At 38.2% G+C, this 278,046-nt stretch overlaps 2 protein-coding genes and 2 long non-coding RNA genes across 18 annotated transcripts in view; 1 reads left to right on the top strand and 3 right to left on the bottom strand.

Annotated features, from left to right (window-relative positions):
* The first annotated feature begins 5,589 nt into the window (after positions 1 to 5,589).
* LOC112661206 (uncharacterized) lies at positions 5,590 to 27,278 on the top strand. 3 transcript variants are annotated; one of them, XR_003137505.3, is made up of 3 exons: positions 5,590 to 6,855; positions 20,411 to 20,613; positions 26,996 to 27,278. It is a non-coding gene; the product is annotated as an uncharacterized LOC112661206 (long non-coding RNA). The 3 variants fall into 3 exon arrangements; XR_003137504.3 differs by lacking the exon at positions 26,996 to 27,278 and adding an exon at positions 24,570 to 25,061; XR_003137506.3 differs by lacking the exon at positions 20,411 to 20,613.
* On the bottom strand, positions 20,492 to 187,612 carry TFDP2 (transcription factor Dp-2). Of its 12 annotated transcripts, none has more exons than XM_049099897.1 (14): positions 187,322 to 187,608; positions 140,195 to 140,312; positions 132,746 to 132,812; positions 75,595 to 75,698; positions 70,275 to 70,396; positions 68,786 to 68,833; positions 52,329 to 52,491; positions 47,920 to 48,063; positions 45,571 to 45,639; positions 41,188 to 41,339; positions 37,629 to 37,795; positions 33,218 to 33,323; positions 25,318 to 25,525; positions 20,492 to 20,602 (listed from the first exon to the last, which is right to left on the bottom strand). In XM_049099897.1, exons 2-14 carry the CDS (start codon positions 140,207 to 140,209, stop codon positions 20,573 to 20,575), a joined length of 1,395 nt encoding a protein of 464 aa, XP_048955854.1. In that variant the 5' UTR covers positions 140,210 to 140,312; positions 187,322 to 187,608; the 3' UTR covers positions 20,492 to 20,572. The 12 variants fall into 12 exon arrangements, with proteins under 12 accessions (XP_048955854.1, XP_048955853.1, XP_048955856.1 ...); XM_049099896.1 differs by having other exon boundaries at positions 47,920 to 48,066; XM_049099899.1 differs by lacking the exon at positions 68,786 to 68,833 and having other exon boundaries at positions 187,322 to 187,612.
* A 6,707-nt stretch (positions 187,613 to 194,319) lies between these two features.
* GK5 (glycerol kinase 5) lies at positions 194,320 to 264,368 on the bottom strand. 2 transcript variants are annotated; one of them, XM_025448737.3, is made up of 17 exons: positions 264,144 to 264,283; positions 262,683 to 262,774; positions 255,215 to 255,308; positions 253,352 to 253,427; positions 241,713 to 241,806; positions 236,961 to 237,092; positions 230,819 to 230,894; positions 230,078 to 230,139; positions 229,920 to 229,993; positions 229,647 to 229,707; positions 222,512 to 222,638; positions 221,423 to 221,527; positions 210,808 to 210,902; positions 204,971 to 205,074; positions 203,736 to 203,795; positions 202,974 to 203,107; positions 194,320 to 200,285 (listed from the first exon to the last, which is right to left on the bottom strand). In XM_025448737.3, exons 4-17 carry the CDS (start codon positions 253,411 to 253,413, stop codon positions 200,137 to 200,139), a joined length of 1,335 nt encoding a protein of 444 aa, XP_025304522.1. In that variant the 5' UTR covers positions 253,414 to 253,427; positions 255,215 to 255,308; positions 262,683 to 262,774; positions 264,144 to 264,283; the 3' UTR covers positions 194,320 to 200,136. The 2 variants fall into 2 exon arrangements, with proteins under 2 accessions (XP_025304522.1, XP_025304521.1); XM_025448736.3 differs by lacking the exon at positions 262,683 to 262,774 and having other exon boundaries at positions 264,144 to 264,368.
* A 12,755-nt stretch (positions 264,369 to 277,123) lies between these two features.
* The window catches only part of LOC125753431 (uncharacterized), a 15,745-nt gene continuing 14,822 nt past the window's right edge, over positions 277,124 to 278,046 (bottom strand). The window contains exon 4 of the long non-coding RNA XR_007405268.1: positions 277,124 to 277,550. This is a non-coding gene — a long non-coding RNA (uncharacterized LOC125753431). The remainder of the gene's footprint in view (positions 277,551 to 278,046) is intronic.

A 278,046-nucleotide genomic window follows, 5' to 3' on the forward strand; every position in this document is an offset into this window, starting at 1 on the left:
TGCCAAGCTGGAGGAACTCATCCCAAAAGAACAAGAGGAGGTCACAGCCAGGGAGCTAATGAAAACAGACATAATATGCCTGAAATATTTAAAACAACTAATCAGGGATCCCTGGGTGGCGCAGTGGTTTAGCGCCTGCCTTTGGCCCAGGGCGCGATCCTGGAGACCCGGGATCAAATCCCACGTCAGGCTCCCGGTGCATGGAGCCTGCTTCTCCCTCTGCCTGTGTCTCTGCCTCTCTCTCTCTCTCTCTGTGACTATCATAAATAAATAAAAATTTAAAAAAAAAAAAAAAAAAAAAAAAAAAAAAAAAAAAAATAAAACAACTAATCAGGGATCCCTGGGTGGCGCAGCACTTTGGCGCCTGCCTTTGGCCCAGGGCGCGATCCTGGAGACCCGGGATCGAATCCCACATCGGGCTCCCGGTGCATGGAGCCTGCTTCTCCCTCTGCCTATATCTCTGCCTCTCTCTCTCTCTCTCTCTCTCTGTGACTATCATAAATAAATAAAAATTTAAAAAAATTTTAAAAAAAAATAAATAAATAAAACAACTAATCATGAGGATACTAGCTGGGCTTGAGAAAAGCATAGGAATCACCAAGGAGTCCCTTACCACAGAGATAAAAGACCTAAAAACTAGTCAGGCCAAAATAAAAAATGCTATAACCAAGATGTAAAACCGACTGGACATAATAACCACAAGGGTGGAAAAAGCACAGGAATGAATGTGACAAAGATTATGACAAATAATGAAGCTGAAAAGAAAGAAAAATATTGGATCATGAATGTAAACTTAGGGAACTCAGCAACTCCATAAAGCATAATAACATTTGTATCAATGGAGTCCCAGAAGAAGAGAGGTGAAAAGGAACAGACAGTTTGAGAAAATGATAGCTGAAAACTTCCTTAATCTGGGGAAAGGGGACGCATGGGGGGCTCAGCGGTTAAGTGTCTGCCTTTAGCCCAGGGCGTGATCCTGAAGACCCGGGATCGAGTCCCGCATCGGGCTCCCTGCGTGGAGCCTGCTTCTCCCTCTGCCTGTGTCTCTGCTTCTCTCTCTGTGTCTCTCATGAATAAATAAAATCTTAAAAAAAAAAAAAATCCAGGAAAGGAAACAGACATCCAAATCCGGGAGGCACAGAGAACTCTCATCAAAATCAACAAAAGCAGGCAAACACTGAGACAGTGTAGTAAAATTTGCAAAATACAGAGAGTAAAAAAAAATAAAATAAAAAATCAATAAATAAAAAATCAATAAATAAATACAGAGAGTAAGGAGAGAATCCTGAAAGCAGCAAGGGAAAAGAAATTCCTAATCTACAAGGGAAGACAAAAATGTTAGCAGTAGATCTTTCCACAGAAACTTGGCAGGCCAGAAGAAAGTAGTGTGATATATTCAACATGCCGAATGGGAAAAATATATAGCTAGAAATACTTTTTCCAACAAGGCTGTCATTCAGAATAGAAGGAGAGATAAAGAATCTCCAAAACAAAAACTAAAGGAGCTTGTGACCATTAATCCAACCCTGCATGACATATCTTTCAGTAGGAAAGAGAGCCCAAAAGTAACAAAGACCAGAAAGGAACAGAGAAAATCTCCAGAAAAACCAACTTTACAGGTAATACAATGGCATATCAATACTCACTCTGAATTTAGATGGACTAAATGCTCCAGTCAAAAGACATGGGGTAAAAAAGCAAACCACAAGATTAAAACAAAACAAAACAAAATAAAACCAAGACCCATGTATATGCTGCCTATAAGAGATTAATTGTAGACCAAAAGACACTTCCAAGGGCACCTGCGTGGCTCAGCTGTTTGAGCATCATCCAATTCTTGGTTTCATCCCAAGCCATGATTTCATGAGTTGTGGGATTGAGCCCTGTTTGGCCTCCACACTCACCAGGGAATCTGCTGGGAGATTCTCTCCCTCTGCCCCTCCCCTCACTCACATGTGTGTATATTCGTGTTCTCTCTCTCTCTCTCTCTCTCTCTCTCAAATAAATAAATAAATCTTAAAAAAAAAAAAAAAGACACCTCCAGATTGAAAGAGAGGATAGGAGTGCAAGGGTGGCTCAATTAAGTGTCCGACTCCTGATCTCAGCTCAGGTCTTAACCTGAGGGTCATGCGCCTGAGCCCAGTGTTGTTCCACACCCAGAGTGGAGTCTACATGGGAAAAAAAAAAAAAAGCGAGGGGATGGAGAACCATGTGTCATGCTAATGGACACCAAAAGAAAGCTGGAGCAGGGTGTCTGGGTGGCCCAATTAGGCATCTGTCTCTTGATTTTTGCTTGAGTCATGATCTCAGGGTTATTGTGGGATGGAGCCCTCAGCACAGAGTCTGCTTGAGATTCTCTCCCATCTCCCTCTGCATCTCCCCACGCTCATACTCTAAAATAAATAAATCTTGGGGCACCTGAGTGGTTCAGTAGTTGAGCCTCTGCCTTTGGCTTAGGTCATGATCCCGGGCTCCTGGGATCAAGTCCTGCATCAGGCTCCCCACAGGGAGTCTGCTTCTCCCTCTGCCTATGTCTCTTCCTCTCTCTTGTCTCTCATGAATAAATAAAATCTTTAAAAAAAAATCTTTAGAAAGAAATATAGCCAGAGTAGCCATACTTATATCAAACTAGGTCTCTTTTTTTTTTAAAGATTTATTTGAGGGGATCCCTGGGTGGCGCAGCGGTTTAGCACCTGCCTTTGGCCCAGGGCGCAATCCTGGAGACCCGGGATCAAATCCCACATCGGGCTCCCGGTGCATGGAGCCTGCTTCTCCCTCTGCCTATGTCTCTGCCTCTCTCTCTCTCTCTGTGACTATCATAAATAAATAAAAATTTTAAAAAAAAAGATTTATTTGAGAGAGAGAGAGAGAGAGAACATGCAAATGGGAGGCGGGGCAGAGAGAGAGAATCAAGCAGACTCCTTGCTGAGTGTGGACCCCAATGCAGGGCTCAATCTTATAACCCATGAGATCATGACCTGAACCAAAACAAAGTTGGACATTCAACCAACTGAGCCACCCAGGCACCCCCCAAACTAGATTTTAAATCAAAGACTGTAACAACACTATATCACAATAAAGGGGTTTAGTCAATAAGAAGATCTAACAATTGGGAACACCTTTGGCTCAGGGCATGATCCCAGTCCAAGGATTGAGTCCTGCATCAGGCTCCCTGTGAGGAGCCTGCTTCTCTCTCTGCCTGTGTCTCTGCCCCTCTCTGTCTCTCATGAATAAGTAAAATCTTTACTTATTTTAAAATTCAAAAAAAGAAGAAGAGGAAGGTCTAACAAGTGTAAACATTTATGCCCCCACTTGGGAGCACCCAAATATATAAACCAATTAATAACAAACAAACTCATTGATAACAATACCATAACAGTAAAGGACTTTAACACCCCATTTACAGCAATGGACAGATCATCTAAGAAAATTAACAAAGAAACAATAGCTTTGAATGACACACTGGATCAGATGGACTTAAATACATTCAGAACATTTCATCGTGAAGCAGAACGCAGTCTTTATAACGCCTACGGAGTGTTCTCCAAAACAGGTCACATACTGGGTCACAAACCAGACCTCAACAAGTACAAAACGACTGAGAATATACCATGTGCATTTTCAAACCACAACGCTATGAAACTTGGAATCAAACACAAAAAATTTGGAAAGACCACAAATTCATGGAGGTTAAAGAGCGTCATACTAAGGAATGAATGCGTCAACCAGGAAATGAAAGAAATTTTAAAAATACACAGAAGCAAATGAAAACATAACAGTCCAAAACACTTGGGTTGCAACAAAAGTAGTCATAAGAGAGAGGTACGTAGCAATTCAGGCCTACCTGAAGAAGCAAGAAAATTTTCAAATACAGGACTTAACCTTACACCTGAAAGAACTAGAAAAGGAACAGGAAATAAATCTAAAATCAGAAGGGAAGTAATAAAGATTAAATAAATAAACAGATCAATGAAACTAAGAGCTGGTTCTTTGAAATAATAAAATAGATAAACCCCTAGCCAGAGTTATCAAAAAGAAAAGAGAAAGGACCCAAATAAATAAAATAACAAATGAAAGAGGAGACGGGGCACCTAGGTGGTGCGGTTGGTTAAGCATCCCCGACTCTTGGTTTTGGCTTAGGTCATGATCTCAAGGTTGTCAGATCGAGCCCCTGCATCAAGGCTCTGCACTCAGTATGGGGTCTGCTTGGGTTTCTCTCGCTCTCAAATAAATATTTAAAAATAGAGAGATCATAATCAACACCACAGAAATACAATTATAAGAATATTTTGAAAAATCAGGATGCCTGGGTGGCTCAGCAGTTGAGCGTCTGCCTTTGGCCCAGGGTGTGATCCTGGTCCTGGGGCTCCCTGCATGGAGCCTGCTTATCCCTCTGCCTGTGTCTCTGCCTCTCTGTCTCTCATGAATAAATAAACAAAATCTTAAGAGGAAAAATCATATGTCAACAAATTAATCTGGAAGAAATAAATAACTTCCTAGAAACCTACTGACTACCAAAACTGAAACAGGAAGAAATAGAAAACCTGAAAAGACCAATAACCAGCAAAGAAGTTTAAATAGTAATAAAAAAAATCTCCCAAGAAACAAAAGAGGAGATGATGTTTGCTAATGATATACCTGCTAAGGGAGTAATACCCAAAATATATAAAGAACTTGTTCAACTCAACACCAAAGAAACAAGTAGTCCAATTATCAAATGAGCAGGGTACCTGAATAGACATTTTTCCAAAGAAAACATATAGAGTGTCAATGGACGCATGAACAGATGCTCAACATCACTAATCACCGGGGAAATGCAAACCAAAGCCACCATGAAATATCACCTCACGCCTGTCCAAATGGCTAGAATCAAAAAACAAAGTAAAAACAAGAAGTGATAAGTATTCACTAGGACATGGAGAAAAAGGAACCCTCGTGCACTGTTGGCGGAGAATGTAAATTGGCACAGCCACCGTAGAACAGTATGGAGGAGGTTCTTCAAAAAATTAAAGAGTAATACATGCGATCCAGTAATCCCTACTACTGGGTATTTACCCAAAGAAAACAAAATTATTGATTCCAAAAGATACATGCACCCCTATACTTAATTCAGCATTATTTACAATAGCCAAGACATGGAAGCAACCGAAGTGCCCACTGAGTGATGAAGAGACAAAGTAGATGTTTATTCTTTCTCTCCCTCCCTCCCTCTCTCTCTCTCTCTCTCTCTCTCACACACACGCACAATGGAGTACCACTGAGCTATAGAAAAGAGTGAATTCTTACCATTTGCCACTAGTAAGTGAAATAGTAAGAGAGAAAGAGATAAATACCATCGGACTTCACTCATATGAAATATAAAATATAAAATGGGGGCACCTGCGTGGCTCAGGTGGCTAAGCATCTGCCTTTGGCTCAGGTCATGATCCCAGGGTCCTGGGATCGAATCCCATGTGGGGCTTCCTACTCAGCGAGGAATCTGCTTCTCCCTCTCTACCCCTCCCCCTGCTCATGGTCTCTATCTCACATTCTCTCACTCTCAAATAAAATTTTTAAAATATGTATTTATTTATTCATGAGAGACGCACAGAGAGGCAGAGACAGGCAGAGGGAGAAGCAGGCTCCCTGCGGGGAGCTCGATGTGGGACTCGATCCCAGATCCTGGGGCCACTCCCTGAGCTGAAGGCAGATGCTCAACCACTGAGCCACCCAGGTCCCTCAAATAAGATCTTTAAAAAATAAAATGCAAAAGTGACAACCCACAAACCATAGTAGAATCAGGGCTATAAATACAGAGAATCAACTGAAGCTTTTCAGAGGGGAGGGGCATGAGGAATTGGGCCACGTGGCTATAGTGGGGGGCGGTGCAGGTGTCCGGTTATGGAGTAACTCCCGGGGATAAAGGCAGAACATCGGCGACAGCCAGGGTATCCTAACAGCGCTGTGTGCCCACCATGCGGCCACACCTGGGGCGAGCAGAGCAGAGCTTGGAGTTGGGCATCATTATGCCGTAGACCTGAATTTAATGCAACATCGTGTCTCAACTCTGCCACAATTAAAAAAAATTTATATATATATATACATACACACACACACACACACACACACATTTTAAAAATAAAATGAAAAAAATCAAATGTATTGTATTTGTAGGTCCAGGATAATTGTGCATTGGTTTCCTTAGATATCCAGCCTGGTTTATACTTGGAAGTTTTGTCTACCCTCTCTATGTATTTGTTTTTAAAGATTTTTTAAAATTTATTTGAGCAAGTAAGTGAGAGCAAGAGTACAAGCAGGGGGAGGAGCAGAGGGAGAAGCAGGCTCCCCATCGAGCAGGGAGCCTGACACAGGGCTTGATCCCGAAACCCCAGGATCATGACCTGAGCCAAAGGCAGATGCCCCCCACTGTCCATCCTCTTTAATTTTGGTCACTTCGGTGGGTGCCAAATGGACAAATTACAGTAGAGCTTATGTGGTCCCATTTTGTATATATAGGCTTTCTCACTCTTGTTCTGTGTTTTAGTGCCTCTTTTAGGGTTTTCTGTAAAACATACCATTTAGCTAGATCTTTTATCGTTTGTCCTGTACCTTAAACTGTTGTCCTTTCTCGGTGTGAATTTTCCCCAGGTGTGCAGTGCTGAGATATGAAAAGCTGGTTTGCCCTCTCTGCATAATCCAAACAGGGCCGGACGGCCTGTCCCAGAAGGTGTAGCGTGAGGAGGCGCCCCCAGGCTGTCCTGAGAGCCTGCTGGAAGACAGCACTTCAGCTTGGATCCCCCATCATTCACCTCAGATGGAGAGGAAAGCAGACGTGACTGTGAATCCACAGCGACATTAGATTGCTAGAAACCGGAGGTAGGTCCCTCGACTCCCGGGCCGCAGCTCTCTAACTAAAATTACTGCACCACTGCCCTTCTGCACTGAATGGATTAATGAGAAAATGGATAAATGAGAAAATATACACATGGTGCCAACATGCAGATGTTTCTTTTTTTTTTTTTTTAAGATTTATTTATTCATGAGAGACACACACAGAGAGAGAGGCAGAGACACAGGCAGAGGGAGAAGCAGGCTCCATGCAGGGAGCCCGATGTGGGACTCGATCCTGGATCCCAGGATCACACCCTGGGCTCATGGCAGACGCTCAACCACTGAACCACCCAGGCGTCCCCACGCAGATTTTCTAAATGTTCCTTTCTGAGGGCTCACCCTCCTTGAGGTTCCAGATGTGCCCGGAGCACTTCCTTCCTGCTAACTGGAAACAGGTGCACATCACTGCAGTCCTGCTGATGGGTTGGAGTGACGGTCACTCAGAGAAGGACATGGCCAGAGTGGAGCCGGAAGCGTCCTGGGCCTGCCTACAGCCAGTGCAGAAGCCACATGTAGCAGGAGGGGGTCATGACTTTGGGAACCTGAACTGTTCTTCCGCATTGCAATTCTTAATTTCACTTGGCTTTTCTCGTTTCGGTGAAGTGGTCAGGTTGGAACTTCGAGAAGGTGAAACAGAGTTTGCTAAGGAGATTGGTCTTCCAGATCCGTCAGTGCCCGCACCGAAGGGGAGGGGTTTGGAGCAGTGGATCTGCACGTGCTCCTCACCAGGATCACCTGTACATGGGCCAGTGCTTCCGGAGGGGAGAAGCTGTGCACCTCACATCCCAGGGACTACTGTCCCTCAAATAAGCTTTTTTAGGCCAATTATGCTACCATGTTTCAAACTTAAAAATGTTTTAGGAATGGAGCGCTGGTTGGTGGGGCATAGGACTCTTGATCTCAGGGTTGTGAGTTCAAGTCCCATGTTGGATATAGAGATTACTTAAATTTTTTTAATCTCAAAAAAAAAAAAACCCACTAAATATCATTTTAGAAATGATATTTGAATTTGCTTTCAGGAAGCTGAAACACAGTCTTTGACCAGTCAGATGTGGCAGGATTTGTCCACTGATGGGACCTGCTTCTTAGAGACAATAAAAAAAAAAAAAAAATCACTTGAGGGGCATCTGGGTGGCTCAGTCCATTAAGCATTTGCCTTCAGCTCAAGTCATGATCTTGGGGTCCTGGGATCAAGCCCCAAGTTGGGCTCCCTGCTCAGCAGAGAGTCTCCTTCTCCTTCTGTGCCTCCCCCCACTTCTGCATGCTCTCTCTCTAAGAAAGAAAATCTTTAAAAAAATCACTTGGGAGTCAAGACCAATAAGGATTGGTATTTAAGCATGAAAAACAGGCAGCCTGGGTGGCTCAGCAGTTTAACGCTGCCTTCAGCCCAGGGCGTGATCCTGGAGTCCCGGGAGCAGGTCCCATGTCGGGCTCACTGCATGGAGCCTGCTTCTCCCTCTGCCTGTGTCTCTGCCTCTCTCTCTGTGTCTCTCATGAATAAATAAATAAAAATCTTTAAACAAAATAAACAATATTTGTTTAAAAAAAAAAGTACGAAAAACAGAAACAAAGTAGTTAAGAAACATCCCCTAGATCAGTCTGTTCAAATTATTTGTGTGGCCTTGGGATAAGTCTTAAGGGCCTTCTTGAGAACAAATTGGATTTGACTGGTGACCAACCAGTTAGTGACAGGCTATTAGTTTTGGATCTGTTTGAAGATACGACCACTCTAACCACTTGAATGTGAGTCTCTCTCTGGGATTGGAAGAATTCACAATCCTGCTGATGGCAAGAGACCCCAAGACAACCAGGAAGTTAGGTTGCTTGTTTAGGGGGAACCTGGGGTGGGGCAGAGCCCCTGGGGCCCTCCTGCTGACTCTCATGCTTCCAGGGCTCCTTCTGTCCTGCAGGTCACAGTCCCAGGTCTCTCATGGAGGAGCCAAGGGTGAATGAAATGGTAGGCGTGAGTTGCCATATGTTTTGACACTAGAATTTTTCCTTGTGATCCTTCCCTCTGGGTGGCTGAGAACATTTGGGGGTAGGCTTTGCAGAATTATGTGCACCTTCATGTAAGAGCTCTTCTGAGTTGGGAGTGAATGGAGGTATGTTGAGGGACACTATATGCCAGGGCGGAAGGTAGACAGTGGTTAATTGGAGTGAAACTAAGGGCCAAGGAAGAACCAAAAGGGTATGGCAGGTAGAGAAGCTGACAGATGACCAAAGCTCTTGGGAACACCCTTTTGAGATGATTAATCCCAATTGTACCCATCCCTGATGATCTTTGGGCTAGGCAGGTTTTTGGCCCACATGACCTTCACCTTCTGATGTCATGCCTGTGGTTATGTTACATCACCTGACAAGAGGGACTCGGCAGATGAAATTAAGGTTATCATCAGTTGACCTTAGGGAGATTTTCCTGGATTATCCAGGGGGCCCAGTGTAATCATGGGAGCCTGAAGCAGAAGTCAGAACCAAAGTAGGACAACCACTGGATGAAGGGAGGGGATCCCTGGGTGGCTCAGGGGTTTAGCGCCTGCCTTCCGCCCAGGGCGTGATCCTGGAGACCAAGGATCGAGTCCCACGTCAGGCTCCCTGCATGGAGCCTGCTTCTCCCTCTGCCTCTCTGTCTCTCATAAATAAATAAATAAAATCTAAAGATGAAGGGGGCCATGTGCAAAATGGGATAAGGAAATGAATCCCAGAAGCTGAATCTTCCCCCAAGCCTACAGAGAAGAACCCAGCCCAGCCAACACTGTGTCCGCAACTTTTTTTTTTTTTTTGGCTGCCTTGAATTTTTTCAATCAGTCACTTTTTTTTAATAGGTTTTATTTATTCATGAAAGAGAGAGATAGAGAGAGAGAGAGAGAGGCAGAGACACAGGCAGAGGGAGAAGCAGGCTCCATGCAGGGAGCCTGACATGGGACTTGATCCCGGGACCCCAGGATCAGGCCCTGGGCTGAAGGCAGGCACTAAACCGCTGAGCCACCCGGGCTGCCCTATCCACAGCCTTTTGAGGCCTTAGAGCAGAGAAACTGAAAGAGCTACACTGGGCCCAGACTGCTGGCCACTGAAATGGGAGATAATAAATGAGTATTATCTGAAGCCACTAAATTGGTGGTCATTTGTTACTGCAGCAAATAGAAAGCCGGTATGGTCATTTTCTCAAAGATGATTGTATACTCCACCCCAGTACTTCTCAAACCTAGTATGCATACAATTCATCAAGAGATCCTGTTAAAAATGCATATTCTGGGGACAACTGGGTGGCTCAGCAGTTGAGCGTCTGCCTTTGGCTCAGGGCATGATCCCAGTTCAGGGATTGAGTCCCACATCAGGCTTCCTGTGAGGAGCCTGCTTCTCCCTCTGCCTATGTCTCTGCCTCTCTCTGTGTCTCTCATGAATAATTAAATGAAATCTTAAAAAAAAAAAAAGAAAGAAAAGCACATTCTGATCCTGCAGTATCTGGAGTGGGGCCCGAGATCTGCATTCTTAAAGCACTTCCGGGCTGCTGCCCCTCTGAGGAATGCATTTGAGCACAAGGCTCCCGTGTACCATGATGGCCAGTGCAGTCCCCGCAATTCAGAGCTGGGAAAAGGAGGGAGAAAATGGGAGTTGCGAGAAGAAATGCCCGGATAGTGATCATGAAGCTGTGAATTAACATCCACGAAGGTTGAGGAGAGGCACCCTGTGTCAGTGGGCCCCTTGCTCTTGCATCTTCAGGGGCTTGACCCACAGCATTGTTACACTAGACTGTTCTGCCCAGCAGGCACAGCCTGGGAACAGATGGGGCATTTTCATGTCCTTTGCTCTTTTCTGCGTCCCTCTGTGAAGACAAGGGCCTGTAGCCATAGGTCCAGCTTCCAAAGGACAGCATGGTGTAGACTTTACTGTTAACAAGGTCTCTGCCAGCGCCCCCTTTCTCCCAACTGATGGGGAAGGTGAGCTTCTAGGTTACCAACTGGAAGATGAAGGAACTCTCCTCATTGGCCAGGAAAACAGTGTGAAGTTGCTATAGTCCTCAGTGAGAAGGGACAGACACATTCATTAACAACAAAGTTTAATGAGCACTCAGTGTCTATCAGTATCATACTAGGAGCTTGGGACATACTGGGGATCGAAATAAGATTCCAGCCTTCATGGAGCTTATAGTCTAGCAATTACAGCCAGGCTATCACTACTTCAAGTAGGCTGAGTGGTGATTGTTCTCACTGCTCTTCTAGGAGAGTGATGATCTCTGGAAGCTACGGGCTGAGGCCAGAGGTTTGATGTGCTTGCCCTCATGCTGTGCTCTCCTGCAGTCCCCAGGTGGGCTGGTCTGGCCTTCAGCCATCATTCAGTAGGTCTGTAGAGTCTCTTTCTGAGGAGATGTGTCCAGATGGATTTTTAAATGATTTTAAATCCAGGGCCACTCAGAGGGATGGCAATAACCTATTGCCTAAACACACATGGTCTTTAGGATACTTGACTTTTACTTTAAAGACAAATTTCACAGAGAACCTCCCTCAAAAAATCAATAAAAATGGGTCAACACCTTGTAATATAATAGTGAAACTTGCTAATTTCAGAGATAAAGAGAAAATCCTGAAAGCAGTTCAGGATAAGAGGTGGTCCTTAACCTAAAAAGGTAGAAACATTAGACTGGCAGCAGACCTATCCACAGAGACCTGGGAGGCCAGAAAGGACTGGCATGATGTATTCAAGGTGCTAAATGAGAAAAATATGCAGTCAAGGACACTTTATCCAGCAAGGCCATCATTCAGAATAGAAGGAGAGATAAAGAGTTTCCAGGACAAACAGAAACTAAAAGAATTTGTGATCACTAAACTAGTCCTGCAAGAATTAAAAGGGGATCCTTTGAATAAAGAGAGCCCCAAAGTAACAAAGACCAGAAAGGAAAAGAGACAATATGCAGAAACAGTGACTTTACAGGTAATACAATGGCACTAAATTCATATCTTTCAATAGTTACTCTAGATGTAAATGGACTAAATGCTCCTATCTAAAGGCACAGGGTGTCAGATTGGATAAAAACAAAAACAACAAAACAAGACCTATTGATATGCTGTCTATGAGACTATTTTTATTTTTATTTTTTTCATGAGAAACACACAGAGAGAGGCAGAGATCTAGGCAGAGGGAGAAGCAGGCTCCCTACAGGGAGCCAATGGGGACTTGATCCTGGAACTCCAGGATCACACCCCTGCACCACAGGCAAATGCTCAACTGCTGAGCCACCCAGGCATCCCGAGATTCATTTTAGACCCAAAGACACTTCCAGATTTAAAGTGAGGGGGTAGAGAACCATTTATCATGCTAATGGACATCAAAGGAAACCTGGAGTAACAATAAGAGATGAAGAACCTGGACTGCAATAAGAGATGAAGAAGGACACTCTATCACAATAAAAGGTTCTATCCAGATCTAACAATTATAAATATTTAGGCTCCTAACTTGGGAGCAGCCAATTTTATAAAATAATTAACAAAATTAAGGAAACACATTGATAATAATACAATAATAGTAGGGGACTTCAACACCCCACTCACTGCAATGGACAGATCATCTAAGCAGAAGATCAACAAAGAAACAAGGGCTTTGAATGACACTGGACCAGATGGACTTCACAAATATATTCAGGACATTTCATCCTAAAGCAACAGAATAGACATTCTTCTCGAGTGCACATGGAACATTTTCCAGAACAGATCACATACTGGGTCACAAATCAGGTCTCAAACAGTACCAAAAGATGGGGATCATTCCCTGCATATTTTCAGACTAATATGCTTTAAAACTTGAACATAATCACTAGAGGAAATTTGTAAGGAACACAAATACATGGAGATTAAATAGATTCCTACTAAGAATGAATGGGTCAACCAGGAAATTAAAGAATTTTTAAAATACATGAAAACAAAACAGTTCAGAACCTTTGGGATGCAGCAAATGCAATCTAAGAGGGAAGTACATAGCAATACAGGTCTTTCTCAAGAAACAAGAAAGGTCTCAAATATACAACCTAACCTTACACCTGAAGGAGCTGGAGAAAGAACAGCAAAAAAAAAAAAAAAAAAAAAAAAAAAAGCCTAAATCCAGTAGGAGAATAGAAATAATATTAGAGCAAAAATCAACAGAAATCAAGAACAGATCAAAGAAATCAGGAGCCAGTTCTCTGAAAGAATAAGATGAATACACCTGTAGCCAGACTTATCAAAAAAAAGAAAGGACCCAAATAAATAACAAATGAGAGGAGAGCTCACAACACTGAAGAAATACAATTACAAGAGAATATTATGAGCAATATGCCAACAAATTAGGCCATCTGGAAGAAATGCATGCATTCTTAGAAACATAAACGACCAAAACTGAAACAGGAAGAAATAGAAAACCAGAGCAGACCCATTGCCAGCAAAGAAATTGAAGCAGTAATAGAAAATCTCCTAACCAAAGTCCAGGACCAGATGGCTTCCCATCAGAATTCTACCAAACATTTAAAGAATTAATACCTATTTTTCTGAAGCTCTTTCAAAAAATAGAAATGGAAGGTAAACTTCCAAACTCATTCTATGAGGCCAGCATTACCTTGATCCCAAAATTAGACAAACCTCACCAAGAAGGAGAATTATAGACCAATACCCCTGATGCACAGAGATGCAAAACTTCTCACCATGATACTAATAGGATCCAATAATACATTAAAAGGATTATTCATCATGACCAAGTGGGATTTATTCCTGGGCTGCAAGGGTGGTTCAACATTCACAGAAATCAATGTGATACACATTAGTAAAATAAAAGGACAAGAACCATATGATCCTCTCAATCGATGCAGAAAAAGTATTTGACAAAACACAGCATCCTTTCTTGATAAAAACTCTCTGCAGTGTAGGGTTAGAGTGATCATACCTCAATATCATAGAAGCCATATATGTAAAACCCACAGCAAATATAATTCTCAATGGGGAAAAACAGAGCTTTTTCCCCTAAGGTCAAGAACACAACAGGGATGTCCACTCTCACCACTGTTGTTCAACATAGTACTAGATGGCCTAGCCTCATCAATCAGACAACAAAAAGAAAAGGCATTCAAACTGGCAAAGAAGTAGTCAAACTTTCACTCTTGCAGATGGCATGATACTACTTTATGTAGAAAACCCAGAAGACTCCACCCAAAAATTGCTAGAACTCATACACTAATTCAGCGAAGTGGGCAGGACATAAAAATCAATGCACATCAATCAGCTGCATTTTTATACACTAGCAAGGAGATGGAAGAAACAGAAATCAAGGACTCAATCCCATTTATAATTGCACTGAAAACCAGAAGGTGCCTAGGAATAAATCTAACCAAAGAGGTAAAGGATTTGTACTCTGAAAACTATAGAACACTTATGAAAGAAATTGAGAAAGACACAAAGAAATGGAAAAACATTCCATGCTCATGGATTGGAAAGAATATTGTTAAGATGTCTATGCTACCCAAAGCAATCCACACATTTATTGGAATCTGTATCAAAATATCGACAGCATTTTTCATAGAACTAGAGCAACCCTAAAATTTATACAGAACCACAATAGGCGCCAAACAGCCAAAGCAATTTTCAACAATAGCACAGTTGGAGGTATCATAGTCCCAGGCTTCAAATTATACTACAAAGCTGTAGTAATCAAAACCATGGGGTACCGGCACAAAAACAGACACATAGGTCAATGGAGCAGAATAGAGAGCCCAGAAATAAACCTACAATTACATGGTCAATCTTTGACAAAGGAGGCAAGAATATCCAATGGGAAAAAGATGGTCTCTTCAACAAATGGTGTTGGGAAAACTAACACCTACATGCAAAAGAATGAAACTGGACCTTTTTTTTTTTTAACACCATACACAAAAATAAATTCAAAATGGTCTTTTATAAGACCATTTGAATGAATTCAAAATACCTAAATGTGAGACAGGAATCCATCAAAATCCTAGAGAACACAGGCGGCAACCTTTGACCTTGGCCACAGCAACTTCTTGCTAGACACGTCTTCAAAGGCAAAGAAAACAAAAGCAAAAATGAACCACTGGGATTCCATCAAGATAAAAAGCTTTTGCACAGCAAAGGAAAGAGTCAACAAAAGTAACTAAAAGACAACCTACAAAATGGGAGAGGATACTTGCAAACGTCTATTAGATCAAGGGCTCGTATCCAAAAATCTATAAAGAACTTATTAAACTTAACACCCATAAAACAAATAATCCAATCAAGAAATGGGCAGAAGATATGAATAGACATTTCTCCAAAGAAGACATACAAATGGCCAACAGACACATGAAAAAAATGTTCAACATCACTTGGCATCAGGGAAATACAAATCAAAACCCACAGATATTACCTCATGTCAGTCAGAATAGCTAAAAATCAACAAGTCAGGGAACAACAGATATTGGCAGAGAAAAGGGAACCGTCTTGCACTGTTGGTGGGAATGTAAGCTAGTACAGCCACTCTGGAAGACAGTGTGGAGGTTTCTCAGAAAGTTAAAAATAGAGCTACCTTATACCCAGCAATTATGCTAGTAGGTATTTATCCAAAGGATACATAGTGATAGGAAGGGGCACGTGGATCCCAATGTTTATAGCAACAGCATCCACAATAGCCAAACTAAGGAAAGAGCCCATATTCTATCACCAGATGAGGGGATGAAGAAGATGTGGTGGAGAGATATATGGATAGATATGTATTATACACCTACACACACGCACTGGAATATTACTCAGCCATCAAAAAAATGAAATTTTTACCATTTGCAACAATGTAGATGGATCTCGAGGGCAATATGTAAGTGAAATAAGTCAGAGAAAGGACAAATACCATAGAATTTCACCCATATGTGGAATTTAAGAAACATAACGGATGAATATAGGGGAAGGGAGAGAAAAATAAGATGAGATCAGAGAAGGAGACAAACCATAACAGACTCTTAACTTTAGGAAACAAACTAAAAAAAAAAAAAAAAAAAAAAAAAAAAAAAAAAAAAAAGGAAACAAACTGAGGGTTGCTGGGGAGGAGGTGGGTGGGGGGACGGGGTCACCAGGTGACGGGCATGAAGGAGGGCACGTGATGTGAGGAGCACCGGGTATTATATGCAACTGCTGAATCACTGAATTCTACCTTTGAAACTAATAATACACTATGTACCTATTTTTTTTAATTGGAAAAAAAAAAGATAATATTTACTCTAAGATGGTAAAAGACTATAGAGGAATCTATCAGATCCTTAACAAGTAACCCCAGTGGACAAGGGGAGCCTGGGCAGCAAGTGGGATTTTAAAATCCATATTAATTAGACAAGAATATTGTGATGTGTTGTCGGTCCGTCATCTCAGGAGCTTCCGGGGTCAAATCTGAGACTGGCCTCCAGATGCGGAGGGCAGGGGGAGGGTCAAGGGAGGGGGGCCCCTCCAGGTTGGTAGGCGGCAGGTTTGATACGCAAAGGGGACTTACGTTTAAGGTTCATCCTGGGAAGCAGCAAGAGGAGTGAATCCCACACCTGCGTGCCAGGTGAAGGCTTATGTGGGGGCCTAACTAGGTTTGGGCCCATATCCCCGGCAGGTGTTCTTGGCACCATATCATTATCTCAAGGCTGTATTCTTGCAGCTGCCTCTGGGAGCAGGAAAGGCAAACAGGACCCACATTTCAAGGACGGGGGCAGAGGTAGAGGGGGGCCCGCTCGTGGGTCAATTGGTCATGGCTTTTTTTTGTGTGTGTTTTTTTGCCTGGTTATTTAGGTCTTTTATTTTGTTTTTATTGAAGTTCGATTTGCCAACATGTAGTATAACACCTAGCGCTCATCCCATCAAGTGCCCCCCTCAGTGCCCGTCATGGTCATGGCTTTCCAATGAGCTTCCCCAACATGTTTGTTAGTGTGTTGCAAATATATGAAGCCAAGATATTATGGCTTAAAAATAGTGCAAGGACTCACTGGAAACCTCATTTGTGGTACTTTGACGATCATTTGGATCCTTCAGAGAAGCAGTTATTTTTTTTTAATGTATTTATTCATGAGAGATAGAGAGGCAGAGACCTAGGCAGAGGGAGAAGCAGGCTCCCTGCAGGGAGCTTGATGCAGGACTCAATCCCAGGACCCTGGGATCATGCCCTGAGCCAAAGGCAGACGCTCAACCACTGAGCCACCCAGGCGACCCGAACCAGCCACTTTAAAGAGAGGCTGTCCCAGAAGCTATCCAGGGGAATTTGTTAATGAGCCATCTAGGAGTACGTCTTCTTAGCTGTGACTGTCAGCCCCTTAAGGGCAGTGACTCTGCACTCTGGTGGCCTTTGGTCTCCCTTCACAGATGGTGCCAACTGTCACATTCCAGCATCCAAGGCACCTGCACTTGTCACCTGTTGTACTGACTTCCAGCCACATTACCTTGACCCTAGTTCCTTAGGGATCTTCCTCGGGACTCAACATTATCCAAGGTAGCACCAACCACTCTGACCTTCATAGGATTTTGAAATGCATGTGAGGCAGGGAGGCAGAGTGGAGGCCGCCCGTCCACAGGGCTGGAGCTGAAGGCCGCAAAATGCTCTAACAGCCCAGGGAGCTCTCTAGCTTCTTCCTGGAGCCCACACTGGAAATTCTGGTATTTGGCTCTAGACGTACTATCCCATGAATTCCAGTATTTCAGTTTGATATTAGAAGGTGTGCACAGCACCCCTATCCCCGTGTACCCTGTTTTAATTTGCTGTTTTTTTCTATCCTGTGCAACTGTCCAAACCATCCAGCTCTTAAGACTGGACTTGCCTCCATCGAGACCCGGAGGGCCGACCACCTCCCGCCCCTACCGCCAGCTCTGTGCCAAATGACCGACAACCCGTTTGACCTGGACTTTTTTTTGTATTAAAACTTTTTTTAAAAAAATATTTTATTTATTTATTCATGAGAGACACACAGAGAGAGAGGCAGAGACACAGGCAGAGGGAGAAGCAGGCTCCATGCAGGGAGCCCGATGTGGGACTCGATCCCGGGACTCCAGGACCACGGCCCGGGCCCAAGGCAGCGCTAAATCACTGAGCCACCCAGGGATGCCCTTAAGCAGTACATTTACCAGGTTTGAAGTCTGCCTCGGAGGGGTTTGGAGCACAGTGTGGAGCTACATGAATTAACCTGACATGCAAAATCGCCAGTTATTTTACCAGCAAAAAAAAAGTTTACTGGGAAAGGGCAGAGACTTGCAACCCAGAACAAACAGGTGATGGCAAAACCAAAGAGGAGTGCAGAGAGCAAAGGACAGGAAAAGCTCTTTTATATAGGAAAGGGGGACAGCTGGGAGGGGCTGTTACAAACAAAAAGTCCATTGGCATCAAATGGGAGCTCGCAGGGTACTGGCTTCTGATTGGCTGATTGGGACAGTCTCTCGTTGGTGGGGCTGTTGCTGGGGGGAGGAGGAAATCATTCCTTACCTGTAGTAAAGGATGGTCAAGTGCTACTCACAAGCTGCCTCTCCCACCTGTTGAGTCTGCAATCCCCAGGAGTGGTAGGGCACGAGGACTGCCCCACCTGGCCTCCCAACTCCATTTTTTGGTTAAGATTTTATTTATTTATTTATTCATGAGACACAGGGAGAGAGACAGAGACATAGGCAGAGGGAGAAGCAGGCTTCTTGCAGGGAACCCATGCAGGACTTGATCCCAGGATCCTGGGCTCATGCCCTGAGCTGAAGGCATTCAGCTGCTGAGCCACCCAAGTGTCCTCCAACTCCATTCTAAAGGAGTTTTCTGTTGATTAATTTTCACAACTGTTTAAGTTTAAATCCCTTCTCAGCCCCTTGCTCAAGCTGTTTCTCAGAGTTTGGGTTTGTAAAATAGGACTAAGTACTTGGAATAGTGCCTGGCAATTAGTGCTATATGTCTTAGCTATTTATTATTGTTGGTGTTAAAGATTAGTTATTTGGGAAACAAATCATTTCTCTGTCCCCTCCCGTGCCTCATACTCTGGCCACAGGAATCCTCAACTTGGTTAGGCACATTCCCTACACTCATCACCATGAGCATTTGGAGCTGGTGCCAGCTGGTCAGCTTAGGAGTCTTGTTCAGGGGTTTGTGGCAGTTCCTGGGGGTGGAGAAGCATCCCGACCAGTCAGACTAGGCACTAATTCAACTTACAAACCAATGGCTAAATAAGTTTCTTCCTAAGGGAGGTGCATTCCTGGCCTATTAATACACCCATGGGTGCAGAGGGTAGGAGGAAAACAGGCTTCGTGCTGATCCAGAAGTTTTTATTTCTTTAAATTATTTTTGAGAGAGCACAAGCAGGGGGAGCAGCAGGCAAAGGGAGAGGGACTCCCCTCTTCCAAAGGGAAGCAGATTCCCTGCTGAACAGGGAGCCAGGACTTGGGACTCCATCTCAGGCCCCTGGGATCATGACCTGAGCCGAAGGCAGATACTTAACCAACTGTGCCCCCCAGGAGGCCTTTTTAAATGGGCTTCTGATTGTATGTCCCTGGATTCAGTTCACCTTTTATTTTTAAAGATTTATTTATGAGAGAGAGAGAGTGAGCAAGCACATGCATGTGGGAGGCGAGGGAGGGGCAGGCAGAGAGGGACAGAATCTCATGCAGAATCTGCACTGAGTGGGGAGCACAACTCGGGGCTGGATCCCACAACCCCAAGATCACGACCCAGCCAAAACCAAGAGTGGGACACCCAACAACTGGGGCACTCAGGCGCCCCAATTCACCTTTTCAACCCGGGATCTCAACAGGACTGTCTTTGAACCTTAGACAGGGGTGGGGGTGAATGTTTGACAAACCTCTCAACTCAGGCTTGGAGCAGTGGCCTGATACCTTGTGTTGGTCCCTCTGGCATTTATGGCTTTTCCCTCCCTGGATGCAAAGATTGGGCACGGAAGGCCCTCTGGAACTCCAGAGTTGAGATCTTTCCTTGGCAAGTGATTTGGTCTCTTCATGACTTTGGGATGGTCACTCACCTTCTCTACTGCTAGGGCTTCTACTGGGAAGATTTTGCAGATAAATTCACATGAGAAGCAGCTGGAAGTATTACAGACTTCTTGATGTAGTTCTTAGTCATCTGTTTTTGACTATATTAAACATTCATTCCCTCCCATGCTCTCTGGCTTCTCTAGGCAAGTGTTCTCTTGTTAACAGCTGCCCACACTTAGATATGGAAAAATCCAGTGGCTGCTGGCTAGAACAAGCGTGTTAACAGCAGCAAGCAAACAACTAGCTAGTAAACGACTGGGGGAGGGGGAATGAAACAGCTGTTTCAGTTTTGAAACACAGACCTTACTGGCTTGGACTTATCAAAGGTATGTCACCCCCATATTTCTATAGTCTCTTCCTGGTCGATAGCAAACAAACTACTAATCTTTCTGGGCGAGAAAAAAGGATCTGTACTCAGGGGCCCAGATTGGTTGGAAAAGCAGTAGGGTTGGTGGGCAAGTGCTAGAAAGGATGAGGCTAGAAGTCTCTAGGATCCAGAGGTCCAGAGGTGGATGACTAAGTTCTGATGTCTCCTCACACTTCCTCCCTAGGAGTCAACAGCACTTTTTCTGCTTAGATCAGCTTATTGCTACTACTACCCAATTGCTTCCAGAGCCAGGCAAATGCCTCACCTTTGCGACTTTTCACACTTCTCTGTCCTCTCCTCTTGACTCAATCCAGCAGAAGTAATAGGGTGGGAAGAGGCCAGTTTTTCAAATGTACCCAGGCTTTAGCCAGATCATCTGTACCAAAGGTGAGAACATTATTTGTTTATTCAAAACTAACCAAAAGGTCAGCATACTTTGGAAGAGTGCGTAAGTCACTTTTTTATTCATTCATTCAAGACCAGGGGCCTATTATTATATATCAGGTGTTATACCAGGCCTTGAATTTACAAAGATGAAAGAATCCATGTATAATAACAAACGAGTTCCTGATTATAGGTTACTGTTAGAGAACTTCTAATTTCTGAGATAAAAGATTTTCATTGGTCTCCCTCACACTGACAGTGAAGCTCGAGTACTCTCCAAGTGGGATGGGCACTGGCTTACGATTCCTAAGCTTATGAGCAGCAGTGACCTTCCCCCCTCCTCTCCCAAGCAAGTGTTCCAGCCACGGAGGTCCTTCAGGACATCCCCAACCACCCACAGTGTCTGTGTGCTGCGGGAAGAGGGGCACGTGCACACGTATACACACAGGAGCTCATAGGAAGGAGGATGAGAGGTCAGGGTGTGTGAAGCACACTCCCTGTTTTCCCCTACTAAGGGTTTCTCTCTTCACTTAAAACTATGCCAAGAAAGTTAACAGATTGTCAAATGCACAGTGTGTTCTAATACTGCTTATTGAACATGACAAAATCCTACAGAAAATTTGGAATTTTGTTATAGGATTATGCCTAGGAATTATTTCATGGGATTTGGACTGTGTATTTATCTATACATATATATGCAAAAAAAAATATCAACTAAGATTTCTCAAATGGCAGCTCTTCCAAGATCATCAAATGAATGGATTGTTAATGGTTTGTCTCGTCAATTCATTAATTTATACCCAACGAGACTTTTTTTCTTAAAGATTTTATTTACTTATTCCTGAGAGACACACAGAGAGAGGCAGAGACATAGGCAGAGGGAGAAGCAGGATCCTCGCAGGGATCCTGATGTGGGACTCAATCCCAGGACTCCAGGATCATTCCCTGAGCCAAAGGCAGGGATCCTGATGTGGAACTCAATCCAGGGGCTCCAGGATCAACTGTTGAGCCACCCAAGCGTCCCCCCAACAAGACTTTAAATCAGGGACTCCTAATGCCGCAATTGGTAATGCGGAGTCTTGCAACAAAACCCTCAACACAGCAGAGCAACACAAAGGAGACTGTGCTTCTGTTTACCACCTGCTGCAGCTGGAGCTGCAGTTTCCATCCCCGCCCTTCCCACCTGGCGGGACAAACAGTGCAGATTGCTGACGGGCCATTGCCCTCCAGCGCCTCTATGGTCGATGGCTGATGACAGATGGGGGTTGCAGGCAGTCTTTCATTTCTAGGCTCATTCTGCTCGTGGTACGTCAGTTGGGGAAGGTCATCAAAAAGACGTGAGGGCCAGTTGACCCATGAGTTGGTCCCTCCCTCCCGTGTCCTCGGAATGGGGCTTCTGCTTGCCTTTCCTGTTCCCAGAGGCCGCTCCAAGTTCACAGCCTTGCTGGAGTTGAGAACACCTGCACGGTGTACGTGACTAAACCCAGTTAAGGCCTCTTTATGACCTTTCAAGATTTGGCGAGTGGTGCAGGATCCATTCATCTTGCCGCCACCCAAGACAAGTCTTTAGTGTGAGTCCCCTCTGCTTCCTAAAGCCGCCGTCTCCCAACCTGGAGTGGCCTCCCTCCTTCTTCACCCTCCCCCTGCCCTCCAGCTGTGGGTGTGTTTCAGATTCCACCTGGAAAGCCCCTGAGGTTGTCACCAACAGTATCTCCCCACACTTTCGCCCATCACTTTCTGTGTCTGTCCTTTGTCATGATGGCTGGAGGGGCCCCAGCCTGTCCTAGCAGGCACCTACCTCCCTGGCCAAACCCCAACCCTGCAACTTGCTCATATTTTTGCCCTCCAGGCTCTGAGAGATCATTCAGAAGGGATTGAGGATGGGGAAGAGATGAGGGGAGGGTGGGATGAACTCTCCTTAGCAAGCTTCTTTCTTACTTTGGCCAGGCCTGTCTCTAACCTGTACAATCAATGTACAGACAAGTTTTCTGGAACAAGCCCAACAGCGAGGTAACAGCTGCCCTTGCAGTCGTGATCCTTGACCAAGAGGTTTTAGAAATGTGTTTTTTGAGAAACTGTTTCTGGAAGCCCTGGGGCTGGTGTTGTCCATTAACAAGCACTGTGTCTCCGAAGACTCTTTCTGTCGAGGTCTACACCATTGAAAACAGGTGAGGAGGCCAGAGACGTAGGACCTTTTAACGTGCCTGCCATCCCCATCCTGCTGCCAAGGTCTGAGTCAACACCAGAGTAAAAGTAGGCAGCCTCTCCTGCTCTGCCCTGGCTTGTCTGTTTGAAGAACGTAGGGATGAGAGGAATATTAATCCCCCTTAGGAAATGTGGTTTGAAGACCTGCATCTCTTTACATGCCTTTAATCTGACTTTCAAGAGGGTGTACTGGGATCATGTTTGGTTCTTATTCTTTTTTTTTTTTAAAGATTTATTTATTTATTTATGATAGACATAAAGAGAGAGAGAGAGAGAGAGAGAGAGGCAGAGACACAGGAGGACGGAGAAGCAGGCTCCATGCCGGGAGCCCGACGCGGGACTCGATCCTGGGACTCCAGGATCGTGCCCTGGACCAAAGGCAGGCACCAAACCACTGAACCCCCAAGGGATCCCCCTGGTTCTTATTCTTAAAAGCAATTTCCAGAAGTATTTATCAAAAAAACAATCTTGTCATTCTTATTCACATCTTTAACTGTGAATAGTGATTTATAAACTGAATTTCGATAAAACTGGAGCAAACTGTCAACTCATCTTTTAGATGATCAGAGATACGCTGGAGCCCTTCATGCACAACCACCACTTTGCTCTGTGGGAAAAGGCCTGGTCTCTACTTTAGGGACACATCACAAAAGCAGATGCTACCCAGATGTTTTAAAAACACATCCTGTAAAAGCACTTTTTGTTGTGTTCAGATCGAAGATCCGATACAAATCTTCAGTCACTGGAGGTTTAAAAAGAAGTTTATCTATTAGCAGGGCCTGAAAATAATCCTCGTGGACACTGCACCTGTTAGGACTATCATTTTTTTTTAATTTTTTTATTTTTTTTTATTTTTTAGGGACTATCATTTTTGAGCTTCAGTGTACATTCTTCTCAAAATTTCTAATTGAGTTCTGGCTTTGGGGAGCCATGACCAAGTGCTAGGGTATGAAAGAAGAAAACAAATCTCCCAGCCCTAGTATGGTAGGCCTCTCGAGTAAAGCAGGAGACAAGCACGTGAGAAAGAAGTGAGTGGGTGGTGGTCACTGTGCCCCACCCAATCGGTGTCAGAAAGTGATTTGCAGGCAAGTGAGAAAGTGGTTATGACAAATTCTTTGCATTAAGTGGGATCGGTTTCACCCACTCTGATACTGGTCTTCCTTCACCAACAGTGCGTTTTATACTCTGAGATTTCCTGAAACAAGTTTTAGCAAGGAGCTGGAAAGGTCTCTCAGCAGGAAGGTCTAGCTGGCAGCGTTCAGGGAGCTCCCAGGCATTTGGTGATTGCCCACAGGAAGACCAGATGTAGGCCTCCTGCCGGGTAAGAGAGCTGGGAAGGCTGGTGGTGTCTTTGGGTGTAAGCAGCAGCAAGGCGAGCTAGTGCTCAAATAAGAGGCAAAAATGGAAGGCGTAGGGAACTACAGAAGCAGTTCATCTGTCAGAAGGAATGGAAAAAAAATAGCTTCTAGGAATATGAATCTAAAAGGACAAGTTGAGGAGCACCTGGGGGGCTCAGTTGGTTAAACATGTGCCTCCGGCTCAGGTCATGATCCAGGGTCCTGGGATGAAGCTCTGCATCTAGCTTCCCTGCTCAGTGGGGACCTTGCTTCTCCCTCTCCTTCCTGCTCCTGCTCTCTCTCAAATAAATACATAAAGTCTTCAAAAATAAATAAATAAATAAATAGATAAGTTGTCAGATAGGTTCTATCTCCCGTTGGTTGAAGCGATCTTTTCTTGCTGCTTTATTCTCTCAGGTAGGCCCACCTCATCAAAAACCAGGGTTTTGAAGTAAACAACTGGAGTCTGCAGACATCTTCCCTGGTCAGCCGTGTGCCCAGGGCTGCGTTGATGGCTACCAACGACACTCCCGACAGTCCTTCACAACATCCACATGGCTGCAAGAGCTAAAGCGCTTTCTTAGGGCCAAATGATCCAGTGGTTACGGCCATAGGTCCTTGGACACATTAACCAACTGGCTCTGCCACAAGGGGTGGAGAAGAGGAGCAGAGGGCACACTGGCTTGGTCTTACCACGCCAGTAAATCCCTGGGACAGGAATCCCTGGGTGGCGCAGCAGTTTGGCGCCTGCCTTTGGCCCAGGGCGCGATCCTGGAGACCCAGGATCGAATCCCACATCAGGCTCCCGGTGCATGGAGCCTGCTTCTCCCTCTGCCTATGTCTCTGCCTCTCTCTCTCTTTCTCTGTGTGACTATCATAAATAAAAAAAAAAAAAAAAAAAAAAAAAAATTAATTCCCTGGGACAAAGAGCTGGGCACTGGCTCCCCACTTCCACACTGGGTGTTCCAGCCCACCACCGTCACATACTCGGCCTACTGAACCTGGGTGAGGATCTTTACAGGAAGAGACCTTCCTTTCTGGGCAGTAACATTCAGGCGAGTGCTTCCTTCACCGTTTCCTGGGGTCTCCTCAAGCCCTGGCCCACGGGGGGTGGGGGGGGGGAGGGTGGGCAATGGCCTCCAAATTGCTCTCAACCCTTCTGTACCTTCTTCCCGTCCACGTGCCCATGAAGTCCTCTGCTTAGCTTGTTGGCACACAGGAGACAGCCGTTACCGAGAGCTCCTGCCTCTCCCCGAAGGAGGCAAAAATTGCTTGAACAGGTGCTGAGGGGCTTTGGTCTCCGAAGCTGAACCGTGAAGCTCTGCCCGGGGCCTGGGGGTATTTGGTACTCATCACTGCAGCTCTTCTGGCTGCTGCTGGTTTGGAGTAAAGAGAAGTTAAGAAAACATCTTCTCTAAAAATCTGTATTCAGGTCATTTCTGGGACTGTAAGGTCATTATTCTTTATGCTACAATCTTCTCCAGTGACCTTAAGATGATGTAGAATCGTAGATCTGTAACATAGAAAACCTTTTACAACTTTAAAAAAAAAAAAGATTTTATTCATTTATTCATGAGAGACAGAAAGGCAGAGACACAGGCAGAGGGAGAGGCAGGCTCCCTGTGGGTAGGCCGATGTGGGACTCGGTCCCCGGATCCCGGGATCACCCCCTGGGCTGAAGGCAGATGCTCAACCGCTGAGCCACCCAGGGATCCTCCCCAGAAAACCCTTTAAACATCTGACCCATAACCCTCATGGGGGGACAGGTGGCACACCTGTGTTGGAGGGTACTCTGGGACCACCTGGATAGTGGGGGAAGCAGGATGGGGCAAAGGGGAAGCTGAGCCATGATCGTTGTGGGAGGAGCTGCCCAGGAGGAATTCTGAAGTTGAGACGGTACTTCAGATACCCCAAATTGGAGCAAGGAGGCTGGGCTTTTGTACCTTCACTGGCTGCATGTGGACGTAGCTGTGGGAAAGGTAGTTCTCTTCCGAGGGCAATTCCTGGGGGACACGGAGAGGGGAGGGAGTGTCCCGGTCCTGAAGGAGGGAGGGCGGGTGGCATGCCACAGTACCCACTGGCCCCCCGTCAGCCCACTAATAATGACAGACCAACATTATTTAAATTATTTATTTTTTCTATAGTACATCTCATTCAAATCATAGAATAGTCTGATCCATTTTTTTTTTTTCTCAAGCACAACTTAACTCATCTCAGATGTTTTTTCTTCCCTTCCTTCTTTTAATCTTACAGGATGGATAAAGATACACTTTAATGGACAAAAACCATCACTCAAGAGTTTATTAAAAATACAATTTCCCAGGGCCCACTCCCAGAGCTTCGGAGTGTCTGGGGTCAGTCCTAGGGAGGCAAAAAGTTAAAACTCTCATTAATTCTGCTGCAGGTGGTCTTGAACCATCCTTAGAGGAACACTGCTCAGGACTTGACTGTTATCTATTGGAAGCAATTTCAGGAAATCCAGGAATAATTAAGTATACAGAAATAGCTCTTCTATAAAATTTCCATATAAAAATAACGGTATTTATTTACAAAGTTTGAGATGCTATAAAATAATACATCATATTAGGTTAGGTACTTCAATCTAATAAAGTCTACATTAGGCAAGTCAGATGTGGTGTCTGCATCTTCCCCTCGCTTCTCCTGTTTAAACTGCTTAAAGCATGTGGCACCACAACGTTTCCTTCATGCAGAAAAAAAAAAACAGACCTAGATTTTCTGGAAATAAAACCCAACAGCACATGATCAGAGTAAAGCATCTCCAAATGAAAAGGTGAATGAACTTGTGATTTGGGCTCACAGCCTTTTTTTTTTTTTTTGTCTAGAAGTCAAGTGTGGTGGTGGCAAACGAAATCTCTCAAGGAACTCACAGTACTGAACCATGGTCATCAGAGCTCAGGCCACTGAGCAGCCTGCCCCAGTTACTAGTTCTATTTTCAGGACCCCGAAAGGTTGCACCTGCCATCGTACTACAAGGAGAAACAGAACTGCAATGTGCTCAAAGAAGTCTTTTAGCAGAAAAATATCTGGATCTTCGGACTTTTTAGTATGCGAAAAACACTGACCCCAGTCAAGAATAAGCAAAATAAAACATTAGGCCATTTGTTATTAGGTGGTGCCTGACATGCTGAAGATGACGTGTAAGTGACAACATGGTGAGTTTGAAGTGACAAAGGGTTTTAAACCCCAAACATGATCTGGGGAAGTTTCCTTGTTGTGTTGAGAGGCACAGACAGGAACAAGCTAATGTGGTACAGAAGGATCCAGTGGGAACTCAACCTCTCAACCTCCTACCGGTGACCAACATAAACATGTAGGATGGTCTTTCCTCAGGGAGGAATGAATTTCTTCCCAGGTGTGATGACTAAACCTGGGGTCTTCCAAGTCGAGAGAAGCCCAAAGCTGACACCACAACCTCATGCTGGGGACTCACGGGTGGAGTCCCGCTTTTGCTCAGCTGTTAAGCACTTGGTTCGACAGAGGACTGATATTAATCCAAAGCTGTCTGAAGGACGGTGGTGAGGGTGTGGTTTGCAGGAGGCCAAGTGGCCCTCACGGGAGGAAGAATTCTGGGTTGTGGTGCAGGCTCTGCCAGACAGGCTGAGGGATGTTAGGCCAAGCTCTCAGCTTGTTTCTCAACAAATGGGGTAGAAGAGATGTTCCCTTCCATTCTGAGACCCTCGGGGGAGGATGGGGGAGGATGGGGGAGTCCTGTCCCTTCCATCTACACTGGCTTCCGATGCAGCTCTAAGCAGGGAGGCCAAGTCCAGTCGGCTGAACGCAAGGGTCAGGAGAGCATGCAGTTCTAGAGCCCTTTTTGCAAAGTAAAGGTTGTAGAAGGATGGCTCAGGGTTTTACCTGGACTGAGAGAACAGCTGCAGAGAATGCATGTAAGAAACAATGCACTTCCTGCAGTCTCGTCGCAAGTGGACATCTGCTACCACCATTTAAGCTTTCATACTTGTCACAGATGCCCAGGGCACAACTGGAGGGTCACAGTTTCGTGCCCCCCACTTTTCCTTCTTTAGCATAGTGTGAATGTAGGTGTGTGGGGGGAAACTGGATCTCAAAGGTTACGTAAGCCTACCTGTTTGGAGCGAATTCCTGAGGAATGTTGTCATTTATGTGGGCGTTTAGTTTGAATTTTTCTTAAAAAGATCTTAAGCAAACATCAGCCTTTTCCCTTTTGAGTAATAGTGTGGCTTCAGTGTAAGTTAAATCAGCTGAAGACTGTACCGACTGTGATTCAGAGGGCAAGGAGGCACATTTCTGAGGCCGACAGTGTGGTGTAGGCCTCGGGCACACGGCTGGGGGTCCCCCATCAGTACACACTTATGACCATCAGGGCCTAGGGCCCACTGCCCTGGGCCACGGAGACAGGGAGCCTATTTGTGAAAATATCCCGGGAAGTCTTTAGCTCCACTTAAAGCCTACCCACACGTAGAGTAAAAGGTTATCTTTTATGTATCTAATACAAAAAGTAGATCTTTATGTATCCAACAACTTGAAAAACTAGAAGAAAACACCTAGAAAAGTGATTACTTTTTTATGGTATAGGTTCCACTGCAGAGTGATGAAATGAATAATGAGACAACGTCATGGGTTAGAGTTAGAATTTTCTCTTGGTTCATGGATACTGTTGGCAGCTAAATTTTTCCTTTAAATCTTAAAAGTTCCTTAACAAATCCCACCCAAAATCTATGTTTAACACCGGAACGGTGTGACCTTTGGAATTTAGTAGCGAATCCAAGTGCTTATTATGGGGATAGTGTGGAAAGAAGGTATAGAGATGTCAGTCTTTTAACTGACTCAGGACAAATGTCACTTTCTTAGGGGGAGGCCTTCCCTGGCCGGCCTAGCCAAAGTCACCTTTCCCCCCCACTGTCTTACTACCCCATCATTTTTCCCTTAGCACTAATCACTCTCGATGTTTTCTGTTCTGTATTCACTCAAATACCTACTGAAGGATTAAACTGTTACATTCACTGTCCAACACCCACTGCGTACTTAACCACTAGGAAGGCACAATCTTAACGTCTACATCCCAGATTGGTTTGGGGAGAAACACTCCTTTCATATGACTGAGGACAGGGAGCGGGAAGTGGGATAGGTATTTAAAGGGCCCTTAAAGTCAATCACTGATAAAGCTAAACAGACCTCTCTCTCCCTCTCTCTCTCTCTGTGGTTACGAAACAGCTTTGGCAGCTCCCTTCCTTTGTAACCTTGCCTCCAAGAACATCCACCGCCACTATGTTCTGACTGTCCCAGGGCCTAAGTTACATCTACACTTGGAGCAACTTTGCTGTCTCTGTGACCCAAGTAGCCAAAAAAGAGCTGTGGTCTAGCAGACAGCCCAGTGACAAACGTCTGCACGGCGAAAGCGGACCACTCCTTTGTGAAACCTCTCCATCTTAATTATCTGATAGGAGCTAATTTGCATTTGAGGACGGACCCTGGCTTTATTTTTCAAGTATGGCAAGGGGACAGTTACCACTGTAAATTCCGCCAACGATGGGAGTTACCCTCTTTTGTCCTGGTAAAACGGCAGAAACTCCCCACCATTTCTATAAAGAATTAAACTGCAGGGAACAAGACACGTGGTCATTGTCAAGTTTTCCAGGGACGGTGCCCATCACTGAGGTGAGGAATCACCGCGTTGGCATCTCCTTTCCTGCCCCTTCCACAACGTCCTCCGTGATCATAAGGCACAATTCAGATCAGCACTTGCCAAAGCTGTTCCCACCCCCTTGCCAGCACACGAAAAGACTAAGCAAATGAGAAAGATTCATGGTGGGAAGGGTGAAGGGAAGCTTGGGCAGGTGCCGGGGTGCCTCACACACTGCCATGGACTCTGAAAGTGCTGGCCTCCCCACGTAACGGTCAGTGTGGCAGGTCTGGTGCCCCCTGTGCATGTGCTAATGGGAGCAGGAATTTACCGGCCCGATGACATCATGCACTTAAAAGGGTAATAGCTGAGCTGACCCTTGAGGAGGAAAAAGGCCTCTCGAACTCCCCAAAAAGCAGAGTGTGACTGGCACCTTCTGGGAGGGGTGTCTGTGCACACACACGTGTGTATGCATGTGTGCATGTGACCCCAAGGGCTACTCCTATAAGGAATCCTGGATATCGTAATCATAATTTCCCAACATTTTGTTATTTTGATTTCTATATAGAATTGTGACTGAGTATTGAACTTAAAAAAAAAAAATCTGTTTAGGGGAGATATACAAGAATAGAAGAATTTATCTTTCTAAACATCTCAACTTAGCTTTCTGCTCAGGTAAGGCTTGACACCAGCGAGATGTCCTGGTGACCACAGTGCGCCTCCAACAGATGTCCTCAGCAGTAACCCAAACCCTTTACTGAGGGGTGGAGGCCACTTTCCACCAAACACCACACACGAACGGCTGAGATGGCCAATGATGGGGCACCAATTATGTGAAGAGTCTTTGGTTGCTTTAAAAAAACAAAAAACAAAAACAAAAAACCCCAAACCGGCATTTTATCAGTTTAAAACACTACAGCAGCAGCAGCAGAGAGAGAGAGAGAGAGAGAGAGAGAGAGAACTAGAGCTCCAGCAAGGACTTTGCTATGTGGTGCAGGAATGGTTATGCTGAATTACCTGCAGAAATGTTGATGTACAGGTCTTGGAACCTGCATAAAATATTGTGAAGACTAAAGAGTCAGCTGTGACCCCTGGGCTCCCCAGGTCCCGGCTGGCCCTCGAGTACAGGGATACGGGTAGTTAAGGTTGGAGTCAGTAAAGGAGGGGGCCATTTGGAAGGGAACCAGTTTTATCCAACTGTGTAGCTGATGCTCTTCGAGTCGGAAGTGTCTCGGAAGCCCTCGGGGCCCTGCTGCAGCCTCTGCACTATTTCGGACTCCTGCCACCCACCAGCCTCAGAGGTGTGTCCAGAACTCAGGCGGAGACAGAAGTCTCTAGAACTGCCTCGATCTCTCTGCTCCCCTGACCACTCTGAGTCTGCACTATGGCTTATTGGGACAGAATGAGTGTTGTCTCCAAGGAACCTCAGTTAAAGCTGTGTGTTCTTGTGTATTAGTTTTCATGGCCTTAGTAAAAATTTTAGGTCAGCCAAATCTTTCCTCTCCAGCTCACTGTAAGCAGAGTGGAAGAACTTTAAAAAGGCATCAGAAGGCATCCGTACCCCACCCCCCACCATGGGTTTATTAGAAAAGAACCGATTTGGGACAAGCTTAGTGTTGCGCCCAAAGGTGCTGGATGCATAATCTAGAGGCAAATCCAAAGGATTCGAGTCAAAGAGTTATTTTCCATTACTATTTGCTCCTTCTCAAGGCCTTAATGTGATAGATCGGGGCCTGGCCATGCCGGCCGATGTCCTCACACTGCCCTGTTCAGAGGGCCAGGAGCTGTGAACGCCCCAGGGCAGTATGCCCAGTGGCATCTTTGGCTATGAAACAACATACTGTATACTGCACTACCACAAATCCAGTCATTTGGAGTGATCAACATTTTTCTGTGTTTCTGTGAAACAATTAATATCGGGTTAGTTTGAAATGCAATTTACCCAGGAATAAACCCAATAAGGTAATTTTGAGTAATGAAAATGTACAAAAGGTGACGTGTACAGGAAAACGTTGCTGTTCGTATTCTTGAAAGAGACTTTTCTTTTAAGACAAAAGTAATGACATTTGGTTCATTTTCACAAATTGCACAGAGTGAAATCATACAAGTACTGGAGGGAGCTATAAGCAAGCAATTCGGTCATAGGAATTGGTTTCTTTGTTTTGTTTCAAATGAAAAAGCTATATGAAATGCATAGCTTTGATTAAAACTATAGATACAATTTCCTTCTCTGTAAAACTCCAGATTTAGAATGCTGGCAAAGGCAGTGCTGGCAAAGTATTTAATGCACGTGGAAATGCTATTCTATATTTGGCTTCCAGAAGTAGCCCTAGAAAATTCTATGCACCAATGCATTGGCTAATAATGATCATCTCAGTTTTACTATAAATTATTCTAAATGTCACTTAAGTACTTAAGAATTAGCGCTTGCTCCTTTCTAGAAGCCGTCTAAGGCAGCTGATGCGTAAAGCACCTCAACTAGACTTTCAACTAGTTCAGCAGTTCAGTCTGTGCTCCTTAGACCACAAGGATTGCCGTCTACATCCCTCACTGTACAACTCGTCCCCGCTGGGATCCTTTTGCGTTCACTTCTGCTTGTAAAAAGCAGCCCAGTCGAGGAAGAGAGACACGACGAACATGAAGTCAAGGACTGTTTGTTACAGCAATCCTGATCCTAAGGACGGTTACAGGGGTGCGGGGGGGACACAAAGATCCCACCTCGTGGGAGATAAATGAGCTTCATTCATGCTGCCAATTCTTTAGGGCCTATCCCCTCCATCACCTCAGAAAACCGCTTTGTCTGCGGTGTGATCCATTGCTCCCTTGGTCAGAGTTTTCATTCACGCTAGGTTAACTTTCATCTCAATCATCTCAGCCTTCCTATCATTTGCTTATTGTGTTTCCCTAGTTTTCACTGAACACACAGTGCAAACAAAGGCAAAGACTGAAGCAATCATTTTAAAAACAAGAGCTCACACTAAAAACACACATGAGCATCAAATATTAAAACGTGGGTTTTCTCCTGTCTTTATTCTGGGGAGGAGGAATCCTCCTCGTCATCTTCCTCATCTTCGTCGTTGAACGAACAGGGGGTCTCGCCTCGTGACTCAGAGCAGTGAGAGGCTGCACTGCTGGACTGGTGACTGTTTGGGGCAAGGAACTGCCCAGTTGCTAAGGCCACTTCAGCATCCAAGCACAACCCTTGGTTTACACTAGCGAATAATTAAAAACACACAAGCTCATTAATGTGGCAAATCTTTCAAGCTTTGTAAAATGTCGGAATAAAAACATGGGAGAGGAGGTGCCACTGGGGAGCTCTGCCAAAATGTGCTCAAGACCTGGGCCAGCAGTGACACCTGGCTCTCCCCTGCAGGGGGGGTGGGGGTGGGGGTGTGGGCAGGGCTTCACGGCTTCTCTTTCTAAACCCTGAAAAAATACGTACCTTGATTGGGACAAGGTGGCACCAGTGGTCAGGTCTAAATTTGAGACTGATTGAGTAGAGTTCAAAAGTAGTCCCTGATTTAACCAAGAAGGTCCTGTGGAGATATCTACAGGGAGAAACAGAAACAGAAGATGTAGGTGCGCTGCAAGCTCTGTGGGTGCTGCTCTTGCAGTTGAAGGGAGCACAGGTGAGGTAAGGCATGAGCCTGGTCTAAATTACAGCTAGGTAAGTCTCCTGCCCTGGGGAGAACCCACGTTTCTTTGGCCTGGAAAAAGGAAATCTCTGGGACGTAAAAACCGGAAAAAAATTTGGGAAGGCGGATGACAGTGAGGAAAAATTCAAATTAAACCACTCACACACAAAAACAATAAAATATAAACCACTCACAGACTCCCAATCTTTTTTCTTAATTAGGACCTGGAGAGGGCAGCTGAGAGTACAGTGATCACTGCACCATTCCTGGACACCTGCTGTCCTCACCACCAAAGACTCTGGTGTAAAAGGCCAAACCCAGGAGCAGGTAAAAAGAAAGTTAAATGAGAAATAGGTAAGAAGCTTTTCACGTGCCCCTTCAGTAAACTCAATGTTGTTACTCATAAAAGATATATTTCTTTTTCCTGGTATCCTTTGCTTTGTAACTCACACTAGCCCTTATGTTATTTTTTAAAATATTTATTTATTTATTTAAAATATTTTATTATTAATGAGAAACACAGAGAGGCAGAGACATAGGCAGAGTGAACCACCCAGGTACCCCAACTAGCCCTTATTTTAAAAGGTCACATGTGGGGATCCCTGGGTGGTGCAGCGGTTTAGTGCCTGCCTTTGGCCCAGGGCGTGATCCTGGAGTCCTGGGATCTAGTCCTGCGTCGGGCTCCCTGTGTGGAACCTGCTTCTCCCTCTGCCTGTGTCTCTGCCTCTCTCTCTCTCTCTCACGAATAAATAAATCTTAAAAAAAAATAAATAAATAAAAGGTCACATGCAGTCAAATTTTTAATGAAGGCGAAGCAGACATTACTGTTTTAATCTGCATAAAATATTTTGGGTGTATCCTTGCAATATTCTTTTCTGTGCATATACCATATTTCTCCAATCACAACCCTGATAAATTCTTATTGTAATTTTAATTAATACTGGCCTCAGTATCTAGAATTTAGCTCAAGGCAGGCAGTGACTGGGACATGTAAGATCTAAATGCTACTGAATGAGTATAGTCTCTTTCACACCAAGTTTACAAGAGGTTAAAGAAATTCTAGAAAGTATTCCTATCGCAACTGATGAATTATTGAAAACTACATCTGAAACTAATGATGTACTGTATGTTGGCTAACTGAATTTAAATAAAATAAAGAAATGTATTCCTAAAAAGAAATTCTGACTTACATTACAAAATAAGACTGTGCAATTTAGTAATGAGCTTTTATTAAAGTTCACTAAAATAGTTTTGTTAATTCCTGTGCAAAAAAAAAAAAACAAACCAAAACAAAAAAAACCCCAAACTATATTAGAAACTCTGCTATCCTGGTACCATGTGACCAAGAGAGAAGCTTCCTATGTAGGAAAAGAGGAAAGGAAATGATTTCATTAACTTTACCATGGCCTTGTGAACCTTTTCCTTTATAGGCTAGTTAAGGCAGCTGTGAAAAAAAAAAAAAAACTTCAATTCTAAGAAGAATAGCAGACTTTAACTACATTAAATAAGAAGCTTGTGCAAGATGAAATTAAAGCCAGAATCCTGTGGTAAATATCAATTAGTATATATGGAAACTTGCTGTCAGAACACAGCTATTTACTTGTTTGTGGGCATTACACAGTAAATTTTCTTTCTTACAATGGCTTTGAAAAGCCTACATTTCTTTCACATTATCGTAAGATACACACAATAGTTCTCACCATCTTACTCAAGAGCCATTCTGCCCCTTTGCACACTACAGGCATTTCTTTTTTTAAAAGTCACCAGAAAGTCCATCTCCCAGCCTACAAATGAAGTCACAAAGAGACCAAAACCACAGAGCCTGCCTGATTGCCCTGAGGCTTTTCACTGAGAATAAGCTAAAATAAAGTTCTGATGATTTATTGAGACCCTTTATTCAGCCCCTGCTGGACTGCCACAATGGCTGGGCTGCTAATAAAACAGCAGGGCTACTCTGGGAGACAGTGGGAAGAACAAAGCGTGGGGGGTGAAAACAAGGGGCAAGCTGGCTAAGGGACAAGAAGAAGGGGTCACACTTGCAGCAGGTGGATGGCGCTGGTTGAAGAACCAAATCCAACAGAAATCAAATCTCAATCAACAAACTCGTGTGTTTTGACCAAAGGGGCAAAACCCTAAAGCAAAATAAAGTAAGAACGAGGGGAACCTGGCTGGCTCACTGGTGAGCATGAGACTCTTGATCTCTGGGTTGTTAGTTTGAGCCCCACATTGGGTGTAGAGATTATTTAAAAATAAAATCTTAAAAAAAATTATTATTAAAGATTTTATTTATTTATTCATGAGAGACAGAGAGAGAGAGAGAGAGAGGCAGAGACACAGGCAGAGGGAGAAGCAGGCTCCATGCAGGAAGCCCGATATGGGACTCGATCCCGGGTCTCTAGGATCAGGCCCTGGGCTGAAAGTGGTGCTAAATCGCCGAGCCACCCAGGGATCCTTTAGTTTTTGTTTTCAAGTGTAGTCGGTATACTCTTTAAAACTCATAATAAAGACAACCTGATGCAAAAACGGGCAAAGGATCTGAACAGACATTTCTGCAAGGAAGATCTACAAGTGGTCAATAAGCACACAAAAAGATGCTTAGCACCATTAGTGCTTAGGAAAATGTAAAATAAAACCACAGTAAAATACTACCTCACACCTACAAGGATAGCAATAATAAAAAGGATGGGCAATAACAAGTTTTGAGAAGGATGTGGACAAGCTGGTAGGATTGTAATTTTGTACACATGCTTTTGAAAAATAATTTGGCAGTTATTCAAAATGTTACACACAGTTATCATACGACCCAGAAATCGTACTACTAGGTACATGACCAAAAGAGGTGAAACTTATGATCACACAAAAATATGTACAAGAATGTTTATAGCAGCATCATTCATGATAGCCAAAAGCGGAAGCAATCCAAATGTCTACCAACTAATGAATGGATAGATAAAATGTGCTATTATTCATACAATGGCAATGAGAAGAGATGAACCTTGAAGACACAATGCTAAGTAAAAGAAGTCAATCACAAAGACTACATAGTGTGTGATTCCATCTATATGAAATGTCCAGAATAGGCAAATCCATAGTGACAAAGCAGATTAGTAGTTGCCTAGGGCTGGGAGGAATGGGGGAATAGGGAGTGACTGTTAATGTATATGGGGTTTCTTTTTCTTTTTGAAGTGATGAAAAATGTTTTAGAATTAGTGATGATTACATAACCTTGTGAATATACTAAATACCACTGAATTGTACATACCATAAAATGGTGAATTATATGGTATGTGAATTAAATCTCAATAAAAAAAAATTAGGATACCATTTCACATCTACCTGATTGGGCAAATGGAACACTTGCACCCTGCAGGTGAGAATGTAACTTGTGAAGTCAAATTTAAAAGTTCTGGCATCATCTAGTGAAGCTGAAGCTGCATGGACTTCTGACCCAGTAATCTCATGCTTTACACTGGCAGGTGGGTACTATGCTATTGTTATAGGAATGTTCAAAGTAGCACTGTTTTTTGTTTTTTGTTTTTTTTTTTTAAAGATTTTATTTATTCATGATAGACATGGCGGGGGGGTGGGGGTGGGCAGAGACATAGGCAGAGGGAGAAGCAGGCACCATGCCAGGAGCCTGACATGGGACTCGATCTGGAGACTCCAGGATCACGCCCTGGGCCAAAGGCAGGCGCCAAACCACTGAGCCACCCAGGGATCCCAGTAGCACTGTTTTTTAACATCAAGAAATTGGAAACAAAACTAAAAGGTTTATCATCAGCAAAATGAATAAACAAGTTGTGATACAGCCATATAATGGAGGTCTGTACAACAGTAAAAATGTATGAATTACAGCCACATTAAACCATATGAATGAATGAAAAGATCACGTTGAGTGGAAAAAACCTGTATCACTAAAGAATATATATATCTCACACACACACACACACACACATATAAATATATACATTTATATAAGGTCAGAAATAAGTAAAATTAAACAATAAGTTGCTTCCAGTTTACTATATTTGCATTTATATCTCTCTAAAGAAAAATAAATGATGATAAATAAGCAATTCAAGAGAATGGTTACGTTTCAAGGGCACAGAATGTAAGGTGGGCATACAGTGGACTTTAATTTTCTATGAGGAAGGTTTTAACAGGTTTAGGTTTGACATGGAGTCAGGGACAACATGTGAAAAGTGTTAGTTAACATACCTGTGATATAACCTTCTAATGCCTTTGGCACCAATGATTTAGCAAGTTTCAGATCTTCCAGAGAGCATTTGCCTGACTCCAGGCCAAAGGACATTCCCATTCGTTTCAGCACTTCTATGTCATCATGGATCTCAAAGGTGTTGTCAAAATTAAAAAGATATTCAAACCTGTATCAGAAAACAAAGTTAGTATGGGGTTTCAGTGGTATAGGGGAGGTCTGCATAGTGTTGTACTTTGTACATTACACGCAAGAATGAGGGCCTAAATTCAGTTATAGTACTAGGAACTGTCACTGTTGAGAGCAGTAACAGTCATTCTGCTGTGTTCAGGGGGAAATGACATCTCAAAGAAGACACTTTCCCAACTAAAACAGTTTTCCTATGACAAATAATAGGAGTCCATAAACTTCAGTTGTTACAAACAGGGAACAGAAACTCTGGTGTAAAGCCAACACTTTCAAAGTTGGCTACAGTTTTGTCACAGAAGACAAATTATTAAGGAAGACTTTTCAGTTTAGTATAATATATGACATCCCTACTATGAGTTGGCCTATCAGGTTTGAGAGAGAGAAAAAAAAAACCAATGAACTATTTTGGATGCTTACTTCATTTTCCTGAGTCAAGTGTCAAGCTATAGAATTTAGATAAGCAATAAGTGGAAGACTTTTCACAAACAAACCAAAACCCAAATCCTGTCTTGCGAGCCTAAGAAGTGAAATAAATGACTTAAGGAAAAAGTGCACATTTACAAATGTCCTTGAAAAGTACCAAATCAGAATGCCCAGCTGCCCTGTACAATGTTTCAAAAAAACACAGTCCTTTTGACTCCTAGGCTGGGCCCTGGGGCACCTTTACCCATAGGCCTCAGTTGCACAGGGACTGAGTGCAGATGAATGTTTTGGCACAGTGGTGGGTTTATATTGTCATAAAATTCTTATTAAAATCACATGAAGGTAAAATAATTCATGCTAGATTTTAGGTCAGGGCAAAAATTACAATTTAAAATGAAATACCATGTTTAAATAGTCTGAAGTATTATATAAATGTGAATAAAGGACATTAACAAATTTTCAGTGAAAAACACACAAAAAATTTGAAGCATGTGCCTGTCAAGGAGATGATTCCTGGTAAATGTTAAAAGCAGATGGTTTTGTAAATTTAATCCCCATTGTGAAGAGCCTCAAGGCTAATTAAGAGGAAAAGATTGTATCAACAAAGTAACTGAAAGACAAGGCTTTAGGACCTACTTTGAGTAACAAGCTTCTACAAGCTGCTCACAGCCTCCTTCCCTACACTAAGTTGGGCTGGGAAAGGGCATGAGTCAGTAACCACCTACATAGGGATGGAAACCTTACCAGGTCCCAGCCTGGGACAAACAGAATCCATAATTCCCTTAGGCCAATGGTTCCCAGATCTTCCTGCTACTCTTTTTAGGCTTGGAAGACTAAGGGATGAAGAGAATTTAATAATCCCTCACAAAACAAGAGGCTGACTGGAGAGAGGAACTAGAATTCTAAGACTGTTTCTCCTGAAAATACGTTAAACATTCTCCAGGAGTCTCAGTTTTATGAGAATATGTTAATAGTCCCTGTAAGATGTAGGTTTTTGTGAAGATTCTGCAATTGTGTGAATAATAATATAGACACGTACCATTTACTGACCACTGGGCTGGGTTCTTTAAGATTTATCTACAACTTTTGAAAATCAGCAAGTTAAATACTATAAATCCTACTTTTGAGGAGGAAGCATCCAGTTCTCAGAAAGGTTAAGAAACTATGTAGCTAGAGGAAAAACTGAAAAATGGATCTTCTGACTTCATACTATTTTTATGTCTATAGTCTTAATTATCAAATACTTTTGAGATCCTTGCTCACTGTTTTTTTTTTTTTTTTTCTTTTGGCACCTTCTTATTTAAGTGACCTAGAATCTCTGTATGCAATCAAGATAAAGAGGGGAAGCAACACTGCCTGAGAAAAGAGTGGAAAAGACAAGGGAAGGAAAGCCCAAGGGCCATGCCGTAGCTCTAAGGAGACCAGAGGCCGAAGTCTCCCTGGACAGTCTTAGACTATGCCTGTGGGACTGATGTGATTACTGAGCACTCTTTTACTTTCAAATGGATCCCAATTTGGTCAATAAATTATATGCTGACTCCTTGTGACAGCAGCTAATATTTATAAAGTGCTTGCCTTGGGTCAAAACCTTTATAGACATCATCGTATTTAATCCTCACAAGGCTAGTAGGATGTGATAGAGGCTTTGGAATCATCCTCTTTTGTTCTTCAGAACATTGCTCTGAAGCAGCTAAATGGGGGAGCCCCAATCCACACTTAGGTCTTTCTCACTCCACACCTTATTCCCTTAAATATCTCAGGATACTGGTCACAGCCTGAAGATCACTGCTATTTTCATGAAGAGTAAAATAAGTTACAAATTAACTAGTAGTATTTTAAAAACTGTGCCATTGCTCACTTGCTATGATAAGTATCATCAACTTTAGTTAAAATGTAAAAAAATGCTGGTGGGATTGTAAATTGGTGTAGCCGCGATGGAAAACAGTATGAATGTTTCTCAAAAAATTAAAAACAGAACTACCACATGATCCAGCTATTTCACTTGTGGGCATATATCTGAAGGAAATAAGATCACTATTTCACAAAGATACCTGCACCCCCATGTTCACTGCAGCATTATTTATAATAGCCAAGATACAGAACCAACCTGTCTTCTGACATATGGACAAAGAAAGTAAATGTAGAGTATGTCTGTTATCTGAGTGTGTACAAATGGAATATCTGGCCATAAAAAAGAAGGAAATTCTGACATTTGCAACAACATGGGTGGACCTTGAGGGAATTCTCCTCACTGAAATAAGATGACAGAGAAAGACAAGTACTGTATAATCTCCCTTATATATGGAATCTAAAAAAAAAAAAAAAAAAATGAAGTCACAGATGCAGAGAACAGACTATTGGTTGCCAGAGGTGGATGAAATGGGTGAAGGTGGTCAAAAGGTATAAACTTCTAGTTATAAAATAAATAAAAAAAGAAAGCAGACAATGCACCTAGCATTTTCATGCCCATTCATTCATAAGCAGAAGCATACTCCAATACCATAGAGCAAACCAGAAAAACAAAGAAACTGCCCTAATGCCACATGTTGACCTAAAATATTTCCACAATAAACTATGCAAGTGAATCACCAGGAAAACTACCTTGTCCCAGGCCCTCACTGATGGTCTACTTTGAGGCAGTTACTTGCCCAGGGTTCCCACAGAGTGTACATACATGCACATCCTGGCTGGGGTCCAGGCTCCACTATGCGTATAGTATAGGCAGCACAGAGCCAGGCACAAGACAGGGGGCTGCAGAGGGTGAGTGATGAAGAATGCACTAGTAGATGGCAGCAGTCCATCAGCGAAGGTATTTCCCATGCCCCAAGGAGGTCAGCCCAGCCTGCCCGGGGGCTCAGATAACGAAGTACACCCTTCTTTATGTTGCAAATGCTAGGAATGTGTTAACAGGAGGCTGGCCCTACAGTCCTCCCCTAGTTCTCCACTCACTTGTCACTGGAGATGCTGCAATCTATGACTGTTTTTCTGCTTGTATTGATGATTATAAATGGCAGCTGAATGGTGGAGTTCAGAGCCGGAGGGCCCTGGTTCTGTTGTTCATTTTGCCGATTTCGCTGAACCAGGTTTTTGAAAGCGATTTGCTGTAATGATCAATAAAAAGAATATGGTCATTTAAAGTGAATAAGTGATTTGGAATTAAATGAATTAAAATAAATGCATTTAAGGAATAGTTTAAAATTAAAGAGTTTAAAGAGGCTGTCTACCTATTAGTTAATTAAAATTAAATAGTAAAAAAGAAAAGATTAGAATGATCTAACTCAGACACATTTCAAGGGAAAAAACATACATGAATGAAGGGAAAAAACATAAATGAATTTTAAATGATGTCTAACATCATCCTAATATAAATAATGGGACCTATGACTCCCATCACCCATAGACACAGGATCTTACAAATCTGGGAGAGCCCAGCAGCTCTTGCAACTCTTCTTAGAGTGACACAGAGAAAGTGATACTAAGTGAACTTATATTTCCCATTTATCTTAACTTTTTTTTTTTTAATTTTTATTTATTTATGATAGTCACACAGAGAGAGAGAGAGAGAGAGAGGCAGAGACACAGGCAGAGGGAGAAGCAGGCTCCATGCACCGGGAGCCCGACGTGGGATTCGATCCTGGGTCTCCAGGATCGCGCCCTGGGCCAAAGGCAGGCGCCAAACCGCTGCGCCACCCAGGGATCCCATATTTCCCATTTATCTAACACAGACTCTTGGGAGTTTGGGGTTAAATACACCTTTTAGATTGTCTAGCTCAGGATATGCAAACTTTTCGTCAAATGAAATCTATGGGACACCATATAAAACAGATAAAAGTAGTACTGCTGTGCCTGGCTGCAGTGGGGCAGGGAGTCCGGAGCCCAGCTGGCTCTGCCCTCACTCACCCCTTAGGTTTCTAGGGTACCTCCACAGAACTCCTGCATCCTCAGGGCATAGCTGGGATCTGGCCCAACTCACCCCCCGCACCTGATATCTTCCAGACAAGAAACTGAAGGTTAGCACTTATATCAAGGCCTGCATTTTTATCCTGAATCTTGCTATTTTTAGTTATACCCATTATTTGCAAGTCATAGAAGTGACTGCCCACCCCCTTTTAATAAGGCAAACGTTTCAGAGAATTCCATAGCTAGAAAGACTATGCAATTCAACTTTTTCATCTGCTCATGAAAGAGTGGTTTTAAATATTCCTAAAGTCAGATCCACTCATTCCCTTTTATTGGTGTGTCCCATCTTCTCATCCAGTAGTGATGAATTTAAGTGACTTTCTATGTTTTAGCACTCTTACCCTAGGATTATTTATTTTAGGTTCTGAGCCTTAACAAAAGTTTAAGATTATTTTTATCTTAAAATGACTGGGTACTATCCCTAGAAAGTAAAAATTTACTCCTAAAATGCACAAAACAGAAGGGACACCAATTTATTCTAGCCCTAACAGTGTGTCCAAAAATCACCAGCAGTACCAATCACAATCAAAACATTTACCAGTTATCAATACGATCAAACATTACTTAAGTCAGACTTCATTATTTTCTGCTGGTAAAGAATGAAGGCTGTTTTATATTCTTTGCTTAATATATTTAATGTTGAAAAAAATGCTACTGATACTGTAAGACTGAGACAAGGAATGAAATGTTTGGATACTTCTGCTTAGATTCTCTTCCCTTCTACTAGAAAAAGCATCTCAGGAGATGATGTCATACTTTGCCCTAGCTTTGTGGACCTAGTGCCAATGGCAGGGTCATGCCTGGGAGGGAATATCAACAGTGATAAATCAGAGTTCTTATATATTTATGACTCACTATTCAATACTGTGTACATTTAATAGTACATCAAAGATTTTTTCAGGCCAAGAAAGCAGTAAAAACACATATAATGTTATTTTGATAGTAAAAAGAAAAATCACGTCCCGTTTGTTTTGGATTCATTTCCTTCGTTGACCTTTGATTGATTTCCTTCAGCCTTTTGTTCTTTTCCAGGTTCATTAACATCAATTTCAGAAGCTGAACACAGGGCAGGCTCAGCCATTCATTTTGCTATGTATTAATAGCCCTGGAAAAGGTTTAAGGGCTGGTAGGGCCAGTTATATAGAGAAAAGTAGGGTATCTGGATTACCTATAGATATCATCTACTCACACCATTCCTCTTCTACATTACCAAGGATAAATGAGAAATGGTGCCATGTAAGTAAAACTTACCTGTGTCATGTGATGTGAGTGGTGACACTGACTTGTTAAAAATCAAGCTAGCTTTGCCAGGGTAAATTACTAATGTTCAGGGACATGTTTAATTTACTGTCAGTGACAGCTTTTGAGAGATGCACAACACAGCAGGAAATAAGCTGTATGTATGTCTACCAGAAGACCAGAGAGTAGTTGTTTCCAGTTATACTTTGGGTTTCACTTTAATATTAAGAGAGACCTACTTTTTAAATGTTGACAGCTAGGTTGCCCCTGGGTTGAAATTTAGAAATATCTGGTTTGAGACATACAAAAGGAAAATAAATTTAGGACTTAAAAAATACAGTGTTCACTGTACAAAGATAAGCAGAGGAAAAAATATTCAAGTTCATTCTTTATGAAGGCTATCTAGGGATGTGAACGTCCCACAGACAGGACGGTGACCGTGCTTAGCACCATTCTTTTCGAGAAGCAAATTATTGTGGGTATACTAATAGACAGGTTTTTCATGAACGCTATGCCAAAAATCAAGCTCTAGAATGAAGGTAGGTCATGAAGGAAGGTCCCATGAAGGTAGGCTCTGAGGGAACCTGAGGAAGGCCTGGCATAGCAGTGAGGGAGTGTGAGCTAGCAGGGAGCCGTGTGGGCATAGGGACAGCATCGGCAGCTGGGGGAAGGAAGGGACAGCATGGATTAGAAGCTAGTGCCTGGCAGGCCAGGTCGCAGGAGGCAGACTTGCAGAGAGAGGAGCAAAGGAATAAACAATCAGCTTTCAAGTTTTTTGTTCTGTTTTATAAGCTGTGGAATACTCTTTTCAAACAAAACCTTATTTGGAAATTCAGTATGAAAAAACATATAAAGTGCTCATTCCAGCCCTAGCTCCTCAGGTAGGTCCTCCAGGGCTCAGAGTGAAAAGCAGACACGGAACACAATGAGGAAGAAAGAAATGGCCTCATCAGGGTGGAACTTCGCCTTTGGAGTATGCTGTGTTTGGGCAATCTCTGCTCTATCTGCTGCTACTCTTTTGCCCTTGCTCTTCTACTTCCTTTCCTACTTCCTTCCCAGGTCATATATAGGTCTCTGCAAGGGCTAAACGGTTTTCTCTTGCTGCTCTGATTTATACATGAACGTAAAATAAAAAGAACACATGTAACTATCTAGAAAGGGAAAAACAAAAATGTGGAGTATTTAAGAATACCTCACATACTCTGTCCATTAGATCAAGGGAGTGTTTTGGAAAAACCCTACTACGATATTTGATAATTTAACTGTTACCTTTATTTCTGAAAAAAATGGATTACATCAAAAATTAAATAGGTTCTAACGGCTGTCAAATCAAAGTGGATTTTATGAGTGTTTGGAAGCTTTTCATATAAAGACAATTTGCTGATTAAAAAAAAAAGCATAAAGACCCTCTGGTTCATTTTAAAAGGGTTTCTGATTGCTCTGAAAATGACCCCAGTGTACTGCTCAAATGAATTTTTACAGCAACTGCAATTACCGAAAATAAAATTTACAAAAGTCCATGTGATTTTATCTCATATGATTTTTATAAATCGGCTCTATTATATTTTAAAAAACCATCCAAATTCTAGGCAGTTATCCAAAACAGTATAAATACAGGGATCCTTATTACACTATAAAAGCAAATTTTCTTAAAAAGAAATGCATTTTTAACTTTTGGTATTTCTATGAAGCTTACTGAATCACCACATATTATTCCGTTGTTTATAGATAATAAGTCATTATAGGTGGATTTGATTATCTTACTCAAAGTGCCTGAAGTTCAACTAGTCTTACTTCTTTATATTCTAAATTGCTAAAATAAACACATACAAAAGGACCTGAGTTTCTATTCAGAATAAAGGTCAGAAGTAAATCGCTGTGTCATGTAAGTCACACACAGGGCAGGTGACATGCCATGGGGCCATGATGATGGTGAGAGACAGAACCAACCATCTTAAAGGCAGACCATGTGGATGGTGGTGAGCACAGATGAAGAGAAGGCCGCCCCAGATTGGTCCCATCGGACACTACTCAAAAGGGACCCAAAGTAGAAAACACTGATTCTAAATGCAAGTAAGGAGAGCAGTAGAATATAGGCAGGGAAAAGAATGAAAACCATCCCAGCATCTATACCTGCAGGAGAAGTTCTTGCAGCTGGGCCCGCTTCTGCTTTATCCGTTCTATCCTCCTCTGCTTCTCTATCTTTAAAACATAAGTTACAAAATATCATGAACATATGGAAAGTATAAAGTACAGCTCACTTTCCTGGTTCCAATTCTGAGATATCAAGAATTTTCCCCAGGGGTGCCTGGGTGGCTCAGTCGGTTAAGAGTCCAACTCTTGGTTTTGGCTCAGGTCATAATCTCAGGGTTGTGGGATCGAGCCCCACATTGGGCTCTAGGCTCAGTGCAGAGAATCTGTTTGGGTTTCTCCCCCTCTTTATTTCCCTCTGCCCCTCTCCCTGCTCATGCTTTGTGTTCTCTCTCTCTCTCTCTCAGATAAATAAATAACTCTTAAATTTTTTTTTCCTTAAAACTCAATCCATTTTAACTATCAATATCAATTAAGGCATATCACACCTTTTTGGGAAGCAGGAGTTAGGGTAAGCAAGTAGGCACGATAACAGAATTGTGGCAACTATTATCAATAATGAAATCCATCCACTTAATAAAATCTTGGTATGCAGTACTTGTTGCTATTTCTTACTCAATTCTAATCAGAATCATAGCTAACACTTAGTGAAGACTTACTCTGTGTGTCAGCAACTCAACTAAGCACTTCACACACATCTTTTTTTTTTCCTTTACACATCATCTTAATGCATCTTCACAAAACTCTATGAGGTAAAGTACTGTTGTTACCCATTTTGCATGTAAGGAAATGGAGGCATAGAGGGTGAAGTAACTGCCCAAGGTCACATAGTTCGTGAATGTTAAGAGTCAGGATTTGAACCTAAACTATTTGGTTCCAGAGGCCCTCCTATTAATTACTTTCCTATATTACCCCTAACCTGAAGAATGAGGTAAGATCTCATTTAAGATCTCAGTTTAAATGGCTTTATTTTTTTTTTAAGATTTTATTTATTTATTCATGATAGACAGAAAGAGAGAGACAGAGACACAGGCAGAGGGAGAAGCAGGCTCCATGCCGGGAGCCCGACTGGGACTCGATCCCGGGACTCCAGGATCGCGCCCCGGGCCAAAGGCAGGCGCCAAACCGCTGAGCCACCCAGGGATCCCCAGTTTAATTGACTTTTTTTTTTTTTTATTTTTTATTTTTTATTTTTTTTTTTTTAATTGACTTTTAAATGGACATTGCTCCTAATACAGATAGCCTACATATTCAATATATAATTCCTACTTGTATACGGAACATGCTTATGGGACTAACAAATTTTTGCTTATTGAGGCTTAGTTATCAGCTTAATATTACTGGTAATAAAAATGATCCTTAAATTCCACTCTATCAGAAGGAGAAAAGGAGGTCATTTCCATTGTAGAATATGGATAATATTCTACAACTTCTGACGAATGTCTAATTTCTCCCTCCACCCACAAGTTATACCAAGTAAGTTTTGATTTGATGAGGGGAAAAGGGCTGAGAAAAACAAGAAATCAACCATATTTATTGCCAGAAACTCTATTTAACCTCAATTTATTCCATTTATGGCCATTATAGTATAAGTATGTCAAATCAATTTAAAACCAGTAGGTCAGAGTACATGCTCATATAGGAAAAATTGTCTATAATGATTAAAGTTAATGGAATAAAAAATTTTTTTGTTTGTTTTGGTTTTTGGATTTTATTTGAAAGACGGGGGGGGGGAGAGAGAGAGAGAGAGAGAGAGCGCGCGCACACAAGAGAGAACATGAGCAGAGGGACAGGGGGACTGATATGGGACTCAATCCTGGGACCCTGAGATCACGACCTGAACAAAAGGTAGACGCTTAACCAACTGAGCCACTGAGGCACCCATAAAAGCTGTTTTTGCACATATCATCCTAAAAATCATAGAAGCTGAACATTCTATCCTTTCTGATAAAGATACAGATGAAATACCATTCTGTTGCCACTGATGTGAGAGTCAAAGATAAAAGTTTAAACACAAAAGGTAAACAGCCAGTTTCCTTTTGTTTTGTATCCCTATAGCAAGCATTTCATCAAATAAGATATTTCTATTCATGAATTGTCCAAAACTTCTTAGTAGAGTGCTCAGAATTAAGCTAGAATAAAATAAAAATCTTATCTAAGAAACTGTAAAAATCAAGTCAATTAATTTCTGTGTCCCTCAGTTTCATCAAAGTATATACCTTGCTAAATCTCCTTCCAGTTCTAAAATTCTACACAGAAGAGTCTGTTAAAAAAAAAAAGACATAGTATACGAGAATAATTAGAAATATTTTAATATATGCATTTCTAAATTAAAATGCATCTTAGGTAAAATAAAGCAAACTACTATCTAAAAACAGTTTCCTCACTTACCTCAAGATTTTGACATTCCTGAGCAGAATTGGTAGGCAAGCCAATCCACTTGATTTCTTTTTTTTCCTTTGAAATTATGTTCATTGCCATTAGCACATTTAAAGCATCATAAACTCTTCTCCTAATATTCTTCTGATCATAAGCCTGCTAAAAAGTATTTTTAATGAGTGATAAATTGCAAAGGTTAAGATACAGTCACAGGATATTAAGATATCCTGTTTAATATTATTATTATAATATCTTTAGAGTGCTTAAAGAATTCTATACCCAGTGAAAATATCCTTCAAGAGCAAAGATGAGATAAATATACTTTCAAACAATCTAAAACATAATACAATCTAAAAAATAAAGATTATGTTACCAACAGATCTAAATTTAAAAATACTAAAGGGCCTTCTTTTGGGAGAAGGAAGATGGATGGGATCCAAGATGGGAGTTTGGAGATGTAGGATGGAATGAAGACCAACTCAAAAGATAAATATACGGGTATATCCCAATTAACACTCAGTTTATAAAACAATAATGTCTTGTGGAATCAAGAATATAGAACTAACATACATGACAATAGTATTATATCAGAAAGGGGTAATGGAGTTGTTAGTTAAAGCGAGCTAAACCTCTCCATTGTCTGGGGGATATGAGACTTTGAAAAGTCAAGGATGCATGTTTTAAGCTCTAGGTAAACCGTGCTTTTCAAGTATGTGGTCCAAGTCCGTGCTGATCTGTAAACTGTTACTAGTCTACAATGAAAATAGCGAACTTGCACCAAAATGTCATCACAAAGATCAATAAGCATACTGTTTACTTCAGCTGATTTTTTTTTCTTTCTTTGGTAGCAAGATTTTTTAAAAAAAGATTTTATTTATTTATTCATGAGAGAGAGAGAGAGAGAGAGAGAGAGACATAGGCAGAGAGAGAAGCAGGCTCCTCACAGGGAGCCCAATGCGGGACTCAATCCTGGGACTGGGATCACGCCCTGAGCCAAAGGCCGATGCTCAACCACTGAGCCACTCAGGCATCCCCGTAGCAAGATTTTTTCAATGAAGGAGACTGTGTTAAACTTAGATTGTGGAAAAAGTCCCTTATTTTATTATGGACAAGTAGCTCCTAAGGAAAAATCCAATCAATAAAATGCCATGATAATAAAGGATGGTGGAGAACACGGAATACAGAACTAAACTTAAATAAGTGGGAGATTTAAGTTATAGAACCGAATGTAAATATTAGAAATCCTGGCACTGTGGAAATAATGATAATATAGTAAAAAAATACCAGGAGGAGACAACAAAATAGGCTTGCTCGTGTTCTCCTTGCTATTTTAAGGGGTATGGGATTCAAAGCAGATTAACTATTTAAACAGATGAAGTAAATAGTAACACAGGTTTTGGCACAATATATTTATTTAAAGTCATAAAAACAAACTGTAATAATATTACTCTTTTAACAACTACCACTAAGATATTCAATCTGTATCTGTGGTAGACAAAAGATGGGACATGCAAGTAGATAGAAGCATATTAACTTTTTCCCTTCATAATCAACAGATATTGGTTTATAGGTAACAACAAAAGAAACAAAATACTGAAGTTACTTAAAGTTATAAAGATAACCAGTTAAAGAACTAAAGACTACAAACCTTCCAATTTATATATTTATAAAAAAAAAATAACACAGCAGTGAATAGACAGAAAACCCCCAACTCTTGCTTGTATTCAGGGATGAGGATGGGGTTGGTAAGTTAAAATTTATATTAGATGATAAAATGTGTTAAGAAGAAATGCCTCGGTACAGTGACATCTGAATAAAAATTGGAGAGAAGAGAGAAACCATATGGCTCCTTAGCAGAGATTCAGACATAGGAAATAGCAAGTCTAACAGTCTGATAAGGAACGTACCTGGCATATTCACCCCGAAACAAAAAGCAAACAAAAACCCACCAATCTCATTCATGGCTGTCAGTGTAAAACTCCTAAATTTTCAGGAAACACACAGAATTTGATTGAATTCAATATCCATTTCTGAATTTTTTAATTAAGAAAAATGAAAGAAATATTCATTTAAAAGATCAAGTTATGGTTGCTATAATTTCAAGATAAAACTTTTATCATAAGGTGGCTAGAGTATAGTAACTGGGAGAGTTCCTAGTAGGAGATGAGATGAGAGAGGTAATGGTGGGCCAGATCATATAGGTCTTGTAGAACATTTTGAAAATTTCCACTTTCACTCAGAATCAGAATGCGACATACCTTCTCTACAGGTGCCAGAGAAAAGAAAAAAAATGCATTACCAAATAATGGCTCACAAGAAAAATCTCAAAGCAATTTTAAAAAATATATAAATAGTTCAATTTACAAAAAAAATCCCTATTACCTGGAAATATAAAAATTCTAATGCCATTCTTAGGTCAGAGAGGAAACTAAAACCAAAGTTGCAGAATATTTAAAGAGTAATATATCAGAATCAATGGGAAATGGCTAAAGCAGTGCACATGAGGAAAAGTCACAGCTATAAACATTTTCATTGGGACGCCTGGGTGGCTCAGTGGTTGAGCGTCTGCCTTTGGCTCAGGGTGTGATCCCTGGTCCAGGGATCAAGTCCCACATCGGGCTCCCTGTGAGGAGCCTGCCTCTCCCTTGCCTGTGTCTCTGCCCCTCTCTCTGTGTCTCTCATGAATAAAAAAAAACAAAAAAAAACAAAAAAAACATTTTCATTACTAAACAAAAATAATCAAAGTAAATAAAGTATATATCATAATCTACAGGATAGAAAAATAACAAAAGTAACTTCAGGAAAGAGAAGATACTATTAAATGAACATAGGAAAAAAAAAAGAAATTAACTACAAAACAGAAGAGTCCATACAAATTTAGGAGATGGTTCTTTGGGAAAAATAATTGCAAATAGTTTTAAGAACATGTATGAAATGGAGGATTTTCTAAGAAACCATAAAATACTAAAGGAGACAAAAATTCTAAACAGGCTAATTACCAAAGTAAAAATGGAGAATGCTATCTAAGCATTACCCCCCACCAAATCACCATGCCTAGATGGTATCAGAGGTGATTTCTATTCTATAAAATGTCAGGGAAGCAAAATACACATCTAATGCTATTAAACCTATAATGGAGTAAAGTGGAAGAAGGAAAAAAACCCTCTAAATTTTAAAAAGCCCAGCATAACACTGCAAATCAAAACTGCAAAGATGGAAAAAAAAAAAAAAAAAAAAAACAACTGCAAAGATGGTAAAAACAAAAAGATTACATCAATCTCATTTAGGACTGTCAGTGTAAAATACCCAAATTTTCAAAACTACACAAAATTGGAATAAATTAAATATCCATTTCTGATTATTTTTAGTTAAGAAAAAAGAAACATTCAGGATGCCTGGGTGGCTTGGCGTGTGGTCCCAGGATCCTGGGATCGAGTCCCACATTGGGCTTCCTGTAGGCAGCCTGCTTCTCCATCTGCCTGTGTCTCTGCATCTCTGTGTCTCTCATGAATAAAGAAAATCTTAAAAATAAATAATAAAAAATTAAAAAAGAAACATTCATTTAAAAAATCAAGTTATGGATGCTATCATTTCAAAATAAAACCCTTGTCATAATTAAGATTGGAATATTAAACATATTTCCAGTAAGGTCAAGAACTATTTTAAGAATTGTGGAGTATATATAATATGATCACATTTAAATAAAGTGCAAATTGATCTATAATGATAAAAAGCAGATCAGCAATTGCCTAGGGATAGAGGGAGAAGGAGGGAAGGAGGGATACATTACAAAAGGCAGAAAGAACCTTTTGGGAGTGACAGAACTGTTCTGTAGCTCTCCAAAATAAACAAAATCTTAAAAATAAAATAAAATAAAATAAAATAAAATAAAATAAAATAAAATAAAATAGGGAATAGGTTTTATTATGTGTATGCCTAAGGAACTTTGGGGATGATACTAAAGAATCTGGTAATAGTGAATATGCCTTTGTGGAGAAAGATTAAGGTCTGTGGTTAAAAAGAGGACTTACATGTTCCATAAATATGTCTATAATGTTCTATGAATATTCTCTGCCTGCTGCTCCTCCTGCTGTGCTCTCAAATAAACAAATAAAATCTTTTTAAAAAAGTATGTTCCTTTTGTAACTCCCCAAAGTATATTTAAAAAATACATGCTAATCTTTATGTTTAAATAGATAATAAAAGAACCCTTTCTAAAACAAAACTCAACAGAAGAATTCCCCAAAAGACAATATGAAACCCTCACGTAAAGGAGTTGGGGATTCCCTAGCTTGTCTGAGTCCTTAAAAAAATGACACAGTCAAAAAAAAAAAAAAAAAAAAAAAAAAAGACACAGTCAACCTAGAGATACACTGTTCTATCACTCATCATAGTCAATGTCAAGTGCATGATCTACCTACCGAATCAGCTGCCAAATGGTTATTTGAATTGGTGAACTCTGATACCAGCTCATCGGCCACTTCATTGTATGACGTTGTACCTTTCCGCTGAACTTTCTCACATACTTTCATGGAAAAATGTCTCAAGCCTTTTCCATTTTTATCTCCTTTTTTGCTTCGTTTACTAAAAGAGAAAAAAATGCATATTTATACACCAGACTTCCTTTACGAAACTATAAAGTAATGTGAGAATATACTAACTTGATTTTTGCTTTAGGTGGTCAATTTTAAATTGAATTAGAGATGAGGAAATGTTCTGAACTTAATTTTTGCCTTAAAGCCTAATAAGTATGAGATTAGAGTGCTTTTCTATACGCATCATTCATTTATTCAATAAACATTTACTGACCAGTTATTTACTATTATGTGCCAGGTACTGTTCTACACACATGAAAAGAACAGACAAAAATACTGTGCTGGTGGTTATATACTTACCTTTTTGTATTCTATGTGTGCTACAGTTCTTTTTCACTTAAAATTAAAAGTACTACTATCCTCAGTTTCATTTATCTACTCAAATTTCAAACAGAGGTCATTGGTATTAAGAAGGGATCTAAGTCTTCAATTTTTTTAACTTTGGTTAATGCCTAGTCATAAACTTTGATGACTTATTACCTTTTCAGGGGTTCAATTTAGTTCTACTAATTTCTGAGTGTCAACTATATGCTAAGAACTATAATAGGGACTAGAGTACAAAAACGACAACAGAGGCAAAATCCTTGCCATCAAAATGAGTCTTGGGAAGGGGAGAAAGACAAATCAGACCTATAAGGACAGATAATACCAATATAGTAAGGTAAGTGCCAAATCTGAGTTATTTACAATGTTCATGGGAATTGGGAAGAGGGACATCTCATCTAACCTAGAGGAGAAAGACTTGCTGGAGTAAGAGCCAAGTGAAAACAATCAACAAAATGAAAAGGCAACCCTATGGAATGGGAGAAAATATTTACAAACCCTTTATCTGATAGGGGGTTAATATCCAAAATATCCAAGAAACTCCAACAACTCATTAACAAAGAACCCCCAAATAACCCAATTAAAAAAACAGGCAAAAGTCAATAACAGAAATTTCTCCAAAGAAGAACACAAATGGACAACCGGCAAATGAAAGTTGCTCAACATCACTAATCATTAGAAAAAATGCAAACCAAAATCACCATGAGGTGTTACCTGATACCTGTTAGGATGGCTAGTTAAAACAAAACAAAACACAAAAGATAAGTACTGCTGAGAATGTGAAGAAATTACAATCCTTGTACATTCTTGGTAGGAATGGAAAATGGTATAGCTGCTATGACAAAAAGTATGGAGATTCCTCAAAATATTTAAAATAGAATTTCCCTATAATCCAATGATCCCCTTTCTGGGTATATATCCAAAAGAACTGAAATCAGGATCTCAGAGAGGTATCTGCACTCTCATGTTCATTGCAGCATTATTCGCAAAAACCAAGATAAGGAACCAATCTAATAGTCCATAGGTAGATGAAAGGATTAATACATACAATGGAATATCATTTGGCCTTAAAAGAGAATGAAATCCTGCCATAAGCGACAACATGCATGATGTTAGAGGACATTATACTAAGCCAATCACAAAAGAACAAATAATGCATGATGCCACTTACATAAAGTGTCCAAAACAGTCAAATACATAGAAGAGTAGAATGGTGCTTGCCAAGGGCCAGAGGGAAAAGGAAAATAGGGAATTGTTCAATAGGTTCAATAAAGTTTCAGTTATGCAAGATGAGCAAGTTCTAGAGATCCACTGTACAACATAGTGCCTATAGTTAACAATAATGTATACTTAAAAATTTGTTAGGGGTAAATCTCATGTTAAATGTTTTCACCACCACCGCTACCAAAACAAATGAGAACTGTCAAGCGAAGGAAGTTAGGAAGAGCAACCAGGCAGAAGCAGCAAGAGTAAATACATGGGAGAGTGAAACAGATGATAAATGTTCAGAGCCTTACAAACAAACAGTGCAGTATTACCAGAATATAAAGTGAAAGGCAAAAGATGAAGCAGAAAAGTAGTTAAGAGGCCAGGCCCTTAAATGCTATCCAAAGGAATCTGTACTTTATCATATTCCATTAGTATAATTATATTCATTTATAAATTATTTACGCATTCTACTGTGTTATATATACATTAAGACATAGACTAAATGTATTTTTTAAAAGAATGAAATAAGGACAGATAACTACTTTCTTTTTCCCACATTCCCAAAGAATCATCTGTGGTTATAGACTACTGCTACTACTACTACTATTACTACTAAAATACTGGGAAGCCACTAAAGGTAGTAAGTGAGGGAATAACATGGTGAAATTTTCAGTTAGGCAGAGATTCTGGCTGCAAAGCAGAAGATGCCTTTATGAGAGGCAAAAGTAGAGACAGGAAGACCAGGTGAGAGGCAAGCGTAGGCAAGGAATATCAAGTCCTGAAATTGGAGCAACTGGATAAGTAGGGGTGGATAAGAAGAGATAGATTTGCATAAATTTTAAGGATAAAAATTTATCCTTATCTTTACTAAGTGACTGATGTGAACGTTAAGAAAGAGGGAAAGAAGAGAATGACGTTAGAAAGAAGGGTCATTTATTGAGAACAAGGAGACGGGAATAAATTCATGAGTCTCATTTTAAACCTTCTCATCTGTATGGTCCAATACCTAGGTAAAATTCACATGCAGCTACTGAGCACTTGAAATCTGGGAAGTCTGTATTAAGATGAATTTCACTGAATTTCAAAGATTTGCATGTGAAATGAATGTAAAATATCTCATGAGTAATTTTTACATTAATTACATATTGAAATATAAGATTTTAGATACACTAGATTAAATAGGAGATATAAAAATTAATTTCAGGGGCAGTTGGCTGGCTCAGTAAAGCATGCAACTCTTGATCTTGCAGCTGTGAGTTTGAGCCCCATGTTGAGTGTGAGATTACTTAAAAATAAAATCTTAAAATAAAATTAATTTCACACGTTTTTATTTTTTAAATTGGCTTTAGAAAACTAAAAATTCCATGTGTCTTGCACTACATTTCTATTGGTCAGCAAGGATATTGCGTTTGATGTGTCAGTAGAGTATCCCAATTGATATATTCAATACACAGCTGAATATGTAAGTCTCACTTTGTAAGTGGGCTTATAGGACAAGTCACTTACAAGTTCATCAGCATGTGTACCCATGCCAACCTTCTTCCTATCAGTCTTAGAGGATTAGGTATCCCTCTTTGTTTTTATTTTTTAATTTTTATTTATTTTTTTAAAATAAGTTGCTCTGGAATTTTTTTTTAAAGATTTTATTTATTTATTCATAGAGACATAGAGAGAGAGAGAAAGAGAGAGGCAGAGAGAGAAGCAGGCCCCATGCAGGGAACCCGATGCAGGACTCAATCCTGGGTCTCCAGGATCACACCCCGGGCTGCAGGGGGCGCTATACCGCTATGCCACCAGGGCTGTCCCCCTCTTTGTTTTTAAATATAACTTCCTTTTTTAAGATAACAGCTGTATTGAAATATAATTCACATATTGATATTGTAAGCTCCATTTTTAAAAGTATACAATTTAGCAGCAACTACCACTACCACCACCATTCTTTTTCCCTGAAAAGAAACCCTGTACCTACTGACAGTCATGCCTCATTCCTCCACCCCCTACTATTCTACTCTTTGTTGCTATGTATTTGCCTATTTGCTAAAGTCTACCTTTCTTCCTTTCTCTCCTTATCTCTTTCCTCCCTTCCTTTCTTTTTTTATGTAGGCCCCACGCCCACCATGAAGCTCCGTTTCTGTATTGTTTGTTCTCCTTGAGCTATTCTAGCCAGTGGTTGTTTTCAATATATAATCTTATTATGAAACTGGAATCTGATCAAGACTCCAGATCCGGGCATCTGGGTGGCTCAATGGTTGAGCATCTGCCTTTGGCTCAGGTCAGGATCCTGGGGTCCTGGGACTGGGTCCTGCATCGGACCTCCCTGCAGGGAGCCTGCTTCTCCCTCTGCCTGTGTCTTTTCCTCTCTGAGTCTTTCATGAATAAATAAATAAAATCTTGGAAAAAAAAAAAAAAAAACAGATCCAACTATACCACTTTAGGGGAAATACCAAGGACAGAATATGTTAAACTATACTACAAGGATTTAATAAACAAACTCTTTAGGCTTTCTCTTTAGGATACATAATGTGGATCCTTCAACTAAAAAATTATAAGGGGACAGTGGTGGGAGGGAGAAAGGAGAGTGAAGGGAGAGAACAGGTACAGAAGGAGACTCTACAGGTTTTGTAATACATATAAATTTATTTAAATCCTGATTCAAATAGACTATAAACACACACACACACCAAGTATGGGGGAGTCTGGGAAAATAGCATTAATATGGGAAGCCTGGGTGGCTCAGTGGTTGAGCATCTGCCTTCAGCTCAGGGCATGATCCTGGAGTCCTGGGATCTAATCCCACATCAGGCTCCATGCCTGGAGCCTGCTTCTCCTTCTGCCTATGTCTCTGACTCTCTCTCTCTCTGTCTCTCATGAATAAAATCTTTAAAGAAAAAAAAAAAGAAAATAGTATTAGCATAGTTTTCAAACTCTTCAAATCCCTACATAAAAACAGAGCAACTAGATAACAAAACCAAAATTCCTTGACAGCATTTACAATAAAACTAGATGACAAGGTGTCCTGAGAATACAAACCACCAAGAAGCAAAACACCTACACAATAAAGAAATATTCAATGGGGCTGCATCTAATGAACTCAGAATAGGATAATCCCAAAATAGCCAGCAAGAATTTACAACAGGCCAATTTGAGAAGATCAGTTGAAACAAGGAGTTTTTTACACCTCTTCAATGCCAGCTGAGTGTAAGGGCCACAATAAGGCTGCAACAATCTAGTCTGTATGACTCTCACAACTGATATTCAAGAGAAAACAACAAGTACTAGAGGTAGGCAAAGTATCCACAGCCAGTAAGAGTATCTGAAGAAGAAAATCAAAGCAAGAAAACAGAATTGATACTAAATGCTAAATTCAAGAAAATGTTCAGAAATAAAAGATAATAACCTAAAATTGACAAATACCAAGACATTCTAATAAAATTCTGAATTTCAAAGAAAAAGAATTCTTTGTGCATCTAGAAGAAAAGAGTATCAGATTTTTCAACAGCAACGAATTATGCAAGAAAAAAATAAATATATTTAGGAAATTGAGAGAAAGTATGAACCAAGGATTTTTGTATCCAGTGAAACTGACTTAAACTCAAATACAAAATGCACAAACTCAGGGATTACTCTTCCCGAAGAAACCATTAGAGCACAAGCTTCAGACAATCAAAATGACTACTCACATAATACCTGGTAATCCTATCTACAGTTATCTATAGATCTAAGGCTAAATGAAGTCTAGGAGGGAAAGAGGATAGTATACTAAAGTGGGTATATGCTCCAACACTGTGGATAAACATGACTATTAAAAAAATAAGGAGGGGGCACCTGGGTGGTACAGTCAGTTAAGCATCCAACTCCCGGTTTTAGCTCAGGTCATGATCTCAGGGTCTGAGATAAGACTCCCATGTGGGACTCCTTGCTCAACTACATGCTCAGCCCATGTCAGATTCCTCTCTCCCTCTCCCTCTGCCCCTCCCCCCACCCCCACACGTGCTCTTTCTCTATAAAATAAATATTTAAAAAAGAAAAGAACGGAGAGAACACAGAGAGCATATGCAAAAAATTTTTAAATGTTTTTAGTAACCACATTAATGGAAATATTAGTTTTATTTGGGACACTGGGACATTAAGCAATATAATATGGGATGAAACCAATAAGAATATGGGATAAAACCAATCCTATATACTAATTCTATTACTTTTTCATCCTCATGTCCTTAAAAATCAGGATTCTCACAATGGAAGAAAGGGGAATGAGATGTAACAGAAAAGAGGTTTAGTAAGATTTGAACTGGAAGTATCAATATGAACCCATTAAGTATTGTATCTTTGTGGGTATGTGTCTTAACTCTGTCCATTTAAAAGGACTGGAAAAAATTGACCAATCTAGTAGCAATGAACATCTGCAGCCCCCAGGAGGAGCCTGATATAAAATCCTCCCTAAGGGAAATCAGGGCTTCTTAGAGAAATGGCTGATTCCAGGTACAGGACAGGAAATGGATAAGATGAACTTGGAACATCTTATAATATCAGGTAACAAGCATCAAAGACTACCAGAGTCATGTCAAAAGGACTTAAGATCAATTAGAAGAGGCTCCCAGTAGCCAAAGATTGTGATAAGCTTCGATTGTGATAATAGGTGCAAAGTATGAAACCCATCAAGTATGTTCAAATTCATGAATTCATAATGATACTTTTAAAAGGGAAGAATTGGTCATCTGTGGAAGAAGACCAGGAACAAATTCATCATCTTGAAAACTGGCCAATAAAGGGAGGATATCCAGCATTTATTCTGCTTTCTTATAGGAACTGTACCTCCAGGTAAAGAAATAGTGTATATATATATAGATAGATATACCTATACTATTGTGACTATATATATATATATATATATATATATATATATATATAGTGCTAGTAGTTAGAATAATACTAATTGCAACCCACAATAAATTAATAGTTACAACCATTAAGCATGACTGCATCAGCAATGTGCAAATCATAAAAAAAAAGAGACAATGTTAGAACACCCCACTATCTAGTCTTGCCAAGGATTAAACATCAGTCTGATAAAACATGCCAGACTACAGGAAATACAGAAAACAGAGGAATGTGTTTAGATGCACATGAGTACAAAAATCAGTAAAATCTAGACTGTGGAAACCGCACAAGTCAAACAGACTGGTTTCAACAACTAAAGTCTGAGGAAAATAATGGGACAGAATGGAGATCTATATATAAAATAGATATCAACTTTTTTTAACAGGCAAGACTGAAATGTGGGAAAGGAGGCACCACTTAGGTAACAAAACTATTTAAACATTCAAGGAAGTGATTACTCTAAAAATCAGGTAACATACATAGGAGAGAGAGAAGGTATAGTGATTGGGATGGGACACATGAAGGGGTCTCTGGGTTCTACTTATTGAGCTGGTGGTTGTTATAAGACTATTTGCCCTGAAGTATTTATTAGTCATATATTTGCTTTTTCATAATTTTCTGTATCTGAATCTTACAAAAAAAAAAAAAAAAAAAAAAAAGCAAACAAAATGTCATTTGAAACAACTAGAGGGATCCCTGGGTGGCGCAGCGGTTTGGTGCCTGCCTTTGGCCCGGGGCGCGATCCTGGAGACCCGGGATCGAATCCCACATCGGGCTCCCAGCATGGAGCCTGCTTCTCCCTCTGCCTGTGTCTCTGCCTCTCTGTCTCTCTCTGTGTGACTATCATGAATAAATAAATAAAATCTTAAAAAAAAAAAAAAGAAACAACTAGAAATTTGAACACTTACTACATATTTGATATTAAGGAATTATTGTTAATTTTCCTAGGTATAATGATATTGTAGATATGTCTAAAAAGGAGACTTTTTAGATATAAGTAGAGAGAGATTTATGATGAAAATGATTTGCTTTACAATAATATAGAAAGAGGTACATACAAAACGAGAAATGCCATGAATTGATTATTGTTGAAATTCAGAGATATGCACATAAGAGGTTCATGATACGAGTCATCTACTTCTGTATTTTAAATTCTCTATAAAGAGTTAAAAAAAAAAAAAGAGAAAAAGAATAGTTTGAGCCTTGATTATTTACATTGGTTTAGTCCTTAGCCTCAGTTTCCTATACTCTGCCCAGCTTTCTCAGGAAGGGGTCTTTATATATTACAATACCATATAAACACAAAGGAGAACTCAACATATACATGACACTGGATCCTATAGCAGTTTTCATCTAGATGAAGAACAGAACCATCTACCCAATCACCCAAGCCAGAAACCAGATTCGACCTATGTTCTTCTAATGCCCTTCTTATCAAATCAATCTAATTCTATCAAATCTAATCTAATCTAGTCCTAAACAGCTTTTGAATTCAACTTCTCTGTGTTCCCACAGTTCATCTAGTTCAGGTCTTCATAATCTCTCTCTCAACAGAACTAGAGCCTTGTAAGTATTCTCCTTGTGCTGTCTAGAGGCATTCCAATCCTTCCTCCAGAGGACAGTTATGGTGATCTTTCTTTCTTTTACAGGTTTTATTTATTTGAGAGAAATAGAATGAGAGAATGAGAATGAGAATGAGAATGAGAGAGAGAGTGTGTGTGTGTGTGAGCTATCATCAACAGGGGCGGAGGGGTTGTAGAGGGAGAGGGAAAAGCAGATTCCCTGCTGAGCACAGGGAGCTTGATGCGGGGCTCCATCCCAGTATCCCAGGATCATGACCTGAGCCAAAAGCAGCTGCTTAACTGACTGAGTCACCCACCCAGATGCTTCCCATGGTGATCTTTCTACATGAACTGGATCATGTCCTGTGCAGTTTAAAACCAGTGGTAGTGGCAAGTAGTAAATACTTACTGAATGCTGAGTATGTACTAGTCATTGTTCTAAGTACTTTCATTTTTTAAAAAGACTTATTTGAGAGAGATAGCATGAGTGTGTGCATCTGTGAGCAGAGGGAGGGGCAAAGGGAGAGGAGAATCTCAAGAAGACTCCCTGCTGAGCACAGAGCCCCACATGGGGCTCAATCTCAGGACCCCAAGATCATGACCTGTGCCAAAATCAAGAGTTGGATGCTTAACTGAGCCACCCAGATACCCCATAAGTAATTTTATTTTATTTTTTAATATTTTATTTCTTTATTTTAGAGAGAGAGCATGAATGGGAAGGAGAAGGAGAAAGAATCCAAAGCAGACTCTGCACTGAGCATGGAGCCCCATGCAGGGCTCAATCCCACAACCTTGAGATCATGACACTGAGCCAAAACCAACAGTCAGATGCTTAACAGACAGAGCCACCCAGGTGCCTCAAGTAATTTCATTTTTTAAAAGAATCCACCAATTTGTTTGCTACATATATTTCCACACAAAGTCCACTCTACACTGATCTGACCTTCAGTTTGGGGTTTGTATGTATGTCTTTATTTATTTTTTAAAGATTTTATTTATTTATTCATGAGAAACAGAGAGAGACAGAGAGGCAGAGACACAGGCAGAGGGAGAAGCAGGCTCCATGCAGGGAGCCTGATGTGGGACTCGATCCCAGGACTCCAGGATCACGCCCTGAGCTGAAGGCGGTGCTAAACCACTGAGCCACCCAGGCTGCCCAGAGTTTAGGATATTTAAATACAAATGGCTAGCCACACATAAATTTATATAATTAGTACAAGTTGGGTGACAAAAGTAAATAAGAATTGCTAAAAATGGGAGTGCATGAGCTATTTTGAAAGAAATATGTTGTGTATGGGATTTTATATTTATGCTAAGAATTGGATAATGGTTTAAAGTAAATAAAATTCTCAACTTCATACTTATAAACTTTTTTAAGAGCCAGAGATGAAGCAGGATTGTTGTTTTTCATGTAATACTAGGACTTTTTTTTTTTTTTCTAGGACTTTTTAAAAAAAGGGAGCAATAAGATAATCATAGGGTAGTTTAGGGTGATTGCCTAACTAAATTTTCCCTGTACAGTCAGGCACACATAATTTTTTTAAAAAAGATTTTACTTATTCATTTGAGAGAGAGAGAGAACACTAGTAGAGGGGAGAGGCAGAGGGAGAAAGAGACTCCATGCAGAGCAGGGAGCCCAATGCAGGGCTCGATCCCAGGACCAGGAGATCACGATCTAAGCTGAAGGCATATACTTAATGATCTGAGCCACCTACGTGACCCAGACATGGATAATATTTAAAGGAAGAAACTATACATAGTCCTTAAATAGGAACAGTTAGGCTTTTAACAGCTATTAAAAGTTGATGAAGGGCAGCCTGGGGGGACTCAGCGGTTTAGCGCTGCCTTCAGCCCGGGGCCCGATCCTGGAGACCCGGGATCGAGTCCCATGTCAGGCTCCCTGCATGGAGCCTGCTTCTCCCTCTGCTTGTGCTTCTGCCTCTCTCTCGCTCTCTGTGTTTCTCATGAATAAATTAATAATAATAATAAAAAGCTGATGAACATACTCTTGAAACGAATACAAGACCATATATAAGAATTTTATAAGATTATTCAGTACATGAAATGATAATAAACTTGAAGAAAACTGGTTAATATCCACCTTGGTTAACTATTAGCTACATATTTTCAACAGTTTACTTCATTTAACTCTGACCCACAGTATTCCTCCATCTAAAAAGAAGAACTACAAGTACGCATCTCACAAGGTTGCTGTGAGGATTAAATGATACATCAGGTGATTTTTCTCTTCATGAGTTACCAGAATTTTCATAAGCAATACAAAACTGAAGGATACTACTTAGCACTGGCTGAATCAAGAAATTAAGCTTGTTCTTTGGAAGGCTGGTAGAGCACCATGCCAAAACAAACCCAACCAATACCCACATTAAGATTTAAAAGAAATTAGAATAGCTAATACCTGCGGTTCACAGATAGGAGATTGCTTCTACAACCAATTCTACAAAAGTTTCTCTGAAAGTTAAGGAACAATGCCTCTAGTAAAAGAAACATTAAAAGGTAAAAGGACTTAACAACAAAACAGCCCAATTAAAAAATGGGCAAGGGACTGGAATAGACATTTCTCCAAAGAAGATAAACAAATGGCCAATAAGCACATAAAAAGATGTTCAACATCAGTAATCATTAGGAAAATGCAAATCAAAATCACAATGAGATTAGGAAGGCTGTTATCAAAAACAAAAAGTGTTTTGAGAATGTGGAGAAAATGGAACCTTTGTAACATTGTTGGTGACAATTTAAAGGTACAATCACTGTAGAAAGTATTAGGATCTTGCCTCTATAACATATATAAAGAACTCTTAAAACTCAATAACTAAAGACCAAAGGATATGGAAAGACTTCTTCAAAGAAGATATACAAAGATCCTATAAGCACATGAAAAGATGCTCAACATCATTAGCCATTTAGGGAAATGAAAATCAAAACCATAATGAAATAAGCAATTCACATCCACAGGATGGCTATAATATAAAAGACAAATAATAAGCATTGGAAAGGATGTGGAGAAATTGGAACCTGTCACTGGTGGGAATGTAAAATGGTACAGCTACTCTGGAAGACAGCCTATCAGTTATTCAAAAGGCTAAAGAATTATCGTTATGACCTTGCAATTCTATTCATATATATATACATACATACACACACACACACACACACACACACACAAGAGAAATGAAAACTTGTTCACCAATGTTCATAGTAGCATCAACTCAAATATCCAATGAACAAATACACAAAATGTGGTACATCCATACCATGGAGTAAAAATGAGTGTACTAATAATATATGCCACAACATGGGTGAACCTTGAAAATATGCTAAATGAAAGAAGCCAATCACAAATATTATCAAGGCAGAGTTCTGTTTCCTTGAGATCAGTTCTCTAAGTTTCAGCCCTGGGGAATAAATGTCTTTGGTATAATATCTGTGTGTGTGTGGAGATGAAATGGGAGGTATAAGGGGATTTGAAGGGTTGGGAAGCTTCAACTGGCCCAGGTGCTCCTTGGATAGTCTTCATTTCATTGCCCTCATTACTTCCCTAATTCATTCTTGCTTTCTAAACTTGTCACTCCAAGCCTAGAGCTTCTCTGTATCAGTCAGCACAGGGAAGAATGCTTCCATTTCTAATTTTGACTTCTATGCGCATATTTTGGGATGTGGATTTCTCTACTATCACTTGTTCTTCATTATAATAACATTGGCTTTCATCTTTTAATTGGAAAATCTTATCTCTACCACCTTTTACAGCACTTTTAGAAATGTATTTCCTTTTATTATTTTTTATGTGAAAATTTCAATAGGATTTTAGAGGTTGGGGTGTAAACATGGTGTTCAGTCTATCATCTTAAATTGAAAGCTCACTGTCTAAATCTTAGAGTCTACACATTTTCTTAGAATCAAACTTTTTGAAACATCAAAGACCCTCTTTCCAAATAACACTAAAATATGGCCATAGGGTGTATAAGTGCTATGATCTCTATTAGTCCATAAATAAATTAAAAAATCAGTAGGAAGCACTCTTCACCAAATAGAGCCAAATTGAGAAATAAATAAATAAAACTAATTGGTATAGTTTGAAATGCATGTTAACTTTTATTAATAATTTCATTTGAAGTATTCAAAAGAATTGTACTCAAAGAATACTATCTTTCCAGGCAGTTAACTAGAACCCATAACCACTGTCTTTTTATATTTTCTCAATAATAACTTCTTTTTATTTACAAAAGTAATCTGTAGTATAAAACAGTATACCCCAGGGTAGAAGTTATTTAAAAATCTATCCTACTTAAATAATGAATTGTTATTCATATATAATAAAAACTTCATTTCCCATTTAAATGAGCCAACTAGAAGAGTTAAATCACAAAACAATTAAATTTGGTAATTCGATAAAATAATTTAGGAAAAAATCCTAAACTTTCCAGGCAGTATGTATCCATGATGTGTGTGGAAGGGAAGAAGGGGTCTGAAATGGGAAATAAATGTTTATTCGTTATGGATCTTCACTCTCTCCCTCTTTGGGTTGTATCATTCAGGTTTGTGACCATTTACATGCTGATGATCCTACTTATATACTAATGATATCACTTAGGTAACTAATAAACTTATTGAACTTCATATATCCAAAACAAACCTACACTGAACTACAGTAATGTAAAGGGCATAAATATTCACCAGCTTTTCATGCAAAAAGAAAAACAAGAGCTATCCTTCATTTCTCCTCTTCCTTCCTTGAATCTATCAATAAATCTTCTTGGTTCTACCACCATCATTTACCCATTTTTTTCCATCTTGATGACCAGGCCACTGCCCCCTGTAATAGCCTTCTGATTTTCCTGCTTCTGTTCTGTTCTTGTCTCCTCAGTATCCACTTATCCCTCAGCAGCCAACGTGACTTATATCATACCATTTCCCTGCTTAAAATCCTCCTTAGAAAAGAAACCAAATTTCCTAATAGGACCTACAAGGCCTTTCAACATGACCTGATTCCTGCCTACCTTTCCACCCTCATGTCATATCACTCTTTGCCTTTCTCACTATCTCCAGGCTACTGTGCTTCTCCTTCTCCAAATACATCAACCTGTTTCCTCATTCAGGAGCTTTACATTTGCCATTCCCTCTGCCCAGGATCCCTGGCAACCCCACCTCACCTAAGCTATTTACATGCCTGACTTCTTTGCTTTCAAATATCATTTCCTTAGAGATGTCTTCTCCAAAGCAGCCACCATCATCTTTATTTTTTTGTATATCATCTATCATAATGTAAAAATAATCTTATTTATTACCCCTCCAATATAAGCTAAGGGCAGACTTTTCTATCTCATTTATTATCCCCTCCAATACTTAGAACAGTTAATAGATGTTTAAAATGTTTGCTGAAAAAAAAAAATAAATAAAATGCTGAATAAATGAACAATTTCTTAAACATCACTGAAGCAGTACAGATATTAACTATACTGATTTTGATTATTAGATTATAGTTTAAATTATATTAGTTTATTATAAATAAGTGGAGTTTTAACTTTCCACCAACAAAAAGACATTAAGATTACATGAGCATAAAAGAAGAATATAACTCCACTGTGCTACGTCTTATTCATTTAAGATAGGAATGGAGAAAAACACCCAGAGGCTGCCATCACTGCCCGTGGGGCACCCAGGACCTTCTTCCCTCAGCAGAGGTCCAAAAAGGCAAATAAGATCATTTGGAAGAGATACATGTAGAAGACACCATCAGATTCTGTCCGTAGGTGGAAAGAGAAAGTGAGCAAACATCTTTCAGGATTAAAACTCCAGAAAAGACCAGAAAGGGGGTTTTCACAGCGTCTTCCATAAGCTCTTTGAAAATAAGTCCAGTGGATCAGAACGTGGAAAAAAAATTAATGAGAATCCTTCAATGGATCCTGCATCCACAAAAAAAAATTTCTTCAGAAACTGACTTGCTCTAACAAATGACCTTAACAAAGGAATAGCTGTGTAAAACATACTTAAAGTTGTACTGCCAAGTGGTAAGATGAGGATAAAAAGCCTCATATATTGATGTATAAATGTCAATATATTGATGTATAAATCCCTGAAGAAAACAAATACAAATACTTACATATGATACTAAATCAACAGGAGACACTGCAGAGATAAAGATCAGCCTATGATTGAGAGCTAGCTTACTGAACCTCAACACTGGGAGAAGGGAAACAAGGACGTTTCACCGAGTTATAGAAAAACAAAATGCATTTGGAGGAAAGTAAACATTTGTAAGAAAAACAACACAAAAAAGAAAATCACATGTAATAATCTCTGTGACCTGATTGGGGAGCTGAGGGGCGGGATTCATTTCAGTAAAGTTATATTAAAAAATAAAAAGAATAAAAATCACTAAAAAAAAAAAAAGTCACTGTATCATATGCAGAAAGGGAAAAAGCTGAATCAGTGTTTATGCCAACAAATTTAATCTGGCACTTTATTTTATTTATTTATTCATGAGAGACGCAGAGAGAGAGAGGCACAGACACAGGCAGAGGAAGAAGCAGGCTCCCTGTGGGGAGCCTGATATGAGACTCGATCCTGGGACTCCTGGATCACGCTCTGAGCCAAAGGCAGATGCTCAACCAATGAGCCATCCTGGCGTCCCCATAAGAGAGACTTCTAAATCACATATAGAAGTGCCAGAATAGGGACACCTGGGATCCAGTCCCACATCAGACTCCCCACAGGGAGTTTGCTTCTCCCTCTGCCTATGTTTATGCCTCTCTCTCTGTGTCTCTCATGAATAAATAAATAAAATCTTAAAAAAAAAAAGTCTCCCTTATGAAGGAGTGTAAAGAGAATCTTGTTTATACTGTTTGCAATACATACGTGCCACCAATCATAACTAATGAATAGTGCCACGTTAAGGCCTTAAACATTGCTAAATACATCTGTAAGAACTTGTATTGCTGCCCTTTCTGAGGATAAATACAGAAAAAGACCAGTAGGACTTGGAAAGAGGAATTTCCATTAGAGAGAAAAGAACATTTTGCTATATATCCCAATATGATACAGCAGTTCCTTAGACATGATTTTATCTGTTCAAAACTGTTAAGAACCAAGAAGCAAGCAACAAATGCCACAAAGGAACTGAAGGACAGCTGGGGCATATGCAAGAAAACACAAATTTTTATATACATAGCCTCAAGATCCTCACTCAGAGCCTTTTTATTTTTATTTTAGGGTGAATTCTAACAGATTTGGCCATCTAGCTTCTCAGTGCACAGCAAATCAGAGGTAGCAAACTAGAAAATAGGAAAGACAGAAAACTATTATATTGAGAGCAGATGACCTAACAAAAAGAGATTAAAACACCACTGGAAAAAGAGTCACAAAATCTTAGAATCAAAAATAAATTTTAAAAAGCATAGCTGGCAAAGTTTTATTTAAAAGAATAACAATCTTAGGGCGCCTGGGTGGCTCAGCTGGTTAAGCGTCTGACTCTTGGTTTCTGCTCAGGTGATGATCTCGGGGTCGAGAGGTAGAGCCCTGCACTGGGCTTTATGCTCAGTAGAGAATCTGCTTCTTTCCCTCTCCCTTTGCTCTTCCCCCCAATGTGTGCATGCTCTCTCTTTCTCAAATAAACCTTTAAAAAAAATAGTAACGACATTACAAAATTCTTGCCTTGAAGACAATGTCTTATTTTAACATAGCGCAACATTAACATGGTACCCCACAGAGTGGCTTGCATGGCACACTGAACTTGGAAGTTCAAATCATGACCCTACAATGATTGTTTTTAACCCTGGAGTTAATGACTCGGTGGACATTCCTAGGACATTCAACACCCCACAGGTGATTCTGATGCACACTGAGCAGCACTGTCCTAACAGTCTAAGAAAAGGTTACACAGAACTTGACAAATTAGTTAAGAAAGAAGTGAGAACTTATTATCATCCTTAAATGTGTTCAATAAAACTTGTTTTTAAAAAGTTTGGGCAGGTTGAGGTAATGTGGAGTAGTATGCACTCTGGTCAAACACTTCATCTCCCAAAAGGAGGGAGAGGACTAAATGACACATTACCAACAGCCAATCTACTCATAGGGTAATTTCTTTTGAAACCATGTAAATATAATGAATATATGCAATGGTAAGTAAAGTAGAACACTCAGTAAAAGGCATGAAATAAAGGCAGAAACTCAATGAAGTTAAAGTTATGTGAAGAAAAACAGCTCTAATTAAACTAGAATAGTCTGGACACCAAACTCCTCTCTACACAGTAGCATCTCCCAAACAAAATACTTAACACTTATACTCACCTTTCTGAAAAATCAGAATCTATAAATTCTCTAGCTCGTTTTCTATCACTAAAAAGAAAAAAAAAGATAGCATAAAAAGAACAGGTATTTAAACACAACCTCATTTCATGAATAATTTATTGTAACCTGTCTAATTCCACAGTGAATATATCCAAACAAACAAAAAAAATCTAACAAATAGAAAAGGTATGTCCATAAAATAAAAACGTGACTTTTATCATAGGACCAAGAAATCACAACACAATAAATGTTACCAGAGGATCAAAAAGATCACAGTATAATAACATAGTCTGAATTGAGCTCAATGAATATGAGAGGAAAATATTGCAGACTTGGAAAGGAGAAGGCATAGAAAAGCATTAGTCACTACAGAATGACTGAGCAAATATTCTACCCCCAATATAAAGCACAGCTGGGGCTGAAAATATCCAAACCCTGGTCATCTCCAAAGCGGGCCAACAGGACTGGCATGGATTTGGCTTCATGTTATAATTTCTCAGGGTCCTGCAGAAATCTAAGGTACCTTTCAGATCCTACATGGGGTAAGGACTGAATAAAGGCCATGGAATTATATAGATGATTGTGTCATTTCATCTTATTTGATAGTGAAAAAGTATGTACACCTATGAAACTCTTCTGTCTCGTGTGTGTATATATACGTGAACATATATATTGCTTAAAACACTTTGCCAGGATTTTTTCATTAATTTATTTAACATCCTGGAAACAAGAAAGCTCTGAAGCAACCAAGATTTACTGTCTGCTTGCTAGAACTCACAATGTTAAGTCAAAGACAGAACTACCAATATAGTACACCACCATGGAAATAATTTCTAAAGTGACAAAATGAAGTTTTGAATCCTTTATCTTAATTATTTCTTTTTCTTTTATGGAAAGATGAAATGCTAAAACGAGAAGGAGCAGAGAAAGGCTGGGTGAGAGTATTTTACAGGCGGAGATGAAAGATGTAAAAGTTTGATACTAAAAGTGGTAAATGAGTAACACAAAAGATACTGATTTAATTGTCCAGTGTTTCAAAAGATCAAGAGAAAACTCAGTAAAAATTTTAATATATTTGGCCTCTTTTTCCTAGTTCCTTTTCTGGTATTTAAGGAAATAAAAATTCACAGGGGAAATTCTGAGTACAGCTAGCACTTACTATGTAACTGTTTTCTTATGTTTGTTAAAACAATATAAAGTATAGTTTTTGCATCTCCAAAGCACCTAAATGTCATAATCATAAAAAGTAGTCAGAAGATAAGGCTAAAAATTATTGTATTGTTTTTCTCTATTTAAAAATGTTGATCTAGAAATGATTTATATCTAAGATATAAAGTAAAATAAAATATATGGCTTTAAAGGCAACACATTAGTTTTTAAGGACTAGGCCAACACAAAACAAGAATGGAAGAAGACAAGATAGTGAGAGGAAAAGATCAAAGCTTTAAAAAAAAGTTTTTAAAATGGTAACTTGCAACAACACTCTTACCCTGGGACCCAGCCAGTAGCTTCTGCTATGTGTGTCTGAGTAACCATTGCTGGTGCAGGGGTATATGGACTCCCAATCAGAACACTTGCTGAACTGGTTAGTCTCTGTGGTGTGCTTATAATCTATAAAGTTAGAACACAGAAAATAATATTCTCAGTTATTAAGAAAATCACACAGGCAGAAAATAATGTTGATTGCTAACCTACATATAAAAGTGAAATCTTACTGCCTAAAATGTACTTAATATCAATCATCTAAAACATAAGTTTTCATTCACTTACTTTCTAGGATCTTAAAGCACAAGTATTTTAAATACTGACATGAGGTCACAATATAGGTTTCAGCAAGTGAACATCAATTTGGAAGGATTAAGCTGACAATAATGTTTTAAAAAATCAGAAAACCAAAAAGCTTTGAGATTACAAAACCTAACTGTAGTTGAACTTGATGTATTCAAACTAGGGCAACAGTAAATCAGAAATTCGTGTCCAAAATATATACAAAGGCATTATACAATTTGAATTATTATATATAGATACAATTTTATCTTCTTTTCTCAAGAGCATTTCCTTATGTCATTTAATATTCTTCAAAGACATTTTAAAGACAGTGAAACATTTCATCATGTGGATTTATTATCCCCTACTGTTAGATATATATTCAATTAGCCAACATTATAAGCAATGCTGTGATGAGCATCTTTGTACAATGATCTGGGCCTTAATTTCTACTTCCTAAGGACAGACTCTAGAAAGGTAATTAATGGAACTAAGGATACAGACTTTTTAAAATGTTTCCTTTTTTAAAAAAAACAAAAAAAGACTTTATTTATTTATTCATGAGAGACACAGAGAGAGAGAGGCAGAGGGAGAAGCAGGCTCCATGCAGGGAGCCCGATGTGAAACTCGATCCCGGACTCCAGGATCACACCCCGAGCCGAAGGCAGACGCCCAACGGCTGAGCCACCCAGGCGTCTCATAAAAAAAGTTTCTTGAAATGTACTACCAAATTGCTGTCCAGGACTTCACTGGTAAATAATCCATGTTTTTTCCAAAAATGTTTATAATAATCAGTACAAAAAACAATTTAGCATTCTACAAATATCTTTAGAAGTATTTCTGTCAAAAAAAAAATAATAAGGGCATGTCCAGTGAGTGGGGGTATTAATGCAACAATATTGGCCCCAGGTGGGTAACTGCTCATGAATGAGCTGCTGGACCCACAGGGATTCTCTCTTTTTTTCTTTCCAACCCCAAAGCACAGGACCATCCTCACCTGGGCAGCCCTAGATCTCTGGATCTCCTAAAGGGAAGACATTCTATTTTTGTATACTTTTGAAAATTTACATAATGGTAAGATTTTGTTTAAGTTCCAATTAAGAAAGAAAAGCATCAGTGTGGGCTACATATAGTATTCAAATGACAGATCTTAAAACAAAAGAAATAGTTCTATTTCTACTGCCTGATGTGGGCCAAAATACTAATTTTTGTATCCCTGATCAAATGAAACCTGTTCCTGCAGGCAGGTCTAAGTCCAGTTATTAAGTTAGTTGCTAATTTGCTCCATAAAGAACAAAGGGAAGGATTCATTTGCATTTCAAGCTTAGTTCAGCTTTGGTTATTAAAGTCTCATCAACATTTATTCATTTACTAAATATTTAAGAACTTTAGTTACCTCTGTGTATGTTTGGCATTTTGCCAATTTGGGGGTAGGGGAATGTCACTATGTACAAATGAATAGGAAATAACTTTAGTAAGTTAATTCTGTAGTTGAAAAAAAAATAAAAACAAAAGACAATAAACACTGATAGATGTCTGGAGAATTCTGATTCTCTACAATATTCCAAGGACTATTACATGAGGAGTTCGGAAGTTTACTTCATGAGAAAATATGAATACTAGACAATGGGTTTATATCTCCTATACCTCTACATACCCCAACCCACCTCCGCACTTCCATTTCAGTATAAAATCTTTAAGGAAAGATCAAATGTTTATAGGGCCTGGTGCTTTGCTAGGAGATATTCGCAGAAAAGGCACAATAAATATTTAATGAACTGAGACAGAAGACGCAGCTCTTAAAATGAAAAAAAAAAAAAAAAAGCAGCATCTCTGTTCACTAATATGCCAGAAAGGACCATATAAAATCCAGTAAGAAAATACAATGTAAAGGACATAGTTCCCACCAATCACTACATCACACATTCATATGTCCTATATCATGCTGACCTTGAGTGTGAAGCTTAAAAAGAAAAATCTGAGTATTTGATCAGTCTCTGGTCTACTCTATTTCTAGAACGTGAGTCTCCACAAAGCAATTCTAAGCATCTCGACTTACCCTTGAGATAGACTGCATTATTTGTGCAGTACTATTACTAAGTTCTTTTTCTGTATCTGTTATTACTAGCCTCCAGGCTCAGTTTACCTGATTTAAAGGGCTTTGTAGGAAAAAAAAAAAAAGATGAGAGGAGGAAGGGAAAGAGGACATAGAAAAAACCTGTTATCATTATTGAGAAAGGCTTTGGAAATGAATTGCTATGTTCTGGTTTAGTTTTTCTTCCTCAATGTCAGACTGTCAACTGATATTCTTTGCTGATCTGAGAGTGATTAGCAATCCTCTGTTGTTCTCTCTTAGCCTAGTGCCTGGTGTGCCCTCAATAACAGAAATCCTCAATAAACATTTGCTGAATGAACAAACTGGAGGGATGATACACTCAAACTAAAAAGATAAGTTAGAAGTTCATGTGACATGCAATGAGTTCCTGAATTAGGACGATGACAAAGAACTTTAAGAAACAAAAATCAAAGAAAAGCCAACAGAACTTGATCAACCACTGAATACAGGAAAATTATATAGGTGATGAGTCAGATATGTTTTGTAAAACTGAACCTTAATTTTGAAATCCCAAGTTGAAATTAGAGGTAATTAGAGGTAATTATTTCCTATATTCAGTTGATCTGATAAGGAAATGAACATTTCTTTTAAATTTCAGCACCTCCCCAGCCCCCACCACCAAGAAATCCTTAATTTAAATGTAATCATGCAGTTTTGGACTGAATTACAGTTGGGCTATGAAAATCATATAGCAATTGGAATATCATTCTGAAGATTTTCTACCTTCAATCAATATATGTTACAAACTACTGCCATCTACAGTAAGAACAGTCAAGGGATTGTTACAGCCTTTTATGGTGGCTACACTGCTGGTGAACAGCATAAAGTACAGCGTTGTCTAATCACTATGTTATATACCTGAACCTAATGTAACACTGCATCAATGATACTTCAACCAAAAAAAAAAAAAAGAAAAAAAAAGAAAAGGAGGGGGGGAGAAAAGCCAAGAGAGCATCTCTATTCTGAAGGGAAAAAGAGTCTATAGAATTAAAAGTATTACATTGAAGGATTTTATTATTTCACAAAATTTTAGTTTTCACTATAAAAAACATGTACTTTTTAACCATGTTAAAATAAAGATGGTTGAGATTATATGACAAGATACCTTTAAGAAAAGGGCAAGTATTCCAAACTAAAACAGATTTTGCTAAACTACTTTCTATAAACACAGAAAACAACTTTCTTCTTGGGACTTTAAAAAATTTCTATTTACCATTAAGACTTGGCTTGCAAAGAGATATGTGAAATTTAACTGGCAAGTAGAGAAAGACAACTGTAAGAAGCAGGTTTTAAAAAAGAAAAAAAGGTTTCATTCAAGTTTTCTAACTTAAAAAAAAATGCTTTTACATCACAGATGAGAGACTGAAGGTGAGGAGACAATATTCAAGAGAGATAAACAAGAGAAAAGAGAAATGGCTCTAACTGGGATTCTACAATTAGGAAGTCAAAAAGAAAGCTCTCATTTCTAAGAACTGGGAACTGTAAAAAGCACCTGGGTATTAAAGACACACATTAAGCCCTGGTTTAAAGAAGCACCCCAAATCTCCTTTCCTTCTTCTGACCTTTGTTTTGCTGATCCTGAGGTTGGTTAAGTAATGAGGTAAATAGTATACAAGAGTACTTATTGTCAGAACTAAGGTATGACAGTACTTATGTGTATACTAGTTCAACTTGACAATGGAAAGAAAAACTGTTTCCAAAAGAGGAATTCAAATTTGAGCCACCGCAGCATCACTCCAATATTGACAGCAAACAGTCTCTCAAAATAGAGGAGTACTGTGAGGGAGACACTCTAAGAGTTCGGGTATGTTTATTTAATTTTGGCATTTATAGAATCACATTTCCAAATAAAGACTTTAATTTAAAGTCGGGTGCCTTATCTCATTTACACCCAGTGGAGTGGCTGGTGAGAAGGAAAAGCTTAGTAAACATTTGAAATACACCCTGAACTACCTTGAAATGGGGATACTTACCTGAGCTTAAGTCTCCATGAGGTCTGGAGCTAGATTACATTCTTCACATAGTTACAGTAAATTGAGTAAGATCTTTAGCTTGAATTCTGTAGATAATTAACAGTCCTCAAGTGATCAAGAAAAATGTCATGGCTTGAATGTCTTAAAATCTTAAAGATTTGCTGAAGCCACTAGGTATGTTAAAATGCATCTTTTGTCTAAATAATTTTGCATTTAACAGAGTCCAGAGTACTGAGTACTATGGGCAAAATTTATCCTTCCTGCTCTATAGATGAGAACATGCAAACACTGGCAGTGAAGAATTATACTTCAGGTGTTTACATACTTTTGCTAAAGGTGGCTGAGACCATTAAATTAAGTATAGTTTTTAGAGTTATTGCATGTGACTTTGTTTATAAGTAAGGCTTTCTAAAAGTACTTCAAGCTCTAGCATAATTAATGGAAATACCTTCAGAGAAACAGTTAAATATTTTCTGTTTTTCATTCATTATTTCTACTGCTAAAGATTGATAGCTCTGGATATAGATTAACTGTTGGGTCATAATCAATTTATATGAGAGTATATAGTTTATAAGAAAGAGGAGAACAAAAAAAAAAAAAAAGAAAAAGAAAGAGGAGAACATAAAACAACAGATTTCAAATCAACTTGACCAAACTAAAAACAAGAGAAGCCTATCATAAGGAGCAAGCAAAAACCTTGATATTACACATCCAGAATCCAGATTCATGAAAATTAAGCACTCAAGAGCACAATGCATTTCTTTTTTCTTCAAAGAAAAAAAGCTTTTCTTAAGACTTAATCAGTTACATCAGATGAAAACGAAACTTCTTTAAAAAGTGACTGAGTTAAAAAGTGAACCAGAATTTTTGTCCAGCATCTTTAGTACCATCATCCTTTAAGTTAGTGTTGTCTAAGCAAAACCTCAAATTCTAAGATTTGATGGTTTTCTTACCATTTGGGGTCCAACATTCACATTTATTGGTCCTAAGGTTTTTGGTAAAATCTTTGTTGGTGAGTTGGTGCTGGAAACTGGAAACGCAACAAATGAAATGTTACCTGAAATGATATCAAAATATTAGGTTAATGTTCTGTAATACAAGGTCACCTTCCATCTATACATTCACGGTACTAACCCCAATTTTGCTTAAAGTGACTTACAACAAGAAGCATTACTAAAAAGCCATTCTAATGATTGCTTTCTTGTAGTGAATATAATTAATTCTGCTGAAGAGGAAAACTGTAAATAGTTCAGTTTTAGTGGGTTTTGAGAGGAAAAAATATTTAGAGAATACATAATGCAAATCATAGTTACTATTAGCATTGAGAAATCTAGTTAGGTCTTTATTAGACATCATAGACCAAAAACAAGTATGAAGCAAAATATGAAGTAAAATATCTATTAGGATTTATTCATAGAATAATAGAAAATGTTTTTACTAAAAGTTAACATGTTTTCAAGTGAGTTGGTAGTTTTTGAGGTTTTATCACACTAGAGAAAAAAAAATTATGCTACCTAGTGATACTGAAAACTGTGGGATGTGTTCAGTGTTTTCAAGTGATATTGACACTTTAAATTTGAAATTAAGGTAGCCAAGTGCTACTCCAGAAATGAGAAGCTAACTGATAACTTTCCGAACTCTATCAACTACTTAACTCCTCTGGATAAACTCAGTTTATCAATGTTTTTCTTAAGAATCTAATATAACAAAAGAGATCACCCAGAAAGTATGTAAGAAGTTCATACTGAAACTCTGGGGGAAAAAAACAAAATTTAAGAGGACAAGATACCTTCTTCTCAGATGGCCCCCTTGGCTCTCCCAGCACTTGCCCATGTTCCTTAGCCCCCTTCTCTCACCTTTTGATTCTCAGGAGATACTCCTATTTCCTTCAGTAAGGAAATCAAGCCATCAGGCTATATTATAGCTTCTCTTCTTTGACCTGTGAACCTATCTGCACCCTCACATATTTTTACTTCTTTCTCTTTGAGTGGAAATTCTCATATAAATTATTTCTTTCATGTCTCTGAATGTCCTGTCTTCTTGGGGGTCTCACTTACCAATTATCTTCTCTGTCTTCTAAGTTTCCAACTGTACCATCAGCTCCTCCCCTTCAGTTTCTCTCTCTGCCCATCTACCCTATATCATTTTCCCTCTATACCCACATCTTAAAATCAAATTCTTTCTTTCTTATGCCCACTCAACAAAGTCGTATAGCCAAACTCCTTCATGTTCTCAGTCTTAGTATACGACTGAGTCTTGGTATATGATCATTATCACCCCAGTGACCTGGTCCAGAAATAACCCCTCATTCAACTTACCAGTATATCCTATTTGTTATCTCCTTACTCTGGCTCCTTTATGCTGCTGGCACTTGTTTAATTTGAAACTTGATCAAATCTGATTTGAACACAGTTATTCTCTAACTCAGTGATTCACCATCGTGGCTGTGCAATGGAATCATACGGAACTCAACAAAAAATACCAACGCCTCAGTCCCACTCCCAGAGCTGCTGATAAGACTGGTCCGGAGTGAACCTAGGCAGACTGTTGAAAGTTCTCCAGATAGTTCCAATGTGCAGCCAAGCTACTTCATATAGCTCTGCTTGCCCCTCCACACATCTGTAACAAACCAGTCCTTCAACTGGAGAAACTGTTCTGGACACTCCCCTACTTTAGGCCTTCAAAGATTCCACAACACTGTCAATGCCTCTCAGATTCCTCAACATGGTACAACATCTCCTATCTGGAGATCTCACCCCTGCCTCTCTTCCCAGTGTCATCTTCAGTTACTCCCTCCATTCCTATCAGGTTAAATACTTTGCAGTTCCAGAAAGGCCACAGCTCACCCACTCTAGCTTTGGCGTATACCTTTCATTCTGTTGGAAGTCTCCCTGCTGGGACAACTTCTACCTCATAGCACTTCAAAATGGAATTCCAAACTACTTTCTAAGTAGTGTGCCAAAGTCTGTTCCAGAGGCTTCCATATACACACTATCTCATTAATGCTGAGGACAACAGTGTAAAATGTATTATTACTGACTCCATCTTACACATGAAAAAACTGAGATAGAGTGAGGTTAAATAATTTGTACAAGGTTCCAGAGCTAGTGAGGGCCATAGCTCCACGTTCTAAGCCTCTGCTCTGTGTGTCACCTTCTCCTTTATAAGCTGTCCCCTAGCCTCTGTGGTCTAGTTCTGAATACACTTCTTTTGACTGTTCATAAAACCTATGATCACTTGCTTGTTCTAGCTATCATTTACATAGTTCTAAGAGGGTTATGTCTCTCAGCTTTGTATCCTAGCATCTGGTTTAGCTCTGGCATAAAACAGGTGCATGAAATTATAACAACTGTTTGATTAGCGTAGATTTGAACTATTACCTTTTCTAATCTCGATGCCATACTTCCTGTAAGGTAGCCTAAATTCTATTTTTTGTTATTTTTTAACTGGTGCCATGACTTACACTGAGTTTAAATAAATTTAAATGCTAGGTTTTTTATTATTTTGAACAACTAATATATCAAAGTTTCCTTCCTCTGTAACCATTAAACTGATTTGTTTTTATATAATACGCATATCTTACCAATCACTAGATTAAGGTTATTATCAAATTTCCCAAATATGGTTATTCACCTATTTAAGAATCCATCCTAACTGGAGAATAATCTCTGATTCCAAGGGGAGGAACAGCTATATAATTGATAGACATGTGCCATAAACTCAGTCCCAGGCAGGACAAGCATGTGAGGAAGCACATAGCCCTGCAAAAGTCTGGCTCTCAGATTTTTTTAAAATTGAAGTACAGTTGACATAAAATATTAGTTTCAGGTGTACAACTTAATGATTTGACAATTACATATATTACAAAATGCTCACCATGGGTAAGTGCAGTTACCATCTGTCACCATACATTATAGTATTATTGACTATATTCTCCATGCTGTACGTTACGGCCCCATGATTTACTTATTTTATAACTGGAAGTCTGTACCTCTTAATCCCCTTCACCTATTTCATCTATATCCCCCAAGCCCCTCTGGCAACCACTGGTTTGTTCTCTGTATTATGAGAGTCTGTTTCTGCTTTTGTTTGTTCATTTATATTTTAAGATTTCACATGTGAATTAAACCAAGTGGTATTTGTCTTCTCAAGATGGTTTTTAAAAATGACCTTAGTGCTGCTGAACGTTTAAGATGAGATCATCTCTGATACACTGTTAGAAGTAAAAGTCAAAAACTTGCAAAGAGCATGGAACAAGAAACACAAAAAAAGACCATTAAGATTAGGGAACAGGTTGACTCCAATTTTAAATCTAACACTGAAGGAAAAATAAGAATATAAAACTTTGGTCAAAACAAAATGAAAACCATCATTAAAGCCAGATCTGTCATGCCAGTTAATACCAAAAGAACTTAGAGGGAACTTAATAAATTTGACAAATTGGTTCTAAAGTGCATCTGGAAGAGTAAAGGCAGAAAACAGCCAAGAAAATTTAAAAAAAAAAAGGAATAATGGGCAAGAGGGGAACTTTAGCCTACCAGATTTCAAAACTATTAGACAGCTGAAGTGACTGAAATAATGTGATATTGTGAAGCTGATAAACAATAAATCAGAAATTAAAGTCCTGAATTACTTCATGTATATATGAAAATTTTATATATGGTGAAGGTAGCATTTCAAATCAATGGGGAAAGGGTAGATTATTTAAAAAATGTTCTTGATTGTAAGTCTAAAAATTAATATAACACTGTATATCTACTATGCTTCAATTAAAAAAAACACACATGAAAGAAACGTTTCAGAGATAAATTGTCCACTTGGATTTCAATTTCTCATCTTGTACAAAAATCAATTCCCAAATGATCAAATATTTAAACATAAAGATTAAAGCCATAATGCCTGTGTGGCTCAGATGGTTAAGCATCTGCCTTCAACTCAGATGGTAATCCTAGGGTCCCAGGATCAAGCCCTGAGTTGAGCTCCCTGCTTGCTGAGGAGTCTGCTTTTCTTTCTCCTTCTGTCCCTCCCCCTGCTCTTTCTCTTTCAAATTTTTTTAATCTTAAAAATATTAAAGCCATAGAAGTTTTAAAAGAAATGTAATAATAGTTTTTTATAATTTGAGGATGAAGGCCCTTCAGAGCATGTTACAGAATTTAGAAATCTTACATGAAAACAGATAGCATTACCTAAAAATAAGTATTTCCTAAATAGCAAAAGACCTAATACTCTTAAAAGACAAATCTCAAACTTGGTAAACAAATTTGTAACACATAGGTCACTAGGTTACCATCCTTAAAAACTTTTATTTACTTAACTTCCCACCTATAAGTCAATATCAGTAAAATATCTCAATATAAAAATAAGCTGAGTACATGAAGAAACCTAAATGTCAATGATCACATGAAAAGAGCTTAATTTTATTTTACTTTTTGAAAGATAATCACACACCAAGAGAGGCAGAGACATAAGCAGAAGCATAAGTAGGCTCCCTGCAGGGAGCCTGATGTGGAACTTGATCCCAGGACCCCAGATCACGACTTGAGCCAAAGGCAGACACTCAAACCTCTGAGCCACCCAGGTGCCCCTACTTTATTTTATTTTTTTAAGATTTATTTATGAGAGAGAGAGTGAGAGAGAGAGGGTGCGCGTGCACACAAGCTGGGGGAGGGGCAAAGGGAAAGCAAGAAGGCTCCTCAGCAAGCAGGGAGCCCAACTGGGGGCTCGATCAGGACCCTGGGACTCTGGGATCACAACCTGAGCCAAAGGCAGATGCTTAACCATCTGAGCCACTCAGATACCAAGATGCTTGATTTTAATTAAAAATTTTACACTTTTTTAAAAGAAACCATTTCATGTACCAGATTATAAAGATTAATAAATTTGATAATGGTTTGAGTTAGCAAAAATGTGGCAAAATGGGTGCATTTACAAAATATTTACTTGGCATCTACTATGTCAAGTACTCATGCTGCGCTCTCATGCATATGCAGTGCAAGTGACACTGTCCTACTGTCCCCTGCACTCAAGCGGCTAACACACTGTCAGTGGGTGGGATATTGGACAGTCTTTCTGGAGGGCAGTCAGACAATGTAACTGGAGAGGAGTAATGGGTCTATTGGAGTACAAAATTTTAAATAAGTGCTTTAAAAACAACTGTACACATTTTAAAGGCTCTTTCCACTTCAACAAATCTCCTTTTTTTTTTTTTTTTTTAAAGATTTTATTTATTTATTCATGAGAGACAGAGAGAGGCAGAGACACAGGGAGAGGGAGGAGAAGCAGGCCTCCCTGCAGGAGCCCAATGTGGGACTCAATCCAGCAACTCCGGAGGCAAAAGCAGATGCTCAACTGCTGAGCCACCCAGGCATCCCAGCAAATGTCCTTTCAACTCCCTTCCATTGCCTAAGTGGCAAGCTGATCCCAAGCCTCTGCATCAACATCATAATTAATTCCAATAATGGGAATACTCTCTGACTAGCAATTCCTCTGCTGGAGATATATCCCAATAAACCAAGCAGATAAAAACAATTAAACATGTCCTAGAACTGCAACATTTTAGATAAAGGCAAAAACCTAGAAACAAATATGTAAACATCTTTTGGTACATGTATATGATGGGCTATTATACAGTCCTTAAAACAATTTTACAAATATGTACTTGCCAGGGAAAAATGTTCCCATTACAAGAGACTATGATTAGTATGATTCCATTTACCTAAAAGCTACATATACTCACAAGTTACATTAGCAAAAAAACTATAGCAGGATAAACAACAAACTAAGAGAGGTTAGCTCTGGTGAGTAGTATGGAGAAATGTTTTAGTTTATACTTTTTTATTTTATGAACATGCATGTGCTTGTTTTATAATTTGTTTTATAATTTAAAAAGCTATTGTCACTCTGGAGGGAAAAGAGAGAGGGGGAGGGAGGAAAGCAAAGAGCATGAGAATCAGTCACAGCTGTTGAAACAAGATAAAGATCTATAAGTGAAGTATCTGTGTTTTATAATTAGTAAAAATGAAATCTGCTTTGGAAGTAGTTAAAGGAGCTCCACTGGGATTTCAATAATTATAATATCCAGAAATAAAAACCATGTATTTAGACATTGTTTACTTTCATCAAATCAACTAGTTCAGCAGCAGAAACAGAACTTTTTTGACTCAAAAGGACATACTTAAGTAGGTTATAAACATCTAGTATCCCAAAATTTCAGCCAGGTTAAGAGAAGTAAACCAAACCAAGTATAAAGAATTTTTCCTAAGTACCTGGCCTTAATTCATAGCTCCTTGGCAACAGGGGCCTGACACTGTCCAGAAGCCAATCCCTGGCAGTTGGTATATTTATTAAAAACAAAAATTTAAAGACCTGCCTGGATTTGGGTTCTGGCAATTCCCTGCATTAACAAATGAGATCAATCACCTAGGGAAGTGGCTCGGAAAAAAAAGAGCTCAAACTTAGCCAAATCTTGGCAGAGGCACACAATTTGGCTCAAAATTTTATTTCAATTTTCTGAGTAATTAGAATCTTTCTGCTTTCCATTAGAATTGTCTAGACACCAAAGATTTCCTTCACTCATAATTCTTGTAAGGGGTTCCAGTTCTAGTTAGTCACCTTCAATATGTCCAATTAAAATGAAAAATTCAGTGAAATAACTGTGGTTTGTCTACATGATGCCAGTGTGAGTTATTTTTTTCATAGTACTGACTTTCTGGAAAAAAAAATTTTTTTTGGCTTGAATTAGTTTTTGGAAAAACCTTCACCCAAGCCTATATCACATCCTCCTAGAAGAACCAGATTAATAACTCACTTTAAGAAAAAAACATGCTTATTTTACAGGTTTATAAATATCTCCAATCAGAAGTAGTTGTATACTTTCTGCCTCCCCCCCTCCGCCCCCCCAACCAGGGTCCAACTTCATAGAAAAAGCTAACCTTCAGCCCTAAATACTTAGAAAATGACCTGGTTTGTGGTGGTGCAGGTGTTTGTCAAATTCATACAACTCTAGGCTAAATGGGTTCAGGCTCTACTACATGCAAATCATATCTTAATAAAAAAAATGGGAAACAGTAACCTAGGCAATTTCATACTTATTAGTAACAGGCTAATTACAGATTCTACAATTCTTTGCTTTCTTCCTTCAGACATTTACTTGCTTTATTCCTTAGGTACCTTCTAGTCTCTGGCTTGGTCGTCACATCAGAGATGCCCGACCACTCTATATAAGCACTTCCTAATTTACTATGACTTTTCACCAGTAGTTATTTATGATACATTGCCTATTAATATTTACCTGCTTAGGTGAGTATTACCTGTCCATAGCCCACCGACTCTTAGAATTTAAGATCCACAGGGACAAGGGATTTATTATCTAATCCACTGCTGTACCTCCAGCACCTAGCACATCCTGCCTGGGACACAGCAAAGTTCAACAAATATTGCTGCGTGAAAATGAATGCACGAGTTAATATATGAATGTCTGGATGGAAGAATATGATACAAATTCCAGAGGCATGAGTGTATAGTGAAAACTAAGTCTCCTTCTATCTCCAACCACCACCTAACCATTCCCTTCCCTAGTGATGGCTACCAGTGCCAGGTTGTATATAACCTTCCAGAAATATTCTAACATATACAGACATATATCCATAAACATTCTTTTCCCCTTCACATATAGTTGAATACTGTATCAGTTTGCATGTTGTTTTTTTCCCACTTAATAATACTGTATCTTAGATGTCTTTCCATACCTTATCATAGTTTTGCCTCAATATTTACTTTGTTAGCTACAGTGTTACTTTTTATGGTTCTACAAGTTTATTTATCAATCCCTTAGTAATGGAAAAACCACAGTATTATAAACATTATTAATAACAAAATCTTTTAATACTCCAAATAACACTGCAATGATTTTACACATCTTGACATGTGCTGGTTGTACCAACTGACTGCACCAATTAACCCTCCATACAGAAATGTATAAAAATGTCCATTTCCACATATCCTTACCATCTCAATGTGTTAATCAAACTTTGTCAACTTTTACATTAAAAACAATTTCTCATTTCATTTTGGTTTTATTATAATGATATTCCTTCCTGAAAATTATGCTCACTTTCCTATTGGCTATTGCTAACTGGTAGACACTCTTTAAATATTGAAAAAATAACTGTATTTTTTGTTATGCCTGATGCAAATATTTTTCCCAATTTGACACTTGTCTTTTGCTTTTATATATGGTTTTCTTTGCACATTTTTAAAAAGGTAGTTTGTTTTTTTTTTTTTTTTTAAGAGAGGGAGAGTGGGGGATGGGTGTAGAGGGAGAGAGAAAATTCTAAGCAGCCTCCAGGCCCAGCACAGAGCCCAACACAGGGCTCCAGCCCCTGACTCTGAGATCCTGACAGGAGTCAAATGCTTAACCGACTTAGTCACCCAGGCACCCCAAGAATGTAGTCAATTTTATTTTATTTTATTATTATGTTTTAAAGATTTTATTTATTTATTCATGAGATACAAAGAGAGAAGGCAGAGACAGATGCAGAGGGAGAAGCAGGCTCCTCATAGGGAGCCTTTTTTTTTCCCCCAGAACTCTGGGATCATGTCCTGGGCCAAAGGCAGAGACACTCAACCACTGAGCCACCCAGGCGTCCCTGTAGTCAATTTTATAATTCTTTCCTTTTGTGACTCTTGTGTCAGACACAAGAAGGCCTGTAAGTATGTTTAAATATAAAAATGAAGGTCAGAGTAACTGAAGTTTATTTATCTTGAATCCCCTCCTTGGAGGTATACATCATATACAGACCTGCTACATTTTACTTATCTTATAGGTGTGGTATTTCCAGTTGGCTATGCTGTTCTTTGAAATTAGCTATCATTAATTATATACTAAGACTGCATTAAACATCCCCCATGCTTTTAGTATTTTAATGCCTTCATTTTAAATTTTATATCCTTGACTCATCTGGAATTTATTTGATGTGAGAAATGAAAGACCCAATTTTTTTTCCCTGATGGCTACTTTGTAAAAAAGATTTTATTTATTTATTTGAGAGAGAGAGAGAGAGAGAACATGAGAGCGCACAGGCGTGGGGGTGGGGGTGGGGGGCGGCAGAAGGAAGAAGGACAAGCAGACTCTCTGACATGGAGCTTGATCCCAGGATCCTGAGATCATGACCTGAATTGAAGGCAGATGCTTAACTGACTGAGCCACTTAGGCACTCCCTTCAGATGGCTACTTTTAGTGAATGATCTACACACACACCCCCCCATGCTGATATGAAATGCTACCTTGATCAATTACTTATTTGGGTCAATTTATTGACTTTCTATTCTGCTCCGCAGATCTGCCTATCTAGGTGACAGTATTACATGCCTTTACTTCATTCATGATTAACATTTCCACTAGAGAATAAGCAAAGTCAGAAAAGGAGTGTCAAGCATTTCTTCCCTATCTGTATTACCCTTTTAACTATTTAATAAGTGTTGTAAAGGACTATCAATTGGTTTCAAATACAGTACTAATGAGGTCAAATCACAGGTCGATTCTAGAATAGGCCAATTCATTTTGCAAAGGGAGAAGATTCCACATCTTAAGGCTGTATTTCTAATGTCAGCCAGCCATCTAGAAAGCAATATATGTTACAATATGGATGGCTTAGAGGATATTTATCACCTTATTTGACAAATAAGTTCAATGCACTATCTTCCTAGGTAAAACACAATAATAACTCATAATTAATTTGAAAAGGCAGCATATCCAACTGGAAATGCCAAACCTGCAAGATAAGTAAAATAGAGCATGTCTATATAACCATAACTACAACATTGCTAAAAATGGGAGGTGTGAGAAACAGAAAATAAAAGTTCCTAATATCTCCAAATTTTAGTAGTTCAAGTGGCCTCTAGAACCTCCCCTTCCATATTTGGTTCTACAATGGGATTCAAGGTTTCTATAGTTCAGGTAAGGACACAAGATCTGAAACACACATACCAATATATTCAAAGGCATGGAAAAAAAGCCTAGCTGTTTTTGCAGCTGTCAGAACACAGCACTTCTAGGATTCCCCAAAATAAATCACCTAACCAGAATCTTTCCATGAACCAAAGAAAGGCTTTCCATGAACCCAACCAAGAACCCTAAAATGGCCATAACAAGAAACGGGCTCTTAGCCTTAAGGGCATACTCTTAAATGGCTCAATCAACCTTTCTGTCAGTCTTTTCTACATACCTGCCCTAGAGGATCAAATCTGTTCTCTTGGCTTTGATAAGCATTTCTACATGGAGGACACCTTTTAAAATGATTACCTAGCTCCCGGTTTCTCTGGTATCTAAAACCATAAATGCCCTGGATTCTTCACTTTGAAAGGAGAAAAAAAATTTCTTTATCTTTCTGCATGCCAGGATTTAAAGAGGGCCTCTTCATTTCTTACATGAACTCCGTAATTCAAGCTCTGGTATTTGGAATATTATAGTTGTTTCCATTTAGTTCATCAAACCTCAAAGCTAAAAGATCTTAGAAATCATTTAATCCATTCTCACTAGGTTTTCTTTGTAGGACCTTTTCCTTTCAGTATTTTTTAAATGTCTATCCAAAAACATCTGTCTCACCTACAGATTTGATCCTATAGCTTTTTCACTAGCTTATCTTTAGTTAAAACATGTCATTTTGTCCTTTTTCTATTATCTTGTTCAGTAAAGGAGGCCTTTAAATCTTAACTTTCTCATTTCTCTTCCACTTGCTTAATTAGAATTTCCCATTTTGGGGACAATATATCTTCTGATTAATACTTGAATTAGTTTACCATATGGCCTCAGACAATTTGGCTCTTCCAATTCTTCATAGCAATTCTTCCCAAATGTGCCTGGTTATAAGATATAAAGGGGGTGGGCAGCCCAGGTGGCTCAGCGGTTTAGTGTCTGCCTTCAGCCCAGGGCCTGCCTGATCCTGGAGACCCAGGATAGAGTCCCATGTCGGGCTCCCTGCATGGAGCCTGCTTCTCCCTCTGTCTCTCTCTGTGTCTCAAATAAATAAATAAATAAATAAATAAATAAATAAATAAATCCTTAAAAAAAGATATAAAGGGGGCGGAGGGTGGGGAACTAGTATCCCTCTTTTTCAAAAATGCATATTCCTAGGCTCCCTTCAACACCCAAAATAGCAGAAACAAGGTGGGAATGCCTATTTTTAACAAGTGCCTCAAATGATTCTCATGATCAGTCAATACTGGAGACTGCTTCAAGGTCCCTTTGTTCAAATTAGGGAAGTAATGGAGTATAAGTTTGACTCTTTCTATTACATTCATCTCTGTCTAAATTTTAAAAAAAGAATGGGCTTAGTGACCCTTATTTCTTCAGTCTCTTGTTTTTGCATGTTACATCTTTTCAACGGTTAGCCTACATTCAACCCCTACTACTTCCAGCACCATCACCACAGCTAGTACACCCACCAGATGGCACACAGACACTGTGTGCATGCCTAATAAAAGAGTGAGCGGAAGGGAGCACATTTTATCTCCTACCAACAGCCACTGAATGGCTAGGGTAGATCAAGGCAGCTGGGTGCACCCACAAAGATCAGAATTTATGAGTATTAGAATACCCAAGTGCACTTAATTGGAAATCATCCTCCTGAAGAAGCCCACAACCCCTCTATGACGGTAACCTGCCCCAGACTGTTAACAAATAAATCATTTAAAATTTACAGCCAAGAAATATTTTTCCAATATTTATAAAAGACGGCAATATGGCATTGACTGTAGATATATTTACCATTTAAAAGTTGGATTATTAAAATCAATTTAAAACTTTAGGACAAAAAAAAAAAAAAACAACTTTAGGACACTTAAACTCAAACTGAGCAAAGACCACCCACAAATTAGAGTTTCAAAGCAGTTCTTTCCCCCAGCAAATTAGAAAGTATTAAATTCCATAATACCATACTCAAAATTTCAACGATCAACATCTTATTTCAATAATATGTTCCATTTGAGAGCTATTATTGAAGGTGCATATAAATTATATTTGAAGAGCAAGAAATCTTAAAGTTAGACATCACTATCAACAAAAATCTTTTTTTTTAAACAAAAATCTTTTAATTAAAATTTTATCCACTGAAAGATTAAAAAAAAAAAGATTTTGCAAACTTTAACACGTAAGTTCCCTGGGTCTACTTGGCACACCGTAAATGCTCAGTTAGCAGCCTCTTCATTTTTCTGTCAGAGAAATTGCCAAGAGAGGACAAACTTTGTATCATAAGTGAGCAAACTGCCGAAAAACAAGCCCCCCACTGATGGTCTCTAGCTTTAGAGTCAAGATCCAAAAGTTCATTTACAAATTGGTTGCTTAAAACTTGGTAGGAAGAAGTAATGCTGTTATTACATGATAGGTTCCTGGATCTTTCGCAAGAGTTAACTCATACTATACTAAAAGCACAATATTCATACTATTTTATCTGCTCCTAAACAACAATGTAAAAGATCTTCTTTTCAGAAAAATATAGGCATCAGGTAAATCTTCCCTCCGACCTCCTCCTCAGAAATGAGATTTCTAGGTTGTTGTTTCTAATTGCACACATATATACATAAGGCAGAGAGAATGTTTACATTAGTCATTCTCTATGAATATTTTCTAACTTGGAAAACAAAGAATAGGTAAGGCTCAGATTCTCCAAGACCTCAGTTTTGTCTAAAGAGTTCATATATACAAGGCGAGAATCATAGGTACCTCACTTCAAAAGTCTTCTTTCAGTTTATTGCTTTTAATTTGAAGGGTTAACAGTTTCAAAGATTTCTGTTATTGTTGTTGCCAATGCTGTTAAATAACCTAATATCATGCCTATAATGCCTTCTATAATCTGAAGTGACACACATTTTTGATAACTCCAGTCTGGGATGTTGTCATAGTTATATATCACATGTGGGGCCATCAATTTTTTTTAGGGCTGGCTATTTCATCAAATTTATATATACTTTGATCAAAATGGTAAAAAAAATTTACTTTACTCAGACCTATAGAGTTTGCAAATCCATTTTATTTTATTTTTTGTTGAAGGGGAGAGAGGGGGAAGGAGAGAGAGAATCTTAAGCAGCTCCACACCTGACGACGGGGCTCCATCTCACAACCCCGAGATCAAGACACAAATCAAAATCAAGAATTGGACCCTTGGGATCCCTGGGTGGCGCAGCGGTTTGGCGCCTGCCTTTGGCCCAGGGCGCGATCCTGGAGACCCGGGATCGAATCCCATATCAGGCTCCCGATGCATGGAGCCTGCTTCTCCCTCTGCCTGTGTCTCTGCCTCTCTCTCTCTCTGTGACTATCATAAGTAAATAAATTAAAAAAAAAATTAAAAAAAAAAAAAAAGAAAGCCCTTTAAAAGAATTGGACCCTTAACCCACTGAGCCGTTCCCCTGTAATCCCATTTTAAACTCCATGTAAGTTATTTTACTTATCTTAGAAAAAAAATGCTCAACTGCTACCTATTGCTGTTCCTTAAAAAAGCAAAACATATGAAGATAACTTTAGAATCTTAGTGTAATCTTAATTAAAACAATGACCTTAAAACCTTCAAAATATCTAAATTCTGTCATCATCTGAAACAAAGGAAATCTTCAGGGAAGCTCACAGATCCCAGTTAAAAGCAAGAGAAATCTTTAATGATTTCCCTGAGTGTTGGTATCTTTTCCTGTCTCCTCTTTAGGCCAATTAACATTTAGAAAACCATTTTAATATTTGTTCCTTAAACAAATTTTGAACTATCATTCACAGAATTTTTTTGGCTGTCATCTATTCTTACTAATTTTACAGTTTAGGGTATGGCAAATTTTTAATAAGTGACCGATATGTGAAAGATCTGGTGTTCAGCACTGGTTTTCCGAGAGCCAACTCTAAGAAATACATAATGTTGTAATGTGTATAAATGTACACTATACAACAGCACAGAGTTTCTTGGTTCTTGTAAAAGGAAAGGTTTTTTACTCATTATGAATTCCACAAATTCAAAAACTATTTTTTAAACTTTAACTGCTCTCATTACATGCATATTGCTTCCAAATTCTTCCTTTGCTACTTTACAGCAAATAAACATTCTTCTCTGTCCATTAGCAACCAACCCAAGCTTACTATCTGTTTAAAGGTTAATTTCAGTTAAATTAAAAATATTTCTCTCACATTTCTTATTCAGAGATCTTTTGGAATAAGTCTTATGCTTCTCACTGAAGATAAAAGGATTTCTCACATTATATGCAAATAATGTTTCATAATGCAATTGCATTTTGAGCCTTAGTATCTATTGTGCAATTACAAACTTTTGCAACCTAAGTATTCCTTATGTATTTTATAATGGCTAAATTTTTTTCCCAAATATTCTGTAGGATTTAAAGGTCATTTTTTCCATAACTTACATGCACTAAAATTAACTTTCTCACGTCTCCATTAATTACACTTTTTTAGTAAAAAAAAAAAAAAAAAAAAAAAAAAAAGTCTCTCCAAAAGGTATGTTACTCTACTAATTCTCAAATTCTAAGTATAAAAGGATAAATTTTAAATGACTAAGTTTTATTTATTCCCTGATTAAGTCAGATTTACGACCTCCCCTCCCCATTCCAGCTACTGTGAATTTTGAATAAAACAACCTCAATTGTAACAGAAGAAACATCTGTTGCTTTTTTCTTCATCAGGGCTTTCCTAACTGAAAGAAAGGCTCTCTCTGCCTGACCTCCTCTTCCACTCCCCCTCCCCACCCACATTAAGTTCCTTAAAACTCTTTTTTAAAAGTAAGTGTATTATTTAAAATTTTACTGTATCTACTTAAAATGTCATAATCTATGTAGAAACATTCACTTCCTTATTGAAATTCAAAGAATGAGTAAATGTTATATACATCAAGAAACAAGAGATGTGACTGGTAGAGTGTTAATTGTAACTGAAATGCAGACTTTAGAGAGTATACTTGATCAACTCAATCAAGTTGTCACACATTCCCGGCTCACTCGGTATTATTTAGGGCTAAGATTTTCTTCATAGGTTTCAGATTCATATAAGATCTTACATGCTATATTTTCTTTGCCAATCCAACACTAACATAATGGCAGTCACTACCCCAAGAGGCAGACACCAAATGGTGCCACCCACACTCTCACACTGTGCCTCATAATAAACCATAAAGCAGTGGAATGCACCGGCCCCTTTATGAGCAAACAATGCCTGAGCTTCATTAGAATACAGCTGACATTTTCAAAGCACAAATACTTTTAAGAAAAATGTACTAGGGAAAAAAAGGAATGAAACAGCTATAGAAGCTGAAATTTTTTTTAAGTGTCAGGTTTATTTCAAAGATCCTGAGGAAGCGTATTTTGCTGCTGACAATTTAAAAGTTTTCATAAATGAAAAAAAATGTATAGTTAAGGGCAAAAGCTTATTTTATTAACTACTGGGGGAAAAAAATGAAAGTAAAAACTATCATTTGAAATTGCATTCACAAGTAATAACTATGAAGTCCCTTCAAAATTAATTCATTTCCTCAACTGCTTTCTTATTCTTGAACGAGGAAAACTGAGCTCCAGGATCATTTTCACATTTTAGTTGATTTATATAAGTAACTGAGTGATAAACTAAGCTTACTCTACCCCTCCCCCCCGCCCAACCCAACCCCCATACCCTGTAGTTTTCCTGTCTGCAACAAGCAAGGACGTCTTGAATTCAGCGTGCTCTTGGCTATTTATCAACTTAATATTGCTGCTGTTGGAGGAATATAAAATAAACGCGGTAAAAACTCACCCAGCAGTAAGAAACAAAATGATCTCTCTTACCTGGTCTAAAGAAGCATGCCTCTCACTGCAGCACCAACAACACTCTACAGTCTTTGTTACCATTCAGTGGAAACTTGAGACTGTGTCAGACATAAGCAATCGAGCTCGGAAAAGCTCAATTTAAAATACTTCTCAATAAAACTAAAAAGATGCTCAAGAAAACCGTTGAGGTAACTGGCTTTCAAAAGACCTATAAAGACTGTCTGATACAACAACAAGATCATCTGAAAGAAACTGGAAGTTTTAAGTCTTAAGAGACACAGGGGCTTTTTAATGTGTAGAATCTTACTTTCTCATTAAATTAAAGGTTGTTTTAAAAAATATGCTTAAAATAAAAGCAGTAAAATGATAAAATGGCTAACTCCAAGTTAACATTTTTCTAAATATCACTTGAATTTTAACTGGCTAAAAAAACAAGATTAAACTTACTCATGAAATCTGCATAATTCGAATTGTACATGTCAGGCTATTTGCTGGTTTCAAAGCAGTCACAAAGCAGGAGACCTAAATGCATCTTGAAAGCAGAGCAAAAGCACCAGAAGTTGGGGGGAGGGGGGGTGTGGGAGGAAAAAAAAAAAAAGAAAAATAAAGGAGGAGAAACTCTTGAAAAACTGGCCGGGGCTTTTCAACCTGTAATAACTGTCCAGCTCCTCTGGGAGGAAAAAAAAAAAAAAAAAAAAAGTCCTAGTCCTGCCCCCTGAGATAGGAGGCTATGTTTCAATGCCAAAATGAATGACAGGCCCATTTCTGATATCAACAAAGAGCAGCTTAGTTGTGCTTGATTTTTTTTTCCCTTTCCCACACAGTTAGAAGTTCTAAATTTTTCAGGTTAGTATCTTTATATCTAGGGTTAAGTACCTTTCTCCATTTTCTCAAGAGAACCCCAGTATGTTGTCCTAGTTTTTTTAAACGATTAATTAAAAATACATACCTAATCATCTTACTTAGTTTTTCCTAGGCAGGAAGCTAAAAAAAAGATGACCTCTAAAAGTTCCTTTCTAAATCTATCCTTTGCAATATCAGATCACCATATGACTAATTATTAATATTAATAAGCTTTTCCTGAATATGTGAGTATAAGGAGAAACTAAAAGTAGGTAACAAATGTAAAAATAAGGTAACAGATAAAAATAAGGTAACAGATAAAAACAGATGTCAACTAGCTAGACATAAAAATCATTTACTAAAGTACACGGGTATGATTATATACAAATTCAAAATAATAAACACTTTGATCAATGGTATATATTTACTGAATGCCTATTATGAGCCAAGTGCTATTTGGGGCTCTGAAGATATAGGAGTGAACACAAGAGACAAAAGCCAAAACAAAAATCCTTGTCTCCAGTGAGCTCTCCTAGATAGATGAAGATATCTCTTTCCTTTTTTGATTAGTTACCACCTAATCTGAAATACTCCCTTCTGAGAGTATGTCTTGACAACAGCTTCAGGAGGGCAAAGATTTTGTGCTTTCTTCAGTATTGTATCTTCAGTGTCTAAAGCAGGGCCTATTAGACCTTCAAATAGATATATGTGAATGAAACAGATCAAAGAGAGCCTTTTCTTAGTGAAACTTTTCTTTGCAAACAGATTCCTACCACCTATTACACTTACATGCTTAAGGGTGTTAATTAACTTGTGTTGCAATTATATAATAGCTTAAAATTGAGAAAACAACCGCCTTGGCCTTGTGTCTTTTCAGATCCTAAAATCTGTTTTCACTATCAGATGTGAGGTCACTATATTTGAGTAAAGGAATCAGTTAAAATTTGATACACTGAGTTTCTGTGGACTATCAGATTTCAGAGGAGTTTGAATAAAAAAAGAACTTTGGAAATTACATGGCATCCCATTAGTTTTACATATGTGGGAATAACTTTAAACTCCCCATTCTTGATCACCTCACCATAAATCACACACAGAAAATAAGTGCACACCTTTAACTTGTCAAGTCAGCCAAAAGTGCTTATACATGTCACCGAAGGCCAGAATATTCAGGGGCTAGATAGATATGGTCACACCTATTCTAGTATAGTCTTAAAACAAAAGGAAATTAAACTTCTCAGTACTCAGATATACTTATCATACTTCTAAATAGCAGAGTATCACTCTCTCCTCCTGTGCCATGGCCAGAGCTGGACAATGATTAAAAATTCAAATATACACTACCTGGAACATTCACACATTTAGTATGTATGGGTATTTTGTTTTTGTTGTTGTTTTATTTATTTGAGACAGTGTGAAAGAAAGAGTGTGTGTGTGTGTGTGTGTGTGTGTGTGTGTGTGTGTGTTTGTGTGTGAAGCATGGGAGGGAAGAGCGGACTCCTTATTGAGCAGGGTACCTGACCCAGGGCTCCATCCTAGGATCCTGGGATCATGATCTGAGCTGCAGGCAGACACTTAACCGACTGAGCCATCCAGGTGCCCCTAGTAGATGTTCTCACAATAAATCTAATAGCAACCCAAGGTCAGAAAGACATGTGATGACTGAGATCAAGTAATGGGTAAGATAAAGTGGGGCCCACGCAGGATTTCATCATGAATGGTTCCTGCAGGAGCGATTTTTGTTTTCCCTAACCATCATTCATTCTTTCTTCAACAAATACTGAGAGCCTATAATGTATCATGCAATGAGCGAGGAAGCAAATTGACCTGTTCTCTACTGTCTACCCAACAGATCCGACCTCAAGCCTCTCCCTATTCTTCCATTTTCCTCCTCTATGCTTGCCTTCCATGCCAGTGCCCCTTCCCCAGTCCCAAGTTCCACACTTACTCTGCCCTTCAATCTACTTCCAGGCCTTTCTGGGCAAGTAGCATAATCACTAGCTTCTGTGTTCCTTTATAACTGTATCACACACTTTGGGGGAATGATGAGTCTTCCTACTGGAGTAACAAAATACATCTTGTGTAGGTCTTCTCAAACAACTTCTCCTTAATCTTCTTAGAAAATCCACTCAAAAAATAAATAAAAGAAAACAAAACAAAACAAAGAAAATCCACTCAAGCATCGTATTATTTAGAACCACTGGTTGCATAGAGAACACCCAAGGGGGCTAGGTATTCACTCCTCCAGGTATATGCTAACTTATTCAGACTAGTTTCCTATGCTTTGGTAACTTGACCACATTTTGCAGGTACCTTTCTGATTCTGTAGGCAGAAATGATACTATGATAGCACAACCATAGTTTTTATTCGCCCATTCCTGCTTACTTTAGGACCCATGTCTCTGCCAGGTCCAAGTTGTGAGGGAATGGAGATTACCTATGTTAGTTTCCTATACTTAATCACATTCTGAAATAAAATGTCTAATCATCCTGATGAGAACTACACCTAAAGCAAAGGGTTCCTTTGCTAAGTGATGGTTTCTTAAAAATATCTTGCAATAAAAAGTAACTTCTCCGGGGCACCTGGGTGGCTCAGTCACAGTTAAGTGTCTGCCTTCCACTCAGGTCATGGTTCCAGGGTCCAGCAATGGAGCTCTGCATCGCATCATCACATCATCTGGCTCCTTGCTCAGTAGGGAGCCTGCTTCTCCTCCCACCCCAGCCCCCAAACCCCCCCCCCCCACAACCTTAACTTCCCTGCTCATGCTCTCTCTCTCTCTCTCTAATAAATAAAATCTTTCAAAAGAAAAAGTAACTTCACCTTCACTTGCTCCTCTTCCCATCTTTAAATACAGACATTTTTTCTTTCTTCTTTTTTTTAAGATTTATTTTTTCATGAGAGACACACACAGAGAGGCAGAGGCATAGGCAGAGGGAGAAGTAGGCTCCCTGCGGGGAACCCAATGCAGGACTCAATCCCAGCACCCCAGGATCAGGACCTGAGCCAAAGGCAGATGCTCAACCACTGAGCCACCCAGGTGCCCCCTGATCTTTTCTTCTAAGAGTTTTGTAGTAATAATTTTGCTACTTCATGGATACAGAGTTCTGGTTTTACAAGATGAAAAATTATAGAGATGGATGTTATGATAGTTGCACAGCACTATGAATATATTCTGTACCACTGAATGGTATATTCTGTACCATTCATTTATATATTCTGTACCATTGAATGGCACTATGAATATATTCTGTACCATTGAATGGCGAGAATAAGTTTTATGTTATGTATATCTTACCATAATAAAGAAATTAACAAAACAAAACAAAACTCATGTAGGAATGAGAGCATACCTTCCATTTAATTTTACTATGAACTTAAAACTTTGCTGACAAAATTGTCTACTTTTTAAAAAAGCACATGTAACAATCTTGTCCAAAATGTCTTTTCTCCTCTTCTTTACCCCTTTAGTCCATCCACTCCACAGCATCCACTAGTACTTCCACCTCTATTATAAGAACTTCTCTTACTTCTTGGGTCTAACCTAATCTCCTACCTGTATATTCTTACATAAAAAACATTAAATTATCAAGTCCACATAGTCCATAAGATACATTAAAATATCAAGTCCACATAGCTAAGATCAATGTGCTGTAAGAATAATTTTGTTAAAAAAGAATAATTTTGTTACAATCTAAATTATAACGATTAAATTACATGATAATTTCTAAATGAGATGTTGCCAAAGCAAAATTAAGTTATTAGTTCATTCAATCTACACATATTTACTGTTTACAACATGCCAGCCTTAAGTGGGGGGCCTAAAAATACATGGGAGAAGGAAAAAATATAATCCCTAGCCTCAGGAAGTTACAGTCTAATAGAGGAAACACTATAAACAAGCAAACAAATACAAAAATACCAATTGTGTCCATTGCTAGGAAAGAAACTAGTGGCATCAGAGAGCTCGGAAGGAGTATTCCACGTGTGCTCTTTAGACAAGGTGCACTGGGAAGATCTCTCTGCAGGGAGTGATATTTAAGCTGCAACCTGGAAGATGAGGAGGTGTCAGCAAGGTAAAAGCAGGGAGAAGAGCACTTCAGACAGCACAGAATAGTGAAAAGGTTCACAACACTCATAGCCTTAAAAGTAAAGCAAATAAATTGAAACTGAGAAGCCAAACAGAATATATATAAGGGAATGACTTTAGGGAAAAAAGTAATTTACTAATTTTTGTTATTTACACAAAATAGTATAAAGAATCCATTTCTTATTTTCTTATCTGAGGCTACAACAAAAGAACATGGGGGAATGAATCTGGATCACGGATGCCATTCTGAGCAAAAGTCTAAAAGGGAATTCCAGGATTATCAGACCTCAACAAACATTCTCTAAACACAATCATGAATGCACAATATTCCACTGTAAACATGTGCCATATTTTATTTCCCTACAAATGGATATTTACACAATCTCCTTATTTTGCCATTATAATTATGTAAAAAAATTATGTAATAAACACTTCAAATCTATTCAAATCTATTATTCTTTTTTTGAAGATTTTATTTACTTATTTGAAGGAGAGACAGACAACAGGGGAAGGAGCAAAAGAAGAGGAACAAGCAGACCACGCTGAGTGCAGAGCCCAATGTGGGGTTCAATCCTACCACCCTGAGATCACAGCCTGAGCCCAAATCAAGAGTTGGACGCTTAACCAACTGAGCCACCCGGGCGCCCCTCTCTTATTCTTTTCTGATGACAAACTCCCAGAAGGGTTTTACTAGGTGAAAATATATAAACTGTTTTAAGTTTGATGTATATTACCAATTGTCTTCCCAGAGGACTTAATACAGAGTCATGCTTTTTTTTTTTTTTTCCTGATTCATACTCCTAAGAGAAGTAGATTTAAAGAATAAGAAGGATAAATAAAAGTAAACAGGAGAAAATAAAAATCATCATCCATCCAGAAATAATTATAATGAATGTTTTACATACACATATCAAGTCTTTTTCTATGCCACATATTTTTCTTTTTCCAAAGAAAGCAGCGGGAGGGATCATGCTGTACATGCTGGTTTTAACTCTTTGAACTCAATAAGTTGTTTAGTTATACATATCTATACATCTATACATCAGTATTTATCACACTGCTTCCAATTTTTCATTTTATTTATTCATTCATTTATTTGACAGAGAGAGAGAATGCACGCTCATGTGCACAAGCAGGGGGCGAGGCAAAGGGAGAGGGAGAAGCTGGCTCCTGGCTGAGTAGGGAGCTCAATGCAGGGCTTGATCCCAGGACCCTGGGATCATGACCTGAGCAGAAGGCAGCCCAACCAAATAAGCCATCCAGGCACACCCTCCCTCCCCCCGCCAATTTTTCATTCTCATCAACAATGCTGCGCTGAACATTCTTTGCTAAAATCTTCACACAAGTCTTCCTTTAATTAGGATAAATCCACAGAAGAGAAAATGTGGAGTCAGAGTTTGCATATTTTAAAGATTTTTGAAATACACTGAACAAATCATCCTCCAAAGAGGTTTATCACTCTAAGTTCCAGATCTGCCTCTATCAACTCCAAAGTGGGTATTAACAACAATAACAACAAAACAAAATCTTTGCTAAACTGAGTGGCAAACATTGGCTTTTGTTATTTAAATTTGCATTTGATCACTGGTTAAGTTGAATATGTATTTATATTTTTATTATCCATTTGCATTTCTGTGTAATGCCAATATTTAATTTATTTATTAGTTATGTTTACTAAGCCTCCTCTGGTCTGTGAAATTTCTCAGATCTGCCTTGTTTTTGATGACCTTGACAGTTTTGAGAAGTATTGGTCCTGTATTTTGTAGAATGCCATTCAATATGGGTTTGCCTGATTTTTTTTTTGTTGTTTTTTTAATTTTTATTTATTTATGATAGTCACACACACACACACAGAGAGAGGCAGAGACACAAGCAGAGGGAGAAGCAGGCTCCATGCACCAGGAGCCCGACGTGGGATTCGATCCCAGGTCTCCAGGATCGCGCCCTGGGCCAAAGGCAGGCGCCAAACCGCTGCGCCACCCAGGGATCCCGGTTTGCCTGATTTTTTTCTCAGACTAGAGTAACAAATTATTGGGAGGAAGATCTCATCACATCATATTAAGGGTACCAGCTATCAACACGATTTATGACTGATAAAGGATCAACTGGCCAGGGCTATTTTTTTAGGTTTCTCTACTGTAAAGTTACCCTCCCACCTCTACCCTGTGTTTCCATAAACTATAATTTGGAAGCACCCCACTAAATGCACCCCAGACTCACAGAATGGGTGGAGGGTTTAAGCTCTACCTTCTTGAAGAAGTTTCTAAATTAGTGTGTAAATAAACTATTTGGAATTCTGTATGGAGACCTGTCTCTTCTCCCTCACTTATTTATTCAATCACTATTTATAGGAGTATGTAATCATGTATTTTTATTTTATACTTAGTTAAAATCTTATCTTGCATTATTTATTTTGCTGCTCAAACTGCTCTAGTTTGGTCACTGGGATCTTTTTCAGATTATCTCCTGTGTTGCTTTGGCATGATCTACCCCCTCCCTTCTTTTTACTACTTCCTTGCTTTCTGGTATTCTAAAGTACTCCAGCTTCATCTTGTATATTTCCTGCCCTAAACCTATATTAGCTGTTTTTCTAAGGAGCCTTGGATCCTTTTATTGGAGAATAGTATTAGAAATCAAGATCAGGAAAAAAAAAAAAAAGGAACCCAAGATCAGGGTGGTAGGTGACACTACTGGTTTTAAAAAACTCTAACAAGGGCAGCCCAGGTGGCTCAGCAGTTAAGCACTGCCTTCAGCCGAGGGTGTGATCCTGGAGACCCGGGATCGAGTCCTGTGTTGGGCTCCCTGCATGGAGCCTGCTTCTCCCTCTGCCTGTGTCTCTGCCCCTCTCTGTGTCTCTTGTGAATAAATAAATAAATAAAATCTTAAAAAAAAAAAACTCTAACAAGATTTGATTGAAATGGCATTATGTAGTTTTTATTTGATTTGGAAAGAACTGTCAAATTTAAAATACTTCTTTTTTAAGAATATAGAATTACTTTCATTTATTGAGTTATCCTTTATGTTTCTTAGTACATAATAAGACAATCGCTTTTTCTGTATATCACAGCAATGATAATAATTTAAATATCCTTTGATATTTCTTCCATCTGCTACTACAAATCCTCCAGGCCTTACAAGGTCTCTAACACCTCACAGGATTTCTGTAAGCCTTTAGAGGAGTGATCCTCAGCTTTGGCTGCACATTTGAGTCAAATGGGAAACTTATAGCCAAGTCACACTTCAAACCAACTCCATCTGAATCACTGAGGGTGGGACGAAGGCATTAGTATTGTTCTAAAGGTATCAGATGATTCCAGTGTGTATCTAAGCTAAGGAACACTACTTTAGTTTTTTACATGGCCTCATTAAAAGTTCATTCCCAGTAAGTACTGCTGAGTAATGTTGCCTCTGCTCGAAACAGATCACCTCCCCCTTCCTCTGCAGAAACACTGGCAGTCCATGAGATGCCAAAGCTTCAAGTTTCACCTTTTCTGAAATAAGTAAGAATATTTTGCTCCCTTACTCTATTACCCTGTAAGAGACAGACATAGGCAGCACTACTAGTGATTAACAAGATGATTCTCATTAAATTATATTTTTAAAGATCACTGTGTTTTTGAGTGCTTGAGTGGCTCAGTTTGTTGAGCATCTGCCTTTGGCTCACATCATCATCCTGTAATCACCAGATTAAGTCCCACAACTGGCTCCCTGCTTGACAGGGAGTCTGCTTCTCCCTCTGCCCTTCCCCTGCTTGTGTGTGCTTGCATGCACGTTCTCTCTCACTCTTGCTCTCAAATAAATAAATTTAAATTTTTTTCAAAAGATAATCTTTTTTTGTTTTCATATAAACTTATACATACCCTATTCTCATAGGATTCAAACATGACTCAAATAGGTCTGGCTATAACACCATCATGCAATATTAAGAATCATTTCCCTTTTCTAAAGACCAAGATGTTTCTTAAAGGTTCAGCCTCTTTCTTCCCCTGAGCTACAATGAACACAATCAAAGCAATATTAGAACTCAAACCCAGATCAACTCCTGACTGACTCAATCCCACAGACAAATGGCCTAACTAAAGAAATGTGCCCATTTCCAGGTATAAATAGTATTTACTTCAATCTCTGCTGGTCTTTTATTTTATTTTATTTTATTTCATTTTATTTTATTTATTCATGAGAGACACTAGAGAGGCAGAGACATAGGCAGAGGGAGAAGCAGACTCTCCACAGGGAGCCTGATGTGGGACCCGACCCCAGGACCAAGGGATAACGCCCCGAGCCAAAGGCAGATGCTCAACCACTGAGCCGCCCAGGTGTTCCACTACTGTTCTTTTATATAGAATATCTGGTATTAAAATTATAACACACATACAAAAGAGGGTTAAAAAAAAAAACCTGCAAGAGCTAAAGCAATCAATAGAAACAGACTAATATATGACCCAGATTTTGGAAATATCAGACACGGGCTTTAAAATAACTATTTCAACTTTCTCATTAATAGATTGGAGGAAAATTTCTTCCTATCTTTAATCATTTTATTTTATTTTTATTAAGATTTTATTTATTTATTCATGAGAGACAGAGAGAGAGGCAGAGACACAGGCAGAGGGAAAAGCAGGCTCCATGCAGGGAGACTGATGTGGGACTCGATCCCGGGTCTCCAGGCTGCCCTCTTTAATCATTTTAAAAGATAACTAAGAATCTAACCAGGGCAGCCCGGGTGGCTCAGCGGTTTAGTGCCACCTTTGGCCCAGGGCCTGATCCTGGAGACCCGGGATGGAGTCCCACATCGGGCTCCCTGCATGGAGCCTGCTTCTCCCTCTGCCTGTGTCTCTGCCTCTCTCTCTGTGTCTCTTATGAATAAACAAATAAAATCTTTAAAAAAAAAAAAAAAGAACCTAACCAAAATACTTACAATGTATTATAGGGTTTATCATTATGTAAAAACAAAATGTATGCTAACAGTGCATAAAAGATAAGAAAGCAGAAAAGGAAGTATATATGTATACAATAACATTCCTTGAAAGTAGACTGTATATCTACTTACAGAGTAGATAGCTCTGTAAATCTCAGAACAAACACTAAATATAAAAGACTTAAAAGGAGGTATAACAAATAGCAAAGATAAAATGAACACAAAAGGGAATAATAAGAAAAATATCTAATTTATCCAAAATAAATCCAGAAAAATAAAGGAATAGAGAACAGATGGACCATATAGGAAGTAAAAAACCCATAGCAATATGGCAGATTCAAATCCAACATCTCAATAATTACATTAACTGTAAATTATCTAGAGATCCTAATTAAAATTCAGAGATTCCCAGAACAAGGACTGTTACCAGAGATAAACTTGGGTATTACATAATGAAACATCAAAAGAAACATGCACAAAAAACATCACAAAAAGAAAACATCATTAAAAAACCAAAATAAGATGTAACAATCTTAACTGTGCATGTACACAATGAAAGAGTTTCAAAATATATGTAAGAAAAAGTGACAATTCAAAGGAGAAACAGAAAAGGCACCGTTATATTGGAGACCAACATTCCTCTCTCAGTAATCAACAGAACAAGTAGACACATAGGACAACTCACTGAAACACAGGAAACTGTGAACAACACTAGTAATCAACTTGACATCATTAATTTTTACAGATACTCCACTCAACATCATCAAAATCTAGTCTTTTCAGTTCACTTGGAACATTAACTGAGATAGGCCATACAATAGATCTTGAAACAAACTTTAAACTGCAAAACAATTTAAATAACCTCCAAAGGACAGTCTCTGATCGTAATAGAATTAAACTAAAATCAGTTACAGAAAGATTTCTGGAAAATTCCCAAATATTAAACAACACATCTCCAAATTCATGAAAGCCACAAACTACCAGAGCTCACGCAAGAAAAAACAGGCTGAGTAGCCCTATACCTATTACAGAAGTTAAATTCTCAGTTTATAGCCCCCAGAAAACTCCAGGCCCAAATGTCTTTACTGGCAATTTCTACCAAATATTTATGGAGTAACTAATTTAACACTATGCAAACTCTTTCAGAAAATACGAGAGTAGAAAACATTCTCCAACTCATTTGATAAGGCCAGCACTAACCTGATTCAAAACCAAACAAAGAAATCACAAGATAATTCCAAACTAATTACCCTGCTTGAACAGTCGCAAAGAACCTATTAATTAACAAGCCTTAAAAAAGAATGAAATTCTGATACATGCTACAATATAGATAAATCTCGAAAATATTATGCTAAGTGCAATAGGCCAGACAAAAGAACCAATAATGTCTTCACTTACATAAGGAAGGCACCTAGAATAATCAAATTCATAAAGACAAAAAATGAGATCAATGGTTACACCAGTACCTAGAGAAGGGGGAATACAGAATTATTATTTAATGAGTACAGTGTTTTTGTTTGGGATGATGAAAAAAATTGGAGATGGACAGCGGTGATAGTTGCACAACAGTGTGAATATATTCAAAGCCACCAAAGTACACACTTGAAAATGGTTAAGATAGTAAATTTTATGTTATGTATATTTTACCACCATAAAAAAGATCTTTAACAAAATGTTAGCAAACTTGATACAGCAATAGATAAAAAAGAATATTTTACTATGAGCAAATAATGTCTATCTAAAGAATGCTGGCTGGCACAGATAATCCAAAAGAATTTATAAAAAAGCTAGCAAAAGTAATACATTTTAATAAACTAATGAGTTTAGCAAGGTTGCAGAGCTCAAAATATACTACAAAAAAAACCAAAAAACAAAAAACAAGGAAGAGTCAACTTTACTGCATATAAGAACCTCAACAGGGATCCCTGGGTGGCGCAGCGGTTTGGCGCCTGCCTTTGGCCCAGGGCGCAATCCTGGAGACCTGGGATCGAATCCCACATCGGGCTCCCGGTGCATGGAGCCTGCTTCTCCCTCTGCCTGTGTCTCTGCCTCTCTCTCTCTCTCTGTGACTATCATAAATAAAAAAAAAAAAAACAAAAAAAAACAAAAAAACAAAAAAAAAGAACCTCAATAAACCTGGCTTTAAAAAACAAAGCAACAGAAAATCAAGTAAATAATAGTGGCGCTAGTGGACCTTCTTAGCTTGTTCTTGTTTTAAATGGTGCATGGGACGCCTGGGTGGCTCGGTGGTTAAGTGCCTGCCTTTGGCCCAGGGTGTGATCCTGGAGTTCTAGGATTGAGTCCCACATCAGGCTCCCTGTATGGAGTCTGCTTCTCTCTCTGCCTGTGTCTCTGCCTCTGTGTCTCTCATAAATAAATAAAAGTCTCAAAAAAAAAAAAGGAATGTGTGTTTCTAATGGAAATGTTTTATTTTATTTTACATATTTATATATTTATTTTAAAGATTTTATTTATTTACTAATGAGACACACACACACACAGAGAGAGAGAGAGAGAGAGAGAGGCAGAGACACAGGCAGAGGCAGAAGCAGGCTCTATGCAGGGAGCCTGACGTGGGACTCGATCCCAGGTCTCCAGGATCACACCCTGGGCTGAAGGCGGCACTAAACCACTGAGCCCCCCGGGCTGCCCTATATTTACGTATTTAATTCATTCATGAGAGACACACAGAGAGAGGAAGAAACACAGGTAGAGGGAGAAGAAGGCTCCCCGTGGGGAGCCCGATGTGAGACTCGAATCCAGGATCTGGGGATGACAACCTGAGCTAATGGCAGATGTTCAACCACTGAGCCACCCAGGTGCCCCTGGAAATGTTTTAAATATGATACTGGCTAATAACTTAAAGATGGACTTTTAGAAAAAATACATATCTTTTAATTCCTACTTCAGAGAGATTTTTAAGAAGTGACCAAATTTTTAAAAATGTAGCCTGTAAAGTATTTCAGACAAAAATATGGCTCCTCTTGATCTATCTATATAAATGTATTATTGGTAATTTCTTATAATCAAATCAAGCATTTTTCTTGAGACAAATTCTACCTGGTTCATGGTACATAGTTCTCTCATTATAATGTCAATTTTATTGCTAATAATTTGGGGTTTTGCTTTTATAGCTGTGTGATTGGTTTGTAACTTTCCATACTGTTAAATTTTATTATAGGAGTTAAATTAGTTTTGTTTCATGTTCTGAATGACTTTGGTTTTAAACTTTAAATGTTTTACTTCCTGAATTATCTATTCATAGAAATAGGAAAAAAAGCTTGCCTATAAAACAATGAGGAGAAAAGTCTTTTTTCCCCTTAAAGATTTATTTGAGAGAGAATGAGGGCAGCCTCAGTGGCGCAGCGGTTTAGCGCCGCCTGCAGCCTAGGGCGTGATCCTGGAGACCCTGGATCAAGTCCCACGTCGGGCTCTCTGCATGGAGCCTGCTTCTCCCTCTGCCTGTGTCTCTGCCTCTCTCTCTCTCTCTCTGTCTCTAAGAATAAATAAAATCTTAAAAAGGGAGAGAGAATGAGTGAATGTGTGAGTGGGGAGAGGAGTGGGGGAGAGGGAGAGAGAGAATCTCAAGCAGAGCTGACACATAGCTCAATCTCACAACCCTGAAATGATGATCTGAGCTGAAACTGAGATGGATGCTCAACTGACTGGGCCATTCAGGTGCTCTTGATATCTTTATGAATTCTGATGAGCCTCAAAGAATTTTAAAATGCAGAAAAGAACAAAGAATGATTCAAGATCCTTTGTAATCATTGTTATTTCCTCAAGCACCAGGGCTCTGGAATCAGTCTATATGGATTCAAATATGAGACCTCCCTCTAAGTTGGTGACCTTGGGGAAGTAATTTATTTCAATTTCCTTGGGAGTAATCATTTAATTAGATTTAATTAACCAATACATGAATATTTATTTATTTATTTATTTATTTATTTATTTATTTATTTATTTATTGAGGGAGAGAGAGCGCATGGGTGGGGGCAGAGGGAGAGGGAGAAAGAGACTCTTAAGCAGATTCCATGCCCAGCATGGAGCCTAACTCAGGGCTCAATTTCATGACCCTAAGATCATGATCTGAGCTGAAATCAAGAGTTGAAGCTTAACCAAATGAGCTATCCAGGTACCCCATGAGTGGTTTTGGTGTTTTTGTTTTTGTTTTTTACAATTATTTACGTATTTATTTAAGAGAGAGAGAGAGAGAGTGTGAGAGAATGTGCATGAGCAGGGTGGAGAGGCAGATGGAGAGGGAGAAGCAGACTCTCTGCTAGCAGGAAGCCCAATGTGGGGCTTGATCCCAGGATACTGGGATCATGACCTGAGCCAAAGGCAGATGGTTAACTGACTGAGCCACCTAGGCGTCTCCCACGAGTGTTTTTAATACAGTATCTTTTACTCAAATAATACTAGCTATCATTAGTATAATCTTTGCTGATATCTTGGTTGGTTCCCTTCTATGCCAATCTGCTGTCTTTAATATACAATTTCAGATTCATTAACTTTGAGAAGAAAGCAAATACCAACTAATACCTTGTTTTTCCCAAGTACCATATTCCTCTGTGTCTTAAGTATAGGATTTATTTTGCAGTTTCTTAATAAGCCTGTGATTTTTAAAAATTGTTATCAATTATTGAAAGTTGAGCAAACCAACCAGGTTTGGTGTTTGCTAAGAAAAAAGTTATATAAATTCTAGTTGGTTTCTCTCCTTTACTGTCCACTTGGGTATTATTTGACTTTTAACTCTCAGTTCTTTATTGGAGAAAAATTTGATTCATACAATTCTTACCCAAATATCTGGTGTTAAGCAGTACAGAGGATCATGGCTCTCATCTATTATGGAGATTAAGATCTCTTTGAGGATCCACTAAAATTATATACTTTTTCTCCAGCACATAGAATTTTATATACCAATTCAGTCTGTCATGGTTTGAAGTTTTTTTTTTTTTTAATTTTTATTTATTTATGATAGTCAGAGAGAGAGAGGCAGAGACATAGGCAGAGGGAGAAGCAGGCTCCATGCACCGGAAGCCTGATGTGGGATTCGATCCCGGGTCTCCAGGATCGCGCCCTGGGCCAAAGGCAAGCACCAAACCGCTGCGCCACCCAGGGATCCCCAGTCTGTCATGGTTTGAAGTCAATTTGTGGATCTGAGGTTAAGAATCCCCTGATTTACTATTTGCTCTGAGGAACTAAGGAAAACTCTCTGATCCTGTTGTCTCATTATGTGATGTATATGATTAGCAATTTAATCCTGGATATTTTCAACAGAACATATTCTTCTTTAATTAAAAGCAGAGTCTAACCAAGAGTTGTTTGAGCTGATGGCCGGTACAAGAGAGCTCATTAAACTGTTCTCTTTACTCTTGTACATATTTGAAATTTTCCAAAATAAAACACCTCATTTGTATTTATTTGAAGTAGGACCTGAAAAAAATGCATACCAACCTCATGGATTTTCTCCTCTCTGCTCCTTCAGCCTACTACTCTCTTTACAGCTGAAAATGCACCCAAACCAGTCCACTTTTTCCTTTACGGAACTGTGGTCACCAAGGGAAGTAGAGAGGTAATGATAAGAGAGATGGGAGGGAAAAAAGAACCCTGGATGCTGTAGATAACAGTTGCAACACATAGTGGGTAGCTGCCAAGTTTCTGGTTGGCAAAGACCCTACTTCCTTAAGTTGGAGGTATGCAATAGAGATGGGTAGAAAAATCTACCTTTTTCCTGTCTGTCCTTACTATTCTGTCTCAGGAATCTGTCTTTACTTTTACTGACAGAAAATCCTTCTAATGCCTGTCATATTTTAATTTCTTTTTCAGGTTTCTCATTCTATTTATAACTCTGCTTCTGTGTATATTTTCACCTATTTGAGGGAGAAAGAGGCTCGTTGCAGGGAGCCTGATGTGGGACTTGATCCCAGAACTCCAGGATCATGCCCTGTGCTGGAGGCAGACACTGAGCCACACACATGTCCCTTTTTTAAAGATTTTAATTATTTGACAGAGAGTGAGCGAGCAGAAGTAGGGGGAGTGGCAGGCAGAGGGAGAGAGAGAAGCAGGCTCCCCACCAAGCAGAGAGCCCCATGTGGGGCTTGATCCCTGGACCCTGGGATCATGACCTGAGCAGAAGGTAGATGCTTTAACCGACTAAACTGGCCAGGCATCCCCCACAGCTGAATTCTTAAGGTTAAAAGGTCCTACAATAATCTGGCACGTTTGCAATCTGGAAACAACAGATAGGTGGAAGAGACAGCTTCTAATCTATCACACATACTATAATTTTACATATATAGAAACATGTTTTTTGATATTAGTGAGCATATAGAATAGAGCACAGAAAAAAAAGAAAGTATTATTTTCTCTCAGGGAAGCTCTAGCCCAGATTAACAACAGCTAGGAACTGCCAACAGGGGTGCCTGGGTGGCTCAGTCAGTTACGTGTCTGCCTTGGTCATGATCCCAGGGTCCTGGGTTGAGCTCTGCATTGGGCTCCTGCTCTGTGGGGAGCCTGGTTCTTCTCCCTCTTCCTCTGCCTGCAGCTCTCCCTTCTTGTGCTTTCTCTCTCTCTAGTAAGTAAATAAAATCTTTAACAACAAAAACAAACTGCCAACAGATGTAAGGTTTAAATGGAGGCGTTATAGCAACCAATCAGAAATATTCAAATTCATCCACAATAAAGTGCACATGATAAAACTTAGAAATTGGTAAGCTAGGGATCCCTGGGTGGCGCAGCGGTTTGGCGCCTGCCTTTGGCCCAGGGTGTGATCCTGGAGACCCGGGATCGAATCCCACGTCGGGCTCCTGGTGCATGGAGCCTGCTTCTCCCTCTGCCTATGTCTCTGCCTCTCTCTCTCTCTCTCTGTGTGACTATCATAAATAAATAATAAAAAAAATTTTTTTTTTTAAAAAAAGAAATTGGTAAGCTAATATGCCAATTATCAGAGACACTCTCGAAATAAAGTAAAAAACAAGTTAGCACACAAATAATATTAAAAACTATTAGCGGAACACCTGGGTGGCTCAGTGGTTGAACGTCTGCCTTTAGCTCAGGGCTTGATCCCGGGGTCTGGGATCGAGTCCCACATCGGGCTCCCTGCATGGAGCCTACTTCTCCCTCTGCCTGTGTCTCGGCCATTCTCTCTCTGTGTCTCTCATGAATAAATAAATAAATCTTAAAAAAATGAAATAAAAACAATTGGCATAATTGAGGTAGATTGAGATTACTTAGAGATATGGTTCTTTAAATTCCTTCTGGTCTTGTTAATAATGTTCCATGTTAATCAAAGATTCCCTGAGAAAGATATGAACACAGAGCAGTGTGTTTAGAAGACCGACCTCCAATCTGAAAGGTGATTTGAACTGTCTCTACCACTTGGGAAAGTTAGTGGCTCTGAGCTTCAGTTTTCTCATCTCTAAAATGGGTATAATAATAATACTATTCTTGAAAGGAGATTGTGAGGATTATATGAACTAAGAAATATAAAGAACTTAGTTTTAGCAGAGGGGTACCTGGCTGGCTCAGTCTGTAGAGTTTGTAACTCATGATCTCAGGGTTATGGGGCCATACCCCATGCTGGATACAGAGGTTACTTTAAGAAAAGAGAGCTTAGCACAATTCCTGGCAAATAACACTTCAAAACACAACAGACTTTTTATAATAAGTAAATTGACCTCTTATTTCAGAGTGTTAATCCCTTGAAAATGCTGAGATAAAATAAGGTGGTAACTAATGTCAAATGGTACTTCAAACAAAAGGAAACAAAAAACAAAAATATAAGTCAATTAGAGACAAATATCCCTCAAAAACTTTAAACAAAATTTTAGCAAATTGACTCCAAGAATATATAGTTAAGAATATATCATGCCTAAGTAGAGTTTATACCAGGAATCCAATGTTGGCTTAATGTTAGAAAGTTAAAAAAAATAAATCAACTAATGTTATTCACCATGTAGCAACAGAATAAAAAAGAAAAACTACACTATCATCTTGATCGATATAATAAGGTATTTGACAAAATTCAACAACCAGTCATGATTACAACATTCAGTATACAAGGAATCTCCTCAATGTGCTAAAAGGCAACTACTGAAATCCTATAGCAAAAATCACAATAAATGGTTAAAAAATTTAATGCTTTCTCCTTAATATTAGGAACAAGGCAATGATATCCACTTTCACTACTTCAACACTGATATATTCTTGGTGCATTAAGTCAACAAAAAGGAAAAGAGACATAAAAATAAGCAAGAAATAAGGAAAACAGACAAAAGTTTGATCTATGTGGAAAATTCTATTGAATCTATAACAATTTACTTGTAGTGAGTTTACTGGCAAGGTCACAGGCAACAAGATCAATATATAAAATTCAATTGTATTTCTATATTCCAGCAATTAAAAAAATCAGAGACTGAAATATAAAGATACAAGTTATAATAACACAAAAAATATAAAATAGCAATATATTTAACAAAATATGTGCAAAGCCTGTACAATGAAAACTACATTTTAGTGAGACAAACTAGAGAAGACATAAATAATGGACAAACCATGCTTATAAATTGGAAGATTCAATATTAAGATGTCTTTTCTTTCCAAATTCATCTATAGATACAACTCAATTCCAATCAAAATCTCAACAGGTGCTTTTGTTGAAATTTACAAACTGATTCTAAAATGTATACAAAAATGCAGAAAACTTCGTATAGGCAAAACAGATTTTAAGACAATATACAAGTAAAATACGAGTTTTTCAATGTTGGTACTATTGATACTATGGACTGACTAATTCTTTGTGATGGGGAACTGGCCATACACCATAGGATGTTTAGCAGCATCCTGACCTCTACTCCTATCAAAGGCAAATCCTTCATCTGCCAGAGGTATAATAATAAAAAATGTCTCCAGAAACTGCCAAATTCCCAATGGGGGACAAAATTGCCCTTTGTTAAGAACTACTGAGCTACATTATGAAGTGTGTTTTTGACATGAAGATAGACATTTAAATCAATGGAACACAACACAATCTAGAAATAGACCCTTAACTTAGAGTCAGTTGATATTTGACAAAGATACAAAGCAATTCTATAGGAAAGAACAATCTTTTCAGTAAGTGATGCTGTAATGACTGGTTATTTATATGTAAGAAAAATAAATCTCACCCCTCACCTCACTCCATACATGAAAATTTAACTCAAAACTGATCACAGACAAATTTAAGAGCAAAAACTATAAAACTCCAAGAAAAAATAGAGGAGAAACCTTAGTAATTTTGGCTTAGACAAAGATTTTTTAAATAGAATATAAAGAAGCACAAACTCTTTTTTAATTGATAAATTGCATATTAAAATATAAAACATGTTTGTGCCTCAAAAATTATTAAGAAAATAAAAAGGCAAGTCACAGGCTGGGAGAAAATATTTGTAAAATATATATCTGACAAAGGACTTCTATCCAGAATAAGACAATAATGTGGCAAACAACCCAATAAAGAAAAATGGGTAAAAATTTAAACTGTTGCTTCATGAAAGAAGATATGCTGATGGTAAATAAGCACGTGAAAAGATGCACAACATCATTAGTCATTAAGGAAATGCTTATTAAAACCATACTGATGGAGTGCCTGAGTGGCTCAGTCAGTTAAGTGGCTGCCTTTAGCTCAGGTTATGATTCTACAGGCCTGGGATCGAGCCCTGTGCCAGGCTCCTTGCTCAGTGGAGAGTCGGCTTCTCCCTTTTTCTCTCCCTCTGCCTCTCTTCCTGCTCATGCTCGTTCACTCTCTTTCTCAAATAAATAAAATCTTTAGAAAAAAATATAAAACCACACTGACATACCATAGATATGGTATGCTTGAATAGCTAAAAGAAAAAAGACCAATCATACCAAGTGCTGACAAGGACATAGGGCAAACAGGACTCTTAGACATAGGGCAACTAGGATCCCTATACGCTGCTGATGGGAATACCAATTTGCATAGACACTTCAGGAAATATGTTTGGCAATTTCTTAACAGTTAACACATACACTTACCAGGTGACCCAGCAATTGCATTCCTAGGTATTTACCTCAGAAAAACAAAAACTTATGTCAAGACTAAGCTGTATTTGAATGCTCATAGCAGCTTTATTCATAATAGCCCACAAGTGGAAACAATACCAATAGTCATCAACTCATGGATAGATAAACAAATTGTGGTAAATCCACATAAGGGAATGCTAGTCTGTAACTAAAAAGAACATCAACAACAAAAAAGAACTACTAATAAACACAACAACATGAATAAATCTCAAAAGCATTATCCTAAATTCAGGAATCCAGATACAAATGATATTAATAAAATACCCAAATTATTCTATGTAGTTAAAAATAATTCTAATTTTCAGTAGCTTTTGTGTGGTTACAGAAATCACTAACTCTTAACTACCTTTTGTTATTAGACTTAGGTATCCAGTTTTCTTAAAACAACTACAAATTTTTCTACCATAGGGGTTATTATGTATCTCTGGAGGGCACTTTACAATGCTACTACACATTTGTATATCGATGCACAGTCTCCATAAATCTCATTCGATAAAACAAATGGAATGCAATACACATACTACAATAGAGTCAAGATATATGGATTCAAATCCCAGCTGACTACATGGGGTAAGCTGTAGTAAGTCATTTAATCTACATGAGATTCACTATCCTTATTCATTAAGCTGAAAAGCACTGGGGTAAAGTGCAGAAAGAGTGTTGGGGGCATTGGAGTGGTACAATCAGCAAGCCCAAAATATGTGACGTTGTAGTAAGGACAGAAATCTCCTGAAGAGCAAAGGGTCAAAAGTCACACTGGAACTTGATTTTTCATAAGAACCAGAGACTAAGAAAGTGGGGTCTCATGAACCTTCCTATCTTTTGGGTATTAAGCAGGAGATACAAGAAAAGTTACTACAGGGATAACTGGTTTGTGGCAGACAACCACAGAAGCATCCATTTTTGATCCTTCAATAAAATTTCCTTCTATCATTGGGAATAGGATTCAATAAGCACTCCATCGAGGGAAAATTAGCTATTTCAGACGGATATAAAACAGGTTAGTTTTACTCTACTGATGTGTTATTTCCATAGTAACCCATTTCAGTATAAGAGAAATCATAGTTCTGATATTTGGTATATGTGATTGGCTAAGAATCTCTAATTGGTGGATTACGAATGCCTGTAAGTCAAAAGCCAGAATCATTTAAGGAATTACAATATGGTGGGTCCAAGAAGCTTTCATTAGGGATTTTCTGTGTATCTACCATGTGTCAAAAACATGTGCAAGATTACATATTTTATCATTTTATCTTCACACTATACTGAGAATAATCAGTTTATAATGATAATAATCTCACTTAGAGATGAGATTATTATTTCCGTTTTAGGGATGAGAAAATTGACATTCTGAAACACAATTTAGTAATTTGTCTTAAGTAGTCACCATTAGTATGTGTCAGGCTAAGATTCAAACCCAGAGGTTCTTTTTTTTTTTTTTTTTAAGATTTTATTTATTCATAGAGACAGAGAGAGAGAGGCAGAGACACAGGCAGAGGCAGAAGCAGGCATCATACAGAGAGCCTGATGTGGGACTCAATCCAGGGTCTCCAGGATCATGCCCTGGGCTGCAGGCGGTGCTAAACCGCTGCGCCACCGGGGCTGCCCAAGCCCAGAGGTTTTGATTTCATGTCCTTACCACTACTTAAAACCTATTGCCATTATATAAAAAGTCCAGCTTCCAACTATTGAAGCCAGCACAATTCCTAGAAAATAGTAGGTGTAATAACTTTTGTTTTTCTTCCAAGGTAGATAGATGGCAGAGATAAGCTAAGGTAGGCAAGAAACAGGTATTACCTCCAGCTATCAGAAGGGGAAACTAAAATTTAGATGTAAAGTGATAAAGCAAGTTTCTAAATCTTGGAATTCCTGGCTCTTTTTCTGTATTTCTGAATTCCCTGATATTCATCTTAATATTGATGATGATGAAGGGGAAGAAAAGATGGAAGAGGAGAAAAGTACATGCAATTCTAAGACCAAGTTTTTTCATTCTTTGAATAGCCCACACATATTTATTGAGTACTTTTACAGGTCAAGCCGGTGCTTAGCATAGGAGATACAACAGCAAATAAAATAAGTAAGACACAGTTCCTATCTATAGGGAAGTTTTACCCTAATGAGAAGATAAAGGGACAATTTAAATATAACGCTGTAATGCAGAAACAGGATAGCACAGGGTGTCACAGGGATAGAGACAAGACAACAAAACCCACAGAAGATGAAGCAGGGCTACAGGACATCCAGTTAAATTTGAATTTTAAATAAACAATGACTACTTTTTCAGTATAAGTATGTCCCAAATATTGTATTTTCATTTGCTATATCTGGCAATCCTAGATGGGGATAATATTTGGAAAAGTTTCTCACAGATGATACTTGAGATGAAAAGTGAACTTCTTACTTGTCCTCAATGAATTTGGACCCTGAAAATGTTTATCAGTGGCTGGCCTATGGAGACATCATGTGGCAAACCTCCTGAATAGCCAGTAAGGAACTGAGGGCTCTTACCAAGAGCCATATAGCAAGCCATCTTGGAAATAGGTCTTCCAGACATACGCTCTTAAAATGCTTTCGAGTGATTTTGCTTTATTGACCTGTGGAGGTGCTGGGAACCAGACTCTGAAATGTATTTACATGGCTACATGCATACACTGAGAGGGGAAATTTGCAGAACGATCTGGAAATGAGGTTTAGATTAAGTGCAGGTTTTCAGGAGGTTTATATGAGAAGCTTTCCACACTAAATACCTTCTCCACTCTAGACATAGTCCAGCCCTCAGATGACTACAGCCCTGGGTCAACTGCTTGATTACAATACATGAGAGACCTTGAGGCAGAATCATGTAGGTAAGCCACTCCTGATCCTCAGAAACTGTGTGAGATACAAAATGTTATTTTAAACTGCCAGATTTCAGGATAGCTTGTTATACAGCAATAGGTAAACAATGCCATGCCCAATAGAGGAGTTCTGCATCCTGAAATAATGGGCCTACACTAGTACCCCATCATGCTCATTCATTGCTGAGAACAGCCACAATTAGTATGGGTGGCTTCAGCAAGAATGAGGTAGTGGATTCAGAGGGGCCACAGCTGTGACTGTCACTCACTCATACCTCCCACCAGTAGGAGATCTGGATGGTGTATTTCCATGGCCACCACAGCATAACAAAAGTTTATTAAGGACAGCATATCCTCCCTGGAATAAAACAAGATCTTTCTAAAAGAATGAAACAAAACAAAAATATTTCTCTGAGCTCAGCTCAGTCACTTGAGAGAATTGCATAAGAACCAGAAAGATAAGCAAAATAATACAGTAAACTAACAGAGCTAAGAAAAAATCCAAGTCTCCAATTAGCTGTGGTTCTCAGCCTAATTTCATGTGTGCTGAGGATTTATACTGCTCTCCCCATAAGGAAAATAATTTGTTCCTGGGTGGGTTGTTTTGACTCTCCCATCCAGAAAGAATTTCTGAAACTTAAAGATAATGTACAACTGAAGAGCTGTGAACTGTGTTTAATCAACTAACCCAGAATTTCTAAGAATACTTTGATGAAACAATTTGAGTGTTAAAAATTCCATGAATTATTTTAGTCCAATAGATTCAGTGATTTGATTCCACCTATCTAATGTGAATAGAAAAATCTCAGATATAGACATTATTCTTTTCTCTCCAAGATACAGGATGAGTTGAAAGGGAGTGGGTAATAGTGTAGAACTAAATATGACTATAAGGAGATGCTGGAAGTTTTCTTTGATTGCACCCCCAGACTCAGTTCTTGACTTTATAATAAAGTTTTCTATTCAAATTATCTCAGAGTTCATGCTAGTATGACATATTTTTCCCCAGGCCAGTTCACTACCGATGAGCTTAGTATGTACTTATGTTAGAATCCTTAAAGTCTGTGTTCCAGATAGATCAGATGTCACTTTTCTCCTTATGGCCTGCAAAACAGTCACAGTTATTTTACAAGATCCCCGATTCAATTTTCATAGAAACTGAAATAAGGATATTGCCTTAAAGGACTTATATCTCCAGGATAGTTATTTCACTGATCTAGGTATAGCCTGATCTAACTAACCCATGTTTTCTAGACATTTCTATGTCAGCTAACATTTTAAAGTATTCTGTTTTTTAAATATCCAATTTACTTAAAATTTACCTTGGTATACTAATTCCAGATATCAAAAGAAAGAACATAGTAATCAAAGCAAAAAAAATCTAGAATATCTCTGAATTCAAGTATCTGATATTACAGAATAAAACAACACTTTTCAGCTATTTTTCTCTAGAATTAGGAAGCAATTTTCTATATTTGCTTTGACTATCTAAAATTGATACACATAGGGGGATCCCTGGGTGGCTCAGCGGTTTGGCGCCTGCCTTTGGCCCAGGGCGTGATCCTGGAGTCCCAGGATCGAGTCCCACACTGGGCTCCCGGCATGGAGCCTGCTTCTCTCTCTGCCTGTGTCTCTGCCTCTCTCTGTCTGCGTCTATCATGAATAAATAAATAAAATCTTAAAAAAAATAAAATTGATACACATAAAAAACAAAGCCCTAAGGTATCAGGTCTAAGCCTAAGACACATGCATTTTCTCTATAGCCACACTAACACATATGGTTAAGGTTTTACACTGACTGTATCCAATGTTTCTTAAGAACCGTTGTTGGTTCATAGTGAGGTCTAAAGATCTGGACCCAAAAACCAAGGAAAGCTTTAAAAACTGGCCAGCAAAATAACAATTTCTAGAGATTACCTATCTTTTCTAACTAAATAGTACACTATAAAATATTATGACTCAGAGTAGAAAAAAATCCCACTCAACAAAAATTCACTAATATCATCTAGGATAAGAGATGTGACTCAGACACAGTTTCATGGTTTCTAATCTCTCTGTCTTCAGTTCTCTTTCCTCATATATGGAACTTCTTTTATTTTCTTCCTTATAAAACGTCATTTTTTTCATTTTTTTTCTAGTTCTCTTTGTAAGTAATCAATATACATTGCAGAATTTCTTATTTCACTGATTATCTTGAGAGAAAGTTCCACTTTGAAAAATTTCACCACCAACAACTTTTTCTTAGTCCCGTCAAATACTCCTTTATAAACTAGAGAGCCAAAATTGGAGGGGAGGAGACAAGTGGAAACTGCAACAAAACCTGAAAATAGAAAAACTTGACTGAATTTTGTCATTGTTTCATCCACTCAACAGATATTAAGTCTCTATGAGTCAGGTACTATGCTAGGTATAAGTCCTACCTTTGTCTCAAGAGCCTGCCATTACAATCTTAAAATACAAACGAGACTAATAAGATTACATTGAAATCAAATTATATAAAAATATAGCAATTAAAAATATATATATAGCAATTACATTAAAAATAAATTAGAAAAATATATAAATAAAACTATACATATACACACTCATAATTGTTTTGGTGGAGAGGTTTTGAATTGTTTTGTGCTTTCTACTTCATGCTAAGGATTCTGACAACAGGAAGAAAGGAATCAATTCTAAGAATTACATGTAGTAGAGTTAGGAAGAGGGTACTGGTGGATAAAATGGAAAGAAAAAAACCCAAGATGTTAAAAACATTTTAAAAAAGAGAATTTTAAAAGTTATTAAAGCTCTAAAAGTAATATAAAAGTCTGTGTAGTGCTTTATAAGCATTTTATTTGAATCTAGTCATGTTTCTTATTACAATAGCCAACAAAGTCTATCAAACTACTTACCTGTTTTTGCCAAGAAAAGTATCTTCAATTTTATAACTGAAGTCATACAAAAATAAAATTCAATTATAAAAATACACTTGAGATTTGAACCAAATTTCATTAGATGTTATATTACAGGTTATTATATTAATACTTCAGTCTTCAAATACTAAATGTATGCTATTTTAAAAATCCACATCAAAAAAAAAATCCACATCCACAGCCTTGACTTGTTATAATATCCTTTAAATGCACATAATGCTTGAAAGTAATTCTTGTAATTCAGCTCTCTGGAATGAAACAAATATATCTGATACAGAACTGTATACTATCACAATGTTTTATCCTAATTCATAACCAAAAATACAGAAAAGATTCTTCACCGCATTAATCATCACAGAAATGCAAATTAAAACCACAGTGTATTACCACTTAACACCCACCAGAATGAGTATAAGGAAAAAGATGAAATATACCAAGTATTAGCAAGAATATAAGAATATGAGCAATAGGGAATCTTCATATACTGCTAGTAACAGTGTAAATTGGTATTATCACTTTGAAAAAAGTCATCTGGAAGTATCTACTAAAGCTGAGCATATGTATACTCTAACCAAACAATTCCAATCCTAGGTATATGCTCTACAGAAATGAATGTATGTGTTCACCAACGGATTGGACTAGAATGTTCATAAGATCATTAATTGTAATATACCCAAACAGAAAACTACCCGAATGCTGAATAACATTAGAATAAATAAATTATGGTTTATTCACACAATATAATATTATATAGCAATGAGAAAATATCAACTACAACTATATACAATATGGATGAATCTCACAGGCATAATGTTGAGCAGGGAAGGTAGTCAAAAAATAATAAATATTATGATTCCATATATAAAGCATAAAAACAGACAAGAATAAATCTATGCTATTAAAAGTCAAGACAGATACAACTTTAAAAAAAGAATATTTCAGGGGCACATAGGTGGTTCAGTTGGTTAAATATCTGACTCTTGGTTTCAGCTCAGGTCATGATCTCATTGTCATGGGATGGAGCCCCACATTGGACTCCTGATCAGTGCAGATTCTGCTTCAGATTATGTCTTCCTCCCTCTCTCCCTGTTCACACACTCTCTCTCTTTCTCAAATAAATAAAAAAAAATTTTTAAGAAAAGATTATTTCAGCTACTATTTTACTTTACTATGTAATTTATTTAAAAAAGAGGAGAGGGGATCCCTGGGTGGCGCAGTGGTTTGGCGCCTGCCTTTGGCCCAGGGCGCGATCTTGGAGACTCGGGATCGAATCCCACGTCGGGCTCCCTGCATGGAGCCTGCTTCTCCCTCTGCCTGTGTCTCTGCCTCTCTCTCTCTCTCTCTGTGACTATCATGAATAAATAAATAAAATCTTTAAAAAAAAAAAAAAAAAAAAAAGAGGAGAGGAGGGAGTAGGTAAAAATAAAATAAAATAAAATAAAAAAATAAAGAAGAGGAGAAACCAGGTTAAATGTCAGATTAGGCAATTTAATCTTTCCAGAACATCTGCTATTTAGATTGCTAGATTTTCGGTGTCCTGGAATTAAGCCCTGCATCAGGCTCCCTGCTCAGTGGGGAATCTGTCTCTCCCTCTCCCTCTGCCCCTCCCCACCCACGCACACGCTCTGTCTCTCTTTCCAGGAAATAAATAAAATCTGTAAAAAAATAAATTGCTAGATTTGATTTTAAAAACACTGTGTTGGCAACAAAGCTCTTAAATAGCTTTATGGCATGTTTTTTGATATTTTGCCTTTGGATTTGGCAACTCATGCATTTTATGTTGGTCACAGACAAGACAAATTTAGATAAAGAAATTCAAAAATGAAAACATGTAAGACGAGAGTTTTAGAACTAAATTCCAAGTGCAATCAAAATCATCTTCTTCCTTTAAGGTTTGAAACTAACCAGTATAATTGTTACCAATAATGTTACCAGTAAGTACAGATGGCTAGCTGAAGTTAAAGGTGTGAAAAGGTTTTCTTCAAAGTACAATGGGCCATACAGGAATAGGAAACAAAACAATCAGATCAACTCCACTTTCAAAATACTAAGCAAATCAGAAATCCCATAAAGAAAGACCTTTTAGGGGCACGTGGGTGGCTCAGTTGGTTGAGTGTCTGGCTTTAGCTCAGGTCAAGAGCCCAGGATCCTGGGATGGGGCTACCTGTCTCAGGCTCCCTGCTCTGTGGGAGGAGGTTTCTCCCTCTCCCTCTGTCTCTCTTCCAGGCTTGTGCTTGCTCTCTCATTCAAATAAATAAAATCTTAAAAAAAAAAAAAAAAAGGACCTTTTAATTTCAACAGTACTCTACTCTGCCAACTGAATTATAAGGTGATTCATTGAAAGTGAGTACTAAAATAATATAGAAACAAGTTTGCAGATATCCAAACTTATATTCTCCAAAAAGAATATAAGTTTATCATCCTTTCATAAAAAACAATTATTTTAAGAATTATAAAAAACAGGTATCATCATGTCATACTTTTAAAAATAAAGCAATTTCTATGAATTATCAGAATAGACAATAAAAATTTATATTAAAAATGAAAAAACTCATTTGATTGTGACTCAGCTATAACATATTACATTATCAAAGCTATTTATAAATCTACAATATGCAATCAAAACACAGAGCAAAGTTATGTAATTCAACCAACCACAATATACATTGTGAAAGCAGTTAACAGGAAGATAAAAGATGTGGTAACCACAGCCTACTTAAAAACACTTTAATTTTTTCTTTTTTCATTGTTTTAAATCAGGAACCGCTTATATTTTATTTCTAAAAGGTAATTCTTATTTAATTCTAGTATAATTAAATACTATCATGGTAACCCAACACTATTATTTAAATAAAACTTATCTTAGATAAAACAGGAAAAATACAAGAGAGAAGAAGATCAAATGGCACAGGTCCTTCAGGAAAAGCAAGGTACTGGAATGAGCAGGTCAATAAAACTATTTGTAGAATGGGATAGTTGTCTATTTTCAGATCATTAAGATATTTTTAAATATCCTGAAACCAAACCCAGATTCAAAAGGCAAAGCCAGAACCATTCACCGTGTTTATTAAATTACAATCTCTTACTAAGTCTTGCACAGTAAGAGAGGCCAAACTCACCCTAATATGACCTCAGATTTAGAAGCCTGCCAAAGAATCTGTATAGAAATAGCAACCAAATGTTGCTTATATCTACTGTTCAAAGTAATATAAAACAAAACAAACGCTTACTAGATATTTTAGGACTTAAACTGTGAAGTAAATTCTGAGAAAGAGAATATGGGCAAATGTTAGCAGCCTTTAAAATTAAACATACAAGTCTAAATTATATAAGCTAATTTATTTTTAAGATTTTGAACACTAAAATAATCTTTAACACCAATTCCCTACCTTTTTCACCTTTCCAACTCCTTTTGAATTTTTTTCTCATCAAGAAAGTAAAGGTTCGGGATCCCTGGGTGGCGCAGCGGTTTAGCGCCTGCCTTTGGCCCAGGGCGCGATCCTGGAGACCCGGGATCGAATCCCACGTCGGGCTCCCAGTGCATGGAGCCTGCTTCTCCCTCTGCCTGTGTCTCTGCCTCTCTCTCTCTCTCTGTGACTATCATAAATAAATAAAAATTAAAAAAAAAAAAAAAAAAAAAAGAAAGTAAAGGTTCAACTCTACATCTGAAACTAATGATGTATTATAAGTTGGCTAAATTGAATTAAAATTTTTTTAAAAAGTAAAGGTTCCCTTCTTGGCAGAAATGCACTATTAAAGTCCCTATAGGGAGCCATTCCAGCAACACTTTGGTAGAACTGTGAATTCCTTCTGTTCCTACTGCTTAGCCCACAAATTCCTTTTTTCCTGTTCCCAGGCTGTGAAGATTTGTTAAAAAATGTTACAAAGGGCAGCCCCGGTGGCTCAGCGGTTTAAGCCACGCCCTCGGCCCGGGATGTGATCCTGGAGACCCAGGATGGAGTCCCACATCAGGCTCCTTGTATGGAGCCTGCTTCTCCCTCTGCCTGTGTCTCTGCCTCTGTGTGTGTGTGTGTGTGTGTGTGTGCGCGCGTGCGCCTCTCATGAATAAATAAATAAAATCTTTGAAAAAAAAATGTTACAAAGCCTGAAACAATTAGTTTCACTATAAATGTATGTACTTTAACCTTATCTGGTTCCCTGCTGCTACTCAGGGATCCCAGAATAATCTCTAGATTAGAAAGGAATAAGAATAGTATAGAACAGGTCCTAAGCAACAATACTCTCCAAATGGAGAATTTATGTTTCTCCCATAATTAAGTGGTGTTCATCCAGGGAGTTCAAAGTTTTTGTGACATGTGAACATCAATCAATGTAATTCACTGTACTCAGGGGCTAAAAATATCCCACCATATAATCATTGTAATAGGTAGAGAAAAAAACATTTAATGAAATCCAACAACTATTCACAATCAGAAGAATAGAAGGGAAACTTACTCAACCAGATGGAAGGCAGCTATGAAAACTCTACAGCTAACATCATACCTAATAACACAGACTTGATGCTGTCTTTCCTCCTAAGATCAGGAACACGGCAAGGATTTCTGCTCTCACCATTTCTATTCAACTTTGAACTGGAAGTTCTAATCAGTGATATCAGGAAAGAAAAAGAAATACAAATTGGAAAGAAAAAAGTAAAACTGACTTTAATAGCAAATGACATGATAGAATATGCAGAAAATTCAAAGGAATTTATCCAGATTTCACGTTATGTTACAAAGCTGTAGTAATCAAAACAGTATGGTACTGGCACAAAAAATAGACACATAGCTCAATGGAACAGAACAGAAAACCCAGAAATGAACCTACAATTATATGGTCAGTTAATCTTCAACAAAGCAGGAAAGAATATCCAATAGGAAAAAGAATGTCCCCTCAACAAATGGTATTGAGAAAACTAGACAGCAACATGCAAAAGAATGAAATTGGACCACTTTCTTACACTATACACAAAAATAAGCTCAAAATTCAGATTGAGGACTTAAATGGGAAACCTGAAACCATAAAAATCCCCAAGAGAGCACTTTGACACTGACCATAGCAACTTCTTTCTAGATATGTCTCCTGAAGCAAGGAAAGCAAAAGCAAAATAAACTACTGGGACTTCACCAAGATAAAGAGTTTTTGTACAGTAAAGGAAACAATAAAAAAAAAACTAAACTAAAAGGCAATGTATGCTATAGGAGAAGATATTTGCAAATGACATATCTGTTAAAGGGTTAGTATCCAAAATATATAAAGAACTTATAAAATTCAACACCCCAAAAATGAATAATCCAATTAAAAAATGGGCAGAATACATGGACTGATATTTTTCCAAAGACCTACAGATACATGAAAAGATGCTCATTATCACTTATCATCAGGGATAAGTCAAAACTACAATGAGAGGGCAGCCCTGGTGGCGCAGCAGTTTGGTGCCTCCTGCAGCCTGGGGTGTGATCCTGGAGACCCGGGATCGAGTCCCACATCGGGCTTCCTGCATGGAGCCTGCTTCTCCCTCTGCCCGTGTCTCTGCCTTTCTCTCTCTCTCTCTCTCTGAATAAATAAATAAACCTTAAAAAAATTATTAAAAAAAAACTACAATGAGATATTACCTTGCACCTATCAGAAGGGCCAAAATTAATAACACAAGAAAACAACAGATGTTGGTGAAGATTCCCACCCTCTTGTACTATCGGTGGGAATGCAAGCTGGTGCAGCCACTGTGGAAAACAGTATGGAGGTTCCTTAAAAAGCTTAAAAATAGAACTACCCTACAGTCCAGCAATCGCACGACAGGGTATTTGCCCAAAGAATACACAAATACTAATTCAAAGGGATACATGCTGATGCTTATAGTAGCATTATCTACAACAGCCAAATTATGGAAACAGCCCAAGAGTCCAACAATTGATAAATGGATAAGGAAGATGTGGTACACATATATACAATGGAATATTACTCAGCCATAAAAAGAATGAAATCTTGCCATTTGCAACAATGTGGATAGAGCCATAGAGTATTATGCTAAGTGAAATAATCCAGTAAGAGAAAGACAAATACCAGTAAGAGAAAGACAAATTCACTCATATGTGGGATTTAAGAACCAAAACAAATGAATAAAGGGAAGAAAGAAAAGAGAGAGAAACAAACCAAGAAATGGACTCTTAACTATAGACAACAAACTGATGGTTACTGGGGAGGTCGGTGGGGGCAAGGGTTAAATGGGTGATGAAGATTAAGGAGGGCACTTGTGATAAGCACTGGCTGTTGTATGGAAGTGATGAATCACAATATTGTACACCTGAAACTAATATTACACTGTATGTTAACTTACTGGAATTCAAATAAAAACTTACAAAAACTCCTAAGCAATTTAGGAAAGACTTACTAGAAATGAGTTATATGAGGTGGCAGGCTATAAGATCAAAATATAAAAATCAACTATATGTCTACATACTAGCAGAGAATTGAAAATTGAAATTAAAAATATCATTTACAATAGAAAAAACTCCTCAAACTAATAAGTGACTAAAGCAAGGTTGCAGGATACAAGGTTAATATATAAAATTCAACTGCTTTCTTATATACCAGCAATGAATAACTGGAATTTGAAACTAAAAACACAAGACCATTTACATTAGCACTAAAAAAAAAACAAAAAAACTTAAGTATACACCCAATAAATATGTATAAGATCTCTATGTGGAAAACCACAAAACTCTGAAGAAAGAAATCAAAGATTTAAAATGGAGAGATATTTTATGTTCATGGCTAGGAAGAATCAATATTGTTAAGATGTCAGTCACGCCCAGTTTGATATACAGATTCAATACAAACTTAGTCAAAATCCCAATAATTTTGTGGATATCAACAAACTAATTTCAAAATTTACATGGGGGGATCCCTGGGTGGCTCAGTGGTTCAGTGCCTGCCTTTGGCCCAGGGCATGATCCTGGAGTCCCAGGATCTAGTCCCGCATCAGGCTCCCAGCATGGAGCCTGCTTCTCCTTCTGCCTGTGTCTCTGTCTCTCTGTCTCTCGGTCTCTCTCTCTATCATGAATAAATAAATAAAATCTTTAAAAATAAATAAATAAAAATAAAATTTACATGGGGATGCCTGGGTGGCTCAGTCAGTTAAGTGTCTTGTCTTTAGCTCAGGTCACAATCTTGGTGTCCTGGGGTTGAGCCCTATGTTGCACTCCCTGCTCAGTAGGGAATCTATTTCTCTCTCTCCCTCTGCCTCTCCCCCTTCTTGTGCACGTGCATACTCTCTCTCTAATAAATAAATAAAATCTTTAAAAAAATAAAATTTACATGAAAAGGCCTACACAAATATATTCAACTTCTCTTTGACAAAGGTGCAAAGGCAATTCAGTGGAGAAAGGATAACCTTTTCAACAAATGAGGCTGGAACAACTAGACATTTACATGCAAAAAAAAATTAGACATAAATCTTATACCAAATCTTAGATCAAAATGGATCACTGACCTAAATATAAACAGTAAAATTCCTAGAATAAAAACAGGAGAAAGTCTAAGTGACCTTGGATTTGGCAGTGACTTTTTTCTTTTGGTAACCTCTATACTCAATGGTTTGAATTCACTATCCCGAGATCAAGAGTGACACGCTCTACCAACCGAGACAGCCAGGCACCCCAGGTAATAACTTTTTAGACATAACACCAAAAAAGCATGATCCTTGACAAAGAAAATTGGTAAGCTGGATTTCATTAAAATTAAAGTTATTTGTGAAAGTCAGTTTCTCTACCAGCAGATAATGTCAAGTCTTTGTGTATCCTTACAAGAAACATTATGCTTGTATGTAACTTCTTTTTAAACAAATGATTATAGACACAGCATGTTGTTCCGCACTTTTGTTACCTTAACGTGTCTTTGTAGATCATTTAATAGTTGTACATAGGGTTCTTATTCCCAATTTTTTATCTACATGGTATTCCATTATATGTGTTGAACACTATTTAATCAACACTTGATCTTAGCCAAAAGGCCGAGAGGCAATGAACACTATTTAATCAAATCTTACTGGTGAACTTACAGTTTCTAATATTTTGCTATTACATATAATACTGTAAAGATTAAGTTTCACTTTCCAAATCTGCCAGCACATCAGTACAAACAATTCCTAAAACTGGGACTGCTGGGTTATAGGAAATGTGAATGATTAATTATTGTGAAATTGCTTCCCATAAAGGCTGTACTAATTTATGCTCCTACCAGCAGTTTAAGAGAGCATATGTTACCCTACACACCATTGACAATAGTGTTTTATCAAACTTCTTAATACTTGCCAATCTTATAGAGTGGAAAGTGATACTCAGTGTACTTTTAAGTTTCATGTTTTATGAATGAGGTGGAGTACTTTTTCATCTGTGTAAGACCCATTAATATTTCTTTTTCTTTGATTGTTTATTCATAAATTTTGTCCATTCTCTAAAAATTGTATTGTTGGCTTGTTCCCTTGTATCACCATATAATATTCCTCTTTATCCATTTAATGCCTTGCGGCTTTTAGTATATTTTATTTGATATCAACATTGTTTTGCTCACTGTACATCTTTGGTCATTTCTTATTTTCAGTCTTTCTTAGACTTAAGAATTCTGAATACATTTTTAGTTCCAAAGCAACTTTTTCTATGTTGCAGCTGTATCCTCTTGAGAGTTTTCATTCCTTCTTCTTTCTATCACAGCTTTCTCTCATCTTTTCCATTAGTTCTGCTTCCACATGAGGAATCTGTTTGATTATTCAGTGATTCCCTCTTTTCAGTTGCTGAATTCATTTTAATAGGTTGTAATTTTAAGAGCCATAGGTATTGCAATCCCTTGGATGGTGTAGAACTGGCAGCCAGTATAAGATATGCATATTTTAAATTTGATGTGCAAGCAATGAAGGAGCTGACAAAGTGAAATTGCTCTGCCGGGGTTATAAAGGAACAAGTGGAGGATATATTGCAGACCTCACTCACCTGCAAAGACATGAGCAATTCATCCCACAGGTGCAACTCTTCTAACAGCTGCTGAACAGGCAGCTTCCCAGAGGACTGCATATAACTTGCAGGCAAGTATACACACATGCCAGGAATATCAAACATATAGACCACCCAATAGCATTTGCCTCTCAGATAATTGAGAGATCCTTGATCTTCACCAAAGATACTGATGGACTTTCAACACCATACATAGTGAAGTTCTACATTACAGTATTTTACCTTCTATTTTTCTTAATAATGCACAATTACATGATTTATGACAAGGACATACAAATACTCAACTGCTTTTAATTCCTCTACTACTCCCCTGGTTATAAGTGAATATAATTATCTTCAGGCTTGTTCTTATTTTAATTAATTATGTAACTTTTAAGCCTCCGACCCTTAAATAGGTGTCTTAAACAGCTCAGAAACCGTATTCACTAAATTCCTTAACACCGTTTTCAACAAGTTTGGTAAGTTCTTTCTTTACACACTTCTCAAAGATGAGATAAACATTTTTATTAAAAGTCTGGAAATGTATGGCAAAACAGACTCCTGCAGTTCAATATTTACTGAATATAATTGTGCTGGACACCGAGCTAGACTCTGAAGACAAAAAGAGGAAAAAGGACCCTGCTCTCAAGGAGCTCAGAGTTTAGCAAAAGAAAAGGGCAAGCTATAAAGAAATACAATATAATGTGATAAGAACAATAATAAAGTATGTATAGAGTCCAAAGGTTAACACAAAAGAGGCATAGTAAGGAGGAGCTACAGAGGAATTCGTGGTCAGCTAGATTTTAAAAAGCAAATAGGAATTTGCCCAGTGGCCAAAGGAATCATGGACAGAAGGTAAGGACACATTCTTTCAACAACATTTCTACTTTAGGACAGATACTATGGGATAGATACTTTGAAATACCTGTCCTAGAGATATAATGATTAATTAAGACAAAGTCTTTGACTTTACAGAATCAGAGGAGGGGGACCAATAATAAACCAGTCATTAAAGTACAGTGTGATAAATGCTACCACAGGGATAAGGAGAGAGTAGTAGAGGATTATGGGCCAGGTGGAAATAAGACCTAAACTTAGATGTGAGTAATGAACAGAAATTAGCCAGGTGAAATATATCAGGAGTAGAATGGAGGGCAATGTCGGGGATCACGGCATTCCAGACACAGAGAAGAGTATAGAGATGGGTAAAGACAGAGACAGACAGAGACAGAAAGTGAAGAGAGACAATGTAACTCAATGTGGCAGGAGAAGAGGCATCTGAGATAATGCTAAAGATAAAAGCAAGAAGCACATCACAAAGGATTTTTTTTATTTTATTTTTTTTAAAAAAGATTTTATTTTTAACCAATCTCTACAGCCAATGTGGGGCTCAGACTTACAACCCTGATATCAAGAGTCGCACGCTCTGCTGATGGAGCCAGCCAGGCGCCCCAAGGATCTTTCAAATCAGAGTTTGGACTTTATCTTGAGGGCAATAAGGAACAACTAAACTAGTTTTTTACTAACATGGAAAGACTGTTCAGATTTATGTTTGAGAGCTATACCACAGTAAATGAAAGAGAAAGAAATAAATCTGGAAGTACAGCAGTTGCAGTAATCCAGGAAATGGTTTTTAGCAGTCCAAACTAAGATAGTAGCAACAGAGATAGAGAACACACATGGGGAGGACTGCAAAACTGAGGATGCAGAATGAACAAGCCTTATAAATGATTTGAATGGAAGCAGAGAGAAAGAAAACGGAATCAAAGATGAGGCCTCAGTGTCTGGGCAATGGATAGATACCACTATTCAGTCAGATAAGGAAAAGGGGAGAGTGTGTTTTGAGAGGGTGAAATACACTTGATCTTAGCCAAAAGGCCAAGAAATGATAAGAGAGTGAAGTAATCATTTTGATTCTGGACAGACTGAGTCTGAGATGCAGGGAAGTTACTCAAATGATGGTATCCAATAAGCAGCTGGGTATATAACAACTCAAGACAAGGTTTGGGTCAGAGATATAGATTTTAGTAAATGATAACTAAAGCAATTGAGAATAGATGATATTGCCTGGGAAGAATGTACCATATGAGAAGAAAACCTAAGACAAAACGCCATGGAGATTTAGAAGACAGAGCTAGGAAGAGTAGACCAAAAGAGACCAACCAAAAAGGAAGATGAAAATATTAATATGAGGAAAGGGAGTAAGCACTTAATGGAATGCTTGCTATGTGCTAGGTGTTGTGCTAAATGATTTATGTGCACTACTTTACCTAATCCTTCAACACTCTATGAGCAACCTAATATTATTAATCTGCATCATTACAGATGTGGATACTTTAGCTTAGAGAGATCAACTTGCTCAGGTTTACACATTGCTCAGGTTACGTTTAAGAAGTGCAACCAAGATCACATCAAGTCCTCTAGAGTCCTTGTTCTTAACTGCCTCACTGTACTACTTTTTAGGAAAGTCTTAAAAAGTGTGTTATCACAGACACACAGAAAAACAGTATATCAAAAAGAAAGACACCATCCCAGCAGCAATGAGTTCACCCAGCAGCACCAAGATCTTGGTTTCTAATATTTTCCATTAAGAGGAATCAGGACTCTCTGGAAAAATGGCTGATCTGAGGAGTGGGCAGGAAATATGTAAAATGAGCCTGGAGCATCTTGTAGTGCTAAAAAGTAGGAGTTCAAAACAAAACCAAACAAACAAAAAAAGAAAAAACCCACGACAAGGTACATAAAGTCAAAGGAACGGAAAACCAACTGAAAGCTTCCAACGGCCACAGTTGCAAGAAGCAAAAAATTAAGTAGCATTGGACAATATAACCCAGAGTATAAACTAAATATCATCAGTCCATACTAATATAAATAAAGAGGTAAATAAATAAATAAGAGAGACAAATCTAGGGTGCAGAAGAATTCCAAATAATGATGTAGATACTTCCTCTTACAGAGGTAGAACAACCTCTCCATTCCTCAAACATGGGCTCCACATAATGACTTCCTTTCAAAGACTACAGTATGGAAAGGGGGAGAGGGGAGAGAGTCACTGTACAGTACAGAAACATGACAAATGCTACCTCAGCCAAGTGATAAAGGTTCACAGCAACAATGATAAGCCAGTTAACAGTATAGACCTTTGATATGCTGTGATGAAAATGGCACTTTATCTCTGTGGTTTTTCTCTCAAAAACTCATAACCCTAATCTAATCATGAGAAGCACATGAGAAAAATCCCAATTGAGGGACATTCTACAGAATCCCTGAAAATTACACCTCAAAGCTGTTATTAGAAACACAGAAAGCCTGAGGTACTGTCACAGCCAAAAGGAGCCTAAAGATGATGGTCATGAAATGTAATGTGGTATCCTGATAGCTCTCCTGGAACAAAGAAGAACATTAGCTGGTACGCCTGGGTAGCTCAGTGGTTGAGCATCTGCCTTTGGCTCAGGGCATGATCCGGGGTCCAGATATTGAGTCCCACATCGGGCTCACCTATGAGGAGCCTGCTTCTCTCTCTATGTCTCTGCCTCTCTCCCTGTCTCTTATGAATTGAAAAAAAAAATTAGCTAAAAACTAAGGAAATGTGAAGAAGTATGGACTTCTGTTAATCAACATATGTCAGTTTTCATTTATTAACTGTAAAAACTGTACTAGCCCAATATAGGATGTTAACAGTAGGGGTATGGAAACCAAGGAGTTTATGAGAACTCTCTGTACTATCTTTATAATTTCTCTGCAAATTTAAAACTATTCTAAAATTAAAATGTTATTTAAAAAAACAAAGGGGAAAATTTTGGTTTCAGTGTATTAATGGAGCCAAAGTTAGATTTCATCGGGCAGAGGGGTAATCCAAAGCTAAGAATGGGATCATAAGTGTACAGTTTCTTCCAAGAAGTCTGACAATAAGGGGGAGATCAAATCAGAGCTGGAAGTAGACATCAAGTTAAAGTGGTTGGGGGATCCGTGGGTGGCTCAGTGGTTTAGTGCCTGCCTTTGGCCCAGAGCGCGATCCTGGAGTCCCGGGATCGAGTCCCATGTCGGGCTCCCGGCATGGAGCCTGCTTCTCCCTCCTCCTGTGTCTCTGCCTCTCTCTCTCTGTGTCTATCATGAATAAATAAATAAAATCTTTAAAAAAAATTAAAAAAAATAAAGAAAGTGGTTGTTTGAGTGTTTGGGTTTTTTTTTTTTTTTAAAAATAAAGGTATAATTCAAATACCAATAATTCACCTTTTAAAGTGTACAATTCAGTGGTTTCCAGTATTTTCACCAAGTTGTATAACTATCACCACTATTTACTTCCAGGACATCTTCATTACTTCAAAAAGAAATGGTATAAGCAAAGAAAATCTAAATATATAAAATATGGTCACAGATAAGAAGAGTTCACATTGTTAAGATGTTAATAAAACCAAAGTAATTTACAGATTCAATGCAATATCTATCAAAATTCTAACAGTCCTTTTCACAGATATTGAAAAGCTGATCCAGGCAGCCCAGGGGGCTCAGCACCGCCTTCAGCCCAGTGCCTGATCCTGGAGACCCGGGATCGAGTCCCATGTCGGGCTCCCTGCATGGAGCCTGCTTCTCCCTCTGCCTGTGTCTCTGCCTCTCTCTCTCTCTCTCTGTGTGTGTGTGTGTCTCTCATGAATAAATAAATAAAATAAAAAAAAAAAGCTGGTCCTCAAATTCATGTGGAATTTCAAGGAATCCTAAATAGCTAGAACAATCCTGAAAAAGAAGAATAAAGTTAAAGGATTCACAATTCTCAACTTTGAAATTTATTACAGAATGACAGTAATTAAAACATTATGGTACTGGCATATGGACACATAGACCAAGGGAAAAGGATAAAAAGCCTAAAAATAAACCCTCACATATATAGTCAATTGATTTTTGACAAAGGTGACAAGACCACTCAGTGGTCAAAGGACAGTCTCTCAACAAATGGTAATGGAAAAACTTGAATATCCATATTCCAGTTTGACTCATATCGTATACAAAAATTAACTCAAAATGGATCAAAGACCTAACAAACTAAAACTATAAAATTCTTAGAAGAAAGCATTGGGGAAAACCTTTAGGACACTGGATTTGGCAACCATGTCATGGATATGACATGAAAAACACTGGCAACAAAAGAAAAAAATAGATGAACTGGATTTTAGCAAAATAAAGAATTTTGGCACATCTAAGGAGACTATAAAGACAGTGAAAAGACAACCTACTGCATAGAAGAAAATATTTACAAATTATCTCTTTGGAAAAACTGAAAAGCATTAAGGCTTGTGGTATCTCTTTTACTGTCTCATAACACATACTTAAATTCTCAGAATAATTCTACAGACTTTATTATTAAGCAAGACCTTATTATACTGAAATACAGACTTCTCTAGTCTTCTCTCCAGGGCATATACTCTTTCAGGAAATTGTTTCATAGCTATCTCTATTATAATGACATGTATTTTGTTCCTACCTTTAATAATGAAAAATTTCAAACATATATAAAGGAAGAGAGAAAGGAATAATGAAACCCCATAGAGCTATCACCCAGCATAAAGAATTTAACCAATTCATAGATAGTTTTATCTATAGTCCTACCCACTTTACTCTTCTTCCCCCAGATTATTTTGAAGCCAATCCCAAACATCCTATCATTTCAACTATAAATATTTCAGTATGTTATCGCTATATACTAAAAAATACTGTTGAATTTTGACATACAGCAAGATACAGTGTCTTGCATAAATTCTTGTACTGCTACGTCAGACTCCTGATATAAGCATTCCTTCAGTAAACTATATATTAGATAGAGGAATTCCAGGAAGTAGGGCTATCAAACAAGAAAATCAAGAAAAAAGTGGCTTGAACAGTTAGTTTCAATTGTAAGAGGATTATTTATCAAAGCTAATCTTAGGGGCACCTTGGTGGTTCAGTTGGTTAAGTATCCAACTCTTGATTGTGGGTCAGGTTATGATCTCAGGGTTGTAAGATCAAGCCCCATGTTGGGTTTTGTGCTGAGCATGGAGCCTGTTTGGGATTCTCTCTCCCCACTCTCCCTCTGCCATCCCTCCCACTCTTCCCTCTTTCTCACACATGGGTTCTGGTGCATGCACACACACACTCTCTCCCTCAAAAACAAACAAACAAACAAACAAACAAAAAAAAACAAACGGTGGTTTTAAAGACCTCTTAGGAAAGAGATGGACAAAAGTAACACAAATACCACACACACTCTCAGGGGTGCCTGGGTGGCTCAGTCGCTTGGTTAAGCATCTGCCTTTGGCTCAGGTCATGGTCTCAGGGACCTGGGATCAAGCCCCACATAGGGCTCCCTGCTCAGCAGGGAGTCTGGTACTCCCTCTCCCTCTGCTCCTCCCCCTGCTTGTGCTTTGTCTCTCAAATGAATAATAAAAATCTTAAAAAAAAAAATGCCACACACTCTCTCTCATCCTAACTCTCTCTGTCTCCCCCCACCTCTCAGAACTTTCACAGGATACAAGTTATTTGGTATATGATAACACAACACAGAAATATTACATAATAGTTATTATACATAAAGTAATACACGTTAGCTGCATACTCTATAAAACAAATGCAATAAAAGTAGCTCAATGCAGAAAATTTCAATTTATCTGTCCTTACCTTTTGTTGGACTGAGATTCTGATCTATAAATCCTCTTAGTTCTGCATTTGTAGAAGTCAAACCAACCTGAATCAAATAGTTTTAAAAATTAAAAATAGGATCTTAAGAATTACATGATCATTTAATAAGCTATTTTATACTTCCTACTGAAGAACCATGTCAAATAATATAGATAGCCACATAAAAATAAATTAACTATATCATCAATATAAGTAGAATTACAAAGAATACATTGTTTGAAATGGGAAAACATGAACTGTCCAAATTAAAATAAAAATGATGAAATAATGTTACTTGTGTGCAGAACTGAAATCTATAGATTTTACTGATTTTTTTTGAAGGTAAGTTAATGTGGCAGCAGTCAAGTTGCCAATAGATATACCAAAATTCCACCTTCATGATGCCCTTAATTTTTGCTGTTCATAATTGCTGCCTATAGTACTTTTTTTTTTTGTATAATACTTTTCAACATTATGATATGTAATAGATCACGTAAAGGCCATTAATACCACACCACAGAGATGAGGTCTACTGGTCTCAAATCCAACTGCTTGAATTCATACTCTGCCTCACCAAGGCTACTAGATGCATGGTCATGGTCAAGTCACACAAGCTCTCTACACCTCAGTCTCCTCAAATATAACTGAAGGGTGTTAGAAATGTTTACCAGTTTAGGTTATCAGAAAGATCAAGATAATTCTTGTAAAGCATCTAGCACAGTATCTGGCACAAAGTGCTTAAATATGTTAACCTTACTATTAATATGATACTGGAGGGACTATTTATAGCAAGTGTGTTTGTAAATTCACCTTTAGACCATTTATTTCATTTAATGTGATAGCCACTGGACTTCTTGGAATCATAGAGTTAAATGTGATAGATCATCAGAATTTTAAAAAATTTATTATAGAGCCAGGAGGAAAAAAACTTGACATAAAGCAAGATTCCAATAAATTATTCTACTATTACTATTATGTTATTGTTTTAATCCTTGTAGATTTATAATCTTCAAATATCAATGCTAACTTGGTATCTCCAACATCCTTTCAAAGTTCTAGCACATCAAAAAGGTTTTAAAGCACACAGAGCTTTATAACTTTGTATCTGTGCACTTAATGTTGTTTTTAAACTATCCACTGCAGCATTATATATTCTTCATTAGCACTCCTTTGATACTTTACAATTTCATAATGTAAGAGCTAATTATTTCATTATTTAGTAATTCAAATGCACTACTAATAGCTATTTCTTTTTGTCAAGAGATACGTTACCAGAAATATTTCTACATATCATTCACATCATGGAAAAGTATTCTGATGCAAACCTATCTCTAGCATCTAATACTAATTTTTATGACAGCAGCTAAGTGGAAGACATCTAAAATGCAGCTTCTCAATTTTTTGTAGACAATGGTGCAGATACTTAATTCTATCTAGCTTCTTATAAGTATGCTATTAGAAAAAAAAAATAAGTATGCTATTAGAAGTACTCTTTGCAACAAATTACCACCATAAGAATTGCTTACAAATATTAAATGTTAAGTGTTCAATTTGTAAATGCCAAGAGTTTACTGTGGCATCTACTAAAATGTCTCCTTAAAAACAAAAACAAAAGCAAAAACAAAAACAAAAAAAAAACCTTTTCTGCTATAAGAAGACAAAACTTTCATTGGAGTTCTACTTTAGAAAGAAAGCAAAGAAGGCAAAGACAGCTTTTAATATTCCATGCTTAATACACTGTGATCATTTAATACATGTATTAACAATAATTTCAAAAGCATCAGATTATACTCTTTGTTATTATACAAAGATAACGGCAAAAACCTCAACTGAAACCACATATTCACAGTGGAGAGTTCACAGTTACTGGGTTACTGTTATGTTTAAACACCTGCTCTTTTAATGGCCAACTTCTGCAGAGTGAGGCAAGGAATGAATTTGGAAACATTTTAAGCAGCAGTATATCTGCATCTTAATAACCAACAAATTATACTCTAAAAAAGATAAAGGTCAATTTTGAGTCAATACTATATGCTAATTTTGGTCCAATAGGTGGAGAGGAGGTGTTTTTTTAGAATTTATATAAATATTACTAAAGTGTAGTTTATATAAAAACTACTAAATACTACTAGAGTGTATTTAGAGTTTATATAAATACTACTAAAATTAAAATTTCAAAAATTTATTAATCTCTGCTTTCATAAACACTTTATAGTTTAAAGACAAAGAAAAGATTACTCGGGTATAGAAAAAGTAGAGAAGGAAAGGCATTTAAAAACAACTATTCTTTCCTTCTACTATTTAAGAAGAATATAATAATAATAATAGTTCACAGACCTAAAAAAGTGAACTCATTTTATGTAAAATTTTCCACCTAATAAGGTTCTGAGAAAAGTTTTCTATTTGGATATTCAAACACTGTGTTGTATACTGCAAGCAGTCACTAAGTGCCTGTAGAATAAAAAATATCCAAGACCAACTTTTAAGACTCAAACCATATTTCCCATTAATAACATTATAATTTTACTGACATTTAACATTTTAGATTGACAAAACTAAAAGAAAACAAGATTCAGAGTGAGATGATCTATACTCTAAGTTCAGCTCTGCAGTCACAAGCAAGGTGATCTTGGAACAGTCACTGCTAAATGGAGACGATAATACATATGTGCATGACAAATTCAGAGAGCTTCTTAGATCAAATTAATTAATTATGTGAATATGATAGTGACAAAGCAATACTCAAGTTATTCAAATAGTAATGCTTTTAACTCTTCTGACAATTCACAAAAGAGAGATGCAAGTGACCAATGAACATATACAATGTCTGTCTGACCTAACTAGTAATTGGAGAAATGAATAAATTACATACCATTTTTTTTTTTTTTTGCTGATTACACTGGCAAAGATTAAAAAGAAAATAAAGGGAAATGGCACTTTAATTCACTGCTGGTGAATATATAAATTAGTGTAACCTTTCTGAAATGCAGCTTAGCAACATAAAACAAAAGCCCTCCCTCACCCAAAGCATAGCTCTTTGGGCCACTAATTTCATAAGATTTTGCCTTATGGAAATAATCCCATGAGTAAGTAAAAAGAAACAAAGAGCTAAAAAAAATAAGGGAAATAATGTATAGTTAACATCAGGAAACTGGTGTAAATATGTCCATACAGCAGATAACATAAAACAGTCATTTAAAGTGATGTTGCAGAGATATTTAGACAAGAAAAGACATTTGTCATAGAGATTAAACTAAATATTAGGTTATAAAACAGTATGACCTCATTTTTATTAAAAATATATACATACATTTTGTTATACATACATTTTGTTATACACACACACACACACACACACACACACACACACGTATATATACCAGATGTCTTCCTAGGCAAAATTCTGCTGATAATCTCTAGGCTAGTTTCTTTATCTGTATTCTCTATTTCTGTAATGAGTATCATGGTTTACATATTTTTTAAAAGATGCTTGACGAGGCAAAAAATACATGTCAAATTACCTTTCAAGATTCTTTATTGTACACTGAATGAGCTGAAGTCAGAACACACCTGCATTTGTGGTCATGAAGAGTAATCAGTGGATACTAGAGACTATTTGACAACAATTTTATCCCAGAAACAATGAATTTACTGCCTGCTCTACAGACCTTCCTTTTTGCAAAATGATCCATCCCACAATCCATGTAGCTCTAGTATGACTGTTAATCTTTGGGCCTCAACCGTGCCATGTCAGCAGAAGTGGACTCATGACCAGGATATGCCCCACTTCTTTCTCCACACTGGCTGGTCTAACATGTGGGCCAAGCAGGGCCAATCAAAGTTCCTCTGTGGACTTGAAATATAAATGCCAAAAAAGGGTAAGTTCCTTCTCTCCTACTGAGGTAAGAATTGTAAGGACAATATAGGGCATTTTGCTACCATAGAGAGAGAACCAAGAGATGGAAAAAGGAACACAAATCCCTCCCTGACATCACCATTCAGTCTCCTCAATTCAGATGTGTTTGAAGCCAGAGTACCCCAGACTCTTTAGTTGTGTGAATAAATATATTACATTTTTTGCCTTAAGCTCTTTTGAATAGGGTTTCTATCATTTGCAATCATGAGACATACTATGGCATGGGTAAGACAAAAACAACTCTTCACAAAAACTGTCCTCATATGAGATATGTAAAATGAGAAACAGAAAATAAGAGAATAAATAATTGAATATATGTTTAATGATGCCTCTATAAGACCTCGGCAATCTCTTCCATGTCTAAGAGTTTTTACTTCTCAGTGTCATGTGACACAACTGATCACTCCCTCCTTCTTAAAACACTTTACTTGGCTCCAGGTCATCAGGATAACACTCTTTCTTTCCTTTCCGGTCTTTTTTTGAGTCTCTTTTGCGGCTTCTCCCCAGATGTTAGAAAATCCCTGTGCTCAGACCTTGGGTCCTCACGTATAGTCTATCCATTCATGTCCTATATACTCTCATGAGTACCACAGCTTTAAAATAACTTAATATGAAATGACTCCAAAATTTCCATATCCAATTGCAACCTTCCTCCTAAGCTCCAAAGTCATTTACCAAACTACCTACCCAATATCCTCACCTGGACATCTTTAGGTCAACCTTAATATGTTCAAAATGATTGTTGAGTTTGCCACAAAATCCACAGTTCCCCAAGAGTTTCTCTTCTCATTAAACAGCATAGCCCTTTATCCAGTTACAACAAGCCAAATACTGAGAAGTTTTCTTTAATTTCTCCCTGCCTCCATATCCTAATTACTCAGTAACTCCTGATGTCTGTCCTTTCAAATACAACCTAGATCCAGCCACTTTTCCCTGTCTCCAATATCATTACCTCAGCCCAAATCATACTCTGCTGTCTGAACTACTGAGACAAGTGCCAAATGAGTCTGCTTCTACTATGCCTCTCTTCAGTCTATTCACTTAGCAGCCAGGACAAACTTTCTAAAACGGTAAGTCAGGTCATGCAACTATTCCATCAAATCTCCAGTGGCTTCTTACTGATCTTTTAAATACATACCCATCACCCAGTCTTTGAGGCTCCACATAAGCTGGCTCCTGCTTTCTTTCTTACTTCATCTCCTACCACTCTTCCTTGCTTCTACTTATAAACCGGTCATCTTGCTGTTCCTTGAACAACTACACCGTTTCTTGACTCTACCTGGAATGTTCTTCTCCCAGATATTTGTATATCTGACTTCCTCTTCTTGGATTGAGACTCAAGAGCATTTCTGTCTAAAAGTAATTTCCTTACAGAGAACTCTTCTGAACACCTAAATTGAAAGAGCTCTCCCTCTTCTAACTTGTTTTATTTATTTTCATGACATTTACCATTGCCTGACATTATATATGTACTTATTGTCTTCTCTCACTACAGACACTATAAGCCCCAGGAAGCCAGAAGCCTAGAACAGTATCACGTACATATATTGGGGGCGGGGAGGAGAATGAATTGCTCATGGTATTGTGAACTAGTATAATCTTTTCAGTAATTATCCTGACAAAACATATTAAAAGCCACAAAAATGTTCTTCTCTATTGTAGAATGGTTAGTGATTTGACTGGTTACTTTCAGACAGCCTATTTCAATTCTTTCCCACATGCATCAGCTCAGCCCAATCTGAGGTTTGACCTCTTCATGTCCCTAACTCTATATCAAAAGAGGATCAGCTCATCACTTATCCTCTCCCGAGGTTGCCAGAGCAGAAAGAGAAACATATTTCTCACTGTTTGATTTCTTCCAAATATACAAACAAAATAATGCGAGTAGGATTACCATTGGTTCAAATGCCTTATGTTACTTTAGGGAAACAACTTTTAATATAGCAAACTGTACATATGACTAGGAAGATGATATTTGACTCAAGGTACATTTTGAGCCAAAATAGCTTGCTATTTGAATGTTAACCATCTTGTGGTTCAAGATAACTTTTACCTCCTTTTTTTCCTAAGGAGAAAAAAGTTAAGATAATATCCTGCAAAAAAAAAAAAAAAAAGATAATATCCTGCAAGAAAATTCCCAATACACAGACTAAAACTCTACTTCTTCTTTTCCCCAAATAGCGCTTTAACAAATATATATAACAGCTGTAAATTAAAGCAGAGTATTCCTGATAATTTATTCTAACAAAAATAGTTAATGATAATGAAGCAAAATCTGTATCTGCTTATAGCATGTCATAAGCAAGGTTAATAATAGAAAAATAGATAAATCAAGAAGGGTTTTTTTTATGCTATTCTTTAGATGCATAATGGACAGTATTTGGAACTATGTCTGGCCGATAAGGAGACTTTTCACACAATATAATGCTTGCTTCTCCCAGTCACAATTAAATAAACCACTAGTAGATACTACACTTAAACAGTGCCAGAGGTCGACCCAAGAAGTCTGAAATTGGAGCTGACATGGATCTGTCAAGCTGCCTTCCTCCTTTTCTTTGCACCTCTCTTTCTCTGAACAGGCTGGTTCTGTAACACATACATTGAGATGCTGCCTGGAAATCTAAGGAGCATGATTTACAGAGAGAGACAGAATATTAAGCAGCTGCACACAGATAAGCAGAGATAATAAACAGGATATAAATACTGCTTCAATTCCTGGTACATTTCAAGTTCTTGCACCCAGATCTTTCTGAGGGCCCACTAAATTCCTACTCTTAAACTCTATGAAACATTCCTGGATCTTTATAATAAATTCCCTTTTTAAGGGAGCCTAAGCTGATTTCTGTTACATGTAACCAAAGACTCCAACAGCATAATCTGGGAACAGTAAAGCCATGATAAGACATTTCCCTATATGTTTTAGTATTTATTTACTGGCATAATCCTTCACATAACTGGAAACAAATCTACTGCTACAGTCTGACAATAAGAATGTAATTTGAAAGGAAGCAGAGTCAGAAATAACAGCCTGAAACAGAGGAAACAAACTGAGTAACTTCTCCAAAACACTGAAAATCTAATGTCTCCTCAGGAACCATCTCATGGAAGACAGCAAGCTTCTTTGGAACAATATCTCAGTACACATATTTCCTTGAGTAAATCCACAAGAAAAAAACTGGGCCAAAGAAAACAGTGATTTTCTCAATAAGGCTAGTAAATCTCCAGCAATACCAAAACAAATTTATTACAGTACCAAAAAGGAGAGGGGTGGGAAACTTTCTAGAGATAGTAATTTTGTAGCTATTGAGAAGGTGCAAGTTGGCAGCAATTTACAAGACTGCTACAGTGTCCATTCGAGGGCTATGTTCAATACCATTTAAGTTTAGTATCTCATTCTTTGTATAAACAAAAACAATCATAAATTAATGCCAGTACATTGAACTTGATTAATTAGAATAGTGAAGAAAATATGCATAGGAAAAAGTACAACTCACTTTAAAAATACTTACATTTAAAAATTTACAAATACTTACATTTTTTGCCGTCATGTCAAATTGTATTCAATTTAAAATTCTGTAAAGCCATTAAAAAACAAACAAAAAAACAAAAATAAAAAAAACTTCGTCTTCAACAATTCTTTAAAAGAACATCCTGTTAAAGGGGGGAAAAAAGAGGGAATAGTAATGTAATAACAATAATAGGCAATGTTTATGTCATATTTACCCTGTGATATGCATTGTTCAAGTGGATTATTTAAATTAATCCTCACAACAACACTATCAGATATGTACCATTTTAATCTGAATTTTCTAAATAAAAACTGGGGCTTACAGAGATTAAATAATTTGACCAAATCAACTGAGCTAACAAGTGATAAAACTCAGGCTCTGAAATATCATACTATGTTGCTTTAGATAACACACTGAAAGAAATAGCCAGTACCAGGGTTGAGGCAAGAGAGGTTCAAGATAAGACTAGAACATTTTATTGTACCTACAGTAAGGAAGAGCTCAAAAAATGATGGAGACATAACAAAAGTATACAGGAGTCCGCTGAAAGGGCCAACAACTGGACAATTGGGAAAAACTGAGCACACTGATACACTGTTCAGTGTATCACTGATACACACTGATACAAACTCTTTGAATAAAAGAACAATCCAGGACTTCATACTGATAGAAGCAAATAATGAGGAAGAAGGGAAAGCTCTTCTTTGCAATATGATACCAAATAGTAAATATAAACAAATAATGCAATTAGAAAGCTACCAATTTATAAACATCACAGTAGTAACTGATAGACAAGGATTATCAAGAGATAGTAAAGCTTTAGTGGGTGAAAGTGGTAAGAAAAAGGATATTTACATAGTCTTGAAATATCATCCCACAAAATACCTATTAATTCAAATTTTACAGTGAAGAAACCTGGCACACAACACTTAGCCAAAGTGATCAAGGCTACCAAATGACCACCAGCAATGACACAAACCAGCATCATGCATCTCTACAAATGCACTGAGATGGATACAACACCACTTCTGAGATATTTCTGCCCAAAGCATAATGTAAATCTAATCATGAGAAAATATCAGAGAAATTTGAATTGAGGGGCACTGTATAAAATAATGGACTGAACTTTTAAAACATTTTTGTGTCATGAAAGAAAAAAGGAACCTGACAAACATTCCAGATTTAAAAAGACGAAAGTCACATAAAAATTATATTCAACACATGACCCTTGACTAGACTCTGGACCAGAAAAAAATAATTGCTGTGAAGACCATTACTCTGGCAACTGGAAAAACTGAAATACATTCCACACACTGGTTAAGAGTATTGCTTTAGTGTCCATTTCCTGCTTTGATCAGAAGGCTGTGGGGGTTTTTAAGTGAATGTTCTTGTATTTAGAAAAAATACACCAAAATATTAGAAGTACAGAGATATGATAGCAGCAAGTTACTTTCAAACGATGAAAATATATATATAATCTGTATACAGAGAGAGAATAGGAGTGATGATGCAAGTGTGGCAAAATGCTGGCAACTGGATAATCTGGGTAAAGTGTATTCAGGAGTTCTTTGCCCTATTTTTGCAAATTTTATCTCACAATTATTTCAAAATTAAAACTTTAATAAGACTTTCAAAGGGAGGGAAAAAATAAAACTTAATTTTGAAAAGATCATAAACAATAGGGCTTGAAGAAGTGGAGGCACCGTTTGCCTCATATACTACAATCTGATTCTGCAAGTAAAACTTTGTGGTTGAAAAATATATATCTTTACTTTTCAATAAAACACTGAACTTCTAATTTTTCAGGTGCCTGGGTGGCTCAGTTAGTTAAGCATCTGACTTTGGCTCAGGTCATGATCCCAGGGTCCTGCAATAGAGCTCTGAGTTGGGTGCCCCCCTCAGCAGGGAGTCTGTTTGTCCCTCTCCCCCTGCCCCTCCCTTTATTCCTGTGGGTGCGTGCACACTCTCTCAAAAATAAATAAAATCTTAAAAAAAAAAACACCTGAATTTACAATATTTCTTTTTTTTATTTTTTAAATTTTTTTTTTTTTAGATTTATTTATTTATGATAGACATAGGGAGAGAGAGAGAGAGAGAGAGGCAGAGACACAGGCAGAGGGAGAAGCAGGCTCCATGCAGGGAGCCCGACGTGGGACTCGATCCCGGGACTCCAGGGCCAAAGGCAGGCGCTAAACCGCTGAGCCACCCAGGGATCCCCTGATTTTGCAATATTTCAATGATAAAGAAAACACAAATTAAAAAAAAACAAATAAGACCTGGACTACCACTATGATTTTCACTGTCTCATGGTAACTGTAGATTTGTTCACAATGTCTAAAATGATCTAATATGAAAATCAAGTTCCTTTGCTAGAACTGTTTTGCATTCATCAACTATTTGTTATTCTCTTCAGTATTAAAAATATCAGATAAATAAGAAAGCGCAAGTTCCTGACATCCGATTCACTAATACCTAACATTTTAAAACTAATAATTCAAGATATGAGTATCTCCTTTTGAAGATTAATATTTTAGCCAAGCTTGATCTAAGCACAGAACTCTTACCTAATAGGTAGAAAACAGCTCTTTAAGCACATATTTACAAAATTTATCCACACATAATCACCAACAAAGTAGTAACAAATTTCAAAGAGGCAATATTATACAGATTACGGTCTCTGACCACAACACAAATTAGGGATCAACCATTTTAAATAATCAGTTAAAAATCATATATTTAAAAATAAAACTATATTATTAAACAATCCATGAATTAAAGAGATAAATGTAAAATATTTATAACTGAATGACAGTGAAAATATTAAAACTGGCTGGCTTAGCTGGAAGACAATGCAATGCTTGATCTCAGGCTTGTGATTTTGAGCCCAACATTCGGTGTAGAGATTACTCAAAAATGAATAAACAAATAAACTTATAAAAATAAGGAAGAAAATAATAAAACTTGCAAAGTGCAGCTGAAGTAGTACTTAGAAGTAAATTTATATTTCTCTTCATTCATGAAACAATCAACTTAAAAGATTAAAGTTGATTAAGCAATCAACTTAAAAGATTAGATCAGTGAGAAATCGAAGATACAAGCAAGGAGCAAGAATTAATTATTTAAATAGAAACAATTAAAATAACCATTGGTTCTAAGTGTCCTGCTTGAAGCAGGCATCTAATAAATAAAGCAACAGTGTTAGCAGAGTTGAAAAGGACATGGATTTTTACATTTAGGCTCTATCTCAGCTCTGACATTTATTAGCTGTATAACCTTGAGCAACTGACTTAACCAACCGCTTTGAGCTTCAGGGTCCTCATCTGAAATAAAGGTATAGTGAGTCTTTCAAGGTGATGTTAGCAATAAATTAGATACAATCTCTCTTAATGAAAATCATCAGCTCTTCCAAGTCAATGTGTCAAATGTCCTACAGTTTACACATAAACACTGAACACTCCTAACCACAAAAACTTCAATTTTAAATATTTCTAAGGTTACCTTCTGACCTACTGAGATGGAGTTATAACAATAAAAAACAAAAGTGTTTTCCATCAAAGTCTCTGTTATATTTTAGAAACCTGCTGTATCTATTTAAGGCAGATAACTGTTGCCTACCTAGTATCTTTTCCTCTTCTCAGAAGAAGTGGAAGGCGGCAATGTGCCCACTAAGAAAAAGTACTACATTCTCAGTCTCCTTTCAGATGTGCTGACCATTGATATAATTCTGGTTAATGAAATAAAAGCAGATATCATTGGGCTGGGCTACCAAATTCAGCTTGTAAATGTCCTTTTTCCCCTCTTCATTCCAAAGTCATTGTTTTTTTTTTTTTTTTTTTTTTTCAAAGTCATTGTTAAAGTTGCTTGTCTCCATACATCTGCTTCATTACAGTATTCAGTATTCAATATGGTATTCTATTTCTTAATGGCTGGGCTATTGAGTGACACTGTGATAGTTACCCAAATTAAAAAAAAAAATTAACAGTGTTAACTATTTCAGCACACAATAGCAAGTGGTAACCAATAAAATACTGCTTAGCCACATTAATGAGTCTGACAAAACAAAACTTAATTTTGTTCAGCACTCCCTTTGTATCCTCTCACCAGAGCCAAGTACAAATGAGAACCTCTAAATGTTACCTAAATGATAAATGTTTGAAACAGAGCCAAAGTGCATGGATTTCTTGAGTAAATTTACTTTAACATCTTTATGCCTCAATTTCTTAATCTACAAAACAGTAACAAATAGTACATCTAATTAATTAAATGAGTCACGACATAAAAATTTATTAGGACACTACCTAGCACAGTGTAAGCCCTCAATGTTAGGGAAAAAAGCAATTTGCTGGTTTTTTTTTTTTTTATGACAAATTAAGGTTTCTTTTTCTAAAATAACACATAACTCACTCATATGTAGTTGAAGTAAAAAATACCAGATCACAAATCTAGTTTTAAAAGGAAATAAAGGGATCCCTGGGTGGCGCAGCGGTTTGGCGCCTGCCTTTGGCCTAGGGCACGATCCTGGAGACCCAGGATCGAATCCCACATTGGGCTCCCGGTGCATGGAGCCTGCTTCTCCCTCTGCCTGTGTCTCTGCCTCTCTCTCTCTCTGTGACTATCATAAATAAATAAAATTAAAAAAAATAATAATAAATAAATAAATAAAAGGAAATAAAGTGTCTAATTATGGTTAGGAAAAAACTTTTGTAAAATTAAGAAAGTAGGCTATAACTTTATTCTTTAATTTATTCATCCAGTAAGCACTGAACACTCACTATGTGCAAGGCACTAATCTGGGCACTGAAGACATCTTAGTAGATGAGAGAAACAGCAAGCATAAACCTTCAAAGGTAATTTAAATTATGTAAAGTTACATTAAAAGAAATGGGAGGGCAGCCCAGGTGCCTCAGCAGTTTAGCGCCGCCTTCCGCCCAGGGCATGATCCTGGAGACCTGAGATCGAGGCCCACATCGGGCTCCCTGCATGAAGCCTGCTTCTCCCTCTGCCTGTGTCTCTGCCTCTCTCTCTCTCTCTCTCTCTCTCTCTCTCCCTGTGTATCTCATGAATAAATGAATAAAATCTTAAAAAAAAGAAAAGATATGGGACTATGACAGATCGTCTCAATCAATTAAAAATGAAGTATGGTTTGAGTGAGAGTTTATAACCTTTCCTTTAAAAACACACATCTCTAAGTACTTCTAGACTTTTGCTTTTTCTTAACATTGTTTTTAACCTAAAAATTATTTGCAACATATGACATAAAACCAAGTATCTAGAAAGTAAATAAACATGGCACTGAATGTCTCAAAAAACTGCCATTTTTGGTGGCACTGGTGATTCTCAAACCAGTCATGTGCACTGATGCATTAGGTTTTATCCAGGCTCAACAATCGTACTTTTTCCTGTCACCAAGCTCTTCAGTTGGTTAAAAACTAAGTCAGATTTTTTTCTTCCAGCTTCATGAACACATTATGTCAAGCTCAAAAAGTCAATCATTGTGACCTCACCATCTGCCATGATCTCTTGTCAGTTTCAGACAATGCAACTCCCACAGATGGTCTCAAAATGTAAGCCCTTTTCCTTTGCAATCACAATTTAGCAGCTCTAGGCACAAAGCCTTTTAAAATGATACAAATGAAAAAAAAATAAAATGATACAAATGATACGATAATCAAAATACAGAGAAGAAATAATTATGGATAAGTCTGTAGAATTAACATCACCTGAGTCAGGGTATATAGACTTTCTAACACTGCTGAAAAAGAGGCTATGAAAAATTACATTTCAGCAAAGGCCGCATATTTAAATGAAGACATTACTAATTTTAAAAACACACCTATGTTTCAATGTCTGGAAAATATACAAAACAATAAAATAAGAAAAAATATCAGCCACAGTCCCGCCCCTCAAGGGCAACTACAGTTAAGTTTTTGGCATAACTTCCTTCAGTGTTCTCTTTCTGCACTCTAATTTCAGATAAGTGGTATTAGGGAGAAGACATTTTTCATAGAAAGTGATAGTAACTCTTTCTTAGGTGATGAGCAGACCTAGGCACTCTCCTAAGTGCTTCACGTGTATGATCTCCTATCATTGACACCACAACTCTATCAGGTAAATATTATTACTGGCCACATTTTACAGTTGACAAAACTGAGCTTTAAAAAGTTGAAGTAGGGATCCCTGGGTGGCGCAGCGGTTTGGCGCCTGCCTTTGGCCCAGGGCGCGATCCTGGAGACCCGGGATCGAATCCCACGTCGGCTCCCGGTGCATGGAGCCTGCTTCTCCCTCTGCCTGTGTCTCTGCCTCTCTCTCTCTCTCTCTCTCTCTCTCTGTATGACTATCATAAATAAATAAAAAAAAATTAAAAAAAATAAAATAAAATAAAAAATAAAAAAATAAAAAGTTGAAGTAATTTGCCTGGTTAACCAACTGTGTAAATGGCAATGCCAGAGTATCAACCAGGGATCTTAGACCAGCAGACATGTTCTTAATCACTATGCCTATTTACATAAAATATCTGACTTGAGATACAACAGATTCTCAAAATATAAAAAATATGTAATTACTGTTATAATAAATCGATAGAAGAGGATAATTTACTATACCAAAAAAAATCCTTAAAATTTTCATATGGCACATGTCACATACATAGATTTTAACCCTTTTTAGTTCTTTCTTTTTTAAAGTATAATATTAAATAGAAATTTCTTTATTTTTGAGAACACAATAAACTTCACTTTTTAAAAAAGATTTTATTTATTTATTCATGAGAGACAGGGAGAGAGGCAGAGATATAGGCAGAGGGAGAAACAGGCTCCCTGTGGGGAGCCCAATGCAGGACTGGATCCCAGGACCCTGGGATCATGACTTGAGCCCAAGTCAGATGCTTAACCACTGAGCCACCCAGGTGTCCCTTTTCTTTATTTTACAATTACATAGTATTCCTTTACATCATAGTATAATTTACTTTACTAGTCCCCTGAGATGGATATTTTGATCTCCTAAGTTTCCAAACTAGTAAGAGTAACTACATTCTAATGACTCAACTCTTAATGTCTAATTTAGTCTCCAACTACCTCTCCATCTCTGTGTTGAATCAGTTCCCCATATCCTTCTCTAATCTAGTTACCCTGGTCTACCGTCAGTTCCTCAAAAACATGCTCCTCTGGCCTTAGGGCCTCTGCACATGCTGTTCCCTCAGCCTGGAATATTCACCAAAGGTTAATTCCTCTTCCTGCAGATCTCAATGTCACTTCCTCAGGGAAAACCGTCCCTCCCTTCCTACCCAGACTAAATCAGGGATCTCTCTCTACTTATGCTCTCCTACTTTCACACCAGGTTGTCATTATTTGTGTGACTGTCAGAATGTGGTCTCTGCCAACTAAAGAGGGCAGTGACTCTGTTTACTATTAAATACTCAGTGTCTGGCACATGGTTGGAATTCAAGTGGTATTTGTCTTTTGTTTTTAAAGATTTTATTTATTTATTATGAGACACAGAGAGAGACAGAGAGGCAGAGAAACAGGTAAAAAAAATAATAAATAAACATGAATTTCCTAATTAACTACTTCATGACAATTACTGCTACTACAGTAGACAAAAATGATGCAAAGAAAACAAGCAAAATAAAGGACCGGGACTCCAATAGTTTTAGAGAAGATTTCTTTCATGAAGTGAAGTTTGAACCAAGCTCAACAGACAAACTTCGTAAACCACTGGCAAAGAGAGAGGGTACATCATAGCGAGAAGGAGCAACCAGCAGGGGAATGTATATAGGAAGAGTGGATGGGAAGTTCCAGAAACTGAAAGAATATCTAGAGACCTGAAAACATAGGGCAAAAGGGAGGGCTGCTAGGAGATGAGTTGAAAACCAGAGAGACCAGAAGTGCACAGTGAAATGTCACATCATCGGATTTTTTAAAAAATCAGATTAGTGGGAAGCCTCAAAGATTTTAAATAGGGAGCCAAACATCTGACCTACAGAAATACTAAATTATCTTCACTTTGGATTCAGTAAAAATTATTTGCAACCTAGTTATTTAAAAACAGCAATATCAGCTATATTCTAGAGTTCTTAGTAACTGAAATGCTCACTCATTTCTTGGATACATCAGGTAAGTTTATATTCATCATCCACAATCCATTTATCTAACAAACAACCTTTTTTATTTTTATTTTTTTATTTTTTTTTATTTTTTATTTATTTATGATAGTCACAGAGAGAGAGAGAGAGAGAGGCAGAGACATAGGCAGAGGGAGAAGCAGGCTCCATGCACCGGGAGCCCGATGTGGGATTCGATCCCGGGTGTCCAGGATCGCACCCTGGGCCAAAGGCAGGCGCCAAACCGCTGCACCACCCAGGGATCCCCAAACAACCTTTTTTAAAAATATTTTTTTAATTTATTTATTCACAGAGACACAGAGAGAGAGAGAGGCAGAGACACAGGCAGAGGGAGCAGCAGGCTCCATGCAGGGAGCCCGACGCGGGACTCGATCCCGAGTCTCCAGGATCACACCCCGGGCTGCAGACGGCGCTAAACCGCTGTGCCACCGGGGCTGCCCTCTAACAAACAACCTTAACCCACTGAAACAAAGTCAAAGCCCAGAAATGAGAAAAAAGAAAAGAAAAAAGGTGGCCCCAGCTCTCGAATTAGCTCTCACAAAAACTATGCACTAGTCAGTAACTCAAGTTTTCTGGACTTCTCTCATGTTATCAATTTTAATTAACATCAAATTCTTAGTAAATTTGCTTATCCTGAATTTCAGGCTTCAAGCTAATTATATGGAGTAGAAAGATGTGGTAATAAGGAACAAATGGGTTAGGCAGCGTTATAGATGAGTACATTAGCAAGGCAATTCACAACTGACAGCTAATACTAAAGGAAGATTAGACATATAATTACATTTTATGAAGTAAATTCACTGAAGTAGAATACCTCCCCTATTGTGACAAAATTGGGTTTATGGTATGTTCCTTACATATGCTTCCATAATAAAATCTAAGTAATATTTCTGTTTCAAACATTTCACAGGTCATAGCATTTATTACTATACTCGTTGGAAACAAAAATCTACAAAAAAACTTATTTCTGCCCTGAGCAAAGAAATAATATTAGAAGATATCACCCAAATATAAAACAAAATCACATTTCAAATCCTGCCAAGACCTAACAGAAAGGTTCTTTTACCAAGCAGCACAAGCCAAATTTTAAGCCATTAATTCACATGGATTAAATCACTTGTTGCACATATGCTCTTCAGCAAAATTGCACTTCCAGATCAATGCAGCTTTACATTAGTAACACAAATGTTAAATCTTATCCCAACTTGACCCATCATAACAGGCAAGATGAGTTTTTAAAATATCATTTGGGTAGTAATATAAATTTAGACAAAGTACTGTATAAAGAACTATGCAAGCATCAAATGTCCAATTTACCCAAGACCCCAAGAAGACAAAATTGGAAGCAATCAAAAAGGAGTGATCTGGGAAGAAAACAGCACAATTTCTAATTCTCATTTAGAATATCACTGTACTTCTATAAGCACCTAATCTATATTCAAATGAAAATGAAATAATTTTATAATCAGCATCATTTTAAGAGCTATTTGTTATGTAACTCCTCAAAATAATCCTACAGAATAGTTATTATCTCCATTTTACAGGAGGGAAAAGTGAGTCAGAAAGCTTAAGTAACTTGCCCAAGGTCACAGGGAACCAAAATTTACAATAAAGTTTACATAAATGAGATGTTAATATACATGTTTTCTGATATCACAAGATGAGTACCAAGCAGTCTTCATCTTAAATTTAAGATTTCATTTTATTTTTCATTTTAAAGATTTTTATTTATTCCTTTGGCACAGAGAAGAGTGAGCACAAGCAAGGGAAGCAGCAGGCAGAGGGAGAAGGAGGAGCAGACTTCCTACTGAGCAGGGAGCTGACAGACAGGACCCTGGGATCATGACCAGAGCTGAAGGCAGACGCTTAACTAAGTGAGCCCCAATTAAATTTAAGATTTTTAAAAGATTAAAGAAAGTCCGTGTTATTTATAAATGTTGAAGAATAAAAATTATCATACAGTTTAAAATGATCTAAAAGCAACCTCTGGAAGAATGGCAGGGTGTAAGAACATTTATCTGACTTTCATGAGCCCCCACTTAAAGATAATTATTGCTTAATTTTTATTTCTAATTTGATTTATTTGGTATTTACTAAATATTTAATAAACCAATATTAACAATGGTTTAAAAAGGAAAAGGACAGCCAGAAAGTACAAAAAGGTGCACATTAAAAGGTCATCCTCCCAATGTTGTTCTTCCATCTATTTTCCACCTATTCCGTTTATACCTCTGCATGGACAAGTCACAATAAAGTTTCGTATGTTTCTGCTCCAGGCTTCTTTAAGCATATATAGGCAATTTGAAACCAGTCTAGTAATCCCTTTTTTTAAAAAAGCTGAATATTTAGTTATCTTACTTTTTTAGACTTAACAATATAGCATTGAATGAGATCTTGCCAAATCAGTACAAAGAAAATATCCTCATTCCCTTTTACAACTGCTTGTAACACTCAACCAGTTCCTTCCTGTGGGAATTTGGGTATCTGATCATTTCTGTTATTAACAACAATTCAAGGACTAGCCTTATATATACACAGTTTTGCATATGGAATTCTTTGATCTAATGATATATACATGTATAGAAATGTTGCTAAACTATCCTCCATAGGTGTGAAAATTTGCATTCCAACTGTCAGTATATAAAAGTACTTGTTTCTCCATAGCCTCACCAGTACAAAATATTTATTAGTATGTTTATTAAAGCATTTTTTAGAGGAACCTAGGTGGCTCAGTTGTTAAGCATCTGCCTTCAGCTTAGATCAAGATCCTGGGGTCCTGGGATTGAGCTCCATGTTGGGCTACCTGCTCAGTGGGGAGCCTGCTTCTCCCTCTCCCTCTGCTCTCTCTCTTGTGCTTTCTCTCTCTCTCAAATAAATAAATAAAATCTTAAAACACACACATACATCTTTTAAATGGCACTTACCTGCAATTTTACTTTGTTCTTTTTTAGTTTATTTCACTATCATTACTTGTCTACTTCTTGATTTGATCTTTACAATATGCATGTCTAATTCCAAGAAAAAAGACCTACTGTGTTTTTATTGGATCATGTCAATCCTCCCTAAATTAATTTAATTTATAAGTTTCACATCTTTAAAATGTTGAGTTTTCTTACCTAAGACTATAGTATATATTTCCATTTATTCAAATCTCCTTTATGCCCTTCAGAGATTTAATTTTTTTTTCTTATATAGGGGTTAATGGGTTGAACTGTGTCCTCCAAAAAGATATGTTCAAGCCCTAACCCCTGGTACCTAGGACTGTGACCTCATTTGGAAATAGGATCTTTGCTGATGGAATCAAGTTAGGATGAGGTCATACTGGTATTAGGATAAGCCCTAATCCAATATGACTCATGTTGTTCAGAACAGGAGAAGACACAGAGAAGTTAGCTATGTAGAGATGGAGGCAGAGATTGGAGTTATTATGCCACAAATCAAGAAACACAAGGAGCTACCAAAAGCTGAAAGAGGTGACAAAAGATCCTCTCTTAAAGGCTTCACAGAAAGTGTGGTCCTGCCTACACTTTGATTTTGTACTTCTAGCTTAGAACAGTAAGAAAATAAATTTCTGTTGTTTTAAGCCACCTAGCGTGTAGTACTTTGTTATGGCAGCCCAAGGAAACTAATACGCTAGGTTTTATGCATTCTTGTTATAGCTATTCCCAGGTTTTGTTGCTGTTTTAGCTGATTGTTTTCCTGTTATGCGTGAAATTCTCATAGCTTCCAAGCTGTTTGTATGTAAAAAGTTACAGATTTCTATTTGGTAATTTTATACCTCACTACAGAACTGAATTTTTTACTATTTGTAGTAGTTTTTCAGTTGACTCTTGTACTTTTCAGGTATAAAATGATATAAAAGTAGGTATTTTTGGATCTTTCAAGTTCATACAACAATGGATAGTCCGATTACAAATTTCCCTCTTAGTTTCTGCAAAAGATATAAAATAAACAAGGAGAATAAATAAAACCACACAGGACCCATGCCTTCAATGTTATCATTACTAGGAGACAGACATTGCAGCAACCTTCCAATCACCTATAAGTCAAGGAAAACAAATTCCCTAAGAAATCCCACTGCCTATCTTCTGCATGCCTGTGGATGCAGAGTGAAAGGAGGGAGGCTAAAAAAATTTCATGAAAAAAACCACAGGGGTACAAGGAACTCAGAGAAAGCATAGATAGAATCACCCCCAGAGGGATCCCTGGGTGGCGCAGCGGTTTGGCGCCTGCCTTTGGCCCAGGGCGCGATCCTGGAGACCCAGGATCGAATCCCACGTCAAGCTCCTGGTGCATGGAGCCTGCTTCTCCCTCTGCCTGTATCTCTGCCTCTCTCTCTCTCTGTGTGACTATCATAAATAAATAAAAATTAAAAAAAAAAATTTGAATCACCCCCAGAGAAAGAGCAAAACCGTAAATGTAAAACTGCTGAACACCAGGTTAAAACTTAATAGTTCACAGCCCTAGTGATGTGAAAGTATCTAGAAACTGCTGAACTACCAGTGGTGGCCTCTGAGAAACAGTGCTTCGGGTGGCAAATCAGGTGTACAGATAGAAGAGATGCAGACAAGGCAGTTAACGGAAAAAAAGGCAGCAAGAGGGAGAAATTATACATCCTACAGAAACAAAATAGAAATAAGACATACCAACCCTTCCTCTACCCCTTTCTCTCACCACCAAAACCACAAATTCAAATAAGGAACTGAACAGAAGAGGGAAGAGTGATAGAAAAACTCTAAAACTAGAAGCTTTGTCCACAGAATGAAGAAACACAACAACAACAAAAGTAAACTATATGCATACAAAAGTACTGCGAAAATCAGAAAAATACAAATGAAAGGTTTCCTGTTGATAGTTTTCTCTCCCGAAATGAGTCATAGAGTTGGGGAAAACTAATATTCACTTCACAGTGAATTAAATATCCTCAAACAAGAATTTGCAGATATGAAAAAATCTTGAGTCACAAACACAAAAATAAAGAATCAAAATGTACAAAAAAAAAAAAATAGAGTTGATTGAACTCCATAAAGAAAAGAAGAAATGGGGCATCTGGATAGCTTAGTTGGTTGGTTAAACGTCTGACTCTTGATTTTGGCTCAGGTCATGATTTTGAGGTCATGAAATCAAGCCCAGAGGTAGGCTCCAAGCTCAGCCAGGAGTTTGCCTGAGATCCTCTCCTTCTTCTGTGTCCTCCCCCCTGCTTGTGAGCTCTCTTTCTCTCTCTCTCTCTCTAAAATAAATTAAATCTTTGAAAAAAGATAAGAAAAAGAAATAGAAGAAAAGTCCTAATCATATAAGAAATGAAAAAGTAAGTGATAAGGCTTATGAGAGAGAATTAAATGAAAACACAGTAAAGGATGTTGAAGAAAAGGAGGAGAATGATAAAAAGAGAATGAAATGACATAAAGAGGCAAAGGGTCAGAGAGAAAATGACTGAAATAGGTAATAGGAAAGGAGCATCAGTATTATTGGTGTCTCTAATAAAAAAAAAAATGTAACAGCACTAATATCAAAATTGTAACACAAGAAAACTTTCCAGAAATAAAAGGCCTGAATCTACATGTTGAAAAGGCCTACCAGATATTTAAGAAAACTGACCCAGAATGAGCACCTGTGACACATATCCTTGTAAAACTGTCTAAAGAAAAAAACAAAACAAAACTTCAGGGCTTCCAGGCAAAGTGATAAAACAATTTACAAAGGTAAAGACTAGGGAATTAGACTAGAATCAGATTTCTCAAAAATAACATATAGAACAAGACAATAGTAGAGCAGTATTTTCAAGAAATTTAAGGAAAGAAAATGTAAACCAAGGATATTATATCCTGCTAAGCTGTGTACTTCAAGTTTCTGGACATCAAAAAACAAGAAGCAAAAACAGTTTTAGGGGTATGCTTCTTGATACCGGTCTTGGCAATGTTTTTTGTTTGTTTGTTTTGTTTTGTTTTGGATTTGACACCAAAGGCAAAAGGAACAAAAGCAAACATCAACAACTGGGACAACATCAAACCAAAAAGCTCTGAACAGCAAAGGAAATCATCAACAAAATGAAAAGCCAACCTACTAAATAGAAGATAATATTTGAAAATTATACCTGTGATAAAGGGTTAATAGCCAAAATATACTTAAGAATCATACAGCTCAAAAGCAAAAGTCTGATTTTAAAATGGGCAGAAAAACTAAAGAAACATTTTTTTCAAAGAAGACATACAGATGGCCAACAGACACATGAAAAGATGTTCAACAACACTAATCATCAGGGAAATGCAAATCAAAACCACAATGAGATATCACCTCACAACTGTCAGCATGACTGTCATCAAAAAGACAAGAGATAAGTGTTGGCATGGATGTGGAAAAAAGGAACCCTTGTGCACTGTTGGTGGAATTGTAAATTGGTATAGCCACTAAGGAAAATGTTATGGGGGTGCCTCAAAAAATTAAAATTAGAACTACCCTGTGATCTAGCAATCACACTTCTGGGTATACATCCAAAGGAAATGAAATCACTAAAATCATTATCTCAAAAAGGTATCTGCACCCCCATGTTCATTACAGCATTATTCACAATAACCAAGACATAGAAACAATCTAAGTGTTCATCAATAGATGAATGGATAAAGAAAATGAGATGATAGAGTAGAATATTATTCAGCCTTATAAATGAAGGAAATCCTGTCATTTGTAACAACGTGGATGACCTTGAGGGCATTACACTATGAGAAATAAATCAGAGAGAAAACAAACACTGTATAATCTCACTTCTATGTGGAATCTAAAAAACCTGAATTCATAGAGACAGAAAAGATTGGTGGTTGCCAGAGGCAGGAGGTGGGAGTGGGGGGTGAACCAGATGAAGGTGGTAAAAAGGTACAAACTTCCAGTTATAAATTGTGGGGATGTAACTTACAGCATGGTAACTATAGTCAACAACACAGTATCGTATATTTGAAAATTGCAAAGAAAGTCAATCTTTAAAGTTCTAATGGTAGAAAAATTTCTATTAACTACACGAGGTGATAAATGTTAACTTATTGTGGTCATTATTTTGCAATATATACATGTATCAAATTATTATGTTGTACACCTTAAACTCATACAATGTTGCCTGTCAATTATATTAATAACTCTGGGAAAAGAACAGTTTGAATATGGTAGAACCCAGGGAATATTATGGATGTGTGTCCTTTCTGAGCAATCTATTATAGGATAAACTTCATCTAACCAAAACATGTCTGGAAAAACTTTCCAAGAGGACTACCACTGAGTCAGATGATTGACTGTTTACAGAGAAGCCCCAAGAAAATCAACTAGAAAGCTCTTTCAAACAAGAAAGGTACTTACTGATGTGGCTGATTACAAAATTCATACTCAGAAATCAGCAGTTTTCTTATACATAAAACTATGTCTTCTGATAACAACTATTTAGAAGGAATAATGGAAAAAATTACCCATTTGCAGTAGCAATGACAAAAAAGGAAGAAACTCAGCAAGAAATATACAGATTTTTTTTAAAAATGAAAAAAATGCCAAGTTCTTCAACAACAAAATGCAATCATACCCAATATCAATTGCCCCCAAACTGACAAATACAATGAATAACAATAAAATTCATATTTTTCTTTTTAATTAGATCAATTGATTCAACAGTTAATATGAAATATAAGACTTAAAACTATAAAACTCAGAAGAAAATATAGGATAAAAGATGCATAGAATTGGATTTGGCATTGATTTTTTGGATATAACACCAAAAGTATAGGCAAAAAGAGAAAAAAGAAACAAACAGGATCCATATATAAATTTTCAAAATTGGGATCCCTGGGTGGCGCAGCACTTTGGCGCCTGTCTTTGGCCCAGGGCGCGATCCTGGAGACCGGGGATTGAATCCCACGTCGGGCTCCCAGTGCATGGAGCCTGCTTCTCCCTCTGCCTATGTCTCTGCCTCTCTCTCTCTCTGTGTGTGACTATCATAAATAAATAAAAATTTTAAAAAATAATAAATAAATAAATAAATTAAATTAAATTAAATTAAAAAAATATTTTTTCAAAATTGTGCATCAAAAGACACTATCCACACAGTAAAAAGGCAACTCATAGGTTGGGAGAAAATATTTGAAAGTCATATTCTGACAGGGAATCAATATCCAAAAACAGACAACTCCTAAAACTTAACAAAAAATAAGCAACTTGAATAAAAAATGGGCAGAGGACTTGAATGGACATTTCTCCTAGAAGATATACATATGGCAAATAAGCAAGTGATATATGTTAAAGATCATTAACCATTAGAGAAATGTAAAGCAAAACTACAATGAGATTCCACCTCATACACATTCGTACAGCTACTATCATGAAAACAGAAAATAAGTATTGACAAGGACATGGAGAAAGTATAACCCTGTGCACTACTGGTAGGAATATAAAATGGTGCACTCACTCTAAAAAACAGTATCGTTGCTCCTCAAATAGTTAACAATTAAAAGTAGAATTGCCATATGATCCAGCAATTCCACTTCTGGACATACATCCAGAAGAACTAAAAGCAGGTTTTGAACAGATATTTGTACACCCATGTTCACAGCAGCATTATCCACAACAGCTAAAACGTGGAAGCAATCTGTGTCCATCTACGGACGAATGAATAAGGAAAATTCCAAAAAATGGAATAGTACTCAACCTTTAAAAGGTAGGAAATTCTGACATGTGCTACAACATGGATGAATCTTGAAGATATTAGGCTAAGCAAAATAAGCCAGTCGAAAAAAAGACTACTACTGGAAGCTGGGAAGGTAGTGGAGTAGGAGGACCCAAAACCTGCCTAGTCCCACAGATATAACTAGATAATGCTCACATCAACATAAATATCCCAGAAAATAACCCGAAGACTGGTAGAACAAAAATAGAGGCCACATTTGAGAAGGTAGGAAGGATGGAGACTCAATTTTGGAAAATAGACCATGGCTGTCTGTAGTAGAGAGAGAGCTGGTAATACAAAGAAGGGTGAAAAACACTATCACAACAGGGAGTCTGTACAAAGAAGATGATCCTCTATAACAACTGGCTTTGAAAGTGAGAGGGGCCGAATTTTATGAAACCAGCAGGACTTCAAGTCTGGAATTTGAAAAATCAGCGGGCTCTGCTCTAAGAGAACCCTGAGAGCTATGGAAGTTAAGTCCCCATGCTAAAAGAGACAGTGACAAACACCCTGCATAGATACAGCATAGAAGCAACAGTTTGAAAAACACCCAAGGCAGACAGGAGGGAGTTATTTACTCATCTCAGAGTAGGTCAGGGAGAGGTAGGGATGCAGGAAGGCCTCTATAGGAACAAAGGAGCTGGCAGGCACCATTTTCCTCCTCTATCTCCCAGTATAAACACAGAGCCATCTGTAAGAACCAGTTCAGTGCCAACACTCACTACCTAATTTGCTTACACCAAGGCTCCCCATGCTTGGGTGATTTGGCCTTCCCCGTCACACTTGCCATAGTACTGGCACCATGGGTCCCCTCACCCAGAAGACCAATGCAAACCCTGCCAATACCATGTTTCCAACCAGAGCATTTTACAGGGCCTCAGTATTGGTGGCAGCAGCAGTAGGTCTCATTTTGCAATGAGAGTACACCGTGTTAAAACATACCCTACCGATCCTGGAGACCCGGGATCGAATCCCACGTCGGGCTCCCAGTGCATGGAGCCTGCTTCTCCCTCTGCCTGTGTCTCTGCCTCTCTCTCTCTCTGTGTGACTATCATAAATAAATAAAAATTTAAAAAAAAAATAAAACATACCCTACCCTGGCCAGGACCAAACACTGCCCACAACATGCAAAAGGAGAGCCTCTGTAGATGACTGGACTGAAGTAAAAAAGTAGCCAAGACACAACACAGGTCACATAGGAGACATTTCCTAAAACACCAGGTCCTGGGGAACAGAGGACACTACACAACAGGGCATTACAGGATGTCTTCTTCATACGGACATTACCTTCAAGAGCAGGATGTAGCTCACTTTCGTAACACACAGAAACAGACACAAAGAGTTAGACAAAATGAGGAAACAGAGGAATATGTCCCAAATGTAAGAACTGACAAAAACCATAGCAAAAGATCTAAGAAAAACAGATATAGGTAATATGCCTGATACAGAATTGAATGTAATGATTATAAAGATACTCATGGACTTAAAAAAAGAGTGGGAAGATAGCAATGAGATCCCTAACAAAGAGATAAAAAAAGAATCAATAAGAGATGAAGAACACAATAAATGAAATTTAAAATATTAGATAGAATAAATGCTAGGCTAGAGGAAGCAGGGGAATGAATTAACAACCTAGAACACCAAGTAATGGAAAGCAATCAAGCTGATCAAGTGAGAAGGGAAAAAATATGCAAATTGAGAATAGTCTCAGGGAACTCAATGACTCCATCAAATGCAATAACATTCACATTATAGGGATCCCAGGATAAGAGAGAGAAAAAGGGGCAGAATATTTATTTGAAGAAATAGTAGCTGAAAATGTCCCTAATATGGGAAAGGAAACATATCTAGATCCAGAAGGCACAGAGATTCCCCAACAAAATCAACCCTAGGAGGTCCACACCAAGACATACAGTTATTAAAATGCAAAAAGTAATGATAAAGATGAAATAATAAAAGCAACAAGAAAAAGAACAGTTATATACAACGGAAACACCATAAGGCTATCAGATTTTTCAGCAGAAACTTTGCAGGCCCTAAGAAAATGGCATGATATATTCAAGGCGATGAAAAGGAAAAATGTGCAGCCAAAAATACTCTGTCCCAGCAAGGCTATCATTCAGAATAGAATGAAAAATAGAGTTTCCCAGACAAACAAAAACTAAAAGAATTTATGACCACTAAACCAGCCCTACAAGAAATATTAAAGGGAACTCTATGAATGGAAAGGAAAATACCATAAGTGAGAGTATGAAAAGTAGGAATCACAAAAGCAGTAAAAATAAGTATACCTATAAAAATCAATCAAGAGATTCACAAAAAAAAAAGTAAAATATGACACCATATACTTAAAACATGAAGGAGACAGGAATAAAGAATGAGTTCAAACTTATATGACCATCAACTTAATCCAGACTGCTATATGCAGAATACATTATATATAAATCTAATGGTAACCATAAATCAAAAACCAGTAATAGATATGCAAGGAATAAAGACAAAGGAATCTGAGTATATCACTAAAGAAATTCACCAAACCATGAAAGAGAGCAAGAAAAGATCAAAGAAAAACTACAGAAACACCACAAACCAAGTATCAAAACGGCAATAAATATATATCAATAAATACTTTAAAATGTAAGTAGACTAAATATTCCAATCAAAAGACAGAGTGACAGAGTGGATTAAAAAACAAGACCCACTTAGCGCTGCCTACAAGAGATTCATTTCAGACCTAGAGACACCTGCAGATAGAAAGTAAGAAGATGTAGAAACATTATGCAAATGGATATCAAAACAAAGCCAGGATAGCAATATTTATATTGGATAAAATGGACTTTAAAACAAAGTCTATAACAAGGGGCAAAGGAGGACACAATATAATAACAAAGGGGACAACCCAACAAAAAGATATAACAACTGTAAATATTTATGCACCCAAAATGAGAGTACCAAAATATATAAAACAGTTAACAACAAACATAACAGAACTAATCAATAATAATTCAATAATAGAAGGGACTTAAATATTCCACTTACATCAATTAGATCATCATCCAAACAGAAAATCAACAAGGAAACAGTGGCTTTGAATGACACACTAATGGATGGATTTAACAGATATATTCAGAACATTCCATCCTAATACAGAATACACATGCTTTTCAAGTGCACCTGGAGCATTTTCCAGAACAGATCACATATTAGATCATACAACAAGTCTCAACAAATTCAGAAAGACTGAAATAATTCATGCATTTTTTCTGACCTCAATGCTTTGAAACTATAAATCAACCTCAATAAAAAATCTGGGAAGAGCACAAATACATAGAAGTTAAATAGCATGCTGCTGGGATGCCTGGCTAGCTCAATCAAGAGCATACAACTCTTGATCTCAGGGTCATTAGTTCAAGGCTCACACTGGGTATAGGGCTTACTTAAACAAACAAACATAAAATACATGTGACTAAACAATGAATGGGTCAATCAAGAAATTGAAAATTATATGGAAACAAATGAAAGTGAAAACACAATGGTCAAAAATCTGTGGGATGCAGCAAAAGCAGTTCCAAAAGGAAGTTTACAGCAATACAAGCCTACCTCAAGAAGAATGAAAAGTCTCAAACACTCTAACCTTACACCAAAAAAAAAAAGCTAGAAAAAAGAACAAGCCAAACCAAAACCAGCAGAAGGAAGAAAACAAAAAAGATCAGAGCAGAAATAAGTGATACAGAAACTAAAAAAACAATAGAATAGATCAATGAAACCAGGTGCTGGTTCTTTGAAAACATCAACAAAACTGATTAACCTTTAGCCAGAATCATAAAAAGAAAAGCTCAAATAAACAAATTCACAAATGAAAGGAGAAATATCAACATGCACAAAAATACAAATACATAAGAAAGTATTATGAAAAATTATATGCCAACAAATTGGACAACCTAAAAGAAATGGATAAATTCCAAGAAACATATAAACTACTAAAACTGAAGCAGGAAAAAAACAGAAAATTTGAACAGACTGATTACCAGCAATAAAATTGAAATAGTAATAAAAAATCTCCATATAAACAAAAGTCCAGCACCAGAGAGCTTCACAGGCTAATTCTACCAAACATTTATAGAAGAGTTAATACTTATTCTTCTTGGGGCACCTGGGTGGCTCAGTCAGTTAAGCGTCCAACTCTTGATTTCAGCTGAGGTCATGATTTCTGAGGTCATGAGGTTCTGAGATCAAGCCCCACATCAAGCTCCATGCTGGGCGGGAGCCTGCCTACGATTCTCTCTCTCCCTCTGCCCCTCCCCACCATGGAAAAAATAAAACAAAACCCTATTCTTCTCAAACTATTCCCCAAAAAAAGGAAGGGGAAGGAAAGCTTCTAAATTCATTCTATGGGGCTAGCATAACCTTGATACCAAACAAGGTAAAAAAACACACATACACACACAAAAACAAACAAACAAAAAAACAGAACTACAAGCCAATATCTCTGATGAACACAGATGCAAAAAATCCTCAACAAAATTCTAACAAACCGAATCCAAAAAATCATTCATCCAATCAAGTGAGATTTATTTCCTGGAGGCAAAGGTGATCCAATATCTGCAAATCAATAAAAAAAAGATAAAAACCACATTGTCACTTCAATAGGTGCAGAAAAAGCATCTGACAAAGTACAATATCTATTCATGATAAAAATCCTCAACAAAGTAGATTTAGAGGCAACATACTTCAACATAATAAAGGCCTGTATGAAAAACCCACAGCAATCATCAGACTCAACGGAGAAAAACTGAGAGCTTTTTCCTAAAGTCAGGAACAAGACAAGGAAGTCCACTCTCACAACACAACTGTTATTTAACATAGTACTGGAAGTCCTAACCACAGCAAATGGTCAACAAAAAGAAATATAAGGCATCTAAATTGCTAAGGAAGAAGTAACACTTCCACTATTTGCAGATGACACAACACAATATATACAGAAAAGCCTTAAGAAATCACCAAAAAACTACCAGAACTGATAAACGAATTCAGTCAAGTCTCAGGATATAAAATCAATGTACAGAAATCTGTTTCACTCTATACACTAATAATGAGGCAGTGGAAAAAGAAATTAAGAAAACAGTCCCAGGGATCCCTGGGTGGCGCAGCAGTTTGGCGCCTGCCTTTGGCCCAGGGCGCGATCCTGGAGACCCGGGATTGAATCCCACGTCGGGCTCCCGGTGCATGGAGCCTGCTTCTCCCTCTGCCTGTGTCTCTGCCTCTCTCTCTCTCTCTGTGTGACTATCATAAATAAATAAAAAATTAAAAAAAAAAAAAAGAAAACAGTCCCATTTGGTACAATTGCACCAAAAATAATAAAATACACCTGGGAATCATTAACCAAAGAAGTGAAAGACCTGTACTCGGAAAATTATAAAACACTGATGAAAGAAATTGAAGATGACACTAAAAAATGGAAAGACATAACATGCTCATGGATTGGAAGAGCAAATATTGTTAAATAACAAATTATAACAAATACTGTTAAAATGTCTACACTACCCAAAGTAATTCACACATTTAATGCAATCCCTACCCAGCATTTTTCACAGAGCTAGAACAAATACTCCTAAAATTTATATGGAACCACAAAAGACCTCGAATAGCCAAAGCAATCTTGAAAAAAACAAAACAAAACAAAACAAAACTGGAGATATCACAATTCCAGACTTCAGGTTATATTACAAAGCTGTAGAACTGAAAACAGTATGGTACTGGCACAAGTATAAACACACAGATCAAGAGAACAGAATAGAAAACTCAGAAATACACCCACAGGGGCAGCCCAGGTGGCTCAGTGGTTTAGCGCTGCCTTCAACCCAGGGCCAGATCCTGGAGACCCAGGATCAAGTCCCACGTCGGGCTCCCTACATGGAACCTGCTTCTCCCTCTGCCTGTGTCTCTGCCTCTCTCTCTCTCTCTCTCTCTCTCTCTCTCTGTGTCTCTCATTAATAAATAAATAAATTAAATATTTTTTAAAAAAGAAAGAAATACACCTACAATTACATGGTCAGTCTTTGGCAAAGGACGAAGAATGGGAAAAAGACAGTCTCTTCAACAAATGGTGTTGGGAAAACCGGACACCTACATGCAAAAGAATGAAACCAGACTACTTTCTTACACCATACACAAAAATAAATTAAAAATGGATTAAAGACCTAAATGGGAGACCTGAAATCATAAAAATCCTGGAAGAGAGCACATGGAATTAATTTGACATTGACCACAGCAACATTTTTCTAGACATGTCTCCTGAGATAAGAAAAATAAAAGCAAAAATAAACTACTGGTACTACATCAAAATAAAAAGCTATTGCATAGCAAAGGAAACAATCAACAAAACTGAAAGGTAATCTACTAAATGAGAGAAGATATTTGCAAATAACATATCTGATAAAGAGTTAGTATCCAAAATATATATATAAAGAGCTGATATAACTCAACATCCCCAAAACAAATAATCCAATTTAAAAATGAGTAAAAGACATGAATAGGCATTTCTCCACAGAAGACATCCATTTGGGAAACAGACACATGAAGACATGCTCAACATCATCCATTACCAGGGAAATGCAACTCAAAACTACAATGAAAAAAAAAAAAAAACTACAATGAGACATCACCTCACACTTGTCAGAATGGCTTAAATAAAAAACAAACAAACAAAAAACCACAAGGAACAACAAATGTTGGCAAGGATGTGGAAAAAGGAACCCTAGCGCACCACTGGTGGGAATGCAACTGGTACAGTCACTATGGAAAACAGTAGGTAGGTTCTTCAAAAAGTTAAAAACACAACTACCTTATCATCCAGCAATTGCACTACTGGATATTTATCATAACAATACAAAAACACTAATTCAAAGGGATACATGTAACCCTATGTTTATAGCAGCATTATTTCCAATAGTGAAAGTCTAGAAGGAGCCCAAGTGTCCATTGATAGATAGATGAAGACCATAAATATACATAAATTAGATAAATATATACATATACATAAAAGTGAAATATTATTCAGCCATAAAAAAGAATGAAATCTTCCCATTTGCAACAACATGGATGGAGCTAGAGAGTATAATGCTAAGCAAAGTAAGTCAGGGAAAGATAAATACCGTATGATTTCACTTATATACAGAATTTAAGAAACAAAACTAATGAGCAAAGGAAAAAAAGAGAGAGAGAGACACACACACAAAACAAGAAACAGACTCCACTATAGAAAACAAACTGAGAGTTACCAGAGGAAAGAGGTGAAGGGGGAGAGGGGTGATACAAGTGATGAGGATTAAAGACTACACTTGAAATGATGAACACTATGTATAGAACTGTTGAATCACAATATTGTGCATCTGAAACTAATATAATACTGTATGCTAACAATACTGGAATTAAATCAAAACACTTAATTTTTAAAAGTACATATATGTATATATAGATAAGTACCGTATGATTCTACCTATACAAGGTACTTAAAGTAGTCAAAATCACAGAGACCGAAAGTAGAATGGTTGTTGCCAGGGGCTGGGGGGCGGGGCAGGGGTTGGGAATGAGGAATTTTTATTTTTTAAGATTTTATTTATTCATAGAGACACAGAAAGAGAATGAGAGGCAGAGACACAGGCAGAGGGAGAAGCAGGCTCCATGCAGGGAGCCCGACGTGGGACTCGATCCAGGGTCTCCAGGATCACGCCCTGGGCTGCAGGCAGCGCTAAACCGCAGCGCCATGGGGCTGCCCAAGGAATGAGGAATTATTAGTAGGTACAGAGTTTCAGTTTTACAAGATGAAGGAATTATGAATATGGATGTTGGTGGTGGTTGTAAAACATCACAGACATACTTAATACCATTGAAGTATATATTTAAAAAAATGGTTAAAATGGTAACTTTTATGTTACAGATATTTTAACACAATAAAAATTTTTTTCTGGAAAAATTAAGGGATGAGCAAAAAAAAAAAAAAAAGTATATGAAAAAATGAGCAAGAATATCCAAACAAATTCTGGAAACACAGATAAGGAAGAGCTCCACTCTATTATTAAAACAAGTTATAAAGTTACAATAATTAGGGGCACTGAGGTGGCTTTAAAAAGTTACAATAATTAGGGATGCCTGGGTGGCCCAGCAGTTGAGCATCTGTCTTTGGCTTTCAGGGCTTGATCCTGGAGTTCCAGGATGAGTCCCACATCAGGCTTCTCCCTCTGCCTGTGTCTCTGCCTCTCTCTTTCTCTCTCTCTGTCTCTCATGACTAAATAAATATCTTTAAAAAAAATAGTATTGAGATAAAAGATAATTGAGTAGCCAAAAAAAATTGGAACTGTAATTTTCACCTTATTAAAAATAAATTCCAGGGGTGCCTGGATGGCTCAGTCAGTTAAGCATCTGCCTTCGGCTCAGGTCATGATCCTGGTGTCCCAAGATCAAGCCCCAAGTCAGGTTCCTTCCTCAGGGGGGAGTCTGCTTCTTCCTCTGCCCCTCCTGCCTGATCATGCATGCTCTCTCTCTCAAATATATAAATAAAATCTTAAAAAAAAATAAATTCCAGATCAGTCATGGAATTTTTTTTTAAGATTTTATTTATTTATTCATAGAGACACAGAGAGAGAGAGAGAGAGAGAGAGAGAGGCAGAGACACAGGCAAAGGGAAAAAAGCAGGCTCCATGCAGGGAGCCCGACATGGGACTCCATCCAGGATCCCCAGGATCACGCCCTGTGCTGCAGGCGGTGCCAAATCGCTGCGCCACCGGGGCTGCCCCAGTCATGGCATTTGATGCGATTTTGGGAGTACTAGAAGAAAACACGGGAGTTAAAAAAAAAAAAAACAAAAACACGGGAGTTATAATTTCCATGTGTGCAAAACTTTTCTAACTATGAACCCAAACCCATAAGTCATCAAAGAAAAAACTCGGGATGCCCCGGTGGCTCAGCAGTTGAGCATCTGCCTTCGGCTTGGGGTCGGGTGGAGGAATCAAGTCCCACATCAGGCTCCCTGCAGGGAGCCTGCTTCTCCCTCTTCTATGTCTCTGCCTCTCTCTCTGTTTCTCATGAATAAACAAAATCTTAAAAAAAAGAAGAAAAGAAAAACTCATATGATTATAAAGTATGTGTATATATAATATATAATGTAATATATATATATACATCATTTTTTCACCACTTAAAAAAAAACACAATGCAAGTTACAGGAAAAGTCAACTGGCAAAAAGTATTTGCAATTCAAATTACAGAAAAAGAGTTAATTTCTATACTATAAAAGCTCCTATAAATAAACAGAACACCAAAAGTAAAAAAAAAAAAAAATGGTCAAAGGATATATAACAGAAAACACAAATGGCTTTTAAACACACACAAAAGTTCAACCTCTCTCATAAGAGAAATACAAAATAAAGTAATATACAGGAGTCACAAATATTGAATCCTGTATTGAGAAGGATGGAGAAAAACAGACATTTAAATACTTCACTGTGGTAGAATAAATAGGTACAATCGTTTTTGGCAGGTAATTTCACCATATCAATGAAAATCGTAAATGCATATATCCCAATTTTTTTCTACAGAGTATACACACACACACACACACACACACACACACACACACAAGGATATTCACTATAGTGTCATTTTTATAGCAAACGATAAGACAAACTCCAACAGTTACCAACAGCAGACGGGTTAAAGAAATCATGGTCTAAAAAAAGGAATAAGGGAACCCACTGGGTAGTGATGCAAGTGACCCTCCAGTGCAAAGTATTCAGTGAAAAAGACCAAGTTAGGCACTGGGTGGCTCAGTTGGGTAAGTGTCTGCCTTCAGCTCAGGTCATGATGCAAGGGTCTGGGGTTGAGCCCTATGTCAGGCTCCCTGCTCACTGAGGAGTCCTGCTTCTCCCTCTCCCTCTGCCTGCCTCTGTCCCTGCTTGCGAGCAGATTCTTTCTCTCTCTGTGCCAAATAAATAAATAAATAAAATCAGAAAGGAAGGAAGCAAGGAAGGAAGAAACAAACGTACCTAGTAAAAGTATGTGTGACATACTAGCAGAAGAAAGAAAGAAAGAAAGAAAGAAAGAAAGAAAGAAAGAAAGAAAGAAAGAAAAGGACCAAGTTAAAGTATATGTGACATACTAGCATTTGTACAAAAGGACAATCTCATAGGCAATGGGACTGGCTAGATATATGCCAGAGAGAGTGGAACAAACACATTTCTTTAATTACAATATTAATGAAATAGGATGATCTACTTACACCCTTTATACATTTTGTATTTTATATCACAAACAAAAACTACCTACATAACGTATAATAATAAACTTTTAAAGATTCTGTATTTTCCTTCATACAGAAACAAAGGTTCTGTTTTCATTATGTAAGTGGAAATAATCATCTGCACTATAGAGAAACAGGGTATGGTTTTTGTAATATTTTAGATAGAATACTCTCTTAGGGAGCTTGAAAAGACATAATTATTATACTGTAATCAAATCCCGTATAAAGAAAAGCCTTTTTCTACAACAGGGAGGAGAACAACGAAACGAGACCAAATTGACTAAATCTGACACCCAATGCAAGTTAGCCACACGTGAGATTCCCAGATAAAATTACAGAACAATTTTTAAAAAGCCAGAAGATGGCGATATTACCTCATTCAAGTCTTACTTGGTACCACTATCTAAGTCTCTAATCCTTTGTTATTAACAAACCTGATTTTCCTCTTCTTCAGGTCTCTCTCCTTGCCTTCCTGCACTCCCTCCTATATTTACCTATGCTTCTATTCTTCACCCATGATATGAAACTGAGATTAACATTGGAAAAGAAAGAGAAGAAATTCTTGAATTTATAACAATACTGTTTTTAAGTGCACATAACTAAAATGTATTAAAAGGTTTCTTTGGTAAATTATGAACACACAGGATTATATTCATTCCCTTCTGAAACTACACTAAAATGACACTAAAGGACTAAAAATGAGTAAACCCATCAAACAAACTTTGCGTACATCTATATATTGAAAGGGGACCACAGCTGATGAGAGACACAAAGTTTTTTGAAGCTAGATAGAGGACTGCTGAACAGTAACTAGCTTGGTAAAACTGACAAGCCAAACCTGTGCATGTGAGGGTTGGTGAAGGTATGAAACCAGTAAGAAGCACAACAGAAATGCTCAGGAATTGGAGACGTCTGAAGGTAGGAGTCTGGCTGAAAATAAGAGTATTGGCCAAAAATTTGAATAAGGGGCTGAAAATAAGAATATTGGTCGAAAGTTTGAATAAGGAATAGTTTTCACTCAGAAGCTTTACCACATAGCCAAGAAACTGCCTTAACAAGACACAAGTGGCTTATATTCTTAAATTCTTAGATTCTAAATCAGACAGGGTGTAGAAATCAGGTACACGCAGGGTTGTATGTCATATCATACCACAAAGAAGCTAAATGAAAATTTACATGCTGAACAGCAGACCCAGCCCTATCCTCCAAATCAGCCTCAGAACACAGGCCCATCAAGCAGATTCCTCCATGAGGAATCAGACCCAAGAGAAACGACCTGCAATCATTCAATCACGCTATGTTAAGATTTGCGGTTAACAATTCCCTATAGACAGTTTTTACTCAGCTTTTTTTTTTTCACTGCCTCACTCTTTAATCTGAACAGATGGCCAGAGTTTACAGAACAATTGAGAAAAGCCTTGAATGTGAAATGAAGAGACCAAATTAACAAAACAACAGTGGACCAAATTAATAAAGTATAAAAGAAGAAAGATTAAAAAATGAAAAGAAGGAAAGTCGGAGAGGGAGAAAGAAAGCAAAAGAAAGGTAGGTAGAGGGGTGCCTGGGTGGCTTGATTAAATGTCTGCTTTTGGCTCAGGTCATGATCTCAGGGTCTGCATTGGGCTTTCTGCTCAACAGGGAGTCTGCTTCTCCCTCCCCCCTCTGTGCACTCTCATTCCCACATAAATAAATTAAATCTTTATTTTAAAAAAGGGTAGGAAACCCTCCACAAAAAAGAACAAAAGTAAAAAAAAAAAAAAAAAAAAAAAAAAAAAAAGAACATCAATCCAGAATGCCCAACTACAAAAGAGTTACAGAAAAGTAAAAGAGAAAAAAAATTATACAAAAATATGACCTGTTTTTAGCAATGCAGTGAAATAAATGACCTGTAAACTTCACCTTAACAAAATATCTAGAAATGGAGAAATTAAATATTCTCTCAACATTGAGCTCACAAAAAAACCCAAAGCTTTCAGCTGCCATGGAGAAATTTGTCAACATAAATAACCAAAACTTTCAGCTTTTAATGGCTTTACAGTGACAAGAGACAAGGCCTTGGGAACCACATGAAGTTAAGAGTTGGAATTGAAGCTCCATTCTCAGTGAAAGGAGATTTCAGACATTCTCAGTGAAAGGATGGACTAGGAGAGGGAGAAATCAACCACCATTAAAGAAATAACAAGAAAATGTCTCCCTCTAGCTCTAGGCTCTGGGAACCATGGGATTAAAAAGATCTAAAAATTCTCAGATTCAGATATCACAATGACCTCCAACTAAAAACAAAACAGAACAAAAACAATTCACCTACACACAGCAAAACATTAAAAAGAAATAGATCTTAAGAGCAGAAGGAGAATGATGTCAAATGTATAAGTAAAAAAAGAAAAATAGGGTTTAATGAAAAATGTTTAATTTCATGCATCAAAAAACACTATCCACAAAGTAAAATGGCCACTCTTAGAATGGGAAAAAATATATGTAAATCATATATCTGATAAGGGATCAATATCCAAAATATAAGGAGAACACCTAAAACTGAACAACAAAAAAACCAACCTGATTCAAAAATGGACAAAGGACTTGCACAGACCTCCAAAGAAGATATACAAATTGTCACAAGCACATGAAAAGATACTCAACATCACTAATCATTAAGAAAATGCAAAATAAAACCACGGTGAGGTACCACTTCATACCTACTAGGGTGACCACTATTTAAAAAAGAAAAAACAAAAAAACAAAAAAACCAGAAAGTATTGTGAGGATACAAAGAACCGGAACTCCTGTATATACTGGTGGGATCACACAATGGTACAGTCTCTGTGGAAAACAGTATGGAAGTTTCTCAAAAAATAGAAATAGGCTTATAAATCCAGCAATCCCACTTTTGGGTATATACTCAAAAGAATCGAAAGCAGGGTCTCACAAAGATACTTGTACACTCATGCTGACAGCAGCATTCACAGTAGGGGAAATGTGGAAGTAATCCAAGCGTCCATCAACAGATAAAAGACACAAGCAAAAATGTGCTATATCCACATGATGGAATACTATTTAATCTTAACAAAGAAGGAAATTCTGTCACATGCTGCAACATGGATGAACCTCGAGAACACTATACCGAGTGAAATAAGCCAGTCACAAAAAGACAACTACTGGGATCCCTGGGTGGCGCAGCAGTTTAGCGCCTGCCTTTGGCCCAGGGCGCGATCCTGGAGACCCGGGATCGAATCCCACGTCGGGCTCCCTGCGTGGAGCCTGCTTCTCCCTCTGCCTGTGTCTCTGCCTCTCTCTCTCTCTCTCTGTGTGTGTGACTATCATGAATAAATAAATAAAATCTTTAAAAAAAAAAAAAAAGACAACTACTGTAGGATTCTATTTATAGGACTTACATGACTACTGAGAGTAGTCAAAATCATAGAAAGTAGAATGGTGGTTATCAGGTGCTAAAGAAGGGGAGAATGGCAAGGTACTGTTTAATGAGGACAGAGTTCCAGTTTTTCAAGACAAACAGAATTCTGGAGATGGTGATGATGGTAGCATAACAATATGAATGTACTTAACACTGAACTGTACACTTAAAAATGGCTAAGATAGTAAACTTTGTTATGTGTATTTTACCACAATTAAAAAAAAAAAAACCTGGAGAAAAGTCAGACAGAAAAACATTATCTACAAAGGAATGATAACTAGACTGTAAAAGACTTCTCAACAACATTAAAAACAAAAACACCATGAAATAAATCCTCACGGTGCCAATTAAGGGAAAATAATAGCAAGCTAGAATCTTAAACTATTTTTCAAAAATAAGGGTGAAATAAAAACATCCTCATTGGGTTTACCTTTGCAAATATTCAATAAAGACACATCCAAAAAATATACCTCAGGAAAATGGAAACTGAAAATGCAAAAGAAACTCAAGAAAGAGGAGCAAATAAAAAAGAAGTGAGTATATATAAACAAACATCATCTATATAATAGCTATACCGAATAATTTTAAAAGATGAAAAAATGTGGAGGGGGGGTGGAAACAGGAGGAAATATAGCCTGGACAACAATAAGGGAGAAGCTTGATCAAAATTAAGGAATTCTGTGGGACTGGTGCTATTTAGGAAATATTGTATTAAATTAAATATGCTCACTAATAATGTAAAGACAACCATTCAAAGTATAAAAGAATCAAAAGCATGCAGGAATGAAGAATAGAAGCAGCACAGAAAAAGGGGCGCCTGGATGGCTCAGTTGGTTGGGTGACCAACTTTTGTTTTCAGCTAGGGTTATGGTTCTCAAGGTCATGGGGTCTAGCCCCACATGGGTATTTGTGCTCAGCGGGGAGTCTGCCCAAGATTCTCCTTCTCCCCCACCTCTAAAAAAAAGTAAATCTAAAAAAGGCAGCATAGAAAAAATGGTATAAATAGATAGTAAAAGACATGCAAATACATAAACTCATTAGTTAAAAGACTGACACATTGAGTTTAAAATAAACAACAAAAAGCAAAACAAAATCCAACTGCTCTTTGCAAGAGACATATCAAAAGCATAACTTCAGAGAAATAGAATGAAAACAGAAACACAATGTGACTCTATAAATAGACAAATGGTCTTTATAGTAAGAGCATTACAGAGGATAGAGAGGATATAATGATTAAAGGTCTTTTCAGCAGGAAGACACAAATATTCTAAATTTGAAAGTATTTTATAACATAGTTTACAAATATTAAGGCAAAAAATGACAAATGTACAAGGAGAAATTGAAAAACCTAGAATTATACAAGAAGATTTTGGGTAGCCCGGGTGGCTCAGCAGTTTAGTGCCACCTTCAGCACAGGGCCTGATCCTGGAGACCCGGGATTGAGTCCCACGTCAGGCTCCCTGTATGGAGCCTGCTTCTCCCTCTGCCTGTGTCTCTGCTTCTCTCTCTCTCTCTCATGAATAAATAAAATATAAAAAAAAGAAGATTTTAACACATATCTCTCAGTAATGATGAGCCAAGTAGACAAAAAAGGAAAGTCAGTAAGGGTATAAATAAAATTTCATCAACATAATTAGGTGATCCAAGAGACATATGGAAACCTGCCCTGCCAAATGAAAGAATACATGTTGTTTTCCAAAGAATTCTGTTTCAAACAGTGCCTCATTTGATGAAGTCAGCAAAACCTGTTCACACCAAAATCAGGCAAGAATAAAACCAATAATGTTAGATTATGGTTGAATTTAACTTAGGTACAGCAACAATAAAAATAGAGAAAAACAAAAATCAGTTAAGTACTAGGTGGATTATAATGGTAAAGACAACCCAACAGCAAAGATGAAATATTAGATTATAAGAAATATATAAAACTTGTATATGAGTTTTAGGTCTGAACTGAAAACATGTCGGTACACGAATGGTCATAGCAACATTATTATAATAGCTAAAAAGTATAAACATACCCAAATGCCCCCCCAACTGATGAATGGATAAACACAATGCGGTATATCACACAATGGAGTATTATGTGGCAATAAAAAAGGGATGGAGCACTGATACATGTTACAGCATGTAAAATCTAGAAAACATTATGCTAAGTGAAAAAAGCCAGTCACAAAGACCATATGTCGTATGAATCCATCTATATGAAATATTCAGAGTAGGCAAATCCATACAAACATAAAGTAAATTTGTTGCCAAGGGCAGGAGAGAGAAGGGGAGGGAGAATGGCTGCTAATGGGTATGTTATTTCTTCTTGGGGTGATGAAAATGTTTTGGACTTAGGTAGTGGTGACTGTTGCACATACTTAGGAATATATGACAGATGACTGAATTGTATACCTTAAAGGGTGAATTTTATATGTGATTTATATCTCAATAAAGCTCTTAAAAAAAAAAGCTATTTGAGGAAATTTTAAAAAACTCCTAAGACAGTAAAGAAGACATGAACAAGAAAAAATGTATCTTGTTCTTGGGTAAGACAACTGAACATCATAAAGATATAAATTCTCCCTAACTTAATGAATACGTTCAGTGTAATCCCAATAAAAATACTAACAAGCGATTTTATGAGGTTAGACAAGTTGATATAAAAGTTGATAACAGGTCCCCAGTCACTGAGCTGCCGCCGAGGACTCAGCAGCCTCCCGCTCGAGCCCCCTCGCTTCCTGACGCTCACTGAAGCTTAAGTGAGGATTTCCTTGCAATGAGTAGAATTTCCCTTCTGTCCCTTGTCACAAGTTTAAAAACCTCACAGCTTGTATAATGTAACCATTTGGGGTCTGCTTTTAACTTGGACTAGTGTAACTCCTTCATGCAATAAACTGAAAAGAGCCAAAAAAAAAAAAAAAGTTGATAACAGGGACGCCTGGGTGGCTCAGTGGTTAAGCGCCTGCCTTCAGCTCAGGGCATGATCCTGAAGTCCCGGGATCAAGTCCCACATCGAGCTCCCTGGAGGGAGCCTGCTTCTCCCTCTATGTCTGTGTCTCTCTTGAAAAAATAAATAAAATCTTTTTAAAAATAAATAAATAAAACAAAGTTGATACAGAGGGATGCCTTGCTGGCTCAGTCAGTAGAGTATGTGACTTTTAACCTCAGGGTCTTGAGTTAATAAGGCCCATATTGGGTATGGAGCCTGCTTAAAAAAAAAAAAAAAAAGAACTAAACTAAACAAAATAAAGTTGAAAAACACACAAGAATAACCAAGTAAGTACTGAAAAAATATGGAGAACAGCCTTACCAGACATTAAAAATACTATATAGCCTCTGATCAACTGACCTTGCGAGGCACCCCTAAAATTTAGTATCATAATCATTTTTTAGTGTAGAGTTCAGCAGCATCAAGTACACTCACATTTAATGTAACCAATCTCCATAACTCTTTTCATCTTGAAAAACTAATGCTATAACTTCACACACTCTCATCCCCCCAACTCTTGACAACCACCATTCTACTATCTCTATGATTCTGACTACTTTAAGTAGAATACAAGTAGAATCATACAGTATTTGTCTGTTTGTACCTGGCTTATTTCACTTAGCATAACATCCTCAGGGTTCATCCATGTTATAGTGTCAGAACTTTCTTCCATTTTTAAGGCTGAATAATATTTCATTGTATATATATGCCACACTGCTTTCCATTCATTTGTTGATGGACACGTGGGTTGCTTCCTCCTTTTGTAAACATGGGTGCACAAATATCTCAAGACTCCACTTTTTCTTTTTTAAGATTTATTTGAGAGAGAGTGCATGTGTGCAAGTGGGGGGACGGATGGGGCTGAGTGAGAATCTCAAGCAGACCTGCCGCTGAGTGCAGAGCCGACTCAGGGCTCAATCTCATGACCCTGAGATCATGACCTGGGCTAAAATCAAGAGTTAGATGCTTAACTGACTGAGCCACCCAGGCACCCCAAGATTCACTTTGAGTATATATCCAGAAGTGGAACTGCTGAAGCATATGGTAATTCCATTTTTAATACTGAGGAACTTCCAAACTGTTCTCCATGGTGGCTGTTCCATTTTATGTCCCCAAGAACAGTGTACAAGAGTTCCAATTTCTTCATATCTTCACCAACACTTTTTTTTTTTCATAGGTGCCATCCTAAGAAATGTGAGGTGGTATCTATTGTGGTTTCAATTAGCATTTTCCTAATTATTACTGATATCAAGCATCTTTTCATATGCTGGTTAGCTATTTGTATATCTTCTTTGGATAAATGTTTATTTAATAAGTCCTTTACCCATTTTTCAATCAGGTTTTTTGATAGGAGTTCTTTATATATTCCAGATATTAACTCCTTAAGAGATATATGATTTAGGGACACCTGGGTGGCTCAGCGGTTGAGTGCCTGCCTTTGGCCCAGGGAGTGATCCTGTGGTCCCGGGATCAAGTCCGACGTCGGGCTCCTGCATGGAGTCTGCTTCTTTCTCTGCTGGTGTCTCTGCCTCTCTCCCTCTCTCTGTGTCTCTCATGAATAAATAAAATCTTTAAGAAAAAAAAGATATATATGATTTACAAATATTTTCTCCCATTTCACAGGTTATCTTTTCACTCTTTTGATGGTGTCTTTTGATGTAGGGAAGTTTTAAAACCTCATGGAATCCAATTAACCTATTTTACTTTTTACTTTTGGTACCTGTGCTTTTGGTATCAGGTCCAAGAAATCTTTTTTTTTTTTTTAAGATTGATTTATTTATTTTAGAGAGAGACAGCAGGAGGGGCAGAGGGAGAGGGAGAAACAATCTCAAGCAGACTCCACACTGGGTGCAGAGCCCCATGTGGGGCTCAATCTCACAACCCGGAGATCGTGACCTGAACCCAAACCAAGAATCACTCTTAAACTGCACCAACCTGGAGCCCCTGGTCCAAGAAATCTTTGTCAAATCCAATGTCATGAAGTTTCTTCCTTGTCTTTTTTTTCAAGGTTTTATTTATTTATTCATGAGACACACAGAGAGGCAGAGACATAGACAGGGAGAAGTAGACTCCCTACAGGAAGCCTCATGCAGGACTTGATCCCTGGACCCCAGGATCACGACCTGAGCCAAAAGCAGATGCTTAACCATTGAGCCACCCAGGCACCCCACTATCTTTTCTTCTAAGAGTTTTGTAGTTTTAGCTCTTAAGTTTAGGTCTTTAATTCATTTTCAGCTAATTTTTGTGTATGGTATAAAGTAAGGTACAAGTTCATTCTTTTCCATGTGGATATCCAGTTTCCCCAGCATCATTTGTTGAAAAAGCTGTCATCTCCCCATAAAGGGTCCTGGCACCCTTGTTGAAAACCATCTGCCCATATATGCAAGGGTTTACTCTGGGCTATTATGTCCCACTGATTTACATATCTGTCCCTGTTTAATACTATACTGTTTGATTACTAAAGCTTTCTAGTAAGTACTGAAATGGAGAAGTGTGAGTCCTCTAGCTTTGTTCTCTTTCAAGACTGTTTTGTCTATTTAGGATCCCTTGAGGTTCCATATGAATTTTTTTTACTTTTTAAAGATTTTATTTATTCATGAGAGACAGAGAGAGAGAGAGAAGCAGAGACACAGGCAGAGGGAGAAGCAGGCTCCATGCAGGGAGCCTGACGTGGGACCTGATCTCGGGTCTCCAGGATCACGCCCTGGGCTGAAGGTGGTGCTAAACCATTGAGCCACCTAGACTGCCCTCCATATGAATTTTAGAATGGATTTTTCTATTTCCATAAAAAACATCATTGGGATTTTGATAAGGATTGTATTGAATATGTACATCACTTTGTGTATTTTAATCATAATAAGTTTTCCATCCACAAACAGGTTGTCCATTTGTGTCTTTAATTTCTTTCAGCAATGTTTTAGTTTTCAGTGTATCAATGCACCAAGTATTTCATCCCTTTTCATGCTACCCTAAATAGAATTTTAAGTTCCTCTTAGAATTGTTCACTGTGTTAGCATACAGAAATGCAACTAATTTTTGTGTGTTGATTTTTTTATCCTGCAACTCTGCTGAGTTTATCAATTGTTACAGGTTTTTATATGTAAAATCTTTAGGATTTTTTAACATGTAAGATCTTATTGTCTATAAACAGAGATAATTTTGCTTCTTTTAGATGCCTTTTATTTCTTTCTCTAGCCTAATTGCTCTAGCCAGGAATTCCAGTACCATGTTAAACAGAAGTGGTAAATGCAGACATCCCTATCCTATTTCTGAACTTTAAAAAAAAAGTTTTTTTTTAAAGACTTATTTGAGAGATTGTGCGTGCACAGGGGGAGGGGCTGAGGGAAAGAATACCAGGCAGATTTTGGAAGTCCAGAATCTTAAAATAAAAAATCCAGAATCTGGACTTCCAGAATTTCTGGGCTAGCCCAGAGTCCAATGTGGGGCTCAATTCCACGACCCGAGATCACAACCCATGCCGAAATCAAGAGCCTGATGCTCAACTGACTGAGCCACCCAGGTGCCTCTAGAAGAAAAGCTTTTAGTCTTTTCACCACTGAGTATGTTAGCTGTGGGCTTTCCATATACAGATTTTATTGTATTAGGGTAGCTTTGTTCTGTTCTTATTGTTGAGTGTTTTTGTCATGAGTGTTGGATTGCCTCAAATGCTTTTCTGTACCAGTTAAAAAGATGAGCTTTTTAATGAGAAGTTCCAGGCACCATTTTGAAAAAGATAAAATTAGAGCCATATCTCACTTCATACACAAGAATAAATTCCGAAGGATTAGAGATCTGGATGTAAAAAAATGAAGCCTGGCATCCATCAACTTAACAAAGTGGCCAAGTACATATCACTGATGATGAAATATATTGACATGATGAACCCCTTGATATGATATCTGTGAAAGAAAGACACATCACTTGTATTTTTACCAAAAATGTTTAACCGCATTCCCATGAGACAACAATGCACAAGTAGAGGACATTCTGAAAAACATACAATCAGTGCTCTTCAAATGTCAAAGTCATGCAACAAAGAAAAACTGAAGACTGCTAGAGAACAGAGAAGGCTAAATAGATAAAACAACTAAAAGCAATGTAGGGGGCAGCACAGGTGGCTCAGAGATTTGGCGCCGCCCTCCGCCAGGACAGGATCCTGGAAACCCCGGATCAAGTCCCACATCAGGCTCCCTGCATGGAGCCTGCTTCTCCCTCTGCCTGTGTCTCTGCCTCTCACTCTCTCTGTCTCGAATGAAGAGAAAGAAGAGAAGAGAAGAGAAGAGAAGAGAAGAGAAGAGAAGAGAAGAGAAGAGAAGAGAAGAGAAGAGAAGAGAAGAGAAGAGAAGAGAAGAGAAGAGCAACATTGGAACATGGATAGGATCTTGGACCAGAAAACATCATTAGTGAAAATAATTGATGAAATTCAAGTATGGTCTGTAGTTTAGCTAATAATATTGTACCAATGTTAGTTTCTTGCTCTTAATAATTACAATTATATAAAATGTTAACATTAGGGAAAATGGGCTGAGGAATATAATTAACTCTCTGTAAAACTTTTACAACTTTCCTGTAGGTCTAAAATTAGTTCAAAATAAAAAGACAAACCTGAGACCCTAAAAGCCCAGAAGAATCCAGGAAGCACAATTAGCCTACTTTATTTCCTCATCCTTAGCCACCTGATCTCCTAGAGTACACTCTTAAGACAAAGAGTAGATAAAATAGGCAGTAAGATCCACACCGTGTAAGCACTAGAATATGTAAACTGTGAGAACTTCCAGTATTGGACATAAAAGTACTACACAGACTGGTTACTTAAAATAGATGTAGGTTAACTGCATAAAATTCATCAAAACTGCTTTAGTTACAACATGAAAAACTGCTTCATATTCTGTGTATTGTCATGGGAAGACTAATAAACAACTAGATGGTGGGCGGAGGATTATTCTACCCATGAGGTACTTAAAAAATCAGAGAAAGCTTTATGTAACAGTAAGTCAAATTAATGTAATAGTTTCCTGTTTTCACTCAAGGCCAATCTGAGTCAAAATATTTCTCTCCAGACTGAAATACTCAAGTAAATTTTATATAAACAAGAATAAGTACTAAATAAGTCAAAGGTTTTTGATACTAAGATCTGAGCTCCATTCAACAGTTTGTCAGAATGCTTCAATATATGCCTAAAGTTAAAGGCAAAGAGAAAAAAAGATTTCTTTTGTGCTATATATTCCACCCTGATGAAGATAGAATCTTATTTTTAAATACACTTATTTTCCTGTTGCATATTCAATTTCCCAGACATAAATTGAACTGGCCACCACGTCTGTAACTATGAAATACATGCTGCTTCTGCTCTGTGCCACTATTATTTGCAATTATATTTTTATTCTTCTTACTTTCTGGAAACACTTTTAGCCTCTTTCTCTTCTTTCATCACAACTTTGAGATTTTACATCATTTCATTATACACATTTTTTTCTTTTAGCCTACATACATTTAATTTTTAAACAATATAAAAGGACATATGACACATGATACAGACCTTATAATAAAATAAAATTATTTGTTACAAAGAAGTTAGTGCGCCCTATCTAAATAGGTACTCATTTTTATTTGCAGCAAACCATCAGTATAATAGATTCACATAGCTCATAATCATGATTTAACCAATTAACTGAAATACAGCTGAATTGAAGATACCACATACATGACACAGAAACTATTTTTTCAATTAGTAAACAGTGACACAGTGAAAGGATACTCAGTCAAAAACAATGGCTAATTTTCAAGTCACTTACTCACTTATATTTGGATAAATTCACAATACTCTAGAATAAAAACAGAAACTATACTGGAAAGACCAACTAGGAATAAGCTATAAAGATTGTTGGGTTCTTGCATGAATGTTAATGTCCTAAGACAGTATTTTAGCAAAGCAGAATAGTGAAGTGACCAGCACTAGAGCTCTACAGATTCATAGGTCAGCCCCAGCTCTGCCATTACTGCTTTTCTAATCCCTGTAAAGTAAATTGTGTCTTTATCTGTAAAATGAAAGACATTAAATCTATCTCATACACTTTGGGGAAGAATTAATTGAGATCCTTACCACATAGTAGGTGTTGGGTAAAGTAAGCCATTACAAATTCATAACGAGTACAAAATATTCAGACTATGGATCTTTATCTTCTTACTTAATCCTAGAAAATATATCACGGTCTTTTACATCTTGCAGATTATGAAAGAATGGCCTTTTAAACAGAATTTCATTTTTTTCAATGAGCTACTTATATTAACAGAATCTCTTGTTTTCTTTACTTAGTATGATCTCTCTCACATCTCTTGGAATGTCTTTGTTATGAGGAAGAAGTATTTTGTTTGTTGTGACCCCTTTCTGAAAAGTCATTTCCTTAGTATTAATTTCACATGCTTTTGCTTAGCATTTTAGTTTCTTGAAACTTATTTTATGTCACTTATGTCGAGAGGAAATTCAATTGTTTTGAACTCTTTTCCCTAGAGCATAACTTCAACTAGCCTACACAACTAAACTCGAAACAGATCTTTCTCGGAGTTGTAGTATGTTATAGTCCTGATTATCCCAAGAATACCACTGGATCTGATACAATAACAATAAAAAAAAAAATTTGGTTCAGGAAGAAAGAATACTTTAGTAGCTATTTTTACAGCAACTGTGATATATAGTATCTCTGGGATAGTATGAATTTAATGGCAAATTAGGCAGAATGTTAACATCAGTAAAAATTTTACTTCTTTTCATACATAATGATGGAATTTTTCACACTGATTTTTCAGTTTATGTTTCTTGGAATGCCTGCACAGGTAATATATTATTCTGTTGCCTGCAAATACTGACTTGTTCAACTTAAAGATACATAATCATTATGCTTACAAAATTTTCTTATATTTTTATAGCTTAAAATGTATCAAATAGTGCAGAATTACTATCTGACAGGTTTTTCAAACACTTACTAACCTAGAAGTCACTTTACGGACCACCACTTGTTAGTTGTATATGTTCTGAGTGCAACTGCTTATCATCACCTTTCTCTCCTTTGAATAGCAATGAATAAATCCTCCTCTTTTATAGGTAGTTTTATATTACCACCATAATTTCAAGGATGCTGTGAAGAAAAACTTAAATTTATTTTTTAACTGTCCATTCTTGAGTGAACTGTAAAAGAGAAGTTAGTGCTTCCAGTAACTTTTTGTTTTTTATTTTTGAAGGCAGCACCTCATTGTATGTTTCAGAGGACAGAGCCTCTGAAAAAGTGGAAATAGGTTTATATAACCACTTTTCTGCTTTTATTTACGGTTAGTTTTTATTTATCTTTTTATTGATGTATAGTTGACACACAATGTTACATTAGTTTCAAATATGTAACATAGTGGCCCAACATCTCCCTATGTTACCACTGGATTCACAAGTGTAGCTACCATCCTTCACCATAAAACTCTAACTCCACTGACCATACTGCCTATGCTGAACCTTCATTCCTGTGACTTAGTTATCCCATAACTAGAGACCTGTACCTCACACTCCCCCTTCACAGCTTTTTGCCTATCCCCCTATAACCACCTTCTGCTTCTAGTTCTGATTAAACATTTTATTTTGGCAGTTTGAAATATGTACTATTTTTCCACATTTATAGATCTGCTCTTTTACAATTTGATATAACTTAACTACAACTGAATCAGTCACTTTAACAAACTCATTCTTCAGTAACCACATACTAGGCTATTTAAAGTAAAATAGAATCTCTTAAAAATTTATTATGCTTTTAAATGTGAAAAAAAAAAGATTTTTGGTTCTCCAAATCCTTTCCTCTATTCTATCTCTTCCTGCACTTAGAATTCTTTTTCTTTCTTTCCTTTTTTTTTTTTTTTTTTTTAAGAGTGTTGCTTGCACAAGGGCTAGGCAGAGGGGGAGGCAAAGGGAGAGAGAGAATCTTAAGCAGGCTCCACGCCCAGAACAGAGCCCCACACAGGTTCAATCTCACAACCCTGAGATCATGCCCTGAATAGAAATCAAGAGCAGGACACTTAATCAAATGAACCACCCAGGTGCCCCCCCCCCCCCCCCCCGGACTTAGAATTCTTGAAGGGCTGAGGTTTTGTCAAGTTTGTCAACTCAGCCCCTCACACAGTGCCTGTAATCTAGTAAGCACTCCATACCTGTCTGCTGAGTGATTCACACAAAGGCCAGCTGGAAGTCACCAATCCTCCATGCCTATCTGGCTAATGGTACATATTATCCCTAATAACAAGGAAGGCTAAAAAGTGGCGGGGGGGGGGGGAGGGGGCTTGACTTTAAAAGTATAGTAAACAGAAAAACTAAGAGTTGAAAAATACTGAGAGTTAAAAATCTAATTAGATCATTACAGATTATTCCAATGAGGAAGAAAAGATTTTAAAGAAATCCATACATTTTAAAAACAAGGATTACTCTGGCTGTAATGCTAAAGCATTAGAGAAAGAAAAAGATTAGAGAAGATGGGTCAATAGGAAGTTATTACTATAGTCCAGAGAAGAAAGAGGGGAGGCCCAGACTATGGTAACTGCAGGAATGGAGAGACATAGATGTGGCTTACAGTTTTACTTCAGGCATCTCTATTAAGAAAAATCCTCTCAGATTGGATGCGGTTAAACAAACACTGGTATTCTTATAAAAGGGGCATTTAATAAATTTAATCAATAAATTAATGAAAACCAAAGCTCAATATGAATGAGATTACAGAGTTCTTAACTGTTCCAGGCAAAACGTCCACGAGGTATACAGCTCCAGATGAAATTTCCACGTAGCTGCTGGCAACTATTCAGAAACTATGGGAAGCAGGAGAGGATCCCATAAGGTCAAAGACAGGATATGCAGCGGTACTATTCAAAAACGGAGAAGGCAGCCTGGGTGGCTCAGTCAGTTAAGCATCTCCCTCTTCATCTCAGCTCAGGGTCATGACTTTGAGCCCTGCTTTGGGCTCTTCACTGGGTGTGGAGCCTACTTAAAAAAAAAAAAAAAAAAAAAAAAACGGAGGGAAAGGTGATCCTGTCAACTATTGATTGCTGAAGTTAAATATAACTCTAGCCAGGATTCTAGAATCATTTCTTAGATAAGTTTGTGAACATGGAAAAGATAGTAACCAACAATACTACTGGAAACCAGTATAGCAGTTAATTAAGGACAAATAATGGCAGATTACTGGTCTCTTCCTGACAGTTACTGAACTGATAGGGTTGGGTTTTTTTTTTTAATTAAGTATATAAAATTATCTGGTAGGATTTTTTAAAAAATGAAGTACATAAAATTATCTAGATTTTAGGAAGGCAATTATTTAAGTTTTTTATATGTTTCTTGTGAAAATTTGGAAATATTTGGGGTGAATATGCTAAATTAGTTGAATTTCTGTCAGAACAACTTAAGCCAAAGAATTAATAAGTTTTTTTAATTAATCTTAAGAGAATCTCTGGTAGAGCAAACCTTTTTCACCCCTGCCTAATCAACATTTTAATAAGATGTGCATGAAGGCAATGTCAGCATTATCAAACTTACAGCTTATCAAATCTATACTTAAATAAGTCCATATTTATCATATGACCAAATATTTTTTTCATTGTTAAAGTCAACAGAATGGAACCCATCTGACAAGATAAAATTTAATATAGATAAATTTGAAGTCCTACCAAAAAAAAATTCTTTTAAAAAATTGGGAGAACATAGCAAAACAACTCAAGAATTTTAGTTGACTACAAAATCAGTAATAAAAGGTGATGTATATGACACTTAAATGCCAGGGGTCATTCTAAATGCTTTACATAGCATATGTTCAATTATTCCTTTTAACAATCCTATGAGACAGGTACTATTATAAACCCCATTTTACATATGAGAAAACTGTGGCCCAAAAAATGTTTACATATTTTACTCAAGGTCACCCAGCTGATAAACTGAAGAGCTAGGATTTAAACCCAGGCAGGTTAGCTCCAGAGTTTGTCTTCTCAGCCAGGACATTATTATGAACTAACAGTACAATGTGGTTGCCAAAGAAGCAAATCTACTCTTAATCTTAAAATACATGTTTTAAAATCAGAAAGGTAACTTACGGTCTTCTTTACTGATTAAATATCTATGGATACCACACTTTTAAGAAGAATATGGATAAACTGAAACAAATCCACAAATAAGCTATCAGTAATGTGAGGAGTCTCAAATCAAAAGACTGAGAATATTTTGTCTAAAGAAAGAATTAATGGACTATAAGAAGTATCTTCAAATAGTTGAAACCCCACTTATGGAAGAGACAGAATTAGAACCAGTGAAGATGGAATTTCTGGTTCAGTAAAGGAAATTACATTGTAAAAATTGGAATTGTCCAAATACCTATGCCTCAGAAACTAGATACCTATGAATCTTCTCTCCAGAAAAATACACAAATGTATACAATTTTGCATAAAATTTCCAAGAGTCCATAAACCTACTTTTAAATCTATTCATGCCCCACCCCTATAGTAAGATGTCTCAGATCAAAATGGAAAGGATTTAAGTATGAAAAGGCAAGTATATCTAATAATCTTTAAAATTCATTATAACTTACAGTACTATGATCTAAAAACCTCAACTCTATGCTTTCCAGTTTCTTCTAAGATCTATTATGATACATTTTGCTATTAGAGTCTAAAATATATGACAAAGTCAGAAAAAAAAAAGAAGTAAAATTTGCCAAGTGACAATGTAAACTTTACTGTGAGTAAATTCTTAGATAGTGTGGCTTATTATTTAACCTTTAAAAGAAACATACTTAAGTTTAAAGATAAAAAGATGCTAAGATGTACTACTCAATATCTAATGCTCAAATTAGAAATTTCCCTGCTCTGCTTTTAAAACTTTATTTTAGGGCAGCCTGGGTGGCTTAGTGGTTTAGCGTCGCCTTCAGCCTGGGTGTGATCCTGGAGACCCAGGATGGAGTCCCACATCAGGCTCCCTGCATGGGGCCTGCTTCTCCCTCTGCCTGAGTGTCTGCCTCTCTCTCTCTCTCTCTCTCTCTGTGTTTCTCATGAATAAAATAAAATCTATAAACAAACAAACAAAGCTTTATTTTAAACGCTCCCTTCTTGGGGTGCCTGGGTGGCTCAAGTCAGTTAAGCACCTGCCTTTAGCTCAGGTCATGATATCAAAGTCCTGGGATCAAGCCCCATGTGGGGCTCCCTGCTCAGTGGGGAGGCTGCTTCTCCCTCTCCCTCTGCAGCTCGCTCTCCTTGTGCTCTCTCTGTCAAATAAACAAATAAGATCTTTAAAAAAAAAAAACATAAATAAATAAACTCTTCCTTTTTATCTTATTTCTGAGTTAACTGTTAAGAATGACAGACTAACAATAGAAGTCAGAATATTTATGTTCGAATTCACTACCTTTGCCATGAATTTAATTTTTGCTTAGTCTGTTTCCTCATAGTGTTCTAAAAACTTTCAAATAGGGATCCCTGGGTGGCGCAGTGGTTTAGCGCCCGCCTTTGGCCCAGGGCGCGATCCTGGAGACCAGGGATCAAATCCCACGTCGGGCATCCCAGTGCATGGAGCCCGCTTCTCCCTCAGCCTATGTCTCTGCCTCTCTCTCTCTCTCTCTCTCTGTGACTATCATAAATAAATAAAAATAAAATAAAAAATTTAAAAAATAAGATAAAATAAAAACTTTCAAATATCTAAAAGGGCTTTAAAATGCTGTGGTGCAACGTAAATATCATGCATTTTTTAAATATAAAACATAAATTAACAACAGCAGAACAAAGCCAGTTTTTCTATCATGTTAAAAAAAAAAAGTCCCTTCACATTTCAATTCCTAATTATAAAAAAGTCTTTGAATCCTTTAAAGTATCTTTTAGTGCATAATTTTCAGCCACAAATTCTTCTCACATTAGAGATAATCATCTGTACGTCCAATTTCAATTTGCATTGAGAGCACACAGCTCAGACAGTTAAGAGTTTTTGGCTGCAAGGGAAAAACTTTGAAAAGTGCCACTCGGACTACACATTTAAAAGAGTGGAGGAGAAAGTTACAGGATCACAGACTGGTAATATGAAGTATTACACACTTGAAAAATTCCGTTTTCCCTCTTAAACCGCTAGAAATAAAGAGGACTCAAAAGTACGTGGAATAAGCGTTGAGCCTTTATTAAATATAGGTGCCACATTGCTGAAACTGCAACTGTACGGCCAGAACAGTGCTACAGACACCGTGTCTGCCAGTAGACCAGACTCTAGTTCCAGGCACAAGATGTTCTAATAAATAAAAGCATCCAGAGCCAGTACACGAGGGTGATAGAATCTGGGGTCTAGGCATTTGATTTTTCTCCCGGTGTTACTCGAGAATGGGCGCTACTATTAAAGATTTATCATAGCAATAGGATAGTGACGAAGCTTTAGCTAGATTATAGGCTAGCCAAGGAAACAGAAAAGCAACATGCAATGTCAGATCAACTACATTATCTTGCGTTTAATTCTGAGCACAGCCTGGATCATGGTTACAGTCCTAACAGAGGGCAAATGAATAACTTTGTATTTTTTGGGCGAAGATCATTTCGAACCATTAAAAGAAGAGTGGCCCGGGGGGGGGGGGGTAAGAAAGGAAGAAAAATCAAGCTACCGAAGTCAAATGAAAATTCACAAAACTAAGATTTAGGGGAGAAAGGGGAAGGAAGGAAGAGAATGAGCTACTGACTTACTAAAAAGAGAGCAAATAAGTGGGACAGGGAGTCTGAGCCCTGTGAGATAGAATGAGGAAGAGAAACGTACCAAAGGCTCAAAGGGAGCTTCAGCAGCAAATATGAAAAGGGATGAGCCTGTTAACTGTTTCGACAGAAAAAAAAAAAAAAAAGAGAAACAATACGGGGCGCTTCTCTGAACCCGCGTTCGCGGGAGACCGGAACAAACGCGCCCAACTCCTGCGGGGCGCCTGACCCGGCCGAGCTCGTTCCAGATGCTCCGCAGGCTGGTCCTCGAAACACCTGGAAAAGGCGGTTGCAGACCCCCACGAGGCAAGACAACAAAAGTTGGAGCCAGAGGCCGGTCGGAACCGTGTCCCCGAGCCGATCCTGCAAAACCTCTCTATTTTCCAGCGGGGGAGGGGGTCCTAGCCCTGGGCAATTCCTCCAGGCGCGCGGGCCCCCGAGGCGACCCTCCACTCTAGAGGGAAGTTCCCTTGGGCGACATGGGAGGTTCTCGCAAGCGCACGGAGCTTTGTGGCTCCGAAATACACCTGGCGGGGACAGATGGAGGCGTGTGAGTCATGGGCGGCGGAAAAGTCGGAAAACCAGACTTAGAAGCCATCGTTCTGCCCTGAAGACCTGAAGAGACCCGAGAGGAGAGAGCAGCCCTTCGCCCGCCGCCCGAGGCGTGACGCGGGGTCGCCGCCCCCTCCCGGGGCGCGGGGGGAGGGGAAGGGGGGAGGGGCTCTCCGGGTCCCGCCCCCCACCCCACCCCACCCCACCCCACCCCACCCCCACTCAGGGGGGACTCGGCCCGGCCCGGGGGCGCCGTGGGAATAAACAGACGGCCGGGGGGGGGGGGGGGCTGCCCGGGAACACGAGGGGCCGGGGCCGGAGGCCCTCCGCACGCGGCCCGCGCCCGCGCCCGCGCCCCGGACCTTACCGCCGCTCGGCTGCAGAGGACGAGGCGGCCGCTCAGGGCTGTTCTTCCGAGCCTGGGGCGCGGCTCGGCGCCTCCGCTCCGGTGGCGCCCGCGTCCCGACGGACTCACCCTGGGGGAAGGGGTGGGCGATCCGCGGCCTGCCCGGCGGAGGCCCGCGAGTCCGCGGCCCTGGGACGCCGGCCGTGCGTGCGCCCGCGAGGCTGCCCAAAAAGGAAGGCTCGGAGCGCGCCCGCGTGCCGAGAAGCGGCGGCGGCCGCAGCCCAGATCCCCGCCGCCTGGTCGCCCTCGCCCAACCCGGCCACGGCCCCGCTTCCCCCGCGCGAGCTTTGGCGGCGGAGCAGCACGGTGAGCCCCGATTGGCTCTCGGCGCGAGTGACGTAAGGCGCCGCTGCCCCCGGATTGGCCAGGCCGGCGGTGCGTGCACGGAGTAAACAAACCCCGCCCCCGGGCCTCCCGAGCAGGGGAGGGGGCCGCGCGCTGAGGGGGCGGGGCCTGCGGCGCTCGGCCCGGGGCTCGGCCGCTCGCAGGAGCTTCGCAGGGGCTGCCCCGCGGCGACCCGACCCTCCGCTCCCCAGCCGCGGGCGGCGCGGGCTGCAGGCCTGAGGCCTAAAATTCGTGGACACGCCCATTCCCCCGGGCTTGGGGCAGAATCCTGACTTTTCCATCCAACCCCATCCCCCAGGCCCGGAGCAGGAAAACCCCATCTCTCTCTCCCGCTCGGAAAAAAAGGAACTAAGGAGGTTATATCTGGGTCCCCAGGCCCTCGATGGCTCCCCCCCGGGGGGCAGCGCGAGGAGGAGGGTGGGGACAAGTGACTTTGAGGCCACGTGTGGGCATCCCGCAATTAATTATTCCGACAATCGGTTAGAGACCACTTGGGGATGTGGGTTCCTCAATACCCAGGCAAATAAAATCCAAACCGGGTCAGGTCACCATGTCATTTAGACGCTGAAGAGAAGATTGCAGCCCACACCCCCAAATACCTGCCCCATTTTGTTCAAAATTAAAACATTTCGTCTATCAATTCAGTGCCTTTGTGAAAAATCACGTAGGAGCTTTCTTTCCCATTCTCGTGGGGTGGGAAAGAAAATATGCAAAAGAAAAAAAGCAAAATGTAAACTATTATGTGATAGGTGCTATGGTGGGGGGGTAGGAATAAGCAGAAAAGGTGTTTGAGGGATGGCTTGTATTAAATAGGGTGCTCAGGGAAGGCGGCAGAAGAGATGCCATTTAAGGAAATATCTAAAGGAGGTGAGGGAAGTGAAAGAGCACCTTTGGACTTTTCTCTGAGGTGGGGTGGAGAGACAATTTCTGCAAAACTGTACATAGATAAACTCCTAGGAGTTGGGGAATGTTAAATGCAGTACTCTTTGGACCGATTCTAAAATGCAAAAGCCTCAGTGGAGTGATTACCACGCATTTTCCAGGAACAAATCAATAGTGTTTATTAAGTTTCCACAGAAGTTTTGTTATAAGGTTTCACGTTAGCAAATACTTTTCAAATACTCTCGGCACAATGAAACAAAAAAAATGAGCAAGACAGGGAAAAAACCTCCATCCTCAAGAAACTCAGTCTAGCGGGAGAAATGAACGGTAAACCACTTCAGTACAACGTGTAAACCATCGTGGTAGACACATAAAGCACTGGGACTAGTGAGGGTAAGACGGGTAGATGTTATTAAGGAGCTGTAATTCTCTCAAGATCTCCTTATCTATAATAAAAACTCAGTGCATAATTTTGGAGGAGGGCTATGGGTGTCAGGGATTCTCGAATCTCTTTAATAAGTGTCTAAGATGAGAATCTGAAGACAATATTAAGTGGAATCATATGAATTGCTAATATTTGGCAATATTCATATGGCTCAACTTATTCTCATGCAGAGTTAATATGAGGATTTTGCCCTGTAATATATATACAGTGTTCAATAAATTATGGCAATCGTGATCATTAGATAATACTGCTTTTGAAAAAAAAATGATTTAAAAGTCAATGTTTCATAACACCTTCCGATACCACGAAGTAAAATGGGCAGTGAACATTTCAAATTTTCCATATACTGGTTTGATCTAGCTGTGAATTTCCATGACCTAATCAGGGTATGCTGTAAAAGACACTAAATGCTAGTTTCACAGCAGGCCAAGAAATTCAGAATAAGGAACAGCTTGGTTTTGAAGCCAAAAACTGAAAATTCTCCAGAACAGAATAAATTGTCAAGTTGCTTCAGGGAGGAAAATTCATGTAAATCAATTTTTTGTTCCCACTCACAGTTCCAATTTAGCAATTTGCACAACACGCAGCTCTCTTCCTTCTCATTTCCCCATTAAGGGATCTTATTTCCTTTGAAAAGGAAAATAAAGCTTCTACTATCTCCCATGCCAGAGAGTAGATGTCTGAAACATGACGGAACACACACTGATTCTGCAAACACTTATTAAGTACTTACTGCATGCCAAGAACTGTGCAAGGCTTTGGATATACACATATAAATGTCCAAAGAGCTCCATTCATGGGTATTCCTTGTGCTTTCATCTCACCTTCACGTGCCTACTTCTCATCAGGGCTGAGATTACTTTCTTCTGAAAAGCCTCCTCGGACTCCCCATCTCCAGCTCTTTTCTCATAAAACTGTGTCTTTGACATTCATCAGACTTACTTATAATTCCTCATTGAGTATCTCAATCTTGTAAACCCCTTGATATTCTGAGTCATGCCACCCTGTTGACTACCCTATCCTCAGTGCTTACGAGCAGCTCGGGAAGTTTTTATTGAATGGATGAGAGTGCCACAGCCCAGCCCAGCTGGAAAGAGGAAAGAAGCATAAATAAATAAAGTCTATGCTTGTAAATATGTGGATCACCCAAGAGAGGGCCCCGGAAGATACAGATCTGCTAACAGTTAAAGCTGAAGGACTTCCATGCGCTGCCCTCTCTCCTGGGTGCTGGGGCGGCTCTCTGTAGCCACAGCTAGAGGACTTCTGGACTAGTGCCTCTCAGGCTTTTGTGTGCACAGGAATCACTTCGAGATCTTATAAAAATTCAGGCTTTGAGTCAGTAGGTCTGAGGTGGGATGTAGAGGCTGCATTTCCAATCAGCTCCCACCCAGCGCTGGTGCTGCTACACCAAACACCACACTTTGAGTAACAGGTTCCTAACGACACCTTTTTATTGTACAAAAAAGATCTGCAGTTGTCTGGGACGGTTGCAGACACGGACTTTTTAAAAACAGCATCCTGTTTTCACACCTAATCCATCCAGTGACTGACAAAAGAATAACACTTAAAAGAAAAATGTGTTAAATCAAGGCCTTGTCTTCCAGACACTGTCTGTCCTATTATGTGCAGCTGAATCACATCAATAGGGCGGAGGGGAATCCAAGCCTTGGAATTTCCTCAGACAGGAACACAACCCTCTCCTGAGTTCATATCTGGAATGACTTAGTTGGTTAGGCCAGTGGAAGGATTTCACAAGTCGCCCTTAATAAAAGTAACCTCTTCTCAGTATCAAACCTAACATCTTTTTATGATAAAAATTTTATTCATCCTAAAAATACGTGAAGTATAAGGAATAATGATAAACCCTCATGTACCCACCCTCATGTACCAGCTTAAGAAATCAACTCTTGGGATCCCTGGGTGGTGCAGTGGTTTAGCGCCTGCCTTTGACCCAGGGCGCAATCCTGGAGACCCAGGATCGAATCCCACATTGGGCTCCCGGTGCATGGAGCCTGCTTCTGCCTCTCTCCCTCTCTGTGTGACTATCATAAATACAAATTTATTAAAAAAAAAAGAAATTGACTCATATCATCACTGGAGCTCTTGTGTGTGCCTCCCCAACAGGACCCTCTGCCTTTCCCTCCCTATAATAACCCTATCCTCAGTTACAATCTTCTTTTTTTTCTGGACAATTTCAACACATACTTATTTAACGCCAAGCAATATATTGCTTAGTTTTGCATGTTTTTGAACTATATATATCCAGGGTCAAACATTATTACTCATCTGCAAATTATTATTGGCTCACTTTGAGTCATGTCTTAATGTAATTCATTCATTTTCATGGATGTAAAAAATAACAAAATTTATATAATCCATTCTCTTTGCTGACATTTTTTTTTCTTCTATTCTGCTGTTATGAATATGCTTGGACACCTCTCCTCTGTAGATGTGAAAGATGTGAGAGTCAAAATATTTAATGACTAGTAATGCACAAATCTGCTTATTCTCCTTTCTCACTCCTTCTCTGAGGCAAATTCTTCTATGCAGGTGGTTTATTCTGGGAAATGATTCCAAGGAACAGGAATAGGGGCTGGGAGGCTTGAAACATGAAGGAGGAAAAGCCAATCTAAGGCTGTGTTTCTGAGATGGTCATCTGCTGGAGGCCACTGAGGCTGGATGGAGCTGAAGAGTGCAAGGAGCTGTGAAGAACACATCTCAGAATTGTTCACTTATGGAACCAAAGAGGAGCATGTTTATACACTGGTTCTCATCCCCATTGTTTATAAGTTGCACCGTAGAGTCTCAGCTCTCTAGCACCTCCTAGTTTGATCATAGGTGAAAATGACAGAATTGGTTCCAATCAGTTCCAAGCTGGGAGGCAGAGAAATCCCAGCCCACAAAACAGAGAAGTTATGGTGATGCAAGGTACCGTCAGGTTATAACTGGACAGATGATTGCTGCAACAACTGGAATAAAAAGGTGGACCAAGAGGATGTGAGGTGGACCAAAAGATGACCAATAGTGGTATAATAATAAATGGAAGATGAGAGACAGCTCTTCCAATGAATGAATGTAAAGAAATCATGTAAGTAGGAAATCACCATTATTAGACAAATAGTACAGGAGTGATTGTTGCCAGCAAGAACTAACCATGCATGCTCAAACCAGTGAGTGAAAAGTTTGATGGGAAACGGGGTATTAAAAAAAAAAAAAAGGAAACGGGGTATTTACATGGTCTAAAATGATCTCCTCACAAGATGCTTATTAGTCACAAAGGGGCAAATAGTAACCTTATGATAGAAAAACTTGGCAGATACCACCTTAATCGAGTGATCAAGGTTAACATCTTCAATAAGAAGACATACTGATGTGTCTCCCTGATAGCATGCCTTGAGAAGGCCACATTGCTTCTGCAGCATTGTAACAAAAATTCAGAACCTTAGCCTAATCACAAGAAACTGTCAGGCCATCTCAAATTGAGGGACATTCTATAAAGTAACTGCTAGTACTCTTTGTCAAGAAAGATGTGAAGAAAAGAGAGACTGAGGAACTGTCAGACTGGAGGAGACTAAGGAGACATGAAAATAAATGCCATGTGGGACCCTTGATTAAATCCTGGGCCAGGAAAAGGACAGTAGTTGGAAAAGTGACAAGATCCAACTAAGATCTGTAGATTAGTTAATCCTCTTCTATCAATGTGAATTTCCTGGTTTGGGTGATTATATTATGGTTAGGTAAATTATTAATTAGGGGACGCTGGATGATGAGGGGAACTTGGTGCCATTTTCTCAATTTTGTTAAGTCTAAAATTATTTCAAAATAAAAAGCTAAAAAATTAGGGCCTGAAATTCTCCTTTTCTGGAAAGCACTTCGGTGGCACTGAGGCTACTGGTCCCAACAATTTGAGACTTCTCCTCCTCTCATTGTGTTGAAGTGAAACTGACATGCAATAAACTGTGCAAAAAAGTAAATCATTTGGTGAGTTTGGGTATAGGTATGCACTCATGAAATCACTGCCATAATCAAGATAATGAATTTATTGTTTAGAGTCAATTTTATGTGGCTCTCTCATTTCTGCTTATCTTGCAAGCAGAGGCACTGAGGCAATAGTGTCTCCCTCCAGACTAGAGGGCAGTTTTATTTACTGTTCAATATAGTAAAACAGGGGTGCCCGGGTGGCTCAGTCAGTTAAGTGTGGACTCTCGATTTCCACTCAGGTTGTGATCTCATGGTTGTGAGATTAAGCCCCACAACAGGCCCTGTGCTCAGCCTGGAGTCTGCTGGAAATTCTCTCTGCCCTTCCCCTTGTGCAGGCGCACTCCCTCTCCCGATGTAAATAAATAAAATCTTTTTTAAAAAAGCAATATAATAATATAATTTCCTCAAGAGTGAGCATCAGACACATTTACTTGCAGCCCCTTACAAGACACAAGTCTCCTAAGCTTAAGATTCCTCAGCTGTACTGCAGACTCACTGCATGCACAGCATCAACCTGGACTGCTCCATGTAGTTGAGAAGTAAAGGAAACTAATGCAAACATGAAGATTGTGGTGTTTGCTATGCCTGTGAGTAATAAAGACTCTGACCCAGGAGTCTCCTATCTTCTGTCAATATTCGTGGAACTGTGGAAGGCTAATTTGTTAGTTTCCAAGTAGAGTAAAATTTTAAATTCTTCTCAGTTCTTGACAATGCCTGGTGATGAAGCTGAGATGCTGACAGAGACTGGACTTTCTAGGAGAGACAGGGCAAGAGCCATGTGGACTGGGTGAGAGGATATGAGAATTCCCTGGGATCCAGGAGCTAATGTTCTTGCCCAAGTGGCGGGGGAGGGGGAGGAGGAGGGGGAATTAGCAAATCTAATGTATCTGTCCTATGATCTCCAGCTCTTAATTGGGTGTTTCTTTTTCTAAGTAGCAAAAAAAATTCCATTATTATCCCCTACCATCCCCATTGTTTCCTACATTTTTTTTTTTTACAGTTGCAAGACTCTTTAAAAATATTGCTATAAATTTTAGAAAAGCCAGCTCTGGCTTTTCTATCTCCATAATGCCCCCCTTCCTTATTCTCCTTAGACTAATATTACTTTGACCTAAAATAAAATTAAAAGAAAACCTCTCTCTTCCTCCTAATAGGTGAATGTTTATCAACCTTCAAATTTCCTACTTTGGAATGATACCATGGACCCCACTACAGTCAAGGAATGGAATCCAGACTGACTGAATCCTTCACCATCCAAATGTTGCTGTGCATGTGTGCAAACCCAAAGCAATGAATAGAGAAACACTAAATAAAAATGACTTTAATACATAATATGTATATAAAAAATCATTTACTGTTTCATTATAGTTTCCCAAATAATGTAGGTAATTTTCAGAACGGATTTTTAACAACTGCTAGGTTCTTTCATGTTAGTATTTGAAATTTTTCCTTAATTAAAATCTTTCTAAATATTTAAAAATCCAGTATATTTTCACAACAAACCATATCATTTTTCCCACCACAAAGAATTAACCCTCTTCTCTAGTAATTTCCCTTGCACAAAAATGTACAATATAGAATGACAAGCCTAACAGGATTTAAAGAGGCAGGGTTACAGAAAACCTTTCTTCTCTAACCATATTAAGCCCAAATTTATCTTGTAGTTAACATATGCTTGTTTCTCTGTGACCTTCTTTTTTTTTTTTTTAAGATTTTATTTTTAAGTAATCTCTATACCCAATATGGGGCTCAAACTCACAACCCCGAGATCAAGAGTCACGCTTGATCTGAACCAGCCAGGTGCCCCAATTTCTCTGTGACCTTCTTATGAGCAGGAACCAAAATAGGAAATAGCATTAAATAAGAATTTCCAGGTAAAATTAAAAAGAAATCCAAAAGTTAAAGTAGAAAAAAGATTAGAGAAAAATTCACATACGCATTCCTATTGCTATGCACCTAGATTGTATTTGTAGATCTCAACATTGACTTACGAGGTTCTCAATGACTATTTAATAACACTATGAAATTTGTAAAGAACATCAGAGAAATAAGATTATGAATTCGCTGATGCATATGAACTAGAATCTGTATTAATCATCTTGCACAAATAGGAAAATTTCAAGTTAATTTTAAACAATCATTCTGAAACACGAATCAGCTTATTTTAAATAAGAGATTACAAACATTATGATAGCTATGGACAAAACATGTATTTGTACATTCTACTTAACATTCTAAGTAAAAGTATCTTTGAAACTGTTTTGCTGTTATACAGTATTAGTACTATACTACATAATGAGTACAGAAGAAATGTGAGAACTCTTCTGCCAGTACATTATAAAATCACATTCAAGTGCTATATACACTTTGCCTAGAAGGATTTAGAAATGCTACTTAAAATGATTTTTCAAGTCACCATACTGATTTTAAAAAGATTTTTTAAAAAGATATTCATGTAAAGATATGGCTCATTTAGCAAACATCCCAATTAGCAAATGGACAAAAGACGTGAACAGACAGTTCACTGAAGAAGATAAATAGATGGCAAAAAAGCACATGAAGAGATGTTAAACACCATTATTAATTGGGGAAATGCAAATTAAAACCATAATGAGAAAACTTCACACCTATCACAGTAGCTAAATAAAAAATTGTGACATCAAATGCTGGTGAGGATATGGAGAAATTGGATCACTCATACATCGCTGGTTGGAATGTAAAATGGTATAGCTACTCTGGAACAGTCTGAAAGTTTATTGTAAAGATATGGCTCATTTAAATTGAAACCTTACATCATTTATTTTCTAAATAATATAGATATCTATACAGACATAGCCATTTTGATAACTCAAATTTATAATAAAGGGGGGAAAGGCAGTAGAAATGGCATACGGAGAATTTCAGAAATATCTGATTCTTCAGGTTCCTGTCTCTAACATTCCCACTCCCAAGATCATTCCTGCATTACCCTAAGGGCAAGGGTCCCATGGGAATATGGTGACAAAACAGCCAATGACTTAGAACCAGTGTTCTAAGTGCAAAAAATATTTGCATTTTGGTATTCATATTTGTAATATCTGAGGCTCCAAAACTTAAAAACAATGTGGTTTTGGATCACCTACTTGACTTCTTTGGGGTTACTGTTTTGACTGGTTTGAACCAGATGACCCAGCATTGGGTATGCAAGAAGATGATTCTGGGACCAGGTAGGTCCAGAGTATATTTTAATTCTAACTGAGAAACATGATCTATATTTCCCAAAGGGATTCAGAGTCCTTTAGGGTAGATTAGAGCCATCGAGGTTGTCTCTGGATGACTCTAGAATCGCTTCAAGTTGAAGAACTCCAGGGTCCTCTCTTCAGAGAATTATAAAATACTTGCCAAACTCCTGGGTTAGATTATTTTAATTAAAGACTGGTCCCCAGTATAGGTCCTCTGCAGAAGGGGATGTTTCTGAAGTTACTTCCCTCTAACGTGAGAGGGTTTGGTGTTCTTAAGATTCTATCTGTGAGCTAGCTGTCTGCAGTCAAATACACAAAACCTGTGAATGAAAAGGCTTCAACGGTACCTTAGACAGTTGATATAACTATGTGTATCTCTACACAAACACATATGCAAATATATAAACATATGAAGAATTAAAAAAAAAAAGTAAGAGGATTCTAGCTCTCATAAGTTGACCCTTCAACAACACGGGGGGTTAGGCGTGCTAATCCCCTGCACAAAGACCTGTATATAATTTTTGACTCCCCAAAAACTTAACTATTAATAGCCTACTGGGACCAGAATCTTTACTGATAATATGAACAGTTGATTAACACATAGTTTGTATGTTATCTGCATTATACACTGTGTTCTGAAAATAAAGTAAGCTAGAGAAAAGAAAATGTTATTAAGAAAATCAAAAGGAAAATACATTTACAGTATGGTACATATATTTATGTAAAAAATCTGCATATAAGCAGACCTGCACAGTTCACATCCATGTTGTTCAAGGGTCAACTGTTGTCCTTTTTAATCCAACAAAAGATATTTTACTCGCAACAAATATATGCTGCTCCCTATTAACAAATGTATGTAAATCAAGGATGAAGTATATATGCAAAAAAAGTTACACTTATAAAGTAAAAATTCATCCCACCAATAGGAAGGCACAGAGTTGAGTTCTGTGGAAGTAGACATGGTTTCTGCTTTTGGGGAACTTCCAGTTTGATGGGAGTCTTGCACAGAACCAGGTAAAAGAGAGTGATCATCTCTTTTGTTCAGAGATGAAAAGGAAGCAAAAAGGCAGATCGAGATGCTTTGCAGACTACATTAATACTATACTGAAGTCATAAGCCCACTCATTAAGACCACAGAGGATACAGGCATGGGGATGGCAGTGAGTGGGTAAAAAACAGCAGAAGACAATTACAACATAAGATTTTTTTTCTTGCCTTATTAACCAGTAAAACAGAAACCCTATTTAAGATACAACCATCTCTTTTTGCTAACAACCATTTCCTAAGGTAAAATGAGGCAGAGAGAAAAGAAGCATGATAGACACACTACATTTGCTGAGCCTTCAATTTTCTTCTAATAGTCTATATTACTGGTTCTCAACTGGGGGTGATACTGCCTCCTGCAGTATAAGCCAAATAGCCTGTAATGCGTAATACAACATCCCAAGACAAAGCATTACTTGTCCCAAACATCAATCATACTGAGACTGAGAAACCATCTTATGGTGGCATAAAAAAAAAGAAAGAAAGAAAAATCAGTAAGTCTAGGTATGAAAGCAATTAGTACCATTTTAAAAAGGACTGTACAGAAACATTCTCCTCCTTGATAAGGTAGCTACAGGCCTCCTAAAGATATCTGATTGATCCATAATGGGAAAATAAAACATGCTGAGAAATCTTAGAATGATTTTTTTTGAACTGCAAATATTAGCGTATAAATGAAAATAAACTTGGAAGATGGAAAGAAAGGATAATTTTTTTGCTCAACTGATTTTGAGTATCAACTGTCTCTACAACCATGAAAGCAAATGTGGTCACATTTCTGATCTAGGTCAAATCTGGCAAAAGATTTACTAAACTGTGTCACTAAAAAACAGCCAGAAGTAGTAAAAATAAAAGATTAATTCTAGACTAATAGAAGAAAAAATTAGCCACTGATTTTTGAAGAGATAATTCCGATGAGACCTGTTCACAGTTACTTTTTCTGATTATCTAAAAGGTACTTATTTATCCTTCACCTTGTGGTTTTATGATGAGAAAGAAGAATGTGAAAAGGAAATGAGCTAAAAAGTTTTAAGTATTAATAATATTACAATTCAGTATATCCTAACACAAAAAGACAATTCTTTCCTATGAAATCATACCCATTGAGAAGTAGAATCTGTGAGAAACAGATATAAAAAACAACGGAGCAGCTCGCAAGTGATCGGATTTTGATAAAAGGGCCTATATTCAGCCACTAAGCTTTGTAAAAGGGACATAAAAAAATGAAAATAAAAAGAAGAGTATCATCTACATAATGGAATCTGACTTGTTACAGTAAACAAAACACCTCCACTTAACAAAAATATTTCCAAATCTTAATGAATGGAGCTAATGATACTATATATTGGCTGTAATGATTCCACTACAAATTTTAATACTTCAAGAAGACAAAGTTCACTGAAATGGAATTTGCAGAAATGGAGTGTGTGACCCCTAGTCCTATCATATCTGTCACTGAAATGGACATATATGATGGCAACAACAAAATTCCCTGTAATAGTCACTTTTTATGTTAGGTTAGTATTTAACAACTAGCTCTATAACAGGTCTTTATGTGATAAAGCCTGATAAAGAGGGGAATAAATTCATTATTGCTACATGCCTAAATGGTGGGAGGGGCAAATAACATGAGAACAAGTTGGATGGTAGTCTCCTGCCACAGGACAATTTTCTACTGGGCCCGAAGCTACTTGCTGCTCTGATTCTTTCATATTTGTTTCTATCAAGAAAGTCTGAGAATGTGGAACTGTCCCTGCACCTCTCCGTGGAATTCTGGCCCAATAATCGCTGGAGGGTAATCATTTGTATAAATACATCTCCATTACCCACTGCTCCTATCTCACAGAGATGAGTAGACTGAACAAAAATAAAAGACATCTGGATAAGTAAAAAAACCCACAACGAAGGCAAATCTTACATCACCAATGTATTAGGGCACTTTCTTCAAATTAAGCTCTTCGATTAGGCACTTAATAAAAGCAAAAGACATTTATGCAAGTATCTCAACAACAAAGATAAAGAACAGGAAGAAAAAAGCAGATTTATATTCAGTACCAATATTGTGTAAAAAATGGGATGTTATACTTTAGCCAGAAATTTTTTAGAGAATTCCTATTTGAGGAAGAAATTATTTTTTTGTTCCTTTTGAATCATTACCCTTTGTAGTTTCACTGACTAAAGTTATTTTTCAATACTTAAAGATTGCTCAGAATTTGGTTAAAGAAGGAAAAATTAAGGCAGTGTCTTTAAGCCCAATAAAGGAAAGAACTAACATAACCCTATCTGAGAGGGGCCTATCGAGCTCATATTTGGATACAGTATTGAACAATTATGGCTTTAAATATAAAATATTAATGTTTCCAAATTCCACGTTTCCTCGGTTATTCTTTCTTTCTAGCTATGTGAACTTCATATAGCCCATTTAATTTTAAAGAGTTAAGGAACACCTGTCACTTAATTTTGGAACAAAACATGAATGGTGATTGACCTACAATTATTAACTCAAGAGAGTCAACGGTTATGTTCGTATGTATCATTGACCCAGTATAAATCGGAGGAGGACCCATGGCTGTCAAAGTATGGCTGGAAATGGTTAACATCCTTTGGAATCTGCTACAAAACAGAAGATATAAAGTTCTGAGGTACTGTTGCCTTATAATCTTACCAGGCTTTAGATTTAAAAATTAGGGATTTTTTGTTTTGTTTTGTATTCAAAAGAGCAATGTTTTTTCTCTCAGGTTGCAAAGCTCATCTGAAATCTTCTTAGTCATCGTCATATTGGTTATTATCCCTGAGCTGTGTCTCATCAGCATGTCCCATCAACCAGCCATATATGGTTTCCGTCATTCCTGTTAGTGCTACATCTTGTTATACCAATTCATGGAGCGTTTCACTGCTTTGACCCAGTTTTCCATACTCATTTCATATTCTTGCCATTTCTTCTGTGGCTCAAAAACCACTTCGCTTTGCCTCAGTTTCTTTAGTTCCTCCTTGTCAGTCCAAAACCCTACAGGTAGAAAAAATTACTCTCAAATTTTAAGGCAAATAAGGAGTCCATAAAGTTTATCCACAAACCTATGCAAACTGGTGCACAGGTAAACAACTATTGTTTTAAAACACAATTCAAAATATTTTGTTGATTTTGAATTTTGTTCAATTGACTATCCCTGGGAATAAATACACCAGGATTTTAAAATCATTTGATTTCTAACTATCAGCTTTACTTCCGTGTGGCACAGCATCAAACCATTTCCAGAGCAATCTCACCCTATCATCATTTAATTTCATGACTTGCTATGAAGAAAACAAGTAAGTAACTGTATATTTTCCCTTTACATAATTAAAAAAAAAACAAAGATAAATTAAGATTTTGGTCATATATCTTGAAGTAAGAGGCAACTCCCTGGAATACGGATGAATTCAAAGTTGAGCCTGAATATAACAAGTAGTTTCTTTTTCAAGCTATTGTATTTCACAGAAGTTATTTAAATTCCACTTCATGATAATGTTGTTCTGGCATATATTGTTCTTCACAAATGTGATTTATAATAAAAAGAAGCAAGAAAACATATTTATAACTAGGACCATAAGTAGTCTGAAATAGTCTAGGTGTCTTATTAATTAACCTGGTATATTACACTTACTCTGAAGTACTAACATAGTTGACAAGTCTCCCCAAAGTATATTTTCTCTCACCAATAAAGTCTCTTTGTATTGGAAAGGTTTGAAATTAAATACAAATATAATGCAATAGATAAAGCTCAAATACATAAAGCTCAAGCTACTATGTTCTAAGAATAATCTATATGTGTTTGTTAAAGTATTTTAAATGTTCAAGAGAATCTGAGATATTTAGTCTTATAAGGTGAAAAGGCATAGAAAAATTTGATTTACCTTATAAACAATATTAGAATGTTTATGAGCATTTGATCTACTGTAAATATAGCTTAATTTATTCATTTTGCAAGAGTTATTCAAGTATTTGAAAAGATTTTGTTATACTTCTAAGTTAGTTAGGCATATGAAATTATTAAAAAGAAAGTCAACTGTACTAAATTTGTATCAGTTGAGTGGCACCTAGGTGGCTCAGTGACTGAATGTCTGCCTTTGGCTCAAGTCGTGATCCTGGGGTCCTGGGATTGAGTCCTGCAACGGGCTCTCTGTGGGGAGCCCCCTCCTTCTGCCTATTTCTCTGTCTCTCTCATGAATAAATAAAATCTTAAAAAAAAATTTTATCAGTTGAAATATACAAAGAAATTTAACTAAATTTGTAAATGGGAATGATTATTTAAAGGAAAGTTTTTTCTTCAACATGAATTAATCACACATTAATCAATGAATAAATGAAAGTGACTTTTTTTTAAAGTGACTGTTTTAATTTTATTCAAAGTTAACAGATTTTTAGTAGAATACAGTTTAAGTTGAACTTACTAAGATCTCAAACTTTTTGTAATTTTAACTTTAATATGCTAAATATTAGCCTAAAACTTCTAACTATAAAATATCCTGTTTGTACAAGCACTCTTCCCTTCCATACAGGAACATATTAAATACTCCTAGTTCCACAAGGCAGCATCCCGCTTCTTAGGGAACCCTTTAATTGCTCTTCCCGAGTCCATTCTTCACCCTCCAACTAATCTTTTCACTAATTGCCAAAGGGGTCTGTTCAAATATAGATCCATCCATGTCCCTCCCCTGCTTAAAATTCTCCAGTGTCTTCATGATTAAGTTCAAACTCTCTCCAGTGTCTTCATGATTAAGTTCAAACTCCTCTTTATGAGGAGTCTACCACAACTGGACCTCTGTTCCTCTCCAGCCCTTCCTCTTGATCTTCACCTATCAGCATTTACGGGCTGGGACATTTGCACAAGTTGCTTTCTTTATTGGACTGCTCACTTCTTATGGCTCCTTACCTCCTCTACTGGCTGTCTGCTAACTCCTTCAACACTGAGCCTCCTCTGGGAAGCCTGCACCACTTAATGCTATGGCTGTTTGCTGGGTTTATCACACAAGTATAATAATTGGTTTACTTGTCTTACTGTAACTACAGACTCTCATAGCAGGGACTACATTTTTAAAACTCTTTATTCCCAGTAGTGACTGTCATATAGCAGGTACTCAACAAATTTTCAATGAATAAAAAAATGGACTGGTTTCTCGTGCCAAAGAAAAGCCCATCTACTTGGAAAGTTTATCCAGAGTCCTTCCCTCTGCTGAAGACAAAGCAGTTGAAATTCATTTTTCTCATCTCATAATTCTTTTTTTTTTTAATTTTTTTTTTATTTATTATTTATGATAGTCACAGAGAAAGAGAGGCAGAGACACAGGCAGAGGGAGAAGCAGGCTCCATGCACCGGGAGCCCGACGTGGGATTCGATCCTGGATCTCCAGGATCGTGCCCTGGGCCAAAGGCAGGCGCCAAACCACTGCGCCACCCAGGGATCCCTCATCTCCTAATTCTGACTGAAGGAGTGACGTGAGGAGGAAGTGCACCCAGTCTCATGCACCCAGACCCATCCACAGACCCACTCATACTCAGAGGAGTGTTTTGTGCGTAATGTACATATGTGTATAGAGCTTAATGGACACCAACATTTTCTAGACCCTCTCTATAATCCCATGATTTGGGAAGAGAAATGCTATCAGCAAGAACAGCTTGTAAGACAGCTCTCACTTTTATAAAATTCACACATACCAATAGCAAGGCCAGCTAGTGAAGCTGCACCAAGGCAGGACATGTCTATGTTGACAGGTCTCTCTATATTCGCATTAATCAGGTCTGAAGTCATCTGCATGACAAAATTGTTCTTGCAAACTCCTCCATCTGCCCTGTGGGGAGAAAGATATTTGAGATCAGTTACTTCAACAAAAGCATAAGAACACTATTAATATTTTTTAAAGGGCCACATATATTTTTTTAGATCCTTGATTTTATTTTCTTTAAGTTCAACTTTTTAATTCCAAAATTATATCACTTAGCATTGACCTGAAGATAAAGGTTCTCACTAGGTAATCTTCAAACACTTTTCCTAATCCCTAACATCAGTCTTCCCACTGGCCCTGTTGTCCTAAAACTAGTTCAAAATAGGCTAACTAAACTAAGCCAACATAAAAATTCATTTGGCCACACCAGCAAAGAAAATTTGATGCTTCCATGCCAAAAGGATAGCCACATACCTAAAAAAGACGTTTTTTTTTTAAAGACATTTTAAAGATGTTTATAATATACATGTGTATATTAAGATCCTCCTAAATTATACATTGTGTTATATTCTCCATAAATCCAAAATTAGCTTCCCTTTTCTTTCCAAATTCCTATGAACAAGAATTTTGCTGCAAAGAAACTAAGCATAATTTTTTTTGAAATCCTGAATAATCATAATGATGAAAATACTAATAGTGGTTACCATTCACTCCCAATTTCTAATTAAATCTATTGAAAACAAAGTGTACATACCGGACTTTTGTCACAGGGATATGGATCTCTTTCTGCATCAACTCATATAACTGTTTGTTTCTAGTCAAAAAAAATCAAGAAAATCATTTAGAGAAAATTCATATCATGAGAATTCTTTTTCCAACAGAAAAATAAAACCTCTGGTTTTATTTATATGGTATGTAATAAATATACAAAAGAAAACAAACAAATATACTAACTGGAAGTTGATAATAAATGTTCAAACAAGCAAGAGGTTCAGATCCTTGTACTTTTCACCTTGATAAAAGAGAGCATGTTTTTTGTTTAGAAATAAATTTAATCTATTATCCTTCCTACAAATAAAAATTTAAAGCTAGCATTTAATAGAAAGCTATTAAGATGACATAACACAAACAACATCGAATAGAATTCACCAAATACAAAAATAATCATTTTGTAATCACAGACATTTTTATTTTAAACACTGCAAATGTTCCATATTCATGACAGCCACATTCTTCATTTTAATAAACTACAACTACACCACAACGAAAATAACACAGGGACACACACAAAAAGATAATTCTGGTGATTTAATCTTTGAGTATAATGGAAGCATTATTAATTAGAATAATTAGAATTCTCCTTTATCAATAAGGATGCAAAAACCTTTGAAAGTCCATTTTAAATCTCTTAATGCTTAAGAAATTAGATACAGCTGACCCTTGAATAACATGGGAACTAGGGGTACTAACCTACCACAGAATCAAAAATCTGCATGTAATTTTTGACTTCCCTAAAACTTAATTAATAGCCTACTGCTGCTGGCAAGCCTTACTGATGACAGTCAATTAACACATATTTTGTATGTTATATGTATTTATACTGTATTTTTACAATAAAGTAAGCTAGAGAAATGAAAATGTTATTAAGAAAATCATAAGAGAAAATACATTTATAGTACTGTATGGTGTTTACTGGAAAAATTAATATGGCTCAGTTCTAAGTCATTGTATTCAAGGGCCAACCATATTTTTAAAAATCATCTATTTTCAGATATCAAATCTAAGTGGTACTGGTACTATAACACATGAAAATAAATTGATACTGAGGAAATTAGCAATAAGAACAGATTACATCATAAACAGTATGAATTTAAAGGTATAGACACTCAGTTAAAATTAAGAAATATCATAATTTAGCTTAGCAGAAATTAATAGAAAGAAATCACAATACTATATGGGGAAGGGAGAGTTTAGGGCAAGTTTTGGTACCTGAAAGCTATTGACTCCAATATTGCTCGTACAAGATGGTATTTATTGGTGGAAGGCTTCAAACCCATAAAAGAGGCACATGCACAGGGGTCATTTAATGGAGCCTAAAGAAAAGAGATAGTAAGAATTTTTATTATAGTTCTAAATTATATCTATAGACTTAAAGACCTTTTATGCAATAAAAAACATAGCCATGGTAGAAAAAAAGAATGCGAATGCTTAGAGTTAGTTTTAAAATAAATGACAGTCTAAAAATATGTCAACTATTAGGATAAGTCTCTAGCAGGACTTAAGCAAGATTGAGTCATAGGTATTGGGCTTAGCTACACCTTCTGTTTGAACTCATACTAAGAGACGATACTGAAGCAGATTAACAAATTATTATTATTATTTTTATAGAATAACAAACTATTAAATATTTAGCTTTACAAGAGGAAATGCAAAGTAATCCTAGTATTTCCCCCTTTTATCCATCTGTAAAGGTTTTACACCAGAATTGTTTTTGTAGAGTGGCTTTTTATTTTTATTTTATTATTATTTTTTTTAGAGTGGCTTTCTAGAAGTGTAAGTTAGTCTTAAGATAAAAAACTATAATGCAAATGATGTGTTTTACAGTGTCATAACTTCACCTAATATGTTGTTAGACATTCAAACGAAACTCTTCTATTTCTTAGCTTAATAGCTTTATTGCCTAATAGGAGAAATGACCCAGCCTAACTTCTGTCTTTAAAAGAGCCAAAGTAAAAAAAAAAATAAAAAAATAAAAAAAAATAAAAGAGCCAAAGTCTTCAGTCGGGTGGCTAAGCGGGTTAGCGCCGCCTTCAGCCCAGGGCATGATACTGGAGTCCCAGGATCGAGTCCCACGTCGGGCTCCCTGCATGGAGCCTGCTTCTCCCTCTGTCTGTGTCTCTGCCTCTCTCTCTCTCTGTCTCTCATGAATAAATAAATAAAATCTTAAAAAAATAATAAAAGAGCCAAAGTCTTGAGCTAGAATTACATATCTGTTGGATGAAGTTTGTATTCATCTTTGCATCCCCAGGAATGCAAGACAATTCTGGGACACAAAGATGAAGAGCAAAGACCCCTGCCAGAGCTTGTAATCTCACAAAGAAAGAGACAGAAGAATGGTTCCAATGGATGATATAAGGTCACAACAGAGGGATGTGCTGGTACTATTGGAAAATGATGGTCCCCAGGAAAAGTGCCTTCTAGCTTCAGAGCCTTGACTCATCATCTCATACCTGGAAAACTTTCTACCACCTCTTTTCCTAGTTAATCCTACTCCTGTTTCAAATCTTGGCTCAGATTCCTCTGGAAAAACTTCTGATCCCAAAGACAAGACCAAGCATCCATCATCACTTTTATGGAATCCTAGAGCTTTGCATTATAGCAATGTTTATAATCATGTATATTTGTATGAACATTTGTTAAAACTCTTCCTTTCCTGTAGAAACTGATTCCCATGTGTCTCCAGGGCCTTGCACTGCATCTGGCCCCCACAGGGGATCCTCACACATTTGCTCAATCAATGAACAAACAATACTCTTCCTCATTACTTAACTGAAGATATCCCATATCACATCTTATCTTTACTGTAGCTGTGATTTTCCTCCTATTGTGATTTTATTCTGATTATTTTTCAAATTTATTAATATGTTTTAATGATTCACTCAGTAAAAGCTTATTTATACAGTAACGCTGGCCTATATCAGGTGCATTCAATTGTAAAACAAAGGTCAGATTCAGCCAGTGCAACTAGTCCCTAATAGTGTGCTATGTATTTTCTGGATAAAAGTATTTTCTTCTAATATACCACATAAAATACTGGTATGACTGGCCTGAAATCACTTTTGTAAATATATCTATGCACATAATTTACAATTAATTAGTAATAGGCCAATTTGAGAGATAATAAATCCCATGGAAACCTAAAAATTTCTTTTTGGTTACAATGTCCCTATATTAGTTTAAGTGAATCTGTCTTTGGGATCATACTGTAGGGAAAATCCTGTACTGTAGGCAAGATCCTTTGGGCCTGGTCACACCTTGCCAGGGCAGAGAGTCTCCAGCCATACCTCCAATCTATCATTGCCAATCTCATTGACTAAGCCTCTCTGGCCATCAACCAACCAGGAATGGCAAGACTCAGTAAAGTTTTGTTTGGAGTCCTGAGCTAACCTGGCCGACTCCTGCCCAAAGCATAGACTACTTGCCCCCACAGGCCCTTGTCACCACAGGGATTTTTGCCTAATATGCTGGGGGCCTGGAGGATGGCTAATGCCTCTTACCCTTCATCAAATGTGAACCTAAACACAAACTCCTCTGGCATCTATTGTCTATTCCTGGTGTCATCTTTTATGCCATACCATGAACCAGTACAGCAGGGTAGTTAAGAACCTCACTGGGATATTAGCCTAATAAGCTGGGAACGTGCAGGATAGTTAACATCTCTTGCCCTTTGTCAACCGTGAACCTAAACACAAACTCTTCTGGCATCTATTGTATATTCTTGTTGTCATATTTTACACCATACCATGAACCAGTATAGCAGAATGGTTAAGAACCTGGACCCTAGAATCAGAACACCTGGGCCCTGACACCAGCTCTGCTGCTCACTAGCTGAGACCACGCAAGTGATTTAATAGCTCTAAATCTCAGTTTCCTCATCTTCAGAATAGAATGATAAGAGTATCTTCTGCCTTACTAAGTCACCGAAGATCAAGTGAGATAATTCATGACATTTAGAACAGTGTCTGACACAGAGTAAGAATTTACTACAATTTTATATTACTATAATTTCTTACCAAAACCTCTCCCACTACTGACTTTCTTCACAACCCTTTCTGTGCCCTTTGAATCCTTCCTTCTATTGTAAATAAATTCTCCTAAAATGTAACCAGTTCTGAGAAGTCCTCTCTACTAATTCTGTGGTTGCTATAACAAACCTGGCTCCAGGGATCCCTGGGTGGCACAGCGGTTTAGCGCCTGCCTTTGGCCCAGGGCGCGATCCTGGAGACCCAGGATCGAATCCCACGTCAGTCTCCCGGTGCATGGAGCCTGCTTCTCCCTCTGCCTATGTCTCTGCCTCTCTCTCTCTCTGTGTGACTATCATAAATAAATAAAAAAAATTAAAAAAAAAAAAAAAAAAAAACCTGGCTCTGTGCCGGAAAAATAGCTTCAGTTAGAGCTATCCAGTGGAAGACTGTCAAGCTTCTCTACCACAGGGGCCAGAAGGACTGTACTAACTTCCCATGACCACTCTAGGCCATAAACATCTACTGTTAGGAGACACTTCCCTTCCCCCATGTTTGTTTAGGGAACATCATGTTTTACCTTTTCGTGGCTCAGACATCCCAGTCATTCACAAAACCAGAGATGGCATTCCTAGTACTTGCTGGCCACACCTCTTACTGAAGAAAATGCTTGAAACCACAGACCTCATTGTCTATAGCAGCCATGTTTCATGTCCTAGTCCCACTGCCAAAGTACAACCATAGGGACTGAGCATGACTAACTCAAAATCTGTCCTAAGCTTGAGAAGACTAGGAGGTCCAGTCAGATTCTCAAGATTTCTCAGAAAAGATTATCCAGAAAAAGACCATCAACAGGGGGAACTGAAGCTAAAATGCACAGAGTGGAAGAAGGTTGTATTTCCAAATTATGGAGAAGCGAACATATGAGGAAAATAATGACAATTAAGCAGAAGTTATGAGGAAGAAAGAATACAGAGCAGAGCTGGTAGTGAGAAAAGTGAACGCACAGAGAAGAAACCACAAAGAACATTAAGAACTGCAAAGTCAGTTGCCGACTTCTTTACCATACCAGTGAACAACCAGCCCCTCTCAGGGTAGCATAAGCAAGCCTGTTCCCTGCAAACCTAAGAACCCTCATTGGAGCATGACTCATCATCCTCTGAAGACTGACACTTGGTTCACAGTCCTGTCCACCCTATCACTGCCACCATCACAGTGACTTTACAGTTAAGCAGATAGTCACTGATTCCTGCCTCTGATACCTATCATGGATATTCCATGTTAGTATCTCCGTCCACAAATCACAAGACCAACCAGAGCAGAACCACAATGGCTGTACAAACCAACACCACCCCTGGAGCACCCATGCTCCAGTCCACCCCTTGCTAGTGGCTGTCCCAGACTTCTCACTTTCCTCAAAGTGCCCGCAATACCCCTTTCTTAGCAGACCCCCATGAGAAATTGAGGCTATTGGGATTTTTTCAATGGCTTGCCCCCTGTTATCTATGGCTATAACAATATTCTTAAATTAAGGGCAGTATCACAGATACTTGACCCTTCCATCCTTCCATTTCCTCTATCCTTCATTTTCTTTGTTGCTGACCTAGGCAGCTTATCAGTGATCTCCCTCCTATTTTCCAAACAGTATCAACACACTATTGTTGTCTGAATTAACTTTCAGTTCCCACTTAAGAGTTTCATTGCTACATTGGGAAATACTTGGTCTGCAGTCCTCCCCCACCCTTCTCGAACCCAGCATATCACCAGGCTGCAGTCATGGCAGGACAGGGACATTTATTAACATGAAATTAAAAACCACATCTGTAAGTTTTGTCTAATCTTCTGGGCTTTAGCAATATTTTTTAATCATACATTTGATATTTTTACAGGCATATGGATAGATGCAGAAGTTAAAAACAGAGCTGCCAAGATAAAGTCACTACTAAGTCTCCCAGCATATTTTTCAAAAAGGGAAGAATATATAGTAGCCTAATTAAATCCTACCTTGGCTAATGACAACTATTCATCTCAAGCTTCCTCCTGAAACCTCAATCCAACAAATATTCTTCACCCCTTGTCCTATCAGAGATGCTAGTTTCCTCACATCATTCTAAAGAGGACACAGTGTGATCTCTATCATGCAGTTGATAAACTTTTAGTCTTTTAGGGTAAAGAAGGAAATCATTACAGATATTAAAATATTGCCAATTGAAAGTCTAGATTGGAAATATCCTATTTTTAGAGATTTGAAACATCCTGATCTAATCCTTTTTCACCAGCTTCTACATGATATTATCCAAACTTTCAAGCTTGGGGCTTTTAAAACTGATTGGTTGAATATGGGATGGGCTAGAAGTAAGAGAAATTTTTATTTTTTTAAAGGAAACATATTTAGAGGAGGATTAAAGGGATAGTATAAGCTTTCCAAAAAAAAAAAGAATTTTGCTTATAATAATATACCTGAAAAGTTTTTTAAAAGTCTTTGTAACAATATGTTAAAATCAAAAGCAGTAACACAGATCTCTCAATTAAATACTAAGTTAAATATTACAAAGCCAACTCTCTTACCAGGTTCATTTTTTGATTAGGCAAAATAACCAATACTTCACCCACCACAACAGTTAACCAAACTTATAAATAACTGCAAAATATACCGGTGCGTGTGTGTGTATGTGTGTGTGTGTGTGTGTGTGTGTGCGTGTGTGTAATCCTAACGTTTTCTAATTCTCAATGGGACACTTCCTCTAAATAAAAAATGCCAATATACAGATATATTTCCCCCTCACTGGGAAATGGCTATTTTTTTTGGTTCTGATAAAGTAAGGCTAGGTCTTATGTACACTACACCTGCCAACTTCTCATTTCCACAGGGGTGGAGCTCTAGGCTGAATTTGCTGTGCTTTCTCACGGAATTTGTGCTAAGTCATGACTCCTCAGCCCTGGAATATATCTTCACCTTTATACTGCTTGCTGCCCAAATTTTCAGGTAAGGGAGTAGCAGGTACATAATTTTGAGTGTGGGTACGAGGTGAGAAATGTCGGTAGTTGCCAATGACTAAAAAAAATTAAAATGAAAAAAAATACCTGCAATCCACTAAAAGATGGAACAAAACAGACTCCTTCAGAATCTTCTAAACTTTTGGCCATTTTTTCAGTCTCAGCAGCATCTGTGAAAAGATCTGTAAAAACAAAACCAAGTAATAATAATTTTTTTAAAACCCTAAAACAAAACAGAGGGGCTAAGGAGTGGTACAGAATTATGTTATACGACTAGTGTTTACCTGCACCCACATTTATTACAAGTACAGTGTGAAAGGGTCAACACAAAAGCCAACCTGTAGTACTACCTGGCCATCCACACTGCAAAGCTTTAGGGGCCCATGGAATGTCTTCAGTGGGCTCTGTATGTAGCACACCTTACTTTTTTCTTTAAAGATGCTTAAAAGATGCTATTTACAGGGCACCTGGGTGGTTCAGATGGTTGAGCATCTGACTTTGATTTCAGCTCAGGTCATGATCTCAGGGTTGTGGGATCAAGCCCTGCCACTGGGCTGCATGCTCAGCAGGGATCTGCTTGAGATTCCCTCTCCCTCTCTCCTCCCTGTGCATGCATGTATGCTCTGTCTCTATCTCTCTCAAATAGAGAAAGCCTTAAAAATAACATAAAGAGATTTGGACTGTTTAAAAACAAATTCTGTGTGTTTTCGGGCATTAAAATAAGTTATTCTCCCGAAGATGACACTAATCCTAGTCTTCTGATGAAAGATCATCTACTGAGTCAACTGAAAAACGACTCCATCTAATGAATTCAATATGGGGTCAGTAATAAGTAGATATACTAAAAGTCAATCTTTAAGAAACAAACAAGAAAAGATCTAATTAATTTAATATACTATTTTTACAGGAGTATATAACATACATATAGAAAACTACACAAACCCCAAATGTATAACAGGGATGAATTTTCAGTGTGAATACACCCACAGAACCAATATCCAGATCAAGATACAAACTTCGCTTGTTTAACATAATGCTTGTGAAATTCATTCATGTTATTATAAGTAGTTGCGCTTCTTTCTTAGCCCTGTATAATATTCCACTGTGTGACAATATGCAATTTATTAAACTATTCTAAAGCTGATAGGCATTTGGTTTCTAGTTTTTGGCTAATTTAAATAGGCCACTTTGAACACCCATAGACATTCTTTTTGATGAACATATGTGTATGTTTCTGTTTTATATATTCCAAGGGATGGAGCTGCTGGTCCTAAGGTCTACAAATAGATACTGCTAAATCATTTTCCAAAGTAGTTGTACCAAATTAAGGCTCCTGACAACAGTATGAAAATTCCAGTTATGCCATATTCTTGCCAGTAATTGATACTGTGTTTTTCATTTTAGCTATTTTGGTGGTACTGCATGATGGTTTGAGAAAAGACCTAACATTTCTGTGATTTGAATCCCAGAAGGAAAAGACAAAGAATGCAGTGCAGAAAAACTATCTGAAGAAAAAAAAAAAGTGACTGTAAACATCCCATAGCAGATGAAAGGTATAAATCTATAGATTCAAGAACTTCAGAACATCCCAAACTGGATAAACACAAAGAAACTGCTGCCCAGGCACATCATAATAAAATTGAAAGTTAAAACCTGAAGGCAAAGAGAAAGTCCTGAAAGCCGGTAGATTATATATTGTAGAACAAACATTAAAATAACTGTGGGTTTCTCATCAAAACTATGAAGTGGAACATCTTTTTAAGTACTAAAAGAAATGTCAACCTATATATATCCTACAAAAATATCCTTCAGAAATAAAGACAGTCTCCGATGAAGGAGAATTAAGATAATGATAATTTGTTGTTAATAAACATATAAAAGAAATGTTAATCTATATGCAAAAAACAAAAACAAAACCTTGACCTAAACTTCACAGCTTATAAGAAAATTTATTCAAAACTGTTATACATCTAAATGTAAAACATAAACTATAAAACTTTTAAAAGAAACCATGGGAGAAAAATCTGTGTGACTGGTTTGGCCAAGAGTTCTTAGATACAATACCCAAAGCATAATTCATAAAACAAAAAGCTGATAAATTAAACTTTACCAATTTAAAACCTTATACTCTGCAAAGGAGACTGCTAAAAAAATGAAAAACATATACTATGAAAAGAAGGAAGATGTCTGTGAACTGATGGGAAGTAATTCCCAGGATATCCTTTTAAGTGAAAATGGCAAAGTATGAAAGAGCGTACATTATTTTATGTAAGAAATTAGGGAATATAAGAAAACATACATGTATCCTAAATGTTTTTGCAAAAAGAAATACAAAGGACAAACCAAAAACTAATGAAGTGATTACAAGATATAGAGAGACAGGATGAAGGGGAGGTGAGAGAATCGACTTCTCTGAGTATATCCTTTTTCATGGTTTCAACTTTGGGAATCAAGTAACAATTCCACATCAAAAATAATTAGATAACGTTTTTAAAAAGAATGCAGAGAGGGGGAAAACTTAAACTGAATGGTAACAGAAAACAAATGAACTCGATTCTATTTCAAATTACTAAAATCATTGAAGGGAGAAGAAGAACTAATAGAAGTAACTTTTGAATAGTATGCTTTGGCCATATACCCTTGATATAAAGGGAAAAAACCTGCAAATGATCTTGAGTAAATATTGTTTGATGAAGTGGGATGGGACTAGTAATTCTGAAACTCTTCTGTGTGTGTATATATGTATATATACATATATATATTTTATTTATATATATATATATATATTTTAAAGATTTTACTTACGTATTCATGAGACATACACACAGAGAGGCAGAGACATAGGCAGAGGGAAAAGCAGGCTTCCTGTGGAGAGCCTGATGCAGGTATACATTCTGAGAAGGATACAGTTACCATTTATGTATGCTTTCAGCCAAAACTACATAACATGGACCTAGTCACAAGAACGTAAACTGAAGGATATTCTAGACAATAACTGGCCTATGGCTTTCAAAAATGTCAACAGCATGAAAAACAAAGCTGAAGAAGGGACTCCAGATTAAAGGAAATTATACAATAAGCAACAATGGTCTGGATCTTATAATGGGGAAGAATTTCCATGAAGGACATTACTGGTACATCTGACAAAATGAGAATATGGACTATAAATATAGTAAAGAATATTAGATCCAATGTTAACTCTTCTCAAGTTAATAACCATACTTATGATAAGTATGAGAGTGTTCTTGTTCTTAGGAAATACACCATGAAATACTACAGGGAAAGAAGCATGATGCATGTAATCCATTCTTAAAAGAGCTCAGAAAATTATACAGGTATTTATCTGTCCTGCAGTACAGGATAGATGGTAGGTAGATAACGCAATCATGGTAAAATGTTAAAAATTAGCAAATTTGGAGGAGCAGTTTGGCTGGCTTAGTTGTCAAAGCATGTGACTTGATCTTGGATTTGTACATTCAAGCCTCAGGTAGGGTATAGAGATCACTTAAAAATAAAGTCTTAAAGGGTGTACAAGTTTTTGTGTTGTTTTTATAACTTTAAGTTTGAAATTGTTTAAAAATAAAAAGTTAAAACAGTTCTAATTTTCACCTCTCTCTCACTATATATCTCATTGTTATATACCCAGTGAAACATACAGAATACTAATTCTTGGGTATTTTTAAAAGACATTTAGTTTATCAATTTTACTTTTTATTATTTGTCAGTTTTAATAATTTGTATGTCCTTGTACGTTTTGGCTAGGAAGTTTATTATGCTTCTCTCCTTTTTCTTATTAATAAGCATTCATCATTTTCCTCTAAGTACTGTTTTTACAGAATTATAGTTGGTTTCTGTATTTTTTAGACACTATCAAATTATGTTTCAAAGTTTTCCTTGGCTCTATGTTACTTAAGAAAAGAGATTTCAAATTTCCATGTGCAAAGTACCATTTAAATACTGTTTTTGCTATTTATTTCTAACCATATTACATAATAGGCTGAGATGTTCCACTCCAGTGCTTTTCAAAGTACAGCACTGAGAAAAGGATGTGTGTGTGTGTGTTCAGAATGGGATTTCACTGAACTCGAAATGAAAACATAAATGAACAAAAAGATGAAGAACAGAAAAAAATGTACAGTCTGTTGTTTATTCTTGACCAGCACTTTACCCCATAAGTTACACATCATGGAATTAAAATCACTTATGGGAAGAAGAAAAAAAGAATACCCTTTTGGAACTTAACAGAAACATTACTTTCTTTCCTTTATTTTTAGGGAGGAGAGGGACAGAGAGAGAGGGAGAGAGAGAGGATCTTAAGTAGGCTCCACGCACAGCGGGAACCCAACTCAGGGCTTGAAGCAGGGCTCGATCTTACAACCTTGGATTATGACCTGAGCAGAAATCAAGAGTCAGATGCTTAACCGACGGAGCCACCCAGGTGCTCCACGTTACTTTCTTTTATAGAACAATCATACATCATACATAAAATATTTAAGCCTAGTTTAATCAGGGGACTCTTTTTAGTGTTAAGATCATTTTAATCTCTTAAAGAGATATTCAAAACTATGTTCTTAATGTACAAAAATAAAGATTTTACATTACCATAAGACATCTTTTATCAGTTTGGTACAAGAACCGTTTTTTTTTTAAATATTTTTTTAAAGGATTTTATTTATTTATTCATGAGACAGAGACAGAGACAGAGAGAGAGAGAGGCAGAGACACAGGTAGAGGGAGAAGCAGGCTCCATGCAGGGAGCCTGATGCGGGACTCAATCCCGGGTCTCCAGGATCACGCCCTGGGCCAAAGGCGAGCGCTAAACCGCTCAGCCACCCAAGGATCTCCCCGTACAAGAACGGTTCAAATAAAATAGAACAAAGTCTGGCCTGCTACAGGAGGGAAAAATAAAAACTCTTTTTTGAAAAACATCTTAGTTACACACTTTGCGTTCTCCATGTTGAAATCTTTGATCTATTTCTTTTTGGCTGGAGTATCTCCTTGGGTAATTTCCTCAGAAAACACATACTGCACAGCCAGGAAGTGTCCCTTTTCCACTTAATATGAATGATAGCTTAGCCAAGCACCAAGATATTGGCTCATTGTTCTTTTTTCTCTATATGTACATGTTGTTCCACTTTCCAAATTTTACAATTAACTTCCATGCCACTCTAAGTATTTATTTCTTCATACATAAACTATCTTGAAGCTTTTCTTTATTCTTAGAAATCAGATAATTCACACACATGACTGTCTTAGTTTGTATCTCTTCTTTTTTTTTTTTTTTAACTAAGCTATTTCAGTCTGAAAACCAAGGTCTTTCTTCTGTTCAAGGAAATTTATTTTCAATTTTTTGCTTCAATGTTTACATTTTTGTAACTCCATTACCATAATTACATTTTCATATGCCAGCAAAGAGACTACTGTTCACATATTTTTTTCTCTAATCTCTCCTCTGTATCTCTTACCTCAGTTTTATCTTCTATTTTTCTTTTTTGTTTTTAAATTCTTTATGATTCTTATTTGGATTTTTAGCACTATTTTATGTTTTACATATCAAGGTTTTGTTCTTCAAAACTCTGGATGTTTTCCAAACATTTCTTTGTAATATTTTCTTTCAACCCTTCAAGTTTAACTTTTGTTGGTGTTATTTTAATCTTCAGTTTCTTCTATTATACCTGCCTTCAGGGAGCTGTATGTTCTTACATTGTGCTTCCTTTCAGATCAGGCTTATGGGGTTTTCAGGCAATGAGAGAGGTAGAGGAGTGAACCTTGGCTCTCTGGTTTCTGGAAATATGAGAAAGATTAGGCCTCCCTCTCTAAGGCTGGAAGAGGAGCATTTCAGACCAAACAGTATTGATGTCCACTGTTGGCAAGCTCTCCCAGGGATTGGCCAGGCCAGCCTTCTTCTCTACATTCTATGGGGATTTTCTCCTGGCTCAGCAGGCTGGATCCATAGAGAAAATCCAGAGCATCTTTTTTTTTTTTTTTTTAAAGAGACAGCGAGAGGGATCCCTGGGTGGCGCAGCGGTTTGGCGCCTGCCTTTGGCCCAGGGCGCGATCCTGGAGACCCGGGATCGAATCCCATGTCGGGCTCCCGGTGCATGGAGCCTGCTTCTCCCTCTGCCTGTGTCTCTGCCTCTCTCTCTCTCTCTCTCTCTGTGACTATCATAAATAAATAAAAATTAAAAAAAAAAAATAAATAAATAAATAAAGAGACAGCGAGAGAGTGGGGGCAGGGGAGGGGCATGATGTGGGAGGGGCAGAGGAAGAAGGAAATAGAGAATCTTAAGTAACCTCTACACCCAGCAAGGAGCCTGACTCGGGGCTTGATCTTACAACCCTGAGATCATGACCTAACTGAAATCAAGAGACCATGCTAAACCAACTGAGCCACCCAGGAGCCCCAAACATCCAAGCGTCTTTAGCAGCCTCTAGTATTTTCACCAATAACACTCAGGTGGCCTCTACAAGACCCTGGGTCTGCACTGTCTACTTGAGAATTTAAGGATTCATTCATACTGGGATCTACTTGAGCTTCAGTGATAACCCATACTTCTCTTCCCCAACAAGAAGAGAGGGATCTGGGACCATGAACTAAGATCCTGTTCACCAGCAGTAACATGTATGTGGTTCACCACCACCTAGAACTAGTTCATATAATGAGAAAATGTTTATCTCATCCCTTCTAATGAGGGATACTTTCTCTCTTGGGAAGATACCCTGAGAGGAATCAGTTTCCTTATTTCTAGTAAACAAGAGTCCTGGGTAATTTTACATGTATGGGGAAGTCTCATGGGGATTGCATGGAGCAAGCAGATGTGACACGTAGCAATTAAAAGTGATATTGCTAGGGAAAAAATGTTCCCTGACCTGTGTTACTGGAGGACAACAGAGATGTCAACTGCCTGAACTGCAGAGAAGAAATAGGGCATTCTTTTAGTCCCTTAAATAGGTCATGCTTCTCCCTGCTTGGGGCCTCCCTCACTATTCCTCCTTACTTGGACTGCCTCCTAATTTAACTTGCTTCTCTCACCTATAAAACCACTCTTTTTTCTTTTCTTTCTTTTTAAGATTTATTTTTATTTTTTTATTTTAGAGAGAGAGCAAGCAGGGCAAGGGGCAGAGGGAGAGGGAGAAAATCTCCAGAAGACTCCCTACTAAGCACGGAGCCCAACATGAGATCAGGACCTGAGTGGAAATCAAGAGTCCAATGCTTAACCAACTGAGCCACCCAGGTGCAACCACTAGTTGTTATCCCTTCAGGGAATAGCCAACATCATTCTTATTTTTTTTTTTTTTAGCCAACATCATTCTTGAAAGAAGCCTCTTGATTCTCCAGACTAGACAAAGCTCTCCCTTTAAAAAGGGATCATTGATCCTACTACTACTTCTCCTTCCTGGGACTTAACACTAATATATATATATTTTTTTTTTTCAGCTTTTCATTTAAAACATGTCTTTCCTGCTAGACTATAAATGCCATGAGAGCAGCAGGTGTCTGTGTTATTCATTTGTGTCCCCTCACATGTACAGTTCCAGGCACACGGTGAGCACTCAGTTACTTGTTAACTCAATAAAAGCTAGAAGACATAAAAAAATATTTATTAAGATTAAGACAGCAAAATAGAACAAAGAGTGGAGGGGAGCAGAAATGGATCAATTAAAAAGAAGAGATGATCCTGTGGGAACCCAAATGTTGAATTAACATAGAGGGCTAAAGGGGAAAAAAAGGAAGAATTGGGCTGTGTGAAAAAGACTTAGAAAACAGATCCAAAAATCAAGATGAAACTTGTTTTAAACAGCTTTTATACCTGAGCCTGAAGTATTCAATCCACTAAAACAAGTGGAAGGAAGCCATCATTCAGATTGGAACAAGCTCAGGACGCCACACAAAGATACAGTCTCAGCTTACACATTCAAGGAAATTCCAGGGCTATTAGGCTCTTACACACTGTGTTTCTCCTAAACATAATTCATTTTTCTCAGTATACCCATTAAAGTGATATATATTCAAATAAATGTCAACTTTTTTTGTGTGAATTTCAGACAGATACATACAATAAGGTTTAGCTTTACCAATGACTAAAATTTTAAAGTAAATAACTCAACTCTGAATTCTCTCTCCCTCCAGTTAGGACAATAGTCCCATTTTCTTGCCAGATATGCGACTGGCCCTTAGGAGAGCTTGTGCCTCCACCAGAAATCACACCACTTTTCTCTTTTTTCTAGGTAGGACCATTTAGCCCCATCTCCCAGAAAAGAGCTTTCATCATTTGAGAATCACGGTGAATGAGCCTCAATCCAGCAAAACAAAGATTCCTATGGAGAATGAGCACATAATGCCACACAGAACTCTAGAATGATTTTTTTAACTGATGAATGTGAAATTATTCTGCTTTTTTTTTTGCATCTTCTGGGAAGGAAGTAAAATTAATAGAAGGTATAAAGAGAAGAAATATATAATTTTCTATTTCTGATAATCAAGATAGATGTCCAAAAATAAAAGAAATACATTTGGAATGCCTGAGTGGCTCAGCAGTTAAGTGTTAATGCCGCAGTTAGCCCAGTGGTTAAGTGGGCTCCCTGCATGGAGCCTGCTTCTCCCTCTGCCTGTGTCTCTGCCTCTCTCCTGCATCTCTCATGAATAAATAAATAAAATATTAAAAAAAAACAAAACAGGGCAGCCCCGGTGGCCCAGCAGTTTAGCGCCACCTTCAGCCCAGGGTGTGATCCTGGAGACCCGGGACCAAGTCCCACATTGGGCTCCCTGCATGGATGGGGCCTGCTTCTCCCTCTGCCTGTGTCTCTGCCTCTCTCTCTGTGTCTGTCATGAATAAATAAATAAATAAAATATTTAAAAATAAATAAATAAAATAAAAAATAAAAAAAGAAAAGGAAAGAAAAGAAGTACATTTAAAGAAGAAACTTTTGGGGCACCTGGGTGGCTGAATCAGTTGGGCCTCCAACCGTTGATTTCAGCTCAGGTCATGATCTCAGGGTCCTGTCCTGAGATCAAGCATTTTGTTGGGCTCCATGCTCAGCAGGGATTCTGCTTAAGATTCTCTCTCTCTCTCCCCCTCTGCCCCTCCCCCTTCTCAAGCTCTCACTCTTACACTCTCTCTGAATAAATAAATAAATAAATCTAAAAAAAGAAAAAAAACAAGAGACTTTAAGGAGGTAACAGAAAATTTTGAAATAAACTTTTTTGTGTGTGCAGACTCATGGAGAAAGAGAAAAAGAAAGAAAGATTGGCATTTTCCTCCTATGTTTACTGCCAAAAAATTTAGCTCTGTCTTTAAACAAATCAGCTTAGTTCAAATTAGCAAAGTAGAAAACCATAGCCTGCTCCATAATTTTATCATCAGAGATACCCCACTGTTTTTTTTTTTTTTTTAGAGATACCCACTGTTAATCTTTGGTATATAATATTTCACACCTTCTGCATTAAATATGGCTATATAATATATACAGGCTGTTCATTATTTACAATAGCCAAAAAGTGAAAATAACCCAAATGTCAATGACAGGTGACATCATTTTTTAGATGTGTATTTCTTTAATTGTTGAATTTGAACAGCATTTTTTTCATTTTTAATTATTTTTTTTTAAGTTTTTTTTTTTTTTTTTTTTTTTTTTAATTTATGATAGGCACACAGTGAGAGAGAGAGAGGCAGAGACACAGGCAGAGGGAGAAGCAGGCTCCATGCATCGGGAGCCCGACATGGGATTCGATCCCGGGTCTCCAGGATCACGCCCTGGGCCAAAGGCAGGCGCCAAACCGCTGCGCCACCCAGGGATCCCTAATTATTTTTTTTTAAGATTTAATTTATTTATTTGAGAGCAAGAGAGGGAGAGAGTAAAGTGGGAGAGGGAGAGGGAAAAGGAGGTTCCCTGCCCAGCATGGAGCCCAACGCAGGACTCGATCCCAGGACTCTGGGATGATGGCCTTAGCTGAGGGCAGATGCTTAAGTGACTGAGCCACCCAAGTGCCCAATGAATAGTATTTTATTTAAGTTTACTTATTTATTTTTTTTAATAATATCTACACCCAATGTGGGGCTTGGACTAGTGACCCTGAGATCAAGAGTCAAATGCCCTTCCAGCTGAGCAGCCAGGAGCCTCTGAGTAGCATTTTTTAGTAGTTATTTATGATAGTTGTACTTCTGTACTTGGTTAATCTTTTTTTAAAGATTTTATTTATTCATAAGAGAGACACACACACACACACACACAGAGGCAGACACAGGCAGAGGGAGAAGCAGGCTCCATGCAGGGAGCCCAATGCGGGATTCGATCCCAGGACTCCAGGATGACACCCTGGGCCAAAGGCAGGCACTAAACCACTGAGCCACCCAGAGATCTCCTGGTTCATTCTTTAGTCATCTTTATTAATTTTTTTGGTGTATGCTACAAATTGGTCTTACCAATTTGACTTTTAACTTTGCTTATACCATCCCTCCTTACACATTCTAATAATTCATATATTTAAATTTACTGTCTTTTTTTTTTTTCTTTATGGTATCTGGCCTTAAGGCTTAGCCTTTTACCATCCCAGTGTCATAAAAATAATATCCTATTTTTTTTAATCATAGTTCTTAAGTCTCATTTGAACAATCCACTCATTCTCTACTCGTCAATAGTCCTATGACATTCTTGAATTCTTTAAGTCTGTTCTATGAAATCTGTTTTAAAGAAGATTTACCTAATTCTTGAGCCCATTTTATGATAGTCCCAGTGTCTCCTGCATTGCTTTCAGCTAAGCATACAACTTCTTGGCCAATCTTCCACCCAATTAGTGGATAAAAGCCTTAAAGAAAAAAAGAAACAAAATAAGTCAAATGTAATAAATAGATAATTCATTACAGAGACATCTACAGTTTGATTATCTTAAAAAATAGCAAAGTGGCTCTGAAGTCAGTGGTCTCACAAGTTTCTAACCTCTTAGCCTCCGTCACCTCAACTGTGAAATAGTTGGCTTCCGAAAGCTCCTGTGAGAATAAACTGAATTACTGCATAAAAAACTTAGTGCAGTGCCTGGTATTTAATATGAACAATAAACATTAGCTTTTAGTAGCCATACGTATATCTATGTCTCTAGAAACACACAGAGCCATCTATGCTATTGCATTTATCTGTGAAGCTTCCTAAATAGAAACAATCTAATGCAATGATGAAATTTTCTAGCTTTCATTTTCCTAATTAGGGAAAAAGGAAGAGCTTGAGGGAGGATGGAAAGTAAGAAAAAGATTTTTAAAATCTACCTCTTAGTAACCATGTTAGGAGACCATAGTCCAGATTTAGAATCCACAGGTCTCTTAGGGTATAGTTCCACATTCTAAATTTCTTTGTTTACACATCCTAGGATGTCTTCCATAAGGGAGACCAATTTCTTGGCAACTGTCATTAAATATGCATGGATCACTAGTTGAGAATTATCATCAAAAAAAAAAAATCACAAAAGAAGAACTGCTAACACATAAAAGAAAATTTAGAGGCCTAGAAAGATGTTTTAAACAAATATAACAGATATTACAGGTAAATATTTGGTAAACTGACCAAAAGCCCCTAATCCTGAATTTTTCTATAATAACATGTCTCATTTGTTTATCCTTTTAAAGAAAAAAGGGAATTGGAAATTAACTGTCTCTTGGAATACTAGCAAAAAATACATTAGAGAATACCCTTAATAAAAAATGGAAGAAAAAAAAAAAAGGGAAAACAGTATTACAAAAGTTAAATATAAAAAGAAATGATATTTTATCAATAAAAAGGATAAATTCTAACAATTTACCTCTAATAGTATGTTGAAGGTTATTTCCAGTATTAATATCCAAAAATGTCCCAGTTCCCATGGTTAGTTTCACATCTCCTGCGTGGAAGCAGCACTCTCCAAACATGGCTGATTGCTGATCGGCGACCTGTTAAAATGTTCAAATATAAGATGGCTGGGTCATACAGTGGCCCATTTTACTGTATTCCACTGTCTCCTATATTATATTCTCAAGGGTCAACATTTTGTTTTCTTTTTTCCTTTTCCTTAAAAAAAAAAAAAAAAAAAAATCCCTAGAAAGAACAACAAGATAGAGAAGTTTCTCCAGGACTAACATTTTGTGAATGAATAATGTGCCTCAGGAATTTTTAGTAGGCAGCCCACTTTATGACTTTTAAGTCATATCACAGGAAAAATCTGAAAAATAAAGGTCAGAATAAAAATTGTGGAGAAAGAAAACTAAGATTTTTTTTTTAATTATTTATTTATGATAGTCACACAGAGAGAGAGAGAGAGGAAGAGACATAGGCAGAGGGAGAAGCAGGCCCCATGCACCGGGAGCCCGACGTGGGACTCGATCCCGGGTCTCCAGGATCGCGCCCTGGGCCAAAGGCAGGCGCCAAACCGCTGTGCCACCCAGGGATTCCCGAAAACTAAGATTTTTCAACTTAAAAGTAGTTTCATTCATTAGTCAAAATAATGACCTCACAAATTTCTCTTTTAATAAGAGTGATAGGTGTGTGCTCAATATAAATAGATACAGGTCAAAACTGGATATTCCCAATCATATTACTTTTGTTAAAGGAAATAATAAAACAATTTGTTAAAACAATTGTATGTAGCTTGTTAAGAATCAATGTTTAACAGAGTAAATTTTAAAGACCTAATAGGCTTTATTAATTGATGCATGAATTGGGCATTCCATCTAGCAGAGGTGAGCTTCAAAGGGCTAAAGAAAAGGAAAAGTTTTTAAAAGTAGAGAAAGAGCAGAGAAAAAAGGAAACTATTAGCAAAAAATCCATTGTTTTAGGCACGGTCACCCTCCTAAGGGGAACAGATGGGGTCTATCATTAAATTTCCTAATGCTTACTGGGAAATTCCCATGTTGACTGGTTAAGGGTTACATTTCTGGGAGGCTGAAACCACAGGTAGGTTAGCTATTGAGTCTTGGTTTATTGGCTTGTAGCTGCCATTTTAAGCCTGTGGTTTTCTTTTTATTCCTCCCTTTTGATCAGACTCTAGTTTAACTGAGAGATGCGATCAAAATTTAAAGCATTAGTATCATTCTCTACCACCACTCCAGAGTTCTCACAGCTATTATTGATCCTCTGTGTGGCATTCACAGGTCACGATGGTTTTTTTGCTTGATCTCTGTGATATTCACAGGTTACAACTTCAGGTTTACAATTTTTATGTTGGCTCTTCCTTTTCTCATGTTCCACTCTTGGGGAGATCATGTGCTTGGCAGTTAACATGCATTTAAAGCTTTTGAAAGAATACAATGTACTAGGGAGAGAATTGTGATAATTATAAGAAGGATAATTCCCAATATTTGGAGTGTATTTCTAGTAGTGTTAAGCAATTGGGAACTGTCTGTTAAATTGGCATTCTTTAGATTGGCAAATTTATAAATATATTTTATAATTTTTAGAAGCATATGTCTTTTTAATTTTCCAATGTAGCACAAACATATGCAAATACATTTTAGTTGTTCTGGAATAAGAAGCTACAAGTAGCTATTTCTTTTTTTTTTTTTTAAGATTTAAAAAAATTTTTAAGTAATCTCTACCCCAATGTGGGGCTCAAACTTACAGCCCTAAGATCGAGAATCACCTGCTCCACCAAAGCCATCCAGGCACCACAAGTTAAACCTAGGTTTAGTAACTGATATTTTAGTATTCCATCTTATTTACAAATGATATAGATATTTAATGAATTTAGCTTAATTCATTACTTAACCTAACTTAGCAAAACTTTAAGTGCTAGGTTCCCAAAATGATTTGGGAGACTATTTAAAAGATTACCTAAATTTTTTATTTTATTTATATCTATTTACTTGTTCTTAATAATTACACTTATGTTACCCTAAAAACTTCTTGAGACATCAGATAAAGTCAGTTACTCTTCCAAGTTTTTTTTTTTTTTTTTTTTAAGATTTATCTATTTATTTGAGAAAGATGGGGGCCGGGGGGGTGGGTAGAGGGAGAGAAAGAGAATCTCAAGCAGACTTTCCACCGAGTACAGAGCTTGATGTGGGGCTCAATCTCATGACCCCAAGATGATGATCTGAGCTGAAATCAAGAGTTGGATGCCCAACCAACTGAGCTACCCCAGGTGTGCCCTGCCAAGCTATTAAAAAAAAAATTTTGTAACAGATAACATTACATTATTTGCCTTTAAGTAAACCAAGTCAGAATAAAATGTTAATGCTAATAGCCCTAAAGACATGTCTAGTTTAATTTTTAAAAATATTTACTTATTTGATAGACAGTGCACACAAGCACATGCACACAAGTGGGAGGGGCTGAGGAACAGGGAGAGAGAATCTCAAGCAGAGTCCACACAGAGCACAGAGCCCAACATAGGGCTCAGTGTTCGATCCCATAACTCCGATATCATGATCTGAGCCAAAACCAAGGGTTGGTTGCTTAACAGCCTGTGCCATTCAGGCACCAAGATATGTCTACTTTAATTAAACCAACAACCTTAAAGTAGATTTCACATCAAGTATTTTCCCAGATCATGTGAACTTGAGAAAATATTTGGATTAGTTTCTTTCTGAGAGTTTTAGAATGTCTAATCCTTACCAGCGTTTGTCTTCAAACCAAGTAAATAGAGTTCTACAAATTAATTTTAGCAATACCACCCAGAGGTAGAAAAAATATCTCACATTTATATAAACACAGAGAAATAGATGTGCATAAAGCCCCTATAGTTACTAATATTTGTGGAGATTTTTAAGACTTATATTTGTCCCTGGGATTAATCTGTACTAGAGTTTGGGAAAAGAGCCCTTTTGAAGGTTGTATTTTAAAAAGGCTTCTTGGGGATCCCTGGGTAGCTCAGCGGTTTAGTGCCTGCCTTTGGCCCAGGGCGCGTTCCCGGAGTCCCGGTATTGAGTCCCGGTATTGAGTTCCAAGTCGGGCTCCTGGCGTGGAGCCTGCTTCTCCCTCTGCCTGTGTCTCTGCCTCTCTGCCTCTCTCTCTCTCTCTCTCTGTCTATCATGAATAAATAAGTAATTTTTTTTTAAAAAAGGCTTCTTTCCCTTTTTTTCTCTCTGGTGATTGTGGGCTGTGTTTATATTTCAAAGAAATGATTATATGTGTAACTTTAAGGGACAGAGAAAGAATGCAAGTTCTTCCAAGAAGGACTCTGGTTTCCTAAAGCCACTAATTTACAATCTGTTTGAGATAAATAGGGGAAGTTTTGGAATTGATGAAGAACCAGGTAAACTGTGAATTGCCTGTAGAGCTACATTTCTAGCTTTATGAAGATCGGCAAGATAAAGACACTCGCTTTCAATTCCTCCAAGAACTGGGTTGTAAGCTAACTGATATTATGGGTTGATCTACCTGTCTAACTACATTATTCTCAGTTTGTTTCTTTTTCCTCTGGGGACAAGGTCTTAATTTAAACTATTTCTGGTGATACTGAATAATACCCCATGGGTGTAAGAGGAATCCTCAAAGACAGTTTAAAAAGATACTACCTTTCCAAGATCTAGAGTCACTCCCAATGATAGCCAAAAGAACCAAAACCTGTATGTCCCCTGCAGGCAGAAAGCCAAGCCCAGTTATGCAAAACAAGACAAAGAGAAGGCAATAGGTATCTCTGGAAGAGAAAGGATCAACAGCCAACAGTCTGGATTTAGAAAGGAAGGGATGATCTGAAATTTTCTTTTCCTTTCTGGACTGGGCACTACAGACAGAGATTTGGAAGGAATTGATTCTGGTAAGAATTTTCACCCTTTGCTGGCTTCTCCCAGTTTTTCCAGGATCCCCTCTGTAGGCTCCAGTATCTACCAGAGTTCCTCGTTTACTGTTTAAGGGAATAACCTAGCAATTTTACCAGAAAACCCCTCAGTTTCAACAACTCTAGAAGAGGTCTATATGGGAGTCCTTCTATGAAGGTAAATAAATACAGGGGTGTGTGTAACGCCACTAATGTGGTGGAGTTCTGTTTATGGTTGTGTAGTCTTTTTTTGAGCAGAGAAACAATTCAGACAGAGGATTAATAGAATGAGTACTACAGGGAGGATAGAGGGGCGCAGTAAGAGTTACGTCACTCTTAACAGGCTTTTGTTTTGGGTACCTCTTCTCTCTCTGATTTTTAATTAGCCTTCTGCCATGAATCTTTTAAGGGAACAACATGGGAATTTTGAAATCTTTTGGAGGCTTCTGCTTGCCAGTTAACACAGGTACCCTATTCCATTTAATTTGGGAATCCCTGCCTTCAAGTGCACTTCTTACATGATTTTATCTAATTGGAATGGTCCCCATAACGACCATTGTATTTCTAGTTGTAATCCCTTGAAGGCTGGGGCAGTTTGGTAGAATTCTAGGCACAAATGGAGTTAACCCATATTTCCATCCAGCCATTCTACTTGCAAATGAGGTGCAACTCATATTTCTGTCTGGCCTCAACCTGACAAGTTACTGAGCCAAGTTCCTCAAGGCACAAAACAAACTTAGTAAGATTTTGCCATTTTTGCAAGATATCTACAACTTCTAGGACTATAGTTCTTAGACATAAAATAAGCAGGTATGCTGCAAGGTGGCATGCTTGACCCTTCAGAATTTAAGGACCCCATTAGCTAAGCCTTTGGATTTCTCAGAGCCAAACTAATACCTTAAAAGGATGGGTCACTAGGTTGGGGATCTTGTACATTTTATAGTCTACCTCACTGTATGGAAGTTTTCTTGATGCTGGTGGGTGGAACTTGTATCAATCTAACCCATTCTGTCATCAACTTACTATATTTTCTTGAGGAGGCAAGTGCTCTAACAGCCTTCAAATGCTCAACCTGTGCCCGCCAATTTTTCCAGTTTTTTGGCCTCTGAGATCCCTGTTAGTATAGCCTTTATCTACACAAAATAAGACAAATATGTGTACCTTAATGTATCAGCAACAACCAAGAGACATTACTGTGTCCTGGTCACGAGAAGGCCCTGTGCTCACCACTGCCAACTCTTGTGGAATCTTGCTGGAGTTTTCCAGTAATTCCAGGGGAATTGTATCTGAAAGGCCAGGGATTTGGCTCTGGGCAGACTCTTTTGCCAGCTCAGCTGGGCTCCAGGCAAAACTGCCAGCTCTGGGCATAACCATCTGGCAGTTTCGGCTGTAAAGGAAGGCCAATTAGATTGGGGGAGCTTGAATGAACAATTAGTGAAGCTCACAACCAAGAAGGAACTTACCCACAGCCCTCAGGAACAGCGAGAAACACATGAATTCAAAGAGTTCGTGGGGTACCATGCCCATGTTTCTCGTTGTCCCCAAATGCTGTTGGAAGTTCACTTTGGATCTTGTTGCTGCCTGCGACCAAATCTGTTAAATGACAAAAATTGAAGCAAGTAATTTTAAAGATCTAACTGGCTTTATTAATCAATCCATGAATTGGGCAGCATCCCATCTAGCAAGTACAGGGAGCTCCAAAGAGCTACAGAAAAGGAAAGATTTTTTTTTTTTAAAGTAGGCTCCACACTCACCACAGAGCCCAACGCAGGGCTTACACTCATGAACCTAAGATCAAGACCTGAGCTGAGATCAAGAGTTGATCACTTAACCAACAAACCACACAGGTGTCCCAGAAAAGGAAAGATTTTTAAAGGTAGATAGGGAGTGGGAAAAGATAATTATTAGAAAAAAAAAATCCACTGTTTTAGGCAATGTTGCCCTCCTAAGGGGAATGGAAAAGGTCTATCAGTAAATTTCCTAGTGCTGATGGAAAATTCCCATGTGGACTGGTTAAGGGTTACATTTCTGGGGGGTTGAAACTACAGTTAGAGTAGGTATCAAGTCTTGGCTTATTAACTTGGGCTGCCATTTTGGGCCTGTGGTTTTTTGTTTTTGCTTTTTTTTTTTTTTAAGATTTTAATTTCTACACAATTTAACTAGAAATTAAATTTATGATTTTAAGTAAATTTCTACAAATTTAAGAATTTATTTTTAAGTAATTTCCACACTCAAAAGTAATTTTGAATAGGGCTTGAACTTATAATCCAAAGATCAAGAGTCACATGCTCCACTGACTGAGCCAGCCAGGCACCTCTCTTCTTAATTACATATAGCAATATTTTAAAGACCAAAACTCATCTGAAGAACATTTTGTCACTAAACTTCAATTATTCTTCCAGCCATACCCTTATTTAAACCTGAGCCTACCACTGAGGTGAATAAGACTGATACTCTCTAAGTGACCAAGAATTTATAACTTAGGAATTAAATTCCCCTTCTCTTACCTGATTCCTCTACCTATTGTGGCAACCATCCACTTAAGGAAAGATGGCCTATACTTCCTGCTTAAGCTATTATAGGAAATCAAAGTCAAAGTCAGTTTCCACACATCCTCTCAACCAGGTGGAAAATCCTTGAGATTCTCTAAGTTCTAGCCCTTTTCTCCAGACAGAAAGAGTACAATCAAGAAAAAAACCTTAAAAATATGAAACAGATAATTTTTCACTCTTCTACAGTTTCTTTACTGATAATACTGACTACGGATTTTATAAAATATAAATATAACATTCTTCTTTACATTAAACTGCCTTGTTGCTGTCTGGTTATACTGTATCAAATACAAACAAAGCAATGGCTCTGTCCCTGACCTATCCTTGTTTTTTTGTCTCAGAGTATCAAATATAAACTACACATTACTCAGAATAAAACATTTTTTAAGAATTTAGCAATGTTATGAAAAACAATATGTAAATCAGAAAAGATTAGAATGTACTTTCATGTCAGAAGACTGGCCCAGTGGTCCCCTTTCCAGAATATAGAATACTCCTGATTATATCTAGGACATAGAAACTTAAAAAGAAAAAAAAGATACTTTACTTTTATTCACAAGGACCTTTAATGTCTCTTAAATCTACTCCCAACTATTCATATCTATTATTTAGTTTATACTATACATATAGAAACTCTCAGGTTTTCTACTTACCATGGCCACTATTGGTATAGGCACACCAAATATCTCTTCATCCACTGACCCAAAATTGTGGCTTCAAATAAAATTGATGAAAAAGTCAGTTATAGTTCTAGAAACATTGATTCTATAATTCAGCAAACTGATTTCCTTTTTTTTTTCTGATTTTCATATAAACCAAAAAGTTATGTAATGAACATAAAAGCATCCCACACAAATAATATAATGCTAAGGCACTTGAATTCAGGGTCAGTTTTGCTGGTTTCTATATATGATGTTCCTTATTACCTCGTATCCTTCACAGGAGGCAAGATAGAAAGTGGTATTGAAAGCAAGGAAGCAAGGAGCCCGCTCCAATGCATCTGAACATAAAAATATGTCATCAGAATCCAAGCTAAATTATACAAAAATTGGTGATTCAAAAGGAGGGAAAAAAAAAACTTTACCTTATAAGGATCAAATAGTCCAGTTGCACTGGCATTTGAAAAATCCGTGGCAAATTCGGAACCTAAATTTACATTGAAAATAATATATTATAAGTAGTGTCAATCAACAACTATCCCTAGTTTATAATCTAGAGCTTTGGCCTCAAATTCATTCCAAAATATATATTTCCAGTGCAAAGCCCCCAAAGCAATTCCCCACTTAATCTTTTTGAACTTTTATAATTTACAAAAGCACTTTCACATACACTGTCACATCATAATCTTCAGATTTTTTTTTTAAGATTTATTTATTTATTTGAGAGAGAAAGAGAGCGTGCCTGCACATGAGTTAGAGCAGGAACAGGAGAGAATCTCAAGCAGACTCCCCACTGAGTGCAGAGACTGAACTGACTTGGGGGCTTGATCATAGGCACTCCCATCCGCAGTTTAAAGATGGAGTTCAAAGATGCCATGTGATTGCCTATAGTTACCCAGATGCAAAGTGGCAAATGCGTTATTGAACTTGAGTCTTACCACTTTTGAAATTAAGACTGTTCCTCCGTTCTTCTGTTTGAGGTTTCATCACAATTTAAAAATCACTCTCCTCTTACAAATCTGAAGTCTATCTAGCTTTACTATACCTAGGGTACCAAGGAGCAGTATGTATGGGATAAGAGAAGGGAAAAAAAGTAACTTCCACTTTTTTAGGTGAATCATTTCTATCAAATCTCAGTTACTTGAGATAGATCAGATCATCTTTACCTTTTGTGAGCTTATGTAACAACCATGTATCAAGAGTCCCAAAGCAACAATTATCTTCTTCAACTGCCTTTTGTACCTAGAAAATACAACAGCACAAAACTGACTCAAAAAGGCTAAATTATTAAGTGCACAATTAAGTGCCGATTAGTAAATACAATATAATCCCATTTCTTATAGGAATGAATATATATATAAAGAAGCTATTTAAAAAAATATACTCCCAAGCAATTACTATAAAGTATAAAAGGCTTTAATTTTACACAAAGCATGTGTTACACTTGTGATGAAAGAACAAAGTACGTATATATATTTTTAGTTTAGACATATGACTGTCTACATACACAAAGTCTAAAATGGGATGGTATGGGCAGCCCCGGTGGTGCAGCGGTTTAGCGCCACCTGCAGCCCGGGACGTGATCCTGGAGACCCGGGATCGAGTCCCACATCGGGCTCCCTGCATGGAACCTGCTTCTCCCTCTGCCTGTGTCTCTGCCTCTCTCTCTCTCTAGCTGTGTCTCTACGAATAAATAAATAAAATCTTTAAAAAAATAAAAAATAAAAAAAAATAAAACGGAATGGTATAATCACGGTTCAAATCCAACCCACAAAACATCTTTAAACTAATAAAGAAAATGAAATGACTGTGGGGATTTCACTATTTTTTTTTAAATAGGCTCTATGCTCAATGTGGGGCTCAAACTCAGGACCCCAAGATTAAGAGTCTACCCACTGAGCCCTACCCTCAGGCTCTACCCACTGAGCCAGCCAGGTGCCCTGAGATATTACTAAACATAGTGCAAACAATGCCCTACGTCATACTTCATCACCTCTCCAACTCTTTATTTGTTCTTCCAGACTAGCAGTTCCTGGCTTTGCCCAGGTCAGCACCCTATGGAAATCTTCCACATAGCCCTTATCTCACATCATTACTTCCCTATTAGACCCTAAGCTCCTTAAGAGCAGGAACTAAATTTGTAAGTCCAATACCTAGAAGAGTTACTGGTATATAGGAGATGTTTGAAAAATGTCTCCTAAATAAATGAGATGAAAAGAATAGCAAATTAATCTATTTAAGGATGAATTATATTTGAACAGTAGAAAAGATCAATAAAATGAAAACACATGACATAAGTTCCAAAAAAGTAGTCATTTGCAGATTATTTATAACAAATACTTTGAAAATTCCATTCGAGTTTTAAACCACTTAAATATGGAGTGTTTAAAGTAATAAAGTAATATTACTTTATTTCAAACTCTTTAAATTTAGAAATTGTGATTCTAAAATTTGTTCCAGATTAGATTAAAGTTAATCTGTATTTCAGTGCCTGGTAAATAGTGTAAATTCATCCGTTCATTCAAAAAATATTTGAGGGATCCCAGCGGTTTAGCGCCTGCCCAGCCCAGGGTATGGTCCTGGAGACCTGGGATCGAGTCCTACATCGGGCTCCCTGCATGGAGCCTGCTTCTCCCTCTGCCTGTGTCTCTGCCTCTCTCTCCCTCTGTGTGTCTCTCATGAATAAATAAATAAAATCTTAAAAAAAAATTGAAAGTCAGGTCCTCTAATAGATAGTAGCTTCATATGAGGCTACAAGAACAGAATCAACATTAGGGCTTCCTAAGGTAGGAGCATCAGGTCAATCCTCCTTGTTTTGGATTAAGACTTCAAATGGCTCAGGGTGCCTAGGTGGCTCGGCTGGTTAAGCATCTGCCTTCATATCAGGTCACATCCCTTTCACCCCCTCTCATGCCCCCTCCCTTGTGTGCACACTCTCTTGAATAAACAGAATCTTCTTCTTTTTTTTTTTTTTTAAGATTTTATTTATTTGAGACAGCACGAGATGGAGGAGGAACAGAGGGAGAGGGAGAAGCAGACTCCTCACTGAGGAGGGAGCCTGACACAGGCTCCATCCTGTCGGATCACACAACCTGAGCTGAAGGCAGACGCTTAACTGACTCAGCCACCCAGGTGCCTCAATAAACAGAATCTTAAAAAAAAAAAATGGCTCTACCCTATGAGTAAGGATAAACTAGAAAGACAAGCTGTCATAGGAACTGCAACTCAGTTTTGAATCACCCTAATCATTAACTGGATGGAGGTAATCCTGGTGCCTACAAGAATGGAAAAAACAAACATAAATCCTATCCAGAGCAAGAGAGTGCTATGTTAAGGCTCCCATAATTTCTACATATAATTTTGCAAATACAATGTCTAGCTGATATACATACACGTGCATACAAATAAGTAACCAGGCTCATCGAACTCATGGAGTTATATATATTAAATACGTTCAGCTTTTTGTATGTTAATCATACATCCATAAAGTAATTTAAATTTAAAAGAAATTAAATAATCAGGCATCCGAGGAAACAGGAGACCATGAAAAAAAAGAGAGAATCTATGGGGCTACAGATATTAGAATTAAAAGTTATACACTTTAAAATACCATGCTAATTATGTAAAGCAAAGTTCTAGAACTAAAAGATTAAGAACTTAATGGATTTTTTAAAAAGATTTTATTTATTTATTTATTTGACAGAGTGAGAGAGAGCACGAGCAGGGGGGAGGGGCAGAGGGAAAGGGAAGAAGCAGGCTCCCCACTGAGCAGAGAGCCCAACATGGGGCTCCATCCCAGGACCCTGAGATCATGACCTGAGCCGAAGGCAGATGCTTTACCAACTGAGCCACCCAGGCAACCTAATGGATGGGTTTTATTAGCACATTAGGAACAACTTAAGAGAGAATAGATTTGGGAGAAAGGTTAGAAGAAAATATCCAAAATAAAGTAAGAAAGAGACAAAATAATGGAATATATGAAAGAGTGAGAGACAAAGGGGAGTTAGTGAGAAGGCCTAACATGCACATAATCAAATTTTCAAGAAGGAAAAGAATGGAGAAGTTACTTTTGAAGATAATGGCTGAGAAATTTTAAAAATCAATGAAATCAAGTAATGAATTCAAGACACTCTACAAACCCCAAGTAGGATGCCACTCCTAGACAACAGATACAGATAACAAATATAAATGTATTTGATAAATTCAACATCTACTCATAATAAAGAGTCTTAGCAAACTAAGTAAGGTAGAGGATTTCCTTAATTTGAGAAAGGGTATCTAAAGAAAATCTACTACAAATACATACTAAATGGTGAAATGTTGAAAGCTTTTGTCCCAAAATCAGGAATGAGAAAAGGATGTGTGTGGCCAATCCTCTAGTCAATATATCCTAGAAGTCCTTGTCAATGTTTAAAGAGAAAAGGAAAGGGCAGCCCTGGTGGCTCAGCGGTTTAGCGCCGCCTTCAGCCCAGGGCCTGATCCTGGAGACCCAGAATTGAGTCCTATGTCGGGCTTCCTGCATGGAGCCTGCTTCTTCCTCTGCCTGTGTCTCTGCCTCTCTCTCTCTTTCTCTGTGTGTCTCTCATGAATAAATAAATAAAATCTTAAAAAAAAAAAAAAAAAGGAAAGAAAAGTCATATTTCTACATCATATTGTTATGCCAAGGAATTACAAGTTAATTCAATGAAATACTACTGCACACCTATTGGAATGGCTAAAATCCAAACCCCTGATATCAAATGTTAGCAAGGATGTGGAGCGACAGGAACTCTCATTCATTGTTGGTAGGAATGTAAAATGGTATAGCCACTTTGGAGGATAGTTTGGCATTTTCTTAAAAAACTAACCATAATTTTATCGTCTAATCTAGCAACTGCACACCTAGGTATTTACTCAAATGAGTTGAAATTTATCTTTATACAAAAACCTGCACACAAATGTTTACAGCAACTTTATTCATAAGCTCCAAAAATTAGAAGCAACAATATGTCCTCCAACGAGTGATTAGATAAGCAAATTGAAATACATCTAGACAATGAAATACTAATCAGTGATAAAAAGAAATGCATCACCAAGCCACAGAAAGACATGAAAACCATTGTTTTGTTGATTTTTTCAACTATTTTTCTACTCTCTATTTCATTAATTTTCATGCTAATCTTTACATTTCTTCCCTTCTACTACTATGGGTTCAGTTTGCTACCTTTTGCCAGTGTCTTAAGTTAGAATATTAGACAGTTTGTTAATATAGTCTCTATAGGTAATTATAGTCTGGCTATAAATTTTTATCTAAACACTGATGTTGCTGCAACACATGACTTGGTATATTGTGTTTTCATTTTCATTCATCTCAAAGTATCTTCTAATTTCTCATAGAATTTCTTTTTTTACCCATTGGTCATGTAAGAATATAGTTTGATTTCCATATATTTTTGAACTTCCCAAATTTTGTTCTGTGAATTCTTTTTTTTTTTTTAATTAGGATTTTATTTTTAGTAATCTCTACACCCACTGTGGGGCTTGAACTCACAACCCTCAGATCAAGGGTCACATCCTCTACTGACTGAGGCAGCTAGGCACCTCACCTTTCTGTTATTTATAATTTCATTCCTTTGTTATCAGAGAAATACTCTGTATGATTTCAGTCCTTCTAAATTTACTGAGGCCTGCATTATGGTGTAGCATGTGTGTATCCTGGAGAAGATTCCATGTACACTTAAGAATGTATATTCTGTTATTAGAGTTTTCCATAAACACCTGTTTGATCTAGTTAGCTTATACTATTGTCTAAGTTTTCTATTTCTTTGTTGATCTGTCTAGTTGTTCCATGCATTATTAAAGGTGGGGTGTTGAAGTCTTTAGCTATTACCATTGAATTGTCTATTTTCCCCTTAAATTCTTTTTATATAAGATTTTATTTATTTATTCATGAGAGAATCAGAGAGAGAGAGAGAGAGAGAGAGGCAGAGACACAAGCAGAGGGAGAATCAGGCTCCATGCAGGAAGCCGGACATAGGACTCGATCCCAGGTCTCAAGGATCATGCCCTGGGCTGAAGGCGGCACTAAACTGCTGAGCCATCCGAGCTGCCCTTCCCCTTCAATTCTGTCAACTTTTATTTCATGTATTTTGGGGCACTGTTATTACATGCACATATGTTTATAATTGTTATATATTTCTGGTGGATTGTCTATCATTATAAAGTGCCGTTCTTTAGCTATAATAACATTTTTTGTTTTAAAGTCTATTTTGTTGTATATTAGCATATCCACTTAGCTATGGTTGCTGTTTGCATGAGAGATCTTTTCCATCTATTTACTTTTAACTGATTTGTATTTTGGAATCTAAAGTGTTTCTCCTGTAGACAGCATATAGTTGGCTCTTCTTTTTTTATTATCCAATCTAAAATCGCAATGAGAAATTACTTCTACCTACCAAAATGGCTAAAATTAAAAACAAAAAACCTGATAATACCAATTATCATGGTAAATAAAATATGAAGTTCTCTCAATGACTAATAATGGGTATGTAAATTATCAAAAATTATGGGAAATATTTTTATATTATCCACTAAAAGTGAAGATATATATACACACACACATTCATGCCCTAAAAATTCCATTCCTATACATAGATAAAGCAGAAATGCCTTTAATATATTCCCCAAAAGACAGCATCATTCATAATAGCCCCAAACTAGAAATAACTCAAATGTACATGAAAAGAATGGATAAATGAATAGTGATAAAATCAAATACTGAACACTAAATAGCAATGAAAATAGAAGAAAATTAATTTACATATTTATACAAAATACAAAGGAATTCAGTTAAAACTAAAATACAGTGTGGAGGAAAACAACACACCTAAGTATAACAGTAAAAGTGTCAAAGTGGAAAGAAAATGTGATACATAGTATCACAATGTTCTATTTCTTTCTTTTTTTTCTTTTTTACAATGTTCTATTTCTTGATTCTAGTAGTGTTACACAGATGTTTGCTCTACAATGTATCAATGAGTGGTACATTTTTGTTTTGTTCAGTTTTCTATATGTGTTACAACTGTGTGTGTGTGTGTGTGTGTGTGTTATGACTTTAAAATATTTTTCTAATTTTTTTAATAAAATATTTTAAAAAACAGAGTAAAGATTCCTGTATTCCATCCCAATATGTAGTAGACACTTAATTTTCCCCCAAATAAGCAAATTACTGTATTTCTTTATTTTTTTCTTCCCTGTAATTTACACACATGTGTGCGTGCGTACACACAATCTTTACACGCAATTTACACACACACAATCTTTCCTTACCTCAACCAGGTTCTGTAAAATCCAGGCCAATCTCAAAGAAACATGCTGGTTTGTGAAATTGAATAAACTGACTGCTAAAAATCGTTTATTTCTAGTGAAAAAGTGCAGCACTCGGCAGGAATTCTGTAATAGCTATTAAAAACAAAGGTATTTTAGGAAAATGCATTTAATGATGCTTGATATTTCTATATTAATTCTACACACATGAAAACAAACCCAATAACAAACAAATCATTCAACTACTTATAGTGTTCCCAGCACTTAAGAAAATGAAGTAAAGCAATATTACCCTAAGTGGACAATTTGTATTCTAACATACGTAACACATCTACTATGACCTTCTTTAGTAAATACAAGAAGCTCAAGATAAAATCTTTTAATATAAAAGGGAGAGAGTCAAGGGAGAAAATTATATTCCTGTTAGAAATATATTTTTAATGAAATTAATTTAAATTATAAAGGAAAGCCTCCTATATATTAAGTACCTAAAATTTGGGATGTATGATTTCATTCAATACTATCTATACAGATTTATCTAAATCAAAGATGAAATATATACAGTTTAAAATTTAATTCTTGGTAAACAAAATCTTTAATTAAAAAGAAAAAGGTTTTCATAGAAAACAAGCTTTGAGTTTTAAGCCTTCTAAGACATGGTAAAAAAAAAAAAAATTCAAAAAACAAAAACTTTATCCTGCCATCTACTACAAGAATGAAGATGAACAATTCTACTTATGACCGATGTTTTACAAAATATTCACTTACAGAGAATTTACCTACTTCTTGCATTTTTTTCCTCTGTTACTGCCCACCCCTCCCCTAAAAAATAAATTTAAAGGGGTGCCTGGGTGGCTCCGTTGGTTAAGCATCTGACTCTTGATTTCAGCTCACGTGATTATCTCAGGGTCATGAGATCGAGCCCTGCATCAGGCTCTGTGCTGACATAGAGCCTTCTTAAGATTCTCTCTCTCCTTTTTCCTCTGCCTCTCCCTCCCCACTCACACGCACATGCTCTCTCTAAAATATACATATATGTATATACATTTAAGCATTTTGACTTACTAAAATAATAAATAATAAATGCAACAATCAAGAAAATATATAGATTCAATTCTCTTTACATTTCAGTCTTCTTTTTTTTGAACAATGAGCCCCAATTTTTTTTTCCTTTTCTTTTTGGTGAGAGCATTTAAGTTCTACTTTTTTCTTTTCTTTTCTTTTTAAACATTTTATTTATTTATTCATGAGAGACACAGGGAGAGAGAGAGAGTCAGAGACACAGGCAGAGGGAGAAGCAGGCTCCATGCAGGAAGCCTGACATGGGACTCGATCCCAGGTCTCCAGATCACGCCCTGGGCCGAAGGCCACACTAAACCACTGAGCCACCCAGGCTGCCCCTAAGTTCTACTCTTAGTCAATTTCAATTATATAAAACAGTATTATTAATTATAGTAATTAGGATATAAATTAGATCCTCAGACCTTATTCATCATATTAATTTTATACCCTTTTAACTTCCTTCTCACCTTACTCAGTGCTCAAACCTTTTCTTTATATTTTGCACACTGTTTATTAAAAGATAAGAGTTTCTTAAATCTTAATCCTTCTGATGTGTTATATATTAAGGAACGTTTCAAACTGAAAGAGGTTCTTCCTCCCTAAGAATACTATACTTCCCTCTTTTAAAAAAATCAGATTTAATATCCTCAGGGATCTTCTACTAAAATGCAGATAATGGGGGAGGGGGCACACAAAAAGTATTAAGAGTTCTTACACTTGCACTTTTAATCAACATACGAACAATTAACATTTTGTTTTTACATTTAACAAATATTTATTGAGTACCTTCTATGTACTGTGCTAGGCCTTGAGAAAGCAGAATGAACAATATAGGCAGAAGCCCTGCCTTCTTGAAATTTACATTCTAGTGGGAAGAGACAGACAAGTAATCAAATCAGTAAGTGAGATAATTTAAGACACTGAATGTAAAAATAAACCAATATTGAATGTACTACCAAAAAAAAGAAAAAAAATCTGCTAGTTAAATTATGATATAATGCTAAGATATAATCAATGGTTAAAATGATTTTTAAAAATTATGGTTAAAAATACATCCTGCTTTGGGTGCCTGGCTGGCTTACTAGGTAGAGCACGCAACTCCTGATCCTGAGGTTGTGAGTTCAAGCCCCATACTGGGTGTAGAGGTACTTAAAAACAAAATCTTAAAAAAAAAAAAAAATCCTCCTTAAAAAAATCACCCTTTTTAAATTGGGAAAAAGGTGTCTTTTAAGTTATACATTGCTGGTAAGAATGTAAATGATGAAGCTATTCTGGAAAAAAAAGTCTGACAGTTTCTTATAAAACAAAACATGCAATTACCATTTGACTTAGCAATTAATTGTACTCTTAGGGTATTATCTTAGAGAAGTGAAAACGTACGTTCACATAAAATTCTGTAAACAAATGTTCAAAACAGCTCTATTTGTAATAGCCAAAAACTGGGATTTGCACAGATGTCCTTAAACAGGTGGTGCATCTGTACACTGAACACAACTCAGCAATAAGAAGAAGCACATACAACTTGGATTCTCCAGGGAATTACACTAAGTGAAAAAAAGCAAATCCCAAAAGGTTTTATATTACATCACTCTATGTATATAATATTCTGAAGTGAGAGAACATTTTTAATGGAGGACAGATTAGTGATTGCAAGGAGCGAGAGATGAGAAGACAGTGGGGAGGTGCACAGGAGAGAGATGGATGTGGTTATAAAAGAGCAACATGAAAAAATAAATATAAACAAACAAACAAACAAATAAATAAATAGAGCAACATGAGAGTCCCTTGTAAGGATGGTACTGTTCAGTGTCTTGACTGATGGTAGATACACGAACACAGGAAAAAAACTGTACAGAAATTATAACACACATACACACAAGTATAAGTAAAACTGATGAAATCTGAATAAGAGCTACACATTGTATTAACGTCAATATCCTGTTTGTGACACTACAGTATAGTTTTGTAAAATTTTACTATTGAGAGAAACTGCAAAGGGATCCCTGTATTATTTCTTACAACTGAATATGAATCTACACTTATCTCAACTAAAATTTCAACTGAAAAAATGTACATCTCAAAATCTTTGAAATGTGGTTAAGTGCTGTGAAAGAAATAAAGAACAATATAATAGAGACTGGATAGGGGGCTGGGGACATGCTACTCTATAAATAGGATAGCAGGAAAGAGCCCACATGGAGGAGATGGCCTATGAGCTGGGCCTGGAAGGATGAGAAGAATCTAGTCATGATGGCAGAGAGAGCCCCTTGAGGGTACAAAGGCCTGAAGGTAAGAGACAGCTTGGGTGCTTTAAGAACAAAAGCAGGCTGGCAAAGCTGGAGCTCAATCCTCAGTAGCTTCAGGGACAAAGGGTCTGGGAAGTGGTCAGAGCTTTAGACAGGGCCAATCAATCCATGGTAAGGAGTTGAGATTTTATGCTAAAAGCAAAGAGAAGTCTTACCAACCATTAGGCAAGACTCAGAACAACAGTGAAAGGAAGCACGCTAAACTCCAAGAGTCTGTGTACATTTTTCTCCTAAGAGAAGCCAAAGCTTACATCATGCACATGTTCAATATCAAGTAGAAGTGCTTTAAATGCTGAATTTGTGCTTTAAGTGTTTTACATTTGAGGTTTGGAGTTCATACTACAGAAGTAAATGTTTTAAATACCTCACTGACTAACCTAAGAAATGCTTGACAAATTGACCCATTAAAAACTAAAATTATCCATTAAGATACCGAATTACACATTATAAACAGTATAATTTAAAATTCTGCCATTTAAAGTTCATGACATTTTCTTATAATCATTTTCAGCTCCTTAATTAGTCTTTTCTGTAAACAGCACCTCTCAGTTCTCAGCCTTACAAGTTATTAAAGCAAGGTGCATTTTCATGTATTAAATGAACAGAAGAAAAGCCAATGTGGGCGAGATTACGGCAAAAGTGTTTCACTCATGCATCGCTGTCATATTCCATAATATATTCCTGTTTGTTTTCATATAAAATTAATGTCTCCCAATAGTTATTGAGTAAACTATATGCTCCAGATGCTCCCTGAAGCACCATCTGGTACAGGCATCTAACTGAGAAAGCATTTAGCTGTGTGGCATTAGAACATGTCATATTGCAAAATGCAATATGCAATATTGATGACAACACCTATTTCAGGTTTGGCCACATTTAGAAAATTATCTTACCCTCTGACTCAATAATCCCGCACTTTGTCACTGTCATGGTCATCACCACTGTCATTTGCTACCACTATGTGTGTAGTAGGCATCAGGTTAAGAGCTAGTGGCAGTCAGCTACTTATCTATTTCGATATCCACTCTCCATTTTTATAACAAAAGAGGATGAAATTTAGACATTTCTGTATTTTTTTCTGGACATAGTTTGCATTTTGTCTATTTTTTTCAAGATCAGCCACATGAATTCTCACTCACGTGAGAACATCTAGGCCATTCTAAACCTCTTCGGGGTTTCCTGAAGCACAGTTAAGTACTTCAGTCTACCACCACATATGCTTTGGGGTGACTACTACGAAGTTTCACTGATGTGAAGAGTGTACAGGTATGTATTCTCTTCTCAGTGTCGTAAAACCGAACAATTAGGACATTACACTCTTAAGCCTACAGCAAAGGGATATTTACAGGGAAAATAGTAACATCCAAATCATAGGAGATAAGATTACCTTCATTATGAGTGAATTATTCCAAGATTTTACAAGTTCAACAGCTCTTAGATCTTGCCAACTAATGAAGTTGTGAAAATGATTTCCCGTTTTCCTAAGAAAGATAAAAACAGCATTTTGTGACTCAGTCAGAGGCTGAGGCTATATTAAATAAATCAGAGGCTATATTAAATAAAAAATCTGTTACAAGAGAAAAAATTAGAGGCCGCAATGGAATCTCAAAGTAGGATTTAATTAGATGGGGCTTGCTGAATCACTTTTTTATTTTATAAATTGAACACATTTTGTAACAATTATAACGCAATATAGTATGGAATTCTAGATAAAATTCTATTGGAAAGATATTCTTTTTGAAGCAGTACAATGTGCACACTTCTACAACAAAGCAAATCTAATGAAAGGTCCTTTAAAGACTTGCTTATACACTTTGAAAAGCAAGAAGCCAATGTTTTCCCCTATCATTGTACTTGATACAGACAATACTTGATGCAATACATACAATGATCTTGTATCAATACTTGATACAGATCAAAACTTCTATACCTACAAAAGAGCCGAAATATTATCTGAACCTATTTCTACACCTCTCAACTTTACAATAGGCTTAGCCACTGGCAACCTACCAGGCTTATTAAAATGTGTCTGAAAAAAAGAAATTCAACAACCTCTGGATCGACAATGCAATGTAAGGACAGAACTAAGAAATATAGTAGAAAGAAATCATTTCCCTTTTTGGCTCCTGCAAATTCAACCACTGACATCCACTAATCTTTGATATGAAACTCAGGCTTACTTTCTACCCTATTTCTGACTGCCCTTCTGTGTGGGTTTGACCATGTTTAATTCCCTAGACTGCCGTTTCCCACACTTCTTATGCAGTCTACACTCAAAGGCACATCCTCAACTTTATTACCTGGTAACATCCTACTCTTGAAATGCTACCATCCCAATACATTAGTCGATACATCTTGCTACTATTCCAGTTCTCTCAATCTTACTCTCTAAATACTTTCCCTTCAACCTCACTGCAGCCTTTAATCCCTCAGACATTCCCTCTTCTTCCTACCAACCTTTCCCAAGCTTCCTTCCTTTCCTGTGTTCCGTGATCTATCACTCTACCCCTTGAATCTCTCTCTTTATAAAAATTGTGGTGAAATATACATAACATGAAATTTGCCATTTTAAGCATGTTTAAGTGCACAGTTCAGTGGCATTAAGTACATTTCACAATGTTCTATGTTACTATCACCAATATTTCCAAACATCTGGGTTGTTTCCACCTCCTTGCTACTGTGAATAATGCTATTATAAGAACTGCTGTACAAGCAGCCATTTGAGTCCCTGTTTCCAATCCCTTTGGGCATACCTGGGATCAGAATTCTGGGCATGTGCTAAGTCTACTTTTTGAAGAACTGCTTGACTTCTTTCCATAGCGGTTACACCATTTTACATCCCCGCCACCAGCATACAAGAGTTCTAGGGTTTCCACATCTTCACCAACACTTGTCATTTTCCATTTTTTAAATTATAGCGATCCTGCTGGGTGTGAAGCAGTACCTCACTGTGGTTTTGATATGTGTTTCCCCAATGGCTAATGATATTGCACATCTTTCCACGTGTTTATTGACCATTTGTATATTAGTCTAGTTCTCTGTCCATTTATGAATTAGGTTATTTGGGTTTTTGCTGTTGAGTTGTAATTCTTTATATCCTAAATATTAATTATTTATCAAATACACGATTTGCAAATACATATTTTCTACCATTTTGAGTTTTTTTCACCCTCTTAATAGTTTCCTTTCCCCGAGGATGAGAAATCTCTATTAATGAGAATCACAGCATTCACCTATACATGAACATGTTACTTCTTTTTCCTTCAGTGATCCCAATAGTCACCATTATCATTAGTACAAATCAGAAGTGATTTTCCTATGTTCCTGCAGATGAAATTAAAACCAAACACACCAAAGTGCATCCCAAGACACATGCCTTCCATATTACATGCTGTAGTCAGTTTCTAGAAATCTTACTGCACATTTAAGATATCAATGACTATAAATTTTTCCAGATACATTTTTTTCCCTCCCCCCTCCAGATACATTTTTAAAATGTAAATTGCACACTATGTCAAAATAATTTCAACATGACTTTATTTCTTGTTATTTATGATTCAATTTAGGCAATTTTTATATTTTGGGGAATTCAATAGTTGAGAAAATTAAAGAAAATTTAGTTGTCAAAAATATCTTAATAGCTTAACTATTGTATGCAACTTAGCTGATGCCTGTAAGTTTTTGATATCAATGAAGTCCAATTTATCTATTTTTTGTTTTGTTAGCTGTGCTTTTAGACCCATTTAAGAAATCAATTCTATATCCACAGCCATGAAAATTTTCCTCTATGCTTTCTTCTAAGAGTTTTGCAGTTTTATCTTAAATTTAGTCTTCAGGGTGCCTGGGTGGCTCAGGTGGTGATCCCGGGATCCTGGGATCAAGTCCTGCATCAGGCTCCCCACAAGGAGGCTGCTTCTCCCTCTGCCTATATCTCTACCGCTGTCTTTGTGTCTCTCATCAATAAATAAATAAAATCTTTAAAAATAAATAAATGAAGTAAGTAAATTTAGTCTTCAATGCATTTTAAGTTAATTTTTATATATGGTAAGGATCCACATTCATACTTTTGTATATAGACACCCACTTTTCTCAACATCACTTGTTGAGAAGATGGTTCTTTCTGCATGCCTGGTCTTGGTACCCTTGTCAAAAGTCAGTCGACCATTGTATTTGTTTCCTTGGGCTGACATAACAAAGCACCACAGACTCAATGGCTTAAGACAATAGCAATTTATCATCTCATAGTTCTGGAGACTAGACATTCAAAATCATGGTGTTGCCAGGGCCACACTCCCTCTGAAACCTGTAAGGGAATCTTTCCTTGCCTTATCCTAAGCTTCTGGAGGTCACAATAATCTCTGGCATTCCTTGGCTCATAGCTACATCACTCCGACCCTCCTCCTCCACATGGCATTCTCCATCTTTTTATGAGGACGCTAGTCATACTGAATTACAAATCCACCTTACTGCATTATGACCTCACCCTAATTTAACTAATTACAGCCGCAGTGACTCTATTTCCCAAGGTCAAATTTTGAGGTGCTGCTGTTGCTTCTTTTGGGTTATTTCTCCCAAGTCTCCCTCACTCCTAAGTATGAGATTATAGAGTTAAAAGGTAAGACAATTCTCTAGCTCCTCAGATGTGGCCAAACTTGCAATATTTGATGTTATAACCAGTACTGTATATTGACTATTATTATACTTTTAATGTGCTTGATAAATATTTGGAGACATCAATTTTATATGAAAACAAATATATGACAAAATATGACGGCAGTGCATGAGTCAAACACTTCTGCTATCATCTCACCCAGACTGACTTTTTTGTTAGTTTAGTACATAAAAATGCACTTTGCTTTAATAACTTGTAAGGCTGAGAACTGAGAGGTACTATTTATAGGAAAGACAAAGTAATTAAGGAGTTGAACGTGGTTATAAGGAAATGCCATCAATTCTGAATTGTATAGTTTTAAACTGTACTATTTATAATGTGTAATTTATATCTTAATGTATAATTTTAGTTTTTAATAGTTTTTAATTTTATCCATCAAATATTCCTTAAATTATGACTAATTTCTTTAGTCAGTGAGATGTTTAAAACTTATTCCTTTGAAAATAAATGTGATAACTCTAGAAATCTGATTTTCCAGAGCACCTGGGTGGCTCAGTGGTTGAGTGTCTGCCTTTGGCTCAGGTTGTGATCCTAGGATCAAGTCCCATGTCAGGGTCCCCGCAGGGAACCTGCTTCTTCTCCCTTTGCCCATGTCTCTCTCTGTCTCTCTTTCTGTGTCTCTCATGAATAAATAAACAAAATCTTTTGGGAAAAAAAAAGAAATCTGATTTTCCCACTCCTCATGGATTGCTGATTTTTCTTTGTTGAGGGTTGGAGTTTCCAGTTTGCAACTTTTCCGAACTATATTTTGCAAAGTGTATATTCCTTGTTGTGTGTGGTTACTGAAGTTTCTGCAACTTCTGTTACCTCTGTGATCAGCTAGGTACCTGCCAAAGATTTCTTTTTCTTTTCTTTTTTATTTATATTTTATTTTTTTATTCATGAGACACAGACATGGGGAGAGGCAAAGACACAGGCAGAGTTCTAGACAAGCAGGCTCCATGCAGGGAGCCTGATGTGGGACTCGATTCTGGGACCCTGGGACCACGCCCCAAATCAAAGGCAGATGCCCACCCACAGAGCCATCCAGGCATCCCCAAAGATTTCCTTAAGTGTCTGGCTCCAAAAAAACTCCAAAAGGGACTAGCCCTTTATATCTTCTAATAGACACAGCTTAAGAAAGCCACTGTAGCTGAGAGGGCCAGAACCTAGGTAAGCATCTGTGCCAGTCGTGCAGGGCACAACTAAGTCCACCAAAGCATATACACTCAAATTTTTGTAGGCCAATGTCCCCACTGTCTGCCCTGGTACCAGCCAGACGCTTCAGTAATGTGAGCTGCTTTCCCCACACCGGCAGCAGGGTTGAGGAGTAAATGATGATGGCTGGTTTGCACACGCCCTCTGACCTGAGAAACATAGCTTCTTTCTTCATCCAGCATTCCCCTAGTTGTTATAAACCCTGATTGGATTCTAGAGTTCTGAACTAGTTTACCACAACCTCTCTTTCAAACTCAATGCTTGCTTTGACCAAGCCTCACAGGTTCCTACTCCATTATTCTCCACAATGTCACTCTTTAACCCTTATCTTTCAAGTTAACCATCTACCTTTCCGATACCTAACCTGGGATCATCCCAGGTTCCTTCTGTGTCTACTTTCAACGCCAGAACCTTGTGAACTGATACCAATCCATATCTATGTAACACAACCTTGCCTGTGTTCTCAGAGTCACTTAAGGTGATAAAAGTCTTTCTCTTGTCCCTCCTTAGTTTCCTTCCCATGCCCTATAAATGGCACATCTTAATTTTCACCAGATTTCTCAAGCCCTAGGCCACCACTGGCCACCTGCTTCTAAAAGGGAGTAAGAACACAGCAATGACTTTCCTCAACTCCCCACTTCTCTTTTGGTTCAGAGGAAAAGCTTTCCCTCTCATGTCTCAGGCTGGTAGCTGCACCTGTAGTCTCTATACCCACGTCTTCCCAACTCTTCCATCGCTTTGTTTCAACAATATTCCATCAACTCTGTTGCTTAAATCTCCCCATCTTTGAAACAGAACCAAAAGCATCTCTCTTGACCAGGATGATGTGCCCCACATCTAACTGAGCCCCTTCAACATTTCCTCATCACTTCCCATTACCTCAACTGAACACACTTCAAATGTAATTTAGATTTCTAATTATTCATGAAAATTATATTCACTATAGTAACTATTGTCTTCTTAATTTTCAGATTTACAGGCTCCATTTTTTTTAAAGATTATTTATTTATTTGACAGAGAGAGAGCACAAGCAGAGGGAGTGGAAGGCTTCTGCTGAGCTGAGAGCCTGATATGGGGCTCATACCCAGGACCCCGGGATCATGACCTGAGCTAAAGGCAGATGCTTAACAACTGAACCACCCACGTGCCCCTACAGATTCCTTTTCAGTTTGACTTGCCTTTCTGCAATATTGACTCCTGATACTCATTTCTTCCTACCTAAAACTGACAATTTCCTAAACTTCCATGATATCATTGTGCTGTTTCTTCTCCTACCTCTCTAAGTATAGATTTTTTTGTTTCCTTTACAGATTTTTCTTCCTTAGACTGCCAGTTAAATGCTGTTATATCTGTTGAGGGTTGTATCCTTGGCCCCCTTCTCTTTTTAACTAGCTGCTCTCTGCAAAAAACAAAAAACCAAAAAACAAAACCAACCTGACCCATACCCATGAACAGTTACCATAGGACTACTCACCCATCTACATCTCTAGGGCCAGCCTCTCACTTCAGTTCCATCCCCTCACAAACAATTGCCTTCCACATATTTGTGATAGTTTGCTCCATGCCACCTCAAATGCAACACATCCATGCCAAATCTGCTGCCCCTCTTCCTCTAGTGTGCCACACTTGGGTTAATGATATCTTAGCTGTTTCAGCCAAAAAGTAGGGGAAGGGGGAGGGTGTCATCCTAAGTCCACAAAGGGATTCCATAACATCCTTGGAGTTTATACTTTAATGGCAAAGGGAGAAACAAATGAATAATTAAAACTGTCATTTCACATAAGGATCATGCTATGAAATGCTGGCATGGTAAAGGAATAGAATAACTGGGGGTGAAGAGAGTTTTTAGATATGAGAGCAGAGACTTGAATAAACAATAGCCTTCTTAAAAAGACTTCTCAGACTTAGTCTCATTCCCCTCAAATCCACTGTCTACCCTGATTCAAGAATATTCTTTTTAAGGATGCCTGGGTGGCTCAATGGTTGAGTGTCTACCTTCAGCTCAGGGCATATCTGGGGTCCTGGGATTGAGTCCCACATTGGGCTCCCTGCGGGGAGCCTGCTTCTCACTCTGCCTATATCTCTGCCTCTCTCTGGGTCTCTCATGAATAAATAAATAAAATCTTTAAAAATAAAAAAGAATATTCTTTTTAAAATGTAAATTTGGTGATATTACTCTTCTGCTTGACAGCTTTTGATAGTTTCCCACTTCTTATAAGAGACAGACTTCTCATCCTTACCACAGCATATGGTGTTTCCTGGCCTAAGACCTGGCCTTCCCTTCCAGGTACATCTCCATCACTCAAAGACTGGAATGCCTATTATGTGTCAGGTTCTGTTCTAAGTGTGAAGGATCCAGTGAGGATAGGGCAGACGAAAATCCCAATGCTCATGGGACTTTTTACGCCTATGAGAGATATGCAATAAATATGCAAATAAGTAAATAAGAATTTTAGATAATGATAAATGATACGAAGAAAAGAAAATGGTAAAGTGAAGGGCAAATAAAATGCTCAGGGAAGTCTTCAAGGAGAAATGATCTCTGCAGTGAGGTTTTTGAATCATGAGAAAGAGGGAAATTCTGAGGTAAGAGAGCTCCAGACACAGGGAGCAACAGGTGCAAAGCTGCTCCTGACAAAACTCTTACTCAGCCTTCAAGGCTTGGCTCAAGTGACTGAAACTCTCCCTAATTCTGCCTTCTAAGCAATTCAGCTCCTTCATTACCAAGTACATAGCACTTCTACTGGACAGATGTCTATCAGCCTGCACTCTATCTAGGTTCACATCTGTATCTCCCACTGGACTGTGAGCCTCCAGAACACAGTCTATTCACTTTCAGATTCTCACCACCTAGCCCAGATACCAAAAAAGTATTTGATAAATGAATGCTGCTACCACTGAGGACTATCAACAGATTGTGTTTGATAGAAATGAAATCTATGTATGCATTTATTATTCTTTGATGCCATTCGACACAAAACAGTATCTACTTACATACTTACAACTGATTTTAATCACTAATTCACCAAATGCATACACACCAATCAGTGCCAGGAGCTGGGGACATAGCTATAAAGAGAGGGACATGGTATCTTTGACCCATGAATATATTTTCTACCAGGGAAACCAAAGAAATATTCAATTACTCAATTGCTTGCCTACTACAGGAATAAGCCCTATGAAGGAAAAATACAGATTGCCATGAGTATACTTCACAGGGAGACCTTTCCCGGTACAGGGGTCAGGAAAGACTTCTTTGAGAAACGACAATACAAGTGAACTCTGAAGGATGCATAGGAACAAACAAGGAAGGTGAACACTCTGGATAAAATGTACTATATGTTCAAAGGTTCTCAGAGTGAAGCATGATGTGTTAGATGCTAGTACAGCTGAAGAACAAGGACAGGGAGAAGATCACAGAAGATGACATCATTAATTCATAATAAGGTAGAAGACGATCTAGAATACTGATCTCAAGAAGCAGAGCATATTCCATTACTCACTTAGCAGTCATTTGGGTTTGTTTTATCTCTGTCAACAATAAAAGGAGAAATGGAGGAAAAACATCAATAGCAACATCGTAAATGAGTTGCCTTAAACCTCTCTAACACACTATACCATTCCGTGCCTCTTAATATATTTGTGTCATAAGTAATTGGTAAGAACCATTACCACAAGAGTATCAGGTATTACAATAAAAGATGTATTTGGTGCTGTGGGAACACAGAATCATTTGTATACCTGTATTATGAGACTGTAAATTCCTCAAGGGCTGGTGTTCTTACTCATTTTCATATGCAGCTCTGCAGCCAGCATAGTGCCTTACGCCCTGCAAGTCCTCAAACAGTTACTGAGTGAATTTCAGTTTGCTTGTGTGACTCATAGTTTATGTTACTAACTGGCACACACCCTGATCCAAGGTTAGCTGACAGAAGCCTCCCTGAGAGACACACAGATTGAAGAAAGAAAACAGCTCAGATACTTTAGAACAAAAGGAATTTGAAACAACCAAAATGGAGGAGCTATCATTTCATTACTTTAAGATATAGGCTAAACACACCACTGATTAAATATATTGAAAAAAATTTTTTGACCTGAGAAATATGAAGAAAACCCAAGGACCAAGGTTCCTGGCATTTTCTAAAGGAGGGGGAAAGAGGAAAGCAAAAAGAAAGTTCAGAGTTTTACACTTCCTTTCAGCAACAACAGGAAAATAATGTTTGTAAGGCCAAGACGACAGGACTATGGCCGTGACTGCAGGAGAAAGGAACAGTGAGCTGGGAAGAGGAGGTGCTGACCAGGAATGTGCAGTTCAATGTGCAGTTCACTGTGCAGTTCACTGGAATGTGCAGTTTTCTGTGCCAGCATCCTGTCAATCTTTCTCTAGAAAATGAGCAAGAGGTACTTCCTGCTGGCTCAGAGCCGTACCCACTTCTGTGCGTATCTCAGCTTTTTTGGGGGGAGCTTGTAGCTCACCAGGATTCAGGGAGCATTATATTAAGACTCCACTATTTTAAGGTAAAAGAAGCACAAAGCCTTGTGTGGGTTTTGGGCATGGGGGATATCTAGCATTTCAGTTCCTACAAGCAAAGTTTCCAAAACTCACGAAAGAATACAAACATCTCAAAAAAAGGACAGCCAAGAAGAAAACTCACAATTAATTGTCTTAAGTAGAAATCTTCTCCTTCCACAGGGACACCACCAGTAAGGGAAATGAACGGTCTTGGAATCTGACTTTCTATTTCTCCCCAAAAGTGAGTTATGGTCCTACTGCCACATAAAAGCTTTGCTTCCTAATATTCTGACCTTCCTGTTATGAAGGACCTGGTATCTAGGTTTTGATGAAAACAATCTCTGTGGCCAATGACGTAATCTCAAAATACAGCAAAACATGATATTTCCAATCAGTTATTACCCTAGGAACACTACCTTGCCCCTACTTCCATGCCACCTACTTCCCAGATTTGTGTTTGTCCTAACAAGTCAGTCTTCTGGTTTCTGATCCCCTTTAAGTTGGGGGGAGGGATGAATACTCATTGTCCAAATCCTCAGTCTTCTTTCCTTCTATCTATATAATCTTTATCAGAGACACACCTATTTATCTAGACTCTGCCTATGCCAACAGTGCCCAAATGTAGTGATTCTGTCCCCCAGGGGACACTGGGCAATGTCTGGAGATGGTTTGGGTTATCAGAACTGAGGGAGAAGGGTGGGCAGAGGCCAGGGATGCTGCTAAACACCTTACAATGCCCAGGATAACCCCCAACAAACAAAAGAATCATCTGGCCCAAAATGTCAACAGTGCCACCATTTAGAAACCCTGATCTACACAGATGGCTTTAAGTCATTTATTCTTTCATCTAACCAATGTATTACCAATTTAAGACTTGCTCTGCCCAATGCAATGGGTGGGAAGTTTGGGGAAGACACCAAGGGACTAAAGATGCAGATCTGAGATGTATTATACTCTGAAAGGAGAGCCTACCTGGAGGAAAATGAGCCATGCCTTAGTTAAACCAGACAAATGTTCTCACTACTTTTGGGGTACCTCCACATTCACGTGTTCCAAACCAAACACTTTATCACATTCTCTTCTACCCACCCTCATCACCACCTAATACATTCCTCCTTGTGTGTTCTCTAGCATTTCAGTCCATATCGCCGCAAACGTCCAGGCCACAAATATTGGTTAATTTAAACTTCTTTCTCTTACCTAATACTGAATTAAACACCAAGTCCTGGGATCCCTGAGTGGCACAGCGGTTTAGCGCCTGCCTTTGGCCCAGGGCGCGATCCTGGAGACCCGGGATTGAATCCCAAGTTGGGCTCCCGGTGCATGGAGCCTGCTTTTCCCTCTACGCCTATGTCTCTGCCTCTCTCTCGATGTGTGACTATCATAAATAAATAAAAATTAAAAAAAAAAAAAAAAAAACGCCAAGTCCTTGTGACTTCACCCTGATTATGTTTCTTAAGCTTATCCTTACTCCCCTTATCTACCACCTCTCTTCCCCACAACCCCATGTTCAAGACACTCTTTGTGAAGTCTAGTGCTCTGTAACAATAAAACATTTTGTAGGGTTTTGTGGTTGTTGTTATTGTTTTTAAAGACACTCACATTGAGTGGCAATATGGGGATAGTGGAAAGAGCATATGTTTGGGGTCAAAAAAATAATTTGGAATCTTGGCTCTTTAGTAACTAAGTGTTCTTGAACCACTTATTTATTTCTCTGCACCTCAGTTTCTTTCTCTGTGAAAAAGACACAATACCCAAATAACAAGTTTGTTGGTTAGGATAATAGAACCTGAAATATCATAGATATTCACTATATAGTAGCCATTATAATTGTTTTTTTTAATTTTATTATTTATTCATGAGATACAGAAAGAGAGAGAGAGAGGCAGAGACACAGGCAGAGGGAGAAGCAGGCTCCATGCAGGGAGCCTGATGTAGGACTTGACCCTAGGACCTCAGGATCACGCCCTGAGTCAAAGGCAGACACTCAACCACTGAGCCACCCAGACGTCCCGATATAATTGTATCTAATCTATACATACCTGATATGCTGCAGGTATTTAAATATTAAATTTGGAGAAGACTGAAAATATAAACCATAATTATAGGATTGTCTTTATGAAACTTGCTAAGTTCTCCTGGATCTTTTTCAGTGTAAGCTAATTTTTAAGATTCCAATCCAGGCTTATTTGAAAAACTAATTCACATCTAAAGAAAGGAATGGAGAATTTTATTAACAGTATCAACACTTTTTATTATCATTTATGTAAGTCAAGCCCAGATAACATGCAGGGATTGTATTTTTTTTAATTATTTATTTATTTACTCATGAAGGACACAGAGAGGCAGAGACATAGCAGAAAGAGAAGCAGGCTCCCTGTGGGGATCCCAATGGGGGACTTGATCCCAGGACCCCGGGGGGATCATGTCCTGAGCCAAAGGCAGACACTCAACCACTAAGCCCCCCAGGTGCCCCACAGGTAGTGTATTTTAAAATGCCAGAAAATAGGCCCACTTTCATCCCTCTTAGCCAAGTAAAACTTCTATTAATTCACAAATTTAAAACTTTCCATAGAGGTTTCCCATCAATATATTCGCTATGTATGGATCCAACAACAGAATGCTTATCACATAATGCACTTACTTGTTCCACGTAATAAAAGTTGCTCTCTGAGTTGAAATGCCAAGACCAACAATTTGATTCATCTCTATTCCAGCAACTGAAAATAAAGATAGGTAAAACATGTGTTTAGAAGCCAGTGAAGTTCTTCTTTACCATATTATAGTATGGGGAATAAATCATTCAATATAATCTTTAAGGAAAACATGGGTTTAGCATTTAATAACATAAGTGGAACTAATTAAGGAAGCATTACTAATGATTTTGTAATAATTTTTTACTTAAAGGGAAAAAGGTCATATTCTAAGAATAACAAAATGGCTTTCTGCTTTAAATGTCAGAAAAAAACCAAACACTACTCAAAGTAAGTCAGATTTTTATTTTCTTCTTGATAATACTAAAAAATCGCTGGGGATCCCTGGGTGGCTCAGCAGTTTAGCACCTGCCTTCGGCCCAGGGCGTGATCCTGGAGTCCCAGGATCGAGTCCCACATCGGGCTCCCTGCATGGACCCTGCTTCTCCCTCTGCCTGTGTCTCTGCCTCTCTCTCTGTGTCTCTCATGAATAAATAAATAAAATCTTTAAAAAAAATACTAAAAGACCAGATCTTAATACAAGTAATGATCAATCTATGAAAATAAATAAAGGGAAACCTCTCTAAAATGCAGTCAGGGCCATACCACTGGGCCAATTACAGGAAGACCTATCAATTACAGACCGCAGAATAAGCCTCAGCAGGAAAAAATCGGCAATTATAGGTCTCAGCAGGAAAAGATGTACATTGTATCACCTATAATAAATCTACCCCAGCCAATCAGAAACCATCATCACCCTGAACTCTTGCTTTTCTCCAATGGACTATAGTTCAAAACAACCCTTCCCAACTTCTTTCTCCTTTTCCACAAAATAACAAACCAATCCTTAAATGGGTCAAACAAAAAAAAAAAAAAAAAAAAGAGTTTGTAAAGAATGGGAAACACTGCTAAACATGTTTGAATCTGGGAGAAAGGCATACAGGTGTTCCATGTACTATTCGTGCAGCTTTTTAAAATAAGTTTTGAAATATTTCAAACCAAAATGGCAAGAAGGAAAAGCAATTCAGCCATAAAAATGAAGTAAAAGATCTTTCAGAATTTACAATTACAAGTCATCTTTTGCCATGTTCTTAAAGAAAGCTACACTGAAAATGTCCTTAAAGAGCTAAGATTTCCTACCGTAGTTATGGCCAGGACAGCACTTTGCATCGAGGCCACGCAGAAAAACGAAAACAAAAACAAAAACTTAACAGTAAACGTTAACTTGGGGAGCGTGGGTGGGCTCAGCTGGCTAAGCACCTGCCTTCAGCTCAGGTCCTGATCCCAGGGTCTTGGGGATTGAGCCCTGCCTCAGGCTCCCTGCGGAGCCAGCTTCTCCCACACCCTCTACCCTTCCCCCTGCTTGTGCAAGCTCTATCTTGCAAAAAAAAGTGAGTGAATAAAAAAAGTTAATAAATAAAATGTTAAATCTTTTTTTTTTTTTTAAGCAGTAAAGGTAACTCAGCTGTAAATTCCTGAGAGCAGAAATTATGTGTTATAATTTTGTTTTAAACCTCTGGTATTTTGTACACAAACAGGAAGTTGACCGAGCACTAGTCACAACCTGGGATGAAGAAGGAAAGTCAGCCTTTATACTGTACCCAAAAAGATTTAAACCAAAGGACAGAGTTGCTGTTACCTTTCCTTAATTGTAAACCACAGATGTCTGCCAAAAAATACTGAGAAACTGTGACCCTAGTAAAATACCATTTGCATAATTTTCATTAGGAAACCCACAAAATTCTATAGACTGAGAGGAAAACTCTTATTACAAATAAAATATGCTTTATTATTATTTTTTCCAGTCTAATTACCTCTTACAGATTCTTTTATTACAGTCACAAACTGAAGCCAGAGGGCATCAGGATCAATTTCAACCCAGCCAGCTTGAGGATAAAGACTTTCTACCTATTTAGAAAAAAGAGAAAATTTAGTAAAAACATTAGATCAGGTCAATAATACCTGGGTCTTAAATTTTTTTTAATGTTTAAAATGATTAACAACATGATTTCATTCATTATCTAATTCATTTTTATTGTTAAAATGGAAAATATTTTTAAAAGTTTTCTTTAGTTCATGAGTTTGCAGAAAATTTTAGCTTTCTTTATTTTATATTTACTTTCCAAGTTTATCTTTATTTTCCAAGGTTTCTATAATGAAAATGTACTATTTAAAAAAAAAATTTTTTTTTAAACAAAAATAAACAAAGTACCAAAGTGTGCTGCAGACTATGACAGAAAGCATACTCCACTCTGTCTCTATCACTGAATGAAGAGATAAAATCTGGACCCAACGCAGGGAGCAGCTATTATGTGGACTCTAACAAGTATACACTGGAAAGAAGATGGGGGAAGATAAGAATCCAAGTTCTGATAAGTGGTGGTGAGCTTCCCATTTTTTTCCTGATATTTTCTGACCTGGACTCAAAGCAATCCACAAAACAAAAAATGGGTACCAGGGTGCAATGGAAACTCCAGGAGAAGTCCCCATATTTCTTTTTTTCTCCCACTTGCCTCTATACTTTTGTACCCAGGCTATCTCGTAGTAGTGGTTGCACCAGTAATCCTAAGTACTTAAGATACTGAAGGAGGGAGGAGGTGTGGCCCAAGACCTCCACGGTTTTTCTGCTCTCTCTGTGCTCCCAGCTGGGGGCATCCGAAGTGCTGGCAGAGTAGGGTAATAAGAGCTCCAGCTTTCTGGCAAGAGGAGCCAAAAGGGGAAGCTCGGGGAACCAAAAAGTACCAGGACAATTTCAGAGAAAGAGGAACTTGGGAAAGCTGCTCTGGAAAGTTGTGTATGAACTCTGAAGCTCACCTCGAAGCTGTACATGAGTGAATATATGCTAAACAGCACAGCAAAGATGTTGACAACTAAGGGACAGCCCTACCCAGGTGGTAGACCAACTCCTGGGTGGCACATACAAAGGGCATATGCAAATAGTACCGCTGCCAGGATTCTGGAAAAGACAACCACTGAAGCCAAAGTCCATAGAAGACTTGGCAGAATTTGTAGCCTGAACCCAACTGCATTAAAGGCCCGGTAAAAGAAAAAAATATCAACATTCATCATAGGATTTACACAAGGCGCAGAGTCTTATAACACAATATTCAAAATGTCCATGATATAATCTGAAATTACAAGGTATATGAAGAACTGGAAAAATTTCACATGGGAAAAGATAATAGATACTAATGCCAAGATGACAGATATCGGACCGAGACTTCACAGCAGCGATTATAAAAATGTTCCAAGAAGAAAGGGCAAATTCTTTTGAGACAAATGGCAAGATAGAAAGTCTCAGCCAAGAAACATAAGACAAAAAAGAAAAATAAAAATTTTAGAATTAAAAACTACAGTAATTAGGAGAATGGAAGAAATGGAGAGATGCTGGTCAAGGGGTGCAAACTTTCAGTTATAAGATGAATAAGTACTAGAGACCTAACATACAGCATGGTGACTATATAGTTAATAACAGTGTATCATACACTTGAAATTTGCTAGGAGAGCAGTTCTCAAGCGTTCTTAACACATATACACATACACAAATAGTAACTATGTGAGGTAATGGGTATGTTAATTAGCTCGATTGTGGTAATCATTTCACTATGCATATGGGTACCAAAACATCATGTTGTACACCTTACCTATATACAACTTTTATTTGTCAATCATACCTCAATAAAACTGGAACAAATCAGTTAAGAAAAGAAAAATATAACAATCCAAATAAAAAACATACTGGATTGCTCAATAGTAGAATAAAGATAACAAGAAAGCCAGTAAACCAAAGAGAGATAGATCAATAGAAATTATCAAACTTAAATAATAGAAAGAGGGATGGCCTGGGTGGCACAGTGGTTGAGCAACTGCCTTTGGCTCAGGGTGTGATCCCGAGGTCCTGGGATCAAGTCCTACATCCAGCTCCCCACAGGGAGCCTGCTTTTCCCTCTGCCTGTGTCTCTGCCTCTCTGTGTCTCATGAATAAATAAATAAAATCTTTAAAAAATAATAATAGGAATAGGAAAAAATATTGGAAAAAAAGAATGAATAAAGCCTCAGGAGGCAGGAGAAAAAGGTCATCAGATTCCTCAAAGAAGGAAAAAAAAAAAAGAGTTCAGTGCAAAAAAAAAAAAAATTACTTCAGAGAAGTAACAGTGCTAAAAACTTTCCATGTTCAGCAGAAGATTTAAAATCTGTATATTTGGGGCACCTGTGTGGCTCAGTCATAGAAGTGTCTCCCTTCAGCTCAGGCCATGATCCTGGGGTCCTGGGATCAAGCCCCACATCAGGCTCCCTGCTCAGCGAGAAGCCTGCTTCTCCCTCTGCCTCTGCCTGCCACTCTCTCTGCCTGTGCGTGCTCTCTCTCTCTCTATCTCTGTCAAAAAAATAAATAAAATCTAAAAATAATAATAATTAAGATAAAATAAAATCTATATATTCAAGAAACTTAGAAGACTTCTAAAAGGATAAGTCCAAAGCATTACATATCCAGACCCAGCATAACTAAAATGCTAAAACCCAAAAACTAGGGAAAAATCGTGTGAAAGCGGCCACACGTAACAATGATTCTTTATAACTGTGGCTTTCTCATCAGAGCAGAGCCATGGAAGCCAGGAGGAAGTGGCTCAACATTTTAAAAATGCTAAAGAAATGCTATCTACAATTATATATCAAAATCCCAGTATGTTTGTAGATACAAACATGATGATTCTAAAATTTATAGGAAAAACAAAAGAACTAAAATAACTACAACAATGCTGACAGAGAATAAAACTGGAGGAATCACACTACCCAACTTTAATATAATGTTACATTAATCAAAACAATGTGCTACTACCAAAAAATTGGGGGCGTCTGGGTGGCTCAGTTGGTTGAGCATCTGACTTTTGATTTTGGCTTAGGTCATGATCTCAGGGTGTTGAGATCAAGCCCCATGTTGGGCTCAGTGCTCAGTCTGCTCTCCCTCCTCCCGCTTGTGTTCACTCTCTCTCCCTCTCTAAAATAAATATACAAAGTAATTTTTAAAAAATAGACAAATGCTATCAATGGAACAGAGTCCAGAAACAGACCCACACAAATATAGCTAAAATCAATTAGCTATTTATTTCTTTTTAACAAGTGTATACAAGGTAATTCAATGGAAAAAGGCTTTTTCAACAGTTGGAACAATCAGACATTCATATGCAAAAAAATTAACTTTAACCTCACATCTTACACAAAACTTAACTCAAAATTGATCACATAAAACTGTAAAATGTTTGGAAGAAAACAAGGGAAAAAGTTCTTTGTGATGTGGGTTTAGGCAAAGAGCTCTTTGACATGACACCAAATGTACCACTCATAAAACAGAGAAATTGATAAATTGGACTTTATCAAAATTAAAAACATTTGACCTACAAAAGAAAAGGTGAAGATTCATTTAAAATATCTGTAAATCATCCATCTAACACAGGACTTGCATTTAGGATATATGAAGAAATCCCAAAATTCAACAGTATGAAAACAAAACAACCCAATTAAAAAATGAGCAAAAGACTTGAACAGGCACTTCGCCAAAGAAGATATACATGGATAGCAAATATACATAGAAAATATTCCACATCATTAAACATTAGGGAAATTCAAATCAAAACCATAATGAGATACCACTACACCTATTAGAATGCGTAAAATAAAAACTACAAATAATTTCAAGTGTCAGTGAAGAACATGTGGAACTCTTATGCATACTGATGGGAATGCAAAATGGTACAGCCATTCTAGAAAAGTGTAGTAGTTGTTTGTTAAGTTAAATATTCACTTACTATATGACCCAATCATACCACTTGCAGGTATTTATTTATTCTAGAGAAATAAAAACTCAGGTTCATATTAAAATCTGTACATGATTACTGTACATTTAAATGTACATGTACTGTACATTTAAATCTGTAAATGGTTACTGCAGCTCTAGCCAAAATCACCAGAAACACAGATACAACCCAAATGTACTTCAACTGGTGAATGAATGTGACACATCCGTCTAATGGGTTACTACTTGGAAATAAAAAGAAATGAACTACTGATATACATAATATGGACAAATCTCAAAGGCATTATGCCAAAAAAAGCCAGTCTTTGAAGGCTAGTGACTATATTTTTCCATTTATAGAACATTCTCAAAAAGAAAAAGCTATATACATGGAAAATAGATCAGGGTTAGGTATGGGAGGAATAGGTCTACAAAGGGCTAGCACAAGGGAGTTTGTTGGATTACTCCTACATGGGCTAAAAAAAAAATCATAGAACTTATTCACCAAAAAGGCAATTTTACTGTATGTTAATTAAAAAAAAAAAAAAAGCCATGGCTTCAGTTTAACATGATGGCTTGAATCCACATATCTTATCTCCAATTCCTCTCAAAATTCCATTAAAATAAAAACATTAAAAAGGTTTATGCAAGGGCTCCTGAGTGGCTCAATTAAGTTCAGGTCATGATCCCAAGTACCTGGGATCCAGCCCCATGTTGGGTTTCCTGCTCAGCAAGGAGCCTGCTTCTCCCTCAACTCACGTTCTCACTTGCTCTGCTCTCTCTCTCTCTCTCTCTCAAATAAATAAAAATCTAAAAAAAAAAAAAAAAAAAAAAAGTTTTATGCAGAGAGACAATGCTAAGAGAGCAAACAGGTTCAGACCAGGTTTTAACAAATGTTTTTATATGAACAGTGAGTGGGTGGTGGCACATGGTTAAACAGAGGAGAAAACTGATCCTTCACTCCCTGCTCAGATTACACCACATCTTTGCTCAACCCCTGGCAGAGATTCTACGGTAAAGCCTTGAAAATTAGAGGTACCTCCAAAGACTGAGATGCCAGATGGGACTGAACACAAGATTTGTTCAAAGTCTTTATAAGGATCCCCAATCCTTTCCTCCAGCCAGATCACTGCCCCTCCCTAAACAAGCCGAAGATAAAAGGTTTACCCTCCAAAAGGACTGAATCAGAAGAGTTCTTTCTTTGCAAAAATCAGATATAGCTGAGTAGAGTAAGACTATTTAGTGGTACTGAAAATATGAACCAATAACCAACCAAAGATCAGACATGTAAGAAAAGGCCAAAATAAAGAAAACAAAGGAATGCTGAGGCAACAGTGATTATGTGGGGAGCATGATGGTGACAAGATCCAATAGGAAAAAAGAATCTACTACTCCCCAGTAAATTCTCAGAGACAGGCTTAACAAAATCTATTCCCCTTCTATCAAATGATACTCGGTTTTTTTTGCTATGCAAGACTTTCATGACCACAGACGAATGCCTCAACTGCAATAACACTTCCTCATCACAAAAAACTCAATGTGGATATCACTGAGTCAAACCTACAAATCTTCAGACTTGCCGGTGGCACTCCAGCATCACTCCCCCCATTCCAACCCAGAGAGTTCACTATATCCAAACATGTCACAATAGTGAAATCTCCTCCCATACCGAAGAAAGACCAAACTGAAATTAGACAAGAGGATAGCCAAAGCAAGGAGGATGATTTGTTTGCTGATTACAAACAAAAGACAAAAACCAGAATCTTTCAAGATTGTCCAGAAGGGTACACAACAGTAGAGATTATACTGCTTTCTTTGGACTGGCCTTTCTGTGCTGTTCTTCCAGGATGTTATTGCCCTTTACAGTTTCTCACAAATAGCATGATGGTCCAACTGGGAACTTGATAAACTTTCTCCTTAAAACTAGAAACATCAGGGACACCTGGGTGGCTCAGTGGTTGAGCATCTGCCTTCCACTCAGGGCGTGATCCCAGGGTCCTGGGATCCAGTCCCGCATTGGACTCCCCACAGGGAAGCCTGCTTCTCCCTCTACCTATGTCTCTGCCTCTCTGTGTTTCTCATGAATAGATAAAATTTTTTTTAAAAAAAAACTAGAGGGATCCCTGGGTGGCGCAGCGGTTTGGCGCCTGCCTTTGGCCCAGGGCGCGATCCTGGAGACCCGGGATCGAATCCCACGTCGGGCTCCCGGTGCATGGAGCCTGCTTCTCCCTCTGCTTGTGTCTCTGCCTCTCTCTCTCTCTCTCTCTCTGTGACTATCATAAATAAATAAAAATTTAAAAAAAAATTTAAAAAAAAACTAGAAACATCAAATATTGACATGTGGATTTTCAAATCTTAATACTATATTCTAGTGTCTAATACCAATATTTAAGAATCTATACAAAGACTTTTTTAAAAAAAATACAAACTATAAAAATAAAATGAGAAATACAAATTATAAAAAAAGCCTAAAAATGTATCCCTGCTGTTAAAAAATGAATGCCACAAGAAATAAAACTAGTTTTCTGAGAGGCCTGGTACCAACTTCCCAACATAAAGGGTTCACGTTTGCAATTTCAATTTTATTTTATTTTTTTATTTTTTAAAGACTTTATTTATTTATTTATTCATGAGAGACACACACAGAGAGGCAGAGACATAGGCAGAGGGAGAAGCAGGCTCCCTGCAGGGAGCCCGATGTGGGACTCGATCCTGGGACTCCAGGATCACACCCTGGGCTAAAGACGAAGGCAGGCACTAAACCGCTGAGCCACCCAGGGATCCCCCAATTTCAATTTTAGTTAAAAGATCAATACAGCCTTTTTTGTTTTTGTCTCTAAGGGTGATCTCTTCACTTTTTCCTTCTCTGTCTCTCTTTTAAGCTATCTGCTGGGCAGTATCCATCGAACCCTATACTAAGTGGTCTTGGGTTTCTATTACATATAGCCTTACCATCATATTAGCAGAGGTGTGGTTTTTAGCTTGAGAAAATAAACAAAAGTCGAAGCAAACTGAATTCCTGATACTTTAAGTACAATTCAATGATTTATTCTGTACCCATGAGGTAATAAATCAGGTGCTAAGTAGCAATGTAGGCCAACAAGACTCTTTTTCTCAAAGAACTTCAGCTATCTGAAGTAAATGACCAAGTTCGGATTGTTCTTTTCTAATTTCTAATTCATTATGAGCAAACAATTTTTTTTGGACCAACAACTTTTAAGACACAAAGTAATTTTCTAGGAAAAAATTACACATAAAATAAAATCCCAAATGTTTCATTAAGGTCAACAGACATAAGATTACTCTATTAACTGCTACGCAAGTTTCTAAATCTTAGTTTCTTCATCTCTACCCCAGGTGCCCAGGAACTACAACTTAAGAAGCACTGCTATGAACTCTTACCACAGTTGGAGAGCCATTGCTATAAACTCAATTCAAATGTTTTGCCCTTTGAGGGCAGGGACTTTTTATATTTTTATTAACTCACTTACCTTTCCAGACACTTCATGGTTGAGAGTCTGAGCAAAACCATTCTAGTCTCCTACTCACAGCAATTTTGATTCACCTGATTCCTACCTCATTTCTAAAAAAAAAAAAAAAAAGTGTAATCATGTACCCCAAATCACACAGCAACTGAAACTTTGTATTTCCTGACAATCCATATCTCCTTTTGGTTCCAAATACTTCAATGCAAAAAAAAAAAAAAAAAAAAAAAAAACCTCTGCCTAAAACAAAAGTACTTTGTGTCTAGGATTATGAGGAAGAGTGTGTGAAAAGTATCATTGTGTTGTGATAAAGACTCATAAAAAGATAAGACGCACACAGCCTCTGAAGCACAGTGTTCTCTCAAGTTGGGGGAGGGATGGCATGTGTAGGGCCGGTGTGCAGGGTCTCTGTACAGGTGGCCGGCCTGAAAGGTTGCTGCTGATGCCAGCTCGGGGTCCTGGTCGGGAAACCACACTGAAATGAAACTCTCCCATTTTCTCAAAGCAGTCACTTGGCCAGATGGGTCCCTGGGCAACTGCCGCGATTGTAAAACACAGTCAAGGGGTTGGGAAGAAGGGTGAGAGCCGAGCCACCGCGAGGGTCCAGTGCTGCTGGGAAGGGGTAACTAATGGCTCCTCACGTGCAACGTAACAAGATGCTGCCCTCGGGAGGAAGGGTAGGAACACCACGTCCCATCAACGTTATCTTTGGCGCGCTCGCACAAATCCACACTTCACTAAAGCCAACAGCAGGAGCGCACCAATCTTCTGGTCGCTGCACCCCTAACGAGGGTTGGGCCAAGTTTCCCAGACCAGAAGGAGGTGTGTTTCGAATCAAGGCTCCGAGATGCAAAAGGAGAAACGCGATGACGACGCCGCCTTCACAACCTGTCCCAGAGGAGACCTCTCGTATCCGCGGAAATCCAGGCGCGCAGGTGAGGACCGGGCGCCTGGAGCGGCAGTTCGGAGACAGCACCGCTGAAGAACGGACGATACGTTCTATCAAGACCCGAGCGTTTTAAAAGTAAATAAACACCAGGGGTTGGAAGCCTACGGAGCAGGTGCGGGGAAGCCCTCGCAAGTCGCGAAGTCCCTTCGGGCCGGACGTGCGCGGCGTGCCCTGCGCTGCTCCCCGCTGCCCTGCGCTGCTCCCCGCTGCTCCCCGCTGCCCTGCGCTGCTCCCCGCTGCTCCCCGCTGCCCTGCGCTGCTCCCCGCCGCCCCGCGCCGCCCCCCGCTGCCCGGCGAGGGTCTGCAGCACACACCTGCCCCCCCACCCCGAGGCGACTCGGCCGCAGACAGGCGAGCGAAGCACCCCGGGGCACAGGCCCGCCCCTCCCGCCCGCAGCCAGCACCGGAAGGACGCGCAGGCTTCAGCCCTGCCCGGGGCGGGAATCCGCCCGCCCGCTCGCCCCCGGCGCCTAGACCCGGGGCGCGCTCCGCCACCCCGACGCCCGCTCCCGGGTCACCTTCTGCGCGCTGGAGCCGCGAATCAGCGTCGCGTGGTCATAGACGTGGCAGCGGATCACCGAGCTGCCCACGTCGAGCCCCAGCACGAAGCCCGCGGGAGTCGGGCCCGCCGCGCTCCGCTCCGGCCGCCTCTTCTCCGGGACCGCGCGCAGCCCCGACATCCCGCCCCCCGCCAGCCTCTCGGCCTCCGCCGCCCGGCGAGCCGGCCGCGCTTATAAAGGCCCGCGCCTCAGGGGCCGAGCGCGCCCCGCGGGGCCGCCGCCCCCGGCCCGCCCCTCCGCGAGATCCCGGGAAGCGGCCCCGCCCCCGCCGCGGCCCCGCCCCCCGACGCCGTGACGTCACGGCCGCGCAGGAGCCCTGTCGAGGCGCGTGCGGGGGGGGGAGGGGGCGGGGGGCGCGGGGCGGCGAGCGCGTCCCCAGGGCGGTGCCCGCGTTTCTTTGAGCCGTACTTGCAGTTTATGAACATCTATCAAGAAAAATATTTTTTTTCTTTTTTTGTTCTATTAAGGAAAATAAAGTGAGGGCAGCCCCGGTGGCGCCGCGGTTTAGCGCCGCCTGCAGCCCGGGGCGTGATGCTGGAGACCCGGGGTCGAGTCCCGCGTCGGGCTCCCTGCGTGGAGCCTGCTGCTCCCTCTGCCTGTGTCTCTGCCTCTCTCTATATATATGAATAAATAAATCTTAAAAAAAGAAAAATAAAGTGACCTGAAAAGAAATCCGGAATGCAGCCTAAAGTATATATTGATAAATAGAGTCCATGCCCCCCCCCCCAAGACTACTCTCCCAAGTTAACCTGTTAAATGTGCACATAAAGGGGATCCCTGGGTGGCCCAGCAGCTTAGCGCCTGCCTTTGCCCGGGGCCTTGACGCTGGAGACCCGGGATCGAGTCCCACGCCGGGCTCCTTGCATGGGGCCTGCTTCTCTCTTGGCCTGTGTCTCTGCTTCTCTGTGTGTGTGTCTCTCATGAATAAATGAATAAGATCTTTTTTAAAAAATGTGCACATAAAATACTCGTTAATAAATGCTCGTGAATGTAATGACACACAAAGCCTAAGACCTTCCCCGGCCCTCTGCTGGGGAAGAAGGCACACAGCATCCGGTGGCCTCTGACCATCAAGCGCCCGCCTTCACCCCACCCCCCAGCCTCACGGGTTACCTGGAAGAGCCCAGGGCAGAAAGGAGGCCTATGGCAATTTCGAGACTCCTGTAGCTTTAGTTTACCCTCCCAGAGCAAAGGGGCCTTCCTGGGAGGTAGTCCAGCTCCCAAGGTACAAGCCTGATGGGTAGGGAGCCGGGGGATGTTGACTGCTGCCTCAGCCACCTCTCCATCCCCAGGAGCACTCCCCAAACACCAGAGTCTGAAAATATTCATTATCTACTTTTTGTAAGGTTAGGAAGGTAATATGGATATGTGCCTTTTGTGAAAATAGTTTAACAGTGCAATTAAATAGCAAAAGATCTTCATTTTGAACCAAATTGTTCTTTTGACCAAACCGGGGTATTAACCAACTTGCTTTCAGACCATTTTACAAGAACTGGGCTCTTTGGCCATATTACTGGAAGCTTAGAATGTACACTTCAGACATAAAAGTTCATGTTTTCTCTCTGTACCCTGTTCCTGTCCAATCATAATCATTTATTCCAAATGGCCTCAGGATTGCTTTCACCAATGGTGAAGTTCAGCATTTTGGTGATTCATAGATATGTTAATTCTCAGTAGTATAATGAAATAAATGACTAATGGGTCGTGTCCTGGGTAGAGTTTCCAAGAGAAACAGACACAATAGGATAGAAAGGGAAGAAGAGGAAGAGATTGAGATTTTAAGGTATTGCATCACATGCTTGTATGGGTGGAAAGTTCCAGAAATCTGTAGGGGAGGCTGAAAGGCTAAGAATTCAGGTTAAGAGTTGATGTTACAGTCTTGAATCTTACAGGACAGCAGCTGGCAACCCAGGCAGGGTTTCTATGTTGCAATCTGGAAAAACCTTTCTTGTTTGGGAAACCTCAGGCTTTGCTCTTAAGGCCTTCAACTGATTGGACGAGGCCCACCAACATTAGGAAGGGCAGTTTGGTTTACTCAATGTCTGTTGATTTAAATGTTAATTACATCTAAAAAGTACCTCACAACAATACCTAGACTGGTGTTTGACCATACAACTGGGTGCCCACACAGTGTGCCCATGAGCCTAGCCAAGTTGATATATAAGATCAACTATCACCTGTCCTCTTTCACAACAGAGAACACTGTTTTGGATTCCCTGATATTAATATTTAGCATATTTCTCAAAGTCATAGTTCTTGGGCTTCTTGGACCCTGACAGTTTCTTTGTGATCCTTTTCATAAATTGAAATCAATTATCTAGGGATCCCTGGGTGGCGCAGCGGTTTGGCGCCTGCCTTTGGCCCAGGGCGCGATCCTGGAGACCCGGGATCGAATCCCACATTGGGCTCCCGGTGCATGGAGCCTGCTTCTCCCTCTGCCTGTGTCTCTGCCTCTCTCTCTCTCTCTGTGAGACTATCATAAATAAATAAAAATTTATTTAAAAAAAAGAAATCAATTATCTTGAGTATTATCAAATTACATAGAATGTGAAAACAAGGACTTTAGCAACCACTAGTGTTTCTTAATCTGTTTCCAATCTTGAACAACTTTGAGACCCTGATGGATGCTGTCTTCTGAGAATATGCTTATATACACAAAATTTGTCATATAATTTCAAGTGTTGGGTATGGGTTAATCTAAACATAAAGATCTCAGGTTAAAATTCCTGGACGGGGATCCCTGGGTGGCGCAGCGGTTTAGCGCCTGCCTTTGGCCCAGGGCGCGATCCTGGAGACCCGGGATCGAATCCCACGTCGGGCTCCCGGTGCATGGAGCCTGCTTCTCCCTCTGCCTATGTCTCTGCCTCTCTCTCTCTCTCTCTCTCTCTCTCTCTCTCTCTCTGTGTGACTATCATAAATAAGTAAAAATTAAAAAAAAAATAAAATTCCTGGACGGACTATTGCCTGGGAGAGGGTTGGCAACAAAGGGATACTGTGTTTCTTCCATGTTCATTGTTCTGTGCTGACATCTCTTATCCTGCTTTGCTCTCAGGGTAAGGAGCATGTGGGCTCTGAGGCACAGGGCTCACAAACTCTGAAGGTCCCTTTGTTAGCAGATGAGTCCATTGTTCTTGATTCAGAGACCACTGCTGCTCTGAGCTCCATCACCTGGTGGCCTTGGTCTTCATATGGCTCCTCACATTCTGGCTTGGCCTCAGAAGTCACTCATGAGGCTGCTCTCCCAGGCTTTTCCTCAGCATTGCCACTCCTTATATTTTATTCTCTTATAGTAGAGCCCAGGATTACAAATCATTGTACTAACCTTGCACACTCTCAAGAACTTGGATCCAATTCCAGTTCCACTAGATCAGAAAGTACACCTGGGCCACCACACGCTATAAGGAAAATGAATGGTGCTTCAGGGCTGAACCCAGAAACCTCAAGGCCTTCCCACCTCCAAGAAAACTAGTCATGGGCCATTCCCTGCTAGGGTGACCAGCTGTCCCAGTTTGCCATAGACTGGGGAGTCTCTTAAAACACAGGATTTGAAATGCTAAAACCAGGATAGTCCTCACTATTCAGAGGCTCTTGGGATCCACAGGTGATTTTCTTTTTTTAAAAAAATATAATCCTTTTTTTAAGATTTTATTTATTTATTAATGAGAGACACACACACACAGAGGTGGAGACACAGGCAGAGGGAGAAGCAGGTTCCATGTAGGGAGCCCGATGAGGGACTCAATCCTGGGACTCCTGGATCACGCCCCAAGCCAAAGGCAGACACTCAACTGCTGAGCCACCCAGGTGTCCCGACACAGGTGATTTTCCTTGGGACCCTGGCTACCTTATGTGTAAGTAGGAGTCAGCCATCACTTCTAGACGTGAGCTCCTTGAGTACAGAGATGGGTACTTAGTCTTCCTTTTTTTCCCCTCCAAGACACACAAAGTAATGGCTCAATGACTGAATGAATGAACAAATAAATTAGTATGTTCAAGTCCCTGTCAGATTCATCTGTGTGACTTGGCCACAAGACGCATAGAGTTAGGAGCCCTTCCTAGTCCCCGCATGAATCTGGTATGTTGTCATAGGCCCACCAGTGCGGACCTCCTATTGTGTAAAGGTGTGGAGTTGTGCTGGCGGTCTGCTACCAGGAACCAAGCCCTGGATACCCACATGAATATCGAGCCACCTCCTTTTTGAACCCTTATTTTATGAGCTCTGCCTAATTTATATTAGACTTCTGCCTCAGTTTCCTGATCTGTATTCACTCCTGACTGTCTGGAGCCCTAGCCTAAACACCACCATATAGTTAATGAAGCTTACGCTTCACATCCCTCATTTGCATGAGTAGGGACTGCCAAGATCCTAAGATGAGCCGTAACAAACTTTTCAGAGTCCCATGCTTTACAGGATTTGCAAAAGTGAATCATTTTTGCATTTTGTGTGTGTGTGTGTGTGTGTTTTGTTTTCTTTTTTCATTTTTGTATTTTTTTAAGTAGGCTCCCCAAATTATGCAAGCTTCAGATCCCACAAAACTATAATCTTCTTGACTTTGTATAGTGAGAGCTCAGGAATTCCCTCTTTCTCAATGCCTGGACTCACTCTTCTGGACCCCATGTGGTGGTCCCGAATGCTGCCACGCACCCACTCTAAGTACCACAACCCCGACTTGCTGATCTGAGCCCCCTGAACACTGATGGCTGAGATCAAGTCTGCCCTCCGTACACAGCCTGAGTGATCATGGTGGTAAACACTGGCACCCCTCCTTGGAGCCATATTAATCAAGCCCTGCCCATACCTCACCAGTGTTAGCTGAGGTCCTTGCCTGTCTTGCTGTTAAAGCCCATTCACACTCGGAAGCAGTCAAACCAGAAGGAATGAGAACCAAGAACTTCAAATTCTTGGGCCTGATGCCCATCAAGATCTGAAAGTAAAAGAGCACTTTGGACCCCACCAAAATCAAGGGGAGAATTGGGAATTGAAAGGAAGAATAGCAGGACGCCTGGGTGACTCAGTGGTTGAGGGTCGGCCTTTGGCTCAGGGCATGATCCCGGGGTCCTGGGATTGAGTCCCACATCGGGCTCCCTGCCTGGAGCCTATTTCTCCCTCTGCCTATGTCTCTGCCTCTGTGTGTGTGTCTTTCATGAATAAATAAATAAAATCTTAAAAAAAAAAAAAGGAAGGAAGAATAACTACACTAAAAAAAAACAAAAACAAAAACAAAAACCCAGACTGGAGGAAGTTGCTTCAGAACCCAAACAAACAAACAAAATCTTAGTTACATGCTTCCCAGAAAACAAAGAACAAAAGAAAATGTGAATTTTCTATCTATCAGAAAGAAAGAAGCCACATGAGTAACTGCTATGCCAATCACTGCAATTATACATACAGTCCTTCGGATTCTCTCGCTTAATTCTCTCCAGAACCCACTGAAGGTCACTGTGTGGTTGCAGTTAGTCTTGGTGAAAGCAGGTTTCCCCCCACATAGCGACTCTTCAGTGCATCTGAAACATCAGCTATTTCCAGAGGTCAGCAGTGAGAACTTATCCTCCACCTGATGCTTCTGTATAAACCCTACAGCTTCCTTGCCATCTTGTGTGGAAGCCGCCTTCTTTTTATTTTTCTTTAAAGATTTTATCTATTTATTCACTAGAGACACAGAGAGAGGGATAGAGACACAGGCAGAAGGAGAAAGGAGCAGGCTCCCTATGGGGAGCCTGAGGTGGGACTCAATCCCAGGACCCTGGGATCACTCCCTGAGCCAAAGGCAGATGCTCAACCACTGAGCCACCCAGGTGCCCCTGGAAGCCTCCTTCAAGCCTTCAGAGAGGGAACCCGAGGGGACACTGCAGAAACAATAGCCTCTTTTCATGGTGGAGCTGCTGGGAGTCTTAGAAAGGGTTACCATCTGATCTAAAGGAAACCGTGGTCACACCTGTCATACTTGGCCAGGTATCTGCCTGTCTCCATGCCCTTCAGAGGCATCCCATGTCAGAAACATGAGCAGACCCATTCCTCCATCTCTTAGATTCTCCCCACCTGAAGTGTATTAAGTGACAGGAAATCTTTTCATTCACTCACTTATCTGTATGTGTGGTGGGAAGGGAAGGAGCCATATAATGCACAGGCTTATGACATGCCTTTTATATTTATGACCACCCAGAGGCTGGAGAGTTCTAAAGAGAGAGCATTGCTTAATTCCTTTTTTTTTTTTTTTTCAAGCTCAGGAGGGTTTATTAGCAAGCTCAAGCTTGGGTCCAAGTATACCCGACACAGCGGAGCAGGGACTTGGACCGCCTTTTTTTTTTTTTTAAGATTTTATTTATTTGAGAGAATGAGAGTGAGAGAGAGCATGAGCAGGGGGGAAGGGTAGAGGGAGAGGAAGAAGCAGACCCCCCACTGAGCAGGGAGCTTGCCATGAGGCTTGATCCCAGGACCCTGGGATCACTGAGCCACCCAGGCCCCCTAACAGGAATATTCTGTCTCCCTTCCTGATCTCAATCATCCTGTTTCACTCATGGTCAGAAGCCTTTTATTCAACTATGGACATCATCAAATCTCAAGTGAATGAGCTCTGTGAGTTAAGATTAAAACCACAGTAGAAAATAGCTAAAAGCTTTTTTACATTTATAGGTTCATTTTTTAAAAATTTTTTAAAGATTTTATTTATTTATTCATGAGAGACACAGAAAGAGAGAGAGGCAGAGACACAGGCAGAGGGAGAAGCAGGCTCCATGCAGGGAGCCTGGTGTGGGACTCGATCCCAGGTCTTCAGGATCACAGGCTGAAGGCAGTGATAAACCACTGAGCCACTGGGGCTGCCCTACATTTATAGATTCAAATAAAACTTTGTTTTTTGAGGAAAAATTCAGGATTTTTGTATAAGGCAGTGAAAAATCCAAAGTAAAGAATGGTGCTACAGAAGAAAATGTGGAAAACGAGCCATTACTACTAAATTTTCAATAATAAAGACCTCTATCTCTGCCTTTTGGCTAAGAGGCCAAAATAAAGAAGCAAACTTCTTTTCACATATTGCTTAGCCACTGTCATTATTTTCTTCCCTAATACCATCAGATTCTCATTTTCTTAAGCCAGATTTACTGAGTTATACAGTTCTATGAATTTTGATGTATACATCTATGTAACCACCGCCCCCATTGATATAGAAAATATTTCTATTACCCCGAAAGTCCCTTTTGCACACAGTACTCTGAATCCTTTATATGACCATAAAGTGATATCATCTGCAAACATAACTCAGAATTCTTAAATTTAGCAGATTGATTTCAGTCATTTTAATTTTGAGAGAGAGAGAGAGAAAAGGACCATGGGGAGGGGGGGAGGTGCAGAGAGGGAAGCAGGGTTGTGAGATTCAATCCCAGGACCTTGGGATCATGACCTGAGCCGAAGGCAGGAGCTTAACCAACTGAGCCACCCAGGCACCCTGATTCCAGTCATTTAATATACAGCCCATCTCAGGAAAAAATTATAGGTTCCAGACTGACTTTAAATCTCAATCCTATTGCACATGGGGAAGATGTGTTGACCTAAGGGTTTCCACCAAATATCGTACTTATGTAAAGCTAAGCATAAGAACACACATTCTTGGTTCACTTATATGACTTGAGTAAATCCAAATTACTTGATATGATTGTTAACAATAAGGACAGTTTAGTAGGCATGTTTATATTTTATCCTGTCAAGGAAGGAAAAAAAAACCTACTTTGGAATATAGTTACTACAACCCAGAGGGTATTATGCTAAGTGAAATAAGTCAGAGAAAGACAGATACCGTATGATTTCACTCATATGTGGAATCTAAAAAACAAACAAGCAAACAGCAGAATCAGACCTACAAATACAGAACAAACTGGTGCTTGCCTGAGAAGAGGGAGGTAAAAGATGGATAAAATGGATAAATGGGAGGTACAGTCTTCCAGTTATGGAATGAAAAAGTCACAGGAATAAAAGGTACAGTCGAGGGAATGTAGTCAGTGATACTGAAATAGCGTTGCATGAAGACAGATGGTAGCTATACTTTAAGTGAGTGTAGCATAACGTATGGAGTTGTTGAATCACTATGCCGTACACCTGAAACTAATGTAACATCGTGTGTCACCATACTCGAAAGAAAGAAAAGAAAGAAAGAAAGAAAGAAAGAAAGAAAGAAAGAAAGAAAGAAAGAAAGAAAGAAGAAAAGGCTATACTACAGGCTATATTGCACGAATTGGAGCTCTGGAATGTTACGTGTTAGTACTATAAAGTAGCTGAAACTTAGAATAAAATCTAATTCAGAACACATTGGAAAGAAAATAGAAATAAGGAACCATAAACAATAAACACTAGATTTTAAATTAACTGAAAAAAAGTAGTCAAGTCTCATTATTTATTATGTTCTGTAAAGTTGTCACCAACACTGAGTTGGCATACACCGAACAATTTCTCCTAGAGGCAATACAGAGTTGGGATACTATAGCCTCTGGTCACATTTCTGTCAACAGATCAAGACATAACCTTGTTTTCTGTGTTTCTCTTTAAAGACATCTTAAGGGCAGCCCTGGTGGCCCAGCGGTTTAGCACCACCTTCGGCCTGGGGTGTGATCCTGGAGACCCGAGATCAAGTCCCATGTCGGGCTCCCTGCATGGAGCCTGCTTCTCCCTCTGCCTGTGTCTCTGCCTCTGTGTGTGTGTGTGTCTGTCATGAATAAATAAATAAAATCTTAAAAAAAAAGACCTCTTAATATGTATTGTTAACTATTAACTATTGAACTCACAGCCAAAGCACTATAATTATGCCTAAATGAAGCTTCTCTAACACCTGTATTCTCTCTGTAGGCCATATGATGGCCTTCTTAGGCTTAGGAACACTGCAGAACATTTTAGTACACACTTATGAGCCGTTTTAAACACAAAATCACCAACAAAGGTGAAAAGGGTGGCACCAAATAGTAAAAAGAACATCTGTTTACAATATAAGAGCTGAAACAGGAAGGCAGAAGAATGTCATCTTATTTGAGTTCAGGTGTCTGAACTCTGCACATCCGTCTCTGTCCCTGTCCCTGTCTCTCACTCTTTTAAGTCTTTATATAGATTTAACAGCATGTTTATCAATCTATTTGCTCAGCACCACTTTTTGTACCTCAGTTAATTTCTGTCTTTCTAGGTCAGTTTTCCTTCTGGTGGCTTTAAGGCTTTCTATGCAGATCCATGTTCTGATCTTCCTAGGAGTGGCCTTGCTTTTGATTTATTGTTTTTTTTTTTCTCCTTTGCTCATGTTTTGTTTCTTAAAGTCCACATGGAAGTGAAATCTCATGGTATTTGTCTTTCTCTGACTTATTTTCTCTAGCTTCATCCATGGTGCTGCAAATGGAAACATCTTATTCTTTTTTATGGCTGAGTAATATTCCATTGTGTATATTCCACATCTTCTTTACTCATTCATCAATTCATGGACCTTTGGGCTGCTTCCATAGCTTGGCTATTGTAAATAATGCTGCTATAAACATAGGGATTCACATATCCCTTTGATTTAGTGTTTTGTATTCTTTGGGTAAATACCCAGTAGTGCAATTGCTGGATGGTAAGGCAGTTGTATTTTTAACTTTTTGAGGGACCGCCATACCCTTTTCCACAGCGGCTGTACCAGTTTACATTCCCACCAATAGTGCAAGAGGGTTCCTTTTCTCCACACCCTCACCAGCACCTGTTTGTTGTTCCTTGTATTGTTGATTTTAGTTTTTATTCATTCTGTTGGGGACATCCTGCTGTGACCTCTCAGACTGAGGATCTGGGTCTTCCAATTCTGGAAAATGGTCTGCTGTGTACACATTACCTGTTCTCATTCTTAGGGACCTCTTATTAAATATTTGACTTAAAAAGTTATTTTGACACAATTTCAGACTTACAAAAAAGTAGCAAGGTAGCACAAAGAACTGGTACATGGAATTCCACCCTGATTTACCAAACATTAATATTTTACCACATTTAGTTAATCTTTTTCTATTTACCTATTTACCTGTACTTCTTCCTAACCCAATTGAAAGTAAGTTGCAGGCATGATGCTCATTTGGTTCTAAATACCTGAGTCAGAATTTTCCAAAAATCCCTTATTCTCTTACATAATCATCATGCACAATACTCTTAGCTAATCTAGAGATCTTATTCAGATTTCACCGATCATCACAATAGTGTCCCTTACAGAAAAAGAAAATCCCGGATCATGTGTTGCAATCAGTTGTCAAGTTTTTGTTTTGTTTTAAAGATTTTATTTATTTATTTATGTATTTATGTATTTATTTATTTATTTCAAACACAGAGAGAGAGGCAGAGACGTAGGTAGAGGGAGAAGCAGGCTCCCTGCAGGATCTCGATGCGGGTGACTTGATCCCAGGACCCCAGGATTATGCCCTGAGCCAAAGGCAGATGCTCAACCACTGAGCCACCCAGGTGTCCGGTTGTCATGTTTTTATAGTCTCCTTTTATTTGGAACCATTGTTCAATCTTTCTTTGTCTTTAGTGACATCAACTTTTTTAAAAAAGATTCTATTTACTTGAGAGAGAGTGTGAGTGAGCAAGAGAGAAGGAGCAGAGGGAGGGACAGAGGGAAAGGTAGAAGCGGACTCCCTGCTGAGCAGGGAGCCCCACGTGGGGCCCATCCTGGGACTCTGGGATCATGACCTGAATGGAAGGCAGACGGCCAACCAACTGAGCCACCCAGGCGCCCTGTGACATTGACACTTTTGAAGAGTATAAGCCAGTTATTTTTATGGAATGTCTTTTATTTTGAGTTCTCTGATGCTTCCCCATGATTAGATTCAGGTTATGTACTTTGGGTCAGAGTAGCACTGAAGTAATGTTGTGCTCTTCTCAGCAGGGCTGGGACTAGAGTAAGCCAAGGGGTAGGTTCTCAGTATACAGAATTAGGAGATATTTCTTCTCAGCTCCCTGCAAGTACAGGATTAGCCCTAGGTGCCTAGCTTGCCTCTCTCTACTCCCAGCCCTGTTTCTCAATGCATTGCCTTAGGAGAGACATGGTATTGTTGGTCCCACCTGATGCCCAATGGATGCAATATTAAGGTGATGTCAGCCTGATTTCCTCATTGTGCAGTTACTTTATTTTTTTTTTTGTAATCAAGAAGTGTCCTGTGGTGCGATACTCTGAGGTTATGTAAACATCTTATCACTTCTCAAACTTTTGTCCAATAATTTTTATTTTTTATTTTTAAAAATATTTTATTTATTTATTTGACAGAGAGAGAGAACACAAACCAGGGGTAGAGGCAGAGAGAGAAGTAAGGTCTCCACTGAGCAGGGAGCCCAATGTGGGACTTGATCCCAGGACCATGAGATCATATCCTGAGCCAAAGGCAGGTGCCACCCAGGTGCCCCACTGTCCAATAATTTTAGCATCGATTGATGACTCTTGCCTTAATTATTAAGGTGGTTGCCAATTTTTTTCCCCATCATTCTACGTTTATTAGTTGCCTTTCCATGGTAAGGAAAATGTTCCCTTCTTCCCATTTGTTTATATAAAAGTAGACTTGTGGATCCTTATTATAACCAGATTCTTATTATAATTATTTGGAGGATTGAATCATCCCAGATTTGGCCAGTGGGAGCCTCTTCAAGCTAGCCCATCTGTCCTTCCCATGGGGCTCTATTATTATGCATGAATTTCTTCCTTACTTTCCTGACACAACAATATGTTCCAGAACCATCTTAGATTTACTGTACCCCCAGTTCTCAAATCAGCCATTTCTCCAAGATGCTCTGGTTCCTTTAAGAGGAGAGTAACACTTAAAAACCAAAAATGGGGACGCCTGGGTGGCTCAGTGGTCGAGTGTCTGCCTTTGGCTCGGGTGATCCCGGAGTCCCAGATGGGGTCCCGCATGGAGCTTCCCACAGGGAACCTGCTTCTCCCTCTGCCTGTGTCTCTGCCTCTGTGTCTCTCATTAATAAATAAATAAAATCTTTACCAATTAAAAAAAAAGAATTAAAAAAATAGAACCAAAATCTCGGGGCACTTGAGTGGCTCAGTCAGGCGTCTGCCTTCAGTTCTGGTCATGATCCCAGAGTCCTGGGATCCAGCCCCGCCACAGGCTCCCTGCTTGACAGGAAGTCTGCTTCTCTATCTCTCCCTGTGTGTGTACTTGCACACACTCTCTCTCTAGTTCTCACTCTCTCTCGAATACATAAATAAAATCTTAAAACAAAATAAAACCGAAGATCTGGGATGTCTCGGTGGCTCAGTTGGTTAAGCATCCAACTCTTGATTTGGGGCTCAGTTATGATCTCAGGGTTTGAGATCGAGCCCCGAGTCAGACTCCACCCTGGGCGTGGAGCCTGCTTAAGATTGTCTCTCCCTCTCCCTCTGCCCTGTCCCTCCACCTCTCCCTCTCTAAAAACAAACAAACTCCAAATTCTGTGTGCTAGATTAGCTAATTGCTACTGGAGTATCACTGCTTCTAGGTCCAAACTTAGTTGGTAAAGCAGCAACAGGGTTTGAGAGGATGAACTCTCAATTTTGAAAGAAGTTCTACTGTGCGTAGTAGAATGTCCTCAAATGGCATCACAGAGAAATTGCAAATTTAAGAATTGCCACAGCCCCCCAACCTTCAGCACCCCCCATCCTGGCCAGTGAGCAGCCATCAACATGGAGACAAGATCTTCCATCAGCAAAAAGATGATGACTCACTGAAAGCTCAGATAATGATTAGCATTTTTCAGCAATAAAGTATTTTTTAAATCAAGGTCTGTACATTGTCTTAGACGTAATATTATTGCACACCTAACCGACCACAGGATAGCGTAAGCGTAATTTGTATGTGCACCGGAAAAACAGAACACTTATTTGGCTTGCTTTACCGTGATGTTCATTTTATTGCGGTGATCTGGAACCAAACTTGTAATATCTCCAAGGAGTGGCTGTGTTTTCAACATACTTGTCTCAAGTGTCTTTCCTTTTTTTTTTTTTCAAGTGTCTTTCCGAGTGCTCTATTACCTCTACATTCTGGAGCTCAAATGCTCCCACTTGCCATGTAGGTTCTCTCGCACTTCCACTGGTACATTGTCTTCTGTGATTTGTTAGCTCTTTAATTGTGCATTGATATTTGGTGAGGTTCTCTTCAGTGGAAAGTCTTTCTGTTGTGGGTTAGGGAAGCACTCCTACAAAGCAGTTGCAAGTTTGCCCCTGCCAGGGCCTAAAATATTTCATCAGCTGCAGATAAGCTGCTGTGCTAATTGCTCCAGTTGGAGTTCCCACCAAGTATGCGCTTGCTGGTGGGTGGCACACTGTCAAGGTGTCCCTAAGCGCAGTGACTACAACAGGCCAAGGTCAGCTTGCCACACTTCCATACAGTCAGCCCCTGTGAAGAAAGAACCACGTAGATTCAGGCACAACAAGCAGCATGAGCTTCATGGACACACTGGTTCTTCCTCCCCGTGAGGCCCAATGCTGTGCACTCAGTGAGTCTGTGTCACAACTGAGAGGCTCCGAGCTTGGGAACACCCCAGTGCTTTGAAGGGGCTGCTGGCAGACATGCCCAACCTTTGTCCCTGAGGACAACATTATCTTTAAATCATCATTAGGAAATGAATCTGCCCTCTGATGCAAAGGGAGATAGGATCTCTAGTTCCCAGGGCGATCCGCTGTGCAGGCATTCCTAAAATGTGCAAGGTAGGATAAAAGTCGTCACAAGACATGTAGAAATGACATGAACAACTATCTCCCAACACAAAGGTCCCAGTAGCCTATAGGTGACTTTTTCTACTCATAGCAGCAATTCACCACTCTAACCTTAAGTAAGCTGAGAATTGCTTCTCTTGGTGTCAAGCGTGACCGTATACAAAATAATTTTTGGT

Source organism: Canis lupus, chromosome 23, assembly GCF_003254725.2.
Source record: "Canis lupus dingo isolate Sandy chromosome 23, ASM325472v2, whole genome shotgun sequence".
Lineage (NCBI taxonomy): Eukaryota > Metazoa > Chordata > Mammalia > Carnivora > Canidae > Canis > Canis lupus.

What these genes read in the sequence shown, in the direction of transcription:
- TFDP2 (XM_049099896.1), bottom strand. An exon ending in GAATCTCAGTCCAACAAAAG is followed by an intron (nt 75,699 to 132,745) that starts GTAAGGACAGAT and finishes ATATCATTTCAG; the next exon opens with GTAACATTTCATTTGTTGCG. An exon ending in ATTAGAAGGTTATATCACAG is followed by an intron (nt 33,324 to 37,628) that starts GTATGTTAACTA and finishes TTCTCCCTGTAG; the next exon opens with ATATCTCCACAGGACCTTCT.
- GK5 (XM_025448736.3), bottom strand. Translation starts at nt 264,305, where the DNA reads ATGTCGGGGCTGCGCGCGGTCCCGGAGAAGAGGCGGCCGGAGCGGAGC. An exon ending in AATAAAAGAATCTGTAAGAG is followed by an intron (nt 253,428 to 255,214) that starts GTAATTAGACTG and finishes CTTTATTTTCAG; the next exon opens with TTGCTGGAATAGAGATGAAT. An exon ending in CATCTTTTAGTGGATTGCAG is followed by an intron (nt 205,075 to 210,807) that starts GTATTTTTTTTC and finishes TCTTTTCTTTAG; the next exon opens with GCTCCATTAAATGACCCCTG.